This window comes from Thunnus albacares, chromosome 4 (genome assembly GCF_914725855.1).
Source record: "Thunnus albacares chromosome 4, fThuAlb1.1, whole genome shotgun sequence".
Lineage (NCBI taxonomy): Eukaryota > Metazoa > Chordata > Actinopteri > Scombriformes > Scombridae > Thunnus > Thunnus albacares.
The window spans coordinates 10,124,891-10,413,248 of NC_058109.1; the positions used below are offsets into that span (position 1 = coordinate 10,124,891).

Here is a 288,358-nt window from a genome sequence, read left to right on the forward strand (position 1 = left end):
AAGGCCAGTCGCTGATCAGTTGAGATGGAGTAGGGAAGAGAGTAGGTGGCAGCTTTCTGTGAGGCTGCAGATTTTATTTGTTTGTTGCCATGGCTTTAAGTTATTTTTGTAAAAATTCCCAGAGTTCTCAGAGCTTCTGTTTCATTCATAGTTTTAATAATAAATATCACTTCTTGAGCCTGCTGACCTGCTTCTTGGTAACATCCCTTTAAATGTTTCCAGTGCCAAATACCATCTTCTGCCTTTTATATGGGGTGGTGGCATTACACATATATTATAACACTGGACTATAATTACTGATAACATGTAGTGCTATACATAGATTAAACAGTTTAAGGGAACTCAAACTTTAACTACCTTATATAAAACAGTTGCATGTAGTTTATTTTTTTAATTTAGTGTTTATTATATAAGGACAAGTACGTAGTATTTATAGCCTATACTACTTTGCAATACCAGTCCAGGGACTGGCCTTTAAAATACACAAAACTCAAGAAAATACATAGAGAACAACAAAATACAACATTTTGAAAAGAAATGTGTGTGAATGCTGACAACTGAAATAACTTGCAAAGCATTGCTGCAAATACAACACACTTGTTCAGCATCCCCATCTCTACAACTTTGCAGAATTTGGCTAACATGATATATTACATTTAAGAGATATGACAGTTAATAAGTAGTATGGTGGTGTTTTACTCATGACCACAAGGTGGGGGCATTGGTGCCATGATTCAGTATGTCGTACAGATTCTCATAGAGAACTTATGTACCAAGTTTCATTTTATTAAAGACAACAGAATTGCAGAAATATCATGTTAAAATGTTACTTTACTGTGGGTATAATTATATCAAATGTTACACACTTGTGCAGTGTGGCTTTATGTACAACATTCCCAAATTTGGTTGCAATCCAATTTAGCATTAGAGAGTTCTGGCCCGTTAAGGGCATCATCCACACCTTCAAAAGTTTGGCAACCAATTACAGACAAACAGTAGGTGACACCCAGAAATGAACTCATAAGTTTTGTCCATGATCATCTAAATGTGGTATTTACCAAATTTGGTGAAGATTACATGAAATATGTGCCAACAGAAGCAAAAAATCCTAGGTGGCAGATAATATTTCCAGGTGTAAATGGGCATGGCCTATATCAGTTGAATCAGCATTGTCCAAGGAACACACTCTGCAAATATTGTTTTGATACGCATCACGGTTTGTGAGTTATGTAAAAAACATAATAACTGACCACATGATGGCGCTGCTGGTCCGTGTAGTATGAATATTTTAGCACTTAAAGTTTTTGAGATACCACCTTGCGAACATTCCTCCCATGGACTTTCTGTCATGGACTCTGTGTTTTCGGACTTTTTGTGTTTTGGGGTTTTTGGTTTTGTTTGTTGCAGATGAGAGATTGCAATGTTGCTTAGGTATTTGAGTTGTATTCATGTTTATTCTGTGGTGGTTCTATGCAGGTCGGTTTATTATGAAGAGTTTTGTGTTTTCTGGGTTTTGGGTTTTTTGCCCACCTGCCTTGTATCATAAATAAACCTGTTAGCCTGATTGCTTGCAGTAATCACACTAATTATCAGCCTTGACCTACAGTATTATATACACACATGCTGACACTCACACAGTTTAGACATGGGGATGAAAGGATTGTTTTTAGTACAAAAGTTAAGAGACATTACAGCACCATAATGTAAAGCTGCCCGTTCTCTTCTACTCTGTATCTAGTGATCATTACTGTCTGTCTCTCACCCCTCCTCTCCCTTCCCCACCCTCATTTGGAGACCCACTAATGTTCTGTTCATTTTCTTATATGAATAGATAATGGGCAAAAAGCAAATCTCTTCATTTGCATGAAACACGATTAAAAAAATGTAATTAAATTAAATTAAAACCGAAAGGATTTTGGGTCAAAAAGATGATTGATGAGATAGGAAACAAGACAAATGAAACATTTCTGTGACCCTTTCTGGCTTTTTACAATTATTTGCAGTTATATTGTAAAATAAAGTTTTACCTGTGAGGAATCTTTGCCAGAGTGTCAAGGAAGATGATAAGAGACAGACTCAGAGACTACTAAATTAAATCAAGCATACTCAAACTCACCTTAACACAGCTACACTGACATCCTCTTTCATTTCTGCTTTTTCTCAAACCAACAGCTCTTCCTTTAAATAGGCCCTCCAATCTCTCTAGGCAGAACCATATTCCTAGGAAGGATGTCCTTTCCCTTATACCAACAACTGATATATAACAATGTCACTTGTATCAGTTAACATTGTTTACACACACATCAACACACAGCATAGCCATACCATAAACCAAAATAAATACAAATAACATAAATACAAAACCAAAGATTTAACTAAATGAAATTAATACCCCCATACTTGGTATAACCATAAACTGTATAAAAAATATGGACGTAATTACCATGACGTCACCCGTTGGTTTCTGAAGAGCGGTTTTGAGGTTCAAAGTGAGCCGCTCCGGCCGTCGCCATCTTGGCAGTACGTGACGCTGCCTAACTCCCAGCCAATCAAAAATAGGCAAAGAGGCGGGCCGAATGGCTGAAACAAGCCACTTAGCGGCTGGCGGACCTGTCACTCAAAGCAGCCATGTCCTTCATTATGCATAAGTTTACGGCTTAATAAAATTTAAACGGGTGAGTTATAGTACAGTTGTCATGAAAGGGAAAATTAGCTATAGAGACCAAAACCATTTTTTGTACTAGGCTGTAAACATGTTTATTTCTGCTGTAAAGTTGGGCATTTTAACATGAGGGTCTATGGGGATTGACTCGCTTTTGGAGCCAGCCTCAAGTGGCCATTCAGGGAACTGCAGTTTTTGGTACTTCTGCATTGGCTTCATTTTTCAGCCCCAGAGATGCATGCCGTTTGGGTATAACATATATATATTATTATTTATATTATATTATAATATATTCTCTTTATACGTCCATGGGAAATATCTGGCGATTTCAGCAAGTCTTAAAATCAGGAAGTGGTCCAGTGCCTCCCAAGCCTCCAGGAACAGCGCCGGGATGTGAAGTCAATTTGACATAGAGGCCAAACTGTGTAATTACAACGTTACGTGATGCTATTGGGCCCAGAAAGACTTTCCCCCAGAGACTTACATTGTGAAAGAGATGTCTGTAAATCAGCAGATTTTTTTGTTTCGTGAGCCGCACGATCAAATTGTTTCATCCCCATTCAAGTTAGCAGGAGGGCTAAACCGGAAGTAGCTGGCTCAGTTGGCAAAGTCACTAGTGTCCTTGCTCTATGGGGCCAACCATGGATGTATAAAGAGAACTGAATACAGCGTCAGAGGCGGGGCCCCGTTCATTCCTATGAAAGTTGCTCAGAAGAAGTGGAACTTCTTCTGCATTAAGAAGATGTATGAAGAGTTTTCTGTATACATCCATGGGCCCAACAAATGCGGAAGCAATGCAGAAGAAGTGGAACTTCTTCAGAAGAAGTGGAACTTCTTCTGCATTAAGAAGATGTATGAAGAGTTCTCTGTATACATCCATGGGCCCAACAAATGTGGAAGCAATGCAGAAGAAGTGGAACTTTTTTGGCTTCATGCGCCACTGAGCAACTTTCATGGGAATGAACGGGGCCCCGCTTCTGACGGCTGACGCTGTATCCAGTTCTCTTTATACATCCATGGTGCTTCCCCCTGTTGTCTCCTGGAGAGCATGGTGGATATATGGTAAGTTACAACATAAGTGAATCTATCACTCAAGAAACTCAGCACTTAAATCAATAAACAATAAATAATGACTTAAATAATTTTCTGAAGGCCAAAGGGAACTTCTTCAAATGTTTTGTCCGATCAACAGTCCCAAATCCCAAGATATTCAATTCACAGTTATATAACATAAAGACAAGCAGCAAATCCCCATATTTGAGAATCTGAAACCAACACATTTTTTGGCATTTTTTTCTTTAAAAAAATAGTGAAACAATTATATAAAATTAAAAAATAATTGCTGATTTATTTTCTTCCCATCAAGTTTATCAACTAAACATTGTAGCATTGTAGCTCTACTTCAAACCCTGCCCATATTACATTTTTGACATTTTTATTTGGCCGTAAACTAATCAAAAGTTCATATTCATGTGTTTGGTGCACATCTAGGTGCACCAAACACACTAAAGAGGCCTAAATCACCTGACTCACCAGAAAGCAGCTATTGTATTGGTATGTCAGATAAATAGTTACACTTTGTATTTAAAAAGTCACTTAAGCATTGTGAAGTCATTGTTAACTGGACATGTGTGAATGCAGACAGCTGAAACGAATCGCAAAGCATTGCTGAAAATGCAGAAATCTGAATTTTTTATTTTTTTTAAAAAGCTGAAAGCTCAAATGCATTGCTTTGCACTTTTTGTCAGCATTTACACTAATGACAAACCCCAGATCATCCATAATGCATCATATTTTACAAATTGATCTGTTTTGATGTTAAAGTCAAGTTAATATGGAAAGTAATTAAAACTGGGTTCCAGTAGTCAGATAAATGTAGTGAAGTACAATATTTCCCCTGAAATATAGTGAGAGTAGCCTGAAATGTAAGTAAAGTAAAAGTAGCTAAACTTGCAATTAAATAGCCTAAAGTACTTGAGGAAAATGTACTTACTTCCACCACTGCTAACTAATTCACCAAATATATAGCCTATAGCATTGGGATTTGTTTTAAGTACCAGTAACTTATTTATGATAAAATAATTATTTTATATGACCACATTTTCTTTATTAAATCCTCAAAAAATTGGACAATATTAATGCAGTCATTTCATATTGTATGTAGGCTATATGGAGTGATTGGCAAACTGATTGAATTTATCTAAAATATAAGTTGTCTCCTGCTTACTTTGGATCCTTTGGATGTGACTGTAGACCAAGAGTTGCTTTTGCTCCTCACATTTGTAGGTTAAACTGAGATGAGCCTCCTCAAGTTAAACCATCATTATGTGGGCTGAAAATCTGTAACATTGTTTAATTAACTGATAGTTTTTCCTCCTTACGTTCCCACCCTACAACCTAAATGGCGAAATTAATCAATCAATCACCACTCTAATAACCTGGGGGTCTACTGTCTGCTTCTATACTGTCAATATTGGTTCAGAGCATTTAATGGTCTGCCTGCCTAGAAAATCAATATTTACAGAACAGAAGCAGAAAGTCCAAGAAAGGGCTGTGAGCAGAGTGGAGATTCAGATCCAATACAGTACCAATACAGCAATATAAACATTACAACTGCATTACAAGTAAAAGTCCTGTATGAAAAATCCTACTTCAGTAAAAGTACATAAGTATTAACAATATATATATATATATTAAGTATATATATTGCAGTAAAAGTAGTAGTTTAGTCCCTCTGACTGATATATTATTATATATGACATCATTAGATTATTAATACTGAAACATCACTGTGTAAGCAGCATGTTACTGTTGTAGCTGCTGGAGGTGGAGCTAGTTTGAACTACTTTATATACATTTAGCTACTTTAGTCCAGTGGTTCCCAATGTAGGGGTCGGGCCTCTCCAAAGGGTCACCAGATAAATCTGAGGAGTCATGAGATGATTAATGGGAGAGGAAAGAAGAAAAAACAAAATTCTGATACACAAATCTGTTTTCAGTTTTTGGACTTTTTCTCTGATCTTTGATTTTTGGTGAAATATTGGATCATTTTAACATTTATTGAAATGAAACCATGTGAGAGGTTTAGAGAGAAAAAATCACTATTTGGTAGAGCTGTTAACAACTCATGGACATCTGAAATGTGATCCGACTACACACTGCTCTCTGTAAGACGTCAAAAGCCAGAAAGGTTGGAAACCACTGGTTTCATCTTAATTTATTTATTTTTTATAATTTTGTTATTAATTATTTTGTCAAATCTTCATCTGAAAAGTGACTAAAGCTGTCAAATAAATGTAGTAGAGTAGAAAGTACAATATTTCCCTCTGAAATGTAGTGGGGTGGAAGTATAAAGTAGCATAAATTAGAAATACTCAAGCAAAGTACAAGTACCTCAAAATTGTACTTAAGTACAGTACTTGAGTAAAATACTTTCCACCACACTGAAAAGCTAGCATTAACTGGTTTTCGCGGTTAAATCCACGTACACATGTAAAGGTTAAAATTTAAATTTGCAGTTAGTAACCGTTAGCAGCCGTTAGTATCCATACAATGAAAATATACAGTCAATGGGAAAAACCAGTGCTCAAGTAACGGTACCATGGTGCTAAAGGCGTTACTTTGATGACTAACCATATTTGACATATTGGGACATTAGCTGGCTAGCAGATCAGTTTATATTAATATCAGCAATTGAACACACGCCATAGTAATTTTTCATTGTTTTCTTGGGGTGAGCGCCTGTAGGTTTAAACTGATTCTACCGTTAAGTGATGTAGTGTATATCAGTATAAAAAATACTAAACGTTGACTATAAAATGTACTACTCAGATTGTCATAACACTGCCCACTGCCTATATTTAGTGTTGTTTTGGGGGTTTTTTTTTAGAAACGTTTACACGAATGCGAGGATTTCCGGTGTAGCGGTTAAGCGGAGAAAGTCTCAGTGGGACGTGAACTATCTTGACAGTGAAGCGGAGTCTCTTTGGTTGTTTTAGTTGAGGCTCAAACACTGTCCCCGGTCAGAAAGCACAGCGGAGTCACAGCAGCTGCGGCGGCGGCGGCTGAGGACCATCTGATTGCAGAGTAAGTACATTGTATGTCCTCTGATAGTAAACGTTAATCTCATTTACCGAAAAGAAAACCATTAAAAGTTAAAATAGCTTAAAACGTGTCATCTTTCTGGGACTGACACATCACATCATATGTGGTCAGTCCTACTGTACGCTGCAATGGATTACTACAGGTTTGTTTGCGGTTGTTGACATGAAAGTAAATGGTTTTAACTAAATTTCCCAGTAAACATCTGTAATTCTGTGGTTATATTTGTTATAAAACTACACTGTGCAACGTTGGCTATACAGGGACACTCACATGAAGTTCAGTGACCTTTGCAGCATTGTTTAATCTGTTTTATAACTCTATTTTCCAACCTTTAATTGAGGTTTTGCTGCTATACAGTAAGTCTGCCTTATGAAATATGTTTACTTTCCTGTCGTTTTTCACTTAGTCATATCCAGTAAGAATTTTGACACTCATGAGGTTTCCTCATCTGAGCTGTTCACATTGACTCAGAGTGCTTTCAGTGAGCTTTATAGCCAACATCAAACTACCTCTACCACCTTGCAGACTAATATTTCAATCATTTTCAGTGACCTGCATAATAATTTAGATTGCATGCAGAATCAACAATACACCAGCTGTAACCTACCACATCATAGCCAGGATTACACTGTTGCCGCAAAGCTGTGCATTGTTTGTTTTGCTTGATTTAATGTTTACAGTGGCATGAAATTAATGTTTACTTTCACTGTCTAAATGTTTGCCTGTGAGTTCATTTATCTTACAAGGTCTCAGAGGGGGGGGGGGGGGGGGGCGTTGTAAGCAATGACCTAAAAGAGATCATCAGTAAAGAAAGTTTCCTGGAGCAAACAGTAGGTTTCAACATGACCCATGCAGCGTAGAAAACAGATAGCAGATGCAAAATATCATCAACTGGTTTGTTAGAATAAATTTTTTTTCTGAAGTAAACAATTATGCTTGGCCACACAGGCCTTTCCCGAAAACACATAACAAGCTGTCATTTTGTTAAACTAATAAAAGGATGAAGAAAGAGAGGGGGGGAAATGTAAGGGAAACAAGATTTTATCCTGCTTTATTATGTGTGTATTCCATCTCATGAAGCCATTAAAATGCCAAAAGCGCGGTACTATAAATTGAAACCTATTGACCCTTTTTTTACTGTGCATGCATGAAACATGAGGGACACCTATCATCAATTGTACAAGCTACAGCCTGAGTGATGGATTAGTTTAATAATGTTACACAGCTCTGGATGGGTTGCACACAGGGAGCTTGGTCTACGCTGCAGTTATTCGTTACCCAGGTGTGAGTGTGCTGCAGGGCGCCATAACAAAAGCAGGAACAGGTAATCTCCTGTTATCTGCCTCTGCCTCGGCTGGAAACCTCATTGTAAGCAAGCTTCCAATGTGCCACTCCTTTAATTTTGACTTTCCATAGAGGAAAATCTCAATAGGAGCTCTTCTCATTATAATCTACAATTATTTTTAAATATCATTAAATGTCATACATCCCATCATGTCATATTTGACTGTACTGTGCGTGCCAGCTTGTGTGACTGATTAAGCATCAAACTTTGGCTGTTTTTGAGTAGATAGGGCGCATGACGGTGACACAAGACCTGACTGGATGATATTTGATCATTGCACATACGTCAGAGCGCCTGAAACGTGCACAGAAGAATGACTTAGAGTCCTCTGTCAACAAGGAATCTGAAGAATTTAAGAGCTGCAGCCTGCGTATTAATAACCACGCGAGAGAAAATGCATGCAACAGTGCACATGCATGACTAAAAATAAACCCAAAGTGTTATGATTTTGGTAAAAGTCTTTCAGCTTAGTGTAACAATCCTACTCCAGAGCAGGGTGGGAAAAAAAAGTGGATTTCTTAGGAAAGTAGCTTTGTTGTTGGAACGCTTCTTTATCAGGGTGTTTTCTGCAAAGGAAACATCTCTGAGCTGTGAAAGGAAGAAGTATCCAGAGCTGTCTTGACGTCAGAGGTCAAGAGCTAAAGCCTGAGCCAACTCTGGTTTATCTGTAAGCTTCAGGGAGCCCACACTGGGGGGGACGAAAAATAACGTATAAGAGCTCAACTGTCTCCAGGCTGCATCATTGAGTGCGTAAATGTTGAGTCATCGTCCCAATTTATTTGCTTCATGTGATACGGGAACATACAGACAGCTTATATACACACACACACACACACACACACACATAAGCACATACTGTACATGGCACAGGGTCAAAACCTCACATATAGGTCGAGGGGTGCAGTACATGCTAACAGATTGCACGTGTCCAGTAAACAGTCGCAGTGTGTGCAACCCAGTTTACCTTCAGGTGACGGTCTGTTTGTGCTGTGCCGGTTTAATCTTGTCGTAGTCAGAAGTGTGGTCGTGTTTGCATTTGGCATCATGGTATTCCTGGAATGTTTTGACAACCTCAGCAATCTCCACTGGGACTCACTTAAAAAAAATAACTGATAGTTTTAAGCCTTAAGAGGAAGTCTTGCTGTAGTTGCGATTTGTGGGTCATATTTATGTTACAGGAAGGTCACGAACGCGGTCAAAAGTGAAAAGCAGAAGTTAGACGTACGTGTAGTCACACATGTATAGTAAATCGTCAGAAAGGATATAAAGCTCTTAATTGTCGGCTTGTGTTTTGCGTCAAATGTTTAATTACTGTTCTTCTGTGGTCTTAAACCACATCTAGAACTGGAATCTGACTGGTTTACCATGGCGGTTGACTGAGCCTTTCTTCAGATGCAAAATGTGTTTACTGCCGGCTTACATCAAGCACGCCTGCAAATCACCTACAGTCTCCTTCCTTCCTCTACTGTACTTTATGTCTTGTCAGCATTATTATTTTTACACTACTCATCTTTTCTTTTCTTCTCTTTTTTTTTTTTTGCTCTACAAATTCTTGTCCTGTTCTCATTTTTCTCTTCAGAAATAAACCGTCAAACACTGTGCGCTACAGTACATGCAGCACCCAATCCCAAACACAAACACACTCCAGTTATTCTTGGAGGAATGCCTCCACGCTACAAATAATTGTCTGGTTTTGCAGGATCAGTGACGAATTACTGACGCATGTTTGTGGTTTACAGCCTCGCTCAAAGGCCGTGGCCTCCCGTCCTTCCAAGAATCGTGGGATACTAACCTCTCATAGTATTAGCTTTTCTTAAGGAAGACTTGTTGGGACACAATGGGGAGATCTGCTACAAACTGTCCAGAACGGGCCTTGAACACCATTTAGAATGAGGTCTGAATCATTTTCTATTCTCAGATGGCTCCCGCTTGCCACTTAATGTGACTTGAAGAAAGTTCAGGACATCAACATGAATCCCTCAGCACTTGCAGGATACAGTTTTTGCTGATTACCTCACATTTAGATCATGTGTAAATGAGTCATCACATCAAGGTACAAAGATTTGTAGGCTTATTTCCTTAAGAAATGGTTTATAGGCCTATTAGTCAGAGAATGTGATTAACAGGAAAGGGAAGGCGGTGTTGTCATTGAGCATTGATTCAGCTCCGGGGGGTGCCGGAGGGGGGTCAGTCTGTGTGGCAACATGTGCGATTTCTGCGAAGCACATCTGCACAGAACCCAATGCCAGGAAAGGGTTCAAAAAACAGTAAATGTGCGCTGAGGAATGTGTGTGTGTGTGTGACAACAACAACGTCTGTGCCAGCACCCTGCATTGTGAACCGAGGCGGACCATATCATTAAACGAAAAATATTTTGACCTCAGCTTTTCTGGAGCTCTTCCAGTTTGACAAACTCGGTAAATATCCGTTGTTTTGTTAAATGGAACAGCTGTAATCCTTTCATGAATTGTAGGTTAAATATTGATGGTGATGAAATGGTGTTGAGGGAGAGAGAGAGAGAGAGAGAGAGAGAACCAAACATCAATATCTCCATTTGGTCCTGTTTGCTTCCAGCTATAGGTCATTTGACACCATTTATGTAATTGAAAGTGTCCTAAAAACATTTGGTGGCCTCCCCCTCCTCCTCCCTTTGTGTCTCTCTGCATCCCTCATCACTTAAGTTCTCCATCTTTTGTCCCATCGGGCCTTTTATAAGCTGATAATGTCACTCGGCTGCCGGCTGCTGGGCTTTAACAGAGTTTACCAAACACACTGGCGCAGGAAGGGTTTTTTCTGTAATGTTTGTTGTCGTTGTAGAGTTAAGGTAAGGATTAACAGCAGCTCTCTCTCCTCCTGGTGTTACTGCGTTCGATTTGCAGAATCTTGCCTAATAGAAAACAAGATTTAACAGGAATCTGTGCTCTTGGTTTGCCTGGAATTCTCTGGAATGCTTGTGGTGGGATGATGATTTTTCCTCTGTGGGATGTTTACATGAAACAAGGGTGAAATAAAATAAAGCGTGGGTCCACAACTGGATTGCCTTCTGTCAGTGTTTACAGGAACATCTAATTTGTCTTTATCAAGTAAACATTTATATTCAGTCACATTGTGTTCAGTGGATTTTAAACATGGGAAGATGCAAGTCAGAGCATGACGTTAAATGTCCAGAATTACAGAGAATGAGGTACTGATAGAACAACATGAGCTCCTCAGCTTCCCTTTTTAGCATCTGGCTACACATCTGATATAAGTTCATAGTATTTAAGTTGGCAAAAATACAGTCGGGATTCTTTCTTTTCAGTTACCTCTGTGTGTGTGTATCACATTGTGTTGAGAATTCAGTCAGGAGTGCGCAGTGTCATGCTGACAGACAGGTTAATCATTGCCGTCCTCACGGTGCCGGCACTGGGATGTAAGAAAATCAGATGCAAACTAGCCTCAAACAAGCGTCAAATGTCAGCTTTAACGATGCAGGTCAACTGGTGTCAAGGGGACATATATTTTGTTTTAAGCCAAATCAGGAATTAGTTTCACAAGCACAGTAGATTATTTACAACTGAAGTTTGATGAGATGAAAAATATGAATTTTGTATTTATCGGTTGATTGTTCAATTTAAATACTTTCCTGTGTTTTAAACAAACAACATCAGAAAGCGTGAATACTGTACGTTGAGCTTGAAGGTTCGTTATTCACGGTTCCTCAAAGTTCACACACCAGTGTTATAAGAACGTGGTGGTGTATCATGTGAGATTAAGTTGTCGTCTGTTGTTAGTCGATCTTTTTGGTCAAGCCGCAGGTTTCAGTCTTTGTGTTTGGTTTGTTTCACATTCAGTTCACAGATTGTATCTTTAAATGCTTTACTGGAACAGGCCAGTTTCTGTATTAGTGTTATTTATTTTTTGAACTGAAAAGATAGGTCAGTTGTTTGAGTAGTTGATCACCTAAAAATTAATCAGAAACAATTCTGATGATCTATTAATCTTGTAAGTAAGTTTTTTTTTTTTTAAACAAAATGCTAAACTTTAAATATTGGTTTACATATTTGCAGTAAAACATTCTACTCTATGTGCATCTATGATAATACATCAGAAAATAAGATTGCTTTACACTAATTAACTTGAATTTTTAAAAGATACGTACATTTCTACACCGTCGGATGGATGTGAAAGTCACTATCGGTGACGTTTGGAAGTGTATGAATGCGTTGACTAATGTGAGGTTCGTGTTGTCAGTGTAAAACAAAACCAAAAAAGGTAATGCAAAAAAACACACAAGGCTCAGAGAGTGGGGAAGAGATCAGAGAACTGGAATCAAAGCAGGCGGCTTAACTAAGTTCTGGGACACTGGCCAGGTGTTCCCAGTTAGTACTCAATGGCACCTCGGCTCCACCCGTCCAAAGACCTGCTACGTACCAACACACACATACAACAGGACAAAAGGGAGAGAGAGTGAGACACTGGAGCTGTCATAAATGGATGTTTGCTCATTAATTGTAACGTCTGGTGGTTTCTTATTAAACCTATAGCTTTTATATCAAATTAACTTTAAATACCTTTCAATAGTCTAACTCGTTCTTGCTTTTAATAAAGAGAAAACAGTTTAAAATGCAGTGTTTGGGATGGTGTGTTAGTGGCCGTGCGGGTGAGGGGTTAAACAGGAGAGGAACTGACTGTCATGCCTATCAGGTAACGGTTACCATGGGCAGCGACTACAAGCATGTAGTAGGAGGAGGGTGTTTTTTTTGTTTTTTTTTTTCTGGGCTCCTCCCCCGAGTGTATCATGTCCTATAGAAAAGACACAGGGTGTGAACTACAACTCTGAGGGCCCCTCCCTAAATCTAAGTGAAACCACATTTGGGAATGCATACACACACACACACACACACACACACACACACACACACACACATACGTAATCACACACATGTAAGTTGCTCAAGTCACTGCTCCTTCCTGTTTTTCACTACTTCCGTCTTCTCTCGTGCCGTGTTTGCATAGACTGGGCTGAGAAGGAAGTCCAGGAAAAAAAAAAAAAAAGAAGTTTGCCCACAAAAGAGGAAAAGAGGACCCATGAGGAGAACTTACAAGGATTTTCGTGAGGAGTGTGTTGTTGGTGTCGTGACGTTTGCCAGACGCCATGGGGGCTATTAGAGGTGTTGTTAGGGTTGAGGGGACCATAAAAGTGCCTTGGAAGGGAGAGGACTGACACATTCTTTGATAGTCAACTCAGTGTATGAGTGTAAGAGCTCCAACCAGACAAACCAGATTCCTCCTGATGGATTTTAGAGGGAAACCCTACCCTGAAGCCTCGGAGACTGCCGAGGAATAGACGTCACACACACACACACACAAACATTCTCTCACACACCTCAGTGGGAGAGCGGAGGGGCTAGAAGGAGCATGGAAGCACTGAGAGAGTCTTTTCTGCATTTGACTTTTCAGATGTCAACGTATAAGAGAGCCACGCTGGATGAGGAGGACCTGGTGGATTCCACCGGTGACGAGATCTACCCATCATCACCCATGCAGGTAAACAAGATAAACGCCCTGTGCTAAAAATAAACGAATGGCTTTGTGACTTTGCTGTAGTATTATTATTATTAGAAAATAAGTAAAGGCGTTTTAAGATTTCACTCCTTATGAAAACTAACACTGCTGTCAGGATTAAATCTTGCCTTCGCAAAAGATGTCAACAGCTTGAACTGCAGATGAACTATTTTTATGTTATCATGAGTGCCATCTTGAAAAGTGTTAATAAGACATTAGTCGATGAAACCAGCAAAACCCATAAAGAAATAATTCAACTAAAAATGTGACAATCAACAAAACCCTTCTCACAGCATTAAACCCATCAGATGGCGTTTTCTGCTGAAACATTTCACATTTTACATTCTTGTATGTCCATAATTTGTTGGTTTTGATCTGTTGGCTAATGTTTGCAGTATAATACAAAGTGTTTTGTTTCCTCTCGTTGAAAGACAACACGTTTCTTTGGACACCTAAATTTCAAAAAGCCTTCCTAATATGTTACAGAGGCCAACCTGCTAAACAGATGCTTCATGTTGAACAGTGAAGCTTGACATGCAGAGGCGAGCTAGTAGTAATAGTTGTAGTGTATTTGCTTTACTGCTAATGCATAATTAAGTGCTCACTTGGATAACAGAGGGATGAAAAAATTAAGCTATGGGATGATGATGTTAAGTGTTCTCCACACTGGTACAAGGGATAAAAACTACATTATTACAGTTAATGCAGTTATTTTTGTCTGTACCATTTACAATGATGTTACTCAACCGTCCTTTGTTTTACACGGCTTGTTTATTATCACTCATGCGGTGTACAATATGTGTGTCGATGTCTGTTGCTGCACAGTTTACAGACCCTACAATAAACCTCATTCTGTGGTTTGTGTAGAATCAAGCTCCTTGAATTAAACTCTTGTTTTGTCAGAGATGTAGGTCATTTTGCAGATGGTGACACACAATCCACTATTTAAAAACATTGACATTTCTTTTAACAAAGGAATGGCTGTCACTGATTATAAGCCCAACACACGTAACTGTTGTATTATGAGTCATTATACTGTAAGACCTCAATAATCTTAAATCCTTTATAACTGTGATGTTTCTGATCAAATAATTTGAATTTCTACTAATAAACCTGAGAATATAAATGCTTTGTTAAACATCAAACTGTACACATCCAGAATAGGTATTACATCAAAATTCATATTAAAATGTGCTTTAGTAATCTCTATTAAATTGTCTCACAGTGTTTTCTGTTAGTGTATCTGTTATTTAGGGTTGTAAAAGATGGCGCAGCAAAACAGTGTTCTCTAGAATCTCTGTTCAGTCTTTTAAAGGCGGTTTCTTCTACTTCTGAACGTCAGAACAAGGCGCTGAGACCCCTTAGCAAAGCCATTCCTTACATACTTTATTTGACCATAAATATACCTGAAGAGCTCAAACAGAGTGCTTGAATTCAAGACTTTGACATGAGTCTCCCTTCATCGTTTTGCAGTGGTTTTCGGAGTAATAAAATGCGGTTTCAAGAGACTGCAATGAAGTACAGATGGAAAGTGCAAAGGCTTGGCAGTGGGATTTTCTCAATTACACTTAGAAACAGGGTTTAGGTCCAAACCAACCCAAAAAGCTGAGCTCCTGGGATTAAGAAGCCACTGAGGCTTTGGCATTTGATTTGGTCACATTAAGTTTGACTGTTGAACTCTCATCTTAGCTAATAGCAGAAAACTGGATCCTTATATACACTTCAGGGGTAATTGACTTCCACAGGATATATGTGAGGTCTAAGATCTGGCATTTATTTACAGTGGGGATACTCAAAGAGTGGCCAGAGTGCTAAATGTGTCCTGTGAACGATTTGTGAGTGGCTCTTGGAATCATTCCTGTAGGAAATAAATTCCCTTGGCAGCTTTAGCTGAAACAGCATTCACTACAAAAAGTGCAGGAGCAGGGTGTGCTGGTTTGAATCACTGATTTAAAAAGAAAAAAAAAAAGTATGGGCTGAAATTCTTGCATGCTGATGATCAAGGAGCTTTTATGATGTTGAATATCTGTAAACCGGCTACTTGTCTGTCCTTGGTTAGCTTCATCATCATTTACAGGTAAAACACAAAAGCAGCTGATATGGTTCAACATGATCATTGTGTCTTTTTTCCATATCTGGAGCAAAAGGAAAATATCCTTTTTATGAGAGCATGTTAAACTAGAAGTTAGGGAACAATAGAAGAATGCATAACCTTTTCTGTGTATGAGGGTTGAAAGCACAGTGATTGAGAAGCCATTGTGCTTTGAAACCAAACCTGTCATCAAATCCCCCAAAAGCTGACTACACACCACATAATATTTTCCCACACTGTATTAGTTCAACAAAATATCATTATTAAGTGTCTTTATGTGTTTTAAAGCTGATTTGTCAATTCATGTCTTGTCATATTTGACTAAAGGATTAAATTAAGCACTTAAAGGTTGTTTTGTGTGTTTGTGTGTTTGCGCAGGTGACTCTTCTGCACGGCCGCGGTCCCTCGTGTTGGCCAGAGAGGACACAGAGAGAGAGGAGGCTGCTGTTTTTAGTGTGTGTGGTGTCTTTAGGCCTCTTCATATCCCTCATCACAACCGGTGTCTTCTACAAACAGAGTGAGTCTGAGGTTCTGTTTAAACTTGACATACACTGTAAAGAAAGATCTGCGGAGCCCAGATGAAAGCTCAGTTTTTTTTTTCTTGTTATTATGATGTTTGTTAACAAAAAAAAAAAAATCAAAGAACAAAGTTTACCAAAAAAAGAAATATTTTAATGTAAAGATACATACAGTACATAAAAAGGAGAAGGGCTTAATCAACACTACTTTTGTTTATATTCGTATTAAGAAGCCATAAGTCAATCCAAGTTTATCTTGTCTTAAGCTAGAGGAATTGTAGACTGACAATTCAAGTTTTTAAAAACGATAAGGAGTAGAAATACAACTAATGAGTCTCCAAGTTTTTCCAAATGTTTTACAGAAATCATTTCTTGTCTTTGGAAACAAAGTGGAATTGCTGTTTTGTTGTCTTGAAGTTTGTCCTGCAAGCATTCAAAAATAACCAAGTATAATTATTTTGTATACGTTATATACAGTCAAACATATTTAACTAAAATAAATATAACATGGGACACCCCTCCCCCGAATAATCGGAAGATGACCACTAAGTATTGCCAGTTATTGTAACTGATATGATCACCAAAGTGTAGTTTTATCTGAAGAAAAAGGCAAGTTAGAAAAAGATCTGTACGCCACGAGAGGGTGTTAATGTGGTGGTGTGATGTGGTTTATTTTTATGAAACCAAAGCCACACCTTAAGCTAAGCTGCCTAAAAACAACTCTAAATCTCTCCCTTGAGCTTGTTCATTACGGAAAAAGGGCTTGTGGATTTACCATCACAGCCAGGCGGCGTCTCATCTGTGTTGGTTTCCTCAAATTTACCATGGGAAACTTAATGCTACTTCCTCCCATTCAGACCTGCATGTCTGATCACACTTTGAAATAATAAAAGGAACAAGGATGAATTCTCCTTGGGGTAATAACCTTTTCACTGGTGATAACTTTGTCTCTGCCTCCTGCCTTATATGGGCTGACGGTGAAAGTCTTTACAGTATGTCAAGTGTTAGAGCTGAGTCGTCTCCTGGCATTGTGCTCTGTGCTATACAGGAATTACAATGACTAGCTCTTAAACTATTCAAAACACTTATAACATTTTCTAAAGCTCTTCCTGTGAAACAGCTGTTGTTCGAGTCAAGTATTCCTTATGTTAAGACTCTAAAAAAATAACACAGAGCAGTGAAAAGCCTCTGTGCTGACCCTCTAGTCACTTCTTAACAATATTCTAGAAAACACAAAATGTCCCTTTTCTGCAAAAAAAAGTATTTTTAGAAGCCATATTTAGGTCATTACCGAGGCCAAGGAGCAATGAGGTTTGTTCACTAGCCATGTTAAAAGAAAAGTGAGTCACCATCATCTGGGTATCTGTTGTCTATTCATTTATCAGTTACACGATTAAGTTGCCAATAATTAACTTGTGACATTCCTTCCTCTGAAGACATCACAGTTAATTATTTATAAAGGACTTCAACAAGGAGAAATATTCCCTCCAGGTTGTATATCTTGGCTTTTACCTCTTATAAAAATAATCCTTTCCAGATGCTCTGAAAACCAACACGCATATTTGGATGTCCTACTGTGAAATATTTTCACATTATCCACTGTGGCCCTCAAAAATGTTTTTTACAGAGAGAAAGCGTTTCCCACATTTGAGGGGTAATAAAGCTGAGGGTTTACAAGAGAAGTATCTGTGATGCAAACATCTTTTTTTTTTTTAAAAAAAAGTCTCTTTTCTCTTGCAGCTCACCCGGGCGTGTGCCTAACAGAGCCGTGCATTACTGTGGCCAGCGCAGTCATGGGAGCCCTGGACCGCTCCGTAGACCCCTGCCATGACTTCTACAGCTTTGCCTGTGGGGGCTGGGTGAAGAACAATCCCCTCCCTGAGGGCAAGTCCCGCTGGGGACCTTTCAGCAACCTGTGGGAGCACAACATGCTTGTAATGAAGCATTTATTAGGTAAGGGTTCTTACTTGAGTGCTATTCAGTGTCCTCAGCTGCCTTTACTCCTTTTCCGGCTCATTTTACAGAGCTGAGGAAATCAGCTTGTTTTTCATTCAAGTCATTTATCTTTTTTATTTACTTGGGCAGAAAACACAACGATGAAAGGTTTGAGCAAAGCTGAGGAAAAGGCTCAGCGATATTATCAAGCCTGCATGAATGAGGCCAAGATTGAGGACTTAGGAGCTAAGCCACTACAGGAGCTAATCAGACAGGTATGCTTATTTCCTAAAGCGGTCAGACATCAAACATCACTAATTTCCAGTAAAAAAAAATTTCCTTACCTCCAGCAGTCTCTGAGTGTCTACTCCCAACACTGTCTGTTTCAGATAGGAGGGTGGGCCCTGACTGAAGACTGGGACAAGAACAACTTCCAGCAAGTTCTGCGTAAAGTGTCAGCAAACTATCGCACCTCGCCTTTCTTCACAGTGTTCGTCAGCACTGACTCCAAAAACTCCAACAGTAACATCATCCAGGTGAGAGGGTCAGAGATATTTGTATACAGGCTGCTTTTAAGGGCTTCTTCTGTTTGAATAATTAGACATATTCATCTGAAATCATCAGAAAATACATCCCAGCAGACTTTTCACATTCACATTGAAATTCACTTCATAAGCAGCTTTTACAGGCAACCCTAAGGTGACCGATTCTATCTCTTTCGATATCCTGGGGACAATCCATTCATTATCACAGTGCCCTTGGTTTCACGCTTCCTTTGTATGGTGTCATAAGACCGTAACAAGTGGTAGAGATATGATCTTTGTAGAGCATCTACTTTTAGCCCACATGCTGGCAGCGCAAAAATGAAAACAAAAGCTTGTTTGTGAGTGATGAAATGAGGGAGCGAGCTGAACGTCATAGGATGTTTCTTTTTACTTCTTTACTGTAGGTGGATCAGTCCAGCCTGGGACTACCTTCACGGGATTACTACCTCAATAAAACAGCAAATGAAAAGGTACTGTGGGGAATTTGTTCACAGCATTACACTGGTTCCACAGAGGCTAAAGTTGGAAAGTAGAAGTCATCATATTGAAGCTCAATCAGATCAGAAATCTAAGATGGCTTTGTAATGAAAATATAATTCAGTTAGAGTTTGAAAAAATACCCAAAGGCTCATTAAAAGAAAGTCAAGAAATATTAAAGAGAAATATTTCCCCCTCTGCATAGTAGCTTTTATTTGCATAGTTTAGGATTGCTTTCCTAATTGAATTCTATCACACACACACACACACACTCCTCACTGTGCTGCTTTCTTGGACTTTGCAGTATCTGACAGCATACCTCAACTTCCTAATGGAGTTAGGGACTCTTCTCGGTGGCCCGAAGGAGAAGACTCGAGCGCTGATGGAGGAGATTGTGGACTTTGAAACCACCCTGGCCAACATTACAGTCCCTCAGGAGGAGAGAAGGGACGAGGAGCTCATCTACCATAAGATGCAGGCCAAAGACCTGACGGTGAGCGTCTCCTGGTTTGACTGTATCAGCGTTTTCTACACATCGTGACTGTTCCTACGCCTTTGCTGCTTTCCTTTAAAGAAACTCTACCTCTGTGTTTGTTTTGTGTGTCTGTGTTTTATCCGTGCCTTGGCAGACTCTGGCTCCCGCAGTGGACTGGATGCCGTATCTCACAGAAGTGTTCGCTCCCGTACCGCTCAACGAGTCAGAGCCGGTGGTTGTTTACGCCAAAGAATACCTCCAGAAAGTTTCTATCCTCATAAATAAAACAGATAAAAGGTCAGACACTTCATATGTAATAGTTTTTCCATTTATGTGTCAAATACAGACTATATGTTACTATGTAAATGTAAATATGTGTTCACCTCCTCCTTTCAAGATGGAAAGGAGGAGGTTTTTCTTGCCATAATCATTCCTCCTGTTCATACTGGCCACTAGAAGATCCCTTCATAATGTGCTTACAGTGTAAGTGATGGAGGCCAAAATTCACAAGCTTCCTTCTGTGCAAAAATGTATTTAAAAGTTTATCTGAAGCTAATATGAAGCTTCAGCCCTCCAGATTAGTCAACTCAAGTAGATATCCTTCAATGTTACATTCTTTTTAGCGCCGAAGTTCCTCTTTTTGTTACTATACTTCCACCACAGCTCAACAGGGAAACACTATCCGAGGAAACACAAAGACGGAATTTGATGCTAAGAAGACTGTAAATGTATCAGTTATCCACCTTGATATGACTAACTCAGACTGCTGAAGCCTCATATAAGTTTTAGATAAACTTTTACATGCATTTTTGCACAAAATGACTGTGTGGACACACTGTGGATTTTGGCTCCCATCACATTGAAAACACATTTGAAAGGGATCTTTTAAGAGCCAGTATGAACAGGAGGAATGATTACAGCGAGGAAAACCTCTCTCAATGTTCATTTGGGCACCTGACTGTTGTTTTAAATTGAAAAATCGTGAACCTATCCTTTAAGCAGTATAGAGGAGAGTAAAAAAATTTAATGTTTTCTTTCCAGCCTACTCAACAACTACATGATAATGAAGGTGGTGAGGAAGATGGTCTCCATTTTGGATCAAAGGTTCCAGGATGCTGAGCAGCGCTTCCTCGAGGTCATGTACGGAACCAAGAAGGTGAGAGATGGAACATTTAGACCTTTTACAATCACTATAATCCAGCGTGACACAGATTCAAACATAGCTGTAGGATTAAGCAGATGAAAAGTGAAATAAAAAAAAAAACAGCAACGTACATGTTTTGACCTGCTGGCAGATTCTCATCCAGATACAGGAATGCATTTTTACCGAATAGAAACATCTAAGTTCACTCAAATGTTTTTTGAGTTGTTACCAGAAAAGAAAGACTAGAAGTAGAATTTTACTGAGAAGTCTCCAGTGACCCCAGCTCTTATCTGAGTAAGATCCTGTTCCTCCGGCCTTGTTTTCCACTGGGGTCAAGCTGTAATAACAAACGCAAACTTTCTACGTGTGTGTCTCTTTGTGTATCTGTTTTATGTGAGAGTGCAGCTGTGTCTCTTTTTCCATCTGTGCCTATGTGCACAGATTTACAACTTGCCGTCGCTTGCTCAGGACACTCCTCATTTCCTCACTCTGACCTTGTTCCTCTTTATCTACGTATACATGCAGCTCCATTTGTCTTTGTCCTTCCTTTCACCTGATAATAACTTTGTCATATAGGGACTGTTTTTTTTTTTAGCAGCTGTCAAGTGATTCGCCGTTTGAGCGTGAGATTTTGATTATGAGGTTAACATGGAGAATAATTGTTTTAAGATAGATGTAGAGATGGTTGCTGGACATTGAACGTATTTAACTTTTGTGAATATAATTAAAAACTGTGATGAAAATGCACATTTTCCTCAATAATTCTAGAAATTTTGTCCTAAAAAAATCACATTTGATCATAAAAAGAGGGGAAAACTTTTCTGTTTGAACTCAATGAAAGTTTTAGTGCGAACAACTGAGATATTAGATGGTTTTTGTTGATTCAAATTTAGAAAATGGCCAAAAAAAAAGGCTTTTCAAGGCTTTTTGGTGGGTGGATGTCACTCAATAGTTCATCCCTAAGTGAAATGGACCTTTACGTATTAGGATGCAACTTGTTTCCCCAATGAAATCACTTCCATCCGCTATTCATTGCCACTGGTGTTCTGCTGTCTCTGTTACCTCCGTTTGCATCGCTTCAGTTCATTGTTAACAGGCCAAGAGTTGGTATGTCGGGAGTGTTGTTGTCATTTTGTCTTTAAAAAAAAAAAAAAAGAAAGAAAACCAAACACTTAGTCCTTTAGAGGGAACACTGTGTCTTTGAGCCTGCAGACAGATAACAGCTCTGCTTAGTCTCAAGAGCACTGAGCTCAGAGGTCACCAATTTCTCAACAACATCACCACTATTTTCTGTGTTTGACAAATGAGCTGCGCTATAGCTCCTAAGGGTTTTTTCAGAATGTTAATGGTAGAAGTTACAGCTTATGTTTCATGTATTGTGTATATATAACAAAAAGCTTGCCATAACCAAAAAAAAAGAGCATTATGTATGCTGGTATAGTTTTGTAATTCTATCACAAAGATGTGTCAATAGCGTAGGCGTTGGTTTACATGTTTCCTTCCTGTATAGAGATTGAAAAAAGTCTCTGCACACTTGAATATGTGATAGATAAGTTGGAGGAAAGTGTCACTTGAAAAAAAATGAGAACAGCTCAGTCAGAATAAAACTTTTTAAACTGATTAATACCCCAGCAGTAAGCAAGAGACAGTGTGTGTGTGAAGGTTTTTCTCGTTTTTATTCAACTTCCTATAAAGAGAGAAATTCATCCATCCATCAGTTCTCTATACACACTTTTCCTCTTCAGGATTCACTCTTACAGGGCTATACAGAGAGACATCGTGGTGTATTATTAGAATAAGTACTCTCAATAGACATACTCTCACACTCTTGCTCTGCTACTGTCTCACTATCACTACTGTTCTCTCCACCTACACATTTTGCCCACAGCAGAAAGCAACAAGTCCACCCACGTTCTCTGCTCTTAGTCATCCAGTGTGGGAAATGTAGGAAGCGACTAAGTGAAGCAGAAAAAAATGGGTTGAACTAAATCTGACGTGACGTGATGATATCTAACATTGTAAGAAAATGTGGGGGATGTATTTATTCAACATGTCCTGATGTGTTTATTTGACGTTGCAGAGCTGCACTCCGCGCTGGAAGCTGTGCGTCAGCGACACCGACAGCGCCCTGGGCTTTGCTCTCGGAGCCATGTTTGTCAAAGCCACCTTTTCTGAGGACAGCAAGGCCATTGTACGCATCTCAAAGTCCTTCAATCACAATGGCTTGCTCCCACTGTGTGTGAAAATGTGTTTCTGACTTCACTCTCTTTTTTTTGTCTGTGTTTAAGGCTGAGGATATGGTCGCAGACATCAAATGGGCGTTTGAGGACAGCCTGAAATATGTGAGCTGGATGGACTCTGAAACAAAAAAAGCAGCAAAAGAAAAGGTGGGAGAAAGATGTTGACAGACGTTTTCCTCCTGCTGCTTTATTCTGTTGAACTGTGCTGAAGTTACTGAGAAATACAGCAGTGCCACCTGGTGTGAAAATATTTCTTGGACAGTTTTTAAAAAAAAAATTTAATCTCATTTTTCACAGGCAGATGCGATATACAACATGGTTGGATATCCAGAGTTCATCATGAACGCCACAAAGCTGGACAAAGTGTTCAATGATGTAGGTAAATGTGGAACTGGTCATATGTGCCAAATGTTATGTCACTCTTTTGTTTCCTTAAAACACTTAACTCTATTTTTCTTTCTCTTTTCATTCCTTTTCTGTTAGTTTGAAGTGGTGTCAGAACTGTACTTCCAAAATGTCATGCAGTACTACAACTTCTCAGCCAGAGTGACGGCGGACCAGCTGAGGAAAACTCCAAACAGAAACCAGTGAGTTGCTCCCTGCAGCCCTCATCCCCCACCGTTCTGCTTGTCGGAGAGGAGGTTGCTCACTCTGACAGGGACAAATTCCCATTATACTGACTCAGCAGAATACTGCTGCCATCCACAAATGTTCCCAGGCAACCAACTTCTCTCCGCTGAACTGATCCTTGTCTCTAATTAGGCTATGGGGGGAGGGGACAGATCAGGGTCTCCCATGCCTTCCAAACTGATCTGCAGTCGGCATGGCACAGCAGACCAGGCAGAATCAATATTCTGAATTTGTTGTGGCCTCGATGTCAGCCTCATGTGGTGGCTCTGTGTTCCTTGTTTTTGCAGGTGGAGTATGACTCCTCCAACCGTGAACGCATATTACAACCCGACCAAGAATGAGATGGTTTTGCCAGCAGGAATCCTTCAAGCTCCATTCTATAGTCGTTCCTGGCCTAAGTATGCACTTCTACATTGTTTTTCAAGTTTATTAAATCATGTATTAATATTACATATATAATATTGAAACATATTACATATATAAATATATCCCCATAGAAATAAAAGCACACAAAAATGTAAAAGAGGCATAGAGCAAAGAGTATTAAAACACCATTTAAGTATAAATCACAATAAAGAAATATAAATACACTGCATTCTACTTAAAGGATTAGTTCACAATTTTTCAAGTCTGTCTTAAAACAATAGTCAGGTACCCAAATGAACATTGAAACAGGTTTTTCTTGTCATGATTGTTCCTCCTGTTCATACTGACCATTAGAAGATCCTTTCATAATACACTTACAGTGTAAGTGATGGGGGCCAAAATCCACAAGCCTGCAAAAATGTATTTAAAAGTTTATCTGAAGCTAATATGAAGCTTTTCCAGATTAGTCAAACCAAGTAGAAATCTTTCAACGTTACAGCCTTTTTCGTGCCAAAGTCCCTCTTTTTGTTACTATACTTCCGCTGCAGCTCAACAGGGAAACACAAAGGCTGAGGACTGAGGACACACTGTGGATTTTGGCCCCTATCATTGAAAGCACAGTTGAAGGGGATCTTTTAATAGCCAGTATGAACAGGAGGAATGATTACAGTGAGGAAAAACCTCTTTCAGTGTTCATTTGGGAACCTGACTGTTGTTTTAAGATAGACTTGAAAATTGTGAATCTGTCCTTTAAGATTACACATGGAAGTTTTTGTTTTGTTTTTGTTTATTTTAATTAGACATGTGTTCTGTAGATAGTCCCCGATAATCTGACTGATCTAAATTGCCATTTTGTTTCACTTCATTCATTGATTTTATTTGAATATTCTATTGAAAAAAATTGAGATGTGGGCAGTAGTTCAGAGGTGTAAAACCAGGCCCCTGTAGATATAAAGGCCTAGTTGCTTGGCAAACTCACCATGACAACAAGACTCCAGGAAGTCAGCCAAGAAATAGTCCAAAACATGACTGCTCACAAAACCACAAATTGTATTTTTTTACACTTTGGTTTTTGTACAAAATAAACAAACAAGATACAACATTTGAATTAGTGAACTTTAGAGATACCGGTAGGTGGAATTTGTATTCTTGGACCGAGCCAGGCCAGCTGTTTCCCTCTGTTTCCAGTGTTTATGCTAAGCTAAGTGGCTGTAGCTTCATATTTACTGGACTGATATGTGAATGGTATTAATGGTCTCATCTAACTCTCAAAAATAAAGCCAATAAGTGTATTTCCAAAAACGTCAAACTATTGTTTAAACAAAATTGCAGTCTATACACACAAATGGAATGTGATGGGATGTAATACATATAACTTTACTTGTCTGTTTCCCAGAGCTCTGAACTTTGGTGGAATTGGAGTAGTGATGGGACATGAACTGACTCATGCTTTTGATGACCAAGGTTAGGATTTTTTTTTTTAAATAATTAATATTTCAGAAGATGACAAATAACATCACTCTTCTGATACTAAATAATTGGACTAAATGCATCTTTCAGCATGATGTGGCAGGGAAAATAGTAATATTTCACAATGTCATTCAAAGGGAGGGAATATGACAAGGATGGAAACCTGCGTTCCTGGTGGAAGAACTCGTCTGTGGAGGCCTTCAAGAAGCAGACCCAGTGCATGGTGGAGCAGTACGGTAATTACAGTATCAACCAGGAGCCTCTGAATGGAAGACACACCCTGGGAGAAAACATTGCTGACAACGGTGGACTCAAGGCCGCCTACAAGGTCTGATGTCAGACAGGAAACATTACTCACCTTTCTGTTTGTGGTTGAGGAGAATTACTGTAAACACAGGGGGAAAAAAGCTTTCTGTCAGCAACGTAAACAAACAGCTAAATGCCGGTACAAGAAATTATTTACATTATTACGTAAAGGACAGGCAGTGTGAGCTGACATGTTTAATAAAATTGGAAAACTATCACACAGATCCGAGATAATCCGCTGCATTAGTTTATTTGTTGGGGCTGTTGTGGGTCACATCCATTAATCTGTATTGGAAAAAGCAGGTTGTCTGGTTTACTGTGAAGCCTGGAAATGCAACAGGTGGTTATGAGCGGCCTTGTCCGCCTCTGGTTACTTCTTCACATGCACACATTCTTTCCATGTAATGAAAGGTCATAAGCTATGAAGCAGATGAGCAAATCATATGGAAGTAAAAGCAGCTTGCATTAACCTTAGGTGAAAATAAGGTTTTTTTTTCTCCTTGGTCTATATTGCTCTGTATCCATGTGGAGAGAAAAACATTGAATGCATGTGTGTAACATGATCATTTGTTGCTTTGAAGGCTTATGTGAACTGGATAAAAAAGAACGGAGAGGAGGCCACGCTGCCTGCACTGGGAATGACTAACCATCAGCTGTTTTTTGTTGGATTTGCACAGGTTTGTATCAGTAACAGTGTTTTCTTACTTTCTGATTTGAACGTTCTGTCTTCATACTAATACAACTGTTCATTTGTTTGTTCTCACTATATTTCTGAAGTTTGCTATCAGAATTAAACTATCCCAAATATATAAATGCATGATGGACAGGAAATTAAAAAAAAAAAACATTTAAAGGACAGGTTCACAGTTTTTCCAAGTCTGTCTTAAAACAAGTCAGGTGCCCAAATGAACATTGAAAAAGGTTTTCATTGCTGTAATCATTCCTCGTTAGATCCTTTTCAAATGTGCTTTCAATGTAAGTGATGGGAGCCAAAATCCACAGTGTGTCCACACAGTCGTTTTGTGCAAAAAAATGCATTTAAAAGTTTATCAGAAGCTTATATGAGGCTTCAGTCTGAGTTAGTCATATCAAGTGGATATCTGCCACATTTACAGTCTTTTTAGCATCAAATTCCCTCTTTGTGATTCCTCAGTGTTGAAGTATAGTAACAAAAAGAGGGACTTTGGTACTAAAAAGACTCTAACATTGAAAGATATCTACTTGATTTGACTCATTCTTCTTCAGATAAACTTTTAAATACATTTTTTGTGGATTTTGTCCCCCATCACTTACACTGTAAGTGCATTATGAAGGGATCTTCTAATGGCCAGTATGACCAGGAGGAATGATTATAGCAAGAAAAACCTATTTTAATATTCCTTTGGGCACAAGACAGACTTGAAAAACCTATCCTTTTTAAGAGGTGTAATGACAAGAAATGAATACCAAGCACCTTAATAACACCTCATAAAAATCTGCAAATTCTTTATTTGTGTCTCCTTCTCATTTACGTCTTTATTATGTTTGCAGGTATGGTGCTCTGTCAGGACTCCTGAAAGCTCACATGAGGGTGTCATCACAGATCCTCACAGTCCATCAAGATTCAGGGTCATCGGCACCATCTCCAATTCACATGAATTCTCAAAGCACTTTGGCTGCAAAGCAGATGCTCCTATGAACCCTAAACATAAATGTGAGCTTTGGTGATGCCTCACTGCTCAGCGCTGTTTATCAGCAAGGAGTGAAACTGTTGTTTGTCAAAGAGAGATGCTGACAAAGTTTCTCCGGACGAGGATCGCAAGAACCACTGACAATCCTACTGCCTTGCCACTCAATGCTTATCAGGCTGCTTATCAGGACAAAATGTGCCTGCTCTATACGGAGGATTGCAAACTTCAGTGCTTCTTGACAAGGACTTGTGGTTTAGCAAACTGCTTTCCCCAACTTCTGATGTTAAATGTAGCTATAAATGTGCTTTTTGAACACTGGAAACCCAACTTATGGTTGCAAAAAATGGGCGAACCACTCTCAAATTTTGTAAACCGCTTGTTTGTCACATAAAGTGATAAACAAAGTGACGTTTCTTTTTCTTGTAACTTTTCACTGTGCTTGGATCTGCTCCAGTTTACTTTTATTGTATTTTATTTATGTTCACAATTTTTATATGACATTGACAGTGAACCAGGGACCCGCAAGATGTTTAACTTGATGGGAAAAAATGAAAATCTGGTCTACGTTCAAAGACTTTTAAAGCCATGTTTTATGAATGGGTAGAAATGTTTTAATACTAGAGCAACAGCTTGTCTGTGAAGAACAGAAATACTTAAATATTTTGATATTTTGATTTGATACGTCTGTTTAAAGACAAAGTCATTTTTGGACCTGGTATCACATTGCTGGTATTTCATTTCTATAATGGAAGACCAATACAAATTCAAAAAAGATTGAAACAGTTTAGAAATTCATACAAGGAATTAACTATTTTTTCATGCAGAAGCTATAAAGGCTAAACTATGATGTGTCATACCTCTTTTTATGAGTAAGAGTCTGTCACAAATTATTTTGTATAGTAAAACCAATCATAAAACATCTTTGTCTCATGTCCACAGTTTGTTCAGTTGCTTGAGCTCTCACTTTCTAGCACACACACACACACACACACACACAGTGTTTCAGAGTATATTACATAAAGGACAGGTTCACAATTTTTTCAAGTCCGTCTTGAAACAACAGTCAGGTGCCCATATGAACACTGAAGGAGATTTTCCTCGCTATAACCATTCCTCCTGTTCATATTGGCTATTAAAAGATCCCCTTCAAATGTGTTTACAATGTAAGTGATGGGGGCCAAAATCCACAGTGTGCCCTCACAGTCATTTTGTGCAAAAATGCATTAAAAAAGTGTATCTGAAGCTTTATATTAGGCTTCAGCAGTCTGAGTTAGTCATATCAAGTGGATTTATGCCACATTTACAGTCTTTTTAGCATCAAAGTCCCTCCTTGTGTTTCTCTGTTGAGTTACGGTGGAAGTATAGTAACAAAAAGTGGGACTTTGGCACTAAAAAGACTGTAACATTGAAAGATATCTACTTGATTTTACTAATCTGGACTGCTAAAGCTTCATATTAGCTTCAGATAAACTTTTAAATACATTTTTGCACAGAAAGAGGACTGGATTTTGTCCCCCATCACTTACACCGTAAGAGCATTATGAAGGGATCTTCTAATGGCCATTATGAACAGGAGGAATGATTATGGCAAGATAACCTTATTTCAATGTTCATATAGACTCCTGACTGTTTTAAGAAAAATTGTGAACCTATCCTTTAAGCAATTACAGTAAATCGAATGTGGAAATTGTTGCTAACTCGTAAACCTGTGAATCAAGAATAAATACAGTAGATGGCGCCACTAGCACGCATGTCCACATTACGGTCCTGTTGCTGTTGCTGCAAAGTGCAGAGTACGAACCATTATAACTGTGTAAATAGCTGAATATTGGGTGTGAAGGCTTCTCGCCGTACCTACACGCGAATTCTTAGAAACATTTGAGCAACTTGATATAATTAATTATATATATTTTTTCTTATTATTTTGTCTATCAAAATGTAAGGGCGCTGCACATGACGTGTTTTTTGGACTGTAATATTTTAAACTATATTTTAGACTTGGAAACGGCAAATTTAAAAAAAAAAATCGGAAAAAAGTATTCAGACACTATATAGAAACTTAGTATATGTGTGTCGGATTGTGTCTTGGTTTGATTAGCCGAGCGACTCCGTAACTGGCCGAGAATTGCCGAATCATCTGTCCTGCCCGGACTGCTGGAAGCGGCCGCAACGCCATGTTGGCGAAGTGTCTCATCTCTGTGAGAAAAAAATGATAGAAAACATACTTGTCGAGAAGAAAAGGTAGATTGCCGAAGGAGGCTGAAGATCGTGGCGATTATTTCTTTTGAAAGAAAGGAACCGAGCCGGATCCGCAGAGGTTCCGGACGGGCGAGGGAGGCTAAACCTCCCACCGTCCCCATGAATAGCACCGCTGATCCGAACAGCGACTTTCCATGAAAAAAAAGACGTTTGTATTGCTATTCGAGCTTCGTTATCCCAGTTCGTTAAAGGGATTTTGGGGCCTGCTTCAAGAATCTGCTTACGCTTGCTCCATGTATGCAAGCTAGGCGTTGTTTGTATCAGTATTTATTAAGGTATTGTTTTTATTTGTTGATTTTTTTGCGATGAGTTTGCCACCGAAAGTGGTCCCCAAACCCGCCGCTGTCGCAGTTAGCGGACCTGGAAGTGGCCCCTCTCCGTCGAGCCAACTGCGGGCTACCCTGACCTCCGTGTCTCTGCCGCCGGGAGCCCCGACAGCTCCTCAGCCCGGCGCTGTACCGCCATCTCAGTATCCTTTGACATGGGTAACGTGGAAATGACTTGTGATTTTTTTTTACACATTTCACCTCCCCATATGACAGAGCCATGCATTGATGTGTTATTAGTGATAGATAGTAGAGGTTAGATGCGGGGATGATGGTTTCAGCAGGGAGGGGAGGGGACAATTAGCTAGCTAGCTAAGTATGCTAACGTTAGCTTATCAAGCCGGTTTTTTAAAGCTAACGGAAATGTCAGTTAGGTTTTTGGTAGTTGACGCTTCACTACTGCTCCCAGCTACATTTCTTAGTAAATATGCATGTTAGTTGGGTTTTGTGGCATTGTATATTAACGATAAACGAACTGACATTATTTGGTGTAGGAAAGCTCCATCACCGGCGAGCTATCCGCCTTCCTACACCGGTAACCGGCTTTGTTCAGTTAACGTTAACGTTGGTGGCTAGCCAGGTGCATTAGCCTAGTGACTGTAAGTTATCAGCCAGCTAGATTAGCAAGTACACAACTCCGTGAAGGCAGCGTCGCAGAGCAGCAAGCTTCGCCCATTTCTGGGTGGTAACCTGTGGCTTAATAATGGGGCTAATGGTAGCCTGTACAAGGCCCAGCATTGAGGACATTGCACCTCCTGCCTATACATCCATGCTCCTGCCCCATTTCACATATCATGAGCTGTTTTCGGAGAGGGGGGGCTGGGGGGGAGGCCTGTCAGCACTTGGGCCGATCAGCTCTTAGGATAACAGCCTGCAGAAACTAGCTTTAAGAAAGTAAATGACCCAGCTAGTTTAATGACAGTTAATGAAGTATACTTTGGTCTGAACAGGTAGTTAAAGCATCATAATTTTATACACACGTGGTTAAATTGCTCCACTTATTTTACACTACCATCACTGTTTGTGTTTTGTCTTGTGTGTTCTTCCAAAACAAAATGTGTCTCCATATATTCAGCATGCAGGGTAGAGTTCTGCAGGCCTTTACTGTCATTGCATGCTGTCACTGCCTCCAAAATATACCTTTACCTGTGAGTTGACGCAGAGACTGACCGGTAACCTATACCCTTTCTACCACCTCTACCCTACTTTTGGTGGAGCGGAATCACTGTGGTTATGTCACCTCCTGTTTTATTTACAGCATGGTGGCAGTATAGTGTGAGAGAGAGAGGATTAGGTTGACATCTCCTGCCTGCCAGTGGCAGAGAGGTGTGTCTTTTGTGATCTGACAGCTTCTGTGGTGGCTTAGCTTTAGAGTTTGATGTCTCAACCTGATTTCCTGCCACCCACGATCACAGCCGCCCTGTGTCTTTGACATCTTCAAGGGGCAGTACATAGCTGGTTATGGCAGGTGGCAGTATGAAACGCTCCCTTGTTTTAAAGTGTGTTGTGATGCTTTTGAATTGTCTGTGAGTTAGATAAGTAAATCAAACGCAACAGAGAATATAATGGTCTCTTTATGTGTTGTGCAGTGTCCTCTTTTGACTCTCCTGACTTTTGAAATGACTGTTCAATTTGCTTAACCTACTTTCAGTCGAGTACAGAACTGCACCCTCTTCACTTACTCAATGCATGTCTTGTTTAAGGGATAGGGATTCATTATAATGACTAGGAAAAATCTGTTTTAAAGAAGTGACTGTCACACCTATTGAGCCAAATTGTTTTGTTTGCTTTTTTGGGATGTTGTGATCCTCTTGCATAGCGCAAGTGTTAGATCTACTAAAGCGATATGTCTGATTTGTATTACGTTAAGGAGTATCTGACCTCTCTTGACAAAGTTGTGGCTATTGATCCCACTGATGTAGTTGTACCTATGTCCCTGTTAAATATTCAGGGACAAACTTGTGGCTGGCAGTAATGTAGCGCAATAGCTGGTTACTCTCTTAAGGTCAAGTCAATTTTATTTGTATAACACAATATCACAAATTTGCCTCGGGGGCTTTACAGTCAGTACAGCAATACAACATCCTCTGTCCTTAGACCCTTGATTCAAATAAGGAAAAACTCCCTAAATTAAACCATTTTAATAGGGAAAAAATTGGAAGAAACCTCAGAAAGAGCAAGAGAGGAGGGACCCCTCTCAGAATAGAGCACAAATTACAGAACACAGCATTGAACAGGATAGCAAAATTATAATGATATATATGAAGAATGTGATGAAGAGGACACCAAGTGGCATTAGAGCAGAATAGGACCTGAGCCACGCAACCTCCATCACTATGAAGGCCTGGCTGGAGGACAGACTACACATGCGCACAGGGGAGACTCACATCACAGCGTTCACATACACGGGAGAAAAGGCAAGAAAAGACATTATTCACAGAGGAGAGAGAGAGAGAAGGATAAAGACATCATTCAGATAGAGAGAGAGAGAGAGAGAGAGGGAGAGACACATGAGGTGAGGCTGAACTCCTGCAGGATGGGGAACCAGATCCAAAACCTCAGGAAATGGCAGCGACAGCCAGGGAAGCAGAGCGGTTCCAGGATGGGTGCTGGTCCAGCAAGAGGTGCCTGAGACAAGAGAGGACAGGAGGAGAAAATAGGGAGAGAGAGAGGGAGAGAAGAGAGAAAAAGGGGCACACAGCTTGGACGGTCATGTGCTTGTGGAACAAACAAACAGAAGGTTAGCGAAGGTACATTATATTTTGTCCCAATCGGTATGCATATGGGGGTTGAGAAGGAATATTAGGTACAGTTGTTTGCCAGTTGATGAGGTACACCTAGCTACTGTACATCCAGTCCTGCAATAAATTCTACTTTTATGAAGCTTATATTAGTTTAGTTTATGGACAAAGAGGTGGTGTTCCAACTAAGTAGTCGTTTTGGACTCTAGTTTGCGGTGCAGTTGAATTTAATTGGATCATATTGAATTGTTGAATGTCTCTTAGTGTAATGAAGTGTGATTTATTCTCGCATTGCATAACCATCTGTGCAGTAGGTGGGGAGTTAACTGTAAGAATAAATTTTACCGACATCAAATTGGAGAGTTCATAGGAAAATTGAACTAGTCTGTTTTGTGCCGGGACTTACATCCAACTACTAGAGTCCCCTTGATGCTATCTGGACCCTGTTGTAGTAAGCACGGCACTAACTAGACCGCACTGCATTTCATTTTCATGTCTACATGAAAGCAGACTATGTGAATGTCGCCATTTGTCTGACCTCTCACTCTCCCTAGACCTCTAAGGTCAGGAGTGTGGGAGCGTGTTACGCTCATGTCTGGCCGGGGCTCCTGGTGGATGGGAATTCCCACTTGAAAGATGGTGGCCCTTGAAGAGAGACAGGATGGTGAGGTGTGTATGTGTGCAGCGCAGGGAGGTGGCAGTTTGTTTCTGTTCATGGTCGCCAGAGAAACACCCAGCGCATGCGTCTGCTGCTGCACTTGCCAGACAATGGCAGTGCTGCTTAGCATTCAGAGCGAGAGGCCAAGGTGGCGCTTCCCACCATCTGCCAACAAAGGCCCAGGTCACCCAGCCTGCCTCAGCCCTCCCTCATTTCCTTCCATCCCCCAACAACTCACCTCACCCCACTGCTGGCCCAGCTGAGAAAACTGTGGGCTTCTCCCCATTTTCCTCCTACTTGTCTCACATGCCACCCCCTCCAACCCCCTCAGCTTTCATGGTACAGTACTTCCATCAGTTTTTTTTTTTTTTTTTGAAGAGGCTCACTCCTTTTTCTGCCTTCCAACTTTGCTAGTTTTTGAAATTCTTTGTCCTCACGCTCTGTGTTCTTGTTTGGAGAAAAAGGATGTCAGCATTTGCCAATAAGGAGCAGTGAAGTTTCAATGTAATGTACAAACCAGACATGCAGTTAACATTCAGTGTTGCTTATGAGGTATAGCTACGTAATGTGTGGACCCAACTTGTAGGTCACACAGCACAGTAGTCTTGTATTTCAGGACAGGTGTGTGCAGCCTGCATGTGAAGATATTCTCGTGAGCATACTCACTGTGGGATGTTATAAATAAACTGCTGAGTTGTTATGAGCCAGCATGCAGGACTGTTCTTTCCAGAGAGGGAGTGGCCTGGTGAAGAAGACATCCTGCTTACTGTCAGTGCTCCAACAGTTTTTTTTTTTTTTTTAAATTCTGAAGTAACATTTCCACATCATTGTGGACATTTTTGAATGTACGCCTCTATTTACTCAAACAAAAAGTGAAAGTGATGTTCAAATCAAACCAGTTAGTGGTTAGAAACTGACATTTTCTGATTACAGTCGCATCCATTCCAACAGTTCTTGCAATATTTGGTATCTACATTTAACTCTGGGTTTGTAGATCCATCCCGCCCACTCTATGATGCTGTCAAACCACTGGCCAGAGTTGGAAATGTTCACGTCTACTTGTCAGCAAGTAGAGCTACAACTTCAGCCAACACAATGTTAACGCAAGAATTTATGCTTTGCTTTAACTGTTCAAAAGCGATATTACATGTAGAATTTACTGTAGCAAAACAATTGCTTTATGTGCGTAGTTGGAAAGAGTCAGTAAGTACCTGAACTCTGGTAAATCGTTACTATAAACAGCTAAGCTACGCTAGTCATGTTTAGCACCAATTTCTGTCAGTCTCTTGTTCTTGTTGATGTATGTTTCAGTCCCATGTAGCCAAACGTTTATGAAGTCTTTATTTAAAATGTGAAACAGAATAAAAAATCAACCTCGCATAATGAAACTTGCTGTAGGTTAGTAACTTGGTTCTGTTAGCTGGCACCATTTGCTGTTATTGTCTAAATTATTCCTGCAAGTGTGTTTTTTGCTGGCCGGGTCAGTCTTCATTGTTCAGGCTAGTGGTGCTGTTGGCTAAGTTCAATGCTGCTGCTATTTTTAAGGATAAACTATTAACCTTTTGATGATGTATTCGTGGATGCTGGTCTGTGTTGCTGCTCTTCGCATCAGTGTCTCCTGACAAATTATTAATTTCTTGGTCTGTGTAACTTGGCATCTCATATAATTTATCTTCTGTGTCTGACTCATGCAAGTCATCATCCTTTCTATTGGACTAATTAATATTTTCTGGAGTAAGCGTCTCCAGAGTTTATCAAATATAGCAGTTTTTCAGTAAATACTACAGATAAGAACAATATTGTGTCAACTATGGTCCGTGGCTATAAAACAGGAAGTAAGGGCTGTAGTTTATAGCCATGCTAGCGGTGTGGCTCTGTGAACGGCGAGCTTGTTGTGGTAATATTATTACTTTGGGTTTTACATTTGTTTCTGCTTTTTACCTTTTGAGAAGTGCAGACTGACTGTCCGTCCCCTTAGTTTAATACTAAAACCAAAGGCGATCTGTGCTATAGACATCCAGAACAATTGTTGCTTAAGATTTGGTTTGTAAGAGTTCGAATCCACCAACCTACCACCTATTGTTGCTCATACTGCAGTGGAAGAGCAGTCTCAGCAACAGCAGGCGGGCAGTGAGAGCTTTGTGAGCTCTGCTTTTATCCAACTGTGTGTGTGTGTGTGTGTGTGTGTGTGTGTGTGTGTGTGTGTGTGTGTGTGTGTGTGTGTGTATGTGTGTGTGTGTGTGTGTGTGTGTGTGTGTGTGTGTGTGTGTGTGTCTTTGGGAAAGAATGAGTGAGTATGTGAGTGAGTGGCCAGTGGGCCAGCAGGGAGAAGGAGGGTTTGTGTCTGCACCATCTGGGCCGTCTCCACTCACTTCCTGTGCCTCCACTCTGAACCCACTGCTCTGAGATTTCCAGGTAGCCTACATCACTGGAAGGAGACATGACAGGCTCTGTAGGTCTATTTGAAATGCATGCTTATATGTATGCCTATGTATAATTATATGGCCCTGCAAACATTACTATTTGATTTAGGAAGATTTAAGTTTCATGTGATTTATTCAGGGGATGAGGTATTAGTTGCACATTCATTCATTTATTCAGTAATAGTGGATTACAGTTTATTGAGCTGTATCATTCTCTCATCACAGCTCTGCCCTATGTGAGGCTATATCTCCTCTTGTCTCCCCCCCCCTCACTTACTCACATACTCAGCACTTAAGTGGCTTTACAGGACTCTAATGATGAAGCAGGAGCCACAGCAGCTTTTCTCTCCTAAATGAGGCTTACAGGTCTCTGTGGGGTCAAGGGACGAGGAGGAGTGTCTGACGCTACTTTACGACGATCTCGGGGAAGAAGGATCAACATGTGTTTGTCGGAGGCTGTGTTGTTCAACCTGTTTTTGCTCAGGACCCAAATTTTGACCTTGTCAACAGTAAACTAGTTGCAGCCTGCAAGATATGGGGAGATAACACTCGGGTTTGTCATGTCAGCATCTTTTTGTGTACAACCATATTGAAAAACAAACGAAAATACGCAGTTCACATCACTCCATTTATGTAAAAAAAATGAGAAATAAGAGGAGCTTGAACTGCCATTTTTATCCAGCATGAACCATCTTTTAGAAAAAAAAAATCAGAAAGCTCCGGTGACACATAATACTCTTATGTATACATCAGTTTACACATGGCCTCACAGCGTCACATGACATCTGTGGTCACCGTTTTCAGATGTACTTCCAGTTCGATTAGCCGGTTCCCTTAAGTATCCTCCCCCTCATCTGAATACCAGATTTTTATGAAGTATCTCGCCCATCGTGAGTATCTTCAAAGGTCAAATGTGAATCAGTCACCATCGGTGTCATTTTCAGCAGGTTCAATTAGCCGGATGTTGAAGCTAATTTTCCAGCAACGCTTGACACACTTATTTTCCGAAGCGGTATCCCTGTTGTAAGTCGTTAAGTTGACATTGTGCTCGCCCTCTCTCCTCTAGCAGAAAATTAATGGAGATCAAACTAATGACTAATGTCTAATTAGCGCGGTCAGCCGCTCGCATGGCGGTGCCTGATGCACGCAGCAGAGCTTGACTGTGAAGCGTCTGCATCCATCTGGTTACCTGGCCACCCACATGGAGAGTATAAATTATGTCATACCTCAGGACATTTTGTTTCCCCCAGCATGATCACCTGGATACGATGCTGTATAAATAATCAAGTCAAGCCATCAGACCAGCGGAATATTTTTTATCACAAGCAGTCAATCTTCAAACTAAGCTAATTTAATAAAAAAAAAAAAAAAAAGAGGAGAAAGTGCGTCATATCACTCTGGGTATCCTGGACGTCTGTTTATGGTGTGGTGAACTCACACCGGGAACATGTAGCCAAACATCAGGTCTCCAATTAAATAAGCCTCTCGTTGTGTAGTTTAAATGTCAATATGCAGTGAAAATAAGTTTTCCTGTGTCAAGTTTAGACCGATGATTTCCCCTCAAAACATGACATGGAAAAAATGTTCCAGCTAAAGGACTTACGTAAGTGTTTCCCGTCAAAGTGTGCACCTAGTTGAACAACATACTGCAGTGACTACAGGTGTTTGTCTTCCGAGATAACAGAAACATGTACGCTGGATTTGAGCCATTTATATAATCTCTTGTTTTTACAATTTGGCTGCAGTTATAAGTAAAATCAGATCTGCTTAGATCTTTTGGTGGATTCAGCTGTCCCGTCTTGCCTCATTACTTTTGCCTTTCGCCGTCTCTGCTGCTGCCCTGTCGACAACAAACCATTACCTAAAAGTGGATTTGTTCCTTTTTTCTGCCCCACCGGGTTGAACCCTGGTTTCACCTGTCTACGTCTCGCTGCCTCCCCTTTTGTTTACAGTCCCCCCAACACAGTTGCCCTGACAACCAGCGGTCATGTAGAGCAGACAGATCAGGTTGCCTCACTGTTGATAGCCCCGCCCCCCCCCCTCCTCCTTTCCTGTCTAGCTTCATAAAGAAGAAATATTTGCAAGTAATTACTGCTGTTCGTGTTTTTAACCCACTTGTGGTGTGGCATGGTTTGGATGCACTATATTATGGTTTTTCAGATCATGACAGGTAATCTGTCCTTCCGATACTGGTGTTATAAATGTTTCCTGTCTTGTGCTGGAAGGATACCAAAACAAAGACAAAAAAAAAATTTGTCAATCCTGCGTCGCCAATAGTAGAGTCTTATTGTGCTTCTCCTCACCTAGACTGTCATGTCGGTGTGAAGAGACTGAGCCTGTAATTGCTCCTAATATCTGTGTGTGTTTATGTGTAGTCTGCGTGTGTGTGTGTGTGTGTGGTGGCGGCGGCGGGGGGGGTGGGTTGGTTGTTTTTCCAAATTCCCCGGCAGTGAAAGTGATAATGCTTCCTGCTGCGCTTCTGCTTTTTGAATCGCGCAGCCCTTTTTTTTTTTTTTTTTTTTTTTTAAATGATTCTTTTCTCTCTCTATCTCCCTCTCTCTCTCTCCCTCTTGTGTTGTCGGTTACGGGTGGAGGTGCTGGCAGGTGGCCAAGAGAGATGACGGCCCCTGCAGGCAAGAGCGGAGTAAGGGAAGAGGGCTTAGGGGAAAGGGAGGTGTGATTTGGGTGAAAGGAAGAAAGCCAGACGTTTGGTTTCCCTTAAACCATGTGACCAGCAGTGTGTGAGCCTGTCTGTCACGGACAACTGCCTGAGCAGGTTACTAACCACAGGGCTTCCCTCTTCTGTGGCTATTACACATTCCCTCTTTTGTCTCCTCTAACATCTGAGTGATGTCTCCCAAGTGAGTCTCAATATTACACGTTTCAACCGCTAAAAGAAAGTTATCGTTTGGTTTCTGTTAAAACAGCTCCTGAAGCATTCATAAATTCTGAAGTGTTAGAGGTTTTTACAAGTGTTAAGCCAGAAAGTTTTTTTTTTTGACCTATTATTCTGCCTTTGGTATAAGCAGAAGATGTTTAATATTGAATGCAGTTTGTACCTCTGCTATTCCCGTGTAAGGGCTGAGCAGTTGTCTAATCTTCTGCTCTGCCTGCCCCCTTGCCTGAAGTGGTCCAGAAATCCATTTCAGATTTTCCCTTTAACACTTGCAAAATGGTGAAGGTACATAGTGTACTCTGAGAGATGGGGCATTTTGGGCGGGGTGGGTTAGTTGGGGGATCTTTGAAATCAAACTAGGCGAGCTATTGAGGTTTGAGGAAAGCCCTCTGGATATGAATCAGTTAATGTATGGTATTAAGACATATATAGAACTGGATTTAATCTCAACAGAGTTATGTTAGTGTTTAAACATTAACTTCCCACTTATTATAACCTTTATTTAAACAGGGATGGCCATCTTTTATAAGGACGCCCTGATAAGAACATATAAAAGCACACCTAAGTTACAGTATACATCAACAGATTATACACCAAACAGGCTTCAACATAAGGGGCCAACATCAATTCAAAGAAAACACACACACTCACTCCGCTCCGTGTCAGTCAAAAGAGATTTAAATTGATTAAAAGGGATTAGCTTGTCTAATTTTACAAGCCTCTGCAAATTGTTCCTCTTGTGTGGAGCATAGTATTTTAAAAGCCAGTTTTCCAATCTAACATGATGGTTTTTTTCGAGGACCAAACAGTCATGGGACCTAGTGCAGTGTGACAATGATCTATAGTTAAAAAAGACATGTGAGATACCCAGGAAGTTCGCTAAGAAGTGCTTTGTAAGTAAATGCAGAGTCGTTCTCTTCTCACTGCAAACCACTGCCACCCAACTTTCTCATGTAGTATACAACAGCGTGTTCTGAAGCCACCTCCCCTTATGAACCTAAGGGCGGAACGATAGACTGCATCCAGAGGTTTAAGATTAGAGGCAGGAAAGTGTGTATAAATTACATCGCCATGGTCCATAACGGATAAAAAACGTTGACTGAACAATTTGCTTTCCGCAATTCTGGGTAATACATGCCTTATTTCCATAAAAGAATGCCAGTTTTGCTTTTAAGGACTTAGTTCATTAATGTTTTTTGAAACACAGCTTGTCATCAAGCCAGAAACCAAGAAGGAGGATACTCTGTCAATTGGTGTCCCATTAAGAGTAAGAGTTCACTTCAGTGGAACTGTTAAATGTGAACTTTTTTCTCTAGAAAACAGCTTTATCCAAGTTTACCAGTAATTTAAGATCAATTAAAGTTTGCTGTACACCACAGAAATCAAAAAGCAACTTACAGTACATACAGTTTAGTCAGCAATATTTTGACTTAACAATGTCATGAATACCTAAAATACGATGGGAATCTTACCCGTTAAGCTGTCCAACGCTTCTCATCTTTCATGACACTTTTTTTTTTTTTAGTCTCTAGTTGCCTTTAGAGTTTTCCTTAATACACACTTTTCCAGAATCCCACGGGTTCAGCCATCACTGGATGACCGAATCTTCCCCACACAGCCTGGAGTCGCTGCAGTCTACAGCGTGAGTCATCGCACGCAGCCCCTTTTCACAGACACATTCACACACACACGCACCTGTACGTACAGTATGCAGCAGTGCATATTCACACGTTTCACATTTCAGAATAAGAATACAAACACAAGACTCATATGTACAGTACGGACTGTACATGTATAGTTGCATTTACACTAGGATACTCATCAATTACCATAACTGTGCCAAGAGCATATGTTCAGTTGGGATATGCTGTAGTGGTTCGGTGCCTTACAAGAGTCAATTCCCATAAAACTATTCAGCCTTTCATATTTAGATTTGTATGTAATAAGGATTACAAAACAGGTCTTTATACGGGGATGAATACATTTTATGACGCAGTAAACGTGTTTGTGTTTTTTTTTTTTTACTACAAAAAGAGGAAGGCATACTTGTGAAGATGCTGTATGATGCTGTAATCTGACCACAGGAGGCATGCTGTGGAAATGTGTCACCTCAGGGAACCTCTGACTCCTTCAGGAGTTAATTAACATTTCTTGTATTTAGTCTTTATTATAATCGCTTTTTTTAAAATTTATTTTAACCTGCATGGAGCATCAACATGTCAGTGAGAGGCATCAAGTAGACAAATGAATTGAGTCACAGAAGGAAATCTCAAACGTACTCTCATTCTGTCCTCGGCTGAACTTTGGGCCATTTATTGTCTCGTCCTCAGTGGCCAGCCGCACCTACTGCAGACGAAAACAAACCTGATATGGCATCATTCCATCCTTTTAGTATCTTGGCCCGATATGACCATCACCCTCTGCAATTACATTGTCGTGTACAACAATCCGTGTTGAGCAGTGCTGTTTGCACAACCTCAGTGCTCCGCTGCATCATTCTGTGCTTTTCCTCTTTTATGAACCAAACGTGCATTTACCTGGAAGGCAGTGATTTGTCCGACAGCTCGGTAGACTCTGTAATACACTGATTAGTAATAATCCTACCATTAAAGGCACAGATACCTCTATGTTTATGGCTACACGTCTTTATAAATCAATGTTTACTACAGAAATTAGAAGATAATAATATTGATTTTTGTTTTCCTCTCCACATTGTTTTTCATACACAAAAAAATACAAATGTGGCACTTGCTGAGACATCCACAATGGTTTAATACCAACATTTTAGTGGTCATTTGTGGGAAAATATTGGCGTGTGTGTTTTGTTGCTCTTACTTCTGTAATATCTGGCTTTTACAAGCGTAGTCCACTTGGACATTGTTACTTCAGTAATTTGATATCACAAAGAACTGGGAGGTACAGTAGGTAGATGCACATTGTAGGAAAACCGCCTCTTTATGCTTTAAGACTGGCTGTTCATCGATGAGCTTTTCTGTCCACTGTAAAATAACAGTAATGAAAACACTGAAGAATTTTCTAGCGCAGAAAGCTTGTTTTAGGAGGGTTTAGGCTGCAACAATGATGACACTGGTGGAAATAAACCGTGCCCATGGCGTGAAACATTTGTTCTGTGCAGTGGATGCGGGGTTTGCACTCTTTTATTTTTCTCCTCCCCTCATGTACAGCTCCTATACAGCCGCTCGCCTCCCCTCCCCCATCCCATCACTCTGTATGTCCTCAGAATCAGTCACTCGCCTGAAGCAGAGTAGGCTCCTCCCCTGGCAACAGCAGCTAGATTAGTTGCTTTATCCCAGGTCATCTGAGGGAAGTGGGCCACACAGAGAAGATGGAGAGATGCAGAAAGGATTGATGTTGTAGAGGCTGCACAGCATATTGCCTGTAGTACTTAGTAGGTGTACAAATAATAGAAGTTTGGAGATGTTAGTCTTTAAATATTAGTGTCGGCAGCTGTCTCAAGGAGCTTTTACAGCTCTAATGGCAAGGTTGTGTTGAGAGAAAAGAGGCCCCTGAGAGAAGAGGTGGGTTTACCCAGCTTTTCAGGCTGTCTCGTTGCCTGCCTGCCGCTTTCTTCCTGCAGTATCCTGTCTCATTCCCTGGTGTGTCAGGCCTGCTGCAGGAACAAGCAGCACCTGCAGTGGTGCCAGCCCACAGCTGCAGCAGCCAAGGCCCATTCTGCCACACCACAGGCTAAGAGCTGAGTCAAATCTCATCCTTGCAAATTGCCTGATGCTGCTCACTTGGCCGGAGACTACCCCGCACCCTCCATCGGCCCATATTGACAAGTCTTGTTTAGCATGACTCAGTTGAATCCGTTGCACCAGGTGCTCTCTATCTATCACAGATGAGTGCGACTGTAATATGATTACTTGACCCAGTTTTTGCCATATGAGGCCTCCAGTAGCCCCAGACATCCTTGCACGGCATACTTTGGCACAGCGGGCCCGCGCAAGAGGCCAGAGCCCAGTCTTGGCCAACCCCAGCAGGCTACAACACCCATGCACAGCACAGGTCTTCACCTCTGCACACATACAGGGGCTAATCCTAGAGCTTCAGCGCTTAATTTACATTCCTCAGCAGGAGGGAGGACTAATGACCTGTGGAACTCTGCCACTGCTGTTCACTCTCAACATCAGTGTGTGTGTGTGTGTGTCTGTGTGTCTGTGTGTTCATCAGTCTGACATAATGTCTCATAGTTTATCTGTCTAACGTCTCTGCTTTATGTGATGCAGGTACCCAGGCATGCTGGCCCTCCTTACACTGCTCACGACATCACAAAGGGACACCCTAACTTGGCGGGCACCCCGCCCGGTCATGCCCACTCCCCGGCGCTCTCTCAGGTATCAGTACCCACAGCTTCCCCATATCGCTACCCTAAGGGCTGGGAGGCAGGCGGAGGGGTGAGTTTGTCACTGTCACTTAATTCTGCCCATATCGCCTACCCCTAACCTGTATTTGTCTTTTTTTTTTTACATGTTTTAGTTCCCTTTTTGTCCCTTTTCTGTTCTTTTGTAATACAGCAGTAAACCATGTATGCATGAGTGTGTTTTTTTTTAAATGAAATTCAGATGTATGAATGTATTAAGTTCAAATCTAATACAACAATTCATGTGCACTACTCCCTATAGTCAAGCATGCATCTATTCCAAATACAGTGTCTATTTAATCCTGTGAAGTGTTGTTCAGGGAGGAAAAACCCAGCCTTGTTGTTGTTAGGTATGGGTTAAAGATAAGTCGGGTATCTAAGGGGGACTTCTTCCCTGCCTGTAACTACAGTGGGACTCATATGCATGTGATGGGAACAGGACGGGGCAATGACAAAATTCAGATGACCGGTTGATAACAGAACGGAAAATAAATACATCAGGGCACAAATGGAAGAAAGAATTAGTCACGTCATCCCTCCACTTGAGATAAAAAAAAAAATATTATTAAAACCGATAAATCTCTGTGCAACATTTAATCATGAGGTAGAGTTACACGTCTGCTGTGATGCTGGCGTCTCCGACTGCGTTGCTGTTCTTGCTTACAAGTATGTTGACACTATGACTCAGCTTCCCTGGAAGTATGTGACAATGCTTGCGAGGAATCTAGTTGTTCCTCTTTACCGTTATAGCCTAATGGCCCATTGCCTCACCCTAAAGCAGATCTAGTCTCTTACCAGCCTTCTATAAATAGTATCGTCAGCCAGCACCAACTTAAATTATCACAACAATACCAGCAGCAGTGTGAAGAAGAGTAAGGGCGTGTGTCCATACAGCATTTTTTTTTTTTTTTTTTTTTCTGGCAGAAAAGAGCTGGCAGGGTGCTGGGGAGCACTGAGATGAAGCACATGTGCAGTGAGGGAAAAAAAACCCCCACTGCAATTGGGTTTTGTTTCTATGACAACAATATCCTGACAATTTAATAAGTGACAATATGTAAAAGGAAGCAGATTGACATTAGCTAACTTAACACTATGTTAACAGAGGGTTCACTACACAGCTAACAACATGCTTCAACACGTAGGGTGATAAAAGCACAACACTGACCAGCAACATTCAGTGTCCTGTCGATCTGCTTCCACAAATGGGCTTTTCTGTCTTTATCATAGTTTCTGTCTGACAAAGCTCAAGATAGACAGACACAAGCTCCTCTCTGGAAAAAAAGATGCTGGGTGCAGCACCTCCTCTCTAGGTGGCCACATGCCGCCGCATATGCTCTCTCTCCTCATTGGGAACAATTGAAAAAAGATGCTGGCGCTCAGGAAAAAACCAAAACAAAACGCTATATGGAACCAAGCCCTAAGCAGATCTACTTAAACCCACCTCTGCCTAGCTTCACCGCACGCTAGATGAAGAATAAAGAAACACAGGATTTGCAGTCCTTCAGGGTACCAATTATCTTTGCACAGTACATAAACCCCAATCGAAAACATTTTCTCCCAACAGCATCCAAAGTAAGTTCCCAGTTAGTGTATGTCTGCTGTGTTGTTGTCTATGAAAGTGACTGATAATGTGCCTGGCGTGTATGTAACAAATTGTCTCCTGCTTTCCATTTCCTTTCTCGATAGTCTCCGTACAACCCTGGACAGAATGCTGGCTCCGCCCCACTAGTGTATGCTCCCCAGACACAGCCAATGAATGCACAGCCACAGAGTCGCCCGGTGAGTGGCCCCTCTGGTCCGAGGTTTACAGCACACATGCCTCCCTAACCCAAACAGTTTGCGGTCTACTGGCGTTTCGTTGAATCAGTGACGGAGAGAGATCTTCAGATGCCACAAAGAGTCGCTCAAGTGTTGACTGACCTCAATCTGCTTATGGCAGTGAGGCACATTACCATAGGCGGTAGTTCTTTAATGAGGTCTCCCTCATTAGCCTCCTTAGAGGCTCCTTACAGGCTTGTTGTGGTTGGTTTGAACCGTATCAGGAAATTTTAGCAGAGGGTGCATGAGCTTACACGGGTGTCATTTCCTTCCTTCCATCTTTTCCGACATTCAGCTACTATCTGAAAACCCTAGCGCGCTCAGTGGGCCTCACTTACAGGCATTTAACACCATTTATAATTAATGAAGGTGAAAATGGTAGAAAAAAAAAGGTGATAAACACACAAAAAAATAACATTAAGAGAAAGAATCAAATTGTTCCTATTTGGGTAATTAATGAGGAATAGCAACCTCCCTCAAACTGAGTGTACATCTAGCCGATCTGGCTGAAATTGGTCTGGATTCTATGATTTGTGGGGCCAATTTACAACTTTGGATTCAGCGTTTAGCCAGCCGAAGTCTTTGTTGAGTGTTTAAGAGTTATTTAAGCTTTTGCGAGGCTTTTATTTGATTAAATCCCTATGGAGCCTAGACTCATAAGTTGAAGTGCATTATTAAACCTGTGGAGTCTATTTTGTACCGAGCTTATTTTATTTATCTTTATTTTATTGTTTTCTCACAAGCTTTTAAATGGCTGGCTGTATTATTGTTGTTATCTTACATAGTTTAAGATATCTACGCTATACTGTGTCTGTGAAATTTTAATGTGAAATCAAGCTGCTTTGTCTCATCATTTGTTCAGTGTAGCATAATGAAAGCCGTTTTAAAAATAGGCAACACCAGAATTGGCAGTTTTTACAACTGAAAATCTGCCACCACAACAAGTCTAGTAAGAAATATCCAAAAATTGTATTTCCTTTGCCAGCATTTTTGTATCCAAGTAGCTTTACTTAATAATCTCGCCTGGCTCCTGCCCAGCACCCATCAGGAGAGTAAAGCTGACCAGACCTCAGTCAAATTGTATTTACACACACAGCAAGGCTTGTTTTAAACTGTGTGGTAAATAACAACAGTGAGGTTTGCCACATAGGACACAGGAAATGATTTTAATTCCACTACATACGTCACAGCGTACAATTCATATCCTTTTCTGTGATTATGTATAATATACACATCCTCGAAATGCAGGAAACCCAAACTTTCTTTGCAAATACACACTTCGACTCAGGTCTGAGTACTGCGTCATGTCTCATGTGTCTGTTAAAGCTTCGTTGCTCTGTGGTTTTGTACTGTAATTTCAAGCGTTTGCCTTCATCGCTCATCTTATCTCTGTGTCTCTCTCTCTCTCTCTCTCTCTCTTATGCCCTTTCTTCTCCCCGCTTTGCCATCACTGCTTCAATCTCCTTGCTGGACCTCTCCTCCCTCCCCTCGCCAGTTCGCTACGGGCCCTCGACCAACCCACCATCAGGTAATTTACCTCCGCTGAACGCCCCTCCCGCTCCCTCTCTCACAACAACATCATCATCATCATCATCATCAAACCAGTTCGCTAGTACCTGCTGGCAAAGAGCTGTCTGCGGGGCGTCTGCTGTTCCTTGAAATGTCTGAGATTTGAATGCCTTCAAGTATCTTGGATACAGTTAAAGAGATTTTGATTATCACAGGTTTTTTTTTTTTTTTTCTGAGTGTGCTGCTATTTAATCAAGTTCATCCACAGAGCTGTGAGTGGAATATTCATGCTTATTTTTATGGTGAGATTGATCAGAGTTTAATCAAAGAATTTAAATTGGTATTTAATTGTCCTTTTATAAGGTTTAATTGTAATGAAATGTGGAACAAGTGAGCACTTTGATTCGATATAAACTGTCTTCCAGCCTTTCTTACCAAGTATATATTTGTCTAAGTGATTATGAAGCTTTTTAACAGGATAGAAACTTGTCCTTCGTTACATTTAATCACATTTAACCAAGTGTTGCTCCGTGTCGTCTCTTGGTGAAAATCGCACTAGGTTTATTGTAAGGTATGCTCAAAATACTAATTGGTAACATGTCTAAATTTGCATTAGCCTTGTGAGCCCTTTGTATTTTGCTTATTGAGAGAAGAAAAGGCAAAAAAAATAAGGAGAGGCTACACTGTATGGATTCAATTACCGACACCCACTCAGAGAGCATTCTCTGTCAACTGCGTCCGCCACAATTCAACACGCTTAATCGGCCGCATAGTCGCCTAATGGCTGCTGGACACACCACAGGCCCGTACAAGCAGCTGTATTACTGCTTATCTGTACTGTGGTGTGGCGTCTTCAGTTAACTGTCCCGCGAAATAGCTGCAAGCACAGTTTTCCTGTTTTATTTTGACGTTTATGTGTGTCAAACAAGATAACGGCAGTGAATATCAGTTCTTTTTGTCACCAGCCTGTTATTTATTGACGTTTTTGATGCAGGGGAGTTAATTTGACTTTTTTTTCTTCACTTTTTAGGCATTAGGTCTTAGATCTAAGTGAAAGAGAGAGCAGGATGGGTCTTGCAGGATATTTTGCTTTTTGCCAGAAAGCTATTATTTCATTGTTTACTAAGCTAAATCTGTCTGACTTTTTGCAATGACAGCACTCTCAGGAGACCATGGTCTCATTCACCTCCAGTAATTACATGGAGGTACTGTGGTTAAGTTTTCTATATTTGTTTGGGTGAGAACGTTGTGGTCTTGATTGGTCTAGATTTCTTCACAACCACAACTTCGAGCCAAATTGTACACAGATGACCGTAATACTGTTGATTATATGACCTTGCTTATTTACTAGTAAACATTGTTAACTTGACAACTTAAGTAATCAGGTGGTAATTATTGATTTCAGGGTAATAAAGAATGAAGTGATAAAGGGATATCACCCAGTGGTCAGGTAGGCTGTAGTCAAGGAAAGAGACAGTTTTTCTTGGATGACATTTCTATAATTTACATTCTTGATCCTGTTAGTTGACGGTTGACTCTCTGTGAACCAATGTCATTAGATTATGAAGGGCATGTTAATGAGTTCACGTCTGGCGGTGCAGTATTTACGATGTTGTTTGTGTTTTTACTTCGTGGATACAGTCTCAGGCACGTCTGGGTGCTGATATTTGGTCCACGTGACTTCCTGTTTTCTTTGAGTTGATTTATGATTCATACAGCTACCCACTTTTAAGATTGATGTGTTATTCACACACACACCCCCCGTTTCCCCCCCCCCACAGTTGTACCCTGTGTAACTTGTTGTCTAACATCCTCACCTTCTGGACGGTTGGGTGTGAACAATTTTTTAACAGACTATAAATAGTATGTTGTCCAAGTGTGTCGGGTGTGTTCGCTGGCATTAGTGTGAACACACACACACACACACACATACACACAAGTGCATGCTCTGGCTGTCACAAACTGGCGCTTGGCTCTCTTGTGCCACCACGGAAGTGGAGTCGGAAAGCAGATGAAGCCGAACAGTGGTCTTTTATACCGACGGAGAAAACGGCCATTGTCCCCTTGAAACGCACTCGATGCACAGCAAAGGGTACATAGAGATCAGAAAATTAATTCATTTGCTCAAAACATAAGTCTGTCCTCAAACAACCGTCATCATTGTTTCATATATTTCCTCCACTTATCCGTGTAACTAACTTCTTTGGATTTCAAATATAGCTTCTGTGTATGTGTGTGTGTGTGTGTGTGTGAGTGTGTGTGTGTGTGTGTGTGTGTGTGTGTGTGTGTGAGTGAACCAAAAGGTCAAAGCCAGTGGAAATCAAGTTAAACAGATAACTGTTGTTGTTTCCTTCAGAGAGCTCTTCACTGTGTAAATTACTCGATTAATCTGTAAGTTTTATCCCTGAGTGTCTCCTCGCTTTGTTTGTTGTTCAGACAGTGGAAATGTTACATAATAGTTAGAACTTAACCTACTTTTTTTGTTAATTTTTCCACCTTAACTTGCACCGTACAGGGCATTATGATTCAAATCACAGGGACTGTTAGGCCACTGGTGACAAGTTCACTTTGTTTACACCGCACCACTAAAGTTCAGAAAGGGTGAAATGGTTCAAATCAACCGAAACACCAAACATTAGTCTGTTTTTTTTCTCTTCTGTACAATAAACCAACAAAATGTTTCCATAATTACCGTACGAGCCAAAATACCACCAATACTAGCAACTCAGTGACGTGACACCAATCAGCTCCATTAGCCAGAAGGGTGTCTATACTTCCTCTGTCAGCTCAGTCAGCGATGCAGTTGTCAGCCAGGTCTATCGGGGCTGGTAAACGCCAATTTGGCAAAGCAAGAGGTAGACTGGTGCGCTGGCTTAGGAGCACAATTTCAGAAAGGGAATACCTCTTGAAGTGTGTGTGTGTGTGTGTGGGTGAGAGAGGCTTGTGTACATGTGCTTACGTCAGTATGGCATACGGCCACGAATGACACGCTGATACATTTTAACTGTGACTGGTAAGCTTTTCCCACTCTAACCACCCACCGACAATAAACCAACACTCATTCTGGTGGTGCTTTTCTATTGTTCGAATCATTTTTTTTTTGTTTAAGTGGTTCAGGACCGGCCAGCGTGTCAGTTAGATGGAAATAATTGGGTAGTTTCCTGCTTTTGATGTGTGTGGGTGAACGATTACCTGCTTATTTTGTATCGAGGCTTCAGTCTCCCATCGGCTTTTCTCTCTTTCCTGCTTTCAATACTCAAGGGAGGATTCAGGCCCATCCAGGTAACATTTACCTCTGTCTCTGCAGACCTGCATGGCATGATGAGGATCATCCTGAAACGATCCCTTCCCCTCTTAATGTTTAACCCCGCACAACCCCCCCCTCCTCATCGTCACTACAGTGAATGCTCAGTAGACGGGTCCTTTCTCATCATTTTATCCCTTTTGTCCTGTCTTATCTTGTAGAAGATCATTACTGGACTTTTCAGTTCATACTTTTAGTCATCTTTGCTTCATTCATTACTCATCTTTAATGAACTTTTGCACAGTTTAATGAACAGCATGCGGAATGAAAGAGATACAGTATATTCCTCCTAATAAGATGTGTTTTTTTTCCAGTTCCATTTATATGTCGATGTGATAAGAAAGTGCCTGTTACCTACCTGTTACCTTTTTTTTGTAGATACCCATCGGATGCACAGTGATTGTTTTAAACTTAAGTTACAAAGCACTTCTTTTCATTGAGTGTTGAAAAGTTGTTTTGTCTGTTGACTCGTATTTCTTGCTATGCAAGTACTTTGCACTAAGACTCTCCTCGGACAGCTGCTAATGAACAGTTTCCTGGTAGTTTCCCAGATTTCCACAGAACCATTTACAACTAAGTCATTGAACCTGATTTATTATGTTGAGGGTGATTTCCCTCCTGGGTATTTTTAGATGGTTTTACAGCATTGTTGATTCTGCTCTCCTTCAGTGGAGCACACTGGGACTGTGGTTGGGTGTTCCCAGCTTGAGCCCTCGTTATTTGGATGTCGGTCACAGCTGTTGGTAGTGGTCTTTCTTCAGGCAGGGCACACAGTTAAATTGATGTGCTATTCACACGTAAAGCCCACCCAAAACCTTTCACTGATGGTGATATTTTCAGTGTAGAAGTCATTGTAACTGCAGGCATCACAAGTACAGTATATTTTCAGTGTTTCTGTGCCTTTTGATGCACAAGAAAGGGCTGTATCTCTGCTTAATGAACAGAGCCGTTCTGTGTGTCATACATTCAGCACAACTGTAAGGTTGACCAAGCAGCTCAGGCACAAGAAGAGGTCCCTGGTGTTTTTATTTTTTACAGCTGTGGAGCTGTACTAGTGCAGCATATTTACAGTGCAGTCAGACCAGCCAGAATGGAAAAAAAAAACAACAAATACTTGAAAATGGGGAAAATATATAAAAAACAAGAAGTAATGACAAATTTACACTTTGGCTGTGCCCCTTAAGTTTTGGGCCCCTGCAGGAAACATTAATCTGTCCCGTCTCTGCCAACACTCTCTCGTCTGCTTTGCTTTTAAAATAAGCTCCAAACTTTTTTTTTTATATGTGATAATGTTCATTCTACTACAGTAACATCATCACAGGAAGTCCTCATCTCTTATTAAATACTTACTATCAAAGTATCAATCCCCAAAATTGAAAAAACATTTAAAAACCCCAAAGTCCCACAGGCAAACAATACCATAAACCACTGGTGTGTGTGTGTGTGTGTGTGTGTGTGTATTGGTGTGGGATATCCCTATGGAAACCGTTAAATTTGAGTTCATCTCGTTACATGTCTGTTTGTGTTGGCAGCAGCGGCGTCTGGTTTCACTTGTCTAAGTAAATGTCAAATTTGTCAAAACCGAACTACAGTCTTGTAACCATCAAGGAAAACTAGCATGAAAAGTGAAACTATTGGTTAAATTACACAATATCTTGATTAAAACTAAACTTAAACTAGAGATGAACCACAAAACTAATAATAAATCTTCTTTAATATCTTTTAATGTAAACACACCCTGCTTTTTTTTAAACTCTATGTTGCTAAACTGTTGTACAATCTTCACAATAGGAAGCTTGTGCTGTGCCTGTGATGCACACAGGACATACAGCCGATGTCAATGACAGTTCACTCTGTAGTGCACTGATTCCAGTTATGTGCCATAGCTTTCTTTACTTGTGTTTTACTTTTTAATACGAATCACTTCCTGCTGTTAAGGCTTCTGTTCATTTACTCCCTAAATTGTAGATATCATTGTTTTCATTCCATATTATTGCTCGCCAATTACAGCATTAAATCCAAACTTCAGAGATGTTTATTAATGTAATTCATGAAGATTATCAGTCGATTTGTAGATTTTTACAGTGTGTGTTCAGAGTATTCGGTGTGAGTTATGTTCTGAATGGTCAGGAGCAGTGATGAGAGTTCAGAGAAAGTCCTGCTGCTGGGCCTCCTGTTTTTCTTTTTTTTTTTCAGTTGCTGATAAAAACAGGGTTGGCTCACTGTGAGAAATGTGTAAGCCAAATGGTGAAGACATCTGAAAAACCCTACTTGTTTTTGTATTTTAGATAAAGCGTGACAGCATGCTGAAATGAGACCGCTGCCTCAGGGATAGAGCTTAATATCTTTTGTTGTTTCTCTCTCTCTCTCTCTCTCTTTCTTTCTTTCTCTCTGTCTCTCTCTCTCATATGTTTCTATCAGTTTTTCCAGAGGACTCAGATGCAGACCGCGAGGCCCACCATCCCTACAAACACACCCTCCATACGGCCCGGCTCACAGACTCCCACAGCGGCTGTTTACCCCACTAATCAAGCAATCATGATGACCATGGCACCTATGCCTTTTCCTTCCCCACAGGCTGCACAGTACTACATCCCACCGGTGAGACAGACACACAGAAATTGTTCACTCTAATTTAATAGAGCAGTGGATAACTTCAATTATCTGTCCATATTTCACTACCAGCTACATAACGAGCATTTTATATAGCTCTATTCCAGTTTTTGCCATGCAGGGTGCCAACCTACTCATCAGTATATCACTATATATTGATCCAAGGTGCTTTTTACAATGTTTCTAATGCTCACTCACCCGTTCACACACATACTCAGCAATTTGGGGGTCATGTATCTTGCCCAAGGGCACTTCAACACGCCAGGGATCGAACCGTTGACCTTCCTAGCGGACGACCTGCTGAGCCACAGCCGCCCCTAAACGAACAATGATCTGAACATAAGATGTAACGCTTTGTCTTTTGTGAGCATGAGCAAAAATATTTTAATTTTACATTTGCCTCAGCAGTTGTGACCATTTTTTTTGTAGTGAATGATTACAAAGACTCCTTGGCTGCAGCTGGTACTGGTTAGATTGAACTGATTAAAGGAATAAGGATAACATTTTAGGAAAGGCACTAATTTGCTTTCTTGCTGAGAGTTAGATAAAAAGATCGATACCACCCATGTCTGTTGAGTATGAGGCTGGAGCCAGTCCCTGGTTAGCTTAGCATAAAGACTGGAAACACATGGAAACAGCTAGACTCTGAGAAGTCACTGCGCTGGCCAAGAAAAAAAAAGTGCAGCACATAACCCCCCCCCCCCCTGTAAAACCACAGCGTGTTGTTGTTTCACTAAGGTTTTAATATGGATTAAACAAACAAGATATAACATGTTAATTAGTGAGCTGATAGGCCGATTTTGTTACCTTTGGACAAGCTAGCTGGCTGCTGGCAGTAACACACTTACAGTAGATTTGGTGAGTGGTGTTGATTGACAAGAAAGTGAATATTCCCCAAAATGTCAACATATTGCTTTACTAGAAAGATAAAAGCAAAATGGTCTAGAGCAGATTTAACAGGAGGCTGAACCAGAATCTGACTTTTCTTTCCCACATATAGCAAATAAATCTCAACATGTAAAAAAAAAAATAGCTGATTGCACAAGTATGCAGTATTTTTTTTTTTTTAATGAATCGGTATTAACTTGTCCTTTTCTTCCTTATTCGCAGTATCGCCATAGTACGCCTTACGTGGGACCTCCTCAGCAGTATTCTGTACAGCCTCCAGGGTCTGGCACCTTCTATCCTGGTCCAGGGCCAGGGGAGTACCCTGCCCCATATCGTGAGTCATTAATCCAACACAGACACACATCACATGCTATTTCCACACCCATATCACATTTGGAATATGAACTCAATACACAGTTGCAAAAATACACACTACGTGTCATCCTTGTGTGCCCTGAGAGAAGGGACTGTTAACTGTGTTGTACTAAAACGTCTTCCTCTTCTCTTCTCTTCTCTTCTGCTTTGTTTTTCTTTTTTTTCTGGCAAACTCATTCAGATCCCCTCAGGTACCACCCACCTGTCTCACCCTCTGTCCCTGCTCCCGTTCCCACAGCTGGCCCACCCTACTACCCGGGACAGACTGTGTACCCCGCCTCACCCCCCATCATAGTGCCTACACCACAGCAACCTCCACCAGCCAAGCGTGAGAAGAAAACAGTGAGTATCTTAGGAGTTCCTCTTGTCTTGTTTTCTTTTTCTAAAAGGCAGAATTTGACATTAGATAATAAGATGCTTTTTAATATGATTTTTAATCTCAGTTAGCACATTAAACCTCTAGTAATAGTGGTTTTAATAGTTAGAATCTGATACGTTCATGTAGGGTTTTAGGATAAAAGGCAAAACCTGATCTGGAAATGCTAATCGTTGCTTTGAAAGTCACAATAAATGTAGCCAGGTCTAAGATATTTAATGTTTTGGGTAAATATATATATATATATATATATATATATATATATATATATATATATATATAATTGCTTTTATGCTCTTGTATGAGGTTTTAAAACCTGACTATAGTACTCATACCACACACGTATAGGCTATATATAGCACGCCTAATTTTGAGCCTGTTTTAACACTGAAATACTTCTAGTTAGATGTCACTGACCTATTTCCTTTTCCTTTCGCACAAACATGTAGAGTGGAATTGTACTAGAAATAAATTGAATTTGGTGTGTTGTCAGAGCACTGCTGAATATAGTGAATTGGACAAACACCAGTACGCTCACTGCAACACCAGGTGTGTTTATTTAATGGCATCCATTAGAGATGACGGCGCTCGCGAGTCACTTTAGCAGCAGATGTGACTCCAAACGTTCCCAAAACCAGTCACATGACATTATTAGCGGTCTGTGATCAAGGCTCAAATTCGCTCCGTGCACAGACGCCGCATTTACAGCCAGATGTGCCGCTTTCATTTCACTGGTGACATCACACTTGAATTTGATTTTGTTCGATGGAGTATGACGCTCATTTCAGGACGCACGAGAGATGTTTTAATTCCCAATCCAGACCTATCCAGACTCTCAAACATGCATAAAATATGGGTTGCTCCGAGACTTGCGCGCTTTAGTGAGGTCTGGTGTTTTTTGTGCCATTGTCCTCCCAGATCCGTATCCGTGACCCCAATCAGGGTGGCAGGGATATCACCGAGGAGATCATGGCAGGGGGTTCAGGGAGCAGGAATTCTACGCCTCCTGTCGGTCCCCCCTCCTCCACCCCAACCCCCCCACAGGTATGGCTCCGCAGGGCTGAATATTTTTTTTATCCCTTCTTACACACCACTCACCTACAGTACTTACATTAAGAGCAGCTGATTAGACTCGATCTTTAGCTGAGGGGAGAGGAGCTCGGTATTGTATCAGTGTGAGCTCTCCGCCTTAATCCTTTCTGCTCTCCACCGTGTGTGTGACAGACAGTACACATCCTCTATCTTTGGTAATTTATTCTGCCATCTTGCCCTTTTCATAAGAAATTCATGATGGCTTTCCATCCAGAATGTTACATGTCTGTCGTTCATTGCACAGGACTTAACTGTATATATACTGTATAAACATAAATACATCTTTACATGATCTGAAATGCACTTTTGTATTAGTATGTCCTTCATGTACATAAACTGTTTCTCCAGTCATAAATTCATGATTATTCAGGTCACAAAGGTTTATACAATAACAACAACAAAAAGAATCATTTCATAAACATCACATATGTTTAGATCTGCAGGTTATGAAAACCTTTTTACATTTAACTCTCATTACAGATGTAATGGATTCACCATGTAATCTTGTTCTCAGCTGTTTATATCTTACTCTTGCTTTCTTCCTGTCACTGTTTATACTCACTCACTATTTTTAACAGTAGATTGCATACATACTGTCTGTATTCTCCTGCTTCTTCTACAGAATCCACTCAGATTCTCTTATCTGTCAATTCCGCTATTAAAAAAGAATTTGGATTTGTTCTTTGCACTGCCGTAAAGTAAACATGGAAAGTCAAGAGTTCTTAGCTCTAATCTCTTGGACCATTTTAATAAATAAAAATGAGCCAAAAGCCCAAATAAGAGTTTTCCTGGATTCTGAAGAGTGATGTTGTGACTTCTTCCTCCCTGTGTCCTCTGTGGATGTTAACAGTGTCTTTCCTCTCTTTCTCTGTCTTTTTGTGCCCCCTTTGATTTTATTTCTTTTACATATCTGCATCTTTCCACTCTCCTTTACCCTGCATTGTTCTGAGCGTTTCCCCCTCCTCCCGCCATTCCCTCCCGCATCGATCTTCATTCTCCCGTCTTGTTTCTCCCCGTCTCGCCATACATCGCTGTCTGCTAATGTGACCACACCCCATCGGACTCCTTTTTTTCCCGCTTAATTCTGCATTTGGGCTTGTTTGCTTGTGTGTACGCGCGTGCTTGCCAACATCTTTGTGCCTGTCTTTCTGGTTTTTCTGTGTTGCTAGTTTTTATGGCCGCACCCTCATTATCCTCACATTTTCTACCTCAAATCGCAGCAGCAGCTGAGCAGCAGCCAGACTCCAGAGCAGCAGCAGCAGCAGCAGCAGCAGCAGCAGTCGCAGCCTCCTCAGCCACAGCAAACCCACTCTGGAGGCTACACGTTGGAGCCCCCCCAGATACCACAGCCACCGCAGCCCCAACAGCCACAGCAGCCACAGCAACCACTGACAACTGGGGGTTCAGACACCAAACCAGGGCCAGGTCTGCCCCAACACCCCCTCTTCTTAAAAAAAAAAAAAAAAAACAGCTACAACTGCTAACAAATAGGGCTCCCGCTCTTTATATAACAATCTAACCAAGGCAGTTCTAACCATATATTTATGTTCAAATTGTAAAAATATAACTCCTTTACTCCTGTGTTATTTCCTCCTGTGTCAGGCAATGGCATGGTTTTTATTGGGGTTTATTTTCCCACAAGATACTATCTGCTAAAACACTGATTTTGTAACACATTTTGGGTATCACTTTTCTTTCCGCAGAACACACCAAATACTTTCACTTCCATTTCACTTACAAATTAGAGTGCAGCGTCAGCAGGGCTCTTTGCTTTTCTCTCACTTAGCTTTTTCCTTTGTGTAGAAATTGTTTATAAACTTCATACAGCAGTTTTAATCCTCCATAAGTGATGCCTTCACGCAGATGTTGGAGAATATTGTTTGGCTTGTTTGTTAACCCTCGGGCTGTCGCGGTGACAATCTCTTAATTGACATTAATTGCAGTAGGTGGCATAATTATAGGGATGGCCTCATTTTCAATGAAAAGCTTATTAGTTTAAAGGCTACACAAAGCCATGTCTCCATCCAAGCATCTTTAGATACATCATCTATTTAGAAAACCTGTTATTACAGTATGTGATGCAAATATAAGCTGTACCTTAGCTGATTAAATTCGGAAGGCATGTATTTATCTGCACTCTTCCTCTTCCTCCTTCCAGATGAAACGCCAAAATTGGAGCCAGTTGTCCAGAAGTCTTCCTCACCCGGGCTTGTGCAGCCTGAAGCCCCCGTGGAGAGACTGGAGGCCAACACTCCTGTAACTGAGCCCTCTCCTACAGTTGAACCAGAGCTTCCCTTCCCCGCCTCACTGACCGCCCCTGTCACTCTCCCACCTACAGTGGCCAACACCAGTGAACGTCCCTCAGCCAAGGAGTCCGCTGCCTCAGCGTCGTCTCCCTCCTCCTCCTCTGTCGGGGAACACAAACCGTCGTCTTTGGCACCACCTCAGACTCCCAACACAGACAAGCCTCTCTCAGAAGCCCCACGAACTCTGGCCGCCTCGCCAGCGCCAGCTCCCAAAGCTCTGAATGGCCTTGCAGACCCTGGGACTGAACTAGACACCCCAGCTCATGAGCCTTCTCTTCTGTCCACAGCTGCACTCCAGCCCCAGGCCTCTGCTCCTGCTTACAGACAGGCCTCCTCCTCTGAAACCTTGCCCTCTGACATAAGGCCGGAGGTGCCCATTGCTGCTGCGCTCGCCCCCATGGCACCTGTGGCTGTGGTGCCAGTCACCCTGACCTCAAGCCCTGCTCCAGCTACGCCAGTTATGCTCCCACCTGGCCTTCCGCCTCTAGTGCAGGCCACAACAGAGGCCGATGAGCCGAGCAAGTCCTTGGACACTAAAGACCTCGTCCCCAGTGCAGGGACAGAGGCACACGGAGGCATTACTGACAGCAAAACAGAGTCCCAGCAACAAGCGCTCACCAGGAAGAGTCCCACTACAGGTAGCGGATCTGTTGCTTGTGACTGCATGTGAAGGCAAACCCAGATGTGACACTTTAAAAGTGTACTATAAAACATATTATTGCCTTGATCATTTGTTTCAGTGTTACTTGAAGCAGCGGAGTAATTAACTGTTTGAGCTTTTTTTATGAGTCCAATAATGTTTTTATGGTATTATGCCTAAATAGCAAAATTAAGTAGATCTGACATGTCCTTGGATTTTAGGTTTTTATTAACGCACATACAGCACACACTGCACACACTGCAAATAATCTCTTATCAAACACTACACTGACACAGTTGATTCCCAGGAAGTAGGGATGCGTTCTTTTGATCCGGTTCCCTGTTGGCAGAATACCTGGATTTGTCAAGCTCCACTGCTAACAAATCTTTTATCAGATCTTTTATCTCTCCTCACTCTTAAAGATACATTTATGTAAGTTTAGACAAGCTAGAAGCGGGATTAGTAAAAAGAAATAGTAACATATTTCTTTTAAATGAGATTGGAAATGGGGAGTCTTTATGTCTTGGTTGTGATCTATGTTTGCTGCACTAGTTGTATATAATTGAAAATTATTATATTCTTCCCTTTCTGTTTTTTCAGATCAGATATTTACCATTATGGTTTGATTGTTTGCTGCCCGGCTGCGGCTGACTGCATGTTTCTGCTTTTATATTTCCCTTCAGTAAATCAGACTGCCTCTGCTATACCAAAGACCTGGAGAAAACCAAATGAAGGGATCTCTGCTGGAGATGCACCTCAAAAGGAGGACGAGGTAAGAAAAGACGCCCGCACTGCTCACCACGCAGGACGAGATGATAAGACTGAACCGGTTAGATTGAGTATTTAAAGGACTAGTGCATAAGATTTAGTGGCATCTAGTGGTGAGGTTGCAGATTGCAACCAAATAAATACACCTCCCCTCCCCCCTCCCCTTCCAAGTGTGTTGGAGAACCTACGGTGGCCACAAAAAAACGCAAAAAGCCCTCTCTAGAGCCAGTGTTCGGTTTGTCCATTCTGGGCTACCGTAGAAACATGGCGACCTCCGTGTAATGGGACCCACTCCCTATGTAGATATAAAGGGCCCATTTTAAGGTAATGAAAACACGATTCTTATTTTCAGGTGATTATACACTAATTAAAACATACTTTCTGCTGAGTCTGTTCCACTAGATGCCACTAAATCTTACACACTTAACCTTTAAAGTCCTACACATACATTGAATTTGAATTATCTTAAATTTTAGATAATTTCACCTTCAAATGATATACAGTATATATCTATTTGTGTTCAGAAGTCATGTTTAGTCAAATAGGCGATAAATTATCATGTAAAACTGACCTACTTTTCAACTATTTCGTCAGATTTTTCACATGTTCGGTATCTCATTTTGTAAAGAGACTTCTTACAATGCCTACAAAGCATCAAAGAAGGGGGACAGAGATTGTGTGAGAGAGAAAAGGAAAAGGCACGATGTAGGCAATAGTTCAAGTGTAAAATGTTTCCACATGTGTGGTGGGGGAAAGCAGACATAAATGACTTCAGGGTGTCGTTATCGTCCGACAACGACGGCAAGGAGTTATCCATCATCCTTATTGCTCACCCAGCCCACTGTATGTATAATCAACTCTGGCCCTCTTTGGCTTCCTCTCCTTTATTGTTTATTGTATAGGGTCGCTGCTGTGGGACAATTCACAGGTCGAATCAGGAAGTTCACGTCCTGGCTTCAGAGTTTAACGTGACTAATAAAAAGTCTAAAAATATACAATTACAATGACTGAAAACTGGGCTTTACTGCAAGAATAGAATTAAAACAAATCCCTTTTTTACTGAGTGCAAATGGCGTTGCATGAACAGATAATATTTCACATAATAATAGTTAAATGACAATAGAAATGTAATAAATCAAACCAGAGTAAGTCTGTCCGCTGTTACTGCTGCTCCTATTTCCCCCCTTTTTTTGTTTGTACTTGACCCTTTCTGCCCTCTCTGCATTTCATCATTTTTCATCCCTGAGTCCCCTGCCTTCACTCGATGTTTATTCATTCCTTCCTCACTTTCTTTTCCTGCATTTTTTTTTACCCTTTCTGTATGTGTCCATCTCTCTCTGCAGATGATGTCCTTATAGCTTTGCGAGTATTGTGCAGATATATATTAATTTGCAATTAAGTGTCTTTTTTTTGTCGTTTAAATCCTCACCATAAGCTCAACCGTTTAGCAGTTAGGAATGTATAATATCGCTTAAGGTTAATAAGCGGGACGTAATGCTCACTGACAGATATTAGGGAAATAAGTCATGCATCTGAAAGCTAAATCTCGCCTCCACACAGGACGAGCCCAGGCCAGTAGATCAGCCCGCCGGAGACCAGTCCCTGCAGTCAGCTCCACTGAGCAGCAGCCCTGTGCCCCTACCGTCAGGCTTCAGCTCCACCACTGCTCCTGCTCCCGCCAGCAGCCCCGACGCCGACGGGAAGCCGGCCGCCCCGGAGGAGAACGGCGAGTCCGAGATGGAGCCCATGAGGAACGGGGCGGGCCACACCTCGGAGACGGAGAGCAGCGACAGCGGGGTCACCCACGGAGACAAGGAGAACTCCACAGGGGCTCCACAGGACGTAGAAGGTTAGAAAGGAGCCCGTTGTTTGGACAGATGTATTTGAAGCTACGATAGGAAAAAGCATGTTTTATCAGCAAAGTATCCTGCCCCTCCTTAATTATCTCTGTGTGTTTAAACTTTTTTTACACGTGTTTCTCTCTCCTTCCTTCTCAAACCCTGCTCGGTGGTCCAGACCTGTCTGAGGCCAGCGGGAAGCGTCAGTATGACAGGGACTTCCTGTTGGGCTTCCAGTTCATGCCTGCCTGCATACAGAAGCCTGAGGGGCTCCCACCGATCAGCGATGTGGTGCTTGACAAGGTAAACAAGCCGCTTGTTGCAGAAAAACCTGCATGCACCTTAATTAAAAAAAAAATGTTTTATTGTCTTTAAAGCTCTCAGGCAGTTGTAGGTAAATCGATGGCAAGAAATGTTATGTGTACTGTGAGTTTACATAGCAGGTAACCAACCACCTCATGGGGCCCTAAACGTGTCCTTTCACATGGCAATCGGCTTGTGCTTTTTCTGGATCTTTTGTCAATTATAGCCACAGTCTCAGTCTATATTTGCCTCTGTAAATAGAAATTATATGTGTGTTTATCAAGCAAAAATGCCAAACATCCAGTGGTTACAGCTTCTCAAAATAGATAAATTGTTCTGTGATGTAATTGCACATCACATATCTTCACGTTTAACATGTTGGACGGACAAAAAAAAAAACTTGAAAATGTCCCCTTGAGCTCTGGGAATTCGTGAAGGGCATTATTCACGCATTGCTGAGGTTTTTTAAAAGACTAATCAATTAAGCGATTAAAAGATAGATTCGATGAATGAAGATTTGTCGCAGCCCTAGTTTTGAATAAACCTTTTTTTTATCTAACGGGGCTCCTCATTTTCGGCTCAAGTAAACACAGGCACCGTTTTAGATTTTGTGCATTGAATCAAAGATACACACACAGAGAGTTCGGTTCATTCCTCTGATCCGCACATACGTATGGGTGGAGCGTATGGCCCGCTGAAATGCTGTTTTGATTAAAATCACATTGCTATTATGTCACACTTGGCAGCGTTAAAAGAGTACATGCCCCACCCCCACCTCTCCAAAAAAGAACAACCAGACCGGCTGATGTACAATCCCATAGTCTCCTTTTTTCTCTGTGGGAGAAAGTGAAATCTCACTGGAAAAGAGTAGAGAAGAAGTCAAGGACAGCTGAAAGACAATGAGCTGGATTTGTTCTTTTCTCTCCTCCCCCACAACTATCTCGCTCTCTCTCTCTCTCTCTCTCTCTCTGTCTCTCTCTCTCTCCCTCCTGCGTTCCTTTCTTCCTTCCTTCTCTTCCACATCTGGCTCTGACTTTCTCTCACTGAAACAGCCTGCTGAACTAGCCCAGCGTAATTTATCGCCTGTACAGTAAAAACACATAAACCAAAAGCTGGTAATGTAGTATGACCATCAGTTACAACGGGTCACCTTAAGGCACCACCGGGTTCAGAAACGCACACACACATTCTCACCAGGCTGACTCCTTTTACCCTGTTGCCAGTGTTATTAGAGTATCACTGCTCCCCCTGCTGTTCTGCTCATTGTCTGACTCTATGTGTGTGTGTGTGTGATGTCGTGTGTGTGTTATGTGTCGTACAGATGAACCAAAACAAGGTGCTGTCTCGAGTGGTGGATTCCAGGGTAATTTCCAGAGGACCTGACTTCACACCTGCCTTTGCAGATTTTGGCAGGCAGATGACCGGAGGAAGAGGCGCTGCAGTGAGTCACACATGCACACACACACACACACGCATGCACACACACACACACAAGCTGCCACAATCATTCATAAAGACACACACACACACACTCCCCTCACTGTACTTTCCATTATCTCAAAACTCTGGCACAACAGATCACTTTTTCCAAAATGTTGAATTAATCCTTTAACCTACTAGAGTGTAGCAACATATTAGACAACTAGAAGATATATCAGGTCAGTGATGAGGCTTTCCTGTACAAAAGGTGTGATATTTCACAAGATAATGAGCAAAGTTTCCTGGCAGAGAATCGTTTGCATTTTAAAATTAGAAGGACACACGAACTCAAAACAGTAACAGACGATATGTAATGTTGACAGATTTAAAGGAAAAAAAAACTGTGTAATCATTGTGACCTGTTCTTTCGTTCGCCTTCTCAGCTTATGAACATCGGCACGCGGCGGCCTCCGCCCAGGAAGATCATCATGAATGTGTCGGTGAACGACGATGTTCAGCTGAAAAAGTCCGAGAATGCCTGGAAACCTGGCATGAAGAGAGAGTCCCCCCCAGAGGACCCTGAGGCGCAGAAAACACAAGTAGGGCCAAAAAGTTACACACACAAAGGAAAACATGAGTATTATAAAGCATCAGCTATCAAAACCAGACTAGTTTCAAAATGATTGAAGAGAAGTCAATCATTTAATTTAAACAACCACAGAATCCAATTACTTTGCATAATTAACACAGTGGTGAGAACCTATTTTATAAAAGTGGAACAGGAAGTGGTATTCTTAACAAAAACCTACCAGTAATAGGAAGCCCTACAAATGAGTTAGTTTGTCATGATCATTGCAAAATAGTCTCCAAACAGGCTGAACGTTTAATCGGTGACCTCTATCTTTTCCTGATCACTTCCTCTCAGGAGCTCTTCAGGAAGGTACGCAGCATCCTGAACAAGCTAACGCCTCAGAAGTTCAACCAGCTGATGAAGCAGGTGACGGACCTGACCATCGACACAGAAGAAAGGCTCAAAGGAGTCATCGACCTCGTGTTCGAGAAGGCCATCGATGAGCCCAGCTTCTCTGTCGCTTACGGAAACATGTGCCGCTGCCTCGCCACGGTGAGCGCTGACATTAAACAGTCATTGTTACCATCAGAGCAGAAGAGTGTGTAAAATTTTGGGTAAATAAACAGGCTGGTGTTTGTGAGGTTGCTGGTGTAAATCGACTTTACGGGAAGATGTCGGCGGGGGGAAAAGTATGAATACCAGATGGAAAAGATGACACAGGAATCGTTAATCGTACGATAATGATTTAAAAAGGTTAAAAATTTCAGAATTCCAAACCAATGACTTGCAAAAGATGTAAACACCTACTGTCTTCAGTAGTAGGAGAGGAAGAGAAGGCTGCTGTTGCCCTATTTGGAGTCACATTTGTTTGTAGTAAAACATAAAAACTGAACTCTCGCTGAACTCTAAATAAACTTAACAAATGGGTCAGTATTTATTAAAACTGCATACGCTTACTGAGATACTTCTAACAGCAATGTAGGACAAACATTTTATTATTCTTAAGAGAAACTGACTGCCATCAGTCGGTAACCTTATGAATAGCATATATACATATATACTAGGGCTTTAAGTGTAAAAAAATCCAAACTTGGAAATGATTCAATCTGTTTTTGCTGCTTTTGTGAAGTAATTTCTTTCAGTATAACTTGCAAAAAACCATTATTCTTGTGTCCTCGTCTGCAGCAGACCTGATTCACTGTTCAACATTAAACATAATTTGAAGGTTTTAGTTCATCACTTAAATCATCTTTATACTTCTGTTTCTTAACGACGTCCATTATGTCTACTGTTTAAATGCAGCTTAAAGTGCAAATGACAGACAAACCCAACACCACAGTGAACTTTCGCAAGCTGCTGCTAAACCGCTGCCAGAAGGAGTTTGAGAAAGACAAGGTGGACGATGTGGTGTTTGAGAGGAAGCAGAAAGAGCTGGACTCTGCTGCATCGGTACGTGGTCTATGAATGACTCAAATGTGACACGCAATTCTATTCTGTTCCAAAATATTTTCAGTAACTGTTGACCCTGTAGAGAATCAAACCGCTAGCCCTGGATCACTTCATGTAGAGCGTGTCGTGAATAAGAAGTAACATCGCTGTATTTCTTCTGTCCCCCCCTCAGTCGACGGAGCGTGAGCGGCTTCAGGAAGAGCTGGAGGAAGCCAAGGACAAAGCCAGAAGGCGTTCCATCGGCAACATAAAGTTCATCGGCGAACTTTTCAAGCTCAAGATGTTGACGGAGGCCATCATGCACGACTGCGTGGTGAAGCTGCTGAAGAACCACGACGAGGAGTCTTTGGAGTGCCTGTGCAGGCTGCTAACCACCATCGGCAAGGATCTCGACTTCGAGAAGGCCAAGGTGAGACGGAAACGAAAGTTGCTTCACGGAGCGAGCGGTTAATGCTCAGTAATATTCTAGGTCTGTCAGTAAAACGGCTGCATTCGGGTCAGGTCTGCAGACTTGTTTGGAAATCAGAATGGGCACAGCTGCGATTGTAATTCGGAGGAGATTGTAGTGGCTCAGACAGCCTCCAAAACAAGGTGTCTGAAGCCTCTGGTGTAGAAAAGAAGTTTTTTAAATGTGAATATTTTCTGGTTTCTTTTAGTCCTCAAGGATTTTTGGGTTGTAGACTCTTGGTCAGGACAACATTTGAGGTTGCACCTCGGGCTTAAGGAAACATTTATCAACATTTTTCACCTTTTTCTGACATCTCATAGACCAAACGACTAATTGATTCATCGATAATGATAATAGTAATTATCTGCAGCCCTAATATATTCAGAAGAATAAAATGCAGTAGGTGATTTAGCAGATGTTTTTCTCTAAAATATATTAAAAGTAATTGTGGACGTTACTGTCAGTTGGAGTTGTGTTATATTTTCATTGCGTCATACATACTGGAACAACCTCAAGGCTGTCGGCGTGATGAGCTACATGAGTTCGAGTTGTTGATAACATATTTCGAGGCTCACTGGCACAAGAATAAGACCTTGAACGAGCCCGATGTTTCGTCTACGTCTGCAGTAAAGACGAAAGTGAAGAAACTCAGAGATTGTTTGCAGAGCTGAAGTCATAAATTTAGCTTTATGCCCAGTAAGCAGCCCTTTGACGTCAGTGTGTCAGTATGCCTGGATGTGATTCCGATCTACAGCAACACAGCTTTGGGAGACATGAAAGAGACGGTTCTGGTGGGGATCGGATCTCGAACCAGCTGGGCTACATTCGTTCCAGAGGCAGAGGGGGGAGATGCTGTGTATATAGGTTATGAGGAAACAGGAATATCCTCATGTTCCCCCCGCAGTGGATGCTCTGCTTCGTTCTGTCTGACTGGCTCTCCTGTAGACATCAGCGACTCCCAGCTGGACGCAGCGAGAGTCCTCAGATGCTTGGAGAGACACAACCGACCCGAGGGCCTCTCTGCTCTCTCTTCGCTGTACTGTGATATGTGGTTTTGATCCTTATCAGCTACTAGTCACCCTGCAAAAGAAAAGCCTTCTGACCAGCAGAAAAAAAAAAAGACCCATCAACTCTATTTAGTTCCTTTTCTGTTGAGATTAATCAATCTGTAGTGGATTAAATCATACAGATTATGGTTAGGAAACATCCGTCTTGTCCTTTTGGTATATTTCATCCTGTTTAATGTGATAATTTCCTCAACAAGGCAGTTTTAATGTGGGGCCATTAATGTGAATTGCAGCTGTTCTTTTTAGGCTGTTACAGTTTTTGTTCTGCTGTCGCCCAAAATGTTCCAATTTAGTCTCGGGTGTTCAGGAACCGCTCCTGCTCCAAGTAATAAAGCGAACAATCGGTCAATTGAGCGAAATCATGTGGAAATCCCTAAAAACCTGCTGTCTAGAGACGTAGAGAACATAACCTTCACGTCTCAAAACTTAACCCTCTCTTTCACTCTTCCCCGTCAGCCTCGGATGGATCAGTATTTCAATCAGATGGAGAAAATCGTCAAGGAGAGGAAGACGTCATCTCGGATACGGTTTATGTTGCAGGATGTTATAGACCTGAGATTGGTGAGTATGTGTGTGTGTGTGTGTTTGTGGTTCATTCATGTGATATTTATTTTATCCGCACAGTCGCACAGCTGAGTCCAAAGTCCAGCCTCATGTTCAGGCTATCTCTAGGTCACAATGTATTCTCCCACAGAGGTTTGTTTCATTGATCTTTCTGACCTTCTGGAACATGAAATTGGATATTCTGATTATATTCTGCTAAATGAACATCTACTACGTACTGCTCTTGTTATTGAGTTTGAACCTTTTAAGAGAGACTGATGGGAGGAAAAAAAACTCTGTGGGAGAAGCAAAACAACCTGAGGCACACGCTGTATGCTTACCTGTATGTGCTTAATGACAGAGGAGCTAATCGACTCTTAAATCCCATGAAAACTTCAATATGCTTCTATAAGATTCAATTTACTCCACTGAACAGTCGGCAAAGTTACAGTTTTGGGGAAAAAAAACATCATGTAGTATTATTATTAAGAGTGAAACTCTTCCTCTGGGCTGTGAGGGTGTGGTAAGCAATCCCACAACTGCCTTCAGATTCTGATTCAGATATTGTTAAATCCTGATTGGTGCACAGAAGTACATGACATCACCTTTTTTTTTTTTTTAGTAAAGAAAGTAGGTTGTGAGGGCCTTTTTAATGCTGGTCACACTGACTCATGATAAAAGCTCTGCATACTAATGCACTAAAATGTTGTAACGTTGTCTATGAACAGATTAAAATAGTGAATGAATAAAAAGACACTGCTGAAACACGATCTTGAAGGAAAAAACACCATTAATGATATTAATGTCAAATGATTTCCTTTTTTTCATAGATATTATTAAAAAAAAATACAATTAAATTACTCACAGGAAAGAGAAATAAACAAAGAGCAAATGACTTAACGTGAGACCTGTAATATCAGTCTTTTCTAATAGAAACATCTGCACTGATTAAACGTGATTCCCTCCTAACTCTTACCTAACACAAGCTGTTTAAGTCAATGTCACTGTCTCTTATTACCGCACGTCAGAAACAGGGATTCGAGTCCTGCCGTGCTGCTCCTGTCAGATTTGAAATTAAAATCAGAAAGGCTACCGAGGCAGTGCAGCATTCCTCTCCGTTTCAAAACAAACCGGCACATTCAGCGCTACGGAGCCGCGGCTCAAATGAAGGATCAGGAACAGATGTTAACACGTTTGTCTGTCGCATCCCTTGAATTTTTGATACACCTCTGTGATCGACAGCTGCTTTTATTTTTGAACTGATGTAGCCGATATGATAAAATCCACTTATATTCTCAAGACATTTAAAGTTAAATCGAGAAAAAGAATCCGTTTGAAACCCGCTGAATCTGACACCGCTGTCTGATTCATGTCATTGTGGCTCTCCTTTTTTTTTCCACAGCACAACTGGGTGTCCAGAAGAGCCGATCAGGGCCCGAAAACTATCGAGCAGATCCACAAGGAGGCGAAGATTGAAGAGCAAGAGGAGCAGAGAAAAGTGCACCAGCAGCTGCTCTCCAAGGACAGCAAGAGACGGCCAGGTCAGGCCTGCAGTCTAAATCCTCTTTAAGGCTTAGCGTCACATCGGCACAACTACAGTGACTCAGGAAGCCTGCAAGCATACAGGCAGACTTCCTGTCCCTATAGCCTGCAGAGACGCTATTGTGCCCAACAGCAGACAGGAAGCCCCCCCCCCTCTACCCTCCTGTCTGTTAGCTGACCTATAATATTTCATCAAATATGGCAGTCACAGTCAAAAACGTCACTCTTGACAGCTCCTCGTTTGACTCCAATGAATGTAAATATCACTGAGCTCATTTTAAATGTTCCCTGCTTGTGTGTGTGTGTGTGTGTGTGTGTGTGTGTGTGGGTGTGTCTCTTCGCTCCCGTAGATCCAAGAGAACAGAGAGAACAGAGAGATCAGCGCGTGCAGAGAGAAGAGACCTGGAACACTGTGCCCATGACAAAGAACAGCAGGACCATTGATCCCACCAAGATCCCAAAGATCTCAAAGGTGAGACATGATGCCAGGTCTGTTTTTAGGCGCAGAGGGTGGCTACACACTGACACCCAATGTGTGCGTTTTATTAAACCCACTCGCTATACCTTTATACTGGAAGAAGTCTACAGGCACACCGCAGGCGGAAGGAAGTTCTGGCTTATTTTGAGATCCACACAGTTTGATTCGCTCACATCCCTCCATACAGATCATGTATACAGTGACATAAATAACCTGGTGGTTACTTATGTTACATGCATATATAATAAAAACCAAGATAAAACTCATAACCAAGATACTGTGCACGTGTGTGTGTGTGCAAAAACATCCTCACCTCCAGTCTCATAGTAATCTTATACCTCAGATCTGTACCCTGAAATTAAAGTGAACATAAAGACGTCCTTAGATCAGAGCCATTCCAGGCATGTTTGATAAATGTAGTCTAGGTTTTAGCTGTGACACCAACAGATCGCTCCTGGAAAAAACACATCTGCTTGTGCCCCGTAACAGCACAATGTTGTGAGCAAACGACCCACAGATCCACAAAATAAATGAGCTGCTGTTGATAGTTACAATTAATATGAACTATTAGTATTTTATTAGTTGTGAGGTTGAAGAGTGTTTGTCTGAATCTCTTCCCGACCTTCCACAAAATACTCACACTGGCATAATCTGTCAAATATGACGGGACATTACAGTCAATTTTAAGTAAAGTATTTATATCCCTGTATGATGACATCATATCAATATGATTAAAACCACGATAATAAGTTTAGTTAAATAATTCATCCAATCAGCAGAAGATCAATTCAGTGTTGTGGTGACATCAGGAACGATCACAGATTAGAAACTGATCACTCATCTTGTTTTGACCCCCCCAAAAAAAAAAGCCTAAAAAGTTTTGTTGCAGCATTTTGTATCAGGAGGTTGTTTTTTTTTTTACACTCACTAAACCTCAGGTGAATATTATCGGGTCTACGTGATAATTAAAATACATTTGTGAGATTGTTCTTCATGTCATGACAAGTCCGTCTCACGTTCAAGTGTTTTTCCGCTTCAGTCAAAAAGCTCCCTCACAGATAGTTGTAGGTTTCAGTAGAAGGTTTCTGTACACAGGAGATAACTGTTTACACAGCACCGAGATGAATCCTGTGGCTCAACTTAAGCTGTGTACACAAACTTTCTCTGTCCTCATCTGATCTACATTATTGTGGTTTACATGTACAGTAGTACAAAGTCCCCCTGCTGGATCCGTTCGGTTCTACTGTGTAGTAAAAACAAAAAAAAATAGCAAGTTGTTGTTTTTTTTCAGCGCTCCCTCTGCTGGAAGGACTCGGTCATGTTCTCAGTGTTAGTTGTGCAAGGAGACACTCATTTTACTAAACCTTATGGACAATTCATGTCATATACCACATGTTATATACTCAGTATTTTGTGTTGTACTTGTCCTCATTTAATCAATGAATTCCTGAGAGCCTGAATACAAATAAACTGATCAGCATTTACCTTTGTGACCTGTCAGCAAATTGTCATTCTCGGTGCGTAACACATGCATACAGTATCTCAGAGAAATTCATGTGCTCATAGATTTAAGTCTCATTTGCAAAATGTTTTCCTCATTAAGAATAAACACGTGATTCTCCTCCTGCAGCCTCAAATGGATGAGAAGATCCAGCTCGGCCCTCGGGCTCAGGTCACGTGGGTGAAGGGCAGCAGCGGAGGAGCCAAAGCAAGCGACTCAGGTAAGATGACACTTTATTAACTGACCGACACCACAGCAGGTTGAAATATTATACATTTCTTTCCCCATCTTTTTACCTTCGAGACACATCGTGGTACTAAATCAACAAAACCAACATGGAAGTGGAAAATGTATCTTCCAAACCTGTTTATATGAATCCTAATATTTATCAGCTCTCTGGGTGTCAAATGCTTGATCCTGACAAACAACATCATTTGTGTTTAATTAGCAGCCAGATCTCAACATTGACAATCGTGTTTCAGGGTCAGATCGTAGCTGCGACTGACTGAATGTCACACTTTTCATTTGAGCCTGAAGCCTGCAGGAGAATTTCTGTTCTTCCTTTCGGTCAGCAATGAACTTTTGAAATATTAGTCTGTTGTTTGTTGCAAATATAGTGACTCAGAGAAACAGTGCTTCCAAATAAGGTCGAGGGAAGGGGAGAAATCTGGTTAATCATCTGCAGCGTGTTTACACAAATTTATAGTTCCCTGGTTACTACAGTCTGTGTTTAAAGAACTGCTTAACTCTAAAAGTCCAACATCTCTACAGTTGATCTGCTGCTAGTTTTTGTCATTCCTGTGTCTCTTTTTTTTGTTTCATAACAGAACTATCACGGACTGGCAGCAGCCTCAACCGTTACTCTGCGCTGCAGTCTACACCTTCACTTCAACCCTCCACCACTCCTCCACAGAACCCAGACTTTGACTCCAGGAGAACTCTGGGAAGGTAAAGAAACACTGGGTCTTATCTGTCTTTGTCAATAAAGTTATCTTTGTACTTCTGATTGTTAAATTGTCAGCAGGACTGCATTAGAGTCACATTTGTTGAAGAAATTGTTCTCATATTAAAGTGCTTCTCCATTCTGTGATGTAACATCCTCATGAACTCTTGTTTATTTTGTTTGTTTGCTCAATCGTTTGCCTTTTTCCTCTCTCCCCCAGCACTCGTAGCAGTACAGGGAGAGAACGCAGCGAGAAACCTCTGATCTCCGCGCCGCCATCGTCACGGCCCGGATCTTTCATCAGGGGAAGCAGTTCGAAGGAGCTGCTGGAGAGCCAAATCCCGGAAGAGCCGCGAAGAGACCGGGAGCGAGAGGGAGCCGAGCCGCGGAGACCGAGCGTCACCGAGGACAAAACGGAGCCGGAGCGCAGCAGAGTCAAAGAGCCTGGTGAGGAACGCCTGGCTAAAACTGTACCTTTGAAAGCAGACTTTACCTAATGTGTGATTTATCAAATTCAGATCAGAGTAGGTTCGTATTTATGTGGGGATTTAAATCAGAGAGGACAGACTCACACAGACCAGAGACACTGTTGTGACTGCTGTTTTTACGTCGACAGTGAAACCTGAGCCAGCGGCGCAGACACCGGACAGACCTGCCCTGTCTGAGGAGGAGATAGAGAGGAAGTCAAAGTCCATCATCGACGAGTTCCTCCACATAAATGATTACAAGGTACTTAGATTCACAAGAAAGTCAACAGTAGATGAGACTCGTGGTGTCTAAGATGTTTTAATGTACATCCACAAACTGTCGCTCATAATTGATTATTAACTTGGTCAACAGAAATTGCTTCTATCAAACATTAGCATTTAATGAAGTGTTGTGTATAGATGTTTGTATTGAGAGGATTATGATGCTTGTAGTGTTTAACTTCCCCTTTTCGTCTCTAGTCTTGACCGTATTTCTTTGTTCTCTGCAGGAGGCTATCCAGTGTGTGGAAGAGCTCGAGTTGGGCTCTCAGCTGCACATCTTCGTGCGCGTCGGGGTGGAGTCGACCCTGGAGCGCAGTCAGATCACACGGGACCACATGGGCCAGCTCCTCTTCCAGCTGGTGCAACAGGGAATCCTGCCCAAACCCCAGTTCTACAAAGGGTCAGTTCACCTGCCGGCTGTGCTCTGCCTTACATAAAAATAATCCCTTTCAAAAAAAAAAAAGCAGGGAGCTGATTGTCTCCTTTTTAGCACATCATAGTCCTGCCTGCTTTTTGTAAATGTGACTTCTGTGTTTTCATAAAAGAATGAAGTACATGTATTCTCATTTATTCATCCATCAATCAAGTGCTGTATAGATTATTTTGGCTAAGTCGATATTGTCCAACCAATATTAGCATACATCATATTTTTAAAGTTTATGTATATTCTGTAAAATATAGTCAAGAAATGTAAAGAAGTCTGGAAAAAGAATGAATTCTGGGAAATCTTTTGTATATAAAAAGGATTATAAAACAGATTCCTCTTCAGTCCTGTGATCTTAAAAAAACAACCCACTATTCATCTACCCTCAGTTCATTCACCCAAATCTAGAACAACTTTCATTATATTAAGTATAAAGTAGAAATAAATTAGCAAAGATAAACAAAGGAAGAAGTGATTTCTTTTTTTTTCAGGGACTTACAAGCAATTTCTTGCTCAGAACCGACAGAATTTAAATAATTTCAGTATGAAATCAAAGGTTTTTTGTTTCCTCTAAATTAGTTCAATATAAGTGGTTTGAGCAGCTCCAGGTTTTATACATGTTGACTCTTGTATTTGTGAGTGTGTGTATCACAGGAGTCATAATATCTTCATTTCTTCATGGTGTCCTAATTGATAGTTTGTGTGTTTTTGTTTTGTTTTTTCAGGTTTGCAGAGACGCTGGAACAAGCGGACGACATGGCCATCGACATTCCCCATATCTGGCTGTACCTGGCCGAGCTGCTCAGCCCTGTGCTGAGAGAAGGGGGCTTCTCTATGAGAGAGCTCTTTAGGTACTGAGATGTCCACTCCTGAGTCATTCACTAAATCCTCAAATCGGCCTCGTTACCGGTCGTATCTCGTTCACCTCAGTTCGCACACAGTTGCTGAACTAGCTTGAAACCTCTCTGTTTACAACCCCAGTAAACCACTTTTACTTGATCAAAAAAGCCACATAATCGTCGTCCTTTGGACCACATTTTTCTAGTTTACATGATTTCCCTCTTTCTTCTGTTCATTTCCAAGATGAATTAATTTCAGACTATATTTTGACATCTGTGACAGCTGCTCAGGCGGCAGGCCGGATGAGGGGGCGTGTGCCATATTTTTGAGAAATTTGAAGAGTGAATAGCGCAGGAAAGTATTTCATAATGAAGCTGTGATTTCTGCAAACTCCCTCATCTGAGCAGATCTGAAGTAGCATAAAAAGTTGTTTGAGTAATTCGTATTTTCTCTCTCTCTCTCTGTGTATGATGAAAAACATTTGGGCAGACTTGCGTTTAATTTCTGTCGTTTCTGTTTGTTCACAGTGAATTAAGCAAACCTTTGCTTCCTGTGGGAAGAGCTGGGATCTTAATTTCTGAAATACTGTACATACTATGCAAACAAATGGTGAGCAACACTTTGATCTTCTATTGTTTTTGTATTCAGTCTGCACACATTTATATTACCTGCTCTCATTATGAAGCCAGGAGAGTATAATCAATCATCTGTGACCTGAGGGACGTACACAATGAATATATAATCAATCATTGATCATTCACTTAAATGTCTGTTAAGATGAACAATTGATTATTTTTGTGGGTTATATAATGTGCAGCCCTGCACTAGATATTTGATCATATGTCATAGACATGTCAGAATAAGGACAAAATAACACACTTTCATTAAGCACTACAAAGGGTTTGATTATTCATTCACTACTATTATTAACATCAATCAGTTGTGTGAAATGTGCGTCCCAATAAAAAGTTATTTTGTTCTTTTGATTTGTAGCAAATTAATTAATATGTCAGACAGTTTTTTATTAATTCATCAAATAATATATTTCCATTGCAAATTGGGAAACAGTCTCTTCAGTCTGTACTGCTCGTATTTTCTTTCCCACTGCTGGAAACTGAATAAAGATATTTCAGAGAAGTGAGGCGTGACATCGTGTCATCTTGTCTCCACAGAGCCATAGGACTGTGGGTTCTCTGTGGAGGGAATCTGGCCTCAACTGGACCGACTTCCTCCCAGAGGGAGAAGACGTCCAGGCTTTCATCTCACAACAGGTTGGTGAAGAAATATCATTATTATAGGAGAACTCAGTCACCATCCATCGGCTTTCTTAACACTTCTTCAGCCCAACGAGTCGATAAAGACCACACTCTAACCTCTCCTCGTTCCTGTTTCATCATCTCTCCCTCATTTGTCACTCCCCCATCACATCGATGATACAAACAGAAACTCCAGTTCGTTCTGTCAGACGACTCCGGCCCTGAGACGACTGTGTCTAAAAGGATCTTGTCTCCCGAGGAGCTGAGCCGCCAACTGGAGAGACTCCTCCTGGAGGACATGGCCAGCGACGAGCAGATCTTCGACTGGGTCGAGGTATGAGAAGTGACGCACGTATACGCAGACAAATCATCATCCAAGCTGGTGGCTAAAACACAGGGCAGCCTGGTTTTTATGACTTGCAGAACTCTGACACAGTTTATTTACATATTGAGTCACTAAAAAAAATGTTGAAGTAACAATAGTAGTGAATAACTCAATATGATGTGATTAATATAGGAAGTTTAACTAACTAATAAACACTTTAGTGGCTCAGAAGCTGAAGCTGATGTTGCTCTCAGACCATTTCTGTTGGTTGATATATTTGTTGACTGCTGGTGAGGAGGTGTAGGATTCAGGGAACTGTGATACCAGCGAAATTGGCTTCTGCATAGTTTTCCTTAGTGTCATATCTGCGGTTGCCATGGTCACACAGCGAGGCACCGTGCCAAGTTGAGAAAAGTTAAACCACCGTCGTGTTTACATGGGAAACAATGGAGATAGCGACTGCAGTCACTCTCTGTCTGAAAGTTACCTTTAGAGCTGAAGCTGACGTAAGCGTTTCATTTGCTGTCAGAGCATGATGCATCGACTACATCAGCACAATCAAGAGTTGCTCCTTACCACAAAATAACATGCAGTACAAGTCCAGCGGACTGTTTATTCTGTTGTTAAACTACCTGAATGACTGAGCTGACTCTACACAGACAACAACCATATGATACAACAGCTCTCACTAGCAAAAATGTAGAGGCGATGACTCATAAACTCTGTGCAATTTGGTTAATAGTAGTACAGAGAAGCAGAACCAGCTGGGACAAGTAGTTTTTAAGTGACATGTAAGAGAAGATAATAGTAGGCTGTTACAGTTGAAGTCAAGCGACAAAATTGTATTTTTAAAGGGGACATAACAGGCTTTTTGTTTGTTATGATGTCAGATGTTTGTGTTAAACACGATCAAAAGCCCCAGCCTTCTCTGAGCGCTTCGTTTACCTCTACTTCCTCCTCGTGACGACATCAGATCGTTCGTGCGGTGGTTCATGTTGCCCGCTCGCTTTCGGATCAGATTTCGGCTCCAACGTGTACGGATTAATTTGAGAAGTTTCAATGTCGAGTAAAAGGACAAGAAAAAGAAGTGAAATCCTACTACTTCTGTTGTGTTTGTTTACGTAGCCTCCAGGGCTGGTGGATGTCTGCTGAGGGGCAGCTAACCAATCAGAACAGAGCGGGCTCATCATGAGACAGCAGCTAAAACGTCCTGTTTCAAGGACATTTTTTTTGAACTGTAAATCATGCAAAGATATTCCAGTCGAGCCCCAGAATATAAACACAGGCCGGGACATGTGCATGATACGTGTTTATGCAGAGAACATCCAAGAATCATCCAAGAAATACTAAATGATAGAAACGTATGTCTTTGCACCACAGTTCAGGTAAAATCATGCATCACTGCGAAGATGCGTTGTTGCCGTGTGAAACTGACATATTGTGTGTTTTTGTCCTCCTCCTCCTCCTCCGTGCTGCGTTTCCCAGGCAAACCTAGATGAATCTCAGATGAGCTCGTCTCCCTTCCTGAGGGCTTTGATGACAGCTGTGTGTAAGGCAGCAGTGAAAGGTAAGCGCTCCGCCACCTGGAGGAGAGAGTCTTCTCTATTCTGTTAAAATCTCACCGCTGATTACAATATTTACACACTTACAGATGATAACACCAACTGTCGAGTGGACACGGCCATCATCCAGAGGAGATTGCCTGTATTACTCAAATACCTTAACTCAGACACTGAGCGACAGCTGCAAGCACTTTATGCACTTCAGGCGCTGATAGTCGCCCTCGATCAGCCTCCAAGTAAGTGCTGCGTCACAGTTTCCTCTTCACAATGAAAGATTTATTTGTCTTTGTCTTTTTTTTTTCTTCATTTCTTATCAGAGAACATTAAGTTGTGAAATTTCTTAGTTGTTTTTAAGTAATATTGTAAATAATCTCTCCACGAGGTCCATTTAGTAGCTGTTCTGGAGCTTTTTTTATCATGTCACATAATCTTCATCAGCTGTTTCATTTTGCCCAGTTGTTTATAAAATTGCAGATGTTCAAATTTACATCTGATCTGAGCATTTCAAGGACTTTTTGTGTCCTGTTTGCTTAAAAGTTTAAATTCAAAGTTCATTCATTCTTGACCTTTGAAACCACAGTTAACAGAACTTTGAATCTCAATATTGTTGAACTCGTCAACATTCACTTCATTTAGGTTTGGTCATGTAAAGTAGTTATATGGACATTTTATTTTATTTATTTGATAGGGACTGAGCACAATAATGAGCATCAGTATACAATACAAGATGTAAACATGCTGGAGTTAGCAAAAAATGCTTTGAAAAAAAAAGGCTGGATAATGGCTTTGATAGTCAGCAGTTACTGGAGCTTGGTGAGTCAGGCATTACAAAAAGTCTGAGTCCAAACTGCAATCTTGACAGACGCTCATATTCAAAGATTTCTTCATGTTTTTTACTGGTAGAAGCAGTAAAAGTAGTTTGATTACAGCAGTAAGTCCATCGTGTTGCTCTAAAACGACAGAGTGAAACCACAAACTCGGCTGATGGGATTCAGTTTTATCTCTGCTCCTCTCACTCGCTCAAAGCAGGTGGAGCTCAGTCAAAGAAGCTGATGTCATGTATTTCCTGTGCACCAATCAGGATTTAGCAACATTCAAAAATTAAAACGTGATGACAGATGTGAGGTTTAGAGACTGTTGCCAAGCTGCTGTCAGATCTGATCAAAACCCCACATACACAGTTGTGATGAAGCAGACTTTTTAGAGAGTTAAACTTTAAATGAGCAGTACTTTTTTATATAGAGAAATACTTATGATTTGAAAGTTTTCAAGCCTTTAATCTTGTAAGATCACAACTTATCAAAACTGTCAACCTACTTTGGAGTCCGTGTGACTTGTTTACAAGCTCAGATTCACTCGTGATTATGAGTTTGTGTGAAGGTAAAAGAGCCAAACACAAAAATACGTTATCATCTGTAATGGAATTCATATTTAATCTTTAACATAACCACCAGGACATCCCCACTGAAACTCTTAAATGAATTGTAATACTGTAATTAGTTGGGGGTCACTGCAGCAGGACAATAACAGTAGTGTCAGCTTTTTTTTTTTGTCAGTCATATAAAACCTGCTTTAATTTGTAGATAGTTGGAAGCAGTCAGGCTGCAGCACTTCACACACACACATTTCACCTTAAAGCAGGATCTGTTTTCTTGTGCATAATTTCCACAATTTCTTAGACATGCTAGCAGCATGAGGTTGGAAAGGTTTGGCAATGGACCACTTTGCTCCAGACTGAAATATCTCTTAGATATTACTTACTTTAGTCATCGCCTGAACCTTTCAGAGCTGACAAAGATGAGTGTTGATGTGACGTTTATTTGCTCTCTCTCTCTCTCTCTCACTCTGTCGTGTCTGCCAGACCTTCTCCGGATGTTCTTTGACTGTCTGTATGATGAGGACGTCATCTCGGAGGACGCTTTCTACAAGTGGGAGACGAGCAAAGACCCTGCCGAGCAGCAGGGTAAAGGTGTGGCCCTCAAGTCCGTCACAGCCTTCTTCACCTGGCTGCGGGAGGCGGAGGAGGAATCTGAGGATAATTGATGAGGGAGACACCTCCGGGACACAGCATAGTAGAACTGCATCCTTACAGCAGAACAAACATTCAAAATGGGTGTGTGGGCAGGACGACATGTTAACGGCTGGAATTTTTTTCTGCGGTACGGTTCTGAAACATGCCGCCATTTTGAGTTTGGATTCCAACGGCGGAAGCACTAAATACCTGTATAATACATAGAAAATATTTTTGTTTTAAATTTTAACTTACTTTTTTTTTGTTACTTTTTAAGAAGAGACTTAAAAGATACATAGGTTCTGGACTCTTTAATTTATTATTTTTTTAAGGACTGCAAATATGAAAGTTATTTAACATTTGCAGATGCTCACAATGAGAAAATGACAACAGAAATAACAATATAATTAATTATAATAACAAAATAATAATTGTGAAATGAATAGCCTCCCTGGATTCCACGCTGTTTGGTTTAAAACAGGGTCAAACAAAATTATTTTGGGATGAAGGGGAAGCAAGAGATAAAAAAAAAAAGGAGTGGATGCACAGAAACTTATTAACGTTGTCCGTGAATGATGTTTGAGGTCAAAGGTTATCTCCTAATAACCAGGAAGTGTTCCCTCAGCCTTGGCTTGCTCCACATGATATGTACATACACCTCATGAGAGGTAGAGGTATGCATTCAAGAAGCGATGCAAGTCAGTCCACAGAACTGTCAAACAAACGCAGACGAACAAACAGGACACATTCAAATGACATGAGCAAAATGCAACTTTAAAAAGCAAATGGCCAGGGTCGCTGAACATGAAATGCTTGTAATACTTCAGACCTACAGAGCAGATTAAAAGCTTGTAAATACATTAAAGACAAAAAAGGTATTTAAAAAAAAAAAAAAAAAGCTGCTTCTCATGATTTGATCTTTTGATGGCTGGTGTTTGGAAATGTGGGTTGTTTCTTCGGGGTGTGTGTGTGTGTGTGTTTGCACATCCGAAATCACTCCCTTGTTCACTCGTTCACTCCTCCCTGTATAAAAGTAGCGTATATGCCATGGACGCAATGTCTTTATTTCCATAGTTAAAACTGAGGTCATTATATAGCGAATCAACATTTGGACACTAATAAAATTGTGGAGGGTAAATGCAGTGCACTACTAAGTAAAGAAGGAGTGATTTTGGACACAGCCAGTGTTTCAGTTTTTCTGTTTTGGACCACATCTCGACATCCTCGGAAGAAGAAGAAGAAGAAGAAGAAGAAGAACTGAGGGGACCGACTGGCACGCGGCCCAGGAGTCACTGGGAGCTTCGGATTTGGTCGGCCGAGCCATTCATGCATGAAGAAGTGTTATGAATTAACTCGCAATCAGTGCCTAGGCTTTTGCCACATTCTTGATGTGATTTTGATTGTGTATAGTATGCCAATGTGGTTTCAGTACAATGTCTGTGTGGTCATATGTTTATCAAATCACCAAATGTGACTCGAGTGATTGGATCTCAATGGGTTTCTGATGTTTTCACCTGTCTTAAGAGCTGTTTTTGGATCACCGAAAAAGCATTTTAGGCACCCAGTGTGAACAAACACAAGAGCTGAAATAATTAAGTGATCGACAGAAAATACTTAGCTACCAATTTGATTAATTAGAGTACTTTTTTCTCAACAAAATGCCAAACATTAATTGTACCCCAGCTTCTTAATTGTGTGGATTTTCTGTTTTATATCATTGTATATTTGGGGTTTGGACTGTTTGGATAAAACAAGCATTTTGAAGAAGTCATCTTGGGTGTTTGGCCTGCAGGAAATTGTGACGGGCATTTTTTTTTTTTTTTTTTTACTATTTTCAGACATGCCGTCACAGAGCCTTCCTTCTCCTTTTCTAGGTTAGCTTTGTTCTGCTAGCTTTCAGTTCTCAATCCCATAAAGGATTTCTTTCAATTTTGTGGTTGGCTGCATCACAATACTGGAGTTCTCCCATCTATACTCAAAGTATAAAACGTATCTACTTCTTTACTGTGCAGTAAACTGCAAACATCTCTCCATTTAACCAAGATATAACTATTTTACCTTTAATAGCACTAAACAACTACAACTCCCATGAGTCTTAGCTATAACCCCCAACTCAAAATCCCTTCAGAGCTGTTGTTGTTGTTGATGCCCCAATGGTAAGAATGGGTTTATCTTGTTTGAAATAATTAAGTGCTCAGGTTGTATTGGCCATAACGACGGTAAGTATCAAGTGAAATCAAATTATGGAAACGCTCAATGATATTTTGAGTCTTTTAGAAAGAAATTTGAAAGAAATACATCAAGGTTTTGAATTGGTTGCTAGCTAGTCTCTTTAAGGATAGCGTCGGCCGGCTAAACACCTGCGCTGACAACAGCTGAGTTAATTATCGGGTATTATATTTACATTTATATTTCGTAAAGCATAACGTTACAAGAGAAAACAAAAAAAATCAACGTTTAACGGCGGCCATGACGGCGACAACCCGTCGGTCACGTGCCCCGTTACGCGGTGACGTCGCCAACGGTCCTAATGGGGCGGGGCTCGTAAACGGAAATCTAAATAAAGGATCGTGCAGAAATTTACTCCAAGTGTCCCACTTTTTCTCGATAAGTAAAAGGTAAGTTTGCGTTGCGTTGTGACAAGTTATCAGATAAATGCGTGGTTGCACGGATGCGTTGCTGGAAAAAACCCGCAGGTCGGCGGTTTTTACTCCATGCAACTGAAATGAATTTGTCTGCCTTGTGCGACGCCATCACTGTGTGTGTGTATGTGTGTGTGTGTGTGTGTATATGTGTGTATATAAACCAACGGACAAAATGGCGCAATTGCCGAAAATTTCTGGCAACTCATCTTTTGGCCCGTGCGAAAGTGATCGAAATTTATTGGCAAAGGCCGGCGGCGCTGTTGCGGTGCACCGGCTTGAAGGTGGTCTGCGTTTTCCGGAATAACTTAACAAGCGCACCTTTTCTTCTGCTTGAGGAGAATGGGCCTCAATGAATGAAGTGTGTTTGGCAGTGTCGCCGTTTTTAAATCGCGCACATACACACAAGGAGGGGAGGGGAGGGGGTGGAGGTGGGGGGCTCAAGTCAGTGTTGTGATTTCCTGGTGCTCAGACGCGTGTTATTTTCTCCATCCAGGTAAATCTCGTGTGATGCCGATTCGCCGAGCGGTAGCGACTCCGACCCAGGAGAAGACCCCCTCCGCTGCAGCAGAGAAAGGTGAGGCCGGGTGGAGGGGATGAGAGGGGATGATGATGAGGAGGGGAGGGGGGCGTCCATCACCTGAACCAAAGCCCCCATGGACGCACCATAACCAGTGTGGTTTCAGAGCCCATCACAACCCACAACTGCACTCAAGTGTCTGTGTATGCAGCCTGTAGATGTCTGTGTGTTTATGCCATGTTTGTTTATACAACCCTCCACACCACAGACACAAGCCTCCAAACTGGTTTCACAATCAATACCACAATATTTGACACTGTGTTAAGCATGACTATTGGTGTTTACATGCAGATCTTTACTAAAAATAATGTCTCTGAGACACTTCACTGCAAATACAAGAGATACTACTTTGCTTTTTGCTTTTCACAAGGTCATATAGTGTGCTACAGCATGGAAAGCAGACAAAACACAAGGAAAATCACATGTCTGAAAGGTGTAAAAGTCGCCCAAGTAGCAGCAGCCTTTAAACTCTCAGTTCAGAAATCAGTTTTTAGAAGAAAATGCTACATAAATTAACTATGATTAGTCAATCGACATGAAATTAACGGCCAACTGTTTTTTGCAATTGATTCGTTTAAGAAAAAATACATACATTCTCTTGTTTCAGCTTTTTAAATGTGAATATTTTCTGTTTTCTTTAGTTTTCTATGACAGTAAACTGAATATCGTTGTGTTTTGGACTGTTGGTCAGGACAAAACAAGACATTTGAGGTTGCACCTTGGGCTTTGGGAAACATTGATTGTCATTTTTCATCATTTTCTGGACCAAACAACTAATTAATTAATTAATCAAAAACATCATAAACATGAACAACATACACATGAAACAAGCATTGCGTTAGCTAACATGATATATGTAAGGGATGATGTACAGTGAGCAGGTCGTTATTGTGAAAAGAACGCTGACAGGGTGATGTACATCATCCCTTACTTGATCATTGATGAACGTGGACCTACTTGCATGTCATACCCCCTTCTTTCTCCGTCTGTCTCATGTTTCATTGCTATCTCTACACTGTCAACTGCAAATAAAAGACATCGGAATTCATTTTTCCCTTATTCCCGTACCTCTTCTCAGAGCCCGAAGCCACCTCAGAGGAATCGCCTTCCGCTGACGAGGAGCAGGCCGCATCTTCAGCGGCGACGGCCGAGGGCAAGGCCGCCAGCGAGACGGAGCCCACAGAGAATGGAGAGAAGGCGGACGAAGGAGCCGCGGCCGAGAAGGGAGAAGAGGGGACGGAGAAGAAAGAGTGAGTATCACCGGAGAGCTAGGCTGCAACTCTGACAGCGATATTTCACTTTGATAGCACTTTTATCTGCTTTATATGATCCTTACCTCTGCTGGATGACAGTACTGCTCCTCTCATGGTTGCAGTGTTGCATTGCCAAAAGATGTGACCTGTCAGAGCCACATTCATTCCCACTTTACATGGTCATCAGACAGATGTTACCAGTCCCAGTGAATGCAGTCTTGGAGGAGTCCAGGAGGAGAGGACGTTAGCATCATGAAAGTCCGGTGATCATTTAGAAAGAGCAGCTTTAACTGCTCTTCACTACATACGTTTCAGAATAACATCCAGATAATGTTTTTGTTTTATCCACTTATTTAGAAATAAAATTAAACAAAACATCCTCTGAATTATAGAAAAAAAGCCTTCAAATTTTAGCTGTAGGTGACCAGATTGTTTGGGCGGTTCACATCCCTCAAGGATAAACTAAATGTTTTGTGACTTTTGTTTAGAGCGGTTGTCCAAAACATGTGTGGGAACCCAGCTAGTGTAAGGAAACAAATAATAATAAAAAAAAAGCCTTACATTTAGTTGTAGCAGATGGAAGTTAATAACTCTGATAATTTCTCCTCCTTCTCTTCTCCTAGACCTCGACAAAGCAAATAGTCAACATGAAGCTTAATAGAGGGAAAACATGCTCCGACACATAACCTCCTCTCTACAGACAGCACACTAGCATAGCAACTCAGCTAACGTCAAAAATTCCTATGGTGGTCATTAAGACAGTTGTTCTCAAACTTCATTTTGTCTTTCCCGTCGGCGTCAAACGGACAAAGTGACAAATGCAAGGACTGCGCGGCTGGACAGTGCGCAACACACTGCTATGTTCTCCTACTAAGGTGAGGATGTGATAAAGATAAGGGTGGTAACAATCACAGTGAAATATCGCTTCTAAAGAAAACCAACCGCATAACTAAACTTGTGTCTCGCTCCTTTTTTTTTTTTTCTCTTTTTTTTCTTTTTTTTTTGGTGACAGGTTGAAGGATGGCTACAAGTATGAGAAAGCCAAAGTCAAGAAGGTGAAAAGGACTATTCCTGCGTGGGCTAGCGTCACCGCAAGCAAAAAGCTTCCCGTTACCAACTTCGCAGGCACTCAGCACAGAGTGGATAATATCCTCATCGAAGCCGTAACGGTGTGTACGAAACCCGTCCCTCAACGCAGCCGGTTGTGTGTTTGTTTTGTCCTTTTTTTTGTTTAAAATAACCTGTAAACTCTTGTCTGTTTTCTTTGCAGTCTTGTAACGATAGATCCGGGGTTTCGTACCAGTCCGTTATGAAATATATTGTGAAGAACTACCCCGGGATGGAGCTTGATAAGAAGAAGTTCCTCATCAAGAAATCAATGAAGAAACATTTGGAGAAGGGTACGATCAAACAGGTAAAGGATGTACGGATGGAAACGAAAAACACAGTCTCAAATCTCTCTTTAACATAACGTTCGTGCTTAATTAAAATGAATCTCACTGATCGTTAAAATGTGTTGGAGCCCGGTAAATACGTCGAGTCCGCTCACTCTTGTTTTTGTTTTCTCTCTCGCACAGCTGAAGGGTAAAGGCCTCTCAGGAACCTTCACCATTGGGAAGCAGTCCACCTCGTCTAAGGTATGTTAGAGCAGAGGAAGACAGTGATGTACAACAGTTTGATACTCAGTAGTTTAATTTTAGCGTACTTTCTTTGAATCTCAGTAGCTCAGGGCTCGTGTTTATCGAGCATTTCAGAGAAGGAAAAATGGCCCTAAAATTCTCATTTTGTCTTTCTTAAATACAGGAAGAGAATTTTTTTTTTTTTTTTTTTTTTCAACTTCCTGAACTTCCTGGAAATGAAGGTCATGTTAAAAAATCACTTTTCAGACATTTTTTTTTTAAGCTCCTCATCATGACCTTTTGTGACTCCAGTAATTCTTGGCATCCTGACGCACTGGTAGAAACTTATGACTCATATTTAATTTACTAGTCAGGAATTAATTTTGTCTGTGGCAGCAAAACTCGATGTAAGAAAAAGTGAAATATACAGTAAATAGTTTGTATTTTACTGCTTCGAGTGTCCTTCAGTGTGAATCATTCACATCAGGGTTTTAAAGTCCTAGCAGTGATTTAAAGGTGCTTTATAAATACAAGCCTGGCAAAATGAAACAACAACAGCGAGTGACATTTTCAACTCTTAAGGTGCAAAACTGAAATCCTTGTGAGACAAATGGGCCTCCAGTCAGTTTCTTTTTCTTTTTGAGGCGTTTTCTACAACGTCCCGATTCATAGATGAGTAAGAGGTTGTTGCTCAGCACCAGAAGATATTCAGGAGACGACAGTAATACTATGTATTAGATCTAATCAACAGTTTTCTTTTCCCGTTTCTCCCATCGGGATGTGTTTTGGTTGTAATGGTCGTGTCTGTAAATGGGTGGTGTTTTTTTTTTTAGAAAGCTGCTCAGAAGCAGGAGTCTCTGGGAGATGCTCTGCCTCTCATCATCACTCGGCTCTGTGAGCCCAAAGAGGCCTCCTACAACCTGATCAAGAAATACCTAGAGCAGCACTTCCCCAGTCTCAACATCGAGAGCAGGTACATGACGTTAAAATGATCGTTTCCCCGTTGACTGTTGATTTAAGTGTCAGACATGAACGAGAACTTTAACTGTAACTATGTTTGAGCTCCTGAAGCACATACTGTGTTACCAGTGACCTGGATTTCAGTCTCTTTAACTTACAAAAAAAGGGGGTCTGTAACATTGTGTTATTAAGTGGGATTATCGAATATATATGAAGGATTTATTGACTCTGATTCGTCCTCAGGCCAGATGTCCTTAAGACAGCTCTGGTAAAGGCAGTAGAGAAAGGACAGCTGGAGCAAATCACTGGGAAAGGAGCCAGAGGGACTTTCCAGGTAAAGATGTTTTTTCATAACACCATTTTTTTATCATTTCTCTTCTAAAATGAGTGATATTTCATGTTACAAATGACTGACAGCACATGAAATGCTCAGTTCTTGGCAACATGAAATTAAATCCTCTACAGTGGCCAAAGATGTAGTGTTTGTCATCCACCACATGTCACACATTCTCCTCTCTTAACTATCATCTGTGTATTTGTAAGTTTTAAACAGTAAAAAGCTTATGAGAGCAACTCAAAAGCAGTTCCTGGATATTATTTATTGTCTCCTGGCCTATCAGGTTATTATCTTCTAACTTATTCACCTAACTTATTCAGTTTACACAAGTCCTGTCTCATGCAGGTGTCAGCAGTCGGTAACATCTTGCATGGTAACTTGGTCAGTCTGAAAAATGAGAAGCACCCACACTGAACCACCTCAGGAGCTGCTTTGTTTCCAGGCCAGACACAGGTCTACAGTGCCAATCAATCTGCCTGCTTGGGTATAGTTGTATTTTAGTATTTCAGTCCAATTGGATTATTGCAAGCTTAAGATATTGCCAGGCAAGTATTCTTTATAAAACATTAAAACCAGGAGGAAACAAGAGAAAAGTGTCAGTTTAAATATGATAGGCCTACTCTCTCTCTCTCTCTCACTCTGGCCGTGTGGGGAAACGAGAGGCAGGTGAATGAACTGTAAACCAAACCATGTGTCCTAAAAAAAAAAAAAAAAAAGTTTATACGCGACTGTCTTGTCACAGCTGAAGCGTACCGGCAACCAGGTCCTGCTGAAAGGCGGCGCCTTGGAGGACGCCATCACAGCCGCCATCACAGCCATGAACGAACCTAAAACCTGCAGCACCACCACTCTACGCAAATACCTAGTAGACGCCAACAAGGATAGAAAGGAGTATCAGTTAGGTAAGTGAAGATAACTGTCAGTTGCAGCCGTTGACCCTGATCAGACCGAGTGCTCTTTGCTGGTTGCAGAATAAGAGGCGCAACGCACCTCCTTTTTTTTTTTTTTTTTTTTTTTTTTTGTTGAAGACTACAATTTATTTTTTTAAAAAAGAGCAGCTTGCTGCCTCTTTTTTGTTATTGTTGCTAGGCAACCACCAAATCACCTGTCCTTAGCCCAACCATTATTTTGCTGTGAAGTGAACTCACTCCAGGCTTGCTGTTTTCTGTTCAGACCGTTGTAACTATGGTTGGTGAAGTCATACAGCTCCACGTATCCAGCAACAGCCATCACTAGTTTGTCCTCCATGACCGTTACCTCCACTTGTTGTCGTCAAACCCACAAAAGGCCCGCCTCTCAATTAATTCGTTTGGTCAATGGGGGAGGAAAAAAAAACTGCTAATGACGTCGGGTGCCTTTCCACTCTGAGTTAAACTTGAGGCATTCAGGGGGGGTTCCTATAAAAACGGGAGGCGGATGGAGCAGGAAAAACACGAGGTGCTCAGCAACGCAAAGCAGCGAGCAAAAAGCTTCACTGTCATTAAACAAGTACAAGAAGCCATCGTAGGCTGTTTTTTAAAAAGCGCTCTGTCTGATCAGGGCTCTTAAGTTTCCAAATGGGGGGAAAACCACAACAAAAGACCAACAACAAGACTGCCGTCGCCGTCCCCTAAAACTACGCCGCTAGATTTGGGTAACAATGTTTGTGCATCTAAAAAAAAAAAAAAATGGTGTTACTAAAAGGTGGTTTCTTTAGTGGCCAATCTGAGGAGGACCCTGACAAAGTGTAAAGTACTCGGCTGGATGGAGCAGATCACTGGTCATGGCTTCACAGGGACCTACCAGCTCTCGTTCCCCTTCTACCCGAGGTATATCAACCACATTTGGCGAAAGTAGTTCCATTTTTTATTTACACATTCACTCACTCAGAATACTGTTTCTTTATCACACTTTTATTAATGATTATTAAGACACTGTGACGGTCGGCAACGCACAAATACCTGAAGATGCAGATTGTTCTCCTACTTATGAGGATCTTGAAATGATGTCATCTTTATTTCTTAACTCTGAGATTCTAGGTGATTTCTAATGAGACAACGTCCATTTTTATTTATATAGTCCAATATCACAAATTTGCCTCAGGGAGCTTTACAATCTGTACAGCAATACAACATCCTCTATCTTTTAGATAGGTAAGTAATAATTAAAAGAAAAAGATCTCCAAGTTTTTCCCTTTGCAGTCTGCTCCCATAATCAATAGTTAAAATGTTTTAAAGCCAGCATCCAAAAAACAAAAACGTCCTGTCATCATGTCTTCAGGTATTTTGCAAACTGTAAATGGTTGTGTGATACCGCAGAGGATCACACAACTGACGTACTTGTTTTTGCACGCCTTCTCAGATCATTTTCATTTGAATCTTTCTCTTTTAGCCCCACTATCCTGTACCCAGACAAGTTCAAAGAGCCTCCGAAGACGAACCATCCACCGAAGCGGAAGCAGATGATCGAATCTTCTGACGAGGAAGAGTCTGAAGACGACGAGGAGGAGTCAGAGGACGAAGCTCCTTCCCGTAAGAGGTGGGTGTAAAAAGTTCTGATTTTGATCTGTAGTTGGTATTTATAACACAGTAAGCTGTAGTCTGCAGGGAGTTTCCCCCCATCATTTATAGTGACACTTAAGTAACTACTTCCATGAAAAGAGTAATGCCCGCGCGCTGACTCGGCACCCGAAGGTACATTAATCCCAAAAAGTGGGAATTCAGAGACAGTAATATCTCAAATATATCAAAAAACGTTGAAAGTTTTAAATTTAAAGTGCAGAAAATGTACGTGAAGGTGAAACACACTAACTTAAATATATGTTGAGACTTTGGACATAAATCGAAAATATATATATATATATATTCATGGTGTCAGAATTTGAGGAGTAAAGCTGTCCCCTTTCCTCAGAGAAGAACACTATTAACGTCTCACCATTTTAAAATATTTTGAGCTGATGCAGCTGCAACTAGGATCTAAATAAATTGGTGGTTGTTTCATCACTGCTGTTTCCCAGGAGCGTCACACCTACATGTGATGTCTGTATAATTACACTCGTCCTACTCAAGTAACTGCCGTCTTCTCACTTCTTAGGAAATCGCAGAAGAGGCCTCCGCCCAAGGCTCGCCGTCCTCCACCAACCAAGAAATCTCGGAGCGTCAGCCAGTCAAAAGCTAAAGGCAAGGGACGTGCTCTGGCAAAGAAATCCCCGGCCAAGAAAGCCGCGTCTTCAGCCAAGAGAACGGCGAGAAGAGAGTCTAAGAAGGAATCCACACCACCGCCTAAAGCCACGCCCGTTAAGAGAGGAGCTCCCGCGAGAAAGCCCAAAACGCCAGCCGTCAAAAAGCTGAGCAAAAGCGGGTCCAAGCGACCAGCGTCTAGAGAGTCATCCCCAGAGGAGCCCGCAGTCACAAGGGAGACGGGGAGGAGCCTTTCTAAGAGATCAAAGCCCGAGGAGTTGTCCCCAGAGGAGCCCGCAGTTAAAAAACAAGCGACCAAAGGCGGGTCCAGACGGTCCGAGCCTGAAGAGTCCTCCTCCGAAGAGCCCGTAGTCGGAAAAGGTGGGAAGAGAAGCAAGCAGTCCACTCGCAAGTCCATGAGAGGGAAAAACTGAGCCCAGGAGCGCCTTCCATAAAACTGGGACGCTCTGAATATGCAGCAGTCTGCCGCTTTATTTCAGTGCCCTCTCTCTCTCTCTCTCTTTTTATCTTTTTTTTTTTTTCTTCTTCTCCCTTTTTAACGGGGCAAGTAGTTTTGTTTTTTTTTATTTCTATTGTAGAAATAAGAACGATATCCTACCAGTTAAGTTTACTGTACATTGAGAGTATCTGAATATCCTTTTTAAACACCATGTGTAGAAAAGTTCAGTTAGTGTTGCCGTTTAAAACAGATGTGTGACCAACTGCCAGGTTGGCAGCATAGCAAGATCCGACATACTGTTATTAGAGCCATGTAGTGACTTCTGTTTTTATAACTCTTCCTCATCCACTCTTTAAGTGTTGGCAGCACACATTCCTTAATATCAAATGAAGTGAGATCTCAGTGTTTTCGAGGGTTGAAAAGACTGTGTCCTTTTTAAGTTAAAAAAACGGTGGGTTTAAATTTGAACTGATACTAATATTATTAATCTTTTATGAAACACAGATTTTAAGGGTGTTGTCCTGTGTGTCCTGGGTATAAATTACCATATTTTTTGCCATGCAGTTCTGCATTAGAATCTGAATTGTTATCCATATTTGTCTTTTTATATATAATCCCATATTTGTTTATTTGATAACAAAAAAAAAAAAACAATTGCCCCTAGAAAAGATTAGGTCTGTGACAGGTTGAGGACTTAACAGAGGATAAAACACTATGTTAGTATTCATTCAAGAACAAGTCAAAAATGTCTTTTGATATGTGTGTTAACAAGCATATACATACATTGATTTTATTGCTGCACAGCTGTAATTCAGTACCAAACTCAGAAATGTGTGTTGTGAATAAGAAAAAGGAGGATAAAAGCTCATACATACCCTGCATGCATGTATTCCTTGTGTTGTTAAGCTTTTTTTCCAAGTCATTAATAAAATGGCTATATTTGTAGACTCTGTTTTTTTCAATTATCATTTAATTTACTGTACAAGGAGAAAATATTAAATTTCTAAAAGTATACTCATTCCAGAAGAGAAAGTAAGATGAAGTATTTTATGTAACCTGATGATTCGCTGTAATGAATTATTAGTTTATGGGTTTCTTTGTCCTGGACAAAACTTCACAGTTTTGTATAATGATGCCATAGCTCAGTGCTTCCCTGCAAGTTTCCTTGAAGGAATTTCAAATTTAGAAACTCAACGATTAAATTAATCTTGATTGTCACTTCCTGAAGGTCATTGGCCAGAAAACCAAGTCATTAAAAATAACAAAAAAGAGGAGATGACTTTACATGAAAACATTAAAAAAAAACAGAGCACATCAGTTGTTTTGTATTGTTTGAAGAGGAGTGAGGTTTTTTGTTTGTTTGTTTTAAATCTTTATTTAACCACGAAGTCCCTTGAGATTGAAATCTCTTTTCCGGCCACAGCACACCAATTACAGTTTCAATAGGGAATACAAACATCTAACACACAGGGACTAAATCCAGCTCATATAAGCAGTCGCATCTCTCTGTGACATTTACTTTCAACAGGGCTTTAATTTTTCCAAGGGGACTAGATTATTAAAATGTAGAAAGCTCTACAGATCATTCTTAATCCAGAAACTCAGTGCAAACCCCTAATGAAGACTGCTGGAGGTCTGAGTCAGGTGGTTACTTACAGTATATATGAGGCCAGTTTACCCAGCGTGGCCTTGTACACAAAAATATACAAATGAAGTTGTCTGCGTAGACTTAGTGACGGCCAGTCTACCAATTCATACAGCATACAATTACGAGTACAGGAACTAGAGTTAGTTATAAATCAGAGAGCTCAAAGAGTCCAAAACACTTTAAAAAGGAACCTGTACAAGTTTTTTCCCAGCTAACATGTTAAAAGCGAGCCTTGTTTCGAAGATAAAAACCTATACTTAGTTTCAGCTTCTTCACAACATTTTCAGTGTGAACTCTGAAAGAAAGTTTGTCATCCAACCAGATATCTAAATACTCACAAGTTGACACTTTGGATTGAGTCCCCATTTAAAGTCTATAGGTTTGTGTCACCTGAGGATTTGGAACGAGCCCTAGAAAAAGTCATGAATTTGGTTTTCTTTGCATTATGAACTAACTTGGGCCCGTGTAGTGAGACTTGAAGCTGTTGAAATGCTATCTGAAGCTCATTAATAACTTGGCTCAGTGAAGAGGCAACTGAGTACGCTACACTTTGCAAGTCCTTCCCGATGTTGTTTATAAATATAGAAAATAAAATAGGATCTAAAACTGAGCCTTGGGGGACACCCTCTCTAAAAAGTCTGATTTAAGACCATCTGTAAAAACACACTATGCGAAAGAAGGGTTTTGAATTTGCATATTAAACTATGTGGATATGATCTTACATGGATATTAGTATTAAATTGATCAAATGAATATAGAACATCTGGCTGTGGAGAGGGGTACGAGGGGTGTATTTTACTTTTAAGTCCCCCTCTACTCAAAAATGTGTTTTTTTTCCTCCTTCAGTCGGTTGTTTGAGCTTCACAGTGCAGAATGATTTATGTGAGGAATTTGTTTTCACATTCATCTGCTGAAGAGGGAAGTTCCTCTGTGTTCACCTTGAGTTTAACCTCATGGTACCTGTGAGCATCATTTGGGACATCATAACTATTTTGGAGCCAATCACGGTCCAGTATTCAACTTACACAAGTGTGATGTGGAAACCTGAAGTCTCCAGAATGGACTTTTCAGTGAAGTAGAGACATCTTGTATCCAGATGTTAAACCTCTGAAATCAAAAATATTTGAATATTCATAGATTCTGGATTTATTTTTATGAGGGAAAAGGATTATATGTTATTTTAAGGATTTTAAAGGGCTAATAATAATTTTTAAATGTTTGTTTACATGTCTGAGGGGATCTTTAATATTTTATATTTTAATCACAAGTTATCAAAACTCCATCAAACTACTTGGGAGTCCCAGATTCACTCGTCATTATGAAGTTTGTTTGTAATGATCATGATTGTGGCAAAAACATATTAGATTCAAATTATTATTCAAAGCAGAGTATTTATAAACATCTTAAAACATGTCTGGAGGGAATCTTTGAGAACGATTTCGAGATGAGATATATGAGTATATTTATTATATTCTGCTTTCTTATATAAGATGAAATGCATTGTTGAAGATTTTTTAAAAAGTGCTATGAAACCTTTTTTGCCTTATGAGCCTTTAAAAACCTTTTAAGATGATTGTTTTAATGCTTTTTACTCGAGTAAAAATGACTTCTTCCACTTCTGGATGCGTGACGTCATCGGGGCGAATTGCGCAATCACCAGGAATTTGAGGAGCTGGAAAAAAAAAAATGTTTGGATAGAGAGAGAGCAGGGGGAGGGTGGAGTGATCCAACGCCTTATCTTCCGCTTAGTTTGACATTATAGGAAGAGAAGTGTTTATATGTGTAAAGGCTTCCTCCGCCTCCTTCTCCTCCCCGGCTTCCTCTCCCTCGAGCCCCGCCTCGGGCCAGCAGCACACCTGGTCCTCGAAGAAGCAGCAGCAGGTAAGTTGAGGAGGTGTTGAGAGTCTTGTGTCCACTACGGTGTGTGAAGAAGACTCAGGCTGGGTGGAGGAGGAGGTGGTGGTGGAGACTCTCCGGTTCTGAAAAGTGAGTTTTCTTTTTTTTTTTTCTGATTTTAAATCCTCGTTTACAGCTTTTGAGTTCAGGTTGAGACGGTGAACACAGGGCGGAACCGGCTCAGCCAGTGTTTGTCATGTTGCTTTCACTCACACAGTTTGGTTTTTGTTAACAGTCCGGGAAATGTCTTGACGGTAAACTTAGTAAAACAAATAAAAATGTCCCATGTGGCGGCAACTGTGACGCATTTACTACGCTGAAAAAAAAAAGTGTGTTAAAGGGGGAAATTTGTTTACCTGCAAAATAGCACTTCCAAGGCCTGTATGAAAATCACATTTAATAGTCTTAAATCTGACTTCTGTCGTCCTTAAATATTACAAGATGGACGTCTAGTCTATAATACGGTGCTGAAACCTTGTTTTATTTAATTATTAACCTCCTGTAGCTCCACTATTGTGATTGTTTGACTCAAGAGTTTAGAGTTCCTTAAATTTTTGCACGTTTTGACATTTAAAATTAACTCTTTTTTTACCTTCTTTTTAATCTTCTTTTTAATGTCCTGGTATTTTCTTTGGTTTTACAGAGATAAACAGGCATCATGGGTGAGGCACCAGCCAGAGAAGATGGTACAGTGACACGATCAGCAGAGGTAACTTCAGAAATGTGATTTATTTTATTTTATTTTATTTTATTTATTTATTTATTTTTATCTGTATTAGTTTCTTTTTTGTGTGTGTGTTTTGCCTGAAGTTATGTCTTTACTCTCAAGTATGTGGGCTCATTTCCTGTGGATGACTGCTGTTTGGATGACCAGATGGAGCAACTGCACACGCAGCTGAAGTCCCTTAAAGTGAGTCCTGAGACCCTTGAGGTTTCTTGAGAATTTTACGGAGAATATAATAACTAACATGTTGTTTGTCTTCAATCAGGCATGCAAGAGAAGAAGGTCTGTATCCCTGAAATTCTCCAATAAAGGTGTGAAAATGTACAACGAGGATGAAACGGTAAGGACGGTGGTTTGTCTCTGACGAAAACATGATGAGAATATATAGACGGGTCGATCTGATGATTGTGTTTTAACCTGCCGACCTGGTCTGCAGACCCTCCTGATGGCTCATGCTCTGCGGAGAGTCTCTCTGTCCACCGCTCGGCCCGTTGACGCGCAGTTTGCCTTCGTCTCCCACAACCCCGGCAGCACTGACACCCAACTGTACTGCCATGTGTTCAAAGCGAGGCATGCCAGAGCTGTAAGAAATGAATCACAGACATGCACGCAAATTCTTCATTTTGTTTTCACTTCTTTAACTTGTATCAAAGTTGATTTCATTTACAACCAAGTCAATGAAAAGATTCCAGATAAGTTTACTAGTATTTAGAAAATGACAGTTCTAGTGACAAAAGATTACTTGCACTAAACTTAAAAGTTTTGTAATCCCATTGTGGAAATATCTGTGGGAGTTTGACATGATTGTTGTCCTGTTGCATTAAATGCATTAAAGCTCTGGGCACGGATTGACAGTTTCCTACCTGAAAGCATTACGACCATCAAAGTTGAAATTAGTTGAACCTTTAATCACAGGTAAACGTCATCAACTTACGTCCAGTGAAATTTGCACAAAAAGCTTTGACAGACTCTTGAGACGCTGCCACAACACAACTACAGCTCGGACAATAACTGATGTAAACATACATCTTAATAGAAGATAGAAACACTTACTGTAAAATTTGGGGATTTATTATTATTTTTGAAATGACCTTTAGAGAACACAAGAAGGAGACTTGACTACACTAGATACAGTTGACAATATGCAATCCCAATCATCTCTTATTTTAAACGAACAAATTCAGCTAATAGAACATAACTATTTAAAATCTGTTCTGTTCTTTTGCCCACAACCCTTGTTGGATCGATCTACTGTCAACTGATCGTGGCCTAAAGTGGAGGAGGCAATGTTTTATAGACAATGTAAAAGAACAATGTAACCATTTGTTCTTTTTTTTTTTCTCTGCGTTAGGCTCAGTTCCTGAACCTGCTGCTTTGCCGCTGTTTCCAGCTGTCTTACTTAGAGAAGCACCCAGAGGAGGCCCAGGAATACTCTGCCGGTTCAGCACCTCGTCGCAACCCCTCCCTGCTCAACCACGGCTTCCCTCTCAGCGTCAGTGCCCTGGTGTCCTTCAGAAGAGCCCCTTTTCGAGGGTTGTTGCCAGGGACAAAGGTTTGGACTTTAACATCTTCCTCCATAAACTACAAGTTAATATTATTGCTTTACCCTCTTGAACCCTAGTATTTCCCTTCTAGTCACAGTTTACCCTTTTTACATGTTACATTTTTGCGTGATGTTGTCCCATTTAACCTAAATCATACTTGTGCTTCATGAAATATTAACACTTGGGGCACTTCAAAGCGTCTATAATCTATATTTTTATATTAATAATTGATCAAATGACTCTGTATATGAAATGGGTTGCTTGTAGTGACAGATTATGGATTTAACAAAGGGCCAACAGGGAGAAAAATGCAAAACAAAATCAGTATCTCAGTATCTATCAGTAGATATGAGTATCTCAAATAAAACAAAAAAAAAATCACATTTAACCAGCTCCACTAGTTTAGTGAATGAATAAGATTGTATTTTCTTTTCCTCATCTGTAGAAAAGTCAGAAGTCTTCTGATGACCCGCACAGCAGCCAAGATGAAGTCTTCCCCACCTCCTCCCCCTCCCTGACGCGCAAGAAAGCCATCCGCAACAAAGTACTGAGCTCTGGAGCCTACCGCTCCTTCACTTTCACACCGCTCAAACAGCGCAGTGTTCAGGAGCGACTGAGTGCGTCACAAGGTGGGCCCAGTGTTCACAGAGCGCTTTCAAGAGTCAGAGAGTTGATTAGGTAAAAGCAAACCCCTCAGTGTGAGGTGATGGGCAGTCACTCACTGTCTGTTTGTGGTGTCAGAATGCACTGCAGTAGTGGGATAATCAACGTTATAAGGTGATGGATAATCTTGTCTCACGTGGGTTATACATTTTCTTTAAAGCTTCTCACAGTTTAGAGCCTCTCCTCGATGTTCATTTGACTCTTTGTTTGAACAAGCTGGAACACGAGCTTTGTTTTTAGGGGTTAATTTCATCACCATTTGTTTTGTTCATCTCAGTCCTGCTATGTCTAAACCAAACACTCCCTTCACTGAGTTGGGATTACACTGGATGTGTTCCCAAGCAAACACGTCTGGTGGAATATCTCCACTTTTGGAGCGCTCTCGGAATGTAAACAAATCCCAAATTCATAATGATTCCCCCTCCTTTTTATATTTGAAACAGGAAAGGGCAAAGACAAGACACCAGCGAAGAGATCCCGCGCTCCGAGCTTGGCCGAAACAGAAGAAGCACTGGCTCAAGCGGTGTGGTGTTGGGCCGGTATCGCAACGTGAGTGTCACTCCAACATATCTCACATTAATCCGTCTCCTGGCCCTTATTTTCCCTTGAATATATTAGTGGGTTTCTAAGGAAGTGTTTTCTTTATCGCAGTGACAGCAGCTATTCCCTGCTCGCAGACGATGTTCTGGGATCATACCTCCTGTGCCAACATCCTAAAAAACCAAAATGTGGCTCTCTCATCATTCGCTTCCCGTCTGGCCTGATCACCCACCTCATAGAAAACACTCGTAAAGGGAAATTCCTGTTGGAGGTAATTATCTTGTCAAGACAGGTAAAATCTTGTACGTACTTTCAGGCTAATATTTTGCTTAGATTTGTAGTGACAACAAAATCAAAAGTAGACTCCGAACTACAGAGAAAAACTTTCCTCTCTTTAAATGTATGTTCGACTTTTTATTCTTTTCCACAAGTTCTATAACATTTTAGTCTAATATTGTAACTTTTTTCAAGACTGATACCAATACCTCATATTTCACATGGATAGGCTGATCTTCCATTAAGGTCGCTTGTTGATAATTTGATACGTATTTCACTGTAATTCAGTGTAAATTGAAGTATCTAGGCTAGAATTCAGTCATTATATTAAAAATCAAAAACAGTCTTTTGGCTAAATCTGATGTATTTGCATCATATTGATGTTACGTAACCTCAAGGTCCATAAGATCAATGGCAGCGCCCTGTGTGGCAGTGGCTACACTGGCTCCATCTTATTTATATTTAAAATGACCTAGTTGGCTTTTTGTATCGCTGTTTATTGTTTGTTGTCTGTGTGAACCAGGTAACACAATTTCATTCTGCTGTGCATCTCTAGAGGGTACGATAAAGTTAACCCTGAACCTTAAATAACGTCTGTTGTCCAAGATAAATAAACCAATAAAGTGAAGTAAATCAGAGTAGCCATAGTTGTGACTTTTCAGTGTATCAATCTCTGTACTTTTTTACTTTTTAGTGATTGTCTCTCTTTGTTTTTTCCTTGTGGCAGAAATGCAAGACTGAATTCGCTTCAATAGCAGAATTGATTGAACACTACACAGAGAACCGGGATGAGCTGCCGTGCCCGCTGAACTGTGCCCGAGTAAACCACTGCTATGAGTGGGAGGAAAGTACCAGCAAGCTACAGTCTGTAAAGCTACACAAGAGCCCGAACAAAGCCAAAATTAAAAGTACTCACAGAAGGGAATGGGTTTAAACCCTGTACTCTGGAGCTTGTGGATCGCCAACCTCTAAGACTTTAAAATATGTGACACCTTTTTTTTTTTTTTTTTTTTTTTTTTTTTTTTGCACATATCTTACATTTTGAATCACATTTGAAGTTGTGGGGAAGCTTCACAAACTTTGTAAAACACAATGCACCTATTAGTGTGTTGGCACTTAATGTATATAGTATACAAGTTGTTTCGTCAGGATAAGGGTACTTCTATGTCAAAGATTTAATATTTTGTTCTTGCTGCTTTTATGTTTCTCAATATAATGTTTTAATATATGTGCCTGTAAGGCATCAGATGAGTTATTAATGTTTTTAAGATGTGAAACTTCTGAGTTCACAGTATTTACTCTATCAATATGGGTTTTGGGGCCCAGATTGTTGCACCTGATGGCAAAGCCATGACTGTTTTTTACCTTCCATTATCAAAATGTTATGCAAATATATTTGCTAAAATTTTATTGTTTGTCGGAATTTTTCTTTATTACATGTTGTTCTATTTCTGTTAAGCTATTACAGCTGGGCAATATTTAAGTCAAAATACATATCAATGTGTCCTGATATGAGAAAATAATGGAAAATGTCGCCTATTCTTTTCTTTATCAGGACACCTCAGAGTGTATAATATGAATACACCATGGCTGCTTACAAAGAAAAAAGGTAGGCTGTGTTCAAATTGTTTTCTACCTTTTTTGGCTGGAACACAACAGCAGGGCTAGCCCTATAAATGTCACTGACTAAGTGAGTCACTGACTGAATGATGAGGTGACACCATTGGTGATGACACCATGGAGGAGATTAAGCTGTTAAATTTAAATTAATTTTCGTTTTATTTTACTAAGCTACATACCAGTTTGGATTTTGGTTATAGCTACATTACAGACTGAATAACATAATTTACTGCATCTCTCTGTCAATGAGGTTATTTTTTTGTGAGGGGAGCTTTGAGTTGAGATTATTTTGTCACAGTACAGTCAGGTAGCTGTGCTGAAGCTGAGCTGCAGCTGCAGCTGTCAGCAGGAAGAACGATCATACTGTCCTGAAAAGTTTGTACTCCTGAGTCCAACTTGTGAAGTCCAAACTAGCGAGTATGCAAGACTGAACTTGGCGTACTTGGTATTGAGAAAGGCTCTATGTCAAACTGGCTTCAGTCAAAGCCCGGCACACTTCCTGGGGGTTTGGTCGCCACATCCTGTATCTGTCGTTTCTAATGAAGAGTTTGAATTGTACCTAGGTTTGTTTCACTGGTATTATTGTATGAAGCATAATAATTACCTGCTATTGATATACCTTGCATACTAATTAAGATTAGAACATAGCCACAGTATAAACTGATATAAGTATGATGTGTCCTTTTGGGATTTTGGTTTACATTTTTATTGTATTCCTGGTCTCAGAGGCTGCACCACTTACAGTAATTAACACACCATACCATCTTTCCACATTACACCACATAATGATTTTTCTTAAAGTTCATATTTTTCACCTGTTAGTTTTAGATTAAATTATTGAGAAAAATACCACTTTCCTGCAGCAAATTACCTGATAACCTACACCGTAGAAAATGACCATTAGCCACATACTAAATATTGTCACATGAACAATATGTAGTTAAAAACCTAATGTTTGACTGTCAACTTTGCACAGCTCATTACCACTGAAACATGTATTGCATAGACAATCTTTGATTTGTCTAGAAAGAGCAGCTAATACACAGTTCATAAATGATGGGACAGGACCCCAAACATGTTACTTGATATGTGTCATATATTTTTGGCTTTAGTGGTGTAGTCTATAACATTTTGAAATCTATAGAAAAATTACCCATTTATCACCAAAAAGGAACATTATGTAAACAGTTAAACTATACTTGCTAGCTTTAATGTCACCAAGTGAGTTATTCTAAAAAAAATGAAAAAAAAAAATCATATTTCATATTCATTGACAGGTAGACCTTTAAAGGGCTGACCAAAAGTAACTTTGACAAGGTGACTAAAAACAGTAACCTTAACCAAGAGGTAACGTTAATACTAACGTTAGCTGATATTTGAGTAAAGAAAATATGAATCACCCTCAAGTTTAAAGGATGGATAAGAGACACTACATTTTCATGGAGTGATTTGTAGAATAAATTCTAGTTTTCTTCCTTGCTATAAAAATTTGGAAACGTTTATAGTCAACTGGATACAAAATATGTAGAACTAAATTACTGTTTGCTAGCTTGCTAACGTCGACCTCACTCCCTCCTCACTAAAATGGCCGCCGGACCGGGTTCGTGTCATCCCTCAACGGTTGTTTAGTGTTGCTAGGCAACTTCAAAACGCCGTGGGAAGAGGAGCGGAATGGCAGGGGACCTGTAGCGATTACTGAAGAGGGCAATTACCACAGTGTCTGGAGATATTTCCGCATATACTCAGTTTGTTTTCTCTTTCTTATCTTCTTTAAACATTTTTCGTGTATGATGTCATCTGGCCATCAGCTTCTCTCAGTGGACTTTAACCGATAAAAGTACTATTATTTAGCCGTTCGTCAGCAGAACATGTCTTCTGATTTGCGTTAACTAACTAGGTAACCCAGTTAACTGCCGGTTATAACATGTTTAAAGCTGCCAATGTGGAACCTGCTGCCTTTCAGCTCTTTAGAGATGTATTTATAGGGCAGAACTGAACTTTTTTTTTCCTGCCCTGATCTTTTATACAAGACAACTGCTGCATAGTGTGTGAAGCTGAATGGTGAGAGATGGGGTCAGAGTCAGTGAAGGTGGTGGTCAGGTGCAGGCCCTTGAATGACAGGGAGAAGGCTCTCGGCTCTAAGATGGTGATGTGCATGGACCTGCACCGCTGCCAGTGCTTCATAGAGAAGCCTGGGGCAGTGGATGAGCCGCCCAAACAGTTCACCTTTGATGGGACCTACTTCATTGATCAAACCACTGAGCAGATGTACAACGAGATTGCCTATCCTTTGGTTGAGGTAGGCCTGAAAATAGTTTTCGTTTTACATGTCGATAGGAAGCAACAGTCTGGAGATCCAGACATTACAAGAGTACCACATTGGTCACTGGACACCCTTAGTTCAACATCAGTAGCCTATATCTTATTGCTAATGACTGCAGTCCTCATTATTTACTTAACAGTCTGCTGTCAGTCACTTGTAAAGGTCATCAGGGTGTTGCTTTTTTTATAAGGAAGCGTCATGTTAAAGGTCACTGATGCCACATTTTTCACTTTTTACAGGGTGTCACTGAGGGATACAATGGCACAATTTTTGCCTATGGTCAAACTGGAAGCGGTAAGTCTTTCACCATGCAGGGAGTGTCCGAGCCTGCAGCCCAGAGGGGGGTTATTCCACGAGCCTTTGAACACGTCTTTGAGAGCATTCAGGTAGGTTGGGCATCTGTTGTCCATTATCCATTGTAAAAATTCATGGATTCCATGACAAATTGAAACATGCAGTCTCACCCAGTCCAGTATGTATTTATTACTTTTGCCTGCTAGGGGAATACGGTATAGATGAATACTTGCTTTAGTCTGTTGGTTCTAGTCTCTGTCCTGGCTTGTCTCTGCTTTGTGAGTTCAGTGAGAAACATTTTATATGTTTGTGTGCATGTTAGTGTGCAGAAAATACAAAATTCCTGGTGAGGGCCTCTTATTTGGAGATTTACAATGAAGAAATCAGAGACCTTTTGGGAAATGACACCAAACAGAGATTGGAGGTAAGTCTCTTGAAACAATATAGATTAAATTAACAAATCAGACTTTGCTGTGTAACACAAGAAGGCAAAGTGATGATTATGAAACCTGTTTCTGAAACTGTTCTCCAACAGTGAACACATTGCTTATGCTTTGTACACAATACTGTATATGTTGCCATAGTCACTTGAAAGCACATGACTCCTTGAAGGTCAAGGTGTTTCAGCAAGGTGACAGATTTGGATTGTTTGTGTTTTCCGCATGTGTGTGGGTGATGAATGCCTAGTTGAAAGAGCACCCAGAGCATGGGGTGTATGTACGGGATCTCTCCATGCACACTGTGCACAGTGTGGGAGAGTGTGAGAGAATCATAGAGCAAGGCTGGAGGAACCGGGCAGTGGGCTACACCCTGATGAACAAAGACTCCTCGCGCTCCCACTCCATCTTCACCATCCACCTGGAGATTTGCAACACTGGTGAACACAAACACAATTATACAATACCTTTTAACATGTTGAAGCATATCTTTAATCTGTTTAGTGATAAATATGTCTTTGTTTGTTTGTTTGGTCCAATTATTTCACTAGTGTTTCAACGTTTGAGTGAATTTACTCTACATTCTCAGATGGAGCTGGGAAGGACCATCTACGAGCAGGTAAACTCAACCTTGTGGACCTGGCAGGAAGTGAGCGTCAGTCTAAAACCGGTGCAACTGGAGAGCGACTCCGGGAGGCCACCAAGATCAACCTGTCCCTTTCTGCTCTTGGCAATGTCATCTCTGCTCTGGTGGACGGACGCTCCAAATACATCCCCTACCGGGACTCCAAGCTGACTAGGCTGCTGCAGGACTCCCTGGGAGGGAACACACGAACCTTGATGATTGCCTGTCTCTCCCCTGCAGACAACAACTATGAGGAAAGCTTGAGCACTCTGCGTTACGCCAACCGGGCCAAGAGCATCCAGAACAGGCCTCGTATTAATGAGGACCCTAAGGATGCTCTGCTCCGAGAGTATCAGGAAGAGATCAAGAAGTTGCGGGCCCTCGTCTCAGGCCAGCTGGGCACTGCTAATCTTTCATGTACGTGACTTATTTTGTGGCTAGGCTTCTTTCTTGATATTAAAGAAACAATTTTTTTATGTGGGTATTGCCAAATGATTTAAAAGTAGATTTTATAAGAGTGATGTTTCATTCTAATTTTCTGGTTTGTTAAATCATTTTTATTACCTGTCTTGCTGCTTTTTCATGCAGCTCTACTGTCCGGCCAGTTGTCTGAGGCTTCTCCTGCTGTCCCTTCAAGGCCACAATCCAGCACCACAGAAGCAGAAAAGGAGAAGATTAAAGAGGTAATTCCAGTGTTCCCACACCAGTATATCACTTCACATCACTTAAACTGAATGAGATCCAGGTGATTTATTGCTCTGTATTCTGCTCTCTCCAAAGGAGTACGAGGAGAGGCTCGCCAAGTTGCAGGCTGAGTACAATGCAGAGCAGGAATCTAAGGCAAAGCTGCAGGAGGACATTGCTGCCCTGCGTTCCTCCTATGAATTTAAGCTGTCTTATCTGGAGAAAATCCGAGCCAGCAGGGGGAGCTCTGTCACAAAGAATGGTAACAAAATCATCTGGCCACAACACTTTTGGCCTTGAAACAAGAAACCAACAAACACATTTTAAAAATTGTTTCAAATTGTGTCCACCACCTGTATACTGCTTTGTGTTGTCTTGTTTCCCAACATCAGTGAGCTCCAGCTGTATGACACAGGTCGCTGAGGAAGAGCTGAGCAGCAGCACAACTGAGGAAACTTCCCTGACCGAGGTACTATCCAAGACTATTTTCATTAGTCATCCAAAACATGTAGTTCCAAAATTAGGTATCACACCACCTAAAAAATAAAACTATGGATTATTAAAAATTTACTGGATGTTATTTTCTCAGTCCGCTGTACCATGTGCAGCTGTCAGTGTCCAAGAAGGTCCAGATGGAGATGGGCTCATAGACTCACCTGATGTCACCACGGCAGGGTCTCTGGACCAGAAACATGTTCTGGAAAGGTTTGTGGGCTTCAGGGGTAAACAACACACATTCTACATATATACTCTGGCACCGTCAAAGTCAGGGACCAAACATGTCGTCCTTACCATCAGCACTGCTTTTACTACAATGCATCTTTCTTCATTGTATCTGGCAAATCATTCTGCACAGGATGTGAAACCATGTGATGGAACCAACTGATTGAAGAAAAATACATGATAATATCGTATGCTTACACCATTACTTTCTTCATAGAATTTGATTACACATTGTTGCATACATTTGCATATTAATTGCAAATATTTAATCTCGTTAAACTACCATGACATCTTTAAGTTTTAAGCCATATATATTTGCCTATTAATGTATTATTTGTCTTGACCACATTCTAATGATTAAATACCTAATTAGAGGAGCTGGTTATGTTTTTATACATGACAGTTGCTACAGCTCCATTGCCTCTTAGCCACATAGTTTGATGTTATTATTCTACTTACCACCCATCCATGAAGTGTTCCTATTCATCCATCTGCTCCCCAGGCTGCAGCAGCTAGAGCAGGAGGTGGTAGGAGGAGAGCAGGCCAGAAACAAAGAGTTACAGCAGAGACACCGACAGAGGAAGAACCTCGCTGATCAGAGAAAAGTCCAGCTCATCAGGGCCTTGTCAGAGAACAGCGAGGATAGTGAAAATGTGCTGTTAAATGTCTACAACTCCATCCAGGAAGAGGTCCATGCCAAAAGCCAGATGCTGGTCAAAGTCCAAGGCAAGGTCTGTCACAGCAGCTGTCAGATAAATGCAATAGGTTCTGTGGGATATGCAGTTTATTTGGAGCAAATTTCAAAAATAGAACTAGCCTTTGACAAAAAAAGGAATCTGTGTTTTTGGTTTTCTGTAAAGCATTTTTTGTTGATATAATTGCTCCACTCTAAAATATCTTCATTATTGTAAAAATATCAAAACATCCATTGTCTATGTCACTACCAAAATTTCACTACTCCTCGTGATTGACACAGTAATGACTGAAATATACTCTACTACTTGATAGAAGCTGTTTTTATTTACCTGGTTTCGTGACAATAAGAACCTCAGAGAAGGAAATCAGTCCTAACTGGTCCAAAATTTTCAGGGTGATGCATATTTGCTCATACTATTAGGCTTAGGAGTACATTTTACTTTTTTTTTTTTTTTACATTTTATCAGCTTTCTCAATCTACAAAATTAGGCTACTTTTGTCTCCTCTTGGAGGGTAACAGCTGTTATTTTATTGCATGTCAATAACATGCATATTCTATAACTCAATTCATGGTGTTATACAAAAAAAAAAAAAATCACATAAATTGACCCTTACTTAGTACCAAAAATCTTTGCACTAACTGATACTGGATAACGTGAAATCAAAAATACAGTGTCTTAAGCTTTCAGTGCTGAATCATATGCTCTGACATTCAACCATAAAATCAAATGAACCTCTTGTGGCAGCTGAAAGCAGCCAAACTGGAGATCCGTGACCTGCAGGCAGAGTTTGAGGTGGAAAGGGACGACTACCTGGCAACCATCCGCCGCCTGGAGAAGGAAGGCCAGTTACTACACAGCCTGCTGGAGCGTATGGTGCCCCTGGTGCGCCGTGACTGCAACTACAGCAACCTGGACCGCCTGAAGAAAGAAGCTGTCTGGGACGAGGACAGCGCCTCTTGGAGACTGCCAGATGTGATGGTGCAGAAAACAACACTACCTTCAGGTGGGATGTATGAAAAGGGCATATAGAAAAAAAGGCTGAATGAAAACTTATCAATGATGTTTCTTACAGAAATACACTTTCTTTCTCTCTCACAGCAGTGGCTCCAAAACTTCCAGCTCGCAGAAGCTCAGCTACTGATATAGGAGATCCATTTACAGTCTGTTTATGTTCCATGCATTATCTTTTACTTACACCCACTGAAACACTGTCACAGAGTCTTACCTCCGTCTGTTTTTAGCAGGTGGAAGAGGACAGGTATAAGGAAATGCTGGACCGCAGTGACAGTGAAAATATCGCCAGCAGCTACTTCAAGTCAAAGAGGGCGAGCCAACTGCTGGGAGGTGAAGCCACCAAGGGACACGGTAAGATTAGCTGTACTTAACATCATTCTATATTTCTGGTTTCTCTTTTTTGTTGTCAGTGCACAAAAGTAATCATTTTTATATTGGAGAAAGTTAAGAACTTCTCAAAGTTAAACTACTTACTTACGAATACAGTTGCTCAGTATACATGCCAATATTTAATCTGAAAAACAAATAAAACTTTTCCATTTACAAGATATTAATTCTAAAGCATCAACCATCTGCAGCAGTCACAATACCAAACCAATTTATATTTGGCATTTTCTCTCATATGACGGTTTTACCCCACTGATGGAGTTCTTCTCCTACAGTCATCCACTCTCCTCCCCTTGTTAATGGGGCGTCCCACCTAACTGTGAGCGGTTCCAACATGAACCTGCCTGTCAGCTCAGACTCCGTTCTGCCACGTCCCTTCCGCCTTGAGTCGTTGGGTGTCCCAGTGTCCAATGGTAAGGTGAAGCGTAAAAAAAGCAAGTCTCACATCCATAATGAGGGGAACTGAAAGGACTGAATTCACATGCCCTTTCTACTCTAACATATCTCACTGTCTTTTGTTTTTGACAGAGATTTTATACGCTGTGATTGATCCAATATTGAATAAAATAACCACTGCTAACAGAAATGTGTATATACAGTAGAAGACACTCTTTGTGGACATCAGTCCAGTTGTGACATTTTTAAAATCACATCTTAATGTTAATTTTGAACAAAATGCTACCTACAGTATCATACTACCCTTGAATATTTGCACTGTATTAAAAAAAAATGTGATTCATGCACTGTGAGACTCAAAGTCCAGCTTCTCTATTTCACTTCTAATGTATTTTGCTGTCACTGATTGTAAACCAGTTTTAGCTTTTTCCATTTCAAACATTTGAAATTCTGCATATGCTGCTGAATAGAAATAAAATTCATTAAGTTATCCTTTTTTTTTTTTTACATTTTTGATTAATTTAATTGACCACAAACAGCTTTTTAAAGTTGGCTGGTTTAGAGTGCTACAGACAGTAATAAGAAAACTCAGCTAACAACATGTCAGACCAGGGGCCGGTTTCACAATAGTATTTTAGACTGGTCTGTAGTGTTAGGCCAATCTTAATTCTGCTCATAGATTAGTCTAATGCAAGTTAGACTCTTTCACAAAAATTAAGACTGACTCATAAGCCAAAAAAATTAGACACCTTACCACCAGGCTAACTCAGGCCTAAGACCCATGTTACCATGGTAACTCTTATGCAATTTTCCATCTTTAGGGGTTACAAATTGGGTTACACTAGGTCAATCCTGGGACTTGAGGTCACACTGTAATTCTTAGAATTCCTTGAGACTCAAGCTGTCTGTGATGTTTTGGGGAAAGCAGAAACCTCTCTGATAGAGGGTAAATCAGCATTGCCATGGTCACCAAGGTTGGAGGAGGCTTTCCTAGACAACACAGATAGGTGGATGTATAGATTCTATTGACACAGTTAGACATTCAAACCAAAATGTGCTGACAGTGACCTGAAGTTTAATGCAACGTGACCTGAACTGACATGGGTAAAATGCAGTTCCTTGTTTAGAAACTAGTGAACCAGTTAGACTAATTTTTCATATTGTAGGCTGATCTGCTTGGGTTAAAGACTAAGACTCAGACCTTCAGAGGCAGAACGGAAAGAGACAGCATCCGAGTTGCAGATGACTTCGATGTTCGCTATTTCAGTTCTCCTTGATAATGTACTTAAATAAACTTTTTCAGCTTTAAGACATCAAAGGCTCATGTCCACCTTTCTCCACTGAGGTGCTGACCATCGCTCAAAATATCCACAACAGTAACAATCAGTGACACCAACTGACCAGTAGCACCCAACAAAAAAAGAGGAAAACATTTCTTTCTTTGCGTCTTGTACCATGTTTTAAATCTTTTTTGAATGTCTTTGATGCTCCTCTCAACTGTGGGATTAACACTGTTCACTGTCACTGCAATTTATTTCCATATAAGATTTTTTTTTTTATTGTTACACTCTTCACTAAGTTTTCCAAGTAAAATGTCCCTGTTGAATTCCTCCAAAAGACATATTTTCTGCTGGGGTTGGAATTGGATGCGGTCACTTGGTCAGCCATTTTTTTTGTTTTGAAAAAGGTCTTAATTTACCCAGAATTCATTGTACCATAGTCCTACTTAAGATAGTCAAGAACTAAACTGCTTTATGCAGTGGATGAATTTAGATGTCATAAGCCATAGTCAAAGTCTTATCTTTGTGAAACAGGCCCCAGTTTGTAGTGTCATAGCAAGTATATGACTCTACCATCACAAATGGGGAAGGGGGGCCGTTGTTATGGCAGCAGAGTGCTGACAGGTAGTGATCTCATGTTACACGTGACCTTTTGGGTCAATTCACAGCTTGACAAGCATGAGCCGAATACAAATCTGTGAATTAAGAAAGAGAGTCTGTATCTGTACTGTAGGTGTCAGGTATTTAAAATTACAGAATATACATCAAATGCAACCTGCTGTTTTTTTTTCTTCAGACAGCAACAACTCAAACACCTGTGTTGCATTTGTATCTCCTATACGGATAAGCTCAATCCTTTCTACAGATCACTTTTCTGTCTGAGTATCTCATTTCTAATTTTGGCTATGGCCTGATTTCTTCATCCATTGTTTAATATTACTTGACCTGCAGAGAGCCGTGTCAGTTTCAAAATTTGACACCCTTTATTTGCCTGTGTGTAGACACACTAGACAGAGATCCTGGCCCATTAGTCGAGCCCCTTGCGCTACTGAGAGATAACACTACAGAAGGCAACTGTAATCGTCTCTTACAAAAATCAACCACACACTGAATCCGTGGCTTCAAGGCTGTTACATAACGAAATGCCAAGCTATTCAAATAAGTCAGTGGGAGGAATTAAAAGTCTTACATGGAAGGGATGGAGAGAAAATGGAGAAAGGAAAACACTGGTCTGCTAAGTTCACACGGAGGTGGGGCTCAAGATAATCGGATAATGGAAGAACAGCTGAGCAGGCTTTCTCATCACTCGAGTGGCGTGTAAGATGAGTATGACTGATAGTCATTCTGTAAGTGAAATGCTGGATGAAGCAGAGAGGCTAAGCCACTGTGCAGGTTTACAGGGATGAAGGTTTGACTGAATTGAAGGCTCTTTGCTTCTTTGTGCCACACTGACTCTGAAGGATGTAATTCAACAGCTCAGTCTGAAAAGGCAAACCATTAAAAGCTCAAATTAATCACATTTCAAATCACAAGTCAAAAAGTCTTCAATGACTGGTTACAGTAAGCTACATACTTTAAAATGTTGGTTGTATTTTATCACTTGCACAGAAACAGATGGACTGATGTAAGGTGTTTAAATTAAATTGTGTGAGGATAGAGATAACTACACAATGTATTAAATGCAGACTTTTTTTATTTTCAATTATATCAACGGAAATGGTAAAGAGTAGGTAAAAATAATCACATGGGCATTGCTTTTCATTCTGGATAAACATTCCCAGTATTATGACTGAAGGCAGTTACATGAACACAGTTTGTCACATATTTTTGAGACCATCTAAACAATAGTTATGAAATGGTAAAAACAAATGGGTCATCTGTGGATAATTCAGATCTTAATATAATGTACTGCTGATAGCTGCTAAAGTTTGGAAAACACTGAAAAAAATCACCTCAAAACACTTTCAAAATTTAGTTTTTCAATCATCATGAGCTGCATAAATGTATCTTCTGACTTGAGGCTTTGCTCCAGGAAATGTACTCAACAATCCACTTATAGGCACATCTGTGAGCTATGAAATTGACAAGTAATGTAAAAATCCTGTTGATTTGGGTTGATGTTTCCTTTAAGTAGAAGTACAACGTGTGTTATATACAGTGTACCTGTAATTAAAAAGAGGAGCAAGAGTAATGGAAATCCACTGTGTGATTTTCTTGTGATTCAAAATATTATCATCATTTTGAAATGTGATTTTATGCACACCAAGGTTTATTACTATATATTTTTCTGTTATTGAAATGAGATATAGAATAAACATAAGTATCTAGTGTATACAAAAATGTGTCTTAAACATTCAGCAACCCCATAATGCATCTAATTTGGAGATGAAGGGGTAAAGCTATTACTTAAACACAACATTGATGTTTTGTCAAGTCATACTTAACTGAAATCTGTTACAGCAAACACAATAAGACATTGTGAATAGATATCATTATATTAGTGTGCCATTTTCATCAAATATGTAGAGAATCAGGGGTTTGTGTGAAAGTAGTCTCGTGATACTAGACAATCGGAGATCTCCGCCTACTGAAGTCTGGGGATTTCTAAATGCACGGCAGTTGCTTGAACAGCAATAAGAACAGCCGCTAACAAACCTACATCCCTTACATTTTGTCAAGGACAAGCCGCACTGGAAATTATGCTCTCCCCCCATTCTCCTCTGTACTGAACTGCATGTCACCACCCCAATATGAAGGGCCACCCTAAAGACTTTGGATTGGTTTTGCAATGCAGGGTTTTTTAAAACTCTCTAATTGTTTCCAACCAGTTTTAACAACGAAACCTGAGAGGTTGTCCTCAATCTCTATGAGCGAAGCACTAGACCTGTGAGTCTAGTGTGTAAGGTGCATTTTCAGATATTCTTGAAACCTACAGCAGAACAATAGTTGGGGGAAAAAACTGCCCTCAAGCAAGACCTCAAGCACTTTTATTTCTGGGTGAAGAACATAACACCCAGAAATAAAAGTGCTGTATTGCCCTTTAAATTCTTCCTCCTCTTCTTCTTCTTCATCTGCTCCTTCTGCATTGGTTTGCCAAAGTGCCAAGTGCCAAGTTACTGCTTAATGCTCTAACTCTCTTTAAGCTGATGGTACTCTTGAACTCTTTCTGAGCACGGTATTTACGCAGGAAGACTTCTGTTGTTTACTTGTTTTAGTCTTTGAGCAGTCCCAGCTTTCTGAGAGCCTCTTTCCGATCAGCTCCCATCCCAGGCACCATCATCACAGTGTATCCGACAGAGTTTGAGGGTTTGTGGGGTACAGGCTGAGCTGCAGTTGTGGTTTTCACTGGTTCAGCTGCTGTGATGTGTTGTGGTTCAGGACAGTATCCACTGTTTCTGTGGTTGTCCAGGGTAGTACAGCGCTCTAGACCAGCTGCCTTCGATCCATTGGGTTGGGAGGGATATGATACAGACTCAGACTGTTGGTCACGTCTGGAGTAGTGGTGGAAACTGGCACTGCTCTGCAGAGGCTTGTTCTTGGGTTCTGTGGGCATTTGAGAATAACAAAAAGATGGGCTTCTTGATGGATTAATATTAGCTGGACCTCTTACAAATCTGTTGGGAGTTGGATCCAAAGAGGATTGAGATTTAGGGTGCGCCACTGCCTCATTTTCTGGTTGTTGGTCTTTCAGGAGGCCCAGTTTCTGCAAAGCTTCCAGTCTCACTACTTTAGGATCTGTTGCATGCTTGCTGCTGTATGAAGAGTCTGAAGTTATAGATGCTTCATTTTGTGTCATCACAGATATATTGGCAGGAATCATTTTGGGTTTGGGTGCCACAACTGGGGGACCCATCTTAGACTTGGAAGCCTCTGAGTGTGATCTGTCAGATCTTGACAGATCTATAGTATGATCAACTGTGGGACATAAAGGGGTTTTCTTTGTGGAGGCACTCCTCCGCAGATGAACAAGTGCTTCATAGGACAGAGGCCCTCTAGGTAAAGGACCCTCAGCTGTCCTAGTTGAGTAGTCTCTGGGTTTGATGGGAGGAGGTATCACAACATTAACCTCTAAAGGTACTTGAGGAGGTTTCTGGTTGTATTGGTGACCAGATTTGTTGCTTGAAGGAGTGAGCTGAGGCTTAGAGCAGATGTTCTTGTCTGGGGAAACACCTGGTTTAGCACTGAATGCAGAAGAGCTGTTTGCCACAACAAGAGGTGTAGGAACCAAGTAGCTCTGCATGTGTTTGGTGTCAACCTTTTCCTTGATGGGTTCCTCAGAGGCATGTGTTTGTGAGCCTGAAAGACAAAGAAGCACGTTTGTCACTAGATATACAATTAGTCTCTTTTCAAAACATTTTATTGACTACTCCACAGCTAACCCTGCATCTGTCCCCAGAGATTAACTCACTGTTGAGCTTGCTTTTGCTCATTGAGGCTGATAGGTCAGCCAATATGGTAGCAAGGTTGCCAGGGTTGGGCAGTTGGTCAGGTTCGTCATTGGACAGTCCGCTATCCTCCTCAGTATCCAAAGACTCAATAGTCTCCTCCAAAAACATGAGACAGGCCTTCTCTTCAGCAGACAAGTACTCCAGACTATCATCACTCTGTATAAATAAAAACACGCCTTTCCTTTAGAAATGTAATTCCATATATTATTAGTATGTATATATATATAGGTTTGTCATCATATGTCATGTTATTCAGTAAGTGGTATTATATGGTAAAGACAGTTACTTACAAAGCCAGAGTTGGCACTGACGACACTGTCACAGCTGCCAGCACTGTCCATGCCGGTCATCGTCTCCAATCCAATGCCACCTGGCCAGGTATCGCTTTTGGGCATCTTAGTGCTCTACTTATTCAAGGTTAGTGGTGCAGATTGTTGTATCTCAGTCTGTGAAAGGGGGGATAAATGGTGAGTTAAAATCACAATTGAAAACAAAGATTTCTTTTGAAAACGCACTCTTGATCAGCAAAGCACTGATCATATAGCCAGACAGCTGTTGCATTGTATCAGACCATAACATTCAGTAACAGAATGACCTTTTACATTAAACCTAGTATTTTTCTTCAATGAACTCTCTGTTAAAACAGTGACCAGGTAACGCTCTGAGTGGGTCTGATTTAACTGCCATAGGACAAAAAGTTGTAAAATAATTTAGACTTAAGCTTCTTCTATAATTGACAGTACAATTGATACACAACATATGGCTTGAACAAGCCTCGGAGTCAAGCAAGCTGTACATTTGGTTCTCACAAATGCATGCAGGCATGGAGATGAAGGAAAATTAGCTGCTGTGCATGAACAGTAATCAGCACCACAGGGGCCTGGACAGCTCCATATCAGGCTGATCCATGTTTACTATTAGCTCAGGTTTAAATATAAACCATGTCAGTCAAACATGGAAAGATAGCCCGGAGTTCTGTCAACCCAAGATTAAAATGAGTCCAGGGTTACTTTACAGTTATTAGTCTATACTGTAAACATGGTGTACAAACATGGTGGTTGGATCATGTAGGGTAGGACATTTTGATTAAACATGATATGTTTGGTCATATCATGTTTATAATATTCCAGCATGACTTGGACAAGACTGCACAATTATGGACTTCATACATCATCATCCCATCAAAGAACAATAAATGTGTCCAGTAGCCCTTTAGGGCCTCTGTAAAAAAAAAAAAAAAAAAAAAAAAAAAAAAAAAAATCTAAATAACCTCCTACATAGGTAATCCATTGTACTAAATAATATTTTTTTTTCTCTCCGTAAATTATGTTTTCATCAAGTTAAAACTTCTCTACTCACAGGAGCAGTTTTAGCTAAGTTTTTTATTGGTTCATTGAAGTTTTTGCAGGTAAGCACCTATACCCAAGACTTAAGAATCAATTGTTGCAGAACAGCAACCATTTGCAAGACAATAAGAAATTTGCATTATTATTTTCATAACATCCATATTTGCTTAGTGTTCATCTAGCTCTGATTGTCAAATAAAATCTTGTGTGAAGACAATTTTTTTCAACAGTTGACTCTTAAATCTAAGAGAATGTTGAAGCTCCCTGAAATACACCAACAAGGAGTTCTTAACACAATCCATGCTGACAACTGCCTTACCATCACAATTTTGAGGAAAACAATTGAAGGCAATTCGATGGATGGTTTATCTCAAGCAAGTCTTAGACTCTGGCTTCACTAATGGTTTGCAATAATGTAATACATAATCTATAGTTAATTGGCTTAAACCACTGCAATGGTCCTGTGTATTTAGTTGAAAAAGTAATGTATGAACTATTAGGCTATTTTCTAGATTTCTAAATTGCTCCGTCTCTCATGTCATCTCATCAACATGTAATATCCTATGTAACCTTGTGGTGTGCTTCATATATACACCCATTAACTGATGACTAGACAGCCTTGCCGGTAGAGAATGACAGGCTATCATAGTTTGACAGATATCTAACTAGTCCTCTTACTGCATGTGACTCAGATTACAGCCCACATGCCACTCCTAATCTTCCTGAACCGGATCAGTTTCAGAGGGAGTGGAAGGCAGCAGAAATGATCTCCTGAAAGCTATATGATATCCAGTTTGATCATGTTGTCTTACTGTAACAGACTTGTATTAGAACATTTTTAATTTGGATGCATGTTCTTACTTAGAAAAGACCATTAGTTTCCTCCTGGGGATGCTAAAATAAATGGACCATTATGGCACTGCGTGTAAAAGCATTTTCTTAATGGTGCATTTACTCTATATTGCCATTACAAATTGAATGAACAGTTGTTTAACGGATATTTGAGCATGAGATTTCAACCAGAACCAATTTTAGAGAATAAGTATTTTACTTTTATAGTGGAATTGTAGAAATCGAGCTGGAAGTTTAGTATAAATGAACCCTTGTCTGATCCCAGTGAAAAGAAAATTCACTTCTGGATAAGTTTCAACACCTGAGACGGAAGGGCTGTGAGATAGGCCATCGAAGGCACAAAAGCACTCCTGTTCACAGTTCATGCATGTCATCTCAACCCTGTAAAAATTTAAAACCCACTTCCCCGGGCCAGCATGTAAATGTCCCCATCCGTCCTGTTGCATGCAGGTCAGGATATGAATCTGAAAAGCGGAAACTCTGAGATAGCGTTTATTGTGTTTTCAGCTGACGCAATCTGGCTTGATCACATGCAAATAACCAGAGCAGCTGCTGTTGCCTGGATATCAGAAGAGCATTTTAAACTCTAAAGCTATTTCTGTTAATCACATTTGCCCTCCCTATAAAGTATTATATAGTTAACGTGCTGTTCAGTGTGATGTTTGACTTGAGGTTACTCCCTTGTCATAACAAAACCAGTCTAATCAGACTGTAGTTAGACATTAACTGCAGTAGACAGTTTCCAGTGAAGGGACATCTAAAAGACCCATGAAAATAAATCCTAACGTTATCTCCATTTAGATACACCTATCAACACAGTAGCAAGTGCCACGAAAACCAGGATGAGTTTAGATTTTACAAAACAGTATGATGCACATGTAGAATGAGAGCAATAAATTTAATTGCCATGTCAAACTCCTTAGAACATTAAATTCTGGTCTAGTAACACAGTTGCTGTGTTGTTTTAATTGTGGCTATAAAAGAGGGCCTTGCCAAGATTATATTATCCATAGCGGATTCTATAGAGGGATTATGCAACCAGGTCAAATCATCACTGTTAATTTTTTTCAAGTTTGTTTTATTCCTCACTACCTGGCCTTCAACCCCGTGCATTCAGATTCCTCAGGGTCCAAGTTCATTTGGCTATATGTACTTTATGATAACATTGACACACTCTACAAAAATATACATACATTCATTGAACAAAAATCCTTTTACTTCAGTCTCAAAATACCCCTGAAACCAGTCTGCAAATAATACAAAGGCTGATTAAATACTATTAAGAAAGACATCTAAGGTAGTCTCAACTTTAAAAAACAGGGATTTTTGTCAGGAAATTAAAATAGTTCAAATCAACATAATTTATTTTAATATCAGTTCGATGCCATTTATTTGAATAGTTTCATCTCTTATATCAACGTCAGAAGAAAAAAACACGATTAAAACTAAATCTATACAACATAAAGGCGTGTTAAAAACAAACTTTAAGTAGATTTAACTGACCACAGCGTCAAAGTTTCTCGATGAAAACGGCATTAGTTGACTACATACCTGTTTGAACCTCCGTATGTCAGTTATCCATCTTCTGCCTCCAGTGCAAGTGGAAGACACCTGTGAGCTGCTCGGTGATACCTTCATGAAGGACTTTGTGCCCTGTAAGCTTTTGGCCAATCATAGAGCAGCATTCTCCTTAAGACGCGCGAGCCGTCGTTGTCATAGCAGTGCAGTTCCCACAACTCCGGTAATCTGCTAATCATTAACCGTTAAGTATCTCTGCTTCAAACTCTACATCACGTTACTAGATCGTCTAAATTAATCAGGTTTGTTACTCTAAAGTTACTCGTAACTAATTTACAAGCTAATTTAAATGGGCTACATTACTCCCTGTATAATTACTCGCATTTGGGAGCAGTATTTTCGTTACATTAACGTTACCTGCTGTAAGTTAGAAACTTTACCCGCGTTAAATGACGAAAGTGAAAATAAATCGCTGTTAACCGTCACAAATGCACAGTGGTGGAAAGTAACTAAGTACATTTACTCAAGTACTGTACTTAACTACAAATTTGAGGTAAGCTACTTGTACTATACTTGAGTAGGCTATTTCCATTTTAGCATGCATTTTAGGCTACTTTGAGCAGGGAAATATTGTACTTTTTACTCCACTACATGTATTTACCACTTATAGTCACTAATATCTTTTCGGATTAAGATTGAACATAAAATAATACATTCTAATATTCTAACTGTTGTTTAAATTCTCTGCTCTTTTCAGTTTTTAAATTTGTTTTGCACTGTGTGTGAAAGGTGCTATATAAATAATGTGTACGCTAATATATGATGCAGTACTATTAACCAAAGTATCTACAATTGGCTCCACAACGATAAACTACACCATTAAAATGCTCTTACATGATAAAAACAAACAATATAATATAATAATATAACACTCAAAAAGAAGCCAGTCTACATAATAATACTTCTGTACTTTTACTAAATTAACATTTTGAATTCAGGACTTTTACTTGTAATGGAGCATTTTTTAGACAACAGCATTTCTACTTTTACTGACGGATCTGAATATTTCTTCCACCACTGCAAATGCAGTTCAGCTCTATCTGTCATTGTTCTTATCATTTTGCTTGGTAATTTCACCAAAAGCTGTCTTAATTCTAGACAATTAATTGTCTAGAATTAATTCGAGACACTTTCTTTTTCTTTTCTTTCTTCTCTCTCTTCTTGTTTCTCAATTTGCTTTCTCTTCATGCAGCTACTATTATTTTCATTTCTGATTAACTCACTGATTATTTTCTCAAGTAATAGAATCATTGTTTGGTCCATAAAATGTCAGAAAAATGTAACATATGCTTATAGGGAAGAATTGACATTTTTGCTTGGATAAAATTATTTCTGTCAGTCAACTAATCAATTCTTTGACAAATCTTTGATGTGTCAGCACATCATATTTTTTCTTCCATTTTTGTCATTATTGTATACTAAACGCAAAAACAATATGCTATAACAATTCACATATAGTAAATACATACTGTATATAAATCATGGATTTGGAACCACCAGATAAAATCAACTTTTCCAGCCTAAGTTAAGATGAGCCTTTTTCACTGCAGCCATGTTGACTAGGAGAAAAAGCACTGGTGTAACTTCTTACATTAATAACAGCTCCATCCCATGAGGTGTCCCTCTGAGCCAGCATGAACATGGGACTGGAACTGGCACACCTAAATGTAATGCAGCCATTATTAACATTATTTTGTTTTTCCCTTTATGAAGAAAATAAATGGTTGTCCCACAGTTCTTAAAAAATGTCTGTAGTATTAGAAGAAACGAATCCTTCAAGGTAAAAGAGTCCACTATCACTCTAGACACAAACAATTTATGCACTAATACCAACTACAAAATTAAGAGTATCTTATTCCTTACATGACCATGTTCAGGTAAGTAGGGTTGGTTTAGTGACCTCTTTGTAGTGGCAGCAGTAGCTGCTACAGTTGGTCAAACAGTGAGTGATCCTATTAAGAGAGGGTAGATGTTCCTTAAAATAACATACTGCAGGTAGTGTAATCCCACTATTATGGCACAGGATCAGTAGTGTTTAGCCAACTGGAGTTTATTTCCAGTGGTCATGGATTTCAATTGGAGTTTTAAATACAGATGGGTGATAAGGACCAAATTAGTACCATAATAGTTATCAGAGCATTATAAATATCTATGTTACTATCTGTTTAGTATAAAAATATATAAAACCACTTAATTACAGTTAAGCTCAAGTTTTTAAAGATTTCTATAAATGTCTAACATTCATTTAGAAATAAGAACTGTCAACTATTATCTCAATATGAGTTGTCACAATACAATTATGTCTAAACAATATTTACCACCAAGTCCCGTAATAGTGAATTATAAGAAATACTACAGACATGAAACACAGAAAACAGCTTTGCAACTTGGAAGAGTAAAGTGAACAACAGGAAAAAGTTGATACAGAACGACTCATACACAAAGACTGCCGGCAATAGCTTTTAATTGTGACACAACACTGAAAAAAATCAAGTAAATCCAGTTATTCTGTAGTGCTTTGTGTGCAACATTCATTGTTATTGTCCTTGAAGAGTCATGAGAACTTTGTAAATACAAAATACAACAAAGCCATTTCATAGTTTCACTTTTATGCAAGCCGTTTAAACCATAATCACTGTTAAAATAACTAAAAGATAACATGAGGAAAGAAATCTTAGTAATTCACATTCAAACAAAGAAATAATGACATTTTTGCTTTGCCTCTCCTTAACCCCCAAACACAATCTCAGAACCAATAATAAAAATCTGAAAAAAATCCCAGAAACAAGACCTCCATTGTTTAACTTAATTTTTTGGCAACAACTTAATACCAATATTGCAATCACAGGACTGTGAAATAGAAACACTGTTGCTGCACAAAGTGAGGCCGCGATGAACTGGGCAACTTCCGCATTTATCTTCGTGACCTCCAATGAAAAATTTGTGAGCTGATATTTAACATAAGTGCATGCTTCATCCTTACAGGTAGTGAATATCAAAGAAATTAGCTCAGAGATGAAATCTGACATCTGCTGAAAATATGAGAACATGCTCCAGTTGTGCGAAACATACAGTGGAACAAAGTGGTACTTTTTAGAGAACATGCACTCCATATTAAACCAAAATGGGCCTTTATTCAAAGTTCCCTAACACCCTGACTAGAGTTAAGTCTTGGTCTCCAAATGTGAGGTGAAAAATAATTGAAAAGGTAAACAGTTATGATGTTATTTAGCAAAGCACATAAATGTAAAGTACTATACCTGAACAGTAAATGCATTAAGTGAGAAGGTTTTATCTCATACAGCAAGTCTTATTTATGATTTCGAGTCGATAAACTAGCTCTCACCACACTCTTGTGTTCTGAAATAAATGCTTATACACTTCATCACACTTGAAGCGTTTCTCAAAATACATAGCAATATAAAACAAAACTGTATTTCTTTTTAAAAAGATTTGTTCTCACAGCATGGTGACATTTGAAAATGACACACTAGAATGAAAAAATTGCACTCCTGAAAAATTGTCGTACCCATGAAGGAAAAGTAAAACAGCTAAAGGTTTGTAAAACGTTTTGTTTTCAGCACCATTATTTATTTTGTCTAATTTAAAACAAGCAAACTGATAAACCATGTTGCAACATCAAAAAAAAAAGAAAAAACCCAAAACAATTAGGCTCATTATGGATCACAATTTGCAATATGATATTATATTTCAAAATGCATAACCTCGATCTCAGTGGCCTTTGCACAGTAAAGTCAAATAGCATGTTTGTATATAGATGAACCCAGCTTAGCATTCACACAGTCCGACCTGTGATGAACAATTCAGATTATCTAAAATTGGCCAAATTATCAGTTTTTAATATTGGAAGAGTTTCTGACATCTGTAAACAAGGGAAATAAAAAAAAACATGCTACATAACCAACATTATGAATAACAGTCAAACTTGGTGTGCTGCTTAAGACAACAGTGAATATGGTCACATCATAGTGAAAATAATTCTTAGTGGTTGTTTTAAACTCTTCATAGAGACAGATAGTGGTGTTTGACCACACGTCAGTTTGAAAAGTCACAGGTAAGTAGTGACAGTTTGATTCTTTTTTCTTATCTAAATGAGGATACATTAGCCACTATTTGCTTTGTCTAACGCATAGAGAAATCATAACGGTTTAAAACAAATCCAAAGAATTGTTTTGCAAATTGTTCTTGACCCAGTTAAACAGAGCTGAAACCATCCCTAACAGACTAAAATGATGGTTTAATGACATCGGAGCACTGCAGTAGTGTTTCTGAATTTGAAAACTGACAGCAGTTAAAAAAGGTAATACTGAACCGGTTCGAGGCTTAACACACAGTCTGCAAATTCTCCATAGATGTCACTGGACAATGTGAGGTAGAGGATCACACAAGCAGACAAATAGACCAACAGAGTTGCCAGATGTGGGGCACAGGGTTGGTGGTTGTTTTTGTGAGAGGGAAAAAAAAAAAAAGACTAAAGAACTTTCACACTTCGCCAAAATTGGTGTGGCCTGTCTCCTTGGCATGCTCTCGGGCTTCCTTTTGTCCCACCAGGCCCGTCTGGCACACCATGCAGCGCAATGCAAAGCGGTTAACGTCCGTGAACTGCCGCTTGCGGCGAGCTTCGTCTGCCAACTCAAGGGCCTGAGCCAGGATTACATCATCTGTGGTGGAGAAGATAGTCTGGGGCGGGGCGTCAGCGCCGGGGGTCTCTTTCTGAAGCGGATCATAGTGGATGCCGTCGTAGATGAGCAGCACGCGTTTGTGGTAGCCGGCATCCTCCCCGAATCGATCCACTCGGACTGTCTGAGTGTCCACCACACAGATCTCACACTGGTAAAACTTGGACAGGATGGACACCTCGATGGCTCCGCCCCAGGTGTCATCACGTCTTATCCAAGAGCAGTACTCCTCGTTGGTCTTTCCCAGCACTGCTTCAGAGTATGCTGCCGGGTCACTCGACACTATCTGAGCGATGAGGCCGCGCATCTCAGGGGCACAAGCAAGGTCGTATACACCGCCTTCCACCACATAATACACACTGGTGAATAGGCAGGAGTTATCAGCTGGGACCACTCGACGTGCCAGAATGGGTGAGGCTTCTAGGCGCGGTGCTTTAGTCACAGTGGAATGATCCTGAGGCTTTGGCTTGTTTTTTTCTTCCTCGACAATGAGTGTGTCACCTATAAAGAATAACATACCAATGACATTCACTTATCAACTGAATGTTGTGTATATATATTTTTTTTTAATGTCTCAAAAAAATAGTGTAAATGTAAATTAGGTATATTTACATGAGATCAGTTCACCTAAATTATAAAAAACAGGTTTGTCAAGGTTTTGAGATTTACATCTGATATTTCTGATGCCACCCTAATACAATGAGGGTGAACTGAATTTCATCTGGTGTCTTCACAACATTAAAGAAAGAAAAACACATTTTCAGAAACTGTCACAGTTACTCTGGGTCATCCACAGAACTATTTCCTCTTCAACCTACTTAAATGTTCGCTCAATCATTGTAATTATAATTTTGTGTCTTCAAACAAAATTTAGAGCATGTAATAAAAACAATATTCATCTAAACAATCCATGGTCCATGTTATCTGCACATTTTTGATGTTTAACATACCTGATTTGATGGGGTAGTCCTTGAGGTGAGCATCTCCGTTTCGAAGATCAAGACTGGAGGGAGGGTAACCAACCATAATTTTCTGCACGTCACAGGGGATACCAGTCAGCTCCTCCACCTTTCTCTTCAGCTCTTGCACACAGGACTGATGAGTCAAGCCTTGCATTATGTGGCTCCCATTTTTGGTCTTACAGCGAAGCCGCAACATCCTGCCTGCAAAACAATGTCACAATCAATGAACTTAAAGGTGCAGTGTGTTGAGTTTAGTGGCATTTAGCAGAACAGACTCAGCAGAAATGGAATATAATATTCATAAGTATATCTTGATTAGTGTTAATCACCTGAAAATAAGAATCGTGTTTTGTTAACTTAGAATGAGCCCATTATATCTACATAGAGAGCAGGTCCTCTTCTACGGAGCTGCTATGTTGCACCACCATGTTTCTACAGTAGCCAAGAATGGACAAACCAAACACTGGCTCTAAAGAGGACCTTTTGTGTTTTTTGTGAGTTTCACAGCCACCGTAGGTTCTTCTAAATGCTTGGAAGTGGAAGATGAGGGGAAGGGTCTTCAGTTGGTTGCAATCTGCAAACCCACTGCTAGATGCCACTAAATTCTGCACACTGGTCCTTTAACTCAAATTTGCAACAGTGCAAGTATTTGGTATAAATTTTAATCATACGTAAGGACAGAAGATAAGTTCTATTAGCTAAGAGGGCACTTTCTGGACATTTTCTGTCATACAAAATATTGAATCAACTTTGTAATCAAGTTTTACTTTAACAATAAAAACCTATATAAGAGATCTTATTATTGTGTCTGCATCTTATCCTTAATGGTAAATATGTAAACAAAAGACAACAACCACAGGCAGAAAAGTTTGTCAGTCACAGGTCTCAGCTTATTAAATTGTTTGAAATACCTTTGGCTTATGTGGCAGTCTTCTTCAAAGCAAACTTGGAGCTATTTACTGCTCATGATTAACTTTGGTGACTCTTTGGTGAGTGTAGTAAAAAAAGTATATATATTTTTTTAAATTGTGAAAAGCAAAAAAAGAAAAACTTTTTAAATTTAAAATGGGTTGCATGGAAGGCACATCAATTAACAAAATGGCTGCTTCAAAGGAGCAAAAAGTGAAGATGGTCTGTGTATTGCTGTGAGGTCAGTGTTGTCATTTCTATGGTTCAACAGAAATGTTTAGTTTTCCAAACTGACTTTCCAATTTACCATTTTAGTAATGGTAACAGAATGTCAGACAACCAGTTAGTGTTAGTCCAAATGTAAACAAAAAGGCAGTTTGTCAGTATTGTTTACATTAGAATTACTGTATTTGAACAGTAACACTTAATTCAACTAGGGAGTGGCCTTTATTTGAGACAGGCCTTTAACAAACAACTTCTTTTAACAAGGTCAAATTGTCTTGACTCAAAACACATATGGCAGCCAGACAAGAAAGCAGTATGGTTACAACTTCTGGTCACCAACTTTCTTATGATCAAAAAATGGCAACTCACTTTGTGAAATGGATTAACATTTCACTTTAAGGACAACGTACACATCCTTTTGTAACAGCAACTGCAACTGTCAATTGGATGATTACCAGTGTTTCAAAAACTTGCTTTGTTTTTCAACGTTCCTTTCATCTATTTGTCTGACACTAAAACACAACATTAAAGGACGGGTTAACCATTATTCAAGTAAACAATGGTCAGGCGCCCAAATGAACATTGAAATAGGCTTTTTTTCTTGCCATAGTCAGCCTCAGATCAACATTTAAATTGATTTTCTGCACAAATTGACTGTGTGGACACACTGTGGATTTCGGCCCCTAACACTTACATTGAAAGCACATTTGAAGGGGATCTTTTAATAGCCAGTATGAACAGGAGGAATGATTACAGTGAGGAAAACCTCTTTTAGTGTTCATATGGGCACCTAACTTGAAAATGTGTGAACCTATCCTTTAACACGAATTTAATTCTCAAAGCAAAAGTCTACTACAGTGATTATGGGGCACAATCTAGGCCTATAACTTGGCAACGTTTGTCAAGATACAATAATAGATTCATAACCTTATTGGGTGAAACTCATGTTAGCATCTGTGGGACACCATTGAGACTTTTAAACGACTTGTAAACAGTTAAACTACTAAATATTGTTTAGTCGAGCTGGTGCTGAACTTCACTTTATTCAGATCTTACTGTAGTAGTCCTCTAGTGTTGGCTAAGTTAGCTCCAAACTTGGTGGCTATAACTATAGCTATATTAGCTGACTCAGGCTACTGGTAATTGTTAGCCAATCTTTTGAATGTCGGATATCACAACATGCTGAAAGTAGTGTCATAATATTGCTATACAGCTAGATGAAACCAGCATAACAATAAAAGTGCTGATGAATAGCGGTAGGAGAGTAAAACACCTGACAGCGACGTTGCTTTGTTTTACTTTTCTTTGTTCTGCCAGTTAACATTGACGAGTTACCATAACAAGCCAGTCAGATAAAAGAGGCTAAGCTAGCAACTCCCTGCCAAGCAAGGGGGAAAAAAGCAACATCATGTGTTTCCATTTGTCACATAACTTGTCATAGATGGTCAAGGCGTTACTGACAGTTATCCGGGAAATGTATGAAAGAAACATAGCGTTACTTGCCCGAATTCAGAGTCAAATTACCTTTAACCGTAGCTAACCGACATCATCTGCTAACGTTAGCATGCTAATCTACTTTGCGTTAACTGGACAGTTTTCCAAGCATTTCACGTTCAGGTTAACTTTAGTAAATTCTGTTACCTGTCTACTGACAATTCTATACACGACAGGATACACTGAGTGAGCTGACAACAAATTAATTTTGTTTTCTTACCTGCCGTTGACTGCAGCCCTTCCTCAAACAATAAACATCCAGTGAGAGACTGATGTGTAGAACGTCAGTCGACGTCTCTATGACCTCAGGACGCTCTCTGTCCGCTAAAACCGTAAATTCTCTAGTAGATATACATTAACCGTGTGTGGAAGTTACTATAATCTTTGCAATATGTGTGCATGTTTTATGCACACATATACCAGTATATTTACACACATGTATTGCACAAGTAGGCACAAACTATAATTCAAGACAGGGCGGATTTCATTATTTTGGCCCCTCTGTCTTTGTAGTGTGTGCCAAACAAACTGTAGATGACTTTAACTAAGATTTAACATTGTTCAATCACAAAAACTCAGTGTTTCCATGTTGTAGCTACTATAAAATGAATAGAGATTTATAATGATGAAGGTAAATATGTATCCTGGTTATTACAGATTTACACAACTGACTAATATTAGGTTATGAATACTTCATCTTAGTTTAGGTTATGTCTTGTCATGTCTATTATGACATGTTTGTAATTATATTTTTATATTTTGTTGTACACCACATCTGTCATATGATCATCTTAAAAATATTAGCTCACCATCTAATATTAGCTCTGAACATCTATTACCGTCTGATACATGACATTTCAGCAATGGGACAGTAACTGTAAGCTTCTTTGACAAATTATCACTGTTGTTTTCTGCACTATGTGCATGCAGATAATAAAACATTAATTCAGTATAAGGTTATAATTTAGCATTTCTTTAAAAAACACTTTATGATAAGTTTCTAACTCTTTGTTACCTTATTTACTGCAGTTATGGTTGAAGGGTGAGGCACAAACTCTATGTTTTTTTTTAGTTCTTTAATAGTATTTGAGACATTTGTGAATTAAACAACAGACAGTTAAATTAAGGTCACAAATACCTTGTAACAGCTCTGGATCACAGAGTTCACTCTGTTAGAAAACATGCTGCAACGACTTGTGTCTTTTGCCTATATTTATAATGAAAACGTTTAAAAATCATGTCACTTCACCTTTATTGTCTGCTAGAAAGGCACAAATAGGCTTTAAGCAGGACATGAACTTATCAACAGTCAAACATCACATTGTCCTGAAAACTCATACCACTGTCCATTTCATTACTCAATGAAATAAAGGATCTTTTGAGTCAGAAATGGCTGACGTAAGGAGAAAGTAAGGGACAAAAGAAAGACACATTTTCATGAAGTAATTAATACAAATATTTAGACAGTGTGATAATATGAACACAGGTGACACCTTAAAACATTAGATTTGCAAATTGCAGCATCTGACAGAAAAGCATGTTGGTTTTTTTGTGGTGGTTTATCTGTTGTTGATATGCAGTATATCCAGCAATGTGAAGTATATTTGTTAACAACACATGAAACATAAAATGCTTCTGAAACAGTACAAAGGAAGTTGATACATTATTTTAACATTCTTCAGTCCTTGATCTTCTACAGTACCTACTTTCAAATGTCAACTAAATCACTAATATAACATAACAGATGATGGCTTATAATTACATTTGATAAGAATCACAAGTACAGATAGTGCAGATGAATGGATTTGTATTATAAAAATATTTTTACAGCATCTACTTTATAACATTTTCTATTTGTCCTATGAAAACTAATTTTCATCATAATAATGCATAACTTGTTCTCATTACATTCAGTGGCATACAGAGCACCTAATTCTATCAATATATATGAAGGTCAGTAAGGCATTGTACTATCCACAATGAGGATTCTTTGCCAGCACTGAAATACAGTATGTTCTGTTGGTTGAACAACTGATTTTACTGCACATGCAGGAAGTGTTTATGACACTAATGATAAGACTTCCACTTCAAAGCCTCAGCATGCAGAGACAAACAAAGAGGTTGAGATAAATAGGACAAAAAAATGACCTCGTGTCCAGAAAAAGTTCTTTGACTTCATCCTACATTTAATCCGCTTTTAAAAAATAAAATCAAAAAAACCTTTTCTTTAGATCTTTTGATTCTTTAGAGCTGTTGTGCCATGAAGAAAGAGGCTTTCATCTTCACTCAGAAGCGGACACAGCCACTAGTTTCTTCTGGACTGTCAAAGTCGATTCCTTCGCACAGGGACTCCTTCAAGAAAAAGAAAATATCACTGACATTCACAAATTAATGCCTTATAGCAGCAAATCCTATTCGAGGAAACTAATAGCTTCCCAGTCGGCCCAGGGGTCTTAAGATCCTATTTGAAAAATTAGGTCATTATGTGAAGTGTGGTAAAACAGCCACATCAGTGGAGACTCTTCTTTAGCACACTCTCAAAAAGTGATTAATTATTAATCACATTCTGACCCTATGTATGATTAGCTCCAAATTATAATCTAGTACATTTAATTTTATGCAATAAAAAGGAAATCAATACTTAATATATCAATAGTATGGCTACTTCTTTTCCATTTTATTACATATTGTGAAATATGTCTAGTTATGTAACAAATACTGTCATCAAACAGTATGATAGAGTGTTGTTGATAAGGCCGCTGAGATGAAACGAGGCTGATAACCGCTCTAATTTCAAAGTGCAAAGGTGATGAAAGGTTAGAGAAACCCAAAGACTGAAAAACCATAAAAAGAAACACCACTGTGATAACATATTGGCATGGATTACTATGACATGTGTTGAATTATGGGAAAGAAAATGAAGAGCTGGCAACATATAAGTCTCCAAAATACTCACAGACAACCGATTCCTATCCGAGGCTGTAAGACAGGTTTGGAGAAAAGTGGAGAAAGAGAGAGATAGATAGAAATGTGGAGAAGGGCTGAAGCAATGTACCCACAAGGCAAGGCCAACAAACACAACACGTACAAATATGAATATGCATTTTAAAAATTTCTAGATCTGAATGTTTGTCACAACCTTTATAATGAGAATACCTGTATTGTTAGGAGGAAACAAATGCTCTCAAATTGTTTTAACTTTATTAAATGGAATCATCACTTTGGGTTTATAATGGTTATGTGCAGATTATGATGTGTACTATAAGTGTACATTTTTATGACTTGCAACAAAATACAGTATGAGATATCTTTAAGATGTTTGTGTGTCTTTTGTATACCATGAGGACGACTCATAAGGAGCTTTCCTCAGAAAAAGAATAGGCATGCTTTTCTGCATATTCAAGCTGGAGACAGCCCAGTGGTGAAGCAGAGGTCATGCAAAACAAACGTCTGGCTTTGAGAACAGACAGCCACAACATTAAAAGAGGGAAGTCCCCAATTCAGAACTCAAAACATGCCCTGGGAGAGAAAGAGAAAGAGAGAAAGAGATGGACTCCATGTACGTCATTTTTCAACACAGACACTAAATCATCGAGAGGATCCAAAACTGAGGCGAGGGAATGCCAAACACAGGGTTACAACTGGGGTGGGAGGTGACTGATTACAGCTGACGGTGACTGATTTAGAGAGGGAGCCTATGATTCTGTCACTAACTTGGCTTTGCCGTCCCTCTGGCATCAGAGCCGGTGGGGTGGGGGCAAGCGGTAGCCAGGGCTGGTTGCCCGCGCTGTAGAGCCTGGGACGCTTGACCTGGTCGTGACTGCACAAGGGAGTGTAACTATTCCGCCGCAGTATGAGAGCAGAGTCCTTCGGGATTTTACCCTGGTAGGAGATGAGGGGAAATACCGCAAGTGTTAAGGAAAAAGATCTGCGAACACACAACAGCTGGGACACCTGACCAGACACAGCCAAGCAAACTTGCTGTCTTCTCCACGTGGATCCACAGCAACAGGTTAAGACAACTAAAGCCTTTTTCCAACCATGTTACTCCACCACACGACACACAACAGTAATGAACAGTAACAGTTCAAACCCTGATCGCACAGGACAGACAGATTAGCACCTGCTTCAATCAAGATAGTAAACTTTGTAACAGGAAAAAGATTTAGGTGTGCTATTTTTCAAAGCTCAAATATGTAAGCCTTTCATAAAGTATGTACATAGTCTTTGAGCATAATATCAAGATGCAACCAGAGCAGTGGTAATGATTATATCAGCCAAGCAGGGTAGCATGATCAGCCACGGCTTCCATCAAGGTAAAATATTATAAAAAATAAAAAATAAAAAAACTCACTTAACATTCAGTAGCTCACAGGTCAAGCTTTGCTGATTAGTTAAGGTTAAAGATTAAAGGAACAATAACAAAACAGGGATATAAGGAGAGGAGTCAAGAAAGCAAAGCCTCACATACAGGGAGGGGATGAAGATTGATTGCATCACAATTGCCTTGAACTAGCAGACACAACAAACAACAGCTCGTCAGACTTTAGATTAGATAAGACACTTTAGATTTTCGATGTAAGTGATTACAATGAAAGTGAACAATAAACAAATATTTTGCACATACAATCAGATTTAACTGAACAAATGCTGAATGCACATTAATGCAGAAATTAATTTTATTCAGCACAATTCAGAGCAACTTACAAGAGGTCGGTCTCGATGTGTGTTTACTGCCTCCACATTAAGATAAAACATTTCCACTTTACAACCTAGAGAAAAAAAACAACATAGAATCATTTTTTTTAAATGAAACTATGAGATAGAGTAAATTCAAGCTTCCTCTAAGGTAACGACCTACCATACGCAACAGGAGTAAGTTTGAGCACTGTGTGAAGCGGACATTTCAGGTAGGGTAGATCTTCTGAGGTGAGATGAAAAAGAGAATATAACATATCAGCGTCTACCTTGTGCTGTGTGTGTACTGAATAGATGTACATCTTGTTTTAATACCTGCACTTTTGTCCAGGAAGTAAGCGAGCAGACAGCGCATCACAGCCTGGTGGCAGATGACCAACACGTTGCCTTGTCTCTCTAACTCCATGATGACTGGCTCCAAACGCTGAACAAGATCCTGGTAAGACTAGAGAACCGGAAGAGACAAATTGAGCCCCACTGTAGAGGGCTTTTCTTAAAAGAGTGTAAAGTAATCCATGATTACAACTTAGCTAAAAGGATCTGCAACAACACTGAAAGAGGGATGAAATAAATGCTGTTGAAGAAAACTGCTGGTCTGATGAAATGAATTGTCCAAAGTTTTAGCCTGACTAGACTGCTGACTAAGAAATTTTTTTTTAAAAAATGGTAATTGTGCAAAACGGTGCAATGGGCGGAGTGGGTTGGGTCACCTCTCCCCCTGGGTAGCGATAGTGGTACTTGTCCTGGTCCCTCAAAGCAAACTCTTCAGGGAATGTGTTCTGGATCATCTCATAGCTCATCTCCTCACACACACCCTGGAAAAGGATGACAAAACATTCAACTTATATGTAAAAAAAAATGCTTCAATACCATGAATGCACAATTTGCTTATAGCCAGCAAAGAGTTGATAAAACCATAAAACCAGTAGTACTTTGGTAAGAAAATGAAAGGCCTGGAAAAAAACAGAGTCTTTTTTTAAGTTACTTGATAAAATAATATCTGCTTTTATCTTGAACAACAGATAAAAAAAAATCCTCAAAACAAATCTTGAGAGTTTGATAATTGATGATGACGCTATCATTGGATGGCAAACATTGTTGTTTTGCCAATTTGGCTATCCACATTTCAGGATGTTGAACGTTGTCTGGTCCTACACTCAATCTCTCCTTACCGCTGAATTTAAATATTCATCTAATCAACCCTAATGTTCAGAATTCTGTAACAATTTCAATGTAGGCATCACCGATTTCATTTGGTTCATTTGGTAAAAATTACAACATACAATCTAATTTCTTTAGATACTTACAAGCCAGATGTTTTGTCAGGAAACATTATACTTCATTTCCGCTTTTCCCACTAAACTGACTGTTTAAGTCCTGAAACAAACCTTAACGATCATATCTCAAGGTTATATGATATTATTCAACACATGTATAATACTATTAATAATAATACAAAACTATAATAAAGATTAAAGTCATAAATAAAAGCCATATAAATATAAAATCTTTGAGGGTTTATTTTGCCCAGATGTCTTTGAGAGTACACAGACATCCTCCAGAATCAGCTGGAGAAAGTTTCTAGTTAAAAAGTTATATTTACTGCTCTGCTGCACTGTTGTCACCATGACACTGGCTAGAAAAAATAATCTTGATCAATGCATGGTTAATCAAGCAGTGATGTGACAAATCGAGAGAAACTTTTCATTCCTTTTTTTTTTCATAGTGTAACCACAAGTGAAATGTGGGACGTCAGGGTACTGACAGCATCGATCTCGTTGAGTATCTTCCACTGCTCATAAGGAACACCCAGCTCCTCCGCTGTCTGGATGGTTCTTCTCAGTTGACTTGTCCACACCTTCAAATCTGACAGATTGTGCTCCTCAATGAAATTGCGCAGAGCATGTGCAAACTGGGATGTGAGAGAGACAGAGAGAGGTTTCCAATCATCGTCTGTTCATCATTTATGCATCAATCATTTTCATGGTATTTCAAGCTTTGTTAGATTCATGTTCAGTTGACAGAGACAAGAAAATGGGAAATGGAGGCGATTAAATGTGATAAAGGTCAGGACTCAGGTGTTCATAATATTTCAGTTACATCTCCCTGAGAGAGGTTTGTAATTGGGTTTTGAGAAGACACTGGCTTTGCAGTTCATAAAATGAAGATTATTAAAATCGTACCTGTTTGCCGCGAGGAGAAAGTTCTGAGTCTCCTCCGATGCGGCCTTCGACGTTGTGGTTGCTCTCTCCGTGCCGACACAGGTAGATGGAGTGAGAGTGCACATGGATATTCATGAGGTAGTAGACAATCTTGCTCTGGATGTAGTCCTGCACCCGGTTCACCAAAAAACGCCGGCCCACATTCATCACCTTGATAAAAGACAGGTCCCTGCAGGTGCCAAGGAATCATGTAGGTGACTCAAATGGTTCCTTACTGTCACCATCTAGTGTTTATTTTCTGAATTGCAAGCTGTAATTCCCCAAAAGAACATTATGTGACAATAACTGCTTGGTTTACAAGTACTAGAGTGATCCAGTAATAAATAAAGGTAATAATGGCTTTTTTTTCTATAACATCCATAAAGAGAAGCAGTAAGATTTGATCAAGTCTTACTTGTCATAATCATCAGGATCTAATGGTTGGTAAGTAACCTTGTAGCACTCGATTCGTTTGAGGAAGTCATCCATGACTCTCTCTCTGTGCCTCTCGGGGTAATCTGGACTTGACACTTTCACTTCCTGTCACAGTTATTCAACACATTCAAACAATGTGAGCAAGCATTACATAACACTGTCGAGAGCGTGGATATTAATAGATTATGGGTTTGACCCAGACAATAAGTCATAGTCAAACCTTAAAGTCCCATAGGTTACATAAGGTCATACCAGAATGTTTGCAGCAATGACTTCTGGGTCGTCACACACAGACTCCACAAAGAACACCTGTTATAGAGAGAGAGAGCCGCTCAGTTAGAGAAGAAAATATGCTGAAGCTTACTGAAACCACAACACAACACACCATCATGCAGTTTCCTAGACAGAGATTAAAGATACCATGTGGAGTTTTTTTGTAAGCAAAGTTATGTTTACATTCAAAGTTGAACACAAAAACACACTGTGTGTATTCTAGACACCTAAAAAACATGTTGAGTGCATTTTCTTCCTCATGAAACCTGCACTGTTTACATGTTTGCTAGCTAGCAGTCATCTTCTTCCTTGCATTCCTTGTCACATTACTGCAAACTGTCCATCAGTAGCATAGCATACCACTGGCAACAAGAAAGTGTGTGTTGTATAACTAAATCTACTTTTGCATGAAAAATCATGAATCTTCAAAAACCAGCAAGACTTATTAGTTTCTGATGAAGTTAATCAGCTTCATGCAAAAGAAAAGTTGATGTCATAGCGCATTGTTGTCTAATACATCAAAATGTTTTGCCACTACAGTCTTAATTGATCTGGTATAGTCATTAGCTTATGGTGGCTAAGGTTAGCAAATTTTAGATTAACACTTTGTAACTGACATTAATGAGTATGTTCACTGACTTTATGAATCTTTTTCGACTTATACTCCTGTTAGACTACACTTAAGCATATCATAGATACACAGCAGCAAAGTAGCTGCCTAAAAGAATTCAATGTGCCGCTTTCTTCTAAGTACCACTTGTGGCCACTGTGGCCGCTGTTCAGCAAAAGTTATGAAGACTCACTTTAAGTAAAGACATGTATGTTTAAATATCAAAGTCCATTTTCCACCAAAGCCCAAGAAAGAACAGGTAAAATAACAAATGATGACATACATTTTGAAAAAAACTCACCTTGAATGCATTCTCCTTCACAAAAGCTTGAATAAGATCTCGCCGCTCTCTTGTTGTGTTTGTTGCATCAAAAACCTAAAACATAAAGAAAATAATTCTATGATTTATGATGAAATGTTTTTAGGACAGTTCCGGATTAAGACTGTCCTTATGCCAGATGTGTTTCTGATCCGGATATTTGAAAGCTTTTGTGAATGAGCCGATACAGAGACACACGGGCACAGACAAGAGAGACAGATGGACAGAGAGGCAGAGAGAGGACTCACTGCAATCTGACCTCCCTCCACCGTCAGGTACGCCCTCACATCCTGCAGAGCTACCAGAGCGCACTGCCTGCAGGAGAGAAAGGAAACACGGCAATAGTCTTAGAGCCTCTGTTTGCTCTTATTCACTGAAATTTACATCATGTGTGTATTTTATGTGATGGAAAATGTAACTAATTAAACAGTATTACAAGTATTATAGTGCAGTTTGTATTGAAGTCCTTGATTCTGATGACGTTTTACAGTAGCAGTGGTTACAATAATCCATAGACCTGATCAGGACTATTTCTTTGGTAGAAAAATGATATATTTTGGTTGTTTTAGTGTACTTGGAGAGCAGATGAGTGGGATTTACTGAACAGAACAACACAACATTGTGCCAAGTCTAAATGTTCCCATTAAATAAGCCTTCTTGCCAACAGTAAGATGAGAAGATTGATACCACTCTACTATTTGAGAGAGACATCAATCTCTTCTAATCTCTGCAAGAAAGCATTAAAGTGTATTTCACAAAATGTCGATCTATGCCTTTAACTCCTCCCAGCTGCTACTTCAAAAAGTGAAAAGACAAACTTTTTGAAGCCTATTTAGAGCTTCTGTTTGACCCAGGTTGGATACTCATGCAACACCCTGGAGGGCTTGAATCAGTTTCGGAGTGACAGCGGCAGCTTGTTTTAATATCTAGGTCAGAATTCAACACTGAGAAGCTGTCAAAAGCCTGTCACGATTTTCATAATGGCTGTGCACCACAAGCAACCTTTCAATTACAACCGCCGGACAAGATATGAGGTTAAGAGACAGTTATATTCTTTATTCATCTTTTTGGAGAGCTCAGCACTGATTAACACTTGATCTGAATGCAAATTGGTAACCACAAAGATTTGGTGGTGATACTTTGCCATGTTTCAGTGTGTGCACATGAACTACAGATCAATACCAGTCTAAGGTAGGATAAGCACTGTGCTGACCCAGGCTGAGTAAAAACCGTTGGCCCAAAAACAGCTTTGTCACTGATGCAGGAGTGGAGGCTGTAGAATACCAAACAGACCCATGTTGACTGGGAGAAATGGGAGACACTCGTAGAGAAGGGATGCTACTGCTTCCTGTACTGTTAGATGTTTAATATGTGATGATGATGTGTGATGATATATGAATGTCCTGTATAATGACTGTACAAGTGGAAAACTTACTTCCTTATTTTCATGGCCTCCTCATTGTCGTGGCGGAAGAAATCATAGGATTTGTAAGCTCTGACAGCCTCTCTGCGGTAGACGCCCAAGTTAAACACTGCAAAATGACCAAATGACATTAAAACTCTGCCCTGTCATTAGATAAATAGGTTTATAAAGATCTTACAAGCAATTGTAACTACTATAATTCAACCGCTCCTAAGTTAAGCCGCCTTTTCTGAGATACTCTTTCAAATACTTTCCAGGGATGTTATGGTGGACATGTATATTCAAATGTATTTACTGTATGTCAAATACAAATATATAAATATAATATACAATATCACACTATCACTACGCTCTGATTTCATAACTGTCATCCATCTTATACTCCAAGCAGGTTAAAGCCAACAGTAACAAACGATTGCCAATTTATTTGTTTTGGACCAAACCCAAGCTCTAAATATAACAAAAAATTCTTCTCCAGATATCTATAAGCTTGTTTGAATGTCCTTTAAATAAACTGCTAAATAAAGTAATACAGTTTGTAGACCACAACATACTGTACTGCCATTTGAAATAAGACAAAGTAAACTTCTGAGTAACCTTCTCTTCCGCTAAACATTTTCCAGATGTACAGTTGGGTTAAATTGAAGGACACTGAGAAGGAAATAAAGGATTTTTCACATGTGTCATGTTCTACCTTTAGTTGGGACTCCTATCCAATTGAGGTATCGTGTGAGTTTCTTTGACATGTAGGTCTTCCCTCTCGCAGGCAGGCCTATCATTACGATCATTGTTGGAGAATTTGTCATATAGGAAGCCCATGCTACACAGGAGACAGACTTATATTAGTTATGCACATAGCTAAAAGTAATACAGAGTTGGATGAAAATAATGTCTGGCCCGCCGATGTTAATCACCTGCATTTAAAAAAAAAGACAGGAACAAAGTAATAAGTTATGTGAAGACTAGTAAAATTATGTAAATTTACTGCGTTTTGTACAATTTCAGTGGAAAGTCAGGCTGTATTTCAACATAACCAAAGAAAACACTGCATCAAAAGTTCATTTTGACATTAAGACAACATGACAACTGGGCCGTGTGTGAGCTGGACAAGAATAATTCTCTTTTTAGACAAAAATAATGTAATCTTTGTATTGGGATCAAAGGGATAATGAGAAGAAGAAATGTCCTGGGAGAAAAGAGTCATTTTCCTAATAACAGTGGAAGTGCCAAACCACAGAAGGGGGTCACACTGTGTATTTTTGTATCAACTGGTCATACTTTATGTTATTATTTCCCTAGAGAGTTTCACTCTTGTGGAAACTGTCTTTCATATATTGGAGCCTAAATAAAGGAGCTGCTGAGTCACTCACAGATGTGATTTAGCAACAACTTGTGAAGTCAGTACACAAAGATCTTATGTTACAAGTGCACCTGTGGGTCCCTTAAAGCAGCCATGCAGAAGAACAAATCTAATTGTGGGGAGGCTTGGACTTTACTTACAGCATTTCTTCTCATTCATTCTCAGGTCTGTTTTCTTGGCTTCTGCTGAGTTTGCAGAACCATTGTCTCTCTGAGTGCTGGACATGTTGAAAGCCTTGTTTGAGCCTTTAAGTCAAAATCAACTCTCCCTCTCTCAGAGGGGCATTGTCCAAGCTGGTCTGAAACAAGAGACATCAAACATACATGCAGCGTGTTATCTCTCCATTATGCGTCTGACAGAACTGAATCTTGCGCACAAATCTGTGGCTTTTCTGAGAAAAAAAAACAAAAAAAACAAAAAACGTGTTATGGATATAGATATGTATGTATCCCTGGCAACATCGACTGCACTCCAAGAATGAGGAGAAAAGACGCTGCCACATCATCTGTTCATTCATGAAAGGAAAAAAAAAACAAAAAAAACACGCACCTTGGCATAACGCACAATATTTACAAAGCCGCATATGAGTATGAGCAAGACAGACGATGCAACACTAAATCAGAGATAACATTTAATAACATAATCCACATGAAACACAATCCATACAGCACGCATTTTCACAGCATCACATTCAGCTGTTTTATTCATTTTTTTTTTTTTTTTTTTACCTAGTCAGGGGGCAAAAGATGAGTCTTGACAGCCAGAAATGTCTCAGCGGACGCCGTCGGACACCGAGCCCGCAGCGATCTCCAGATTAAGCCGGACCGTGAATTTGCGTCCGCAGCTGCGGCCGGAGGAGCCAGTGTGGTCGGCCTGTCCTTGGCGCGGAGGTGCCTCGGCCGGCTGGTGTCCTTCCAAGTTGGAGGTGTGCCTCTACGTCATTTTTTTTCTTACCGTAACGTTGATAATAGATGTAGCATGCGTCAATTCACAGCCCATTACCACTAATGGAAAGTCCCTGAATACAAAAACACAAGAGCTCTACAGAAGTCTACGTACAAACCAGCGTGTAATGAGAGAAGCATGATAAAACTGATGCAAACATATATGGATGAAAAACATTTTTATTCACCTCTATCAAACGTTTCCTTTAAGCATAACTATACCCTCTTTGCATAGTTATTTTATTCGACAATGGTCCGCAATACAAAAAGGCAGATAGTGGTCAAAGAGTCATGATACAAGTTTAAGCGCTAAAACAGAACGCCAAATAAATAAAGACAATCTTGCAACTTACAATGTTTCCTCTTTAAATTGTACAAAAAGGTTGAAATCTGGGTTGAGTCCTATGGAAATTAATTTAATACAGCCGGTCACCCAGTTTGATTTACTGGCTTTGATAACACATATCTTGTTTTACAGTTAATTGTACTACACTGATGAGAAACATCAGTGGATAAGACTAAATAAAACTATCTACATTATTGACATTAACTAATTTACATCTCACTTTTGTGTCCAAACATCTGTACAAGACACGCTTAGGAATCAAGATGCCACAGAAGCCTCGCCGCTATATTTAACCACATACTGAGGAACATTCAGGGGTCAAAGGTTAGGCACTGGGTTAGTGGCTGATGGAAACTGTGTGTTGATACACCAGCTCAGCAGCCAATCATGGTGTGTGAGCGATTGTCAGAGCACCTCAGGCTTATGACCGACAGATGAAACTCAGAGACAGTTGGAAGGCACAAACATTGAATACACTGTCAGTAGGTTTGCACACTTTTTGTAGATGAGAGGCTGTCTGTAGCAGACACAGGGAGCTTCTGGTCTCCGTGTGTCCGACTGTTTAGTGGTTTTCGCTGTATTCACATTAAGACTTGATCTTCCACAGCTGGGGAAATAAAGAGAGGAGATAAAACTTTAATTAGAGAAAGTTCACAGACATTTTACAGAACACAAACACATAATCACAGAGCACCATCGCCTACATTGGTACTTCTGTCACTAAATATTAAAAAATACCACTACCATAAGCTCTAAAGCTCACTAATTAACATGTTATATCTTTTCTGTTTAATCTGTCTCCAGCAGAAATGTATAAATGACAAGTTGTGATTAATTAGTCAGCTTTAGAGGTTCAGATTTTTTTTAACTTTGGGGAGATTCACTGTCTTTATTGAGGGTACGTTGATGCTTGTCAGTGTACAGTACTTATAATTTGAGGTACCACTGAAAAGCACTTTTTAGTTGATGCATCTTCTCTCCTTTCAAGTCTCAATATGCACAATGCCAGCTTGTCTGCCAGATGGCCCCCGACCAAAGCAAGAAAATCAGGCTACTAACGACCCCGACACCTAGAGGGTAACATGCAACTATAAATGGAAAATCTCATAAGCAGCATTTAAGGGCCACTCGAGCGATTTATTTTTATTGCGATTCCACGGCAGAGAGACTCACTCTGATGTTGAAGCCGAGTACGTCGCTGACCACGGCGGACACGGCAGAGAGGATGACCACTCTGGTGATGTTATAGATCAGAGGGTTCACGGTCAGACCCAGAAGTCTGAATGGAGTATCCAGCTCCTGGAGGAGGGAGGAGGGAATATCACAAAACATAAAGCATCATTTTTATGTGGAATTGTAATTTAAATGTTATTCTTTGGAGATTCTTTTTGTATTTGTAAGCGCAATCTTATATTTTTTGTTTATTTTGCAATTTTCTTGAATTAAAACTACAAATGGACAACTGTTACACGGGACATTTGGAGTAGCTTTACATTAATAAGCTTATTACATGCACTGTGCAGCTGTATTACGCAGTAAGGTATAAATATAGGGTCATGACTTTGTTGTTGTTGATACTTAAATGACCTTGTTTAGGATCTGGGCAAAAACTTGATTGTCAAAACTCTAAAATATGTGCTTAATCGAATCTAGAGTGAACTAAACTTATTAAAATGTGCTAAATGTTCGTTACATTACACTCAGAGACACTTAAGACAGACAATTTGGGGGATAAATCCCAAAGCAAGTTGACAGTAATAACAACATAACTGTATGAGATAATTTCATTTTCAACTGGGAAACCAGGCAGTAAAACAGCAAAGTTAAATTCATGCTTACCTTCATCAGTTTTGTAGCTAGTTTCAAAACATTGTTAACGATGTTGAGTTCCTCTTTCTTATTGGGCTTTTTCTCCATCTTCAGATACAAGTTGATCTGAAACCAAGAAAAGTTTTACATAATTTTACAGTAATTTATTTAAGCCTGCATTAAATTATAATTTGATACTAACTGTGAATCAGCTGACAGTGTAATGTCAGAGGGAACCCACTGAAAAAAACATGTGTTTTACAAACCTACCTGCTCAGTGAGCAGCACTGAGGAGTTACTGTATTTGTAGTTGGTCTCTGAGCCCAGCGTGGCCAGCCGCAACAGAAAGAGGATGAGGGAGGAGCACCACACCAGCAGCTCCCAGTTTGTCAGAGACTCTAGGAATGTCTTGTGGCTGTGAAGAAGCTGTGGTAGAGCAAAACCAACAGTCTTTATACTCCAGCGGCACTTTGCTAGACTTTTTATTTGAGTTTGTGTTTTTATCTTGATCCAGGTTGCTGTCTGCACAACATTATTTAATGTTCTCTAAACAGATCCGATCTGTTCCAGCAGATATGACTGACCTGGGCACAAATGATGAATGAAATGGAAAGCGCTAAAAGGAAGATAGTGGAGACAATGACATCGACGGATCGCTGCGGCCCTCGTCTCTGCAATGAACAAGCGACACGCCGTTACAGACAAAAAGCAAGTCCGTGACAACCCTCTAGTGGTGAAACAATGTACAGTAATAAATTCACAAGGGGAATGTTTGTAACAGCAAGAGAATACAAACCCTGAGAAAGGAGCGTAGCGACAACCACATCTTTATGTTCTGCACCTTCTTCAGTCTGAAATGAGGGACCTCGGATTTCTTGGCCTTGCGAGCTGAAGTGAGGTGACTGAAATACTTGGCGAATAAGAGTCTCTGTTGGGAAAACATGGACGTACATTGTTACACATGCAAAACACTTGACAGAGTTCATCAGTCCTGCAAAGAAGGATCTCTTAACTTTTATTGAAAGATCAGAGATGATGGAGAGCAGGAGAATGTTTCATTCAATTAGGGATGTGACTAACAATTATTTCCATTATCAGATCTATTGACATTTTTTTCAATTAATAGATTGATTATTTATCATATAAAATATATTGTTTTGGTCAACCACCAGTTCAAAAACAGGAGATATCCAATTTTCTGTCGATTAACTGATTAATCGACTCATCCTATCAGCTCTTCATACAAAACAAAGTCACCGCTCACCTGTTTGTATGTTCTCTCAGCCACACACATCATGAAGAAGAACAGTCCTGTGAGACAGACTCTTTGCACTGTCGTGATGAAGAAGAAGATGTAAGCCTGGGTGTCAGGCGGCCCCACCGCCATTTCTAACAGTTCCGTCGGGGACAGGGAGCTGACGTTGGACCTGTCCAGACGCTGAGCCAAGTGGAAGGCGAAGGGAAGCAACGCCAGTGTTGCGGTCACCAGCCCACCAAACATGAGGTAACCCATACCCTGCTCCACTAACTTCACCTGTCAACAAGAGACAAGAGAGAGACAAAGATGGAGACAGATGGACACATCTTGTCACACTGAGACGTTTTTATGCTGGTGGAAGTATCAGTCTAAAAGTGTTTCTTGACTACTCAGTCAGTCAGGCTGTGTAGACTGTGTATAATTTTGCAGTTGTCTACAAGTGATTATGTCTGTCAGTCACCTGAATGTTCCACAGAACAACTCGGTATCTTGGTCATTGTCACGGTCACAGGGTTGTCATTTGTCAGATTGATTTGTTGTCAAACAGCAAGAGGGTGGGTCTTATCTTAAATGAGCCTGTCAGAGGGCAGATTGTCAGGGAGACAAAGAGAAGAGGAAGAGAGTAGAGACAGGAACTCGTGAGTGGCGTGCTGCTGACAGAGAGGAGCCCTTTTGTAAAACAGTTTCTGTCTCCGTCTCTTTGTTAGCATAGACCAACTCCGAACTCTGTGTCACTCTGGCCCCCCGACCACATGGTGAATGAGAGAAGTGCTGCAGAAAGCAAGTTGAGATCACAGTGATGTTTTCACATGCATCCTTTCTTGTTATTGGCAACTGAATAAAGACAATGTTATGGACTGTTAGCAGTTGCTACATCTGTATGGAGTGATAATTAAACCTGTATCGTGACATTATCATGTAAAATGTGACATCCTATTTTTATCTTTATCCGCTTTAGTTTGTCTTTCAAGATTGCAGACTTTGTAATTACAATATTTATTTATGTATTTAAAAGTCAGCGCTGCAGTGCTTCAGCTGTGACAATAGTTTGCTTTCAAACACCTGTATTATGCTGCACAAGCTGTTTTTATCCTGAAAATCTACTCTGACATAAAAAAAGAAAATATGTACCCGTGTAAGGATGATCCCACTGATCTCCAACACTGACATGTCTGCTTTTTTACACTCGCCCTGCTCCCATATTATAGCGCTGACACGGTCCTTGGATGGGTGACACGCCTGAAGCCAGGACAGCTGGTGCTGCAATCAAACACAATCGATAACATTCAATTATTTGGTGGTTTCTATGTGTAAAAAATGAGCTAAAATCTGATTGTAGGAGAGGATTATGAATCTGAAACACATAATCATGCCAGCAACAAGTTGTATCTCCTTTGAATTTAATAACATCTTCTGAGATTTTCTCTCTCTCTTTTTTTTTTTTTTAAAGAAGATTGATTGTAAATCCAAAGACAAAACAAGTTGAAGGTGATTATTAAAAGATTTCTGGTGATCTTACTCCCGTGATTCCTTGCTGTAGGCTCTCATCATCACTACTCGGAGTGATGGTTTGCGGGAGGGTCATGCCGGCGTTGTACCTCCCGTTCCCCTCGCTGTCACTGCTCCCCGTGGAGGCGGAGTCAGGTCCTTGGAGAAGCTCCTCCCACATCGTGTCATCAGTGTCAGAGGCTGGACGGGAGCCCACGCTCGGCCTGAGACGCTCCACCTCACGTGGTTTCATCTTGATGGAAGCCCCGCTCCCTTCCTTTTTTCCAAACACCATTAAAAAAAAAAAGAAAAACACAACATATGGAAATTACATATCTTTCTCTAGTTTTATCTGTTTGTACTATTAACATACAGTGAAACATTAAGGTCTACCTGAGGTCTTATTGTGGCTTTGGGGCTTGACTTTATATTTCTATTTCTAACAGATGGTGCAGATGCTGGCTGGGTTGTAGCAGGGTGTCTCTCTTGATGAGGTAGTGGACGAATCACTTCCACTGGTTGCATCATCTCCTCTTCCTCACTAGACAGCTCGTCTGATGCGCCAAACCCTGACTTTCTTTTGTTCTGCGAGAAGAATATCAAGAGACACGTATTTCTTACAAATATACTCCAAAATGTGCACAAATATGACAGATTTTCAAGACTATACTACGGTGTTATATGATGCAACCTTTACAAATGTGTCCTAAGCCTGTTTATTATTGATGCATTTTTCAAATTAGTTGTAACTTTTAAAGAAATGTTCACAAAATTAATAAACTACATATCAACACTTAAAATGTCTTTTCTAAAAGTTGAATGACATTTTTCTAGTCCAACATTTTTTTTAAATTTCCATTGTCCAACACATCTCCCAGCAGGCCAACAGAGCTAGTAAAAAGAAAAAGTTGCTGAAATGTACATGTTGTTTAAACCAGCAGTTAGAGTAGAAAGAGGCTTGAGGCTAGAACAGCTATGAACACTATTTTGTACCACAGGAGATTGACAAAATAGAAAAACCATCCGACAATCTACTGAATTCCAATACAACAACACTGTAAGTAAATACTAGCTTTGTGAAGGGAGGAGAGTCATGAATTTCATTAAAGACACAGGTGCTCGTCTTTATCTTTGCTATATTGGTGCCATTTATCAGCCAACACTGAGATATATTAATATTTGAGTCAATCTGTCTTTCAAAAGATGACACAGCAAACAAAAAATACTTTTGAAGATATTAAAAACCAGTAGTTGTTTTAACTGTCGAGACTGACATTTAAAATCTACGATTCACAGCATGTGACTGACAAGTTTGTTTCATTCGGCGGCACTGAGATTGACTAGTGAGACTGTACCCTCCTCTCCTCGTTTCTGTATAATCGCTGGCTTTCTTCAAACTGCCAGGGCCCCTGCTGTTCTGTGTCCCCGCTGTCATTCTTCTCTTCAGTTTTTTTCTGCCCTCTGCCCTTCCTTGGCCTGAAGGAGACAGAAAGACAAGAGATGGTAGGTACAGCAGACACTGTAAAATCAGCTAAAACCACAGGAGTGGCAGCATTATTAAAAATACCAGAGATGCTTTATAGCAGAAGTTGATTAAAAGTCTTTGGGTCTATCTTGTGTGCTTGATGTAGGAGTTTACGCATGTGCCAAGAAGGTGAGAGTGTGTTAGTGAAAGCGAATATGTGTGGTGCCTAACAATGAGAAAACCACCTCCTTCTGCGTGCAGGGCTGGTGGAGGTGCTGCTGGCAGCTGGACTGCCTGAGGGCCACCGGCTGGACTCAGTCGACACAATCTGGCAGTGCACAGTACCCAGCAGCAGCATCAGACACATGGGCCCGAACACCTCGCTGGCACTCGCCCCAGGGACCTCCAAGTACAGCACCACTGCTGCCACTGAGGGGAGCAAAACATTTGGCAACAGCAAACAAAACGGGTCTCTCAGGGGAGACATTATAACAGAATTTATGCCTTCTAAATGAGGTCTTTCTGTGTTGCTCAGCTGTGATGGGATATTTATTATGTAAACTGACAAATGGAGACACTGCAAGGATTAAAGCTGTATGAATGTTTTTAATTATTTATATTTAAGTAAAATTGGAAAAACATAGAATTTGAACAGCATACTGCCCACTGAATATATCAAGAACCATTATATATTTATTTCCTTTAGAAAATCTACAAATCATTTAGCACCTGTTTGAGGGATTTTTACTGCAAGAGCGGCAGCAGTAGTAATGTTTTAATCTCTTTATATATAGTCTGAGGTATTATTTGAAGAACTACACACACTCAAAACATCACTGTTGCAATAAAAGTATTTTTAAGGAACTGCTCTGTTTAAAAGTGTGCAGCTTCTCTTTCTACTTTATTAGTTAGTTTTAAAAACCATTACTAAATGTGCATGTCATGGTTGTTAAATCACATGCATGCTTGCTAAAAGCATCACAGATTTGGCTCGTTAGGAGATGTTTTTTCCTTCCTAACCTCTTTTCCAAGAGATGTTTTAATGACATCTTCAGAAAAAGACAAGAATGAGCAGAGCTGAATGAAAAATGTCAAGACATAACATTATGAGTCAACTTTACCTTAAACTCTCACTTACACTATGTATACAACGTGTATCCTCTACCCTGTACTTGCACCCCGATTCATGTGTCTTTATGTAAATGTTTAAACTAATAGTCAAATTTAGGTCGATCAAATTTAACGTATTTAAATTTTCAGCACAAGTGTGAATGAAACTTAGAAATGGTGATCAAACCTTGCATGAAGTAGAGCACGAGGATACATGAGGAGATGGACTTGGAGGTCACATGGATCCACCACTGGAAGAAGAACGGGAACAGCAGCACTCGGACCAGACCTTTACGAGTCAGAGCTGTCCAGGGACTCTCTGGTTTGGCTTTGCTGAATGTGGATCCTGCGGGGAGGAATGAGACCATCTCTCTTACACAGGTTCATTGAAACTATTGTAAATATGACCATGCAGACTGAAATATGTAGACTTTCATGTTATTTTACTTGCATTGAAGCAAGACGGGAAATTTGACTGAAGTAAACAAAACATACAAATGGAACATTGCAGGAAATAAAGGCTTATATAGCTCATGCGTGAGGTGAATTGATATCACAGAGGAGGCAGACAATTCACTGTCTTGCTGTGTGTTTGCAGATGTTGGCGAATGTATTTGCTACTAAACAAAGTCACGACAGGTGGAGAACTACTCTTCGTTCACTCTCACCTCTTACTAAATCGACATCGATGAGGTCTGACTTGATGTGACCTGTCTTTTTTGGTTTGCTGTCCAAACCCTACATGAATGACAGGGAGTACTTCGATTTAGTAATAATGCACAGCATAAATACAAAAACACTGATTTCTTTGCAGAGATTTTTTTAAGTGTCTTACATTCAGATCCGCCTGCCCCAGAGACTTCTCCCAGACTTGTTGATCGTAGGCCCCGATCTGTAACAACAACATCACTTAAAATCCTTTAAATTAAGCACCACAGAGGATTTTACTAAGAATTTACAGCCCCTATTTATGAACTATTATTGTTTTCCTGTGCAAAATATGGGAGGAGGGAATGGAAATGTATAGGAATAGCTGCAGCACCTGATGACTTACCACTGCAGCACAGAAAACTGCATTTAAAATTTAACATCTGAGAAAAGCAAGTGTAAAATCTATGAGCTGTTTTATCAGACACACACAGAGAGACTATCAAGGTCAAAACAGAGAGAGAGAGAGAGAGAAATGGAGAGACTTTGAGTTCAGGCAATAAAAACACTTTGCTGCAGCAAATTAAAAAGATATATTATAAAGTTACTTCACAGGAGCATCGCATTCAACACACGGTTGTACGTGCTTTTACCTCTCTGTTTCCCTCAGTGGCCCTCTGCTCATAGCAGCTCAAATCTACAGTATGATTGAATCAGTTCAGATAGGGTCTTTTATATTATTGCTTATCTGTTTGCAGCAATAATCTAGACAAAGGAGTTTAAAAGCTTTAACAAAAATCTCCCACATTGCTCAACAATCTTTTTCTTGAGCAACTTGAGGCTATTTATCTTCCCTTGCAGGATGAGTACACACCTGCAGCTCCAAAAGTGTTTTCTTTGTTAAACAAATATTGCAAGTTCAGCAACAGAAAAAAAAAAACTTTCTTTTTCACTGCACTGATTTCCAGGCATGTCAAACAGGTCGTGTTCAAGACACGTATTGACTTGTGCCAGGCATCAGAACATATTGGCAGAATATGCACATTAGATGAACTGGGGTTGGGCTCGTAAACTGATTTTTAAAAATCGCAGTGAGGCAAAAAATTTCACCGCCCTGGCAGTAGGCATAGTAAATATCCTCCTATGTTTCCACCGGTCTTACCTTCTCTTGATACCAGGCTATTCTGGCCATTGTCATTTGATGCTGGAACCAGTGAACCCAGAGTCAGGTCATTTCACAGAGAGCACAGGAAAGGGAGAGGAGGACTGGGCAGAAATCCAGTTTTGTTCACTAAACAGAAAGAAACACAGCCACACTGACATAACATATAACATCAAAAAAAAATATACTCAACAAAGGAGACTAAATGTTACACGTATCTGCAACAATATAGCTGTTAAGTAACCTGAAGGAAAATCTTAGCAAGGTAAACGGTAGCAAACGGTAACCGTTAGCCTCCCCCGTTAGCAAGTAATCAAAGTAACGGTAGTTAACTTACCTGAAATGAGAAAGTACGGCTCGTTTTGGCACAAATTGGAAGACACTTTTAGGTAATCATCACAAAAACGATGACTGGTCGATAAATACTTTTTTGTCATCAGTTTCAGGGGCGTTGCAGCGTCTTGTTGTCAGATGGGGCTAACTACTGGTTAGCCGCTGTGTGCTTCACCTCAACTGACACTTTTTGACGCGAATAATGTCTTACAAATGTTGCATTTATAGACGATTTTCTTCATACGTATATGGCTAATTACCGATATGTTTACTTCTGGTATTCTGAATCTCACTAACTTCACTTTTGTTTAACATTTGGCTCAATCTTCCGCTTCCCTTTTCCGGGGTTTGTGATTTTACTTCTGTTGTTTTTTCCCTGAGCGATGTTTTTCAGGCAGCGTTTGTGCTCACCCGGGCTGCGTCTGTGCTCTAAAGCCTTCTCTCTTGGGTAAGATTGTTAGAAAATAAACTGCTACCATTACCCAGAACCTCACATCAACAATTTATCCTCTACATTTTCACATAAACAGTTGACTGTTAAAGCCTACAGCGCAGTAATGGAGGGAAAGTGCTGCCTGAGAGGCTTTACTCAGGACGAAAAAAATACATGTAAATCTGGCTAACATTTCAGCCAATCAGAGAGCAGTATGAGAAAGACCGATAGAGATGAGATAGTGATGACTATAGCGCTTCAACTAATCATTATTATTTTTTTATTATCGATTAATCTGCCGATTATTTTCTTGATTAATTGGTCAAAATATAGTGAAAAATGCATATCACATTTTCCTAAAGACCAAGGTGACACCTTCACATGGCTTGTTTTGTAGCTACCAACAGTCCAAAAAACGAAAAATATTCAATTTATAATCACAAAAGACAAACAACATCGTGAAAATACTCAATACCATAATTAAGGAGCTGGAATATGACCATAACTATTAATTGATAATCAAAATGCTTGATGGTATTGATCCTCAATAATTTTCTGATTGACTAATTGTGTCAGCTCTACTGATGATGAAGATGAAGATGAAGACAATGTGTTTTGCTGCTGGTATACAGAATGACCACACTGCAGTTACATACACCACTATATTTATGATTTTGATGGAAATATACTGTATATATCAGAAAACCCCCTGTAACACCATTACAAGATACTACTTTCTAAAGGGTCCATTGCTTAGCTAAATGACAGTGATCCGTGCACCAGTGTTCAAAATGACATGGTCTGATCCGTTGACAGCCTGTCAAGATGGTGAAAGAGTCATTTGTCATTCGACTCCTGAGTGTCCGCTGATGGTTGGTCTTGCTCAGCTGCACACGCGATCTTCGCCTTGACCTTCTTGTTAGAGGAAATGATAAAGTAGGGGCTGAGAGAGGCATAACAGGAGGAGAAGAACACTCGCATATCAGCCACAACCGGTGACACCTTGGCCACCGTGAGCATGTAGATCCAGATCACATTGTCAATCCCAAAGAAGACCACATACAGAACTACCAGGGTGACCACTGTTTTGGCTGCTCTGGTCTCTGCCCCACCACCCTGAGAGCGACGGATGCTTCTCACCTGGCGGCTGTGGCGGTGGAGAAGCAACAGGATGTAACCACTGGAGCCCACCATCAGGGCAACAAAGACAAAATCCCTTCCAGAGACTGCCACCCCATTAATCACATAGGACAGGTTGTCTCTGAAGTCCACATGACAGAAGCCCAGGTTGAGAGTAAAGGCAGGGACGGTGCCATTACGTGGAGCCATAGAGAAAAAAGGGGCTGCGATACAGATGGCCATGTTGAGGAGCCACAGTCCTGCAAAGGTGGGGAGGACCAAGGAGGGGAGTGCGGGCTTCAGCCTGGACAAATGGGGCCCAGCAGGGGCGATGGTCACTGCCTGAAACACGCTGAGCATGCAGGTGATGCAGACTGACAAAGCCCGGCCAATACGGTAGGCGTAGATCACGACCTTGCAGCCCGGATCATTCAGCAGGTCCCTCAGCCCAAACACAGTCATGGTCTGGGGGACGCAGCGGGTCAGCAGCAGCATCAGGTTGGCAAAGGCCAGGTGGCACAGGATCATGTCCACAGGAAGGAGCTTGGGCTCAGTATAAATGATGTGGGCATACGCCATCAGCACCACGGTGTTCCCCAAGATGCCCATACCTGTTTGTAAGAGGAAGGAGACCCCTTTGATGGTCACACACAGATCCATGACACCAAGGCCTGCACCGCATCATGTTTTGCAAAGCAGACAGAGAATCAAATCTGTTATAAATACACACCACATAACAAAAATCTTCCAAGTTGGTCACATTAAGTTACATGAATACTTTATATAACCAGACAGCCTAAATATAATCCATTGTTTCTTGCATGTCAGTGGAAATGATGCTCACCTGAAAGTTGCAGATGACATGTAAAGTCTGTTGTGTTAATAGCCCACTTTATACAATTTATAGTCTTCGATGCACTTGGAGATCATTGGCCAACATTGCTGTGTTCAGCCTGAGTTCAGAGTTTGGAAAATTAAAGCTACAAAATAATAGTCTCAGAGGGCAAGCACAGCTCAGCACAGGGAATACCATTGAATTCCAGCTTTTTAATGTGACATCCTAATCATCTTCACAATATTCACCACTTTTTCTTCAAGGACAGAAACAAAGGAGTAATGTTTTTGCCACATGGATTTCCAGCTCAATATATAAATAGCAAGAAAAGATGACTGTAGCGGGATGATCTAGACCTAGAGTGGATTTTCTGTACATTTGCAATGTCAAATTTCAGACAATTGAGTCTGCAAATTAACCTTGTTTTTGTTTTTCTTAATATGAATGAAGGTGTTCCAAGCTGTACATCAACACAGCATTCCAGATTAGTTTTAGGCTTTAGTTTTGGGAAGTTTTTCATCATCATAAATAGTAATTGAGCTGCCTTAGGTCACATGAATAACATATGTGAATTCTTGTGTGTATTCTCAACTTGAGTGGTATTTCCATTTACTTAAATTCCACATGTCAGTCTTCAGTTTCTAAAGAAGGAAACACGTCACGTCAGTCTTCTTAAGTATTATAATGCTATTTCCCTGTGGAGTTAAGAAATAGAGTTTAAGCAACCCCTGCAGAGACAACCGTATGCGGTTATTGTTGATGCAAGAGCAGCCTGATGATGCCTTGAATGAGCCATCAAGAGGCTTTTACATGCACAGCTGGTGCTTTAGTTTGCACTCATTTTCTCCTTCATGTCCTGAGAGCATGTTAAAAGACACAGAGGAGCAAGACAATTAACCATATAACAATGCATGTCTGTGCTAATTGGCAGCATAGGGACAACCAGCCATTATTCATTTACAATCTTAACTCTCAGGGCTGACATATGCTACAACAGAAGTTTGCAGTTCTTACCCATGCAGGTTTCCCAGCACTATCTACAATATAAATTGTGATGTGTCTTACATTAAAAACACTCTATAGGTCAGTTATGATAAATTGGCTCAACTGCAGAATTCAGATTAGGTCTTTGTGATGAAACTGTTGTTTGAGAAGCTTGATTTCTCTTGGGAATGGGCCTTGGAATAAAGCATCATGAGATGTGTTATTTCCCTATGTGTGTTTTTTTTTTTTTTTTTTTTTTTACATGTTTACATGTTCAGAGAGCTAATTAAAATGGCAAGTTCAAGCATGTCCTTCCCAGGGGATTGCATCATGTACAGTATGGTGCATTGCAAGTTTGAGAATCCAGGCTTTTTCCCTCCTGTCATGAGATGTGTTGATTATTTTTTTTTTGTAGTTGATGTAAATAATTTTTTTTTTATCATTACGCTGATACAATTTTAATTTTAAATGAACTAATTCTATTACAATAGCACCCTTAAGGGTAAATCTAATACAAGTCATGCCAGAAAAAATATAGGCACAATGCTATCAATGTTTTTTTTTCTGTGCATGCAATAACATAGAGGATAAGACATTTGATGTTGTGTTTTTGATCAGAGAATGTCTATACAGAGAAAATCTTATAAATTATTAATTTTTATGTGTAATAAAAGACTTTTCACAATATGCTTTACTGTAATAGGATATCAACACTTCCATACCGGTGATAACATTGTTTGAAATACGTTGCCAAATTTAAACATGTATAACATTCAATCATGTATAACACATCATTTACTTGGTGACTGCTTTAATGTTGCATCATTATATACAATATTATCCTATACTTCTGCTCAGGTATTACTTTAAGTTAGCTGTTTACAGTGCAATTCAAGTTAGTTCAGATAAATGTCACTTTTTAACCCTTTGCACCTTTAAGCATGCTGTTGAGGGCACCAGCTCTGGTTGGCAAAGAGGGAATATTTGATGCATTCCTCACTTTGGCAGTTAATCTGTCCTCTAGCAAAAATGTGGTCTAAGAGGCTTTTGGCTCAGCAGTCTCTCAGTCTGTTATTGATGGGCCTCAGACTTCTTATTTGCATGCAAGGGGAGGGGAGCAAAAGTGACCTCCAAGGACCTTGGATTTTATTTGTCTCTGTATGTACACTTAAATTTATAAGATTGGCCAGTGCAACATATGATTTCTGATGTATCTTTAAGACACAGGCAAAATAACTGAATCATGCATAATGCTCAGTCGAAAAACACAAACTGAGCTTTAAAATCTATTTTTATTTCACTGTCAGAGTGCATTTGCCTGTATCACATCAAATCTATCTAAGCACAAACTTGCCTCAGAGGACTTTAAAATCTTGTGACACCCTCTATCTTTAGACCCTTGGTTCAGATAAGGAAAAAGTCCAACTAAACAAAACAAAACACATTCCTTTAAATAAAAATGAGAAGAGCAACATCCCACTCTTGGATGGACGCACATGCAATAAATGTCATATATTCAAAGGAGGCAGAAATAGCAGTTAGAATGCGGGGAAACAGAATAACAACAACAGGCAAATAAAGTGCAAACAAATGAAGAATATGAAGAATTTGGATCAGAGAAGATGCCTAGAAAGCATCCCAGGGCCAATCAAGCACTGGTGAAACCTGGACCACAAAAAAATAAATGATTAAGGTCAAAGAAATGAAAAGAAAAGAAAAGAGAAGAAAGATACAGACATATAAGTATATAATATATGTTTATGCTCTATATTTCACCTGGCTACAAGGCTAGTTTTCCTTTGGAGACAATAAAGTCAACATTTTTCTAATTTGTAAATGTGCAAAGTAATAAGAAAACGCAACCCTGTCAATACCTGCACAATTCATAAATGGTGTTCAAAACATACAATTGATGAGGATATCATACATGTAATTAATCTCATAAATGGTTAGTGTTTTCACTTTTAATATAAGTAGGAGGGCATGTCTCATCATGTACTTATGAGAAATGGGCTTAATACTCATTACCAATTCCCTGCTGTGGGATGTGGGATGTTGCAATTAAATCATGTAGCACTGATTTGCCTTTACAACATCTTCACAGTTTAGTTTTAATTCTATTTTTAGACATTTTACTGCTTTGGATGAATTATACAATCATAAAATCGGATGCTATGTCACACTCTACAAATGAAACTGTGGGTGATCTATCATGTAGACTGAGCTAGGATGTCCTCTGGCTTTTCATTTTCTTCCACTGGAGGACACTGTGGTGTTTCTATCTGACTTACCAACACAAGAACGGTCTCTTTTATAGGTAGTGCCTTTTAAAATTGATTGCAGAAATGAAAAACACAAAAGTAATGTGAGAGGTCTGATTAGGGGAATCTAAACATAGTATCAGTAATTAGAAAAAAGTATTAAACAGTGACATTGAGAAATGGTTTTAATCTTTTTTGAGTATAAACATTAGGCTGATAGATACTACTGCGCCATTAACACCATTTTCTCTGCCTATTGGCTATACCCTGTAAATGAATCCTAACACAGCTTCCTCTGTGTTATCCTGTCTGTTTGACACCCAGTGACGGGACAGAAGCAGTCATCTGAATTGATCTCAAGTAATTGGACGCTGTGGTAAGAGAAGTCTAGAGTCAATGGACCATGCAAAACCGATCCAACAACCGTTAACTGTTTGCAAGTATAAGCACACAAACAACCTGACTACTTCAGGAGAGAGAGATCACAAGGTCCTCTTCAGACCTTGTTATCTTTGACTGTTCTCAAGTAGCATCAGCAGTTGCTCTTTGAATGCTAGGTATCACATAACATTCAGAAGGGCATTATAGCTAATACCAAGACAATGTCTGTGTTATTATTTAATTGATAGAGTTTTCTTGTGCTGCTTTCTATCCCTACAGGAATGCCATCAGAGGAGTTTGTCCGTGGGATGCTCTATCTGTCCCTCACTGTTGTGGGAGTCCCAGGTAACGCCGCTGTCATCCTGGCATTTCTCCTCTTGCTCTACCACGAGAACCAGCTCCTCCCAGCTGATGCCATCGTGCTGCACCTGGCCTGTGTCAACCTGCTGGTGGTGGGTGTACGCTGTTTGCTGGAGACCCTGGCTTCCTTCCACCTGGCCAACATCTTCGGAGACATAGGTTGTAAAGCTGTGATCTTTGTCTATCGAACATCACGCTCCCTCTCAATTTGGCTCACCTTCGTCCTGAGTGCCTACCAGTGCCTGAGCATTGCCCCTCCTGGATCACACTGGGCCTCAGTCCGTGCCTTGGTAGCCCACTATTTGGGGTTTGTGTTCCTCTTCCTCTGGCTCCTCAACACCTGCATGAGCTCGGCGGCCATACTCTTCTCCTTTGGCACTCAGAATGACTCCAGCCTAGCAAACCATGGCATCAATGTACAATTTTGCTACGTGCACTTCCCTTCTAAGTTGTCCAAAGAGGCCAACGGGGCAGCCCAGGTGGGCAGAGACGTGGTGCCCATGGCTCTTATGACCCTAGCTAGTTTGATCATCCTGGTCTTTCTTTACAGGCACAGCCGGCAGGTGAAGGGACTCCGTTGCAGCAGCGGTGGCAGTGGGGGAAGTGGTGGGGCTGAGCAACGAGCTGCCAAAGCTGTGGTAGCTCTTGTTACTTTGTATGTGGTTCTCTACGGGGTAGATAATGGGCTTTGGGTGTACACTCTAACTGTGAGGAAGACCATGAGATCCTCACTGATCTCTGACCTACGTATATTCTTCTCCTCACTCTATGCGGCGCTAAGCCCCCTGGTTATCATTGCATCTAACAGGAAGGTAAATGGCAGACTGGGGTGCGTAGTGCAGGAGAAGCCTGTTCAGGAGAAAGCGACAAGTCTTTCTACTATGTGATGCCTGCTGGGATCGTCGATTACTCGCGGGGCATCAGGGCAAGCCAAGATGATGAGGACTGAATTTTTCTGATGTCTGGGTCATGCATGGGTCATTCTGTCTTTGTATATATTGGATAAATTATGTTTTGTGATAGGAATGGCAGGAGACTCGCTCTTCTTTCATCTGTAGTGGCTTTAATGTACTCTAATGATAACATATTCTACATTGCCTTTTTCCCTTATATTTTATAAAATATCTTGTTTTATGAAACATTTCAGATATGTTGTAAAATAACTGAGTTTAGTACCTGTAGCTTTGTATGAGATGGTGTACCTGTGTGCAGGAGAAACCTATATATCATACTGTCTATAATTAAAGAGAAAAACTGTCATAACAGCCCAGCAGCTTAATACTAGTCTGTATTAACCTCTGCTGATCTGGCACTATGCTGCTTTGTTTGTTTATTCGTTATGTTCCCTCCATCGTAATTGGATGGAAGAATTATACCCGGTTACTCAGGGCTCAATGTAGCTGTCAAATGACTTCCAGCTGCCCATTTAGCTATAATTAAGGCGTTGAATAGAACCTGGGAAATGTCTTGTGCTAATGAGGCAGGTTAATTGTCCCACAGAGAATTGGTTAGAACCTGATGGAAAAACTATATTCTTAAGAAAAAAAAAAGATGAACAAGGTGTTCATTACTCAACACTAAATTACTCAGTACAAAAGTCAGTGCATTGCTGACAATGTATGCCTGAGTTCTACTGTTGCACATATAGGATGAGGAGACTTTAGGGACACAAAGCTACGTCTCGGTTGAAGCCCTGACAGTTTGCTTTGAATGTGGCGACATGGGAATTTAGGAGTCATTATGTAATTGCCATGTCTTGGAGAAGCAAGGGCAGAGAGACAAGGGTGAGGACATAACAACCTCTGTGAGTGACAGTCCAAAAGACGTAAAATGGGGCTGCCAGCACTCTGTGATCCTGCAATAACTCTCAAGTGCAATCAGCGCAGTGCTATTCAACTGCTGTCGCAATGCAGGTGAGGAGGCGTCCTCTTTCTGTGCTTGTGCAGAACTGTTGCTTTCACCATCAGGTTGACATCAAAGGATACTAAAAGGCCATACAATAAAATTTAAAACAGCAAAATTCATTTTTATTCTAAAAGTTTCAACCATTAAAACGTTCCATAATGTGATTGTATTTCTTGCAAAGCTCTCTCCAGATGACAAATTCCATGTGTCTTACTCTTCAAACCACTGAAATCTGATTGACACTTTACACAGACTCCGGTGGAATGAAGGATAGAATACATGGATGGTTTCATTAGGCGGCGAGCATGCTGGCTGCCTCCGGTGAGGAATCACTGGGAATGAAGCAGTTGACACGGCTGATTCCCTTCAATGCTTTTAGTGATGTCATTCTTTCTTTTTCTGTTGGGAAAGAAGTGGCAGATTAGTTAAAAGGAACAAATACATGAAAAACAGGTTCCATCCATGCACATATTCGTGTCTCTTTCTATGGGCGCATGTCAGTGCGTGTGAAGGGTGTGCCAGGCAGGCCTCTCCCTGCACAAGACAGGACCTGTTTTCACTGTTTTCCATCCTTCTGGAGTCTTTTGAGCCCAATGAAAGCAGGTTGTTAAACACGCAGAGACCAAACACACATAAATGTAACCGTCTATTACTGCCCCGATCCCCTGTCTCCGACAACCTTCAGCTCATACATTTCCCCTCCAAAACTATTCTGCATATAAAACAGAACTTGTAATAGCCTGATAAATGTGCACTGTCATCATCTGTTCAACCTACAGCCTCAACTTACCTGGCTGACAAAGCAAAATGTGTGACATGCACAAGCTATCTAGAAAAAAAAAACACAACAAAGCACCAGTAACTGACATTTACCAAAGAAATAAGCAAAAAAAAAAGCTAACTTTTCTGTTTCTTTGTCTGTAGTTAGACAAAACACAAACCTGTACAAAAGCCACAAACAAAAAAAAAGCTGTCGAGTTGTCTAGAGTGGCTGGTTAAAAGAAGTCTAAGGGTTGCAGTAAATCCCGCCAGTCGATCCACCCTTGCTGTGCCTGATGTCAATCTGTTTACCTGCACCAGGTAGAGGCATTTTTGTCCCTCATTTCCACCAATGGCGATGCAGCAACGGGGTTAAACCTCGCCCCCTTTCTGCCTGGAAGCCAGTCCACACCCAAATATAGCCTTTTTACTCAGGAACTGAATCTCTAACCAAACCCCTCTCCTCCCCCGCACAAAGCTTTTGAAACTACACAAACATCAGAATCTGAATCTCTGGAATCACAAAGTGCATCATGCAGGAATTTGTGTTGGTTATAGTGATGCAGGGGCATGTTGACAACTCGTGGTAATTCGTGGAAACAGTGGCAATAAACATGATTGATTAGCACATCAACATCCCCATATCAATTCTAAATAATTTGATAATGATACAGGAAGTCATTTGGAAATCACCATCAACCTCTACTTCTAAATTTTCTTTTGTTAATACCATAAAAATCTTCCTGTTTCCTCCAGTTAAGAGAAGTTCTGACTGACGATAGCAACTGGAAACTTTGGGACTTATTACTGTGGTGAAAATATATCAGTAATAAACACATCCTGTGGTACTTTCAAAACCCAAATTTTATGGAAATGACAGACGTAATAAGCCCTTTTTAACTTTGCTGATACCGTCTTTGCCTTTCCTTCAAAGGGATGTTTTTTTAGGCATGTTGTTTAGAGGATTTATTCCCTGTTTGAGTGTGGCTGCTGATGGAGAATGTCATAGAAAAACTGTACTTTTATGTAAATCAGCTCATTTATTTATTTATTTTAAAGTGCATGACTGATTGTAAAGAGGAAAAAAAAAGCTCTTTCTTTTCTTGTAGTGCACATTTGGCATTCTTCTGGGCACAAATAAAAAAAAGATTATTATTATTATTATGTGAAAGTAACATACTCTAAGCTCTACTTCAGAATACCTGCCAGGAGGTGACCCATGCTTAGCACCATTTTTATTTGATTTTTGCACTCTTAAGTTACAGAGTTGCATGGTGTCACCAGGTTCCTTCAATCCACCCAGTTTAACTGATTCCCTCAGACAGGGAACACACACTGTCATGTCTCAACTTGTCTGGAATGCTGCACTGCACGAAAGCAAGCAGCTCTACAGTCAATATGGTAAGAAGAAGTTTTACAGAGACAAGGTGAAAGTTTGTCCTGTTTTGTCTCGACAAACAATACGTCTTGATTCATTGTGATTATAAGCCATTTTGTGAAAAAGGCTCTGGGATGCCAGATTTAATATCCACGTAAATCTGCAGGTTCTTAGGTTCAGTGGTTGACTTTATAGTTCTGACTGCCTCATTTTATTAGGCAATACAGAGGTATCACAGTAAATGTAATCTACAATCAGAGTAGTTTATTGAAAAGCTACAAGACAAAGCTTCTTTTAATTCAGAATTGAGTGAAAATCCTCTCAAAAGACAGAAAACACTCCATGGACAGAGCTGAATCTATCAAACGTGAATGTGCAAATAAGCATGAGCAGTGAAACTACTACACTACAGGCTGTATAGCAGATTACGCCTGTTTTCAGTGTACCAGCAAGGACACAGACCACACTGAAAGGGCTGGGGCGGGGTTGTATGCTTTGAGGCCTTGGGGCAGCAGCTTGCTGCAACTCCACCACTCTCAGGTAAGATATGCACTGCTGTGCCAAGACTTGAAAGACATTCAAGATGCACTGCTCCTTATCCAGCAGTGTATCACTACAGGGAAAATAAAAAGATAAAGAGAGGAAAGAGTGGAAGAGAAAAGGTTGAGTTGCTGAGTCGGAGACAAACTGTTTAAACAGTCATGAGAGTGTTGTCATATGAACTTCTGAGAATTAATTGAATAATAATAATCTTTTATCAGAAAAGTAGGAGTTTCAGCATGAATTGCCTGAACTAAAAGCTGAGACCTGTCCTGACGTAAACCAAGTATGTGCTACGTCAGTATTCACTCAATATGTGGCTTATAATTTATTACTCCAGGGTGAATTAGTTTTTGTTTTATCTTTATTCAGGTAGTCTCACTGAGATCAAGATCTCTTTTTAAAGAGAAAGACACATTCCAAGGGAGGACTAAATGTATATCAGGGAGGAATGGGTTTCATTGACGTGTCAGTTTGCAGAGATTTATCCTTTGATGAGCCAATCCAGTGTCCCTCAGGGATGCTGATTCATGCTGAATGCTGTGTGAATGCATAAACCCAGCGCCCAGATTTTAATCTCTTTAAATGATTGCGGTTAAAAGGCAGCTAACACAGCAGGGCTCAAACTGAAGGTTCGATAGTTGAATTAAACTCCAGGAATAATAGTGAAGCTGCATCTGCAACTGCCAGCTCAGTATGTTATTTTTTTAAAAATTCTGAATAAAATGCCTGAAAACTGAACCCAATCCAATGCAAAACCCCACTGACATTACTGAATCTCATGCAACACTCTGACATCAAAGCCTGGTTTCTACAAACCCTAGTCAATCACATGAAAACAGCTCAAATATTTAACCTACATCCTGTATACGAATAAATGCAGATTTTGAATTATATACATGTACTATGTTTTTGTGTTGTGTATTTGTGGATGCTATTTTTTAGCTGAATTTGGGTGCTTACTGTTGCAGATGAGAAAGTAAATTAAACATGTTAGACCTTGAGGCAAAAATACAACACAAACTGTACCTGTGAGAACAGGTTAAAAGAATACTTTTAATATTTTTGGAATTACGCTAATTAATTGAAACGACTCATGTCTGCGCGGTAAATATAAAGCTACCACCAGCGGCTTGTTAGCTTAGCTCAGCATAAAGATTGTAAACAGGAGGAAACAAGTCGTTGTTTGTTTAATCTGTACGAAGTGTAAAACAGACAAGGTGTGGTTTTGGGAGCGTTTACGTGCCTGACTTCCTGAAGTCTTGTCGTCACTGTAAGGTCGCCAGGCAACCAGTGGAGACCCTAGGCTAGGTTTCCACTCTTTGTGCTAAGCTAAACTAACGGACTTCTGGCGGTAACTTAATAGTTATTGTACAAATATGAGAATTGTATCAATTTTCTCATCTGACTCTCAGCAAGAAAGCAAATAAGCATATTTCCCAAAATGTCAAGCTATGCCTTTAATGATAAATATCTGAAGTGTTACTTTCTGAAATGCTGTATATATTTAGGTATTAGTTTCTCCAGCACACACTGATTGGTTGGAATTGGTTGCAAATCAACCAGCATATCCAACAAAATACCTTTAATATAAATATAACTTGTTCTGTCTTACACTGTAGCAGTAGTCAGAATCCTGCCCTTTATCTTTCCTATCTTCCCACCTAAATGCCACAAAGGTGGAATTTTCCACAAGCCACTTCCCTGAGTTCACTGTGGAATGCAGACAAGATGGAGCAAGCCTGCAGAGGACCGCATCATGGCAGTAACAGTATGTTGAGGTGCTTAGCTTGTGCACATCATGTCCATCTCCTTAATTCTCCCTTCAGGGGGTGAGCTATTACTCAAAGTGTAGCTCTATCCTGTAGTGTTGATGGCTGTTGCAGTTGGTTGTCATGAGGATCATGCAGGGGGCCACTGAAGGTTTATAACCACTGATTTTGACAGTCTGTATTCTCTGATTTGGCTCAGTAACCAATTCATATAGTCTGAATATTGTAATCATTTATGTTGCTTAAGTAGTTTGACACATTAAGTAATTTCAGTGCATCATTCAATATGTTAGTCCACTTAAGTAACTCTCACAAAAACCCTAAAACCAGCAGGATGCTTTGACACAACTCTAAATTCAAAACTGTTGGAGACATTTACGACTGCGCTATTAAACAGCCATAGATTGCTATCTGCGCCTCAGAGCAACAGACCCTGTAAAGTTATACAACGTGGGCATGTGCTGACATAACAGCCACACATATCTCATCTTGCTATTACCACCCTTCACACAGGTGATGGAAGTGCACAATAAGGTGTGTGAAGAGAATGATGAGAACACCATGCCTCTTTAGAGCCAAACTTACCATCTGTGACAGAGTGTAACAGGAGGATGTCTGAGAATCCAAATACATTTCTATATACACTTTATATACATTTACAGAACACTTAAATGAGTCACACAGTCCTACACTTTTAATGGGATATATGAAAGATGACAAATTGACTCGAATGGGGAGTTGTTGGCATGTGAGTATGATGATAAGGAGCGTTACTCCAACAAATACTATGAAAAATTGAGTCTCCTTGTGCTTTTTGAGAACAAGTGGCGTCTCTCCACCCACTTAAAGCTGAATAATAGATCTGATGGATCCTCTGTGTATCATACAGCTGCTGTCAGAGTAATTACAATAGACATGAGTGGAGCTCTCAAACGACCATATCAGGGTTTATATGAGTTAAGCTTATCACACTGACTCTCAGGCTGAAACGATTTCACTTTCCACGGTCCGCTGAAGGTGGACCACTGCACGAATTAAAGACACACTCGCTGGTTTCGAAAATAGCTGACCCATTATGCCGCTTAACCCCAAAATGTTCACCCAGCTCATTTTTGACTTTTGTGTCAACTTTCAAAACATTAAGCATGAGCTGAGAGGAGGACATTTTGGGATTGGGAGGACTGTTGGGTGTAACAACTACATCAGGCAGTACACCTTTAGGGTTTTAAAAATGGGGGGGAGAGAGTGCCACCTGTTGATTTTTTATGTTATTACAATTAAGGGGCAACTTTCATCAAGCAGTGTTGACAAGATGGAATCCTGTAAGTCTGGACAATATGGATGAATTCAATATGAGAGTATTATTACAATTTTTTGTGAAATATGCAAAATTACAGATAAAATAATTGGTGTGCAATAATCAGTGTTATGCATAACATGAGACAAAAATGTTTCAAAGCAAAAAAACTTAAAACCTTTTGCAGGTTTTTAAGTACAACTTGATTGAATTTGATGATTTGGACAGCAGAATTTTGTTAAAGACCCAAAAAATCCTGCACACTGTGAATCTCTTTCACTTTATTTGTGACATTTTGATCCTTATTAGGTAAAATAAACAGCACTGGTACAATATATATACATTTATAAATATAGCCCAGGAAAAAAAAAAAATCCTATTGACCATATTGACATTAATTTGTACGAGGGATGCACCGATCTGATACACTTCATTGGTATTGGCTCCAATACTGACCTTATTTTTGTGATTAAGTATTATTCCTGAGATGACTGATGGATATTTAACACAGGTTCTGTGTCTATGTCATTATAAAATTAAATATCTCTGTTATTAATTACATTTCTTTTAGTCATACCAAGCTACCGACAATTATCCCTTACCTCACACAAAAGAGTTTCAGACAGTTGATGTATCGCTATTGAAAGAGAAAAGGTTGGATCAGTGCATCACTAATTGGTATGGATGCCAGAGAGGTGCTGCTGTTGCTCACTGATTGGTGCTTTTACCCCCAGGCAATGTTTACAATACTGGTTCTGTTTGTCGATTGGAATTTTACAGGATGAGGGTCTGAAGACTGAAACATCATTAATAAAGTGAGTACAAGGGGTCGGCAATGTGCAGGAGTTTTTTGTTCTTTCACAGTCAACAAAGTTTTGATCTGACACATTTTTCTTTAAGACTTTCTGGTATCAAATAACTTTGTAGTAATTATTTACAGCTGAAGTTCAAGACAAAACTAGTAATTACTTCACCTGAGCAATCCCTTAGATACCCACTAACCTGGAAGAACTGGTTCCAGGTACTATGTACCTCTTACATGGAATGAACTGCAAACTACCCTCAAACTAGATTCTTTCATTCACCTTTGAGATTTTAAAACTTTATTTTCTGATGTTTTTTATGACTCTTGTAATTGTTTTCATGAATTATTTGTTGGTTGTGGCTGTCTGGTTCACCCAGACACCAACCAGCACATCTGGAAATTCCATCTGGCCCAATGTTTCAAGCGTGTCAGTTATGTTGTGGTAATTTGATTAAACACGACTTAATTTATGCAACATGTGAACACAATATAAACTTAGATAATAGAGGTTTTTGAACTAGATTTTGTGCATTGCCCTTTTACAAGATTGGGCCACAGGATTACATGATAATGCAGGAACAGGTTGATATTGTACTTTAATGGTGCAACTTCACGAGCAAATCTGCAAGTCACCGAGTGACCAAAATCCAACTGACACAAAATGAAGCTTCTGTGGCCCCTGGAGGTCTGAGGCCCTGGGGCAGTTGCCAACTTTGCCCAGCAAGTAATCCAGCCTAAGTATGCCATATTATGGTACAAGCGTTGAGTTTGGATCAATTTTGGTAATCAATGTCTGTATACTTGTGCCTACGTAAAACAGTCTGTGTATCCAGCTAGAAATTAACAAAATAGATTCATTTTTTGAATTTCTCTCACTTAGAGGAGCTTAAAAGTTTGAGGGACTGATTTAATATGGTCCTACTTAAGGAAAGTGAACTTTTTCTGTCTTCCATATTAAACTTTGACAAACTGTTTCACATTTACTCTGGTCACGACTAGACTTAGCTCTAATTGGTCTCCCTCACCAAACAAATCCTAAACTACTTCCAGTCACACAGTTACAGTTTGCAGCCTTGTCACTGACACACTTCAGTAATAATGGAAGGACAATGTTACTATGGGAAAAAGACAAAAAACATGTCATGTCATATTGACCACTTAAGAATCTTATATTAAAGAAAACGGAGAACATCACAGCTGTTCAAGGATTTTTACTACAAACGGAACAACTGATGAACTTGTCGACTGAATGTTTATGTCATTATGTCTTGTTGTTACCATATATGTCCATTTCTCCAGTTACACACGCTGAATTCAATTAACTTGTAGGCTGACTTTAAAATGTATCAGATGAAAAGAAGGAAAGAACCTGCAGAAGATTAATCAAAGTAAAGATAATGGCACCAAACCAGCAGTGTACAGTGAACTTACAGTGTATTGGACTGTTGAACAGAAGCATACAAATAAACCCTGGCTTAAGAAAGACACAGCAGTATCTCTCTAAGGTTTATGAACAAATGCTTACAGTGTATTGATGTATGACATCTACCTTCATGGACCCGTAACACATCTGTGAAGCCAATCCATTTCAAATGTAAGGAAACTGACACGTATGAAAAAGACAGCTGAAGTGAAAATTTATGGTTCCATTTATGATAATAAAGACATTTTGGGTAAGAAGCCAGCTGAGGCAGCTGAGGCCAGTAGCTCTCCAGTGTCACAGGTTTTGTAGGTGTCTCAATGCACTGAATAATGTATTGACTCATTTGTCTGGAGGAGTGCCACAGTAAGCCAGACAATCAATGGCACAGCAGCAGTGCCAGATCTTTATAGAACTGCCTGTGTTTTTTTTTTTTCCTTCAACAGAGTCTTTTTAGTCGCAGCATTAGAAAACAGTTTTTATAATAATTTACCAATTCATGTCCTGGTAGGGAGCTGATGCACTGGCAGGTGCTCGTCAGCAACAGTGTCTCAGTTCTCAGTTTGCAAAAGCAGATAAAAGCCATTCTTAAAATGAATAAACAAACACCTGTTTGAAAAAAACATGATTTAGGATAATAAATGCATTTATTATGCTAACTCATGTTTTTTTGTGTGTGCACTCCAGGGAGTATCAATCAAACAGGTGCTTGTTTATTCATTTTAAGAATGGCTTTTATCTGTTTTTGCAAACGAATTCTATTATATATCTGCGGGATATATCTGCTACTACATTATTAGTAGCCTGTTTATTTGTCACTACAGGTTAGCATGAATTGTAAGGATGGTGTTTGTCTCACGAAAACAATATAGAGGTTCCCATTCCTCTTCTGCACCATGGCAATACATCTGGAAAAGCATGATGCAAATTTCTCTGAGGTAAAGAGAACACAATCATCTGGATTGATAAATCTCACATGAAGAAAGGGAGAAGATTTTTTTTCTATTGCAATGTAATGAAATATGAAGCTTTCTGTGTTTGCTCAAATAGCCATGCTACAGGCCTGCACAACAGTCCTTTGAACAAAATGATAACATCAACATGCTCATATGCTCACAATGACATGTTAATGCTAAGCAGGTATACTGTTAACCATGTTCACTATCTTAGCTTAGTGTGTTAGCACGCTAACATCTGCTAATTAGCACTAAACACAAAGTACAGCTGAGACTCATTGTAATGTCTTTAGTTTTGTAGGTATTTGATAAAATATAGAGCAAACTGAAATATTGACCTCATGAAGGCGCTAGATGAAAAGTTAGGCGATCAACGAAGTGATTACAATTGTGAGGAATGTGCATTTTGCCCTAAATTTAATGGCAATTCATCCACTTAATTTTGTTTTGTTAAGATATTTCAGTCTTGACCGCAGTGGTGGACCAACTGACCGACATCCAGCTGGGGAACTGAAAATCAAAGTTTTCTATTTGAAATAGACGTGACATTTAAACAGTTGCTGGGCCTTACAGAAGTTACACAAAATACTCATTCTCAGGTGTTTAATGGGTTCCCCTCTGGTAGTGATATTGATGCATGGACCTTGGCTTCTTAGGTACAGTGTCAAGGTTCATAGGTTGTATAGCATGGACTAATGTCAAAATATCTGAACTATCCCTTTAATACTGTACAACCACACCAAATACCAGTTTCTTTTAAATGGGCTCCTCTTTTCTTTTATTCTTTTGACACATTTCAATGCAGTGCCTTCATTCACTTTAATGGTGAAGATTAGAGAGAAAAGATGATGAAAAAATGATGAATAGATAACCTATCCATCTCACTCCATTTAAATCAATAAATCCAGCAATAATTGCATGCTGGTTTGTCCTAACTGACATGCATTTAGCAGCTATGCAACAACAACAACATTAAAATTCTACTTCTACTGTACATGTCCTCCACCACCAACCTCCCTTCAGCCTTCAACACACACACACATCTGGCCACTTCGGTGGATGGTGTGAGATACTCTTAAATCACGCTTTCTGCCTTACCTCTAACCCCCTATGGTCCTTCAAGGTATTCTCATTAACAGTAGAGGGCATTGGACACATCACCTCATCACCTCCCCACAGGATCGAGGCTCTCCACCTGACCTTGGAAAACGTCCAAGACAGCAGCACATCGGTCCTCAGGAGGGGAAAGAGGTTTAGGTTGTGGGCTGAAGGTCAGCATATCGCAGCCTCACTGCATGCTGAAGAGCTCTGCAGCTGCTTTCGAGGCAGGATGAGTTTTCTGTAGTGTCTCTCTTTCTATCTGTAACGGAAAAGGTGACCTCTGATAAATCCCTATGACACTCTGATGGGTCACACTTTTTGTATTCAAATCTTCAGAGTACTTCTCAGGCTTGTGTTTCAGTCCGGGTTTATAATTTATGGACTTCTTATGAGATATCATACAAAATGTAATGTGACATTGAGTGCTGTTGTGTTTCCCTCGAGATGCTCTGAAACATAAAAAGGTTTGTAGCTGGCTGTACCTATGAAACTCCATCCGGCAGCCAAAGCAGACCTCCGAGCAGCATGGCCACTATTCACTCATACTTTCATATGAAAATACAACCCTGCTCTCTTGAAACACAGAGTAGGCAGAGGCAGAAAAAGAAAAGTCCATTAATAGGGAAGATGGACTCTAATGTGGAATCGACCAGAGGGTCTAATGATTACTAGCCGTTCATTGATCAAGCACTCCAAGACAAGAACAAAGAACGCTTTGAGGGGGATGAATCCTCTGCTCCTGCTGCTACTCCAGAAATCAGTAATCAAACCTCTGAGCCTCAGATGTCTGTTCTTGGTTTAAAATAAATACTTAAACTCAGATTTGCTAAAATATTCAAACATTTAATAGTTTATATATTACACTAGAAAATCCATTTGTTGCATTATTCATACTATTTAAAATGTTTTAGCTATGAAAGCAACGTGGCCTTTGGGACAGCAATGTTGGTCGGTCTACCAGTTTGGTCTGGATTAAAAAATAGCTTCTACTGGATTGGCATCAAATTTTGTAAAGACATCCATAGTTTTCAGACAGTGGTTCAGACTGAAATATCTCATCATTTATGGTTGAATTGCAATGACATATGTGTATTTGTACAGAGGTTTAGAGTGTTAATGGTATTAATGGGGACTCCCTTTTCCTCTAGCGTCCTCATTAGGCCAAAATTTCAAATTATCCAATGATTTTGACCAAAAACCTGCTAAACTAAGCCACAGCCTCCTTTAAGTTTCAGCTGAACATTGTGTTTTGTACTAAATAGCAAATGTTCATATGCTAACATGCTAAACTAAGAAGATGAACATTGCAAACATCTGCATGCTAACATGCTAACATGCTAACATGGCTCTATCATCTATCTATCATTCTCTTGTTTACTTACATTTAAATATGTTTTTAAAGCTATTTATGTACCTGCTCAGGGCTTTTTCATTTAATCATAGCACATGCATACTTTTATTATTTATTATTTATTATTATTTATTTTCCTTTTTCCTCAGTCTGTCATGTGTTATTGCTCTGACATTGTAAAGAGAGGGATTGTGGCTAAAAAGATAATCTTTGACTTTAATGATTAATCATCAAAGTTTAATGAAACTGCACAAGTCAAATCATTATGGAAAAACAAATTTTCATCAGGCTGCCCTAACAGTTTTTCACAAATAGGTACAGATGCAGCATGGGAATAGCAGCTATTTGTTTGAACAGGAAACAAGTCCTTTGGATTCTTGCTAGGTCTGCCTCTAAATTTGTATCCCCATGTGCAAAATGCCAGTGTTTACTTATTTTTGACCTCCAGATTTGCTGTTGTTTTGCTGCTGCAACTTTCTTTTAAGAAAAGGGTTCACAGTTTGAAAAGAAGGAAGCAACAGGAAAATAACCTACAAAATTGTAATAATTTTGAAAATGTTCCTCCCTGGAGTGAATCAAGGCCAAGACACTCCAGGAGAAACCATGGATGTATTATAAGAGCTGTCTTAATAGAAGCTAATGGTAGCAACACATTTTTAGTCGATACAGACAGACATATTCTTATTGATGTTTTGCACAGATTTGAAGTGATTTCAGGAGACTTGTCAGATATCAACATTAAATTCATATTGATGACGTTGTGTGAAGGAATCTACAGAATGTGTGTACATTCAAGAGCGCAAAACCAATATCAGAATTCATAATACTGCTGTTTTTGAACACAAAAAGGGTCAAAATCAGCTAAGAAAGCATAATGGATTGCAGAACAGCACAAAAGTGACACCTGCCAAATTTGAATGTACAGTATATTCTCTACTCTGTCTACAATATGTCACACTTGCAATATATTACATCGTTCAGCGTCGGCCCTCCCTGAGAAAAACATGCTGTTCCTTGCTACAGTGCATTATGATTATGAAAGGTTGCAAATGGGCTAATTTGCAGCTTTGACAGCGCCAGCCTCAGCAAAGGCGGGTAGTAATAGGTTTTGAGGTGCCGCTTCAGCGACTGCTGTGATGGGAACGCTGTGGCTGAAAGTAGGCATAGGTCAGGCTTCTCTAGAAACTCTGACAAATTAAAAACAGAAAACCTTTGACATTTATCATGCTAGGAGTCTGCAAAGGTCATTGCCTGTACTTGCTGCTTTCATTTTCCTTCCCCATCCCCTCTGGACATGTTTTGCTGTGATTGCTTATAGCCTGCTGGAGCCGCAGAAAGGGGAATCAGGCGCTGTAATTTCAGGGAAATACTCACACCGCGACAACATTTCTCACACAAGAAGCAGATATATGGAGTACACAGAAATGTAAACTTATGGAGTCTCTCTGCTGCTTCTTTCCTCTTTACCCTTATTTATTTGCCACGCTGATATACCTGTTGTTAATAGGCCTATCATGATGATTAGTTATCACACCAGTTTCATCAGGATGCTATTTAGAAGTAAGCTGCTGTTGTGTAAACAACCACAGGCATGTAATAACACACTAAAATTCATTCCTGATTTCCTTGCGATACATCATTCCACACCATAAACACTGAAAACTTGTAATCCCACTGTACCATGACTGTCTCATTTAAATGTTAATATAATTCCCATCATTCATAATTTAATGTGCTCCGTGGCATTTTCCGTTCATCTCGGTAATGCTATCTTATGTGACAAGCCAATTTACTGCTGGAGTTGACCAAATTGCTTTAGCATTGTAATGCTAACACCATAATAAATCCTTGACACACAGTCCCTCCTCAGGTAATAAAAAAATAATAGAAAGTTATGCACGTTCACCACAAAATCCATTTTCATTGATTTCCCCGGCGTTACACACACCACCAAGATTGTGCCCTTACGTCGGATACGATGCAGCAGGAGAAACATTACCACGGAGGAATGTGACAGAGATGGCCCTTTTTACCCTCTCGTTGTCAGAGGTGGCATTAGTGGGGCTGAGAGCAGTGTGAGAGATGACACAAGCAGTGCTAGGAAGACGAATCAGACAGATTATAGCTCTGAAGAGAGAGAGGAGAGAGAGCAGGGCTAGGCTTAATGCCGGTAGGTGTCATTTTGTGTGACCTTTCTGGGAATTACCACTGTGCATGACCCAGAGCATGTCTGCTTGTTGCTGAGACAGTATGGGACTTCTGCTGCTGTTTCCCCCTCGTCCTATAACCCCCCCCCCCCCCCCCCCCCTCCAGTTGCAGCCATCCTCACTCTGGCAGACATCATGGCCCAACTCAGCCTCCTGATGCCTCACTACCTTCCAATTGAACCAATCATTGCCAATAACTCTGATAATCCCCCGGTTCTCATTAGCTCCCTCGCACAACTTAAACTGAAATTTGAATTCTATGGACTCCTTCTGTGTCTGTGAGGTAGCTTAACCTTCGATAATATGTCGGCATGTCTTAGGAGAAAGAAACCTGGGATTAGTCGACTCGTGGAAGCTATTGTGGGAGAAAAGCGGCATCAGAAGTTGATCATTGTTTAGGTGGGGGGGGGATATGAATGTGGATTCACCAAGATATAGGCAGTTGAAGCTTGAAATCCTGTGATTAGGTATGTAATCCTATGTTAATTATGGAATTGCAGCATATGTTGGTGATCACTCACTGGGACATACCTATTATTTCAAGCCAAGCATATCAAATGTGCTTTACAGGATGAATCTGGTGTTATTCTTTACATCCTATGAAAAGACAAAAAAACCTCTCAATATTTTCAAACTTCTGTTTTCTGTTTTTGTGGCACCAGCGAATTTGTTCCCACTGAAGACAAACATCATCACTGTAGGACTATTTTCAGCTGTGTATTAATACACATTAGTGCTCCAGGCAAGGCAAGTTTATTTGTATGGCACATTTCATACACAAGAGAAATTCAAAGTGCTTTACATAATAAATTAAAAACATAAAAAAAAGAGGGGGGTTGTCTATTAAGATGTCCCATTGAGCAGGGCTGCGGCAAAATCAGTTTGAGGTGCAGCCGACGTGTTCACAGGACGCCATCGACACAAGCAACAATAAAATCACTCAGCTTGCAAGGAACAATGTGCAAATACTTCAAGGTGCCAATTAAAATAAATTAACCCAAAAATGAGACAGAGAGAAAAAGACACAGAGGAAGAGACAAAGAGAGGGAACAGTGTTACAAAGTTAAATTGTCATTTTAGTTGAAATAATGTCTGTAGGCTTCCATCAATTCCCCCACAGAAAAAAAAAAAAAATCTTTGAAGTCCATTTGTCTTTCCCTCAACATGTTTCTCCCTGAAGAGGTTTTTCATATATTCATGATGACAGCACTGTGTCTATGTTTTCCCCTCTCTCTCTCTCTTCACATCCCTTTCTGTATTTGATGTTCTCCACAATCCAGCCTTTGGACACTGTGTTTTGAGAGACAGATGAGAGGAAATGATTCATTCATCAGACAAGGCCCGGGCTTCAAATTCCGACTGACCTGCGGATCCAACTGGCGTGATACTGGGCTGGCTGATCAGATGGTTGATATTGCAGATCTTCCTTGGGGCGTGTGCCGGGCTACGCTTATTAGGGCTTTCAGTGGAGCATGGTGCGCGGGTCATCATCTCTCCCGTGGTGACTCTGTGTGACAGCAAACACAAGCTGGCCTCACCTCTGAAAATGCGCACATTGCACCACCTAATTCAAGCGTCAAACCAGATAAGGAACTGTGGGGATGATAGTGTAATATGAGGGCTGGACAAACCTGTCAGAGCGGTGATTATTTTCCACCAAGAGGAAATATGGATTTGGCCCCAGGTGTGTGTTTTCTTGTTTCTGTGGACATTCTGTGGGTAAATGTGTCACATCAGAACTTTGCGGAGGCAGATATATACCCATCAAAACTTTTATGATTGCTTTGGCCTGGCAATTTCGAAACGCAGCACAGTGGAAGATGCCTGAGTGCAGCTGTCAACGGTGCTGAAATTGATGTGCTAAGACTTGTGTTTGTGTTTGCTTTTCCTATCTATAGGTTTGACACTAAAATACATTACATTACATCAAATAAAATAATTATTAATTTTAGGGTGATTTTTAATAAAAGCCCGATCAACACAGTGTCCATCACAGGCATTTTATCTTGACACACATTCATGGAAAAGTGCCCAACGAAGATTAGAGGATGAAAAACATCTGCAATTATGTTTTTGATGAATTTTATAAAATCTTTTTTTTTTTTCATTTGAGATCTATCAGCCCACAGAGACGTGTTGCATGATGTGCATGTACACATGATAAGAGATTGTTATTCCTTTTCCCCTCTAGTGTTTCTTTAATTCCTGCTACACCTGCAGCAGACGGGAGGAGATTCATGATTTGGAGGACAGGTTTTTATTTGGGTGCATTTGCTCATATCATGAGGATTTTTTCTAAGCTAATTAAAATGCCATTTTGTCTAACTGGATGCCTCTCTCACATCAGAGCTTTTTATTGTTATCATGATTAAGCGAGTGAGGGAAAAACATCATTCTTAGACCTCATTTCATCCCAACTTTTAAGTCAAACTTCGTTTTAAATGATTAAGTTTATAGTTACTGGCAGGCTTTATTTTAGATAATAATACTTATGAGGTGACCAACAAATCCTTTCCAAAATCAGGGATGGATGCTGAAGCATACACTCTTCCTCTGTCTCGCTTCCCTTTATTTGCTCGAACACTGTGCAATGATTTCCTGTGCCAAGGTAGAGCCACCACACATTAAACTCTATTCCAAGCACAGGCTTCATCCTCTCGGTGTATTGTGAAAGAATCCAATAATAAGGCTGAAAGTGAGAGAAACCCTGCAGAGATCTAATCAGCACCACACATTGTACTGAGCCAGTGTCCAATGTAGGCTTGAGACGGGCTCATCAGCAGCTATTTTCAGAAGCCAATTTAAGAATTATTATCACTCAAGGTCTGTTGTACATTTCTTATACTGCAAATTAAACCGAAATCTTCTTTGACATTTGTGCAGAGGTTTCAATAGGCGACCCCCGAAACATCTGCAGAGGGGCAAAAAAAAAAAACCTCTGCCCCCTTTTTGACCACACCAACCATCTCCATCTTACAACTAAAAGAAGCCAATTTCATATTTCGCCACATTAATTTGCAGCTCCGGGGAAGGTTTCTGTCAATTTCTGCTGAATATTTACACATGCGGTATCTTCCTCTGACAAGAAAATGCCAATTTATGTGGCACACAAAATTGCTTTCATCCAATAAGCCAAATGCAAATTAATTCCACTAAAGAAGGTCAAACATATTCAAGAGTTTCCAAGCCCTCTTTAATGAAAAGGGTCTGATGTTGGTCTAAATATGGAAGTGCACACTGCCCTGAGCGCTGGCTTGTAATAAATTCCTAATAGCCTTTGACTTGCCTGCTAGATAACAAAATATGTGATCTGTTAAGCTTACTATAAATTAATAAAACTCTAATTCATTTGCTTCAGAAAGACATTTTTCAGAAGACCTAATGCGTTCACAGGGCTCAAATGTGTGCAGTGGGCAGGTTACCAGAGCGATTTGGCTTAAAGAGTGCATCCTGCTCTACAGGATATGGGGGAAATGCTGAGTTGGCTAATCAAGTTCTGTCCACCTGTTCGCAGAGGGAATGACCTCCAGGAACAGGTAGACATCGCAGCAGGGTAAGTTCACACTCAAGCCAAGCATGCAGGTGATGCACAGTCGAGCGATGAAGCCATAAAGGCTGTGTGGAGAAGAGGAGTAAACTAAAATCAGACTGAAATTTAAGCAAGAAGCAAAAAGTGAGAGCAAAAAGTGAGATGGATTAAAAACACCATGAAACCTTGGAAATGAAATGTGCATCATCTATATAACAGAGAGCCTCAAGGACAGTAAATTTGATTAGAGAGATTAGATGTTTTGACAAAATGTGCATTAAATATTGTTAACCCTTCAGGCCCTGTGAGACACCAGCATCATGCCCCCTTTTTAAAGGACGGGTTCACAGTTGATCAAGTCTCTCTTAAAACAACAGTCAGGTGCCCAAATGAACATTGAATTAGGTTTTTCTTGCTATAATCATTCCTCCTGTTCATACTGACCATTAGAAGATCCCTTCATAATGCACTTACAATGTAAGTGATGGGCGACAAAATCCACAAACTTCCTTCTGTGCAAAAATGCATTTTTTGTTTAAAGTTTATCTGAAGCTAATATGAAACTTCAGCCGTCCAAATTAGTCCATCTTCAAACATGTCTGAGGAAACACAAATAGGCAACTTGATGTTAAAAAGACTGTGGCAGACACCTTGATATGACTAACTCAGACTGCTGAAGCTTCACATAAGCTTCAGTTAAACTTTTAAATGCATTTTTGCACAAAGTTTGAGGAAGTTTGTAGAGTTTGGCTCCCATCACTTACATTCAAAACACATTTGAAATAGATCTTTTAGTAGCCAGTATGAGCAGGATGAATGATTATAGCAAGGAAAACCTCTTTCAGTGGTCATTTGGTCACCCGACTGTTGTTTTAAGACAGACCTGAAAAACTGTGAACCTGTCCTTTAAGTGAGGCTTGCACATGAACCAGTGTTTCTCTCTATTAGTCAACATATCAATAGTTCTGGTCCTTGCAAGCAAAATAAGCGATCGAGTTTGGTTGTGTCCCGTTTTCCTTAATGGGGGAAGAAGTTACGAATTCACTTAATAGCTGCCTTTTGTAAACTATTTACTCTTTAGGTGTTGACCTCAGACCCCTATGAAGTCAGGAGGATTAGTAAAACTTTACTTAAAAAGTTACTTTGAGTAATTTCTTTTATTGTACTTCATCAATTTACCAGTAAATACCTGCATTATTTATTGTCTCAAATGCTTGAATGTTTTGAGGCTATAGTTGCTGTTGGTTACACCAAAAACCTCACAGATTTGAATGATTTGTCGGATTATTGTTTTGTACTGAGCTATCACATTTGGCACCTTCAGGATTTTAATAAAATGCCTCTTTTGTAACAGAATTTCTCCAGTCAAACCTAAATTCTACATATATGTAATCATATATTGTAAAAGACTTGCAAGATCAATCTGAGGGGCTGCTTTCCTCTAATCTTAACTATTTTCACATGAATTACTGGATAATTTTACCTCTTTGCATTAAAAAATAAATAATAAAAGATTACAACCGGTGATGAGGGGTCGTAATTAGACACTGATTTGTTTTAAGGGGTCACAAGCTAAAAAATTTGAGAACCACTGTAACGTGAACTGTAACGTCCCTGGTTCGTGTCAGGCTAGGGACATTTGTTGCATGTAATTTCCCATCTCATTCTCTTCTCATTTCCTGTCAACTCTCTACTGTGTCTCTAATAAAAAGTATTTTTGTATACAAAATCTAATTCATTTTCAAATAGCTCTGGTCATTCTGAAAAATATTTCCATATTTGAAGCTAGTGACAGAGGAAGATAAATGGAAGAGGGACAAAAAAAAGTTAATATGAATAAGGGATCAGAAAACATAAATACCAGTATCTCAAAGGGACTCTGAATGTGGCTGGAGACATTTAATTCCACATTATTGCTCTAAAAGTTTAGACTAGATTAATATGAAACCCAACATAATTACAAAACTATTCTAGTCTCCCACTCCTGCTTCGTTTTCTCAATATTTACAGTATTGATTTGTAGCATTATAAACAGTGGAATAAATGGGAAGCCACAAAATGTCAGCAAATGTCAGCTGATGAAAATGCATGACTGATGGGCGAACTGCGTGTTTTCACATCATATTCACACACAATTTGCTCTCACTGTCTGCCTCCTCTCTTCCCGCTACGGGATACAGCATCCCGCAAAATACCTTCAGAGACAAAGAGGGTAATAAAGCGATAATAAACACTGTGCTCACATAAACAGATCAGAGAACTTCATTTACACACTGTTGTAACTGAGGAAAGGGTCAATTTATTTTCAATTCAATCAACAGAGGAGGTGGATTGTTAAAAAATTCAGAAAGTCTTTTCTTCTATTTCTAGTCTGCCAAGAACTTGTGAGTAAGGTCTCTGTCATTAGTTTGTAATTTGCAGTTTAATTAAATTTGTGAGTGGAGAGAGCTGAAAATGAACAGAACATAAAGCTGTGAACGCATGATACCTGAGCGCTGTTTGGACTAAAGCTTGACATATCCTTTCCTGCAAAGGCTCTTAAAATATTAATATTTCTTTTTCAATTCACTACTTTCTTTCACCAATGTGTTTTACCTTTTTTATTTTTATTTTTTAAAGCATGAGAACTGAAAATGTGGTTTAAATCTGTGGGGATTGTTCAAGGTAATTATAGTATTGGGTAAGCAGGCTGTAATATGTACCTATTCCCTGTACTTTCCATGTACCTAACAAGGAAACTAGCATCCATTTTGTTTGTATGCCCTATGCACAAAAAATTTACACTGTAATTTGCTGGCTGACATTTAAATGTATTGTATAATGTTAACCTCCATTCTACGGTCTATAAAGAATAACAAGTGTAATCAATGAATGGAGACCCTGTGAGGTTGAGACCAGTAAACTATTTTAAAACATTATGTCGGATTACATAAAGGCACATTTACATAAATATATTAATTTATATTTTCTCCTTGTTCAGTTTTCTTTTCTGTGACCAGTTTTTCTATCTTCCAGAGCACCTTAAGGTTCAGACTTACTGCATGTGAAACTATTCTCTGCTGTCAGATAAAATTATCAACAGAAGAAAAACTTAGTTTGTATGAAAAGCAACAGCAGCATTGTTTATAGAAATTCAAACTTCACGAATAGAAGCCAAAGAAAAAGTTCACATAGCATCAACTGTTTGATTATCCTGCAATTTTCTAAAGTTGTGTAATACAAAAATGCCAAAGAAATGAGCGCAAAGACACGTTTAAAGTATGAGAAAAACAAAAACTAAACAAACAAAAAGACAACAACAACAACCTGACACTGTTTTGTGTGAGTTGATACTTGTGTGTCTGCGTATTGCTGGAAGGTGAATTTGAAACAATACTTATGAATAATTAATTGTTCGTCTAAACGTATCAAGTCAGTGTTGTTGAACAAGGAAATTGATTGATGTAATGAGATTGTGTGGAGGGATCAGTGCTTGTACTCTCAACACAAATTTCCCATGAGGAACAATGAAAGGTAGACTGTCAAGGATTTTCATTTGAAAAATCAGAACTAATAGTTCTACAAAACAGAAGATTATACCTTTAATTGTAGTAATATTGCATAATTTATACAAAGTGCTTTAATACTTCTCTGTGTGAAGTGTGTTGTTAAAGAACTGGATGTCAGTTGTGAGTGTAACTCTGTTCTGCAGCTCCAGTAAAAGATCATTTCTACCATGTTTTTTAATTATTTTTTTTTTTATCAGAAAACAATATAAAATATACAGGAGGTGGAGAAAACATCAAACACCTAGCAGCTTAATTTTGGATCTCATCTACTTTAATTTCACAAGTTTATGTGGAAACATAAACATCTTGAAACATGGGAATATCTGTTCGAACCTCAGGTGCATCTGGTCATGTGGTGTTCATCCTTAAACGCTCCAACATGATCATGTGACCCCGCGACCTCTGTCATATGGCTGCTCAGGTAATCACAGATGCACCGTTTTCAGTGTTTGAAGGCATCTCTTGGCTTTCTTTAAAAGTAAAACTGATCAAAAGGAATTTAACATCCTTTTTACTTTTTCCAATTTCTCACGGTTAACGTTTTTTTTCCCTCTTTGCTATGATGCTATAAATAACAACTTCCTGAAGCCTACAACAGATTGCATTTGTAGAAACTCTGACACAAAAAGTGTAGGAGGCTTTACCTTTGGGATCTTTAGCTACTATCAGAGTAGTTCTCTGGCTGTTGGTGCTGTTCTTGTTTGCAACGCCGTCTGTCTGGCAGATATGATAGCTTCCATTGTTGCATCATGCAACACTGCAGGTTTTGTGGCTGATACACCTGCAGTTCAGGTAACAATTGTATTTATCCTCTTTTAGATACTGTTGGTTGCCTCATACAGTATAAAGGTAGTGATAGTATTACCTCAATTGGAGGTTAATTGGTATTCAGCCTAATGCTTAATAAAGTTGGTGTTGCTGTTATTATTCTGGCTACATTTCTTTATATTGTAAATCTAGACCTCATGGACCATTTTCTGTTTCACTTTTTAGATACACTGAAGTTCTGTCTGTGATCACAGGTTGTTTTACACATTTTGAATAAATATAAATAAAGATATGTAAAATTAGATTAAATATATACAGTCAGAAGTTTTGCTGTTTTGCTTCCAAACTGACCACAGAATGATCAGACATCTTTTAAATCTTTACCTATCTTGAGAATGTTTTGGTACTTGAAGGTAAAGTTGGATTAACTTTTTATTTTTGTTTGTACAAATCCTGTGAAAAGACCAAAGCCAACTATGTGTTAGTCCATCTGTCAGTACTTTCTGAGTTCCTCTTCCTGGCTGTGACTCTCAATCCCAAGACCATTTGTTCCTACTGATGACGCAAATCTTTACAAATGTGTCTGAAAATATAGAATTTAATTTTAAAAAAAGATCAAATAATCTCCTAAAATAACTGGGCACTGTAGTTTTGGACAAATGTTACTCAAAGAGGAGTAATCAGTGCATTTGTTGCAGACTGTTTTTAGCCACTGATTCGATGCTCATGTGAATATTTCTGGCAGCAGGACTGTGTTTTGTGGCATTGGCTCAAAATAAACTACAGTTCCCATGTTCATCATAATGAAGGAATATGTCACCCAGTATTTTTAATAGTTTTGGACAACAATGGAGCTCTATTGCACAGAGGAATATAAGGATTTGGTTACACAGGTAACACTTCTAAGTCAGATGAATTTCATTGTTGGTTTTGGTCTTTTCATTGGATTTATTGACAATAAGAATAATATAAGGTTAAGTTAAATTCTATGATCAAAGGCAGCACAGTAGCAGGTGAGAAACTAACATTTTTAATTTTGCATTTACAGACATTCCTAGCTGCACTGGGAGAACTGCGAAACTGCAAAATGTGAAACTGCCAGAGAAACACATTAATCTGTAAACTAACGATCAGTCTAACCTGTAAAATAACACTTAGTCTTACTTTTCTTTTGGATGAAAATGTTTATATGGACAACAGAAAGCTGGAACAACTGACAAGAGGATACGTAGGTAGGTCATTTTTTCCAGCAGAAGACTCCTTTTGATGAACGTCTCATTATAATCTGGAGATGATGGATGTGAGTTGAGTAAAGCCTGGCGTGTGTGTATATGTGACTGTTTAGGCAAAATGAGGGGTATGAGGACCTCTCAGTCGTATTCTTTGCACAGTGAGGTGTAACGGTTTGGAGTGAAAGGTTTTAATGGCTTTCAGTTGTTATTATTCCGCGTGTTATGACAGCTTGATTGGGCCTGCGGTCTTCTTTCAGTGCTGTTCCATTTGCATGCACCTCCCTTTTCCTCCCTCCTCAGCTTTGTGTTGTTATGGTAATTTTCATGAAGTAGATTGCATCTAGCTGGCTGCTCCACTTGGGTCCTGTCTGTGAGAGAAGCCCGGAGCAAGAGCATAATAATCATAATGAACACATCAGAACAATGCCACAGCAAAATACCACGCACACCAGACACACTAGAGCCGTTTCAATGACCACCGCAGTTAACAAAGTAACTAATTACAAACACTGATGAAGCTGTAGATCTCTCTCTACTTTGACTCATCTCATTTTTGCCCGTTGGCGTGCAAAGACTGTACTGTGTGAAAGGTTGCAGTTTCAACCAATTAAAACGCTCCTCTGTCTAATGGAGGTGCCTCAGTTGTGTGACATTAAGGCAAAAATAAAGCATGGAAGTGTCCCATTAAGGCACAGTCATATCCGTGCTAAATATAAGTTAAAAAGCAAATGGTACTTAAGTAACCATAGAAAGTCACAGAGCAAACTATTGATTTTACCCAAGAGTGCTTTCAGTGCAAGTGCTACATAGCAATTTAACATGAATAAGTCATTAACATCAGCACAATTACTGTTAACAACACAACTGAGGCAGGGGAAGACCCTTAACTGGCCTTTACACTGCATCTTTATGACGCAAACGCAGGTAGCAGTTTACTTTGCTTAACTTAACCTCTAAGTAACTTTGCTTCCTTATATAAGTAATCACATAACAAAATTAATTCAGTTTAAAGGGAGAAATGGCTAATTTGTATGTTGCTTTGGACAAAAGAAGTTACCAAATAAATGCATAAATTTAAATGAAATGTAATGATGTAATGTAATGACTAGAGCTGAAAGATACTTGATTTTTAAGGCCAATGGCAATAAATATCTGATAACAATATATTGGCAAATCTTCTTTATTTATCTTACATAATTACATAGCATAACCAAACATTTGTGGTAAGAAGTGTGACCACTATGTGTACTGATTGAAAAATTTGTAAAAAAATAAACCCCAATAAGCCATAGCCTGGTACTCAAGGAATTAAGTTGGACAGCTCCGCATGTCAGGATTTATGTTGAATGCCAACATTCAGAGCCAATGCAGGAAGTAGTGTGTCCTTTATTAGGTGGAAAGTAAGACGTAGAGGTCAGAGTGGTGGATGGACATGTGGTGAGTTCAACTTTCATGCATGAGGTTGGAGTTTGAGTGCTGTCACAGACCTGCAATTCATTAACTCTAACCATTATCTTTCCCTAACATTAACCATACTCTAGCTGTCATAATCAGAAAAGGAAGTTTTTAATTTTAAAAACGTTGGGACTGGATGTAAGAAGTCATTAAACATGACCTAGGGTTTTGCAGAGTCATCAATATGTTCTGTGGTGACAAGGTTGATAAGCCAATATATCGATATATTCCCTGGCCAATTTCTTTAGTCAGGCTCTAGGACTGACTCTTTAAGTCAGTAGCTACAATAATTCATCCGAATACCAATCAATAAACAAATACAGTCAGTCAATTCCAAGTGCCTAGTTTTAAGATAGCTTATCTTGCTAGAATGCATATTTGCCATTATCAATGTAGAGGAAATGGAGACATGCAGAAACATCCTCTTTGCTGCAGTGAGTGACACATTTTATAGGAAATTCAAATATGGTTTTAATTTGATGGAAAACAAGATCAGTGCCTTTCAGTAACAATGATATAATGAGGTGTTTCAAAGAGAATTCTGCAGCAGTCTCCTTCAGATGTTCTTCCTTTGAGCGGCTAACCTGTGGCTTTTCCACTCTCCAGTCTTCTCCAAACTCTTGAACGCACAAGTGCTGCTGTTGAACGATGATACACGTGTTTGTGCGACAGGTTGAAACTAATTCACAACTGCAACTGCCCTTGAATTAGACAATGGCGAGTGATTCAACCAGTGGAGTGTGTATAACAATCTTCTTCACTCAGTTACACTCTGCACATCACTGACTTCGCCAACATTGAAAAACAACACAACACCTGTGTGTCAGTCATACGAGTGTGAATCATCATTCCTACCAAGCTTGGTATTTCCTTAACTCATACATCATGTCCTCTCCAGCACAATGGACAGCTCCTTGACTGACGGAGCTGTCACAAAGCAGACACAAAGACTAAAGAGTAGGTTAGTGTTTCAATTCATACAGAGGGGTATTTTAAACAATTATAACTGAATTAAGACCAAATTCTCATAATCAAAAAAATCTGAAAGCCTATTCAACACACACGTCCGCAAAAATCTGTCTTCATTCTGAGCTTTTCTATATGAACAGCAGTATCTTCTCAGCCTTATTTCCAGCTCTGTGAATGTGCCTCCAGTGTACACACAGCATTTGTGTTTGTTTTTATGTCTGAAGGCTTGTGTGTTTTTGCGTTACAGTAAAGGTTTGTGTAACAAGGGCTTATGACCTCAGCACCTGACGTGGAGCCAGTGAGGAGTAGCTGCCATCTGTTCAGCCCTGGGGGAGTCCGCCGGCCACCCAGAGCTGCTCAGCCCTAGACAGGTAGCCCGTCTGACATCTCCAACTCATCTCCAACACACCAAACGGCAGATAATGAGGGGCAGACAGCTGGCCAATGGACCCTATGTGCCCCCCCCCACCAATACCAGGAAAACTGCCGACTGAGCTTTTCAGCAAACAGTTGTGTTGTGGTAGTGGATTTCATCTGGCTGTATGCAGGGTTTCCTTTCAAAGGCAAGGCTATCATACAATACACCCTTTTACTCTATAGTCACAGTGGGGTGTGTTTTGAACTTCTACCTGAGGTAATATGAACATGACTCAAGTAATGAGTCTTCCAGTAAAACAAAGGCTCTAGATTACAGCTTTTGTGTACAGAGCTATGTGGTTACATTATTCAGCCTACAGATGGCAGTGCTTCAAAGGAAACTTGGAGTGCAGCTGCTGAGTGCATCTGACATCTGTATAAAACTACACATCTGAATTCATTGTCAAACATGTGAAAGGCTATATTCTTTTTCTTTATAATGGTTGAAATAGGCCTGACTGTCTGTCTCTATCTGACTGAGTGAGTGGGCGGAACCAGCGGGTAAGATGCTGTTGCAACATCATTTCCTTTCAAATTTTTTCCAAACCACATTTTACATTTTATTTGACAGAGGATGTGTGGATACATGTTTCAAAAAATCAAAAAATCAAAAAATTCAACAACACATTTTCACATTTTTACATGTGGGAGGCTTAACAAATGCATGTAGATTGCATGTAGAGTAATTTGACAAATAGGTCTATTTTTGACACTGACATTATCTTCATCCTGTGTGCTGCTGATAACAGGCAAGACAGGTCAATTTAAATATTATATATACATATAATTCTAAATATATTTCAGTTGAATCTCAATTTAATGTGTTATATTAATTGAATATTTCTGCATGTTAGTAATGGTTAATATTCATCTGCCTTTATGCGTAAACGCACAAACACCTTGAAGGATCCACCTTATGTCTAAAAGACATCAAATGTGATTGCAATGCGCTAAGTTGTGCCAAAGAATGACGCGACGGAGGTTGGGTCTAACAGCGCACACTGTACGTGAGGTGCAAGTGAACTGATGTGTGACTTCATGTAGCACCGGCACATCCACACACCGAGGGAGAGAGAGAGAGAGAGAGAGGAGGAGGAGGAGGAAGAGAGAGAGAGAGAGAGAGAGAGAGAGAGAGAGAGAGAGAGAGAGAGAGAGAGAGAGAGAGAGAGAGAGAGAGAGAGAGAGAGAGAGGTTATGTGGCAGCCTGTTACAGAAAATGATCAATCCCTGAACGAGGCGGGAGGGTCACTTGATACCGTCTCCTTCTCAGCGGCTGACAGGGAGATGCCCATTGCTGTCCAGATGACTTCACAGGCAGCGCGTAGTCTAAATTAACCGGCAGTTTATCTCGGTACATTTGGCATTCACACACATTCACTGACTGACTGAGATACTGACTGAGACGCGGGACGTTCCCGCCCCAAAAATCCCAACGAAATAACCGGATCTGCGCTACTCATGAATGAGTCTCCTCTTATTTCAAGGTGAGTAGTCTATCCTTCACTGTTTGTGGCTGAGCAGCAGCCTGTAGTGCAGCACAGCACTGTACAGAAAGGTAAAGTTGGGTAGACTTTGCGCGCCTCGGACGCAGTGAAAGACGTTCAGTGACATTGTACACGCTGAGTCAAGGTGTGATTTAGGATGTTACATGAGTTAAGTATCAATATGTGTCTCCACCGGCCACCTGTAATAACGAACAGATGCGAACTGATGCTCAGAGGACTGTAAATGCCTCAGCTTCAGTACCAATGAGGTTCGTGGACAGGAGGCAGAGCAGCAATGTGTTAGTTTTGGTGCAAATAATTGCATTATCACTGGGATAAATTTCATTATACTTTAGACAAAGCCTGCTGTAGCAGCCTGTTTGTGCAGATTTTCCAGAACTCTTAACACGTGTGGATTATTCTGGGCAGTGCATCAGATCACTGGTCATCAGGAGAATACCAGTGTGAAGGATTTAGCCTGGAGATAGTCAGTCCTCCACTGCTGCCCTGCCTGCCTCCTGCAGCCTTGGCAGCAGGGGCAGAGCAGAAGCCACTGGGATGGTGATAAGGCTGAGCCTGAAAAGAACTAAAGCACACGCAGCTGTAGCAGTGCCAACCTCAACAATGCTGTTGACCAAGTGAATCTTTGTTCGAGCCCCAGTCTGTGTATGTGTGTGTGTGTATGTTTGGGTGTTGGTAGTAGGGGGGCGAGGAGGGTTGGTTGTTGGATTCACGGCTCTTTGACTCTCACCTCTCATGCAAACCAGATGAACCCCTATTCTGTCTGTATGCTCTCTCTGGTCTGGCTTATCTGGCCGGCCAGTTGGACTAGCTTTTATTCTCCAGGCCCCTCCAGAGTGGGTAAAGCCTCTCATGGAGAGAGAGAGAGAGAGATTGGCTTCTCTCTTGGTGTGTTCATGCCAGTCATCAGCTCCGGCACTTTATCAGTTGCCTGCTAATTTTAGAATTTAAATGAGTCTCCATATTAGTTCTGTTTCTCTCTTTTGCAGCATTTGACAGCATTAAATAAAACCGAGATTTAAGTTGTGATGATCGCTTATCATCTAAGGAGTCAATATAAATGCCTAAGTAGACTTATTTTTAAAGGGTCAATTCACCCAAAATATAAAAAGACTATTTTTTCCCCTTATTCCTTGAGGTTTCAAGCCATGCAGATCGTCTCTGAGATTTCTGCTGCCACCACAGTACAAGAGAATATGTTTAAATGACTTACTCTGGGTTATCCACGGACCTCATTATGATCAGTTGCCACTGGAACTATGAAGAAATTATTCTTACTCTCGATAAATGTCATGAATTATCCAGTGTAAGTGGGGCATTAGTTTCTGGACAGACAAGTTGCCGTTGAGTTTATTAAATGTCGTTTTTCAGTGCTTTGAGGTGCACAAACAGAATTCCATTCACCTTCATTGTTTTTGGCAGCGACTGAGGTTTCAGAGGCAGATATATTAGTTGAATGACTAAACACTAGTAGGGGTAGGAGAGAAAAAACTTTTTTTTTAAAATCTGGCTAAACAGACCCTTTAAAATCGTACAAATCTATACTATTTTCCACAACAGAGTCAGACTGATGCACAGTATATCAGATAAAAGTAGGACACATCCAACTCCATGAAGCATAAAAATGGGATTCTGTTGGATTGTTCATTGATTTCTATTTGCTGAGGGTTGTAATTCCTTCACCTCTACCAGTCTTTGTAACAGTAGTTTTGAATGTAGAGAGATTGCAGTTGAAACTGCATCATTTTGGAGTCTTTTGACCCTGGAGCCAACGCCAGACCAGTGTAGGTGAAGTAATTTAGAACATCTGTCTCTGTCATTTTCACCCACAAGCCAGGAGTTAAGTGTTATCTCAGACTTCTACAGAGATTAATGAGCTATACTGAATGTTTGAGAAGATATGAAAAAAGAAAAAGAAATCAGGAACACAGCACTACACTGCGAAAAACAGCTTTTGATTTAAATGACCACCAGTTCAATCCGTGACATTGATTTTGAAGTAATTTGAATATCAGGGAGCGCGATGTGGGTCAGGGGCAAAGGCGACGCACAGTCACTGCAATAGTACATCAGGCAAATTAGTGTATGTAACACAATTACACGGTGTGTGAGTGCACAGCAGCTCACTGCTACTACCCATAGCTGGAGACCCCCCACTTCCAAACCCTCCCACCCTCCCCCCACCACTACCCCGTTGCCCACAGAGACACTGATTAAACACGACTGTTCAGATGCTACAGCCCGAGGAGGAAGAAGGAGAGCCCCCAGTGTGTGCATTGTGTGTGTTAGTGTTTGCGTCTACATGCATGTACTGTATGTGTGTGCGTTCACACATGTGTGCTTATTATATGTGTGTGCATTTACTAGCCTGCCTTTGCATAGGAGTGCCTACAATAGAGTGCAGGACTGAAAGTGATAAAAAGAGAAGAGACACAAACATTGATATGAAACCAACAGTGATGGGAGAGAGGAAGAAAGAAACAGAGAGAGAAAGCAAAATACTGCAGATCACCAAGCACTGCTGATATGCCGTTGTCCTTACTTATTTCTCTCCTTCATCCCCCTTTCAATCTTCATGCTGCTGCTTATTTCAGTGTGTGATTCCAGGCCTGGAGGGAGCTGGATGCACAGGTTGATAATGGTGGAAAAAGATATGTAGCATGAGTGAGAAAGACTAATAAAGACCGGAACAGACAGACAGATCAGAGAGAGAGAGAGAGAGAGAGAGAGAGAGAGAGAGAGAGAGAGAGAGAGAGAGAGAGGTGGTGACAAACAGTGAAGGAGAGAAGTGAGAGGGAGGAGAGGTACAAGTGGAAAGGGTGCAACTCACCTGCCAGATGGCAGCTTTAGCAGTACTCAGCATGCAGTGATGGCGGTCTTGCAATATGGTGCATCGCCTCCAGATTGTCACACCGTTGTAGATACAAACAGTGTAATAACTTTGCTGATGTGTGTGTTTTGCATGATTTTCTTTGTCACTGGTGTGTGTCTCAAGGTAAGCAGCCAACATATGGTTATAGAAAAAAAAAAGTGACAAAGTTCAAAGACATTAGATGTGTGTTTTTCTTGGAAAAAGTGTTAACGTGTCTTTTAAATTTGAAAACTTTGTAGTCTTTTATTTCTTACAAGGGTAGTCCAATGATTTTACACATGATTTTACACATGAGTTTACTCATTTCGAGGAGTATTACTCAGCCTATTGTTCATGTACTCTGTGGCTCTGGAGGAGATTTCTAATGTCTGAGGAAATAACTGTAAAAATACAAATTTGTAACAGAAACTGTGCTCCACAAATGTGAGACGTGGAGTTTGGAAGACATGGACATTCACCAGGCAGAGAGGATCTAACAAAAAATGCCCTCAAGCTGCATAATGAAAAGTGAGGGATCCTGTGTTTTTGGAGCTTGACTCATATTACAGACCAACAGTCAGGATGTCTCTGCCTCTGTTGCATGAATTGTGACCATGCTTTTTAAAAAATATATATCTCCTGTAAGTCTCCAACTTTATGGAAGTGTAATATTAAATTTCCGCAGTAGCCCTTTAACTACTCCCTTGTGTCAGGTTTGGATGATTGCAGCCTTTGAAAATATAATTTTGGACTTCATACATCTTATGATGAGGGAGCTAAAAAAATATGAGACTTGGAACATTCAAATTAGCTATTAATTAAAATGTGACATTTTAATATAGAGAAAGAAATGCAAATGTTGGTCATGGAAAATGTGTTTTATGACATGAGATATTCAGAGAAAATGTATGGAAATTGGACTTAATGTGGTAAAGCCATGGCAAATCTGTGTCCCTTCACTTAAAATCTTCCATTTCCCTCAATTTCAGCTAATGCCTTAAACTCAAATAATTTTCCATTTCTTGAAAATGACATCTTTGTACTACTTTAATGGGATGTAGGTAAGAATAGTTGAAATTCCCAATAAATAATAACATCAAAAACTTTTGAACAATCTCTGCACCCATCCCTTCCATTATAGAAAACCTGCAACTTCAAAGCTTCAAAGCATACAAGAAAATAGCATTTGTGACAGTTTGAGATTATGACAAAAAAAAAGTGTTGAATTGCAGAAGCCATCAAATTGCTTTTCCCTTGTGACTTTGAATGACAGAGCCTCTGGGACAATGTTTAAGTCACAGTTTGGCATGTAGACACCTGCTGAATGAGATGCGTGGGCTAGTCTTACAATGAAAGTAAGTCATCAGTTCCATTATAAACGCCCAGTGTGGTTGCTTAGTTGGAACATCTGCAAACTGGTCCCCATCAGGTTATCTAAAACATGTCCCAGAATCCCAGAGCACCTGGACTACATCTCAGACTGCTTGAGTGTTCAGCCCTTGGCAGCCACAAACCAGGTGGGACTGGACTTACTTAATAGACTTAGAAAATTCAATTTTAATTTGAGAATCAAATCCTATCAAGAGGGACGAGTTAAAGTGATGGGAAGAGTTCTCATCTGTGTGTTCGCTGTAAATTCTTTACCCCTGTATGTGCTTTTTGAAAAAAGATTTCAAAAACTTGCACCTCGTTTGCCCTCCAGTGACTTTCTATTTCTGTCAAATTCACCTGTGTTTGCAATCCTAGTAGACCTCTGGCCCACTAGGGTACTGTACTCTTAACCAGGCTATTTCTATTTCTGAACATTGGGGATATTTCTATGCATTTGCCCACAATCGCTGTCAGAGACTTTGGAAGTAGGATAGAGTTTCAGAGTGGGTTAGAATTGGGGACAAGCCGGGTTGAGCCGACCATAGAGACAGACTGAGATAATCTGGGCAGATGCTTGTATTTGTACAGCTTTTGGGTGAATGGCCACCAAGGCCTTATTTGCACTGCGGATTAAATGTTAAATGGGTTTTGGTGCAGCAGATACTTAGAGGGAAAGTTGTCGAATAGTACAACATGCACCATCTCTCCTCCTCTTTCCTGTTTGTCTCTCTCTTGCTCGCTGTCTATCTCTGTCTCCTCTTGCTCACAGTGATTTGTCAGCAGTGGAGGTAGCAGCTGTTCCTTTTGCATTGTAATTTCTTTGATCGTAATTATTCGTGCCAGCTACCTCCAACCTTGGCATCCTCCACCCCACGAAGCCATATGGGCGAAGAGGGAGGAAGCCGAGGAAACATACAGGCTTCTTTGGAATAAGTTCTTTGATTTCTGCGTGCAGTGGTGTGGGAATTATGGACATATGTGCTTCACAGCTTCACATGGATCCACTGCATCACCGTGTTTGATTATTTTTCTCATTCATACACTCGCTGGGGTCTAGACTCTGCCAAATGTAATGCATTTTCCCTGTCAGGTCTCAATGATTTATGCATGCAAAAGCAATATAGCCCTGCACATCTGTAACCGAATCAGTCTGAGCAGAAATATAGCTTTGTTCTACAGAATGAGCAATGTCAACTCGGACAAAAAAAAATGCAGAAACTCAGAAGATGGGAGCACAATAAAATTACAGCCAAGCGGCTGAATATCAGGCTGGTAGCCATTGAGCCAAATAAAAATGGCTAAGAGAGAGTGGTCCTACAGTACAAAAAAACACAAGTGGAGAGCTGTTCCGTACTCATCTTCAGACTAGTGAGTAAAGCCCACATTTTATCACCCTCATTCTCTGTTCCCTTCAGTTGTACCATCAAGAGATCACTCCCAGCCTCGGTCAGACTCTTCTGTTTATTCCTTGTTCTTCTTCTTGCACTTAAGCGATGTTAAGGATGAGGGGTGCTGGGCAGCCAATGCAGCACGGCTCACACGCACATGCTGCGTGGCTCCAAAGAAAACGCAGCACGCTCTGTCTTCTTCTGCGCTCGCTAAATTATAGAAGACCCTCTTTTGCACCCAGGCTGCATGGGTTTTCATCACAGCGCCAGAGGTCACTTTGACTTTCCCCTCTCTGCTCATCATATATGCAACATGAGGGCTTCAGCAGTTGAGAGAAGCCTGCTTGAGGTCACCATTAACCAGGGAAGACCGACAATGAGATTTATGGAATAGAAGACAGAACTGAGAAGAGGGAAGGGAGGAGAAAGGCATGCATGGTTAAATCTGACTGTGGCAGCATTGCCCTTGATCTGGTCCCTGCTCTTAACAGCAATTTCAGATATAGTACTGTATCTGCATGTATAATGCATACACCCTGAGATAATGGCATGCATCGCAAAAGAGGCTGCTGACTGTGTTGTGGTGATGTGTTGGAATTGGTCCCCCATGTCACATTTGCCTCTGCCCAGGTCTCTCACAGCGTCCTGCAGTTATTAGGAGTAGAGCGTGTTGCAATGACATAGTGCTGTTTTACTGTTCCCACAAGACATCCTCCGCTACTCTACCATCAAGATTAGTGGCTGGCTGGAGAGTCCTAAAGCCTGCAATATCTGTGCTGACCAATAAACTAAACAAGTATGGAAAAAGGCAATTACTGTTTGGTTTTGTTCATGTAAAATCATGCCAGGAAACCCAGACATACCAGAAGACCTCCAAACTTAACTAAATTAATTCGCAGCAATTCTCATTGTTTCCAGCAAATACTCACAAATTGTTGGTTGTATGACTTTTTTTCTTCCTCACTGAGAGAAATGTCTGGGGGAAACACTGCTGTTTGAATTAACATTGTAGAACATAATGATGAAAATTAACCACAGGCCAACTGTCACAAAATTTCACTGCGCGGCATCAAAGTGAAGATATCCTGTGGGTATCTGCAGTGTGAGCATCCAGACTACACATTATGCCTTCTGAGGGCCTAGTCTGTGTTTCTGTCACGGGGTCTTATGAGGCGGGAGCCCATCGCCCTGGGCTGCCCCCTCTACAACGCAGCCACAGATAAAACACGGTGGACTGATCACAAAACACTGCTTTTTCTAATAAACCCCACCGGTCCCTTGTGATTCAATATGACATTCATTTAAAAGTCATCGTTAATAAAGACGGCATTTTCATGTCCTAATTCCCCTACTCATCACTGTAGGTACCAGCGACAGCCCCTGGCTCTGGCTTGCTGGCTCCCTCCTCCCTCCTGTCTCTGCCACGTTTGACCTACTTCTGTCTCCACAACATTGTAAACAGATCTACTAATTGCCTTCATTTATTCATTTGGAAGTCAAGTTCTGTTGCGGCTGGCGCCCTCCCAGCTCATTCATGTGTAATGTGTACAACGCTGGCCCTCCCCCCAATGACTCGCCCATGTGAATTCACAGGAAACCCCAGACAAAAGTATCCAATCAGGCCTTGTGAGTTTACATATTGTAAGTATTGTGTAGACACCATAATGACAGTGCAGTACCAAAAAGTGCTGCAGCCAAAACTTAATTTTCATGCAATAACTTTAAAGAAATACTTTCAACTTCCATCAGCAGCCCTGTCTTGGAAAACCTACTGACACCAAAAACCCTGTGCCTTTCTGCCCAGTCGGCTTGTAATCATGAGGACAAAAGCTGATATGACTATTGTAGTTCAGACACTTGCCGCTGTGGTCTTATACTGTTATTGCTCTATGCAGCCTTATAAATCTAAACCGTAAAAAACAACATCAACAAAAACATGTTTTTATCACTTCTGATGCCAGTGACAATGACTCCCATTGTTGACTAAGTGTAAGAACTGAGATGAATCTTCTGACCTTTAGAGAGATCATGACACAGTCTGTCGACAGTGTTGCTGATCTCTCACAAATCTATAATCCAAAACCTAAACAAGATAAACTTGAACACCAAGTTGTTCATGCTGAATCTGTCCTTTTAAAAGAAAATATTATATTGTAACCAACCTCTTGCTGGTGTTTAAAAACACAACACATAGCTCCAAAATTTAAATGCTTCAAAAACACAGATATTTTTAATTTAATTACAATGCTTTTTGACATTATCCTCTGGGTTTTAACAGGCTTTTATAAACTAAATATGTCTCTGCTCACAAAGGTGAAAATCTCCACTACAACAGAAAATGTGCAAATCATCAAAAAACTCATGACGTTCTCATATACCATCAGTGATAAGTGTTCACATCAGATCATTTGAATTTATACTAAACTAACTACAATTTGTAAATTTACCTTAAAAATGACTTTTTGTTAGTCACAGCTTCATGCTATAAAACTAGCGAGCAGGGAAAATGATGCACATGGACAGCCTAACAAAGAAATATCCCATATGAACATTTTACTTCATCTCTGATGGCAGATGGGTCAAACAAACACAAGGAAGAAGAAAAAAAAAAAAGCTAACCATCCCTTCTGTCCCATGAGTCATGCCTTACAGGGTGCTACAGAAGCTATGACAGCATTTCACCCCAATAAAAGCTGAACTCAAAGCATGGATTTGGTTCTACTGATCTCGATCCAGGTCAAAGGGTCGTGTTTATGGAGCACAAGAGGCTGACTTCTCCCTACTCCGCACTGTGATTGGTGCCTGCTGAGAGGCCTCATCCCCAGAGGCCTCAGCAAACCATGTTCCTGTGTGTGAGTGTGAATGAGTCACGTCTGGGCTGGAGCGTGTCTGAGTGGCGAGGCGGAGTATTCAGCAGGGAGGACTGCGCAGGGTGAAGAGCTGTCTCTATAATCCAGGGTAAACACTGAGCAGCATGACTGCACGCCTTAGACGTGACCAAAGCCGGCAGAACAGAAATGGATGAAACGATGAGGCTGCTGCTTGCCTGCCTGGCTCCGTTTGCCACCAGCACTTCCTATTTTCTCTTCTTGTTTTTCTCCCCTGTTTTGTAATTCTTCAGAGGGTTTGACCAGAGACTCTCAACACTGAATTAACATCTGGGTGGCACAGCTGTTGTTTAAGGTCATACCAGACTCAAACCTGACTTTGCAAAACCATTTGGTCTGCTATTTGCAGTCAGACCTCAAGAGCGCTGTCTTATTTATTATTTCTAGTTGAATAGGACGACGCTTGAGGCTCTGATGAGATTACAAGCAATTTCCAACAAAGGTCTCCACCTGGAAGTCTGTAGTTTGATTTGAACAAAAGAAATTCAAAGTAATGGGATTTAGTTGGACTCCACAAAATAGAGACAACCCCAGTTTATTTGGTAAACTAGGAAGGTAAACACAAAATCACTTTTCTGCTCCTTTTTGTGGCAGCTCAACAACAGACACAAAGGACTGAATCAGATTTTTCTGTTCTAACCCGCCCACTTTCAAACAGCCTTGTGCTGCATTATGTCCCATTCCAAGAACTCCTTTCACACCAAAACAACCTACATCAAAAAAGTAGAAGAAAGCCCTTGAAAAAGGTTTGTATTGCAGCAAGTAAAGCTTTCTGGTGACCAATGGTTTAGACGATTTGGTTTACTGAGAACAAATGCATGAAAGCTGTAAAGAGTTTATTTTCATGATACTTTACTCATAGGCCATCAAAACACAGAAATGACTCTGCTTCCGCTGAAATGTTTCAAAATGCCTGAATACCCTTTTCATCGTGTTTCTACATAAAAAAAGTGACAAATGATAGAAAATCGTGGTGACATCAATACAGAAACTGATTCAGGGACCCATCAGCTTGCAAAGCAGATGATTTGAGGGACTTTCAGAAGGAATTTGTTGAACACAATTTTGCCCAAAATAAAGAAGCTGAAAATATTAGTGCCAACATGTTCTGCCAAGTCTCTGCTCTCTGAGAACTAATAAAAGCAAACAGTTTTTGTATTCAGTCAGGCAAAAAATGGTCAAGAAAAGAAAGGAAGCTTCTGTCATCTAATATTTAAAGCAGCATTTAAAGATAGAGATAAGCAGAGTGTGACTAAGATTGATCCGTATAGATCTGTGTAAATGTCATGTGTTATAAATACAGAAAAGCAAACAGAACTTTTAAGAAAGATTTAAACACAGCGAAACAGTGTGTCAAAGATATTAGTCTTCGATGGCCAATTACTGTTAGAATTGCTCACACAGAGTCTGCCAAATTGAGCAGAGTTGGTCGAGACACTTCAGTGACTTCTCCTCTGGAGTGAACGTGGAGGGACAGATGGACAGGAGATGCTGGAGTGGAGCTGGAGTCAGCCCAGCCAGCTCAGTGTCAGTCCATCCGCTCCATCCTTGGCTCTCGCTCAACTCAGCCGGACGTCCTGTTAGTCAGCCAATGGAGAGCACCCACCGCATCATGACCCCCGCATTAGGATCTGACATGGCTGTCTTCATTTAACCTTTACTTATACCAGGAAGTCTCACTGAGAAAACACCCTGTTTACTTTAGCTCCGGCCAAGAAAGACAGTTGCCTTTGAGCTAAAGCCTTCTAGCGTTTGGCAAGATATCTTTAGAGGAAATTTAGAGGCATTTTTTTCTGGTGGGGGTTGAATGATTTTTAAAAAAAGAAATTATTAGAAGAGTGTGAAGGGGCTGCTGGCATAGTAATGGAGAGGACAAAGGGGAAGATAGAAAGGGGGTTTTATAGCTGTTGGAAGCCAGATTGGAGAAGCTTCTGGTGAGACATAGAAAGGATTTAGGGTGATGTAGGTGTCTTAATTCATGGTCCGTCCTCCTATGCAGGCAGTTTTATTACCCCATTAATGGACTTCGATGAAGCAACTGTGTATGTGAAGCCACTTTATCTACAATGCTTTCTACAATGCCACTAAAATGTGTCTTTATTTTGAGATTTAAAAAAAAAAAAAATTGTTCCAAATTAGCTTATTTTGCCTCATCTGCAGCAGAAACACCTTGCATTAGACAAAAAAATACATCACATGATAGTTATGACAAGAAAACAGTAAACGCATCAACCATTCTTTGCCATGTGTCTAACTCATCCATCCTTCAGTCCATCATGTGTTTGAGGGACGTTGTTTGTCCCCTGGAAATATCTACATAAAATATGCTAATGAAATTAAACAGGGAAGTGTGAGGGTTGATGCTGCCTGGCTCTGAATCTCTAATGACTCTCTGCCATCCCTGGAAAAAGCCTGATTAATTTGGGAATGTCGGCCGCAGTGGAGAGTGATTAATTCCTCCTGGATTCAACCATTTAAACGAACAAGACGGAGGGGAGAAAGGAAAACAGGGGGCCCAAAATATGGACGCATAATTAATACATTTAGATCATTTAATTAGCCACCCAAACAGAGGGAAGGCACAGTTACATTGTGTCACTGCTTTGTTCAAGTAATAAGCCATAGTTAGTTCTCTTTTACAAAGAGGCGAATATAATGAGCCCCCCTGTTAATAGTGGGAACATTGGACCATCTCTGGTAAATATGGGGAGACAGTTTGAACAAATGATTACTTGTTTCTTTGATGTTTCATGTGTCTGACTAAGCAGAGATAGAGAGGAAAACAAGCACATATACTGTATTTCTAGGTTTTTAGTTGAAGTATCTAATGGTACCCTGAAATTGTTTTTTCACCCTCAAAAGAATCAAGAATCTTTTGAGTCTTAAAACAAATGTCTCTCTCTTCTCTTTCAGAATGATGTGAAGGACGAGACCGCACTTCAGCTCATCTTCTCCAGTGCAATCCTGCTCCTGGCTAACATACAATCTCAGGTGTTTTGTCTGAGCTCGGTATCTTTCTGAGCCCTGTGGGGATGGGAACGTGCTTGGATAAAGGATGGACTTACTGCAGCCTCACTAAAGGTCACGGTCCTCTAAAGGTCATGTCATGGCCCGTGGCGCTTTGGCTATTGACTCTAATCTCTGTGAATCAAAAGACGACTGTCGGACAGACTCTGAACAACTTCCAATCAGAGAGGAAGGAGTGGTCGCTGAACCACCTGACTGTGCATCAGTCCACTGGGGCTCTGTACGTCGGAGCTGTCAATCGAATATACAAGTTGTCGGCTAACCTCACCCTCCTGGTGTCCCATGATACAGGGCCAGAATATGACAACAAAGCATGTTACCCTCCACTCATTGTCCAGCCCTGCTCTGAGCCTCTAGCCTCAACTGACAACGTAAATAAACTGTTGCTCATCGACTACTCTCACAACCGGCTGCTGGCCTGCGGCAGCCTCTACCAGGGTGTCTGCAAGCTGATGAGGCTCGACGACTTGTTCATTCTTGTGGAGCCCACACATAAGAAAGAACACTACCTGTCGAGTGACAACCAGACGGGGACGATGTACGGGGTTGTTGTGCACTCGCAGGGTCAAGATGCCACTCTGTACATTGGCACAGCTGTCGGAGGGAAACAAGACTACTTCCCAACTATCTCTAGTCGCAAGCTGCCTCGTGACCCAGAATCCTCTGCCATGCTGGACTATGAGCTTCACACTGACTTTGTTTCATCACTCATTAAAATCCCCTCGGACACACTGGCTCTCGTTCCACACTTTGACATCTACTACATCTACGGCTTCGCTAGCGGCAGCTTCGTCTACTTCATGACCGTCCAGCCGGAGACACCAGAGAATGGGATGCCCGCTGGTGGCTCCCCTGGCGACCTGTTTTACACCTCGCGCATCATTCGCCTCTGCAAAGGTGACAAGAAGTTTCACTCCTACGTGTCACTTCCTGTGGGGTGCGTTCACAGAGGCGAGGAGTACCGTCTGCTGCAGGCAGCTTACCTGTCCAAGGCTGGCAGAGTTCTGGCAAAGTCGCTGAACATCAGCGCCCAGGAGGACGTGCTCTTTGCTGTGTTCTCCAAGGGACAGAAGCAGTACCATGACCCTCCAGATCACTCCGCTCTCTGCATCTTCACCATTCAAGACATCAACACGCGCATCAAGGAGCGGCTGCAGTCGTGCTACCAGGGAGAAGGAAACCTAGAGCTGCACTGGCTGCTGGGAAAGGACGTGCAGTGTACCAAGGCGGTAGGTGGACTGCAGAGAGAGAAAGGCGAACCATGTCCTCATCACCATCATTGGTTAACCCTCTGATTTTGCCTCATATAATACACACATTTAGACCACACACATGGGAACAAGCAGAATTGATACAGATTTACTGAAAGTTTGATTATCCCACAACCATGATAGCAGCATAAATAGCTGATAGGCAGGCAGCCAGAGCTGTGCTCAAGACACCATTCAGGTTTTCAGGATCCCACAAGAGCAGAAGAGCTGGAGGAGATTAATTCCCCACTGCTAATCAGAGGAGTTTTGTATGGAGCTTTGATTTCATTCAGGGGTTTGGGCACTGACTCCCGCCTTCTTCTCCTCCCCTTTCTCTCCCTCTCTCCCCTCATTTCCTTCCCTCTACTCTTGTCGCTGTCAGCAGTATTTGAACCCTCTGAGACCTGTTCTTGATCTTGAGAAAAAAGGATTTTCTTGTAAATGTCCAAGTCTATGCCTTTGTGAAAGCTATAATTCTGCATAATGAGTGGTTTTTATGGAAACAAGTTGAAAGTAAACCATGAAAACAATGATATTCATCACATCCATCGCTCTGGTGGTTCCTAACATGTGCTTTGATTCCATCATGCCATCAAACAAATAAGATGTAATGTTATTCATAAAAACAACTGAGAGAGGAAAGAGATACATAATAATGCAATAATTAATTCTCACTGTGCAGTTAACCAAAGGCCTTTCTATCTAAAATGGACTGTAAATGAAATACAGTGGTCAGTTGAGATGGTCACAATCAGCCCTGTTAAGATGTGATTAGATCCTGTGTTTCTGTGGTTTTTGATTAACTCAACAAACAAGTGTTGCTAGAGATGCACAGATATGGATTTTTGAGGTCGATACTGATATTATTTTCCTACATGCATTACGATTTTAGACATGCTTATCTTAAGATCATAGCATGAAAAGACCAAGATAAATTTATTCTGTTGCTTTAGTGACACTTGTTAAGTTTTTGGATCCTAGAAAAAAGTTACATAAATGCAAATTTCACAACAAAACAAAGAATCTACAGCCACACTAGTGACTCTAGACTGGCACAGCAGTTACAATGCAAACGGTAAGTCTCTAATGTTTAACAGGTATAATGTTTACTATTTTAGTTTAGAGAGCTAATTAGAACTAAACACCAATTAGAGCAATTAGGGTGATGAAATGAAATGAGTTTTCAGATATTTGATGATGGCACTACATGAAAAGTCAGGGATTCACCAAAATGATTACAATTCATCCTTTGGGGACCATTAATGTCCATCCAATAGTTGTTGAGACATTTTACTTAAAATCACAAATGTCAACATTGGTTGCACTACAGGTCAGGGGATCACCAAAGTCATTAAGACACATCTGAAAACCACAAATGTCTGTACAAAAACATTGAGCCAATCCGTCTCGCAGATGTTGAGATACTTCATTGAATAAGTGAGAACTTTGATCTGATGATGGAGCTAGAGCAAAAGTCAGGGCATCACCAAAGTCACTATAGGATTAATCCTGTACAAAACATTGTGACTGGCAATCCATCCAATAAGTGTTGAGATGTTTCAGTCTGGACCAAAGTGGTTGAAGAACAACGTTGCCATCCAGAGAGCTGCACTGTCAGTGTGGCTAAAATTAATATTTTCCAATGCTTCCTTTATAATTGGTATGAAAATTATTAAAAATTCAACAGCAGGCAATTTTGCAGTCCCTAGTAAAGAATGCAACTATTAAAACAAATATAAATAAATATTACATAATAACAATGTAAAATATTTATATACTGTATGTGTTCAAGATTTAGGTTCAAAAGGGAGCAGATATGGGTTCACCTAGCAGGCAGACAGGAACTGGCTCATTTTATTTTATTCATATCATAAGACTGGAGGTCAGGTTTAAGCAGTCGGGTGGGGTGAGATGAAGCTTGTTTACTTTACGCTGAGTACACTTCACTGATCACATTCAGTAAAGCTCAGGTATATTGCTTAGTGGAAGGAAAAGCACAGCGAGGGCTGATATGTGCATAAGAAGTAGCGGATGTGAAATAAGAAATTATCTGCCCTAAAAAGGTAGATTTATATACTGAGTGACGGGCAATTAGCAAAAGGTTTGAGGTGCATGTTAGTAGATGTAACAGGACTGCTTAGCGTGCAGCTCTCTTTGATGCTTAATCAAAACCTGACATCTCTTGTGCTGTGTGTTTGTGTGATGTCAGATCAAGCGATCTAAAAATCACAGAAACAGGCGCAAAATACACAGCGCTTCACGTGTTTGCCATCAGCAATTAGTCCGCTCCGCAAATTCACCCGCTCTGAGGCTTGTTGATAAACGCAGCAGCCTAAACCCTTTTGAAGTAACAATTTTTAACCCTGAAAATCGTGCGTTTAATGCATGTTAGGCTTACCGGAAGTCAGTCTGAGTTCTCTTCTTATATTCGCATGTGTCTGCAGCGATCTCGATCATTTCTCTGTCTCCCGTTTATGCTCTTCCTTCTGTCTCATTATCTCCACCTCCCTTCCTTATATCTGTCATCCTCACTCCTCCTTCTTTTTCACTCTCTCCCCTTTTCCATCCTTTCCTCCATTCGTCTGTTCTCCTCTTTTCTTCCTCACAAAAACACCTTACTGCCTTCATACTCTTAATTCTCTCCTGATCTCGCCATCTCTCTGTCTCTCCGTGCAGCCTGTTCCCATCGATGATCACTTCTGCGGCCTGGATATAAACCAGCCTCTGGGGGGTTCCCAGCTGGTGTCGGGTCGGACGGTGTTCACCGAGAGCAGGGACAGACTGACCTCCATCACCTCCTATGTCTACAACGGACACAGCGTGGTCTTCCTGGGCACCAGGAATGGACGGCTGAAGAAGGTGAGAGCAGCGATACACTGACAGACACTGGCAAGCGTGACACACTGAACTCAGACACTCAGTGACTGTCTGGTTGTTTTCAGTGAATTGCTGACTCTCAAGAGATGCAGCCAGATGACAAATCACATCATGTATCCGCATTTAAAATACAACGATGATTTCTTCAGGTTTCTGTTGGTGAACTAGTATCTCTGCCTCTTCTGACAGTTATCTTCCTGTTTCAGTTTTTGAACATCAATGCAATTATAGCATCATCCTTGAACTCTGAATCGCAGTACACATCTCAGATTTGTTCAGTAATTCAAATAGGTCTGGTGTGCTAATTGACAGCTATTTCCGCTGGTTGGAAATCAACCAATCAGATCTTAGTATACAGGTTTAAGAACTGGAATGTCATTTTCCTACAAAGCTAGTTAGCTCTCTAGCTACATCCATGAAAGAGCAGCAAGAGAAAACGGTGTGGATGACATTGACAGCTTTACAAGTTGTTGCAAGTCCACAGGCAGAAATTACAAGTCTTAAATCAGCATATTTCTTTGATCATTGTGAAAAATGTTAACAGCTCCTAGCAACCGCTACAGCAGCTACACTCACTTGCTACTAATTGATTTGGGCAAAGCAAAACAAAATAATCCCACCTCCTTTTAACACAATGTCAGGTTGAATTAATGTGTCTATTAATGAGTGTAAAGAGAATCTGTTGCTCCTGCACTCTGAGGGACTGATAACAAAACCGGATATATTCAACATTAAAAGTGTACTCCAGTGATATAGTATTGCACTTCTGCAAAGTTTGGGGACTTGCAAGTGACAGACTATCAGAAGAATAGTGCAGCAGAGGTCAAGATATGCTGATTTTTGCTTCCTAGTGGCAAGTCAAGCTCCAAAAAAGTCGGATCTACACTTGACATCATGCAACTTGATATCATCTTTTCATTAGACACTCTCTGTCTCATAAATGTTCATGTCTTTCAAAATCCATGCCAGTAGTTTATAATGCAAGCTTTCTGCCAAAGCCAAGATAACCCTGATGACATCATTGTGACATAATCTGGGTTACTTTCTGAGACTTAAAGCTCTTACAGACACACATAATATAAGACATAATATAACTGCTTTTACAGGCTGTGAACTACCCCTCGATGACCAGTAAACTGAAATTCAAGTGCAAAATTTGTGGAATGCCCCTTTAATGTTTTACATCACATGAAAGGTTTCTGCTACCAAACTAAATGTAACACTATTCATCAGGTGAGAAATACACCACTGAGATACATCACCCATAGTTTTTGTGTCTTACCACCATGGCACATTTGTGTAATAATGATCTTTAATCCATTAACACCAATTAATGCAATAATCTCCTCAATTAATGCTCTAATTAGCATAACTGGTTTTGTTTAATATATCATGGTGATTATGCAGCTGGATAAAGGTGCAGCAATCACGAAGCACTACTTCTTGTGCCTCAGCCTTTGGTCTGGAGCTCCCAGACAAAGACAAACAGATGTAAATTTCCATCACACTACTTGAACCAGACGAGCACATTTCGGTTTCTTTGTATTGGTTGTAAGTAACATTATGCAGCTCTAGTAGCCTGCCTCTTGTTTCACGCTGTCCCGCTGGATTTTAGTTTCAATGGCTTTTAGCATTACAAAGTACTTAAAGGACCACTTCCCAGACTTTGAACTTCAACCTCATCGCTGTGTCCTTGACATGAATTTTTACATGCTGATTAAAATCATTAGACTTTTAAATCTGTAGTATCTTCTATCTGTATCTTTTAGACTGATTCAGGTTACTTCCCTAAATGTTTCACCTGATGAGGTATGAGAAAATAATATGCAACCTCAAAGTATAATCTAGTCTTCCTGTTTTAAAAGTCTGACTTGTGTTCTCGTTTCAAAGTGTAACATTACTTTTCCTCTTATTTTAAAGCCTACAATTTATAGTTAAATGGATTTTTTGAGCCTATGTTACATTTTGTGGGTTTGAAAATGGGGTCTAACTTTTGTTTTCCTTGTTTCAAAGTCTGAACTAGATTTCCTTTTGTTCAACGTTTAAGTTTGGTCCTCCTATTTGAAGTCTAAATTAATCTCGTTAAGAGATAGTTTAGATTATTTTTCTGCTGCTGCTCAGCCTGTGCTGCATCATCAGATGCCGACATTGGGAGGACGAAGGCCGAGGTACACTTGAAATGAATTATTTCATACAATGTGTTGCCTGACACTGTCTCAGGGCTAAAGTGCTTATAGCTGTTCCAAACAGCCACACTTAAAGGGGATCAGTGTTTTCCCTTTCATTGCTCTCTGTGTCGGTGTTTGACCGAGGGTAGGACTCAGCTCCTCCACACACACACACACACACACACACACACACACACACACACACACACACACACACACACACACACACACACACAGAGTGGACAGCAGAGAGGTGGAGACAATGAACCAGGTGAAGATAACGTTTTACTTGAGCTGACAACAACTATGCTCATTACTGTGAGTGCAATAAAAGCTTTACAAGTAAAAATCCAATAAGAACTTTATCAAAACACCTGTTCAACAAGCATAAACGTGTAGAAAAGTAATATTTTCATCTGCTTTGCCCCCATTGTACCATCTACCGCCAGTATGTTTCAAAGGGCCACAGTGCGCTGGTTAGACTAATAGTAAATTGCTATAAAACAAGCTAAAAATGAAAGTTGCCTGCATGTAGCTGAACTGTTTAGCTTAGTTTGCCATGTATCATAAAACTAGTAAAATTCTTGTAGCTTAGCTACAGACTAAGGTGGCAGCCCTCCCTCCCAAACCAGCCCCCCCTCTCTTCCAGCGGTACCTGCAGGCAGGTCTTCTTTCTAAACTTCACTCAGTATTCTGATGTAAAGAATATTATTTATTTTATTGACATTGTAGATTAGTTTCCAATGAGATATTACTGAGTTTATATAGTGACTTTGATGTTGTTGTGTTCCAGGAACAATAATTAGTTATATTCAAAATATTAATCAATTCTAATCCTTTTTGTGATTTCCTGTCATTAATATACTATTATGATGTTGAATATCTATGCTAACATGGTCAAAGTTCCAAAACTTGAGGTTAACATATGTAGAAATGCTCCCTGCAAGTCAAAAACCAGAGCTTCAACTTGCTCTGAATAGTGCGTTTGCAATGTTTTTTTCTACCTTGCCGATGAGCTGCCCGCAAATGGCCATCAGCTCTGTAGCCGTGGATTTCGGCTTGAACGTGTACGGATGTATTTGAGAAGTTGACATTTCAAGTAAAGAACGGGAAAAAAGTAGTGAAATGCTACTACTATAGTTTGTTGTATGGTTTGTTGATTTGGTTTGTAGCCTCCGGAGCCGGTGGAAATCTCCTGAGCGGCAGCTTCTAAGAGCTGGCTGAATATTTAGCTGATTTTGAAAATAACTCAACTCTTGCAAGATTTCAGAACGAAACTTCTGCTTGAGAGAGACTTGGTTAGACACGAACAGGCAACAAACAGACCGGATCAAGCAAAAGATAAAGAAAAATATTTTATTTCTTTGTAGGGATCCTTTTCCATAATGTTGTCAGACACTTATTTACAATCTGAGCCTTGTCAGTGGCAAAAACAACCACTTTTATTGGGCGTATACCATTGGGGTGCTATTGCCTCATCGGATTACATTGCAGCCCATTTCACAGCTGCTGGCTGAAGTGATTTCGCTCAATACTGGACCAATTTCAAAATTGTTGTCCCCATTAGTCACTTGGACACAAAATGATGGGAAATAAGGTCCAGGTCGAAAAATACCAGTTTTCCTTTAATTGATTTTATATCCAGCACCTATCCCACCGAGGTTTTGTTGATGTGCACACAACTATGGAGCTCTGATTTAATCTATGGGAATGTATCATCCACTGAAATCCTCCCTACTGATTTTTTTCACCCTGTAATATCGCTTATATCAGGCCCACAGACAGAAGGTGACCTCTTTCTGAGAGGCTCATGAAGTTGATTTACCCCATTGTCCGTCATATTTCATTTCAATATATACTGTAATGATTTATTATAATCATGTTTCTATAGGGCTCATTCTTTGATCGAACTGGATTGACTTGATACCACCGCGGGCTCTATTACTGCACAGTCCTACAACACGCAGCTGACTGAGGAAATGTGTGAGAGGACTGTTGTGACATTAGCCTGGGGGCTTCAGTCTTATGAGGAGCAATCTGTCTGACACACACACAATACACATACGCACACATACACATACACATACACACACACACACACACACACACACACACACAGGTCCAGACCGGGAGCACAGATAGCATCACTGCAGCTCTTTCATTGGATGAGCCATCAGGGGAAAAAGACAAGATAGCTTGGGTGAGACAAGGACAAAGAGGGAGGAAAAGAAAAAACGGAACTGAGACAGAAGAATGACAAAGGGAAGAAAGAGAGGAAACAGAGACGGAGGTAGAAAGACAAATATTAAATGTGAGAGAGAAAGAGGGACAAAGAAAAGTATGTTCTGCATGTGTTCAGGAAGTGAGCAGTACAGGCTTGGGTGAGCAGAGTGAAAAAATCCATCATTACTGCTTGAAGTGCTGAGTGTCTAAAGGCCAGAGTTTGTCATTACACTGACACAACATACAGCCGTGACTCAGACTCCCAGGAGCCTCTGAGGAGCACGGGGTCACCTCTCCAATCCTATTCCATCACCCCCCAAATGGACAGACTGAGTGGAAATGGGGCATGACAATAAATGCCATCAGCAGATCACTCTGGCAGCGGGGTCATTACAAAGGTCAAGCCAGCAACAGAAAGGGTGTAACCAGGGTGAAAGGTCACAGGGATAACCAACAGTCTAACCATCCAGGCTCCGTGCAGCATATGGATGTGTCCATCATCATCTCATGATTAGGCTACTCCTGTTCCAGATACAACAGGACATTTCTATCATCATCTGCCACTGTTTTGTTGTCTTAGGTGGTTGATTTTAGCTTAGTAATATGACCCGGTGGGTAACTCTGGGCTAAATACAAAAGGTGCTTTTACACTTTGCATGTGGTGAATCCAGGTAAAAGCCATTATCTCTCACCCATCTGTATTTAAATGTATTCCAGTCTCAAGGCAGGAGGCGTAGATAGATGCAACTTTCAGTAGCACTGATGGCACAGTTTCCACTCATTAGCAAAATGCTAGCAGGACCCAGTGGGGGCAAGATTAGCATTTCAGTCAGTACAGTCACATCAAGATTTTAACCATTTATTTGAACAGTAATGCACGTTTTTTTGCAGTGTGGCTTTGCTCATAATGATCTGAAACAAATCTGAAGCAGATTTACAAAGAATGTCCCTGAGCTATGAAACCTTCCGGCAGTGCCTGAGTTACAAAACTTTTAAATGAACATGAACACATATGGAAAGAAATTCACATACCTGAACCTGTACATGCTCATACAGGAAGCAGTTTGGGAAGGTGCTAGAGAGTAGAAATTTGGCTGGAAATGACTTCGCTAGATGTGGTTGACTGATAAGGATTTCTGAGGCTTTCTTCAACTTGCTTCACGTTGTCTTCACTATCAGCTATCTCCACTGGCATCGGAAACTTGCAGGAGAAAATACAGGCAGCCCAAGCTGACATATCATAGGTCTGGTGGTGTCTTGTCTCTTGTGGTATTGTGTGGATGTGTAGTAACCTTTGTAAGGGGGTGAACACCGGCTGAGTGCCAATTTTAGTGGAGTACCTAGTGATAGAGGACAGATTTGTTGTAGTGTTTGTTTTTTGATTTGTACTGCCTTTTCTTTTTACTACAGTAGGGCTTTTGATGGTGTAGGTTTTGCATAACGTTAGCTTTGTACATGTTCAATCACTCAATAAATCAATCAGTATCATTAAGCCAATTCCAAACACAATACAAGTACCAACACATTCCCCTAAATTCTATATTCTGTACTACTTTTTGTACGAGGAACCACAACAAAGATTTTTGTCTCTGTGCTACTGAAGTCTAGCATGCAAGTAAACAGCAAACACACTGTAGAATGACATTATACTTTTACCCTGTGGCAGCTTCAAACACATAACAGGTGTTGAGTGGAATTGATTTTCTGAGGAAATGTTTCTGCCTAGCACTGTAATGCTCAGAAGGATTACAAAGGCATACAGAGTGGAACCGGATGCTCCTCTGACATACAGTGAGTATATTAAGGTGTGGGTTGTCAAGATGTTCCTAGTGTAACATTTTGTGTGTTTAGTGTGTGTTTTCCAGTTCTGAGGGAAAATCAAGGGTGTCACAACCACCCCAGAGGAACTTTAGCAAAATTTTAATATGATTAAACAATTTAATGTGTGCCAGAGGACTTAATCTTAGGGAGACAATACTCTTGACAGACTGGGAGGGTGGAGTCTGGCAGTGCATTATCTCAGCTGCAGGAACTTAGCAGCAGTATTTCCCCAGAAATGGTTGAAAATGTTAAGCTCACAGCAAATAATGCCTTAGTCAAATACTCTCATGTGCAAATAGTGGATTCATTATGGCTTATTGAGAGTTGACGGGGTAGGGAAATTCTCCAGTGCATGGCTAAATGACTTGGACTTTTCAAAGTCACAGTTTCTAAGGGGGCCAGGAAGGGGGAGATTTAGTGATTGAAATCATTAGAATGGAGTTTCAGAGGTGGGGATGACAGAATAGGTGTGTTTGAGGCTAAATTGAAAGGATTTTCATAACTGCATGAACAGAGCTGAACCTGAGGGTAAAAGTCTTCAGAGCGTATCACCATTAGATGACTCAGTGCAGTTGAAAAAGTAAATGGTATTAAGAGAGGCAATTTTGTGATAACACAGAAAAGTGTCCATCTTTCTGCCTTTCCTGACTGCAGTTTTATTTAGAAGCTCCGTCTCTCTATCCGGCTCTCTTTGTCCTGTCCTCACTCTTATTTCTTTTCTTTCTCCTGCTCGGTCACACAAATGGAAAACACACGAGAGGACTGTGACTGCATTGCGGTCAGGAAAATGAAGAACATACGAGTGCCATGAATTGTTCCAATGTCCCCCTCCCACTGCTTTTGTTGATGGGCCATGGGAACCTGACAAACAATGGGAATGATTTGAGGGACGGGGGCAGTATGGAGGAGGACAGGAAACAGAAAACAGGAAACCATGTCCTCAAGGAGAGAGAAAAGAAGTGAACATGCAGAGACTGAGAGGAGACTGTGGTCAAGTTGTAGAAAATGTGGTATGAAGACTTGGAAGCTCGCCATGCAGCTGAAGGTTAGGGCGAACTGAAAAAGTCTGCTGCTGAAACTGGAAGGCTTTTAACAATAACCTAAAAAAAACACACACACACACACACACCGTGACCTCTCTTCCGACCCAGTTGGTAATCGTGTTTAGGGTATGGGCACTTGCCAACATGCAGCGTATCCAATGGATGTGATCAATACGCCTCTCTTTGTGACTGTAGTTAATGTGATGGCTGAATGATTAGTCCTGTCCTGTAATACACATCTCCACCTCAGTGACCCCCTCCTCCTCTGTACACTCTTCGTTTTCATTAGCCGCTGCAGCTCGGCTCTACCCTGAGTTTCCTCTCATTAGCATTCACAGTGCGATGATGGATATATGGGCTAATCAATGCCCGCTCTCCTCGGCTGTCATCCACGATTGGACCATATGCACAGCCACTCAACCTTAAAGGTGGCCAGTTGTCTGGCCCTTATGTCGCTGCATGCCCCGTGTCACAATATTGAGTCAAGCCTGGGAGCATCGACTGCGAATTCTGTGCCAAAATCTGTCTTGCTTACAGTCTGTGTACATCTTTAGATCTAGTCTAGCGTGTTTTTTCAGTCTGGGCCATTTTTTCCCATAAAGAAATGGAAGATTTATGTGAGGTTTCCTGCCAAATTGTAACTTTTTTTACACTTTTATATGAAAAACAATACTCTAGTGTAAGTCAGATGTTTGCACTCGGTGAGAAAATGCAATGATTTCCAGCATAATGTCAAATAAAGACTGAGGAGGAGAAGTTTGTTGTGGAGCAAATGAATCAACCTCCTCATGTCTGGTTCAAAGCAAGTTGGATGGGCCGGTCTTCAGAGACAGATGAAACCTTGTCAGAGAAGCAGATTGGGAATGATTGGTTGAACAGAGTGCTCTTCGCCTCCTGGGTCATCATCCATATGTTTAGGTTAGCTGGGTGAATTTTCAGGCCACATATGGACACACTTTTTTAGGATTGAACAGCCATCACCACATAAACACAGTAATCACATGTTTTGCATGGTTTCCCGATCTGAAGAGGAAAAGCAGGGGTCCTGGGATATTTACATGTATACTTTCTCTCAGCATGAATCAAATAATCGGCTGAAATGAATCACAGAATCAATCCCATATGTAAATACTCACGGGAGAGACATTTGGGAGGGTGTATTGCTCATGAAAAGGTCTGGCAGCTTTACAACCGAGCAAGCCCTGCTCAGGCCAAGTGACATCTTAGAAGTTGTTTTTTTTTTTGTTTCCTTTGGCTTTCGCAGGAAGACAGCAGCTGAGCATTTAAGATGCAAACCCAGCCATGAGAAAGGGAGGCTGTTGTTTGTTAAGCGCACTTGGGCTCAGGTTGCATATCTGTTTGTGGGAGCCATACTAAGCTTAGTTGTTTATATCCATTGCAGGTTTTGCATGGGAATTTCAGCAGCAAGGAAGGATATTGCTGTTATTGGCTTAAATATTATTCATGGGTTAAATATATATCCTCGTCAGCTGTGAGGCGCTGGGAAGACAGAGTGAAATGAAGAGCTCACTGAGGTCATATGAACATGTGGTATTAATGGCAAGTCAGTTCTGTTCTCCTGTTACATGACACGGACCACACAGGGGGAATCTTCTTAAAACTTTGAAAGATGCTTACTTAGGTTTTTGAAAGATGTGCAGCTTTGATCTTGACCTTGAAACAATGTAGTTCTAAGTACTTATAGACTGTTTTTATTATTGAACAATATGGACTTTTGTATGTTTTGTGTGTGTTCCTGATATGCTACAATCCATTATAATATATACTGGTCAAAAAAAGTGATCATACGCATGATTTACAAGTACAAACTTAACAAAAGCAGCCATCAAAACAGTGAATTCTCAGTGTGTATGTGGTGAATGTTTGTGTGCACATGTCTTTGTTTGCATGCCTGCATAGGTGAGTATGTGCATGTGTGTGTGTGAGTTTGTGTGTTACTTCCTACAAGCAGGCTCATTATAAAACCAATTAAACCCGCCTTACTCTCATTATGGAGCTGTGGGGCTTAAGGAGAGATTGAGGACCTGTTGTACTCCCAAAGGGCTTCTGCCTGGTCAGCCCTGTTTCAAATGATAAAACCGCTTTTAAATCCGCTGAAATCAAACACCACGGATCAGTCAGCGTGGGTCAGTATTTGCCTGAGCTCATCCCTGCACCTCTGGCCCTCAGTCAATCTCATCATACCCAACAAAAAAACACTTGGCTCGGTATCTGTCCTTCTCTCCACAGTTGTTTGTTGTTTTTTTTTTAAATGCATGGTTTCACCGCAGAAATGCGTACATGCTCTGGTTTCTATCTGTGCTATTTGTGAAATGAGGAGTGTGGGAAAAAAAAATAATGTAAACTGGCTCCATTACTGCATGGGATTGTGGTAAAAGAAAGAGGGAACAAGAAAAGGAGGAGGAACAAGAGAAGACAGGGCAAGAGAAAGAAAACAGACAATGCGCTAGAGAGAGGGTTTAACTCTGAGATAGATCTGTCTATGAATGGACTATTTAAAGGATGGGATTGTGCACGGTGTCGAGGTAATGACATTCTCACCGGTGTGAGACAGACAGTGTCCTCGTATGATCTGGAATCAGCGGATGATCCCACATCACTCTTGTCTCTCTGCTAGGCTTTGGAGTTTTTGTATGTGGAAGATGATGCCTTGCCTACCCTCTCTGTACCCCCTATATGCACCCTCCCACTGATATAAACTAACAAACACACACACACACACACACACACACACATATTTCTCTCCCTCATTCTTGGCTGGCGGAGCTGACGGTTGGAGAGGAACAGCTGCCTGGAAGGTGGAGGCATGATTGATTGATGAAGTTTTGGTGCCCAGGGGATCCAATCATGTAATCAGTTTGTATTGATTGACTGTCCCCAGTGAGAGACTGCTGAGGCTCTGCCACCATGTGTGCAAGCTACTGTAGCCTGGCACGCATTCAAATTTGATTTGGTGGTGGGGAGGTCGCCTAGGTCTACGTGTCAGGATGCATGCAGGGAAGAATGGCATAATCGCACTGCAGACGTTTCGCAACACTTTGCCACAATTGGCTGCTCCGATTCCTTACTATCTTTCATTTATTTTATTAATCAGCTTTACTGTAATTGCATCACATGGTTAATGATCCAGTCTCCCAGGAATTTAAATAGGGCTTCAACCTGGGTTTGCATAGCTAATAAGGATTTTTTTTTTTCTCCAGATATCGTACTTAATTCAGACTTGTATCTCTCATTTCATATTTCTGACTTGTATTTCAAGTGTCATGTTACCATTACTGTATGATGCAACTGATGATGCAATTTACATCATTTCTGCTCCAGTGGTGAAAGATCTGTCTTTATGAGTGCACATGAAGGTATTTCTGTGAAACAAAACAAAAAAAAAATAGAAGAAGCACTGCTTATTTTGTTGTTGTGCAAAACATACTGAGCAATGACTATGCAATCCAAACGAGATAAACAAGGAGTTTTGTATTGTTTGGATTGATTGTTTGGATTGCGGATTGATGAAAAGTTAAAACACTTTCATTATGTAGTGGGAAGTAAAGGGTAGTTTATACCTGTGTCTCACAGCTTACTCGCTACTTTACATCTTTACAAGCATTTTCAAGTCCTCACAAGGCTCCCTTTTGACAGCTCCAGCATCCATAAGCCACTTATTACAAAGATAGACCTGCTTATTTGTTTGCTTCACTGCAACAACACATCTTGTTTGTAGACAGAGGTGGGAGAAAAGAATCGAAAAAACCCTTCACCAGTGGGCATCTGTTCTCTATGCTTGCATTTAATGAGCCCCAAAAGATTGCTGCCTGAAAGTCATTCCAAAGTCAAATTAAGGCTGAGCTCAGTGAACACGTCTCAAAACTCAACTGCGTCACGGCTATAACCTCAGGGGTGGATTTGGGTCAAAAGTCTCACTGGCTGATTGGACTACTGAATGAGTAGCAGCGGATCCATCTTTCCTTTCCCTTTCCATCTGTTCTCTCAGTCTTGATTTCTTCTCAGATTTCTTCTCAGTCTTGATTTACAATGAATGTACCTTGTCTGGGTTGTACTAATGCAGTACATGTCCAGAGTGACAACACACTAGCACAAGTCAACGAGACGCTTTATGAAAACGAATGAAGTAAATGAAAAGAAGTCGAGAATCCACACACTGTATCTCCACTGTGAACAGCCAGTTTATTGTCTAATCTTTCGGTCACACAGACCTGCATCATAGCATAATGCAAAACATCATAAAAACTAACACAGAAACTGTTGAACTGTGAACTAAACTGAACTTGTTTGAGGGACTTCAAAGGAATAGTTAGACATTTGGGAAATGCTTATATGCTGTATGAGCGATAGAAAGAAAAAGATCAATATCATAGTTGTGTGAGCGAATATTTTGTGACATTTTAGCCTAACGTTAGCTTAGCACAAAGACTACATGCAAGCAAGGGGAAGCAACTTAACCTATCTGCCTGTAAGGTGTCTCTAACAACTACAATGTTGTCTTATTGATACATTATATGTGTATATTTACAGTAACATGTAGAAATAGAACATTATCCGTTATGCACTGGAGCTATTTTCTAACATACAACAGTCCTCAATCCTTTCCTCAAATTACTGGCTTTGCACACATTTATACTTCTGAACTAAACCTTGGTGATTTTGAGAGAGTGTAATGCCAAAGCAAAGGGTTGTCTGACAGCAAGGTAAAGTGGTGAAATTTTTCTAAATATAGCGTACACTTAAATTGATATTGATTTTTTTAGGTGGGCCTTTTTTTAGGTGGCTAAAATACATTTTGCTGCTGCCTCCGTCCACAACAGTACACAGCAGTACATCATTTAGCCTCTTTGCCAGTACTCCCACCTGCTTCTCCAAACTGGGGGAGTGCTGACCCCCATCTACTGTGAGTAATACACTGACTATGGATAAGTACCTCATTCAACCCCACTGCGAAAAATCCAAACTATCCCTTTAACTTTCTTTTCCTGTTGTTTGATATACCATCTGCTTCTAAAAATGTGTACGATACGTTTCCATTAAGAATCAATTTTTTCATTTTCAGTGATTAATTTCTACTTTCTTTATCATACACAAATGAACCAGCTGTTTTGTGTATTATTTCACATAAGCAGCTTCTGTTGATAAGCTAATGTTCTTATTAACTGCAATAGTGGAAAAGAGTTTATTTACAACTGATTAGTGTCTATCAGATACAGTAGTCTAAGTGTATTTGTCAAGAACAGAATGTAAACGGCTTGTACAAGAGGTCAGTTGGTGTTGCTAGAGAAATGTTTCGACTAATGTGAATACACTTCTCCTAGCTTTTGCTTCACAACGTGCTGAAATGACCAGAAATGCTTGTCACTGAGCTCACAAACCCCTGAGATACACAGCGTTCAATGAACATGAACACAAAATATTCAAAATTCACACATCTAAATGTTAATACAGGCGGAGGAGGCTGGGGAGGTGGAGGGAGTTAAATTTCTGAAATCAGGCAGCAGTGTAGCAGCGAGGATGCAGAGCTCAGCGTAGTCGTATGAAATTTTTATACAGACCGCCTATTGAGAGAGACAGGTGGTGAACATGTGTAATTGGAGGGTGTATGAAACATGTGACTATAAAATGACTTCTCTGTCTGAGCTCCATCAGTTTTCTAACAATTTGAAGCGAGAAAACTTCATAAAAGTAAAAATGGGTGGTGATCAAACTGAAAACAAAGCGTGTTTTCTTATTTCTTGCAACTGAAAGTATATTTTCTTATAACGTCAATCTTTTTGAAGGACATTGGGACCTCACAGATACAAAGGAAGCGTACAAATTATACAATATACTGTAGAGGACAGATGTCACTCTACAAATGTACAGTAACCATTCAGTCACTGTGTCCTGCAGCGCGGCATTCACTGTCTATGTTTGTCTGTGTCTCTGCAGATCAGGGTGGACGGTCTTCTGGAGGGAGGAGTGCTGTACGAGACAGTGACTGTGATGAAGGATAGCAGCCCCATCCTCCGGGACATGGCCTTCTCCCTGGACAGGAACTATCTCTATGTCATGTCTGACAATCAGGTGAGGAAACGCCCTCGTTTTGCTGCTGCTGTCAAGGAGAAACACTAAGCGGCAGGGTGATGTAGCGAGTAGCGAGACCGTCCTTCAGCTGGAAGCCTGCGGGTTCAAGCCCCTTTGACAGCAAGAGTTCGCCGTGCTGACACGTCCTTGAGCGACTTGCTATATGTGTAGCATGAAATTCAAAATTCACTCGAAATTAATTTGATTATTTAAGCCATTAGGTTCATGAAAAGTGAAAAAAACAGACAGAAAAATATTATTTACATGTGTGTTTAGGTATAAAACTAAATAGTAATTCTTATTTCTTGAGGAATCTAATTTAATTTAGCAGAATATAGGAAAAAGAAATGCCTGAGCTTTATCTGAACAGATCATAGCATTACATTTAGCATTGCTATTGTGCCCAGTTTGGGACTTAGCAGTAAGACAGTTTAGAATCAAAAACTTTAATTTATGTTAATGTTAAAATAATGCAATTTATTTAGAATCCTAGCAGATGATTATGACTTATCTCCAAGTCAATGTGGCAATTCACAAACATTCACAAACTGTATGCGTACAGTGGGGATTGTTAAATATGCAGGCTGTGTGTAAAGGGATGGACCGCTGTTCTAATTACTTATCCATGCAAATCGACTTACAGCACATGCATCTTTTCAACGCGACACACGCGCACGTCCAATAGAAAACCATTAGCGGCTTTTTTCTGTGTGGTTGTATCCCCCCTCGTCTGCTCCTCACTTGGCCCGGCATGATCACACAGGCGAGCAGTTGTTGTTGTTGTTTGACAATATTCTCTGCACTCATTGCAGATAAGAGTGAACAGTGGTAATCACTTTCAACTCCCATCAAGTGATTATTTTGGCGCGGCTGCATGGCACTGTGAAATGGGATTAGGTTTCATTGCGGCCAAAAAAAAAAAAAAAGCCCCTATCACTGCTCTCACTTGTCTTCTGACTGCTGGAATGTATTGAGCCAGAGTCACAGGACAGAGAGGAAAAGGGCACTGGGACAATTGCAGTTGTGTCAGTTATTTCAGAGTGCTTCCAAACTCTCTTCTGGAAGCTTGAAAAACAGTCCGAAACCTATAAAAGCACCAAGTTTAAGAAAACAAGCGATGTCATATGAGGAGCAAGGGAGAATAGAGACAGCATTGTGTTTGGTGCTGTCTTCTAAAAGGCAGCTCTTCCTTCTGTGTGATAGACTGGAAGAGACAGGACATCACTTATTGATGAGCTCTGGTCGTTCGAGGAGAGACACATGCTTCCTTCAAGGAGATAGCCAGCTACTCTCTTCAGTCCACATAATAACCGAGCAAAAACCAAGCCCAGCTTGGCCAGGCCTTTTCTCTCAATATTAGAAAAGCTTTGGCTTTGTAGCCCTCAGGAGCTTGGAGCAGCTCCTGTCTCTCTCTCCATCTTTGCTCAGCTTTCCCCTTCAGACTTTCCTGAAGCTAGGGTAAGGAATCCCCCTGGGAGAGGGCTTCACTCACAGATTTCCCACATTTCCAGTAGATCCCAGAGATGAGAGATTTTTGGATTCCTGGGAGCCAAACAATACAGGAATGATGTGGAATGAGGAGCGAGGCACAGACAGATTTGGCTGAGCTCAGCCGACCCTTGTGGAATAACAATGAGCCTCTCTGTCTCCTGCCGAGTGAAACACGCAGGGTTAGCATGATGATGAAGAGTGAGGAGAGAGAAAAGAGAATCAGTGTGTGGATATATGTGTTTGTGCGTGTGTGTATGTATCTGTGTCTGCTCCAAAACATCATTTGGGAACCATTATTGATATAAAAAAAAAAATTTCACAGCAGTTAATCTTTTCTCTCACTGCATGCCTTTAGTTTGATCATTTCTAAGAATAGAAATTCTCAGTATCCAAACACACAATAACCTCACTGAATGTCACTTGTCAGTCTGTGAAATGATGGCTAAGGCTTTAAACCTTAGAGAAGGGGGGAAACTGCTACAAGGTTTTTCCAGGGCAATCTCTCAAAGTGCCACTCTGTAAAATGTAAAATCAGTGCTTGAAATCCAACCCACCCACTTCTTTGTTTCTCTGTAGCTCTGTCTGTCTGTCTGCCTTCCCTACCTTTCATGAACTGTATGTGAGTACTGTGTACAGAACAGCAGGGGTTCCCAACCTTTTTTTTGATCTGACGTACCGCCACAACTCTATCAGATGAGCTCGAGTACCCCTTTATCAACAACATCTGTCACCTTCAGAGTGTGCCTGTTTAAATGGATTTTTAACTGGATATTAATTAACACTATTAATTATATAAAAGTGGATATTTTTACAAAAATGTTGTCATACATGACATTCAGTCAATTTTTGTATTCATAGTTCTACCACTTGTGGCAGAAGCTAGAACTATTTATCAACACTTTTAGCTGCATATCTACTGTATTTACACCAGTCTGCTCTCAGGTGTAGAAGGTGGTTTTCAAATGTTAATGTACTGTTGACTTAGGTTGGTAGATGTGTCCAAGCAGCAACTACCACAGCTTGAGGATGAAGCCAATGTGGAAGTATCTTAAAGTACAAAGCCACAGATGGCCGCTAGATCCTGGCTCCAACTGACTCCCATTCAAAAAGCATCAACCTCTCTCTAGAAATACTAGGTCAATTGTTTTTTTCAATGAGTCATTATAGTCTCAATCTCTAAATTTTTGCCCTCTAATAAGTGTGCTGATGTTCATTTGGGAAATCATTGCTCCAGTAATAAGATTTGAAGACTTATAGTAGACTTTGATCTCATTCTTGTGGCCGTTCACTGACAGCTGTGATTGACTCAACTGCTGCTCTCCCCGGCTCAGGGACTCATACAGAGTTGGACCATTGTCACAATATTTCGGAGAGTTTAATGTTACCTTATTACGATACCTGGCCTGTTAGCACATTTTAGTTAAAATAGCCAATGTTAGCACAAGAGTGCACTGCTCAGTGTTCCCAGTAAGCTAATATTCCCTTCGGTCTAAGGTAGCAGGGCGTGTTTCCAGAGCGTGAAAGGCAAAACCCCGCACTCCTCATTTGTAAAGTCTTGGCTCCAAACAGAAAAGATGACGAGAATCACTGGCATATAGCATGTGTGCTGAATAAGCTAAGTGAAAGTGGTTATATAACATGATGGCAGTATGGATATTAGCTTAAAACTGGAGCCACTGTCTATAAACTGAATTATGAACTGTGTGGGAATACAGTCAGTGCTGCTAACAGTCATAAAATTGAGGAACTGATTTCTAAAATGCCACATTATGGTTGTTTTTTATGCCTTGTGCACTGCAGTACACTTCACAGCTTCAAGTCAAAACAGAACAAAAGTCCATAGAAAGAGGACTTTAAAATAGGCAGCAAACTATTCTATGTGATCTACTCTGTAGAAATGTTAATATTCAGTCAACCAATACATTCATTATTATTGGTATCACAAGTCTTAAGTTTCATTTTAATTCTTTTATGAGTTTCAATTCCAATTTTAATTTCAAATTGTGATTCTCTTATTGCAGAACATTAGCCCTCAGTTCTTTCTCACGCTGTAGAACGTAATTAGGTCTGGAAGCACAATACAAATGGGAATAATAAACTTGTGGTATAACAATTTGTGGAAACAAGTTATTAATTTCCTGTTATGCTGAATCCTAAAAACACAAAATGCTGCATATGACCTGAAATCCCCTGAAATCTCTAGCTGTCACATGATGCAAACAGTCATGTGACTGCTGTGGATTTCCCAGAGCCAGACTGAGGATACAGGATGACAGCAGTGCAGAGGTCTAAAAGCCGGTTTGCTCATCTGACAGTGTTTATAAAGTTCTAGTAAATCCGGATGAAAGTGTTAAAACGATAGCGAACTGGTAAAATGATAAGATCAAGCATTAGTGTAAGGGAATCCCAGATGTTGTGGAAAGATAAAGATTTAGTAATTCCCAAAGCTGAAATAGTATGTGATCATCCGGCCTTGCCATGATACAATACTGAAAAACATTAAAAACCAGGCAGACTGAAAATTGCCTCTGGAACAGAAGATTTTCATTGGTTTTCTGCATTTGCTTTATCAGTTTCTCCTGAAATTATCTCAGAGTGGAGAAGGCAAACAAAAGCTTGATAAGAAATGCTAAATACTGTGACTCATAGCCTCTAGAGTACATTAAACATGAAATGACTGTAAAGGTTTAACTGATGTACGATCGTATATAGAGGATGAGAGTGCATATAGTATGTAGTAGACTAAATAACATAAATACCATACAATTTAATTAAGAAAGAGGGAGACTGATGCTAATCCACATATTGAGCTGCTATCATTTTAAGACCTTGTGAAAATAAAACCTAAGGACATGTCTTTTGATCTTATTTGGATTCAACACGGTGTGTTCTTGTTCAGGTCAGTTCCACTAAACAAATCAACCCTGATGTGCAGCCAGAGCTTCACATTTGATTCTTAGTCGGGCAGCAGAAAGCAGAAGATGCAGCTTTCTCCTTGTAAAGGTCACGCTGTCTAAACGGCCACAGACCAACTTTGTTAGTTTAGACGAGCTCCAGTCCACAACAATTCATGGATTATTCCTACTGCGTCAGATATGGACTTAGAGCCCTCACCCCTCCCGCGCTACAAAATCATTTTGCTAATGGAATGCACCGAATGGGCTCTGAACTGCAGGAAAAAAAGAGAGAAAGTTATTTCATAGGGAGCAGTAGATAATCCATTTTGCCAACACAGACCTGAGAGAGCACCCACTCATGCTATCAAGAGCACCGGAGACACTCTAATCCATAATCCACTCTTCATTTGTGATTGCTTACATCAGGAAATTGCTTGCATCATACGTCCAGTCCTAGAATAATAACAAAGTATAAAATAGGCAGGCTCAGGCTGCAGCTCTAACCTGGTTTTGTATTCAGGGGTGGTGCTGGCTGCGCGACAGAAGTGACTCTCACAGCAGCTAATGGAGAGCTTATGCTTTGCCAGACATTCATGCATGGAAGTGGCGGCAGAAGTTGAGTGTGTGGTTGTCTGTCTGTCAGTGTGAACACATCTTTTTGCTTATGTGTGCTCCTGTGTGTGTAAAAAGTGTAGTAATGACAGCATAAATCTATACTGTGTGCTCACGGAGTGAATACCGATGCAGAAGTACAACAATCATCATGCTTCGAGAGGGAAGAATATGTTATAAAGAAAAGCTAAATACAAAAATTACTGCAAAAATGCTTGTCAATTAGCTGTGGTGTCATTTTATGTGCTTTCTGACATCTGAGAAATAAAAATCAGACAGTTCCTCATGTGGGCAGAGCCATAAAACTGCATGTTGCAAATTTGTCTCAGCAGCAAGAAGTAGAAAAAAAAGGGATTTTCTTCTGGGATATTCTACAATGTCTGTTGTGATAAGGACATACTGTATATATGTAGGCCATATATTGAAAAGTAGACATGATGAAATGAGCTTTGCTCTCTCCTCATCAGAACTGCTTATTATTATATCAGAATGTTTTGGTTGCTCCCCTTTGTTGACTGGAACTCCCTAAAAACTCGGTATTTCACCCGGATGGGCGTGGTTTTTCAGGACGTAGCAGCGCACACTTCGGCGAGCTCTGTGACTGTCTCAGCCTGTGCTCTGAGTGCACGTTCATGAATTTTCCACGATGGAGGGTGAGTTAGGTTCATTTTGTACAAATAATGTAGGTTACTACTTTTAATTTGCTTTTTGTTTTGTCTCTCACAAATGGGTGAAATGCTGCAGCAGTATGAGAGAGAGACACTTTGCACACACGCAAAGTGAAATCTTCATACAGGCATGGTGTGAAATATGAAGGGTCTCCGGGTGATCAGAGAAACTACACTGAATAATACATGCATTGAATGTGAGAAGGGTTATATATGAACATATAGGCTACATAGTATTCTATTAAAGTATTCCTATAATTAGTATATTTGGTGTCGCATCTGTGTACATTTAAATAATTCTTGTGTGTCTTGTAAGCCCATATGGGCTGAGCATCTTGATGTAAGATAGGGTTACTTTTAATGACATGTTATATCCAAATTATGAGATTCAAGGAGTTGCAGCATGCACTGCCTCTGGAGATTGCACCAACAGAAATGTAGTTTGGTGAAGAGTTCCCAAACTTTTCCATGCTAAGGACCCTCAAATAGTTAGAACACAAACCTTTTGGTGTGGGACCCTTTGCTATGTCCACCTTCGGCTGGCATTAGAAGTACGTAAGTGAGGAATGTAGAGTGTATTTAATCTGTGACCTGTGGGAGATGATGAAAAAAAATTGCACTTACATTTATTGTAGTCTACTTCATGATAACCTGAATTATTTTGGTTTGATGAAAATGAGAAGTTGGACTGAGTGGCAAAGTATGCGCTGGTTTTATTTCTAAAGCTTGGAAAATTAAGCAAACTAGACTGAATAATACATGCATAGAATATGAGATCAGTTGATTTGATGCATGTCAAGTATGAAGGCATACACAATATACTATTCATGTTTTCCTATAATTTGTATATTTTTTCTCACACTTATGTACATGGAAATTGACAGTCTGCCTTGTAAACCCCTTTGAGCCAGAGGCATCTATTGATGCAAGATACTAGATTGATATCAGAATACAGACCCCCCATCTGAGTAGATTTTTGTTGTCGGACATAATTTAGTCCATCTAAATGTCAATACCTTTTAGCTCAGTTTAGTTGTACATATTTTCCAGTATAACATTATGATGGTCAATTTGAGAATTTATCAACAGTCAGGTAAAAGTCATTCGAAAATCTGCAGGGAAGTCTAGTCACGGTTGCAGCCGTGCCAGCAGTACAAGGAGCTAAAATTGTATCTTTGTTAATCGATGATCACAACAAAATAAAAAATCATCTCTGTTTGAAGTTACAGTTAGGCGTGAGGTCTCCTTTAGATTTAATCTTGGCGTTAAGGCAAATATTAGGTTAATAAACAACTTTTTAGGTTACGGTTTTGCTGGCATATCCAAAAAGTCACAAGATGACCCAATGCGATCAGCCGAGAATGCGCATCGGGCACATGACATTGTGATGCAAGGCACCGCCCCCGGGTGAAATACCAAGTTTTTAGGAGTCCCTTCGTTGACCTTATTTCCATTTCTTGGCAGCCATTTTTAACTTTTGTCACACTGAGGGTTGGAAACTCAAAGCAAGAGATTTGCATTTGCATAAAAGTAGTGTTAAAAATCCAGAGACCTCTGCCCAGCAGTATAATTTAAACCTGTGCTGGTCAAACAAAATGAAAGTGAGTCTTACTGTACTTCTGTCTAGTTCTTTTTGGACTACAGGTGTATTTTGTGGATGAAATTGTACAGTAGATTTGCATAGCCTGCATGTGTATTTGATTTCCAGCATATAATTATATTTATTGAAATTTTTAAGACGGCAGACTGTGTGGCAATTTGCTTATTATTGTGTTTCTCCACACTATGTAATGTATGTGGAGCATGTGATCCCAGTTGAGTCCCATACATCACACCTGGGATTTGTTCTACTAACTAACAAGTGAGTCTGAAGAAGCATACGCAAAATGCTTTGCTCACTCTTTCACTAGCAGAAAGTGTATAAATAATAAATACCAATCAGGGAGGAATAAACGGTTATTTTCATTGTTGAGTAATTTTCTCAATGGACTAATTAAATTTTGTAAGTTTTGTCTGCAAAATGTCAGCCAAAGAGCCCAAAGTGGAATCTTTAAACGTTTTGTTTTAACCGACCAACAGTCCAAAACCCACAAATGTTCAAGCTACACTGATATAAAACAAAGAAAAGCAGTAAATACTCTCATTAGAGGAGCTGGAACCAGAACATGTTTGACATTTTTGCTTGAGAAATGACTGAAATGATGGATAAAATACTTGCTGATTCATTTTCTGTTGATTGTCTGGTTAGTGGGTTAAACCCAAGATATTTTAAGTTGGTCCAGAGCAGAGTTTTCTGGTGTCCAGAGTTTATTTCTTCATTGATAAAATTAGTGTTACTTTAGAGGCAAAGTGAGGACTTCAGTCATATCTCTTTATATCTTCTCCTCCTTCTTCTCCTGTGATTATTATTTCAGACACTCCTAACCCAGCACCTCTTTTATAATCATCAAATGAACTTCAGATCCTGGGAACAGTCAATACAACCGCTCCTTGAAAGTTGCAGGACAGTTATGTAACTTTCATTGTACTACCTAACTTATACTGTATTCAGGTACCTGCAATGGCTCTTATACTTAAAATCTGTCTGGATTCATGGATCCATGAATCACGTCTATTTGTTTCTAATACATTTGTGGTGAAGAATTTGTGAATTGCTAAATGTTCGCATATTCTTTTAAGACTGCAAAATATGGATCATGTTACACAACACAAGTTCTAAATTGGGCTGATGTAAACTCAAGCATGACGCCAAAAATGTTATTGAAATGATATATATAGAGAGATGGATGCAATATTTATTTTCTCTTTGAAAACCTTCTAACCTTTTGTGCTGAGACTGTCTGATTTCATTTATACTGGTTCATCTTTTTCACTATATGCTATTTCAACATTTTAACACTGTGATTCCTCTGGTTTAGGTGGCCCAGGTCCCCGTGGAGGCCTGCGAGCAGTACGGCACATGTGCAGAATGTCTGAGCTCTGGTGACCCCCACTGTGGCTGGTGTGTCCTGTATAACATGTGAGTCAGCTCCTTCCTCTCCTCCTCACATTCACACATCACATCACAAGAGATTAAAAAAAAACAACATTACTGTTTACCAAACAGCTAGTAGGAGGCTATAAATAAGGCTAAGCACATGGTCATATGATTTGTGCAGTTTAACATAAAAGAATGATTGTGCTCCCAAGAGTTCACCATTATCAACAGCTGGCGGGAAAAACAGAAAAGCAGGAAGTGGTTGTTGGACAGTATGATCCCTCTTAAATAGCGCTATTTAGGACAGCAGAAGCTGCATGCCCACCAGATTTTATTGTTTGTTAGGCGAGAGGACAACTGGTGTAAATGGAGGAGGGAGGGATTAGCCTGGCAGTCGCAGCGGGTCTACCAACTGCACCTCTACATACCAGGGGAGCATTTTGGAAATGGCGGAGCAAGCTTATCTCTTCCATCTTAATTATCTGACCCCCAGGTTAGCTTGCATAATACCTCGATATGGAGCAAAGGGGATTCAGGAGATTAAAACCCTGTGTTTCTTAACCAGCCTGCTGTGTTTGAAGCTGACCTCAGCGAGGGATTTACCCCTGTCTCATCGTATGACGTCTGCATTTCAGCAAGCAATATCTTGATGATAATCAGCATTATTTAAATTGCAGCTCTTGCCGGTGAAGTGTGAATAAAAAAAATGTTTTTTTAATCTAAATTACCTAATTAAACAGTTGTTTTCCCCTTTTTCCTGAGTGCTGACTTTGTCTGCGAGTCCCATTGCGCAGTTTATTTAAATTAATGTCTTACACTTATCAGTGAAGAGATGCTGCTGTTCCCTCAAGTAACCCAAAGTGAATCATGATCTCTCACACAGAAGAATGAGGCTACTTTATTTTTCTGTCTATTAAATCCAGATTGGGGTCTTTTTCTTGCCTCTGAATGAGTCTCACAGAGTGTCATGAAGGATCTCTTTTAGGATCTCACTTTCCCACCCCTGGCACAGTGCACCAAAAAGCACCTATCTGACAGAGTGTGTGTGTTTGGGGGGGGGGGGTATTGCTGAACATGTAAAAAGCCTGAAGGAAAAGAGAACGAATGGGTCCTTCAGACAAAACACGATGAATAAAAGAGGTAAAATAAAAGGCAATGAAAGACAGCCCAAGAAGAAAGGCGTCCATTTTTTTTTTTGGAGGCACTTCAGCTGATGAGCGGTCAGAAGGTGACCGTCTATACTCCTGTGGCTCTGGTCTGCCTCAAGGAGGCGAGCCAGCAACAGCTGTCACCGCGTTTCCATTCCGCCTTTATATTGTGCTGTAATTACAGCAGAGGCCTCGGTGCTCTTTGAGCTCTCTCAGGAGGTGCCACCCCCTCAGCGGTATCTGCGAGTGTATTAAATACTGTCTCCCCTCGCTGTGCGCATTACACATTTAAAAGAAAGAGACCATGGTGCACGTCCAAAATACTCTCCGAGTTCGCTATAATGATTCAACAGTACAGATGAGAGACTCTCAATCTTTTTAATGCAGTGTTTGTGTTTAAGTACAGCCAGCCTGTTACTATCTGAGCCTGCAACTCCCGTAATGCCTCTTTCAAAGGAATCAGTATCAGTACAACCACATTAAAACCAGTCTCAACAACAAATCCCCATTTCTAAAGCTGAACAAATTTCTAAAAGTTAAAAAAATCCACTCTTCCTCTTCCTCTAAATGTACTTTTCTTTGTACCTCCCTCTTAAAAGATAACACCAGGGTCACTATGGTGCCAGCCTTTTCACTTCTTACTTTTAATTGCCCGTTGGGATGGAGTTGAAGCTTATTCTACTGCTGTACTCAGGTTAATTTGCTCTGCAGAAATGCATAGTTAAAATGTAAAGGGAATTGCAAGGGGATTGCTCAAGAACCTGAACGGCAGCCATGTGCAGTAGACAACCATGTTCAGTAACAATCTGTTCATGCACAATTCTATATTATGTAAAGAAAGTATATTAGTATTGCTTTGAATTGATATCACTGCAATATTTCTGTCCTGATTTCATAATATGATGCAGGGAGCAGTTATTGTTGACTACAGATATCACCTTAACTTTGACTCTGACAGTATTTGCGCCGTTATTTCTGCAGGTCGTACAAACATAAATATCACTGTCAGAGTTTGACGTATTCATCAGTAAACTTGCTGCACTATTTGACACATTTTTAATCACGAGTTACTCTTGCTCTACAGGTGCTCGAGGAGGGATCGGTGTCAGAGGGCGGATGAGATCTTCCGTTTTGCTACTGACATTGACCGCTGTGTGAAGGTTATCGCTCACCCGGACAGCATCGCCGTATCAGCACATAGTGTCCCCGTGAGTCTGCTTATCATACTACCAATCACTGTGCTGTCACTCCACTCACAATGCCCATGTTTATGAGCAATCACTGTGAGTAGCCTTGTACAGCCACATGTACAGTAAGTATAAGCCTGGGAGAGAAGATTAGTTTGGCAAGAGGTGAAGTGAGAGAATAGAGATTCTCCCTGTAGGGCATCCACTCTGCTTATTTTGGTTATAACACATGTTCTGTGGGATGGGAAACAAATGTGGAAAAAAAAAAAAAAAATAGGTGGGAGTTGTTTTTGTAGCAGTGAGCAACCCTGTCTGCATCTCTGATGCATCTGCCAAAAGGTTGATTACATTTCCTAAAAGCTTAATTCAGCTGTTTTTGTACAGAAGCAAGAGCACAGAGGAGCAAAGCACAGTAGGAGCTGAGGATCATTATGTTAAAGAAACATTTTGGGAAATACGCTGAAGAAATGAGAAGATCGATATCACTCCCATGTCAATCCGTTAAACATGAAGCTGGAGCCAGGAGATGGTTAGTGGTCTTTATGTAGGTTAGATTGGAAACAGATTGGAAAAAAGGAGAAAAAGCTAGCCTGGCATTGTCAACAGATGATGCCTACCAGCACCTCTACAGCTCATTAATTTACACGTTATATATCTTGTTTTTTAATCCGTACCAAAACAACGACTGACAAGTTGAGGTTTTATTGGGTTTTGTGTGCCGGATTATTTCTTTGCCGGGCACAGTGACTTCCTGGAGTCAGTTTTGTTGTTTTTACACTTTTGTTTTTACGCGGATTACCCCAACGAGATATAAGATATTAATTAGTGAGTTTTAGAGGTGCAGATTTTGTTACCTTTGGACTAAGCCAGGCTAGCTGTTTCTCCCTGTTTCCAGTCTTTATGACAATCTAAGCTAATTGTCTCCTAGCTGGAACTTGGTATCAATCTTATCTCATCTATCTTATAGTAAGACAAGCACAAACATACAGTAAAATGTGAATTTTTAATGTTTTATTGTACCAAGTCAGTTTCTAGTTTGGTCTATGAAATTCTTTCCCTCTGCTTTCCTTTCTTAGCTGCTGCTAGAGGTGAATAATGTTCCAGACCTTTCTGCCGGGATCACCTGTTCATTTGGCCAGCAGGCCGAAGTGGAGGGTCACGTCAACGGTAACAGGGTTATGTGTCTGTCCCCCGCTGGGAAGGAGGTCCCTCAGATACCGGAGGGACAAGGTGAGCTCTGATACAAAACTAAATAAAAAATAAAGTAAAATAGTACAGTAAATTTGTATGGCATGAATGCACAAATAGAGGATGTTGCCAATGTCAGGTGGAAAACCTCCAAAATATCAATATTCCAGACACCAACAAGATCAGTCTTCTTTCAGACTGACCAACTTGCATTTTTTGTTTATCCAAAGAATTAGATAAGTACCGAGACGCTGTAGAAATCCCTCTGAGCATATACCATAATCCCTCAATTGAAGTTTCTGACTGAAGGTTTTCACACGACAACAGCAATGTGCTCTTGTAGAAACACAGGCACCAGGTGGCTCTTTACAGTAGTGAGATAAAAGTATTAACATTTTGTTTCTCATTTTGACCTCTTCTTTTCGCTCATTGTTTTCATTCTTTCACCCATCCTTTCTCTCTCTCTCTCTCTCTCTCTCTCTTACCTCTCTTTCATGCTGCTCTCCACATTTTTTCACTCTTTTTTGCTCTTGCGGTTTTTGTCTCTGCCCCTCCCCCCCCTCCCTCCCTCCCTTCATCTCTCTCTCAGATTGGGCTGGCGTAGAGCTTCGTCTGAACTCAAAGGAGACAGGTCAAATAGTCGCCAGCACAGAGGTGAAGTTCTACAACTGCAGCACACATCAAACGTGAGTCCAGCTGCCACTACCCCCTCCCTCTTCCCCCACAGCTGATTTGTTCAATAGATAGTAGAGCACAACTTAATTTAGGACAATGATGTACGGATGCTCACAACCCCACTTAAGATCGGGCTGTTAGATAACCTCTGAGTTCAATTTATCTGTCAGGTTTCATTTAAATCAACATGATGCATTTGCTATGGCCTGTCTGTTTCGACTTTACTTAAACTGGCAGTTTGTGGGCTCATTGCCTACAGAAATAAATACAACTAAACTACAGTTTTTTGCCTGCTATTATAAAACATCTCAATTATCTTCAAAAAAAAAATATCCATCAAAGATTTGGTGCTCTTTTTATGCATTACCCCACACATATTCACACCTGGAGGCTAACTAATAAACCACAGTGTTCATCATGATGGAGCAGCTTCACTAGTGTAGCTGGGTGTGTGTCGCTGTAGGCCAGCAGCTCCCAAAGGACCCATGAATAGATAAGCATTGACTCAGAGACCACTTTTTAGCTCGGTTTTGTCCTTCAGGGCCCCATCAGAGAATTGTGTTTGTTGTAAGATATGAGATTTTTTTAGCCATGCTCTGGTGCCTTGAGGGTAGATAAAATAATGTAAATTAAAGAGGACTTTATTTAAATGCTCATCTGTTGTACCCTGCCAATATAAGCTTCCTGACTGGGCAGGGAAGATTATGAATGATTTGACTTTGAGCCATTATGCTAATGTCAACTGCATTTACCGAAATAGCAAACTTTGACAAGAGCGGGTCTGCCTGAATAACAATTACAAACACTGCGACAAAGGTGGATCTTATTAGGATGAATGCCAATTAGCAGCATTTGTCAGCTTTAAATGAAGTCTCAAAATCAGCCCTTCATGGGTTTTCACAGCAACACAGGACAATTACGAAAGCTGCAAGGAGGGCGAATCACCCAATTTTGAACTAATTACTTCAAAGTCCTTTATCGTGGAATTTTTGTCCGCTTTCTATGAGTGGTACAGTAACAATCGAGAGAAGGGAAAGTAGTACTTTCTTCCCCTTTTTGAAGTGTTACTGCAATTTGAACTGACAGCCCTAAATGCACACTTCACTAAACTTCAACTGTGCCGTGAATTATACTGAACCATGAGAACACAAAAGCTGGATTCAGGAATAAGGTCACTCTGGGAGGGTGCATTTGATTGATGGAGTATTCATAGTTAAACACAGGAAATTAGCCCACAGTGGATACACATCCCATCTATTCAAAATGCTCTTTGACTGCAACATGAATGCCCCGATATAACCATATTAAGCCATTAGCGAGAAACAGTCGGAAGCTCATCACATCCGCCCCACACCAATACGGCCTCCATTAGCTGGGGAGTGACCCTGTGAACTCCTCTGATTATTATTTCAGACCAACACACTCCTAACCCAGCACCTCTTAGTCCACCTCCCCCACTACCTCAGCATCACAACACCCTCCATAATTAATTATCCAGTGATTGCAGCACCCTGCTCATCCAGTTCTATTAATACCCCACCTCCAAAATTTCTTTCGCTCTCTCACACACATACACACAAGTACACATTGTTATGTCCATATTGGCCCTGGGCAGATAATTAACATCAAAATTTAATGATGCTGCACTACATTTATTGACATTTGTAGCATGCTATAAGCCGCAGTATTGGAAAGCTGATAGCGGTTTTAAAGTTTCCTCATGATTTCATCTTATTTCACGACCAAATTCAGGAGCAGACTTCGATAGTGCATGGATCTGTTTTCTGCACAGTGGTACACCTCTAATACACACAATAAAGCCTACAGTTAGCCCGCCAGGAAAATAGGACATGTTCACTTTTCTGCTCTCCAATTGTTCTGTTTGGTATATCAACAGCTGTGCATCATCCATCTCTGTTCTCTCATCACTTCACCCCTCACTTCTCGCCCTGAAGTTGTATCATCATCACCTCCCTGTTTGCCGACCGAAATGTGATTAAATCCAGTCCAACAGGGTTGTTTCAGCCTGATTTTAATCCACAACTGACTGCTGGCTGCATCAACTGAATCTGAGCCAAATATGTTGTGCAGTTCTACCCATCAAATATCCAGTTGTCACTTTCATTCCAGATTTTGCATATAATCCGGAGTTGGACGGGTGACTTTAAAATGTGCTGTATTCCTCACGGCTACTTCATCAAAAGTTAGAGACATAATGCAAGGAACTGCAAAGATCTCTGAATTATAAAATGAAAATCCAGGTTGTTGAAATGTGTAGTTGACATATCCATGCCACTGTATGCCCTTGTTGGATATACTACATCTTTTTATATAACACTGCTTATAGAGCACTTTAAGTGACAGTGACACTTGAGTAGTTATTCTCCTGCCAAGACTTCATGCTCAAGGTCATTTATTGTCATCTACATGAAAAAGGCTACCATTCATGCTGTCTGCATAGAAACTGGGGACATCTGATCTTTACATGTAACAGACTGACAAGATAAATTCAGCAGAAAGCTATAATCCTTTATCAGGCACCCATTTTCAATCCTCTTTACTCGGGAGAGGAAGATGTAGAAAATAAAAAAAGGGATCTGCTCTGCATTCAGTAGACAGAAAGTCTTTTTTTTAAAAATTGTACAGGCTTAGTGTACATGTATGATTAATGTGTTCATTTTGTCCTGCAGGTGCCTGTCCTGTGTAAACAGTACTTTTCGCTGCCACTGGTGTAAATATCGCAACCTGTGTACCCACGACCCAAGCAGCTGTTCTTTCCAAGAGGGACGAGTCAATGCCTCAGAGGTAAACGCACATTCACACGGAGATACTGCAGTTACAGTTTCGTTAGCTGATAAAGTGTAGCATTCAAGAGCACCGTTTATAAGTTACTATGTGACATCTTTGCTTTAAAAGGCAAAAATCCAAATGCAAGTACAAAACTTGCTATCACTCTCACATTGACTGAAAGGCCGGACTAACTTTGTTATTAACATCTTATTAATACTTTCTATGCTGTAAAAGGTGTGTTTACGTCAGTCATGTTTTAAACGTTGCACTGAAACAGGCCTACATCCAAAACAAAGCAGATTTTCCAGCTATAACTAAAACTGTAGAGTACTTGAATATAACCTGACATTTACAGTATAAAATATAGTAGAAGAAAATAAGAATTGAGCCAATTAAGAAGCATAAAAATATGCTGCACAGAGAAAGTAACTATCATAATAATATTATCAAAAATAAATTAGAGAACCAAAGATTCAATAAATAAATACAATGACAAACAGTACAGAAAAATATGGTTCTAAAAGATATAATGTGCAGTATAATATTTAAAAACAGACCATAGTCCCACCATGGTGGAAAGTATAACACATAGCATATGAATGCAAATTATATTCGGATTAGCAATCTATTTGCCCCTTTAATCCCTGTGCTACATTAGTCCTTCGTGTTTATATAACACATTCATATGTATTAATACAGATTACAACATACAGCTAGATAGACAGATACAGTATATGCATAGTGGGCTTTATTAATCTCCAGAGGGGAAGCTAGTCATGTAAATACTGCTCATGTATTATGCATGGAGAATATTAAGACCTAACACGATGGACAACAGGGAGATATGCATGTTTCCTCACTCAACACTACGATGACAACATTTCTGCATGCGTATTTTTGTTTTCATAGGACTGCCCTCAGCTCCTTCACTCTGGTGAAATTCTTATTCCGGCCGGCGAGGTCCGACCCATCACCCTGAGGGCCCGAAACCTTCCTCAGCCACAGTCGGGACAGCGGGGCTACGAGTGCGTAGTGCACGTGCAGGGTGTCAGCCACCGTGTCACGGCGCTGCGCTTCAACAGCACCAGTGTGCAGTGCCAGAACAGCTCGGTATGACCTCAAACACTCCCAGTGGGAGTCTCACAGCTGTCAAATGAGGCAGACAGCTTGGATGCTGTGTAGGCAAGGCACATAGGGTACATCACTGAATACCGCCTGAGGTGTTGAGCATACTGAGGAGAAAGTGGAGGAAAGTAAAAGTGATGAGGAAAAGTGCAAAGCATGTGAGGGAAAGGAGGAGAGTGACAAAGGAAGAATGAAAGGAAAATTGCTATATATGGAAGCCTATTGGCGACTATATTAAAAAACTTGAACATGAACAAACGAATCGATTCATTTTGACACCATAAGAGCGTGATGACATGTAAATGTGAATGCAATAGACTGGGGGTGCTGTTTTGCTTATTGCATTTGAATATTGTCCTCTGTACAACAGGTTAAGTCTTTGAAAATGAAATGTCAATGCCGTTTTCATTTTCAAATTCTGAGAAAATTGCATTTTAATTTTAATTGACTTAAATATTGCTTGCATAAATGGAAAATCAGGTTACATTGTTTATATTGCATTTTAATTTTCAAATTTGAATTAACATTTGAATATTGTTCACTGTACAGCAGGGAAGGACTTTGAAAATTAAATGTCAAACAGTTTTTCCATTTTCATTTTAATATGGTCATAGAACGCCCATAAGAGTATGTGAAAATGAAAATGAAAATTGGATTATTGCATTTTTATTTTAATTTTTACTCAAATAACACATACATATATGGAAAATTATAATGCTATTATGCTATTACATGTTCATTTTCAAGTTTACATTATCATTTTAATGTAGTCCTCTATAGGCTTCCATAGCTGTATGACTAAAGTGAAAATGGAAACCAGGTAAATACATTCAGCATGACTTCAATCTTACCTCGCCTTGTAAACTGGAAATTGTCAGACTAACATCTAGGTGCTCACAGAGTGTAAATGTGTTGTTCCCGACAGAAAGTCGTAGGTTTGGGATGAATACAGGAGATTTCTTTGAGGTTTTGTTGCACAATGCAAATCACAGGCCAAATTTCAATGCAAAGCATACCTTGCTACTCCATGACAATGAATGAAAAGGCCATTTTCTTCAGATGTGGATGATCGGCCACCCCATCCAGGGTTTGCGTCCCTACATGTCAAAGAGGAGAGAAGCAGACAACCATGGCAGAAATGACAGATGGTTAAAAGCCTCGTCTCTCTGCTACCCTTTCATCCTCTCATTTTCTCCCACTTTCTCTGTATCTTTTTTTTTTTTTTTTTACTTTATCCTCCGTCTCTCTTTGACTTTCTTTCTCCTTGTATCAACTTTCCACACACTCCCTCACTCTCTGTTTCTGCTTTTCAGTACATGTACGAGGGTGTGAAGATCAGTGACCTGGCAGTGGACCTCTCCATCGTATGGAACGGCAATTTCATCATCGACAATCCCGAGAAGATTAAAGGTGCCTCTGCCATCCATCACTGCCAAGCCAGAGAAGTGTAAAGCACTCAATCCACAGGGGATAGATGGGTCATAGAGAGCACTTCAAGGCTCTCAAAAGAGAAAGTTCACAATAGCAGGGAGTGTTATCAAAAAGCACCCAATCACTCGTATGCCAGAGGGGTGAAGGGTGAATCTTCATATTTGCTCAGTTTCGCTCTCACGGCTGCTCTTGGTTTCCTTTCCATCATCATGCAAAAAATAGGTGTTTGTCAGTAGTCATTGTAGATTTTCCATTAAATGTCTCCATGTAGTCAAGGATAGAGTCAGTGATGGCCATGAATTTTAACAGGTCTTGTCATGATTTATTTACTTAATAAGTTACTTAATATGGGCATAAACATAGGCTACTTACAGGAGAGAGGATGTAAGAGACAGACTTCAAAGAAAGGTTTATTGGATTACTTCTGCATCTTTTCGCTTAATACTTAGAAGAAGGAATTTATACAAACACTTTTTTTATGAATTTTCACATGGATTGAGTTCACATGTTGACTGTTGGCATTATTGCAGTCAGTTATTTTTAGAGATGACTATAAATACCAACTGTTGATTCAATTTATTTGGTTGATCAAGTTTTGAGCATTTGCTTCTATAAACTAATAATAGCAGTGATTATGTTTTCCAATAGTCTCAGAAACCTCAGTACTGGTATGTGAAATGCCTTCCCATTTAAAAAAAAAAAAAGACTAGATGTCCTCTGTGTTTTCCCACAGTGCACCTCTACAAATGCAGTGCCCAGCGGGACAGCTGTGGCATGTGTCTGCGTGCAGAGAGGAAGTTCCAGTGTGGCTGGTGTAGCGGCGAAGGCCGATGCACCATGAAGCAGCACTGTCCTCCCATCTCCCCCTACGCCAGCCGCTGGCTGGACCTCTCTGCCAGGAATGTCAAGTGTACCAACCCACGCATTACTGAGGTTTGTTGTTTATTTGGGTTGTTGCCCAGTCAGTCAGTCAATAAGTCAAGCCACCAAGAATAAAAGTATATTGTCTTTGAATTATACAAACACAATGTGTAGCCTTCTTTAGGTATGTAAGTACTTAAGAATGTAGTTTCACTTTGAATAAAAATCAAAGTTCATATGGGGATTATGATTGTTTTTAGGCTCCAGGGATGGCAACTTTGGTCCAGACTGGAATATCTCAACAAGTATTAGATAGATTGCCATGATATTTTGTGACCTTTGCGGTGCCTAGAGGATGAATCCTAATGAATTTGGATATCCCTTGAATTTTTTCTCTTGCACCACCATGGGGTTCACATTTATAGTTTTGAGTGAAATGTCTCAACAAATATCGGATGGATCCCCATAGAATTCGAAACACACGTTCATATCCCCACCGGGATGAATTGTAATAACTTGATCCCTCGATTTTTTATCTAGCACTGTCATCAGATCAAAAATTCTAGTTGTCCAATACTTTGGTTTATAAATAAATAACTGCAAAACGAACAGCATTCCCATCAGCCTCAGCTGCACTTTGCGTTCATGTGCTGATTAACAAATGCTAGCACACTAACACACTAAACTAAGAGGGTGAGTATAGTAAACATTATACCTGCTAAACATTAGCATGTTAGCTTTGTCATTGTGTGCATTATGCCGATGTTAGCATTCAGCTCAAAGCACTGCTGTACCTAAGTACATCCTCACAGAGCTGCCAGTACGGCTGTAGACTCTTGTTTCTTACTGAAACATTTATACTGTTTTTTCTTTACTGGCAGATATAGAGGCTGAGGGCTTTGAACAAACGCATAGCCCATAAATGTCTAGTCACAAGCATGTTTCTTCAACTGTACATCCATCTGTACCTCTTAATACAGTATCAGGATACAGTATGCCAGCACACAGTGTTGCATATACTAGGTAGTCTGTGAATATCAACAACAAACACTAATTTTATCTGTGGCTGCCTTCCAACCATCCAAGTGTCTGTTTACCTGAGACTATCTCACATTTTATTCCATGCCGGCTGAATACCTTAAGTGCTTGACAGCTAAACGAATTCAGCCTGTTTAGAGAGTGGTGATGGATCTTTTATGTCACAAACTCCTGTTCATTCTCTTGAATGAGGCACAGTGGGTCAGGCACAGAGATGCAAGGCTCTCCCACTTCAAAGAGCCGGGAGCCTTTGATGTCCCTGTCACATTATTAGTGTTTCTGAAGGAGCTGCAGCAGAATGAATCAACCACCGAGTGCTGCTCGGGATTGGTGGGAGTGTTGCTCTGGCATTGCTCTTGTTCTGCTCTGCAGGTCCAAAGGTTTCCTGCTGGGATGGTTAACTTTACATTGAAAAGAACTGTGAATAGGTTTCTCAAAGCGTTGTTATTCACTGCATTATTCATTAAAGTTTGTTTTGAATTATTGCGTATTTCAATGCCTTTTGAATAAAGCCAGTCAGGACCAGTTATGTATTTCACACAGACTCAAGACAAATTTACTTAATGTTTGCTTTCTAAGATTAAAGAGAAATTACACAGACGCTGCGCTTAGAGTGTGTGTGAAGATTCTCAGTTATCCGGGTCATGGTACAATATATCTAGAAGTGCTGAAAAACAACTGGATTTGCTTTAAGATGCTAAAAAACCCCAAAAGAATCAAGAATCCAGTTGCATTCGATTTAGCTTTTTCTAGATAGATTGTGCTAAGGTTTTGACCAATATGACACATACCATATCACACATTTTGAGGACCAATCTTGTTGTACTGAAGCAGCCAACAGTTGATATTTTGTGACAGAACTTAAAAATTTTCAGTCACATCTCTAACCAGGACTTATCAGGAATTAGTGTTTCACCATAATCGTATTCCTCTGGAGCTGGAAAGACTTTGCATAACTGTTACAACCACATGATTCTCCTAAACAACTGAGACTAATTACATGGTTTGGGAGATAAACTCTCTTAATGCCACATTACTCTCCAAAATGGGAAACACTGGGTACATAATTGCATTTGACTTAAAAATCTATTTACAAACAACTATTAAACAATGAAATTGAAATCTGAAGCAAGCTAATGTGTAAAAAAATAAACATGCATATCAGTTCTTACAGTCTTCAGTATGCAGTTAATAGTAGGAAGCTGTGGTCAGAGAGGAACCTTAGTCAGTTTGGTGGTGGAAAAAACTGACTAGATGGTAGCTGGGGATATGAGTCAAATCTTTCTTATCTTACTATGACTTTCTTCTACCTCTTATGTAGGTAAGCCCAGTTGCTGGACCTCTGGAAGGGGGCACACTGATCACCATCCAGGGCCTGAACCTGGGTCTGTCCTTCTCTGAGCTGGAGGGCAACGTGAAGGTGGCGGGAGTGCAATGCACCCCACAGGAGGAGGGATACATCACTGCAGAACAGTAAGAGAGACGAGTCCCCTCTCCTGCCTTGAAATGCATGGATCCATACTCTACTGTACAGACACATATGGTGGAGATGCAAGCACACACACACAATAAAATAAACAAATGCACTCTCTCTTTCTCCCTCACACTATTTTTTTCTCACATGCACAAGCACAGTCTGTGAATAAGACGGAGCCCAGTGATGCCTCATCAGGTTGTAGGATTGTGTGGGGGGCTTTGCATTGCTCTGGTGCAGTCAGAGCCAAAGGAAGAGACAGTCTTTGTGTCGTTGTCGTTATGAGGCTGTCGGCACAGATGTAATTGAAATGCGCTGCGTGTCGCTGACTGGAGGGACAATCTGTTAGCCATGTGTTTCTCTCACAGCCATGTAATGCGATTGGGCTCAGGCTGCAGGGACTTTATTTATATCCTTGTAAAAAAAAAAAAAAAAAAAAAAAAAAAAGAAAAAAGGAAAAGAACATACCAGCAGAAAATTGGAAAACTCTCGTGATGTATGAATGGAAGGGCTGGGCAGGGACGATTCTTTGGGTGCTCTTCTTGTATGGGGGAACGCAGTGTTTCTTGCAGAGAGCAGTGCATTCGGCAGGGCCATTCATTTGGCACACACAGTGCTTTAAAACATGGCATTACAGCTGTTACAACCATTAATTTCAGCATGGGGTCAGTTGCTATAATGACTTATTCATGGAGCACTTTATCTTATTGACCTGACAGGCAATACTGATTTATTGAAGAAACCCGCATGTTGTCATGGCAACCGGAGGTAATGGTGGGTGGCAATCGTGCTGGAGATGGGGAGGGGTGTAGTTTATCATTTGAGTTATATTGCTGTTATAGGTTTCCCATTAGGAAGAAAGATGGCCCTCTATATTGACCCACAACTTCTATGAAAGTCTGCCTCAATCACACTGGCCAGCAGAGGCCATTTTCCACCAGTGCAATTCATATCAAATGTGATACAGTGCAGTGACATTTCTGTGTGTGTGCCTGGCTCTGGTGTTATTACTTGTATGCATGATGATCTGTTCCGTGCCTGTGTTTTTGTGCACCCACATTCATCAGGATATCAGTGACTGAAGGGATGATAGAAGATTGTTTTTTCCTATTCCGATGTTAAGGCGATTTTAACTAACTTACTATCAGAACTAAAATGTGTTATATATGTGTAGTGTAGTACCTTTAAGGGATAGGGAAGGGCAGATGCAAATCTATATGAATTGGTCGCGTACAGGCCTCACAGTAAATTTTTGAATTTGTCCCGCCCTCTCGTCCCACCGCCAGCTTGGTGTTTGGCGCCAGGTATCTCAGCATGCTCTGTGCACCGAATTTGTCATTTCCCATAGATAATGAATGAGTTCGGATTTTGTTGCCAGTCAGTTCACATACAGTGGGGCAGCACTGTGAAGGTGAGGCTGACGACCGGAGCACATAGTATGAAGTTAGCAGTATAGCTGTGAACAGGGGCTATTTGACAATCAATAAATGCTACAATTCCTCAAGACCCAAGCCAAGTTGTCTTGCTTGCCACCTACTGATTAAAGTGAGGGGGGTTGGCCACGAAGTTAGCGTGTCTGCATTGCATTCTGGCTGCAAAACGCAACACAAACACCCTGTGTCACACCCACGTTATAACCTGTGGCACCAGGCCAGAAGTCAACCGGTCAGAGGATATTTGTCACCACGGACGACGAGAGGTTCATCTTGGAAGTGAAAAACCACAAGATTTTATATGACACCACTGCTGCCAAGAGTGCTCCGGTCCCTGGCTTCCTCTCCAGGTAGAGGGGTGGCTGTCTTCTCTCAAAACACTCGCAGCCAGAATGCGTCATAGCCATACATGGTTGAATCAAGGTGTAACCTAATCAGGCTCACTTAAGGTGGACTGATCTTTAAGATGGACCACCTGTTCTCCTTGTAGTGACAATCTCAGCCGCTCCTAAACAGAGAACGGAGAAATGTCCAGCTGCTGAGTCTCACCTGAGTTTTGCTCATCCTCTCCCAGAATTATTAGTATTTTTTGTGTTTCTGAAAGGGTGTTAAAATGTGGGAATATTTCTGCAAATTTAGGGTAATATGTTTCCATTATCTTGTCATATTTTGGACATGAGAGAAGGAAGTGCATTTCAGTCTCTGTTTCTAAGAGGTCACGATGTTGACACAGTCTCTGGTTGCTGGATTACCAGGTTTTTGAGTGTCTTCATTTTTTTGTCTCAAGGCTATGGTCCCCAAGTCTGTACTTTATTACAATTTTTCTTTGTTTGGTTTCAGGAGTGGTCAGGTATTTGGCCAGTTCAATCTCTCTGTTTAGTGTTTGATAACATTGAAGCTTATTCTGGTTTTTAATTTCAGTTCTCCGATTATCAGCGTAGTTTCTTTTCAATTGAAGGTCAATGCATTAGTTGTCATTGTTTTGGTGATGTACTATATCATGAAGTTCCAATACTAGTGGACCCAGTGTGTCTGATTCAAAATCAATCTCTCTCTCTCTCTCTTTTTCACCCCTGATGAGTTTGCATCCCTGATTCATGTATTTGTGTCTTTTGTTTCAACAGGATTGTATGCGAGATGGCTGCTGCTCCCACAGGAAGTGCACCAGGTCCAGTTAAGCTGTGTGTTGGCGAATGCAGACCAGAACTACGTGCTCAGTCCTCCCAGCTCTACTCTTTTGTGGTAATTCCAACACTGAAACATTTTTTTTTCTCCATTGGTTCTGAAACAAACATCAAGTGCTTGCAGTGAATTAGGCTGAATGTGTCATTGCAGGTGAAAGCTAACATCACATATTAGCTTGATCCATTCAAGCCGCTGCAGTCATTAACTGGAGAGGAAGAATGACAGATAGAATTGAATACGAGACTTGAAGAAGGGTTTTTTTGTGCAACAAAGATTGTGCATATGAGAGTTTAAAACATAATTATGAAGGTCTTTTCTAATGGTTTGTTCAATGTGTTTTCACTTTATGGCTAATAAGAAGACGGGCGTACTGTACTGCACTTGAGACGAGAGCTATTTTTGTTTGCTTTTGATAATGTGCTGTTTTATTAGTATTTTTTACAGTCCTTTTCAATAGGGGTCTTTCTTTATCAACTATATTTTTCTCTCTTCAAAGAAGTGTTTTGGTCTACCTTTTTTTTTAAAAACATTTTTGGAGTTTACTTTTTTGTTGGTTTATTCAGCCAAGGACAGTTTTTCAGAAGCAGACAAATAACAAGACATACTGCACTCTGTGTTTGTCCAATATTGGATAAAGTAGTAATGAATTTTGGTTCTCGACAGACCCCTTCAATGCTGGCACTGACCCCAGGCAGAGGACCTGAGTCTGGGGGCACCAAGGTCACCATTGTCGGAGAGAACCTGGGCGCTGGCAGCACTGTTAATGTGTACTTTGGTAATCAGACCTGTGAGCTATACAGGTGAGTCAGAAGACAACTATCTTTACGTAGTTCCTTAAGACTCCAGATTCACAAGTGAGACTGCCTCCACAATATTAAACATTTAACTTTCTCTGTGCTCAATGAAGCACAGTAAGAGATCACTCTATTTAAAGAAACCCACTTTAGATACAATTAAGTGTCAGTAAAATAAAATGAAAAGTCTTGTGATGAAACCCACAGTGGTACGTATTGTTCTCTGTGTATTTATAGATATCTATTTAAAGTTCAAAATGCCTCACATGTTATGAGTCAGGAGGGTTAGGCGAGCAAGCCATTAGCTAGAGCACCCTCTAATTACAGCGTTCCATCCCTAATGTGTCTGTAACGACGAAGAGATGGGACAGACTATAATGAATCCTTTCCCCTCATGGTAATGTGCATGGCTCATAACTGTGTGAAGCCAGGGATTTGCCGCTGTAGCAGCGACTGGGCAGAGTCACAATCAAAGGGATGAATAAATCCCTCTTTTGGTACTCCCACCAGGAGGACCATGTCAGAGATTGTATGCTTCTCTGCGCCGTCGGTGACTGGAGCAGGACCAGTGCAAGTTAGTCTGAGTGTTGACCGGGCCAAGCTTCCTGGGAGTCTGGCCTTTGAGTACATAGAAGACCCCACGGTCCAGCGCATTGAACCCCTTTGGAGCATCACCAGGTAACACTAAACAATACAGTACTGCACATACACTGACACCAGCCAGATTACAGTTGTTGAGATCACTTCAACACGTCCAAGTCAAAAAGACATGCAAGTCTGGGCACTGTTTCACATAAGTGATTTGCAAGCACTGCTTACTGGCAAATTGCAAATATTAGCAGTGTTAAGTTTCACAAATGATTGTCGTTTGCAAATTGCAGAAAATTTGAGAGTCCCCCAGGGCTCTCACATGCTCATGCGTGGGTCACAAGTATGGTGTTTGTTTTAATTTGAGAAACATGCCCAAATTAATGTGAGACGAAATGAAATGCATGGCCCTAGGTTGATTTGAGACTCAGAATAAGCGTGAATGGGCGTCTGAGCTTCTCTTCACAGGGCACTATTTACAGTTTTTCTGTATTTCTGATTTTCACAAAGTAATGTCATCTGAAGTGTCTAAATGTCCAAAAATATCCAATATTGCATGAAGGTTAAAAACAAATCATTTCTACAAGTGCCTCTTTTCAATGTGTTTTTCTAAAAGGAGGTATGACACAAGTTTAGTAGTATACTTTCCAATAAAAATCTAATCTGAATATTAAAAATAAAAAAAAATCTGCCTGAATATGGCTTTCTGCCTAGTGCAGATTATCACAATGTCAGGCAATCTGTGAGTTAGCCAGCAGAGTTAGGATTACAGAGAGAGTGATGCAAAGAACTGAGGTGATCAGTATTCGGCGATAACAAGGTTATTAAATGACAAAATCTAATCTGTAATCACAACAAGGCGACTAATATAAGGAAAAGAAAATTTGTGTTCAAAGAAGTACTTTTATTTATGCTGCATTTCATCACAGATTTGACATGAATAAGTGTGATGCTGCTAAATTTACAGTGCAGGAGAATTTGCCGCATAAACATTTCTATCACACTTGAAAGGTGCATTACCTGTATTCCACTAAATAAAAGATGGCACTTAATTTGGGTTCGGGTGGGATTACCCAGCACTACGTCCCTGCAGATTAGACTTCAGAGAAACACCCTGGCCCTCAGCCTAGTGACAGGAGGAGCTTTGTGGAGCTGCAATCAAGAGCCCTCATCACGAATGTGCAGTCCCACTATGTGGCCCTACAAGCTTAGGTAGCCTTTGAAGTGTGAGAAGAGAAGGATTGGCACTCTGTCAGGCTGACTAGACTGGCCAGTTTTTTTTTTCCTTTTACACCATTTTTCACTTGTTCTCTCTCATATTATCCCCTCCTTTGTCTCTCCCTCTCTACTTCCCAATTCCATACTCATATAGTGTTTTAAACTCACACTGCAGCACAGGTTATGCAAAGATTAGAGAGTGTTGTTTATTTTAATCACATCTAGCGCAGATATGTAAACAAGCAGCACCTGTATTCATGCTATGCCAGCCTCACAGTCGTGGATGAATATAAAATAGCAGCCAGCTGGTTCGCCGTTTGATCTGGCTCTTCTGCCCAATAACAAAGAGCGAGCTGCCATGCCAGCTATACCTCCTCAAACCTGCATTAATGCGGTTTCTCTCTAAAATGTTGGGGTTTGCAAGTTAAAAAGATTGATCTCTCTGCAGTCGTCACTCTAATTAAATCATGTTGAAAAGGCAATTTGAGTTTTACATATGAGCCTACCTGGAGCTAGGGTAGTGCACTTGCATGTGTTATTGACCAATAATTCTTGTTACTTAAGCTATAAAAATGTTCCTTCCTTCTTAACAGCGGACACACCACCCTGACAGTGACTGGAACCAACCTGGATGTAGTTCAGGAGCCGCGGGTCAGAGTAAAATATGCCGGCCACGAATCTGTCAATGTGAGTCTGACATCTGCTAATATACTGCACTCAACCTTTATTGACATTGCTTACTCAAGCTGATAGAAAATGGCACGTTAAAGTTGTTCTTTATTGATGGTTTGCTCTGATGTAACAAGGTAGATTCAGTGCTGTGGTTCATTTACTACTTTCTGTCTTTGCATACTGATCTATACTGACTCATTTTTAAACATGTAGCCTCAAGTGTTTATGCAGTTTAATACACAAATGTGTATTTTTAAACTCATGATAGGGTGACAGGTTAGTTTAGTTTTGAGAACTAAATATTGTATATATATATAGACCTGCCAAAGTGTGAAGTCAGAAAAACATACTGTCTAGTTACCAAGCAGCCTGGAGGATGGATAGCAAATTAACTAACAGTAGCTTGACCTACGTCGGAAAAATATAATGGGGCAACAGTTTGTAAAATGTCATTGTTGCTGTGGCTGTAATAATAAAGCCATACATAAACAAAGGGGTTAGAAAGAGGTTGCATATAGAATGGTTCATTCCAAAATGACATTTTGAAAACTGACATGGAAGTACAATTCAGTTTCGGCAGGTGATTTATGGTGCTGATTCTGCTTGCCTGAGCTCCTCGGGCAGGTTGCTTCAGATTGATTGATTGTTCCAAAGTGTTGGAGCCCCGATGGCAAGTCACCTTTAGCCCCAAGTTTTCCACTTTGGACCAGTCAGGGATAATGCCTGAGGATCTGAGACTGCACACTGGCTGAAGGAGGGTTGAAATTTATGGAGGGAACTTTTAGCTAGACCTTGAAATAGGTCAATATAATCTTAAAATCTATTCTAAACAGGTATCAAATGAGGACATTTAATGGAGGAGAATATTAAACTTTTAACAGAATGATATGATTGTGTGCTAGTACCAGTTGCAGATTTTCAAGACATTTTTTGTTTATGCCAAAATAAGAGCAGAAAACAAGGTAAATATGTAAGGGATAATGTATAGCGAGCGGGTCATTACTGTGAAAAGAACCCCGACAGGGCGATGCAGGACCCCTAACCCTAACCCTAACCCTAACCCTATCCCTTACATAGTGTTACTAGATCAACTAATTATATATATCTCAGTTTGGGAAAAAATATTCTCAGTTTATAAACTTGTAAACATTTCTCATTTTTCCTTTGAACAACAGAGAACTTATACTGCATATCACAGAGGCTTTCCTTAAAAGGGGCAAGGCCGTTTGTGTCTCTGTTTCAGCAGGTCTATCTGTATTGTTGGCATAAATGAAAGAAAAGCTGTATTTAAAAATATTAACAGGTGGAGGCATGTAAAAGAAAAACAAGATAAGGAAACTGACAATTTAAGAACTTTAAATGTAATTTGTGTTGAGGAGGGGTTTTTTTCAGTAGCCAATGTTGTGTGTGTGAGGGGTAAGCCCTAAGCCAATTAAATGGTGTGTTAATGATGCCTGCCCAGAATTTGAGCCAGTCAATTAAAACTGCATGTTCTACAGTGTCACTGGCAGCACTGAGCTCTAAAGGGATTAAAGCTGAACTTTGACCTGAATCAGCTGCTAAAAGAGGGCCATTGGCAAATTTAATGAGGGCAGTCACTTTATCCACATATCTCCAAAACATAACTTGAATTGCTAAAAAAAAAAAAATGTTTTGAATTACAAAAGCAGTTAATTGACTTGAAACAACTTTCTGTGAAACCTTAGATAAAAAGAGAAGCTTAGAAACTGGCCTGGAGCTAGCTGAATTTAAGGGATCTGCTTGATTTTGAGGAGGAGATTGAAGAACTGCAGAAGAGAAAGGAAGGCAACATGCCAATTTCAAAGAGCTATTCGTTAATGACAAATTACCAAAACACAACAGCGGCGACTATGACCTCTTTTAGGAATTTGGTATTCATCAAGCGAGTGACAGCTAATGTGGATAGCTTCATATGACACACAGTTTCTGGTAGATATGCCTGAAAAATGGATTCAAAACAGATAAAAACATTGCCTCTCAACATATGACCCAGCTAAGGATTGATTTTAAGTCCTTTCACGGTTAAGTATAGTGTCATATTACTGAAAATAGTAACTCTATTACATCTGTTCAGAAAATTCTTAAAGATCCCCTCCAGACATGTATTAAGACATACAAAAATACTCTTCTTGGAACAATAATGTGTGGCTGATTTTTTTTTCCAGAAAAAAGTATAATTACCATGATAAAATCTTTAAAATGGCATCTACTCCTTCTCCCTCATGAAAAATTCAAGAATCTATAAATGTGTAAATATATCTCAGGGGTTTAACCACTAGACACAAGATGTCTCCTACTTCACTGTAAAGTCCATTTTCTGAAATGTCTCATGTCTCACATTAGGTCTGGTTGTGCGGACTGTATGTACTGTGACACCTGATTTGATTTCTTTCCAGGTGTGCAAAGTGCTGAACACAACCACCATCAGCTGCTTCGCTCCCTCTCTGAAGGCAGAGTACACAGCAGACCAGGAGACGATCAAACACGTGGACGAATTCGGCTTCGTCTTCAACAACGTCCAAGCTCTGCTCACTTACAACAACACAAGCTTTGTCTACTACCCCAACCCTTACCTGGAGCCTCTCAGCCTATCCGGCGTTCTGGAGCAGAAACCTGGTGCTCCAATCATACTCAAAGTAAGTTAGAGAAGATTTGACATGCTATTGCTATTATGGCTTCATTTTTTGGATTTTACTGCAATAGAAAGAAAGGAATTCCCAAGCTAGTAACGTACAATGATTAAATGATAAATCTTATCCTATCTGATCCAATCTGATTTTAGTCCTGCCACATGAAATATCTAATCAAATTAATTTTACTGGCTTACTATAAACATTGTAAACAAATGAGAAAATATTGGCTATTACTGGTAGCTTCTACAGTCTGTGTTTTTCTGAAAACAATATTTCACATGACATTCCCTGTAAACTCTTTTTACGCCATGTACCATCACTAGGAACTTGAATTTTTAGCTCTGCTTACTGTGGAGAGACAGCATTTGCTTGTGTGGTGAAGCAATCTGCTTGTGTTAGTAAAATAATTTAGCAAAATATGACTTTATGGTTCACAGCGTAGGGTAGACCGTAAAGTCCGGCTGCCAATATTCTCCAAGATGGTTGATTACTGTAATCATACTAATGGCTTGAAATGACATATTCATCATAATTCATTATAATCATTTATTGAGTTTAAAATGCTGCCCATAAGATCTTCAATTACACAAAAAGGGTAATGCTTTATTTTAAAGGTCCTTTAAGTTTATACTAAGTTCCTGGAAATTTTTGGAGTAATTTGCAGGTATTTAAAAGGTAATCTGTAAAAATTACCTTTGACATTTTTGTGTGTCACTGTCAAACGATATATTAGCATATTAGGTTTTTTCAATCATTTCCTGAAAGTAGCTGCTGTTAATTCTTAGGACATTTCTTTAAAATGGTTATGTAATTTGGTAGTACAGCTTTTAGGAAAAAAAACTGATTTGATAATACGTAGTTTTACACACAAAACCAAACACTGAAAACTTAAAAAACTAAACCTTTTTCATTTTTTTATGCTTTGTACTAAACCACTGTCTCTACAAAAAGTCCTAAAAATTAACTGTTAAATACCTGAAATTACCAGGAAATTAGTATAAAATTAAGGGACCTGTAAAATAAAGCGATACCAAAAAAAAAAGAAGTGCTACAAAACAGAAGCCTTGTGGAAACAAATTAAAAGCCAACAAGCTACATGGGGTAAAAACCCACAATGCTGCCATGCCAGTTAACCAGACGTGAACATTATTACTTTGTATTTTTGCCAGGTCACTTGGCATTACACACAAGTGTGCAGTAGCAGAGGTTACTGCACAGTAGAGAAAGACCATTTCATGATGGGGATGCTCATATGAAGCGTTCACATGCTTACATGATCAATCAGTGCTGTTAAATTAGTTCAGTTTTTTCTCCACACACTTTATACTGTAGGATTTACTGATATTTTCTTTATTTTGTGTCTTTATCAATGTTGCAGGGACGTAACCTGGTGCCATCTGCATCTGGTGGAGCCAGGCTGAATTACACAGTGTTGATTGGAGATACGCCCTGTTCGCTCACTGTGTCTGACACACAGTTACTCTGTGAACCACCAAACCTCACCGGGCAGCACAAAGTCCTGGTCAGTCTACCAGTGTTTCTGTCTGTCCGGCACTTTTCTGTCTCTTAATGCATCTGATTGCCTGTCTGCTAGGATGTGGGTCACCGTCTGTGGGTCAATGCTCGTCTGTACGTCACTGTGTTTGTGGGTCACCGACAGGCTTTCAGTTGAGTTGCTGTCTTTCTGTCATTGTCTGTCACTCATGGTCTGGTAGGTTCCCAATTACAGCACATTGCCCTCCAGAATTATTGACAGGCACCCTTGCAAATAATGAGAAAACAGCTGTAAGAAGAAAACTAAGCTTTTGTGCTTGACACTTTTAAAAATGATCTCATTTAAAGGCAGTTGTTCAGGAAAATGGTCCATTGCTTGATTGTATTTTTTTAATTCAGCTACTTTTGATGAGTGATTTTTTTCCTTTGTTCCGTGTAATTATCTCATCTTTGTTAATATTTCCAGCATTGTCTTGAAGCACTGCGCTTGTAACTGTATTTTTGTTCATCCTGACTTTGTCCAGGTCCAAGTAGGAGGACTTCACATCTCTCCAGGAGAAGTTCACATCCGGTCTGACAGCTTGCTCACCCTTCCTGCCATCTTCAGCATCACAGCTGGAGGAGGGCTGCTCCTCATCATTGTCATCATAGTCCTACTTGCCTACAGACGAAAGTCACATGAGAACGACCTCACTCTGAAGCGCCTGCAGATGCAGATGGACAATCTGGAGTCTCGGGTGGCTCTGGAGTGCAAGGAAGGTGAGTGAGACCGACTGACGTAGGAGATGAAACTATCATAAAACTATCATAAATCCTGTTGAGTAAAAATCACACTCCAAAAGAAAAATCTTATTCGTAGTTGCATTATAGCGCCATCTGTTGAGAACTGATGTTTTGACAGATGTTTTTAACACTTATGCAGGACATATTTATTAGCTGGAGAATGACTGATGGACTAGAGGGACGTAATTTATGATAGCAAACTATGGATTTGTTATTTTAAAGCTGTAAAAGTTTGGTTACATTTTTTACACCACTACTACTACTACTGCACAAGAAAATGTACCTGTTTGTATTTTGAATTGTAATATGGTCATTAAGTTTGTCACAACAACTCTACAGTTTGTTGTTTGTTTCTACTCTTGATATTAAATACGCTGCAAGATACATTATGAACTGTACAATCTTACAAACACATGAATCCAGAAATGTCAGGGCATCTCCTTCAAATATGGCTTTTAAGTTTTCATTTGGACTACCTCCCTCAGCCAAGAAAGGATAATAAAATGCTTTTTAAAGGTTTCTATGATAAACTGCTAAAATGTTTGACATGACAAAATGTTTGGTCAAATATTTAATACACCTCTCTGCTTTATGCAGCCTTTGCAGAACTGCAAACAGACATCAACGAGTTAACAAGTGATCTGGACAGAGCTGGCATCCCCTACCTGGACTATCGTACCTACTCCATGAGGGTTCTCTTCCCTGGCATCGATGATCACCCTGTGCTCCGAGAGCTGGAGGTGAGGAATCTAAAACAGGGCTACTCAATACTCGAATCCAGTTCCAACCACTTTTCTGACGTCTTGACCTTAAGGCTCCAGTATACTCCAAAGTAAATTGATTTCGGCTTGTTGGCAAGAGCTGTCAAAGTGCTGTCGAACAGAGCAGTGTGAGCAAATGCCAGTCTACTCAGCGCGGTTTGAGGAGTTTGTTTAATGGTGTTCTCACCAGCTGAAGGAGCTTGTGAGTGGAGTTTGCAGTCTCAGCATGCACCTACTTTATTTTGAGGAAAACTTTTCTTAGTCTCTGCAAACTCATCTTGACCTTTTACATTCTAAACTTAAGTTTCCAGAAAATTAGTTTTCTGGATATTATATAGTTGTTCTCTACATATTTTCAGTGTACTATCTCTTTGTCAAAATCCTATGCATGTATCAATTTTGCACTACGGAGGTCCAACAGATACATGTATATTTCAGTTGATCCGTAAGAATTATTTTTACATTTCCAAAGACTGTTCTTTGCCTATTTTGTCTCGGTCTTGAGAATGATTTGTTTTGTTCTGATCTTTGCATCAGTTGCATCAGGATCCCATAGTCCTCATTTTGTCTATAACTCAAGGGGGCCTGGTGTTAAAATTTACATTGACTTGGCCAAGATTTTTTTTATCATTGTTCTGATCTCAAGGGTTTAATTCTGAAGCACTCAATATCCAGTTTTGAAGAAAGTCTGATGACAAATCATTTGCCTTTTCATTATTTGTGGAACAACATATCACGTAGGCGAGGTCAAAATTGGGTTGTTGTTGCCAATTACAGCTGGTTTAATCAAGACATTATTATGATTATTATGATGATTTCAAAAGCCTCTCTGATTGCACTTACAACACTATCACCTTTTTCATCAAAGTAAAAAGTCTTTCAGTTTTTGCAGGAATTAAGATAGGTTTATATATATTCTCAGACTGAATCAGATAGATGTAGCAACTGTAAAGCAAAAGCTTTACAGTGGTGTGTCAGGATTTGCACATGAGGGTTAGTCACTGCCACTGAGCTAAGCCTGTGGCCACACCAGTGGTTCTATTTGCACACATGCCTTGAAATGGTTTGTTAGTTTATTAGCATGATTGCAAATGGTGCATTTGTCAGATCAGCAATTTTACATAAGGATTTTTGTGTATATTTCATTCTGTTTTCACATTCCTTCTATGTTATGACTTTTCTCATCGTTGAGTGAGTATTATCTAATGAGCGTGATCGTCTTTGTGTGTGTGCTAAAATGCATGATGTGTGTATGATGCGTGAAGGTGCCGGGGAGCGGACAGGCGAACGTGGAGAAAGCCTTGAAGCAGTTTGCTCAGCTGGTGAATAACAAGGTTTTTCTGCTGACATTCATCCGTACACTGGAGCTGCAGCGTTCCTTCTCCATGCGTGACCGTGGCTACGTTGCCTCGCTTATCATGACTGCACTGCAGGGACGGCTGGAGTACGCTACAGATATCCTCAAACACCTGCTCTCAGACCTTATAGAACGCAACCTGGAGAGCAAGAACCACCCCAAACTACTCCTGCGCAGGTAAACCAGCAGTAATACACTGTTGCAAAAAGTTGTATTACAAAAATCTTTACAAAGTGAAACAATGTTTTTAATTTTGTGGCAGTCATTTTGGAATAGTGTGTGTCATTTTGTTCAGCTGAATATCTCACTTCAACTTGAAGGTTAAGCACTTCATAGGTAAGAAGTTAAGATCATAAAAAAAGCTCTTCTTTTGAGGACAAGATCATGTTTGTCCAAATAATTACTTGTGAATTTCAGGACCAAAACCTGGACTTGGAGTAAAACCCCCCAGTTTCTTCCTCACATTCTCTGTCCATATTTTCCATTGTGGTCAGAGGATTTAAACTAGAGGCCTTTTCTGTCACAAACCTGACCAATTCTGATCAGCGCTTCTTATCTTTTGGCATAGATAATTCCTTTGTGCATTGTTCTTTCCAGCCCAGTTACCACACTTTTGATGGATGAGTAACTAGGCCAGCAAAGGAAAGCCCACCTCTGTTCAGCTTTGTTTTGTTCAGCGGCGTGAAACAGCCGTTACCAGTCTGAGAAACAGGCCTGCCTGAGCAGACAGGTGAAAGACAGGAGCAGTAAAAGTGATAGAGAGTGGGAAGGACTGGCAGAGGAAGAGAACCTAATGGGAAAGAGTGAGTGCAGCGGCGGCAGAGTCGTTGTCAGTCTGACTTATCTTCTGTGTGCCACTCATGAAACATTCAGCTGTAGCTCACGTTTCTTCCCCCCGTCACCTCTCCTCTCCTCCCTTCTCTCGCCTCTCTCCCTCTTTCCTCCACCTCTGGTTATCTGCCGATTGTTTTCCCGGTGCTGAGACTGGCCTACTGAATGTTTCATGAGGTTTTTTTTTTTCTTTTTTTCTTTTTTTTTTTTTGAAAAAGAGGGCTCTCTCAATCTGAAGCACTCATTAAATATAAGGATGAGTTCACATGGGAGCCGGTACAACGAGAACTTCTTAGCCCAAACATGCTGTTCTCTAAAATTTAATGGGACGTCATCAACATATGCATCAATACAGGTTAGGGTTGAAATGCAGGTAAGGACCAAAAAAGAGTGACAGAGAGGCAGCAGTTTAGGGAAGGAAAGAGGCTGGTGGCTATAATGCTGCAGGCTTTGGATCAGATTAAAAAGGGCTCATGCCCCATTTTAAAGGTACTATTACATGATTTAATGGATTTACTACAGTAAATCATAAAGTCTTTCCCATCTGGACACATGCTAAGTAGCTAAGTGCAGAAACAGTAAAGAAGAAACAGACTTCAAGGACTTGAAGCAGACATATAAGTTGCTTTTGCACAATTATGTCATGACCCAAATATGTTGTGCATTAGCAGCACTTTACTACTGTATACTGGAGCGTGTGTCCTTTGAGACCGAGCGCCTGAGTAAGGATGTTATTTCTCTGTAAACTCTCCATGTCATGTTTTTTGGTTCCAACAATGTCAGGCTCTTCTACGTCTTAAGTTATAAAAGAATAATCAGAGCACTCCAGTGCTCTGTGGAACGTCTCTTGCTAACAAATGAGTGTGCTTTCTTCCTGTCTTGCAGAACAGAGTCGGTGGCAGAGAAGATGCTGACAAATTGGTTTGCCTTCTTGCTCCACAAATTTCTCAAGGTAAAAAGAAATCTCTCTCACACCTTATCGCTACAGGTGTCATCGTGATATACCGTGACAATGCTTCTTAAAATTATTAGCATTGATTTTGAAATAGACTGCAATGTTCCTTTTTGTTGTAGATGTCATTTTAACTGTCTGATATTGACGTATTTTATGGACATTGTGGAGCGATAATGGTTACCTGTGGGGTCACATATATCTCCAGCTTTGCGATTCAAAAGGACAGAAAGCTGTTTTATTATGTCTGATGTGTCATGCTCTACTTCCTGAATCTCATCGTCTGCGCTGATGAATACCAATCTCTCTCCCTCCACTTCTTTCCTATGTTTTATTTTCCTTTCTCCCACCTTCCACTCTAATCCCTGGGTTGCCTTCCAAAACAAAGGAGTGTGCTGGCGAGCCTCTCTTCATGCTTTTCTGTGCCATCAAACAACAAATGGAGAAGGGACCCATAGACTCCATCACTGGAGAGGCACGCTATTCCCTCAGTGAGGACAAGCTCATCCGACAGCAGATTGAATACAAGACACTGGTGAGTCACAAAGACATTAATTAAAATAAATAATTAAATAAAATAAAGTCCAAAATGTTGTCTGTATTAATTTTTGTACATCTCTTGGCTAATAGCCTTGACAAATCAACAGAAACGTGGGATGTGTCTAGGCTGTGGTTGTAATTTTACAAATCCTTTGAATATCTGGATAGTTTCAATTTCAATTCTACATAACATTAGTGGACAAATAATCTTGTATAGCCAGATGTCCATAGTATCAACCTGAGAAAGCTCTTGAGAATGTTTGTCAAAGCAAATTTAGAAAACCAGACCCTGATTCAACTGTATACCCAGATAGGTGTGAGTCCAGCAATACAAACCTCTACAGTAAGAGTAAAAACCACTACTTTCTATTCTTTTACTATGCATTTGTCTACATTTTCTTCCTCGACAAATTCAAAATGTTAATTCCCTGTAATGCTAATGCTAATTCCCTGTACACTGCAGTCCTTGTCACCGCTAACTCCCACAGTTGGCCTGTGAAGGGTGTCGACTGCCATGTGTATCCTCTGAGCTTCACTGATAATAGTATAACACTATAATAGATTCATGCTATCACTTCCAGATCCCAGCCCCCTACACACAAACACCCTGACCAATCAAAAGGAGTTGTTATTAGTGCAGAAATAAGTATGTGATCCCTCATTGGCTTCCCAACAGTGAAAGCTCTCAGTTGTTGTCAATGGATGGAAATTGTAAGCTGCCTATGATTGATCCTGGGTTACTTTGTCCACTAATTTGATTGATTCATAATATAACCACAGCTGTGTCTTGGCCCTTTTCTGACCAACTTCAGAGCTTTAAGTTCTCCAGACCTCATGTACTTTAACAGGACAGAGGTCTGGCTATGCAATTTAGTGGACAAATAATGAAACAGAATGAAGAACTGATAAAATAATCACAAATAATGAGTCATTCTCTGCAGTCTAAAAAAACTGGACTGGTGTATGCTCATTCTAATCAGTAAGGAGTTTGAAAAGTTTCACACATGGTAGGGCTACCTGTATAACAAAACACGCCTCTCTCCTTTACCTTTTACCTTAAGATGGCTGGGTTCCTCCACCAGCCCATCAGAATATTTTCTCCCTCAGGCTTTTGCGCCAAAGCAGAGCCAACCAGCGACAGGATGATACCTCTCTGAACGCCATGTCGGAGAGTCTGAGAGACTGTGTCTCATTACTTGTTTAATGCCCCTGCAAGAACTGCACAGCCACATCCTGGAGGTGTGAAATTACATTTCTGGCCAAGATCCTGTCCACCAGGACAGTTTGGTGAGGAGTAGGTAATGAAAGGACTTTCCTAGCAAGCAACACCTTTCTCTCTGACTCTTTTCTCTTACTCCCTCTACCCCCCCTCCTCCTCTCTCTCGCTATCCTGGATCCCCAGACGCTGAGCTGTGTGAACCCTGACAATGAGAACAGCCCAGAAATCCCCGTCAAGGTGCTCAACTGTGACACCATTACCCAGGTAAAGGAGAAGATCCTGGATGCGGTGTACAAGAATATGCCCTACTCACAGCGACCACGAGCTGCAGACATGGACCTAGGTGAGGCTGCACTAGTTGCAATTGTACTGTGTAAAACTGACTGTAAAATGCACATGACACATGTTGGAATAATGACAGGAGAAAAATACAAGTGAGAGTGGGCATTAAAGCCCCCTGAGGCAAATTTGTTATTTATGATATTGGGCTATACAAATAAAATTGACGTGTCAGGGGGGTTGTTTCACTGAAGACATATGACATCAACAGAGAGCTCAACACCAGTTTCTGGAGGACAACCCCCTCCCCATACCTGTTTACAGCCCTAATCAGAGTAACACTCACCAACACTGACGTTAAACCTCACTGACAGTACACCTACACTCAGGCTTACGCCCACAACATGTCATGCAATACCGAATGACTCGGCACAAATCCAGCTGACATGCACCTTCAAAGGGAGTAAATAAGATACCTTGTAGGTAGTCTCTGATATTTCTTTGGGTTAGTAGTTTTATACCTTAAGGGGCTTTTACAGGTTAGTGATTTGCAGAGGATCAGTTTCTCCTTGTTGCTTTGGGCAGCTTAAATACTTGTGAAGGCACTGTGTCATTTGTGCTTTGCTCACAGAATAACTTTAATTGTCAAGTAGAAATATACAGGAAACTGTCTTGGTGATATTTTGGCTCTCACAGAAGAAACTTACACAGTACACAAAGACAACATGACCTGAAAGTGACAGCGCAAGACAAATGATGGACATTAGACAATATGTAAATGTCAGGCACTTAAGATACAAACATTCCCCAAAATGCTATATGTCACACATTCACTATTGATTGTATTTTTCTACAGAGTGGCGGCAGGGCAGAACAGCTCGTGTGGTCCTCCAGGATGAGGACATCACCACCAAGATAGAGAGTGACTGGAAGAGACTCAACACACTCATGCACTACCAGGTCGGTTAATAACATTAACACTAGGGCTGCAACTGTTGATGAAACTGCCGATCATTTGCTTGATTAATTGGTTTATAATGCAAGAAAAAGAGCTCAACAGGCTGTAGAGACACATTCAAATTGCTCGTTTTCAATCGGCAATGATATATAACAGAGACTCAGTCGACATATTGTTTCAGCTTACAAAATTCAGTTGTTCAAGGGCATTACAGCAGATATTGTTGATGAAGGACAGCACATTACTTATTCATATTCATATCAACCACCTCACCCAAGCTAACCTTTTTTCAACCTCCTGGCCATAAGCACGCTTATTCAACCGAACATGCACTTGTGTGCCTGTGTCTTTTACACCATCTATTTTTCAGCCATAAATACAACTACACAGGTCACCAACCTTGGATGAGTCACCCTGCTCCTTTGTCAGTCAGTGCCTTTGTCTATGAGCTTTGGGCCAACTGTACTGCTCGCTTACAGCCAACATTTCAGTGTAGTATACTTTTGTTCAAACAAAGACAGAAATAAAGACAAAGGAAATCTGCATTTGCTGCACTAAGAGCATGTTTTGACAAGAGAGGAAAGTACTCCCTCTTATCTGTCAAGGAGATAAACAAATTGCGCTCTTTCATTTTTAATCTCTCTGCAAGATGTGGAAATGTTTGTTCTGTTGCAAAGCTGGATTTGTATTACTTACATCCATAGCTCATGCAGAACAGTAGCAGGAATTTAGCTCACGCTGTGAATGACCTTGCGTCATCTGCCAAACAACCACTGTATATTTACCTGGAACAATTACACAAACGTATTGTTCGACCAGCATGTACATTGTGCCACTGCTGAGCCATTTTAACTTCAAAACATTCAGCTCCATTCAAGCAAACACATACATATTTTACTATGATTGATACTTGTGGGTACGGTGGTGTAGGTTTAGGTTCCAGTAATACTGCACGCATTAGGCTACCATCTCATTAGCCTTTTCTACACAATAAGGTCATTTTGAGTTTTAGAAGGGATAAGTCCTGCTTAAATGGTTTAATCTAAGATGAGAAGCAGTTGATTTAGTAGTATAGAAATTGTCTCTGTTAGTAACAAGTTGCTGAACCTTAAATGAGAAAAGCAGTTGCCAAACAACATATTTAAAGCCATAAAGAAATATATGTTAACAATCTTAAATGGGTTTAAAGTTGACTGTTAGTGTGTGGTAAACCCAGTTTTTATTTTTTCACACTGACTGTCACCATCGCCCATCTGAATTATAGTGCAGAGGATTTCTACTTTTCTTACTGAAATCTTGTTGATTACAGGTTTACTTAAAGTTTGAAGGTTGACAGTTAAAATGAGTTTATTTTGACTTGAAGTTTGAGGAAATCCATCCATACGGATATTCTGATTAGGATAAGTTTGGTTCTATTTGGTAGCTGAGGCTGTTGCAATCAATGCTGTGTTATTTTATGTATTTCTCTCTAGCTGATGTCATGGCAGATGTCTATGTGTCTAGATGTTTTGAACTAATGGCTAACCCTTTCTAAGTTGATTGTAAGTTTTGCAGGGACTCAATTGAAAGATATTCAAAACTTCTGAACTATAATTTCACGAATCCCGATTTTTAAAATGAAACGATTTTTTAAATTCCAGCCATGGTTTCTTTTTGACCCAACAGCTGCAAGCAACCATCTGATAAAAATAATAGACAGGCTTTACCTTTATCTTCCAGGTGTCTGAGCGCTGTGTGGTGGCCTTGGTGCCAAAACAGATGTCCTCTTTCAACATTCCTTCCTCGGCCAGCTTCCCACGCAGTATCAGCAGATACGGTCAGTACTGTTGAAGAAATACAAATACTTAATATTCATCCAATTTACAGCAGTGGTGCTCCATCTGTTGCTGTCACTCAACAGTCTGTTGTAAGGCACATTAGCAAACACTGTTATATAGCACGTTAAACAAAGAGATGCTATGTGGGTATCCTAAATATTTGAATTATACAAAATTAAGACAAATTCTGTCCTTTAAAACAACTTTGTGCAAATACACCTATTTTTCACACAAGCAGATAAAATGTGTATTTTTTAAATTATCCCCAATGTGGTGTTGTTGTTCTTGTTAAAAACGAAAAAAAAGAAAAAGATTCCTGTAAACCACGTTCCTGACTGATCTAAAATGGAAACTACAGCTCAAACTGAACATTTGTACTGGATTTCAAGTGTTTTTTTCTTACAAAAGAAAATCAACACATATGTGATATCACATGGATTGACAAGAAGAGCAGAGACGAAAAAAACACATAATGACAGAAAATGATGACCCGAGCGTGGATAGAAAGCACGCCTATTACTATGACAACCAATAATATTAATGAGAGCAAATGATTACACAGTCTACACACACACACACACACACATCCAACCTGCTTATTTGCAGATTACAACAGAGACAGTCAGCCTTAAACTCAGATCTGAAATAAGAAATATAACTTTTCTTCGATCTCAGCAGATCTTAAGTCCTTGTTTGACAAACTGTTTATTAATCGAGATACGTTCTTTTTTAGAAACTGCATCTGCAGCAGTTTTGAATACACATTTTTTTTTATTTCTGACATTTGACCATCTAGGTGTGGATGTACCCTTCCGCTCCACCCCAACCAGCCCGGATAGTCCCCACTCCCGTGTGCCCATGCTGACCCCTGACCTGGAGAGTGGGGTTAAAGTTTGGCACTTAGTCAAGAACCACGACCACGGGGACCAGAAAGAGGGAGACCGTGGCAGCAAGATGGTGTCTGAGATCTATCTGACAAGGCTACTGGCAACAAAGGTGCACTATATTAGAAATATTGTAGCAGCAATTAGCAAATATTGGAGTAAAACAGTGGGAGCATCCGCAATCAACTGCAATTTAACTGAGGTACTAGTGAATAAGTCTTAACTCCATGCATGTTTTCTACAGGGCACACTGCAGAAGTTTGTGGATGACCTTTTTGAGACTCTGTTCAGCACCGTGTGTCGGGGCACCGCCCTGCCTCTAGCAATCAAATACATGTTTGATTTCCTGGACGAGCAGGCCGACAGACACGGCATCCATGACATGGATGTTCGCCATACCTGGAAGAGCAACTGGTGAGAAACAGAGGGAGCCTGACTTATGATTATAAAGTCATCTCACTGTCTTGACAAGAAACTCTCAGTGTAAAAAAGTACAATGAACAGCTTTCTGATTCCTACAGAACACAGAATTTAATTTTCTCATACTCATCACCAACAAAGCAGTCAATGCTCTGAACTATTAAGCCCTTCACACCAGGGTGCACCCTTCGGTCAGACATTAAGTCTTCTTTAAGCTCCTTTAATTTACATTTAAAACTCTGCATATTTTAAAATTTGGAAACCTGACTTGACACCTCACAGTTAACTCAGTGTCAACATTTAGAACTCCAAAGAATATGAGTTTGAATAATTTTACTTGATTCCTCTTTGCACAGTTTTATAACATTTTATTGTTTATTGTTTGAAGCTCTAAATTACAATTTAATTTTAATAGTCTTCTAAACTCATTCTAAATATTGTTCTCATAAATTAAGTGAATTAGACGAACTTATAAAACCAAAAGGGAGCATCTTGTACACATTTTGCACATTGTCGGGGCAAATTCACAATATGATTGCGTGGCTTTTGTGGCAGTTGAATCTGCACAAATGAGACAAAAAGAAACCGTGTAATTCATAAAAAGCACCTGCAAAGGGTGAAATACACCTCAAACTGCACTGCAAAGCAAATAGCGTCGCTCCTTTCCTATTTGCACGTATGTAAGTTAGATAATATGCATACATTTGGTGCAAAATTGGCCCCTTTCTGTGTAAATGAGCCTCATTGCCAAAACAGTGCAATTCACAAAGACCAGCCCGAATTGCCACACACAGTTAGAGTTAAATTATTAGCATCTTCAGAGAGTTGGTGGTAACTGAAGCGCCCTCTCTCCCTCTCTCTTCAAATCTACAAGTTTCTGAGGCATTGAATGATATTGAATTGATATTGAATGATATCATGGGCGAAATCTTCAGTCGAGTAGGGGGGGGGGAATCAAGTGGGTATGGGGTGGTAGGCTTATCTCAGACTTTCTGGAATCTGTGTGTAACAGCTGACCTGATGTGTAGCAGAACACAGAACATTAATTACTGTCAGATCCCGACCGATCTGGTGTTAATGAAGTTACCGCTGCTGTGCTGCGAGTGTAAATACGCATAGCCTTTTTCTCAGTTTGGAGATGCACTTATCGTTTCAGCTGCTGTGTGATGCTGCAGCCAGCTGTGACACACAGCCAGTACTGATGTTTCTGCAAAATCTCGAATACATTCAATGACAACTCATTACTATGAGATTCAGACATTAATCTAACACGTTTCAGACCTGCCTGAGTCACATTAATAGCCGTATTTTGACATTTGACATTTCAATAGATTATGTTATAGATGTGAATTACTAGAGAAGTAAAAGCAACAAAATACATGAAGGTTGGTTTGTGATTGTGGAGAGCTCTGTGTGTGCGTACCTCTGCTAATTAAAGACACAAAATTAGAGGCTTTTGTGCTTTCTGCAGTTTTCATTACAGAACAATCTGTGTGCTGAAATGTGGAGAAATGCCTGAAACATTGAAAACTGCTCCACTCACTCAATCAAACGCAAAACAAAGGCAAATTGCACTCAGCTGCAAAACTTTATGGGTGCGTTTGTGCCATCATATAATTAGTGCAATATCCTTTGTGAATCAGACCTTGAGACAGCGCAGATAGCGGTTGCAATCCGTTCTTTGTGAATTTGTCCCTGACAGTCTTACACTGTTTAAAATCTCTCTCTATACTTCTGTTTCTCTCAAACATTTGTTGTTATCTTTAGCCTGCCCCTGCGCTTCTGGGTGAATGTGATCAAGAATCCCCAGTTTGTCTTTGACATCCATAAGAGCAGCATCACGGACGCCTGTCTGTCAGTGGTGGCCCAAACCTTTATGGACTCTTGCTCAACGTCTGAGCACCGTCTCGGCAAAGACTCACCCTCCACCAAACTACTCTACGCCAAGGACATACCACATTACAAAAGCTGGGTAGAGAGGTGTGTATGTGTGTTTTGTTTGTTTGTGTATACACATGCAAAGATAGCCTTCACAAGAATGAAAAAAATGATTAAAATCCACCAAAATGGCGGATTCTTTGGTGTTTATCATTTCCTATCCTATTTCCTTCCTGTTAATATTGGCTTAAGGCTGGTTTTTGGAATTATAACTACACAATCCTGTATAAAATGAGATTTTTTTCAATCAGAATTTGCTCTGTTACTATGAGAGGTTGTCATGTGGTGGTAATGGAGCCTTGTCCTTTGTCAGTGCAACTTCAGTGACAAATTAGGAGTGCTTGGTTTGATCCAGCAAATCTCCCTGCTAATGCAATTATGGTAGAATCTTCATGTATAAATGTGATTGCGTTGAGTTATGAATGCAAATCGTGATTTTAATGCAATTAATCATGCAGTCTTATTAGGGCTTGGAGTGACAGGATGAATATGCAGTCAACTGAAGGTTTTCATAAGTACATGAAGCTGTGTTTTATAAGAACAGTGTGCAGGTGGTTCGAAGGTACTGTGAGCGTTACTAAATGACTGAACCTGTGAGTGACACATTTCTTGATTTTTTTCAGCCAAAACACCTCCGATTTACAGGTGTGTTTAACGTTAGATATTCTTTGGCTTTTACAACAACAGGCTGAATCGAAGTGAAGAGAGAAGGTCTGGTATGCATGACTGTGTCCTAGACATTGACTTTGTGTGTGTGTGTGTGTCTACTCTCAGGTACTATGCTGACATCAACCGCCTGCCTGCCATCAGTGATCAGGATATGAATGCCTATCTGGCTGAACAGGCTCGCCTTCACTCCAGTGAGTTCAACGTGCTCAGTGCCCTCCACGAGATCTACGCTTACGTCAGCAAGTACAGCCAAGAGGTGAGACTGAGTGAACACACGTAGCAACATGGGAATGTGCTGTAGAGGTCCTAGTTGTGTAGTTAGTGAATTTAGCATTTTTTTAATATTAAAGCTGAATATTCATTATATTAAAAAGGGACAACGTGTAATATGTTGCTTGTAGTGATGCCCCACAGAGAATTATCACCAGACTCCTCTCAGCTTGGTGTTTCAGTTCCTTTCAGCTCATGGATTTGGTTTTCTGGCTTGTAATTTTAGTCTCTCTCAACTGCTTCGTTTCCAGCTGCAGCAGGCAGATGTTTCCAATAAAAAGCTGCGATAAACCTATACACTACCTGCCCAGCACCGAACTGTAGACATAAAACTTTAGAGACTTTCTGGTGAACACAGAGCAGCTTTTAGCAGCTAAAAAGTCAGATATCTTCCTCAGACGTTGGTGGAGATCAAAACAAATCTAAAATGAGACTGAATGCTTTAGGTAGCCACAAACATGATTCCAAATGAATGCTTATTCTGCTTCATGTCAGCTAGATATGTAGATAAGCGATTGTTTGCCAACATGTTTACCATATCAACTTTATATGACGATAGTATGTTACTGTTGTGTTTCAATTATTGTTAGGTCACTAAAAAATATCACAAAATAGTGAAAAATGCCCATCACAGTTTCATAGAACCCAAGGTGATGTTTTCAATTGGTTGTACTGTCAGCCAGCAACCCAAAACTCAAAGTTGTTTTTTTTTGCCTTTTGCCATTTTTTTTGCCTGATTTAAATGATTAACTGATTACCAAAATAATGGATACCTTTCTGTAAATCAACTAATTCATTAATTAACTGTTTCAGCACTAGTTATAACTGAGATACAGAATTGTACTTTTTGCTAACATACACATATGCATTAAATTCTGATAAATCAAATGGTACAAATAAGTGATCATTTATTGTATGCACAACTGTATTATTCCTATAGCTGACCAATGATATGCCTCATGTCCTTGGTTTCACAGTTTGTGTGCTAATGCACCCATGTGTGTGTGTTTCTTTGTGTTAGATCACAGAGGCACTGGAACAGGATGAACAGGCCCAGAAGCAGAAGTTGGCATATAAAGTGGAGCAGATCATCTCAGCCATGTCTACAGAGAGCTGAGACACACACACACACACACACAGAGACACACACAGACATACACACACACACTCACTCACTCACATACTATATGCACACACTGTACATGCAAACACACACACATGGAAACATATACTGTTACAGAGGAGTTAAAAGCCCATAGTCAAGGCAAATGACACTCACATGTGTACATCATGTGCATGTGTGTGCACATTTACATTCACACGTAAAACACACATATTCACAACCTTTATGGACCTACTGTATGAACGAATTGACAATACATTCACAAAGAGTTACATACACACACATACAAATGTACATACACAAACAAACCACAGACCGCATCAAACAGCAGATCGTCCCAAAGCACGATTTTTGAAACCAATGTCATCGTTTTTTCAGAAGAAACTCCAGCAGGCAAACATCCAACTTCTAAAACGCTCCTATAGAGAGAGAGAGAGAGAAAGACAGGGGGATTTGGGCCATCACGGTTGCTGAATTTGCCGCCAATTCTTTTCCGCTGGGTAATGGTTTGTCTTTGTAGTTGGTGCTTATACTAAATGTGTGTGTGGCATGGCTGGTGCTCTGAAGAGAACAGCACTTAATAAAGAATGACTCAACTTGAAAAGTCACTGGAGGAGCTCAACAAAGACAGGAGCCAATTTAATGGGACGGCACATGTGCTGAGACAAGACTCAAAGTACTTTTTATATGTCAAAGATGAAGGACATTTCGCACTACATATCACAGACTTAAAGTGACATTGCCATTTGGAGCCATTTGGAGCAGAGATGTGTAACTTTGTGTTGTTAAGCCTTTTCTTTTTGCCTTTTAAAGGTTTATAAAAGGAGAAAACTAAAGACTCTGGAAACATCTTCCCACTTGAAGCTCCTCGTCATGGGATGTTTCTTTGTTTAATGAAGATTTTCTCAATTACGTTTCTGCAAGGGATTGAAAACAGTATACGCAACATTTGTCAATGACAAGTTTAGGGTCCAGCTCTTTAATAATCCAACACTGAGATGGCATTACTTTCAAATTTGAAATATATGTAGAGATATTTCCAGACCCAATCCCTGGCTTTTTGTGCCAAATATAATATGTCTCATGTTTCATTCATATTAAATCCTCCTGAAGAAGCTATTAATAATACATGCCATTGTACAGAAAGATCCCATTTGAGATAGGAAATTTTGTACAGTGATGATCTATAGACCACTAATTCAGCCATTCAAAGATAAGTGGAGACCAAATTGAACTGTAGCAGAAAGCATGATTAATGATGCTATAAGCCTGATCGTGGATCAGATTAGCCTAACCCCGGCCAACAGCGCCGCTCCCCCACCTTCCCCGTCTCATCAGTCATTGTTTACATTGAGCGTGATACTTGAAATGCACCGAGTGTACGAGATATTAAGAACACCTGCTGCTCCTGTGAAGTTATCTGGCGAGATTAAGTTAGATGAAGGCTTTGATGCCTTATTGATTTTCCCAATAAATCCACTTTGAAGGTAACTCAGAAATTTAAGTTAGGAAACAAGCTGAAGAATTTCCAACCCTGGAGACATTTGAGATGTTGGAGTTGCAAGAGAGTCTGCAGCTCAGTGAAAAGTGGGTGTTCCTTACATTTTGTACACAGAGTGGATCTATGATGATATATGTGTTTGGATCAGCAGTTGGTCCTTGTAAAGTTCATTCATTAAACGTTGAATTGCTTCACAGCACAATCTTCGCTTTGCATCCTGACTGTTTCCATGTTTCATTAATAATTCACAAGTTTTAATTTTGAGTTTCCGATGTACATTTTACCTGACTGCTTGTTGTCTCCTTGCTGCTGTATTTATAGAGTGCCATATCTAAACTTCAAAATACTTATCATGATGAAAAATTCATTCCGAGGCATCGCGTTGATTCAGGGTTTTATTTTGACTTTTTGTGATTCACCAATTGCGATGATGAAAGATGTACTTCTTTCTGTGCTTGAGGCTATTTCACTGCTATTTCAAAAGTGACCATGACTGTCTATTCTGGAGCGCTGCTCTTTTTACCATTTCAGTATCAATGGGGTTAAATGTACTCCCCAAAGGACCTTGATTCATGTTAATCTAGAGGAACGAGATAAAATAAAATAAATAATAAATACATTTCCTGTTAAGTGTTGAAATATGACAGAGAACTCATCTGTTTCATGTGTGGTTTGATGATAATTTATAAATGTGTTGTGCAATAAACTGTCAGATGTTTAAACTGTAATGTTTTCTAAACTATATATTATTGTATAAATATTGTACATAAAAAACACTCCTATTTTGCAAGCAAAAGATTCACTTTGTACTGTTGTTATACATTAAATGCGCAGCTGATAAAAGAAAAAGCTTTCTCCTGGTTTCTTTTGTGATGATGCAAAATTCTGAATAATAATGCTGAACATAATTCCTCTATATTAAAGAATGTGCCAAATCCTAAATTGAAGCCCTGGTAGATTGCATTCTTGTGGGAAGTAAATTCCTGTTTTATATTGCACAGCCATGCATTTATGTTGCAAATTAGTAATGATACAGATATTCACAGCATTTTAGAGTATTGCATCGTACTATAATACAATATAAAACACAGCGGATTGACAAAAAAAGCCTTACATGACTCATCTTTAATGGCCATTGAATTTCTCCATTTTGTATTTTGTGGATACCAAATGCAGCTGCTGTTAAAGGTGAGGTCACTTTTCAAGCCAATCTGAGCTCTGGCCGCACATAACAGGATAATCTATTCTTATTATGTTAGTGGACCACTAGCATGCTAATTTAATAGTTAAACTGTTATTGAGTTTTCAATGGAAGGCTCTAATGCCTATGATGTCAGAGATAAACTGAAATATCAGGGGGTTTCATCCATCATTTGGCCTTTGGACTGAGAAATTAATACAGTTGTTGGCCACATGCACAAAGGATGTTAGCCCTACACCCACGTCTAATTGAAAATACAATATGTGAAACAATCTGAGTTCCAGCTGTGTATTGATTAGATATGTATTATTAGATTAAAAAAATGACACCTTCACTTACATACCAACTTATACCACAACATCAATATATCATGATACATCTTAAAGGATAGCAACCCTTAACAATATTTACTAGATGGATCCTCAATATTTTTGTTATAAAAATTTATTTTTTGCTGTTGGAATAGAAATAATAATCACAGTGCCTCAGTGAAACCGTGAAAATGTGTTACAGGTAGTATTTTAAGATCACTAAATAGTATTTTTTGGACATCTTATTGTAAAGGTATAATTACTGTAAAGATTAAGATCCTTTCTGAGAAGGTTACAGACTCTCTACATTTGGCAGATATTTGGTAGTGTGCTACCAGGTTGGATTTAAATGTACATCTGCTGGATTGCTTTACAGAGCTGCAGAGAGAGGGTGCTGTGTTTCCAGAACACACTGAAAAAAAAGCTTTTTTTCCCTGAAGTCAGCAAAAGGAGGATCAACAATCACTTCAAGCTTGTTTATCTTCCTCAGAAAAGGAAGAACAAATGTATTGATAGTAGTTCAATAATGAAAAGGTGATTCTGTTTTTTTATCTTACTTTTTTATTCCATTATTTGACAGAACAGTGCTCATTGATCAATAGAAAAAAAAAGAACTGTAAATGAGCCAGAGTCAGCCTAGAAGACTAATTTCCATCTGTTGTCCCTGGCCACATATCACAAGGTTACCCTAAAAATAGAATGAAAAGGAGTTCAGTGTACTCTTGAAAGCAACAAGGCTTGTGGAATATCTGTTTTTTAAGGAAATCTGATGTTTAACGATGCAAAATGTAGCACCACAAGGTGGGAATAGCACATTTGATACAAGAGAGACGCCAAGCTTGGAGAAAATTATTAAATCCCTTTGAATTGCATAAAGACACAAGCCCATGCGATGTACTGTGACAGTATTTGGTATGGCATGTGAGCAGCATATAGAGGTTCCTGAGCACTTGCCATAAGGAGCCAGAATTCATTATTCATATTTAACCCTCGGGGCTCTGGGCAAGCAGAGTAGAGGGAGGGAGAGTGGGAGTAGGAGGAGGAGGAAGGTTGTGTGAGCACCCTGGCCTCCCAACCCATACCTGTCAGATCCAGGATCCAGGTGAGGGGGTGGGGGGGTGGGGGGTGGGGGTGTCATCAGTGTATCGAAGGGTCCTCTGTACACCTGCCAGGCTCTAAACCCTCTTTCTGTCTTTCCTCTTCTCTCTTTGCTTGTCAGAGTGCCTACACTCAGCAGCCAGCAATCCCCCTCACTTTCTTCTCACACACACACACACGAGAGAGAGATAGAGAGAGAGAGAGAGAGAGAGAGAGAGAGAGAGAGAGAGAGAAAGGAGTATCATTAGGACTCAAACCTCCTCTACTGACAGCTGAGCAAGCCGCAGGATATCTTCTTGATAGACCGTGTGGTTGGATGGTACCAGACAGGTTTATGGAGCTACTACAGCCATTAGAGATCCATTATTCTTCTATCAGTCCCTGACAGTTGTCATAATAACTCATTCTGCTTTAACCCATGATTGATGTAAATATATTATATATGTTACGTAGAGTAAAATAATCATTCCTGTGAAATCACGGCTTGCACGCCGCCAGATCCTCAGCTTCTTCTGCTGCCCAGAATATTTGATTCAGGAAGGAAAATGGACCTTACACACAGACTGCAGATCTTGAGGAATAATTCAAAGCGTGGCTGTAACTAAATAAATGTTGAATGGAAAAGGCCTTGGAAAAGGCTGAACAACACAGCAGAGTGTGTGTTAATAGTCAATAGACATGGGTCTGCTTCCGTGTCCTCAAACTCAGAGTGGCAGTAAATGGGTTACCATGTCAAAGATATAGAGCTTTCAAACATACAGTATATACATATAATCAGCGGTTGACGCAACAACGGGAACACCTGTACAACATATTAGTGCCAAAACATTTTGCTGATTGATCAATTACTCGACTGACATAGAAACAATCAACAAGTTTGATAACCGATTAATCATTTAATTCATTTATACAACAAGAATGCCAAATATTCACTGCTTTTCTCTGTTTTATATCATTGTTGATTTTGGACTGTTTGTTGGACAAAACAACTGAAGACACCACTTCAAAATTTTGAGATCACAATTTTCTTAGAAATGATTAATATTTAAAACAGAGTCATCAACAATGGAAATGATTAATAGCCATGCCAGTAAAATAGCACTGCTACCCAACTAAAGCTTATATATAATGATCATTGTATAGGATTGCACGATAATATAGTAGATACTCTCATTCTCTTTGTTTGCCTTCCTTTCTTGATATTTTATACAGAGTGGTTTGTTTTTTTTCCCTAAGTTGTGGTTCCTTTCAGCTTGGAAGAACACCAGCAGCCAATCTCAATAACTTCAAATGCACAGTGGATAAAGATATAGATGTGTCATACCTTTGGTTTTTCCTCCTCCATAATGTACACTCTCTCTACTGTGCAATCAAGCATCAAATTCCCTTAAGCACCACTGGAAAACAGTGAGGCTGTTGAGATCTGTGTGCATCAGTCTCCTGCTGCTTTAATTAAATGCATACTGCATTATCAGAGTGCACACAATCAAACATGCTCTGATATGTTTGTTCCTGCCAAGGACAAGAGGCAGCTGTCCAAACCAGGGGGAACTATATGGAATAAATCTCAAATGACCACAGCTCAGCCTCTATCAGTAACAACTTGTTTCAGGATTTACTGAATGAGCTAATCCATGACGGCATTTGATTTCCCCAGTTTGCTGTAGTTATTTTTCTTTTGTCCACTGGCAAAGATGTTGTCATTCACAGACTCTATAGCATTAACTGACTTTATTGCTCACTAACTCACAATTGGATTCTGTAAATATATGTAGGTAGAAATTCCACAAAAAAAATCCAGTATCAGGAAATGAATAATCAAAGTGTTTAATAATGTACTGCTGAGGATAATGTCCAGTGGGTTAATCTGGATAGCACACCAGTCAAGTGGTGCCATCTTCTGGCTTAAAATGTAATTACAAGCATGACTTGGAAACAGGCTGAAAAAGACAGCATGAGCATTCTTCATTCATTCGATCAGTTTGACCACAAACTGGATTCGGAGAGAAGGAGATCATGTGAGAGGCTGCGACAATGTGATGCAGATAGAGGGCAAAGGGTCAGGATGTGTCGGTGACAAAAAGTGTCTGTTCAGCACTGCTGCCTGAGGGTGCGTATGGAACATCTGCAGGGCCATGCGGTGATCCTGTAGGTCACGACACAGACATGCTCAGAGCATAAATTGCACTCTGAGACCGTGAAAAGAACCCATACAGGGACTTCCCTGACGCACATTATGTTTTGGGAAGCGGTGACTTCATCGATCCTGCACTTCAATTGCAATTTACAATTTAAAGCGACGTTTTAATTTGAGAGTTGATTCAACACAAGCAAGGATCTAGTCAAGAGAGAACAAGTAGTGCAATAAAGTAAGGTTTGATTTTTTTCTTTTTTCTTTTTCTTTTCAGTCCATCAAGTGCGGAGGTGTTCGCTAAAGAGTTGGGTCACTTCCTTTTCTTCTCCTTCATTACAGTTTTTCTTCCCTTTTTCTTCTTCCCGCTCACTCGAGGGTAGAGACCTCACCGCTTGGACCACAGAGAGGTAACGGTCAACTCATGCTGCAGTTTGAAATTAAATCCCCTCCCACTACTCCTCCTCCTCCTCCACCTCCTCCCAAACCTTCCCTAACTTCCCCTTCTTCTCAGCTCCCCTCTCCTGCACTCCTGAAATCACTTCAAGACAGGCTCCCTCCTACGTAGCCAATCGGTGAGCTTTGTGGGATTTATGGCTCTCATTTTCAAAGCTCCATAAAACGTGCATTACAACGTGTATGTGTTTCTGTGACTGTGTGTGTCTGCATGTGTTTGTACAAATAAATTAACCAAAATTAAATTAAGAACACGCTTTTAATGAGTACTTTAAAAAATACCCTCACCATTAATTTAACAGGGCATGTCGAATGCTTTTTGCTTGTTCCTGTGACTTAAGTCAAAACAGCACCATGAATCACTGAAGCTATATTGTTAATTATGAACGGGTGGCCAAGAATTTCTAGTCCCACAAAAGATCATCACATTGGGAGAGTCGCTGTTTTACAACTTCCTGTTCAAAGCTCTGCCTGGGGCTCTCACAAATAATCCATTGCTAGTGGACTCTTGTTCTCAGACAGAATAAATAGCCAACGGTTTTGGTACTGCACAACATATTGAAGGTTTTACATTTTAAACACAGCCATAAAAATTGATAATGACTCACTGCCTTTCATAAGATGTTGACCTTATCAGTTTATCTGTAAAACATTAAGTTCTGTGTACGGAAAATAGAAAAATATTTGTTATTGGCAGAATAATAATAGTGAGGAGGACCTGCCATTTAAAATAGCCTACTGATCCTGGATTAGTGTCCAATTAGCAGCTTAAACTTTCATTAACTTAAAATAAGACTTCTTGGATAAAACACTTGTTATCTTTTACCTAAAACACATCCAAGACGTGAAATATTCGGGTTAGGTTCAAGCCAAGCTGTTGGATGCATCTACATCAGCAGAAGGAACATCACTGGTAATGCTCAATGACATATTTAAGACATTGTGCTCATGAGTCATCAAATTAATAACATCACCATCATAGTCTAAAGTATAGTCTTTGGTATGCCCTGAAGAAACTGGTTATAGTAGCTGCCTATTATAAATCTGTTCTAATGGTTCCTGCACTGAGAAAACAGCTTGTAGTGTCATAGTAATTTTTTTGAACAGTTTGTTGTTTTCTGGTTGAGGTCTGTACGTGTGAATGCATGTGTATGCTTTCATAGTATAAAAAAGGGTGTCACTGCAGCGGAGAAAAAAAAAAGGAAAGGAAAGGAAAGAAAATGGAAAGCGCATACTTGCGTGAAAGTGCAAAAATGTTTGGCAACAGCTCAGGATTTCTGCTACCGAGTGAGGTGGAGGACATTTGTCAATGGCCTATGCTCCCCAGAGGAGCAAAGGGCTTAAGTAAGTAAGCAGAATTTCTGTGGTCTTTAAAGCACAGGGTACGTCTAAAGGGGACTCCTCGTGAGAAAGTATGAGCAAAAAAGCACAACGCTTGTCTTTTGATATTGAGCCTGGATGCCTATGTTCTCCTGAGACACTCTATCATACACTTCAGAAAGCATTTAACACACACGCTCAGAGTTGTATACACATAATGCATGGAACTAAAAAAAATTCAATACTCAAATCTAGTTAAAACACACTTGCAAGCTAAACCAAAATACACACTGCTGTCAGAAATAATCTATGACACCAGCAGATATATGGTGATTGCAATGTACTGTTACTGAAGAAACAGTGTAGCAGCTAAAAGGAAAAAAGGAGGCTATGTTTTCAAACTCCATAAGCTGCAACAGATGTGCAGAACAGTCAATACACTATAAACAAATAAAGCCATATGAAGCCGGGGCTACAATATAGGCTTTAAATCACAGGATGCCAGTGGTAGAAATGTTTTCCAGATTGGCTTTCTGTAAGGTCTTGGGAGGAATGCACTTGCTGTCTGTGTTGGTTTCCTGCTCTGTGACCACGATGAGCCACTCTGTGACACGTGAAACCAAATGCTGTCACAAAAGAAGACAAGAGATAAGAGATAAGGAAGTGAGGTGTCCAGTGACGGAGAGTAAAGGAGTTCTGACTGTACTTGCGCACAAAGATTTATTATTACCATCAGAATTCAAGGACACAAAAGGCGAGAATAAATATATAAATTAAATAAATGCCCCCTATAATTCCCTATACTTACATCACACAAAACTAGGCTTAAAAACGAAAGCCTTAAGCTCTTTGAAAGGATGAACGAAAGAAAGGTATATGAAAAAAATATATATAAAAGGAAAAAGAAAACAACATTGCCAGGATTAGTCTTGCTACCCTTTGTTGAGGGTAAAAGGTCTATTCTGTGCCTTAATAGTGCCATCTGACAGGAAGCTGTGATTCACGAGGACTCAAGTAGCAGAAATACTTGAACTAGCTAACAGTCTAATGAATGTTTTACTGGGGTGACACGACTGCTGCTGTCCAGCTGCGGCTGCTGTAATGGGCACACCACTGCTTTTTCTCATGGGGTCTTTGGCAAAGCTCATCTTGAGTCACAGTGAGGGGCCAATTGCCCACCTCAACGCCCCGCTGTTTGAGCTGAATGTTTGATAGGGGTCTGGTGAGGAAGAGGGGGTAGGGGGAGGAAATGGGGTGATGGGGTGGGGGGTGGGGGGTGGGGGTGGAGTGGAATGGGGCCAAAACAGGGACAGGGGGATGACAGGCAATGGGACCGGTATCAAATTACACAACTCTTTCTCAAGCATGTAAGATTAAGCTGTGGTCCAGTTTACTTCTCTTGACTCGCTGTTGTTGTTACAATTTTCTTTGCCTAGGAGGGTGGAGATTTTTTTTTTTTAACAAGTAATTTAGCATACCTTCACCAGTGGTTCCAGATGTGTGAGAGAGCATGAGAACTGCTAGCAAAGGAGCTAACAAATGTAAAGATCCTCAAGTTGTGTGTGTGGGAGGGGGGGGTGTACTTTCAGAACTCCGTGGAAGTGTGAAAGGTTTAAGCGGATCCTGTGGTGTCTTCACTTCTGTTGTTGATTGATGGCCTGGCTGAGTGGTGGCAGCTTCAGGCCACTGAAATGGATTAATATCATTAGCATAACACTGGATCGCACCTTTGTTTCGAGCATAATATTCTGCTCCATGGTCTATCTCCATAAGCCTATTAAGGACCAGAGTGTCACAGCCTATTGTCAGCAATCACCTTCCATTGTGTGGTGAATTACTGCTCCCGTCCAGACAGGGTTCACAGTTCAAGCAGACATTGTAACCCAGTGTGAGCAAAGGATTGAGTAATGAGTATTGATCACCAAAACATTTTCTGCACTGCTGTAACACGAACCACACACACGCTACAGCCCAGTTACAGTGGATTTAAGCACTACAACTGCACATTTAATGTCTATATATAAGTGTAAACATTGAGAGGTATTTGAAGAATGCTGCACAGTTTGTTTTTTTTTTGGAAATACACAACATCCCAACAAGACCCCATTCTCCTCCTTCCCTCCATCTGCCTTGCGTCTTCTGGAGGGGTGGGGGCACAGAGGAAGGGTTAAAGTAACCAGTGGAAGACGGGGTGTAGGGCTGGGCCTCAGTTAAGGAGGGGGGGGGGGGCTATATAAAAACTGACAGAACACAAGTGGTGCTTTATCCACCCTGTACAGCTCTGGGTAAGAGGAAACCCTAAACTGCTCAGGCTGAACCAGCTTTACCTTTTCTCTTTTTCTTTTCCCTCCTTTTTCACTCACACCCATCAGACGTGTGCAAGCTCAGGACAAGAATGGCAGCATCATCTGCACGGAGAACAAACGGGCCCTGCAAAACGTTGGCTTTTGCGTTGCTTCTCATCAGCTCACTCTTAAATGGTAAGTAGTAAAAATGCTTATTGTACACAGGCGCAACTTCTCAGCGATTGTATGACCATCTACAGGGAGAGCGGGAGAGCGAGGAGGGGTGGGGTTGGGGTGGAGTAGTGTTTGTTTGAATGGTCTTTGAGTTGAATCCTGGTTTTAACCCTACAACCTTTCTGTTCTCTGGAATGCTAATATATTATCTCAATTGTAAAAACAAAGCTAGAACATGTGCAACTTGAGATGTTTTTAAAAAGTTTTTTTTTGTTTTTTTTGTTTTTTTTTACCAAGATGCCGACAGAAAAATTTTTTTTACTTTGGGGTATACCTTGGCAAACAAAGGGATCATTTTAGTGAGATGGGTTTTAAATTATGTTGAGATGTAAGGAAGTCTTGAATGATGGTTTGAAGTTGAGATCTCTTTTCTGAACTTTACAATATGCCGACAAAATACAGCTTTCTGCATTTGCTTCTAATTATATATATATATATATATATATATATATATATATATATATATAGATATATATATTTACTAGTTAAATTGAAACCTTTTTGTGAAACATCCTGTGGAGCTATGCTTGCTATTTCATTGACCTGATTCATATTGATCTTCAAAGACTTAGAGAAATGTATGTATTTATATTTAGCTGGTTGTAATGTGAAGCCCGTTAAAGCATGTGTGAGAGGAGGGTGTGGAGTAGTAATGGTGGAGCTTTAGTGAGGCATCTGGGATGACTGATGATGTTAAACAAAGTGTAAAAACAACATGTAGCTCACATGGCTGAGCTCCATTGAAAGAATGATATAATAATTGTTTCATCAAACGCAATAACATTCATTTATTGCCTGTATAAATATATTAGCTCATTCTTAATCGATCAGCAGGGGTTGGTTGATTCAAATGTAGGTATTTGTTTAATAACAGCACCAAATTTTGCACAATAGAGTCTGTTGTTTGGGTTTAATCACTCATTCACTGATGGCATTATCACCATGATGAACTTTTTAACTTTTTTAAATATGATATGACTGGAAATCAAGAACCAAATAAGGCAACAAACACTGTTTATGTTTCTCCATGAATAAAAATACTGCTCAAGGATTTGCTTCAGCATTAAGATGTGGCTCAGAGTGGACGTATGATTACAACTGACTCCAGTTTTAACTCATAAACAACATATTTGTGAAATGCTTTAGCTGGATAAGCCAAGTTCAAATCAAAATAAACACAGGTCAAGTCCAAGACCTCAAAAATGGAGCTGAGAATGTACTACAGCTTTACTTCTATCTACAGTGCTCTCTGTTGTGGCTGGAAACGGACCACGCACTGGATTACTTAATTCAAACCTCCTGTTTTATTTATGGGATATAGCTTATGGGAATGAGATCATCAGCAGTGAGAGGCAGCTGCATCTGCTTTGAAAAATGAAACTGCCTTGACATCACTTCAACCTATAGACACTGAATCAGAGGCAGCAAAACGTTTAGTTTTCTTTTGGGAATAAGTGTCTCTCTGGAGTGCACTCCAATGTTTATCTTGTCTGAAAATCACAAGTTGCTAACACAAAGCAACTCAAAACATGTGACACGCAGTTGAGCCAAATTTCCATCAAAAAAAAGATGAATCGTCATGGAGCAGATATCAGATATCATACAGATGGGAAAACAAAGAAAAGGAAAAAGATGACCACTTAAGTTGAACTATATTTCAACCACAGGATAAAACATCTGTCTCCCAAGTCAGAAAAAAAAAATCCCTCTTGCTGAACTGTCTTGTCAACATGGGAGATGGGAGCAGGGCAGTGTTACGTAAGTGGAGTAAAGATGGGTTTACTGTACAACTTTAGTGTGATGAGGTCAGAGCGGATTCACAGATGGTAGTGAGCGTAACAGTTACCCTGACAACATGGAGGGGGGTCGTGGTGGCAGAGGCTAAACAGGAGATGATCAGAAACACTCCGGGGAAACCCCTGCAGAGAATGTTTAGCAGACTTCTTTTGGAAAAGCAGTGAGAGGCGTGAGACAAAGCAATGTACGGGAAATGAAAGAAGCTCAGTTTTACTTTGTTGTCAGTGACAGAACTGGAATGTCTCTTGCTCGGATGCTTTCGGTTTTAAAACTGTTCTTATAAACAACTTTCGTAATACAGTTTAAGCTCTGTCTCCGCTGTGAAGTGGTTTTAGGAGACTCTCTAATTAAGCAACAAACCCTGCCCAACCTCACTGCCAACCCCAGAGCATGTAATTATGTAAATCATTGTTTGTCTAGTACCCATTGAAGTAACAGATGCACTAAAGAATCACTGAGACAATAATAACAACAGAGCTCATTCCTCTCATAAAGAAAGTAGAGTGAGCCAAGTCAAATCCCAGTGTCAAGTGAGCCGGTGGTGGCATGTAGACATTTGGGTGCGTACACATACTCACTCACACATGATTTCATTCACATGGGATAGTGTTTTTTTATCTTCTCCTTTTAAGAGAAAGGCTGCTTTTACACTCAACTCTTAACGACGTGTCTTTGAACATTTTCCAGCCTCTGTATTTGCAGATTCTATTTAGTATTTACCTTATTCACATACAGTAAGTGCTGACATAGTACGGCTAAAAATGCTGCTTTATGAAACAACCAGAAGGTGCTGGTTTTCTGTCCTGATAAATTAGATCCATAGAAGGGAAAGAGAGGCCAGTGTCTGAGTATCTGAAAGCAACAAGCACTGTAAAGAAAAAAAAAAACACTCTGAATGGAAGCAATTGATGTTTCAGAAGCAGAGAACAAATCTTTGCACATCGACTAAGTGCGCTGTAGTTCAGCGTCTTAATAGCCTATTACAGTTGTTTTTCAATACCACCCGTGGATGTGAGTGCAAGTCATTACTCAGATTTTTGAACGATATAGTATGTCTCCAATTCTTTCTGCACAAAATCAATGTTGAGCCTCTGAGCTGTTGACGCCCAGATCTGACTCACTCTGCAACAAGATCCCATAACAGTCTACCTGCATACACTCAAACCAGACAGGCTCATTCAAGGTAAAGCACACAGCAGTGAAACTGTAGTGGGCAATTGTGAGCGTCTGTGTGTTGGGGGGGAGGAGGGGTGATATAATGCTCTCAATTGAAAGCAGATGTCATGTTTCCTGATTGTGGTCCCCAGAAACGGGCATCATGCTTTTGATAAGGAGCTGCAGTGGCCTCAGGGTCGGGTTGGGTGAACGCTGTAGCCGGGCAGCACTGGGTGAAGTAAGCGCAACTTCCACGGGCCTGATTGAAACCATGAGATCCGGTTGCTTTTCTGCCAAGAGAGGAGAATGGGCTGGGTTCTGCTATTAATCGCTGTGACAGGAACGACAGGGGTGGGGGCGCAGCGGTGGGGGTCAAGATAGTGGGGTCAGCAGTCTGTTGTTTCAAAGAGTGTAGAGTTGCAGAGCATGTTTAACCCTAAGGGACAGGGCTCCAATGTCACATTCCTTGGCACGCTATTAACTCTCAAATTCAGATTCCTTAGGAGTAGCAGGATATTAAATCATAAAAACACTCCGCGATAAGAAAACAACATTCTGAATGAATTACGTGTTAATTATTACTGAATACTATCAAGAAAAGCCCATAGGAAGTTCTTATGGGGCTGAACAAGATTAAAAAAATAACATTACAATATACATTCCATCAAAAATGATATAATTTCACTGAAGATTTTAACTGCTGGAGCTTCATTTGATCCAACTATACTATTTTTCCCATTAGTGTATATGGCCCCTCTGTCTGTGTAAACATATTGTATACATCTAAACTCATCGCATAATTAAGAAGAGTAGATCAGATTGATGAACTTAGCAAGAAAAGGTATTTAAGAGTGACTACACTCCACGTTTCCACCTTTGAAAATCCACGATGAGGTAAGTGAAGGAGGGGTGGGGTGAAGGAGGTGTACTCTGATTAAATTTCTATTCAGTTGATGCCAGAGTGATGTAAGAGAACCTCTACAGAAGTACTGTGTAATTGTGGATGGGGCCAGAGTCGGCAAAGGAAATTTCCATTTAATGACAGCACAATGAGGCACTGTTTCACACATACTGAAATAATTTCATACATCATGTTTCACTATGTAGAAGGCATAAAAACATGTTTACAGTTACAGAACACCTACACTGAAATTACCTTTTCAAAATTCTACTTGAATACTACTCTTAAAACGTACTGGTATTGGTGGTGGTTGACCCGTCGGTGATTGACCAACATGCAAGTCCCTGAGAAGGGGCCTTAAGGGAGTCATGCTGGACTGTCCAAGCTGCCCTTGGCCCAAGCTAAATCCACACTGTACATGGCATGTCTTGGCTAAATAGATTCTCAAACACTCGGTCAGGACAGCTAAAAGATCAACATTCAGCCTCAAATCCAGCAGAGAAATTGGTTTTGCCACTGGCCAAAGCTGCAAACTTAATCTGAGGTATTCCAAGACAAATTAGTGTCTTTGTTACCTATGAAAAGTCTGTGTCATATGGTAACTATCACATGCTGCATGTGGCAGGGAGGGTGTTAGTAGAACCTCGATCTTTGGGATTTTGACACGGTGGTCCACTGACGTGTGCAGACCATTATCACCTCACTGCGCCCCATTACACACCACAAGGTTTTCCTCAACAGAACAAGGGAGAGGAAAGGGCCCCAGGGGTATAAGGCCATATTTTTGGAGTTTGTCCCTCATGACCATGTAGCTTCTCTGGAAGCCAGGGAGGCCACAACCAAAAGGAACGTCCACCCATTTTAAACATCCAACAGCTGGTTCATGTTTCACATACAACAACATACAATACAGGGTGCACAGTCAAAGAGATGTAAAGTAAAAGAAGATGTATGAATGCATTTGCTGCATTTAGGAGTTGCATGCAAAGTTGCACAAAACTACAAGAACGTAACTAGTTACATGAAAGCCTTTATGTTCAGAGGAGCAATTCTGGTCAGTGAACTACTCAGCTGGTAGAGTTTTCAGCCTTGTAGTCATTATAAGAAGAACAAGACGCATAAATGCAAAATTATGCAAAGTGCCTTCATGGGGACATTTGCATGTTAGCCATGTGAAAACCAGGCAAGCGAAGCTCCCTGGGGCTATGAGAGAGAATGTAGCTGGTATGATATGGGCTCTTGGCATGTTGCTTTACATTACAGTATATAGTGTGGGAGGTGTGTGCACCTCACCTCGGTAGATGGCTGGGATTAGCTGTGCGTGACTGGGAGAGGGCGAGTAGACAGGGAGGGTTCGGGGAAAGGAGGGCGTGGAGCTGCAGGCTTGTCTTCTTCCAAAGCCTGCCACATTCCTCCATCTGGGGTCCCAAGAGATGGGGGGTGCGGGGTGGAGCATATCCAGACCACAGCCGTCACTCAGAGCAATCTGGTGGGAAAATCTTCAAGAGAGCAATGAAGTCAAGGCCTATGCTAAATAACATATGGAGTCAGGACTGATTAAGAACACTGGTGTTAGGCTTGTCATGTTTGTGCAATGATAGCAAGACACAGTCTTGCTATCATTGCACAAACTGATGACTGATATCTTTTCTACTTTCGAACATTACACAAAAAGAAGGAATTAAAGAACATGCTGTGTGTGGTTATTTGTGTGTAACAGAGACAATATGATGCTCTGGGGTTTTGAACATCCATCTCTAATGTACAGTAGTAATCTACTGTTGTGCCTTTCACTGTAATTTGCACAGCACTTTGGTCAATTATGGTTGTTTTTAAATGTGCCCTATAAATAAACTTGACTTGACTTGACTTATGTCCGTGGGATGGATCAGTAAAATTAGTGAATAATCACCTTTAGTCATGGCTCCTGTTGAGTGAGTGAATGGAGGGTAGAGGGCAGTGAAGTGGTGATGGGTTCAGAGGTCACGCTGTCAGGAAGTGTGCTGATCTCACGTAAGGAGCAGGGCTGCAGCAAACACCAGACACATCACTGTATCAATTACAGCACAAAAGTGCAGGTCAAGGCTACAATACAATGTCAAGAGGAACAGGAAAGCTACTCACAGTTCCTCTTGTCTTCACACAAGATAAATAAAGCAAATGAGCCGAGAGACAACAATCCATTATTGTGTAACCAGCACTGAAATGAATAATAGCCAGACTTGAAGCCGTTGGGTTTACAATCAGAACAAAACAATAAAAGGCGGTCATTCAGATCTTGCTGTCTGGGTAAATGTTTGTCATAAGAGGTAATTATATGCAGAGTCTTCATTCCATTTGGGTTCTACTTTGTCAGGAAAGTTTGTTTGTGTGTATTATGTGAGTTATGGCTGGTCAGAAAGCTGGGCAGGGTTTACTGGCTCTGTTGGCACTGTTGCCGAAAAACAGGCCTTGTGTCTGTGTCTGAAGCTAAACAAGCATGTTTTGCCTTATAAAAATGTGGCAGCCATGTTTTACAAGAGCGTTTGAGGTGCCATGACATCATTAGCACAAGGCCAGTAAAACATAGTTGCTTTTTACAGTATGTACTTAAAATCCTCCTAAATCATTCAAACTCATCTATTTTATAAACAGGACATTTGTTTTAAAATAATGTAATTTCCATTGTGGTACAGTTTAAATTAAAGGAAGTGGAAATTCATTTCCAGTCACTCATCACAATATCTCCCCAATATCCCATCAGAGACTGCCCCAAACCCAAAATTAAACATACCCATCAGCCACAGTGTCTATCTTTAGATGTTTTACCTCCCAGTCTGCTACAACTCAACCCATTGACAGAAAGCGATCACAGAGCTGAAACAACACATCTCAGCCTATGCACTCAGGTACTCCTGTGTGTCACATTTGTATTAGAAAACCTGATTTATGCCCGACCATCTCACCCATTTCGAACCTCATCCTTGTCCAGTAAAATAAACTGAAAGACCACCCAGAGATGGAGGAGGCATGGCAGCTGTAGGCTACAGTCTCTAGACCAGGGGTATAAAGGACAGACTCTCAAGGTTAGAGAGTTCTTGACCTGTTGCTTTTACACACCCAGGCTGCTCCTAATAGTTAACTAAATACCCCAAGAATAGTGACATGAGTCTCTAAATTCAGGCTCACCAATAAAATTTGAGCACGTCTACTAGAGAGCTTTTGTTGTAAGTTTGACACAGATGCAGAAACTGCAAAACTGCCAGGTCAGTGACTCTGATGTTTTTTCTCATTTATTTGAATCAGTGGAAAAGTGTAGAAGATTTATTTACCCTATTTAGATACTGTATAATGGACAGCTGCAATGGACAGTTGCTAACACTGAGCATGCCAGAAGACCTCCTTGGAGATTACTGCCCCACCTGCTAGCACACAACACACAGTGTTTACGCTGTACTGGTGGCACTGTCTGTCACAATGATTTATCAAAGGAAGTCAGTGGACATGTGTCACAGTGCCACCACTGTGTGAATATATAATGTGCCACATGTGTGAAAACCTCAAGTAGTGACCAAAAATACTGTGAGTAGTCCATGAGGAGACAATGTGCAGAGGGTAAAAGAAGAAAAAGAAGGCAATAAATTAAGCCAAAAATAATTAAAATAAAGCTTTTTGTGTAGTATTTTACAAAAATGTTCCACCAACAATAAGTGATTAATCATTTTGCCAAGATGGAGTGGTCAATAGTTTAGTGATAGATCTTTTTGGGTTATCACAGCTCATCTCAACTGGGGCAGATAATCTCAAAATGACTGATAGTTTAAGTAGCGTACAGGATTTAATCAAGACAAAAAAAAATTGAAGTTGGAACGTATCACTCTTTTTTTCTCCCATCACTTTTTTTTTTTTCATTTTTCTTTTGTTAAATGGGATGACAAGTTATTTATTTATTTTGAAATGGACAGTGTACAGCTCAAGCATAAATGTCACCACTTGATGTGCTTTACCAGATTATAGATTCAAGCTAATTCACATCTGTAGTCCCTTGGCAGGTCAGAGCAGTGAACAGCAAAAAGGTAGAAAGGGGAAACTATCTACCCTAACTAACGATTAGAACCACCAGAAAAAACGTATAATTACTAGTTATATCACTTATATTTCTAAACACAAGAGTCAAAAAGTTCTGCAAATACACAAAATGCTTACTCACTCAAAAATATATTATCTATGCAAACAAATTTAAAACATATGTGAAGCTCATTTACTACTGTCACAAAAGTGCAAACTGAAAAGAAAGCTTGCGTTTAAATTAAAGGTGTATATGAACAAATGTACAGGTAAAATTTAGCTCAGCAGTCAGTGAGGAATGACAGGGTGAGAGAACCAGAAGTAATGACATCTGCAGAGTTAAGGGACTACGGGAATGTTTTCAAAGTGAGGTAATGCTGGTGTTGTTCAAGTCAGAGTGATCTGGGTAAAAGGAATGCATGCTTGGTATTCTGGTTTGATTTCTGGATTTTACCCTTGCAATTTGACCTGAACAAATCACAGCAATAAAGACCTCAGGCTCTTTAGCTCAGTGACTGCAAGATGAGGAAACATATTTAAAAAATTAGCAGAGAATCAAACTTTGTAGGTGAAATGATTTACAGCTGAAGGTACCTGACTAGAAATATCCTATCAAGGCTCTGTTTTAGTGTTGCAATTTATCAATAGCTCTTACCCCATAGACTTGCTGAAACGGTATATTGACATATTACATAATTCAAAAATTTGGAAAAAGTGATGTTTTCAATGGCATCATTACCTGGCATCTTTCAGCAGCACATTTAACGAGGGCATTAAATTGTTTAACAGAGTAGATGGAAAATCATTTCACTCACACTCATATATCAAGAAATGTACTTTGTATATCCCATTTATGCTTAACCTAAAGTGAGTCACTGTAACCACAGGATCTCCTGAAAAACGTCAGAGTGAGAAAGATCGTATTTCAACGTAAATTACTTCATGATGTGTTCCATGAATCTGTGAGCATCAGTTATCTGCTGCAGTAAGATCTATTACCTCATCGTCCATCACTGCAGAGGCTATAAGCAATCCCTCTGTGAGCGCACCGAAGAGCTCTTATACACTGCATGGGTTTCTGCGTTACGATGATAACTGGTGTAAAGATAGCACACTGGTGAAAACTGTAAACCATCTGAGCTATGAGCTACTACCTCACAACTTGATTAAATAATGCCTGCAGAACTGTAATGAGTTGCTGTAGGACAATACCACATGATTCTTCTGAGGGGCTGCATTCAAAAACACGTACTAGGCAAGATTCTTAAAAAGACCTTTCCTATGACAGTAACATTTGACACTTTTTTGTTGAATCTTTAGTTCCACTGTGATAACGTGATCACAGATTGCCCCCTTTAGTAAATGTGAGTTTGCTTTGTGCAAGTTTACTAACATCACATCACTAGACAAGACATCTGGATACTGAGCTTGAAAATGTTCATAAATGTACTGTATGTCTTACCACCATTTGGAGGCAGTAAGGAACAGAGCTGCCCTGTGCAGCTTTAAAAGCATAAACTGAACCTTCAGTGTACAGTAAAAAAAAAATAAATCCAAGTTGTAGATAGACAATCATGGAAGAGCATTCAAAAACTAAACAGAACTCTTTGGTGCGATTGACAGTTCATATGATTCTATCTAGTGGGAACTGTACAGCACATCTTTTGTACTTTTAAACTATTTGGCACAAGTCCATTGTATAGCTAACTGCATATTTGCCATGAGCTGACAGATTTCCATGAGAAGCTCATAGCACTGGTCCCAGTGGGAGTGATCAGGAGGTGAGAGCTTTTTGCTGGCAGTACCAGTCCAGGCCTTGTACTGAGGGACGGTTTATTTACTCAGGCTGTGCAGAGGAACTGGTCTACCAGGGGGTTATTAATTACAGACAGTTCCTCAGTACTGAGACTCATCAATTTAAGGTTATGATGTGAGAGTTGTCATAATGTTTTACAGCAAAGCACATTGATAAATTGACAAAGCAGATAAGAGTTACACAACAGAAAAAACTTTCAAGTGGACCGTGTTTAATAGACAACTGCAGCCTATCACTAAGCTTTGTAATATATTTGTGGGATTTAGATGGGAGGATCATTTGAACAATACAATATAATCATTGTAAGTATGCCAGTCTGTGGTTGGGTTTTTCATTGATTTAATTATATGTCATCGCATCTATGTCAATGAGAAAATTTTCAAACAAAACGACATTAAGCCTTATTGATTTTACAGCAGGAGTCATGGCACAGGAAGAGGAAGTTGTCGAGGAGACAGCGCCACCTCTGGAAGCAGACGCATACGTACGAGGAGACATGATTCCAAAGACAACTATAGCTCCTGGTAAGAGGACAGTCACTCTGCGTGTGTGTGCTTGCTTGCATTAAAATGTACTCGCAGTGACAGAATTAACTTCATTATCAGAGTTTACATATTATAACCTCAGACCATTCATCTGAAAATACAGCCCAGTCCAACCATGTGTGCCTACCAATAACAGACATGCCATTAACCACATCATAAAATGTAAAAAGCTTTTTTCACAGAAGACATTTTGGTACATCAAAGTAGGACAAGATCAGGTGTAAATAAGAATATAAAATTAATGATGGCTGAATTGTATTCCGCCACTTTGGCAGGGGCCGGGGCAACAGTCACTTGATCAAACAGAGGACGATAAAGAAAGAATTGTACATGTCCTTGATAAGCAGTACTACTGTATTGCATAAACCTGATAGATTTAATCCCATTAACATGTGGTTGAGAATAATATTCAAAAACATTAAAAGTAGCCTATAACTAGGGTGTGAACTTGTTTGTCATCAGATCACTGTACCTGAAATGTCAACATCACTTTCCAGAATTATCTATATTGTAATCTCAGACCATTCCCCTGAATAGATAGCCTATTGATGTGTGTGCCTAAACCAAACCAAACGTCAAATTACATAAATGTAGAACACAAATAAACAACCTTCTTCTGTTGTTAACGTCACAAAGTTTTTATGTACTGTTTAAATATCTAACTAATTTACCATTTAAATGGAATAGATTTTTCAGAGTCAGAGGACCCACAAGGCCAAATCCTCCTTTTCCCTACTATGACATCTGAGGAAGCTACCGAGCAGACTACAGCAGCAATGACAACAGAGGAGACAGCAGAGGCAGAGGCAGAGGGCAACCCTCCAGCTACAGAAGAGGCGGCTGACAAGGGAACAGAGTTCACAGTTGAGGTACATACTGTCAAACCCAAAATCGCGGAACCAGAGACCCATGCTCCCCTGCCTTCGAGAGGCGACGGCGGCCCCAACATCATACCACAGGTAAGATAAAGGAGTACCTTCAGATCACTCAGTCTGTCATAATGTAGGCATTGTGGCTGTATCAGTAGAGCTACACTGAGAAAAACATGGTATCTGATATTTATTGGTAAATGCCACAAATAAAAGGGATGACTACCATCCTTTGTAAGTCAGTAACTTCAAATATAGAGTTCAGAATAATGACTAAATATTAGTAATTAGTAGTAGTCCACAGAAAATTAATTATTATATCCACAGGTATAATAATTTACTATTTTGATAATCGAGCCATCGTTGAGAAAATGTCCAAAGTCTCCAATTCCAGCGTCTCAGAAGTGAATATTTTCTAGTTTATTTAGTCTTCTATGACAATAAACTGAATATCTTTGGGTGTGGACTGATGGTTGGGACAAAACAAGAGGGTGGAGGATTTCACCTTGGGCTTTGGGAATCAGAATAGACATTTTTGATCATATTCTGGCATTTCATAAACCAAACAACTAATTGATTAATTAAGAAAGTAATGAATACATAATTAATTGATTGATTAAGAAAATGATTACCAGATTAATCAATAATGAAAATAATCATTAGTTGCAGCCCTAGTATCATTCATTACTGGTGTTACTTTGGCATGTTGAGACAAATTTTTGTGCATAACAATTTCAAATGTTTGTAATGACACTGAGACAAGACACTATTTGTAAATGATTCTCAAAGCAGAGAAGGAAGAGTGGTAGTATTTTTGGCATAAGAAAATAAGGATGTATTTTCATACTACTGAGAACTGTCTCTCCATGCCCCACATATATTTACACTTGTTTACAAGTGTGGTGCTTACAGCAAAAGTGAATAAAAATGCATGGTTTATGAATAATTGATCTCAATCCCATAACCAGTGGGACACTTTGATTTGTTAGTTTTTATGTGATGGTCAAACTCAGTTGTTATCATATAAAGTATGTATGCTATGCTGTGGCTGCACATTTGTATTTCTTCTCACATTGTTTAAACAGAATAAAACCAAATAAAATCAACGTTCAAAAATTGATGTCATACGGAAGTCATGAGCAGTAAAAAGCAGAGGTCACAGGATAACTCAGTTTGGTTTCTCTCTGCAGCCGGTGCCACAGGATGATGTCGTCTGTGTTAGCAAAGAGGCGGTCCAGGATAAAAACGCTGTCAATCTGAAACTCAAGGCCTCCTCCAACTGTGTAAGTTCAGAAAACACTCCATTCTGTCTTTCTTCTGCACATGCTTATGTGTGATATGTTGTGATATGTGAGGTAAAACAGAAAAAAACAATTTCAGTGATATTGACGATACAGCAAAGAGGGCAGGGAAGAATCCTACAGAGGTCACACAATCCTACAGGAGTGCAAAATATTCATGGACAAACACCTTCCTTTTCTTACACACATACACTTAATACACACACTCACAAACCAACAAACTGCTCTAGAAAGGAAAATAGTCTCTATCGTGGATTTGATGCCATTCCCAGCTGGCCATCGGCTTGCTAAACATAAGCTCCACAGGAAATTCTTCCCTATTTAAGAAGCAGAGACTGTTACATCCCTGATGCCCATAAATCAGTGAAGCCAGAGAAAGACTGAACCCATCCTTCTTAACATCTACTTCTTACATTCAGAGGAAAGTCCAAGAGATTTCTGTTGCATGTGAACCAGGGCATGGATTGAGCTGTGAGGGCAGAGAGCAGGGGAGCACAATGGGTGGGCTCACTCCTGCAGTATAATGTGTAATGTATAGAAGCCTAAGGCAGTAGTGTGGGTGCGTGTGGGTTTGTTTGTGTTTAGAAACACAAGTTCTTCTGTGTCTCAGGATAACAGCTTTGAGGTTTACAGGAATTACAGCTTCTATGTGGTGGTCCGATCCCACAGGATTTCATTTCAGCTAAACATTAGCTCTCATATTGCCTGAGCAGTAAATGCATCATTTTTTATTCAAACAGTGCATAAACAGCTGGCTGTATGTTGCAAAAACATACATGCTGTGTAGTAAGACATCAACAGTAAACTAAAGAATTACCTTAATATGTTTTCCACTAATTTCTTTACTAGAGAACATCACCCATCCCAAAATATATAAAAATGTATCTATTTTTGCAAATTTAATCACTGCAAATGTCAGTCTGAAGTTTATTAAAAGTTTGGGCAATGAAACTGATGTGAAAAGAGGTTTAGAGAAGATTAAATTGAGATCTAAAATGAATCCTGTTGCACTACACTTGTTACTTTAATTGTACCATCATTAAATCCAGGTTTAAACTGAATCTAATTTGGTGCAACATCATCTTGTATACTTACAAACATTTTAATCTGTCTTAAGCACATTATAAATATAACACTGAGGAGGACTGAAGCACTAAGGACAGTCTGAAAGCGTTGATGCTTGTGTCGTTTAAGGAGTGGATTAGTTGAGTAATTACATTTGGAATTCCTGATCTGAGATACTGTATAAAAGGATGATAAAGTTGTAAATAAAACAAGTGTTGGAGATATCTCACATCAGGCCGGGTAATGGAGGGGCTTATCTAGTGTCTCCATATACAGTATGCAAATCATTTATGTATGTATGTATATGTAATATATGTATATATACAGTAGCAGTTAAAGTTTGGACACACTTTGTCATTACTTTTGACTGCTACTGTAGATATGAGACCAAATGTCATATAAAGAAAAACCAAAAGATCCCTTCTAAAGACAAAAATCTCTGGATAGAGGTCACTATGTCCTGCCCACAGCTATGCGGTTTTGTAACAGAGCCAGCTGTCCACTCATAAACTGGGATCGAGGGGTTCTGCAGTGTGGAAAATTCTGATGTTGTTTGGATCAGATTACATCAGGGGAAAGAGCTGCACCAGGTTGTGATAGCCCTTATTGGATTAGAGACAAAGCAAGATGAGGAAACAGGAGGGTGAAGGGATTAGAGCAGGAGTGGAAGATTCAAGGTTGGGTGTTGTGATTTTGTAGGGCACAAAAAGATTTACGATTAGTGATGAATGCAATATTGTGAAATGTGAAATCTGTAATTGGATCAATTAAACCGTTCACATGTTTAAAAATAAAAGTTTCAATACTAAGTATCTTTCATTTTGGTCTCCTTGCAGCAAGACACAAAAATGAAGATTCAAAGCGTTCTGCAGGAGCTGTGTGGTGAAGACTGTAAACTACAAATCTACCAGGAGGACAACTCAGACCAAATCCTTGTATCTGGACCGTATGTTGAAGGTCAGTAACATTCTTGTTGTAATTTATATGATGACAAAAGATAGGCAAAGTGCATTGTTATGCTTATTATGTCTTCAGATGATACTGTGTTTTAACCTCTGATCAGCAGCCATTATGAGGCTGTTTTGTGGTAGCATTTTTCAGTTCTCAAGCCTGTATCAATATTAGCTTAATTGCTCCAAACTATAAAACATCCTATTTAATTTACTGACAGAATAGATTATATCTATCTTTCTGTTAAGTAGCTTGAGTTAAGTAGCATCTCTACCTTTACTCCTATGTGAATAAAATCCTTCTGTAACAAGAAAAAACACAAACCAACTTTTGTTTTTGTATTTGCAGGTGATGTTGCAGGCATGGCCAACAAGTTCAACAACGACAACATCAAAGATAAGGTACAGAACCACTGAACCTGTATTGTAGAAAATGATATATCACATTCAAAAATATGTGCCGTTGGGAACAGCGGAGCTATGATTAGGTTTGTGACTGGATTTCTACTCCAAATGTAATATTATTTTCTATGGGCATGGACCAAGCCGGTAGTCAATATCACATGTCCAGCCAACACGGTAAATCATACCATGCACCATGAAGGGCCTATAAGTTATACCCACTACACTCAGCTACTGTAAAATTCTTGGTTGATTCACAATCAAACTAGATGGGAAAAACACTCCCTGAGTAAGACCTTCCCAAAGGCTTCAAGCTGCCAGGATGACAGTTTTTGTGACAAACAAAAAGCCAACAATCAATCTACTTGTCAGCTGCAAAACATTTTTTCTTGCACCTAGGGAACAATTTGGGGTTATGGTTGTTCCTGCCACACCCTTCTGTCTCTGCATTTGACATACACTACATTTCCCTCATCCCTACATCATATACTGAACGACCATATTAGCAATAGTGATTTAGTCACTCTTCATAACACTATCTAAAGTCTACTAACTGGCATATTTTTGTTCTGACACTGCCTGAAACCAGAGGATTTACTGTAATTTCTGTGGGTACACCCCCATAAACAGAGGCTTTGGGCGGAGTTGAGTCATGAAAGACAAGAACAACAGGAACTTTATGATGAATCTCTTTGCCAGTAAAACAATTATCCACAATATACACCATACATCTGCATCGCATCTCATGTTTTTGTATGTGTCAGTTTCAGTCTGTACACAGTGTTTGATTCATTGTTTGGTTTGCCATAAGCCCAATAATTTCGTCTTGACTCATGTTTTTCTGTTCTCATTTTTGTTATCAGACTGACATTGAGGAGGCTGTTCCTCGTTGGGGGAAGAATTCAAAGTTGGTGCTGGTTTCCCTGCTGCTGACAGGTCTATTGCTGGCTGCGCTGTTGGTAGCTGGGTATTACCTCAAGACCCACCGCAAGAACTCCAAAGGAGTCAGACTGGTGAGTAGATTAGAGGTGTTTCAGTGTTATCCAATGCCACATGAGCCAAAATTCTGTAGTTGCTATTATATATATAAGGACCACAAGGAAATTCACATTAAATCACAAGATATTCTATAAATCACAAGGAGCACAACATGCGATCAGGAAAGCTTTTTTAAGCTCACGGACATCATCATCTTGTTTAAGTTAAATTCGAATGCACTCAATAAGGTGAGCTATTAGACAAAGTGTACTGAACTGACAGAGACCATGGCTACCTTAAAAGATATGTTGCCTTGACCAACATCCTCTGTCTTCCCTGTATTGGCCTTATTAGTTAGTGAGTAAAATATGGGCTGGCATTAAAGCAAGCACCTTTGCTGACCTTACCTAAGATAATGTGGCCCCACAGGATCCAATTCACTGAGGAAATTGTACACAGTGACTGTTTATTTTTAAAAAGTACATATGGATTTCAGGTCAAACATATGGTTATCCTCTGGTCAATTCCTCACTCAAGGGAGGACATGCTAGATTCACATGTCCCTTAACTCCTTAACTCAAAGCAGCAATAAGTCCTTTTTACTTCAGCCCTTTGCTAGGGGGCTACACATGGTTTTAGTTTCTTTTTTCTCAAATGCTCATGACATCATTTTTTAAAGAGTTAACATATGGGGACACACCCATGTAATGGTTTGGATGGAGCAGCTTGTTGAATTGCCTTCGTTTGGTGCCTCATTTATTGAATAAGTTTCTGTCACAGGCATCATATATTATCCATAAAGGTCTTGCCGATAAAGCACCTCAACAAACCTGAACTAAGTTATTTCAGATTGCATCCTTTGAAAGAGTTAATATTTTCAGATAGAATTAAAGTTAAAAAAAAGCAGCTTTCTTGCATACTGTTAACCTCCCAACACTAAAACAATTCCCAACACCCACCTGAGCTCACACAGCTGAAACCCATAAACCTCATTAACGAGGAACGCATTTGTTTGTTTTTGAACTACACCCACAAAAACAAATACATTTTCAATCAGACACTTGCGTTTGCATGTTGTATTTGAACAGTAAAATGAAACATGTTGATGTTAAATCTGTATCTTAAACCTAAACTAATCCAATGTTGGCTCTGTGCTTTCCTTAGGCCGAGTCTTTCCAGGTGGATGAGGAGAACCAGGCCAACACTTTGGTGTCTGTGGCCCCCCTGCCCCAGGAACCCATTGACAAGCCCACTGTTAATGGAGAGTCTCCACCAGAAAATGGGACCAATGCCGCCCCCACCACTAACGGACACCCTGCCACCCAGACCCCGGTGGCTGACACTGAGATGTGAATCATAACACCCCTGACCTCCTGTTCTACCCATCACCCACCCAGACACATAACTCACAAGCCCATCCGCTGCCTCAGAGACTATCCACACACTGAAACAAATTCACCATGAATCCACCAGATAGATTCACCTCAACCTACACCTCTCGGGACAATGATGACTACAACGCTGATGACTACGATAACAATAATGACAATGCCTGTAATGTGAAAAGTTTGGGATCACTGGCCTTTGCTGGTGTCAAGAGGAGCCTATGTATGCTGTGTTTGGGACTGGCCAGCAGGGCACTGACTGGGATTAGTTAGCTGCCCTAACTTCAGTCTAGCAGTAACAATTATTATAGAATCAAAGTTATGTCAAATATATGCTGTTGATCCCTGACAGAGAAGCACAGAATTCTCTATTATTTCAATCTACAATTGTGGTGCAATGAAACCAACGAAGCCAGGCAGTTGAAAGGAGACCAGATTTTGTACTCTTGTAAAAAGGATTGACACTAATTGCTTGATTGTTTTTTATTTTCTATGTGATTGAGAAAATGCTTTCGTAGCCTCCCTATTTGCCTAAAGCTTGTTAACACCTACAGTACCAGCCAAAGGTTTAAACACACTTGAATGAATGGGAAGGTGTGTCCGGACTTTTGACAGGTACTGTATAAAGTGGAGATTGGAGATCCAATATTTTTTTATTTACCCGTTGGCTGTATTTTTCCCCGTCGACAACTGTCACACTTTGATACAGAAATTATGCCATATTTGCAAAAAATGGTTTGTTATCATTCTTAGCATTCATCATAGAAACCAAAGACCGGTTGATATAGCATTAGCAAGCTACAAAACCATTAGATAGAAAGCATGTTCTTTGGTTTTACTGAGGAATGAAATAATGCTGCCAAGCTATTCTTAATGTGCAAATATCAGCTGAAAACAATCAAAGGCAGAATTCCAACTGTTACCACTGTTTTTGGGAATGGTAAACTGCAACAGCATTTTTAAATACACACAAAAAACACAAAACAGACAGGGAGGTTTTTTTAGTTTCCAGGCTGCTAAACAAAGTCACTGTAATGAAATTCTTCCACACCATACAGCAGGTTCAGCATTCCTAAGACCACCTTTATCCTCTTGTTGATATAAAACATTTCTTTACAGTGATACACATTTTTTAGCTTCTCTTTTGAATGACTGACTGCTTTCATAATGTACTGCATGTGTAAATAGCCTGCTTTTACTGTTAGTAGTATCTGTGACTGACTCATAAACTGTGATTGTTGACAATATCTTCAAGCGTCTCTTCAGCTTTTGTGTTGTGCTTACTTGATTTATGAACACAAACTTTTCAAATGTTTGACATATACATCCATACATCAAAAATCATCCACACCAGTTACAATGAAATAACTTTTTTTCACGTGTTATGCACATATTGACTCAGGAAAGCAAGCACATTCACAAACACATTTCTCTGAAGGAAATGATGAATTGACTGGCAGATTAACAGTTTGTATGGAAATTCTAGTGTGTGCAACATAAACAAGCTTTAAATTCTAGATAGCACAGCAAAGGATTGTTAACATATGCACTTGTACTGCATATCCAAGATCTATGATCTCCTCAAGTTAACCTAACAATTTACAATATGTTGTCTGCCATCTAAATATACAGCCATCACCTGTGTTGTGAAGTACTGTATACCTGTTATCTTAAACAAAAGAGCAACAGTAAAACACAGGATGTTCCAGGCTGCTTTAAGCTGTTCAACACTGCTAACACAGTGGACATCATGATAAGCAGAAGTCTCTGGATCCATGCAAATCTAATTAACCAAAATGTGATTTATTGCAAGCAAACGGTTCTTGATATAATCTCCACCCAAGGTGATGACAAATTAAACAAGCGTGTTTTAAAATAGTCACTTGGACTTGATTTTCACTTTCTATATTGAACATGAATTAATAATGTTATATGAAGTAAATGTCAAAGAATATTAGAAAGAATAATAGAATTTATACAGGTACAAGAAAACTCTTTCTCCTTTGATTACATGGTGTAATTATGCAAGGTTTTCAGTCATGGCCATCTACTGAGATGCAAATCAATATTTTGACTAAGGCAGAGCAGAAAATAGCCTGCAGAAACAAAGCATGTCATTTAAATTTTCATTGTGAAAAGCAAATCTGGTATTCAAAACATACCATTAGCGAAGCGCTTCAGTGAAGTCAGTGGAGTAATGGTGACTCCAGGGTTTCATGTACAGCAGACAAACCCAACAAAACACACACAATCTAAGAGTTCAATGTTGTAGCTTGCACAAAATGTAATTATACTGTATTTGAAGTTTTTAGAATTGTATTGTTGCAACTTTATGACCACTGTTAAAAAGTATTTCAGATGCAGATCGGTCATATCTGATCAATACCAGATCCAGGCCAGTATCAGCAGCACTTACAATCCAGTAAACTGGATGTATACATCACTGTATGTACTGTACAGAATATCCAAATAAAAAAATCCTGATTAAATAAATGATGCAACAATTTTACATGCAGAATGGCAAAAAAGTCCACAATTTTAGAGTTATTATCTGGTGTCTTGACCATTATTTGGTGGTAAATGAATAGGAGAGATGTTGAGTATAGCATGAAATTTTGCCAACAAATTCAAGGCTATCTTCAGTGGAAACTTCCCTTATTTGTGAACATTTGAATGCCCGCAATTTGTATCACTAAGCCTGTGTATGCCTTCCAGCGTATTTTCATAACAGCCTGGGATGCACTGTGATTGGGTGACTTGTTTCGCCTTGTGTCTTAAAGAGCCTTGACAGAATGGGATAATTTCACAGAAGTGAGCCTCATCAACTCAACATGAAGAAAAGTGCTCTTAGGTTTCTTATTCTCACTGATCTCTTCAAGGTGGCCCTCTGTTTTTTTGGGTGGAATATTTATGTCCCCATAAAAAAGACTTGGCCGGAGGCCAGACAATACTGCAGAGAGCAATACACTGATCTGGCTTCTATCCACAACCAGGAGGAAGACAAAGGGCTCTTCACAAACGCAGAAGACCAAAAGCTTGTGGATGCTTGGATTGGTCTCTACAAAGATGGCAATACTTGGAAGTGGTCAGGAGGGGAAAATGCATCCTTCTTCAACTGGTCATCAATGCACAACATGAGTGAAGACAACAAATGTGTGGTACTTAGCAAAAATGGCTGGAGGGCAAAGCAGTGTGAGAACAAATTTTGCTTCTACTGTTTTGAGAGCAGCCTGGTTTTGGTGAAGGAACAGAAGACATGGGAGGAAGCGATGGAGCAATGTCGCCAGCAGAGCTCTAACCTGGTCAGCCTGCTCTCTGAATCTGTTCTGGTTCAAACCCTGCAGATTAGCAGGGAAGCCCAGACAGACCATGTGTGGACCGGCCTGCGCTACCTGGCTGGCAGCTGGCTGTGGATGGACGGAAATGATGTAGAGTACCAGGCCTGGAGCCGTGGGGAGACGCCGGATTGCCCCACCAGGAATCACCAGTGTGGGGTCCTCTCACTGGAGGGACAGCACTGGAACAGTTGGGACTGTGAGGACAAACTCAACTTTGTCTGCCATAAAATTATTGAAGTATGACTTGACTTGAAACACACTGCAGGTACTGTCATGTCAGCTTAAGTGTATATGTACATATTCTTTGCAAGATAGAGAGGATTATGGTTATGAGGCTCTGCTAGTATTTGCTCCTAGATTAGAAAAGTAATGAAGGTAGTATAATGAATACATGCAGCAAAGGTTCAAATAATAATTAAATACTAATAACTTCCCTAAGCAATTAGAAAATGATTTGTGCTCAAAGCCGTGCTTAAGCTGCTACTGATATATTTATGTCTTTACAAACACACTAAGTGAAGAAACGATTGTGAGGTGATTTTAATCAAACTGTAAACCCATGTTATGCATGTTACTAGTAATTATTAAATATAAGTCACTAAATAGTTTTATTTTTGGTCATAACCTTCTTATTGTGTAGTTTTATTTCCACAAAAATATTCAATTATAATTTTATTTATGAATCCTGAGAGCAAATATTATTCATCAAAGCCAACGTGTGTTTTTACTTTTAATTAAGGTGAAAAAGAAAGACTATGAATACTAAGCATCCTGCTGACTGGTTGACTCATATGATGCCTTACATTAATTATTTAGTTTAATATACTATCTGGGACTACTCTCATAAAGCATCTTTCCAGCATTTTCAAGGTAATGTTTGGAGGGTATTTGTATTAAAAGGAAAAAAAAAAAGTGTCTCTGTGATGGGAAAGATTTTTGTTTTTTCTGTTAATGTCAGTAATGGTCCAGTGCTAACGCCAGCAAGTGTTTTGGGACAACGAGGCAATGAACTATGAGCTCCTGATGGCCACAAAGATTCGGTCACACAACACATGGTCACAAGGTCACCTGTCACTCTGGGTTTGGATACACTAGAGAGCAAGTATGTTTGTGTGAAAAGCCTGACTCTCCCTGCGTGTGTGTGGGCAGTTGATGTAGCCATAGCAAATTACCCATTGCTGTCATTCTAGCTGATGTGACCTTTTTCAACCCTTGTTGTTACCATCTGACAGCCTATAC

General features: G+C 40.1%; 13 protein-coding genes across 35 annotated transcripts; 8 read left to right on the forward strand and 5 right to left on the reverse strand.

The window, feature by feature from the left end:
- The first annotated feature begins 13,109 nt into the window (after positions 1–13,109).
- On the forward strand, positions 13,110–28,445 carry ece1 (endothelin converting enzyme 1). Its single transcript, XM_044349426.1, has 18 exons — positions 13,110–13,640; positions 16,129–16,267; positions 18,009–18,221; positions 18,354–18,478; positions 18,593–18,739; positions 19,153–19,218; positions 19,530–19,718; positions 19,855–19,997; positions 20,742–20,856; positions 22,925–23,035; positions 23,133–23,231; positions 23,382–23,459; positions 23,568–23,671; positions 24,002–24,112; positions 25,477–25,544; positions 25,688–25,878; positions 26,438–26,533; positions 27,387–28,445. Exons 1-18 carry the CDS (start codon positions 13,512–13,514, stop codon positions 27,561–27,563), a joined length of 2,301 nt encoding a protein of 766 aa, XP_044205361.1. The 5' UTR covers positions 13,110–13,511; the 3' UTR covers positions 27,564–28,445.
- Positions 28,446–29,605: 1,160 nt separating this feature from the next.
- eif4g3a (eukaryotic translation initiation factor 4 gamma, 3a) lies at positions 29,606–78,717 on the forward strand. Of its 8 annotated transcripts, none has more exons than XM_044349821.1 (34): positions 29,606–30,254; positions 40,399–40,471; positions 43,080–43,247; positions 44,900–44,992; positions 46,527–46,559; positions 52,266–52,445; positions 53,568–53,679; positions 53,902–54,062; positions 55,006–55,140; positions 56,409–56,613; positions 57,347–58,132; positions 58,818–58,906; positions 60,463–60,751; positions 60,919–61,043; positions 62,365–62,484; positions 62,906–63,061; positions 63,388–63,585; positions 64,336–64,482; positions 64,655–64,891; positions 66,454–66,558; positions 67,943–68,081; positions 68,433–68,554; positions 70,191–70,281; positions 70,889–71,009; positions 71,225–71,451; positions 71,621–71,733; positions 71,981–72,153; positions 72,903–73,028; positions 73,545–73,626; positions 74,190–74,288; positions 74,461–74,607; positions 76,084–76,165; positions 76,250–76,396; positions 78,022–78,717. In XM_044349821.1, exons 1-34 carry the CDS (start codon positions 30,091–30,093, stop codon positions 78,201–78,203), a joined length of 5,427 nt encoding a protein of 1,808 aa, XP_044205756.1. In that variant the 5' UTR covers positions 29,606–30,090; the 3' UTR covers positions 78,204–78,717. The 8 variants fall into 8 exon arrangements, with proteins under 8 accessions (XP_044205756.1, XP_044205757.1, XP_044205758.1 ...); XM_044349822.1 differs by having other exon boundaries at positions 56,412–56,613; XM_044349823.1 differs by having other exon boundaries at positions 55,015–55,140.
- A 1,548-nt stretch (positions 78,718–80,265) lies between these two features.
- Positions 80,266–90,125, forward strand: hp1bp3 (heterochromatin protein 1, binding protein 3). Of its 5 annotated transcripts, none has more exons than XM_044349831.1 (13): positions 80,266–80,327; positions 81,310–81,390; positions 82,472–82,643; positions 83,459–83,521; positions 83,659–83,815; positions 83,917–84,060; positions 84,224–84,283; positions 85,099–85,238; positions 85,469–85,559; positions 86,305–86,464; positions 87,259–87,370; positions 87,933–88,079; positions 88,635–90,125. In XM_044349831.1, exons 2-13 carry the CDS (start codon positions 81,324–81,326, stop codon positions 89,152–89,154), a joined length of 1,833 nt encoding a protein of 610 aa, XP_044205766.1. In that variant the 5' UTR covers positions 80,266–80,327; positions 81,310–81,323; the 3' UTR covers positions 89,155–90,125. The 5 variants fall into 5 exon arrangements, with proteins under 5 accessions (XP_044205766.1, XP_044205765.1, XP_044205768.1 ...); XM_044349830.1 differs by lacking the exon at positions 80,266–80,327 and adding an exon at positions 80,686–80,789; XM_044349832.1 differs by lacking the exon at positions 80,266–80,327 and adding an exon at positions 81,154–81,174.
- Positions 90,126–92,532: 2,407 nt separating this feature from the next.
- Positions 92,533–97,881, forward strand: sh2d5 (SH2 domain containing 5). 3 transcript variants are annotated; one of them, XM_044348226.1, is made up of 10 exons: positions 92,534–92,814; positions 93,368–93,433; positions 93,554–93,634; positions 93,714–93,788; positions 93,885–94,031; positions 94,800–95,000; positions 95,438–95,621; positions 96,099–96,204; positions 96,307–96,466; positions 97,199–97,881. In XM_044348226.1, the coding sequence occupies exons 2-10, from the start codon at positions 93,383–93,385 to the stop codon at positions 97,403–97,405; spliced, it is 1,212 nt and encodes a 403-aa protein (XP_044204161.1). In that variant the 5' UTR covers positions 92,534–92,814; positions 93,368–93,382; the 3' UTR covers positions 97,406–97,881. The 3 variants fall into 3 exon arrangements, with proteins under 3 accessions (XP_044204163.1, XP_044204161.1, XP_044204162.1); XM_044348227.1 differs by having other exon boundaries at positions 92,534–92,709; XM_044348228.1 differs by lacking the exon at positions 97,199–97,881 and having other exon boundaries at positions 92,533–92,814; positions 95,438–95,670; positions 96,307–96,369.
- A 1,664-nt stretch (positions 97,882–99,545) lies between these two features.
- On the forward strand, positions 99,546–109,033 carry kif17 (kinesin family member 17). 6 transcript variants are annotated; one of them, XM_044348219.1, is made up of 16 exons: positions 99,546–99,988; positions 100,122–100,390; positions 100,654–100,800; positions 101,031–101,132; positions 101,396–101,585; positions 101,735–102,187; positions 102,359–102,453; positions 102,551–102,716; positions 102,847–102,923; positions 103,044–103,159; positions 103,680–103,908; positions 104,620–104,878; positions 104,974–105,035; positions 105,117–105,240; positions 105,552–105,689; positions 105,805–106,162. In XM_044348219.1, exons 2-16 carry the CDS (start codon positions 100,160–100,162, stop codon positions 105,876–105,878), a joined length of 2,463 nt encoding a protein of 820 aa, XP_044204154.1. In that variant the 5' UTR covers positions 99,546–99,988; positions 100,122–100,159; the 3' UTR covers positions 105,879–106,162. The 6 variants fall into 6 exon arrangements, with proteins under 6 accessions (XP_044204154.1, XP_044204153.1, XP_044204155.1 ...); XM_044348218.1 differs by having other exon boundaries at positions 99,548–100,390; XM_044348220.1 differs by having other exon boundaries at positions 99,549–100,390; positions 105,120–105,240.
- Positions 109,034–109,961: 928 nt separating this feature from the next.
- zgc:158258 (uncharacterized protein LOC791186 homolog) lies at positions 109,962–115,834 on the reverse strand. The gene is made up of 4 exons (XM_044348224.1): positions 115,150–115,834; positions 111,691–111,846; positions 111,361–111,556; positions 109,962–111,248 (listed from the first exon to the last, which is right to left on the reverse strand). The coding sequence occupies exons 2-4, from the start codon at positions 111,793–111,795 to the stop codon at positions 110,164–110,166; spliced, it is 1,386 nt and encodes a 461-aa protein (XP_044204159.1). The 5' UTR covers positions 111,796–111,846; positions 115,150–115,834; the 3' UTR covers positions 109,962–110,163.
- A 1,789-nt stretch (positions 115,835–117,623) lies between these two features.
- Positions 117,624–123,788, reverse strand: yod1 (YOD1 deubiquitinase). Of its 2 annotated transcripts, none has more exons than XM_044348229.1 (3): positions 123,687–123,788; positions 120,827–121,039; positions 117,624–120,377 (listed from the first exon to the last, which is right to left on the reverse strand). In XM_044348229.1, exons 2-3 carry the CDS (start codon positions 121,032–121,034, stop codon positions 119,680–119,682), a joined length of 906 nt encoding a protein of 301 aa, XP_044204164.1. In that variant the 5' UTR covers positions 121,035–121,039; positions 123,687–123,788; the 3' UTR covers positions 117,624–119,679. The 2 variants fall into 2 exon arrangements, with proteins under 2 accessions (XP_044204164.1, XP_044204166.1); XM_044348231.1 differs by lacking the exon at positions 123,687–123,788 and adding an exon at positions 123,497–123,521.
- A 1,068-nt stretch (positions 123,789–124,856) lies between these two features.
- On the reverse strand, positions 124,857–135,722 carry pfkfb2b (6-phosphofructo-2-kinase/fructose-2,6-biphosphatase 2b). 4 transcript variants are annotated; one of them, XM_044348394.1, is made up of 17 exons: positions 135,514–135,722; positions 134,926–135,083; positions 134,120–134,245; positions 133,438–133,534; positions 132,251–132,317; positions 131,985–132,059; positions 131,053–131,109; positions 130,781–130,905; positions 130,348–130,555; positions 129,930–130,076; positions 128,875–128,979; positions 128,480–128,609; positions 128,328–128,390; positions 128,174–128,238; positions 127,181–127,348; positions 126,423–126,445; positions 124,857–125,818 (listed from the first exon to the last, which is right to left on the reverse strand). In XM_044348394.1, the coding sequence occupies exons 2-17, from the start codon at positions 135,008–135,010 to the stop codon at positions 125,749–125,751; spliced, it is 1,611 nt and encodes a 536-aa protein (XP_044204329.1). In that variant the 5' UTR covers positions 135,011–135,083; positions 135,514–135,722; the 3' UTR covers positions 124,857–125,748. The 4 variants fall into 4 exon arrangements, with proteins under 4 accessions (XP_044204329.1, XP_044204330.1, XP_044204331.1 ...); XM_044348395.1 differs by lacking the exon at positions 126,423–126,445 and having other exon boundaries at positions 135,514–135,720; XM_044348396.1 differs by lacking the exons at positions 126,423–126,445; positions 127,181–127,348 and having other exon boundaries at positions 135,514–135,721.
- A 171-nt stretch (positions 135,723–135,893) lies between these two features.
- Positions 135,894–145,876, reverse strand: phtf1 (putative homeodomain transcription factor 1). Its single transcript, XM_044348392.1, has 17 exons — positions 145,353–145,876; positions 145,016–145,144; positions 144,041–144,097; positions 143,874–143,943; positions 143,393–143,551; positions 142,341–142,524; positions 141,986–142,106; positions 141,024–141,215; positions 140,662–140,907; positions 140,274–140,402; positions 139,149–139,418; positions 138,681–138,812; positions 138,469–138,555; positions 138,155–138,310; positions 137,915–138,010; positions 137,249–137,374; positions 135,894–136,682 (listed from the first exon to the last, which is right to left on the reverse strand). Exons 2-17 carry the CDS (start codon positions 145,049–145,051, stop codon positions 136,662–136,664), a joined length of 2,082 nt encoding a protein of 693 aa, XP_044204327.1. The 5' UTR covers positions 145,052–145,144; positions 145,353–145,876; the 3' UTR covers positions 135,894–136,661.
- Positions 145,877–146,408: 532 nt separating this feature from the next.
- LOC122980414 (olfactory receptor class A-like protein 1) lies at positions 146,409–147,724 on the reverse strand. The gene has a single exon (XM_044348397.1). It carries the CDS (start codon positions 147,558–147,560, stop codon positions 146,619–146,621), a length of 942 nt encoding a protein of 313 aa, XP_044204332.1. The 5' UTR covers positions 147,561–147,724; the 3' UTR covers positions 146,409–146,618.
- A 3,778-nt stretch (positions 147,725–151,502) lies between these two features.
- Positions 151,503–152,888, forward strand: LOC122981084 (olfactory receptor class A-like protein 1). Its single transcript, XM_044349608.1, has one exon. It carries the CDS (start codon positions 151,643–151,645, stop codon positions 152,606–152,608), a length of 966 nt encoding a protein of 321 aa, XP_044205543.1. The 5' UTR covers positions 151,503–151,642; the 3' UTR covers positions 152,609–152,888.
- A 27,357-nt stretch (positions 152,889–180,245) lies between these two features.
- Positions 180,246–258,366, forward strand: LOC122980710 (plexin-A2-like). Its single transcript, XM_044348999.1, has 32 exons — positions 180,246–180,614; positions 192,047–193,389; positions 196,087–196,269; positions 209,498–209,632; positions 218,219–218,319; positions 220,510–220,633; positions 221,689–221,842; positions 222,390–222,486; positions 225,166–225,280; positions 226,175–226,375; positions 227,704–227,800; positions 228,555–228,754; positions 231,042–231,193; positions 233,752–233,869; positions 234,476–234,612; positions 235,117–235,284; positions 237,006–237,099; positions 239,502–239,741; positions 241,117–241,260; positions 241,757–241,991; positions 242,613–242,755; positions 244,042–244,310; positions 245,850–245,916; positions 246,305–246,451; positions 247,859–248,018; positions 248,811–248,914; positions 250,632–250,728; positions 251,526–251,725; positions 251,858–252,027; positions 253,801–254,013; positions 254,746–254,896; positions 255,932–258,366. The coding sequence occupies exons 2-32, from the start codon at positions 192,166–192,168 to the stop codon at positions 256,025–256,027; spliced, it is 5,736 nt and encodes a 1,911-aa protein (XP_044204934.1). The 5' UTR covers positions 180,246–180,614; positions 192,047–192,165; the 3' UTR covers positions 256,028–258,366.
- A 7,958-nt stretch (positions 258,367–266,324) lies between these two features.
- On the forward strand, positions 266,325–285,028 carry si:ch211-286o17.1 (hematopoietic progenitor cell antigen CD34). Its single transcript, XM_044349000.1, has 8 exons — positions 266,325–266,531; positions 276,703–276,810; positions 277,519–277,790; positions 278,891–278,983; positions 280,903–281,023; positions 281,366–281,418; positions 282,282–282,431; positions 283,561–285,028. Exons 1-8 carry the CDS (start codon positions 266,447–266,449, stop codon positions 283,747–283,749), a joined length of 1,071 nt encoding a protein of 356 aa, XP_044204935.1. The 5' UTR covers positions 266,325–266,446; the 3' UTR covers positions 283,750–285,028.
- The last annotated feature ends 3,330 nt before the right edge of the window (positions 285,029–288,358 follow it).

Coding starts and splice junctions, on each gene's coding strand:
- ece1 (XM_044349426.1), top strand. CDS start 13,512: ATGGAAGCACTGAGAGAGTCTTTTCTGCATTTGACTTTTCAGATGTCA. Junction 16,268..18,008: donor CGGTGTCTTCTACAAACAGA/GTGAGTCTGAGG, acceptor TTTCTCTTGCAG/CTCACCCGGGCGTGTGCCTA. Junction 25,879..26,437: donor GACTCAAGGCCGCCTACAAG/GTCTGATGTCAG, acceptor GTTGCTTTGAAG/GCTTATGTGAACTGGATAAA.
- eif4g3a (XM_044349821.1), top strand. CDS start 30,091: ATGAGTTTGCCACCGAAAGTGGTCCCCAAACCCGCCGCTGTCGCAGTT. Junction 74,608..76,083: donor AGATCTTCGACTGGGTCGAG/GTATGAGAAGTG, acceptor TGCGTTTCCCAG/GCAAACCTAGATGAATCTCA. Junction 76,397..78,021: donor CGCCCTCGATCAGCCTCCAA/GTAAGTGCTGCG, acceptor CGTGTCTGCCAG/ACCTTCTCCGGATGTTCTTT.
- hp1bp3 (XM_044349831.1), top strand. CDS start 81,324: ATGCCGATTCGCCGAGCGGTAGCGACTCCGACCCAGGAGAAGACCCCC. Junction 84,061..84,223: donor AGAAGGGTACGATCAAACAG/GTAAAGGATGTA, acceptor TCTCTCGCACAG/CTGAAGGGTAAAGGCCTCTC. Junction 85,560..86,304: donor GAGCCAGAGGGACTTTCCAG/GTAAAGATGTTT, acceptor GTCTTGTCACAG/CTGAAGCGTACCGGCAACCA.
- sh2d5 (XM_044348226.1), top strand. CDS start 93,383: ATGGGTGAGGCACCAGCCAGAGAAGATGGTACAGTGACACGATCAGCA. Junction 93,789..93,884: donor TGTACAACGAGGATGAAACG/GTAAGGACGGTG, acceptor CCTGGTCTGCAG/ACCCTCCTGATGGCTCATGC. Junction 95,622..96,098: donor GCGACTGAGTGCGTCACAAG/GTGGGCCCAGTG, acceptor TATTTGAAACAG/GAAAGGGCAAAGACAAGACA.
- kif17 (XM_044348219.1), top strand. CDS start 100,160: ATGGGGTCAGAGTCAGTGAAGGTGGTGGTCAGGTGCAGGCCCTTGAAT. Junction 102,717..102,846: donor GAGCTCTGTCACAAAGAATG/GTAACAAAATCA, acceptor TCCCAACATCAG/TGAGCTCCAGCTGTATGACA. Junction 105,690..105,804: donor GGGTGTCCCAGTGTCCAATG/GTAAGGTGAAGC, acceptor TGTTTTTGACAG/AGATTTTATACGCTGTGATT.
- zgc:158258 (XM_044348224.1), bottom strand. CDS start 111,795: ATGCCCAAAAGCGATACCTGGCCAGGTGGCATTGGATTGGAGACGATG. Junction 111,557..111,690: donor TCAGTGCCAACTCTGGCTTT/GTAAGTAACTGT, acceptor TTATTTATACAG/AGTGATGATAGTCTGGAGTA. Junction 111,249..111,360: donor GAGCAAAAGCAAGCTCAACA/GTGAGTTAATCT, acceptor TTTGTCTTTCAG/GCTCACAAACACATGCCTCT.
- yod1 (XM_044348229.1), bottom strand. CDS start 121,034: ATGTTGCGGCTTCGCTGTAAGACCAAAAATGGGAGCCACATAATGCAA. Junction 120,378..120,826: donor GGACTACCCCATCAAATCAG/GTATGTTAAACA, acceptor TATTCTTTATAG/GTGACACACTCATTGTCGAG.
- pfkfb2b (XM_044348393.1), bottom strand. CDS start 135,010: ATGTCCAGCACTCAGAGAGACAATGGTTCTGCAAACTCAGCAGAAGCC. Junction 130,077..130,347: donor TTTCTCCTCGCGGCAAACAG/GTACGATTTTAA, acceptor CTCACATCCCAG/TTTGCACATGCTCTGCGCAA. Junction 128,239..128,327: donor ACTTACTCCTGTTGCGTATG/GTAGGTCGTTAC, acceptor TTTTTTCTCTAG/GTTGTAAAGTGGAAATGTTT.
- phtf1 (XM_044348392.1), bottom strand. CDS start 145,051: ATGACAATGGCCAGAATAGCCTGGTATCAAGAGAAG. Junction 139,419..140,273: donor GTGGGATCATCCTTACACGG/GTACATATTTTC, acceptor TCTTGTTGACAG/GTGAAGTTAGTGGAGCAGGG. Junction 138,813..139,148: donor CTGAGAGAACATACAAACAG/GTGAGCGGTGAC, acceptor TTTTCCCAACAG/AGACTCTTATTCGCCAAGTA.
- LOC122980414 (XM_044348397.1), bottom strand. CDS start 147,560: ATGGATCTGTGTGTGACCATCAAAGGGGTCTCCTTCCTCTTACAAACA.
- LOC122981084 (XM_044349608.1), top strand. CDS start 151,643: ATGCCATCAGAGGAGTTTGTCCGTGGGATGCTCTATCTGTCCCTCACT.
- LOC122980710 (XM_044348999.1), top strand. CDS start 192,166: ATGGGAACGTGCTTGGATAAAGGATGGACTTACTGCAGCCTCACTAAA. Junction 225,281..226,174: donor GACGAGTCAATGCCTCAGAG/GTAAACGCACAT, acceptor TTGTTTTCATAG/GACTGCCCTCAGCTCCTTCA. Junction 237,100..239,501: donor CCGGCCACGAATCTGTCAAT/GTGAGTCTGACA, acceptor ATTTCTTTCCAG/GTGTGCAAAGTGCTGAACAC.
- si:ch211-286o17.1 (XM_044349000.1), top strand. CDS start 266,447: ATGGCAGCATCATCTGCACGGAGAACAAACGGGCCCTGCAAAACGTTG. Junction 266,532..276,702: donor CATCAGCTCACTCTTAAATG/GTAAGTAGTAAA, acceptor TTGATTTTACAG/CAGGAGTCATGGCACAGGAA. Junction 277,791..278,890: donor GCCCCAACATCATACCACAG/GTAAGATAAAGG, acceptor TTCTCTCTGCAG/CCGGTGCCACAGGATGATGT.